This window comes from Bufo gargarizans, chromosome 1 (genome assembly GCF_014858855.1).
Source record: "Bufo gargarizans isolate SCDJY-AF-19 chromosome 1, ASM1485885v1, whole genome shotgun sequence".
Taxonomy (NCBI): Eukaryota; Metazoa; Chordata; class Amphibia; order Anura; family Bufonidae; genus Bufo; species Bufo gargarizans.
Window position 1 is genome coordinate 222,208,876 of NC_058080.1, and position 288,358 is coordinate 222,497,233.

Consider the following 288,358-nt stretch of genomic DNA (forward strand, 5'->3'; position numbering starts at 1 on the left):
ATGGAGGAGTGAAGACGCGCTCAGCCAGAGCTCCTCCACATCCCCAGCGTGATTTGTCCCACATTGTCAGCCACTGATGGGCAAAACCTTGAAGAAGGGTAGATCTCAACCATCGGCTCCTCTGTCATCCTCCCAAGGCGACTTGCCGCATCTGTTCGCCCGGCAGTCCACCGCTCTCAACGTCGACAAGATGGAGCAGGCACTCACGGCACGTGGACATCAGAAGCGTTCCCTGCAGTGCCCGACAGCCTTCCTTTGCAAGCAGGCAGGCGCCGATCCGCCTCAGTGCCCTCCTTACCTGCTCCTGCAGAGCCGCCTGCATGAACCCACAGTCCAGACTGAAGTCCTTCTGCCACAATCGGACCGCGATCTCTACAGGCTCAAAGCGGCCCTGACTCTGCCCACTGGCCCGAGCATCAGCAATCAACAGCCACATTGCTGCTTCATACGGCACTACAGGTCGGTTCAGAGGGCTCACCCTTCTCACAAGAGGCTACCCCAATGTCCCCCAACCCTGCCACGCCAGGAGACCCTGCGCTGAGGCCCTCAGTTGACCCATTTTGGCCCAGGGGATATACTCCCCAACTACCCATGGCGCTGGATACCCTAGACATCCATCAGGGGCCCCCTCGTGGACGATCTTTACCATCATGGCTCTCATCTCCTGCAGCAGCTCCAGGATCTGACACAGAGGTCCCCCAACCAACTGGCACACCAAGCACCTCCTCCCCTGCTGCACAAGACCCCCTTCCCGCTCCCCTTGTCCCTCCTTGGCGGCGGCACCGTGCTGATCTACTTTCCATACACTCTGCCCTGAGAACGCCGTCCTCTTCTGCTTTATTTGATGAAGACACCAGGCCACCCACCAGGGCGGATTTGGCAGATTTATCCAGCTTTGCTGCCAATATCCTACAAGAATGTAAACAGGAATTCTCCCAGGTCTGATCTAAGATGGCCTCGCTCGACATCAAAGTCAATTCTGTCACACAGGATCATGCAACCTTGTCAGCTACTGTGGAAGCTCTACAAGACAAAGTCCAAGCCCACGACGCGCAACTACATGTCCTACAGCAACGCCTATACGACAATGAAAACCGCAGTCGTCGCAACAATTTGCAGATTAGAGGCTTTCCAGAGTCCATACCAGCGGCGGACCTGCTACTCACGATATTGGAAGGGAATTTTCTATGGAATTCTGGGGCGCCCGCCAAACTCCCACATAGAGATTGACAGAGAACACAGGGTCCTTAGACCTCCTAACCTTGATAGCGCTAAACAGACATCATTTGCAGAATCCACTTTTATGCCATCAAGGAACAGATCCTGAATAAAGCACAACAGTCCTCCCCTATATACTATGACAGGGTCCCCATCATTCTGCTACAGGAACTCTCACGCCACACTCTGTTGCAGCGAGCTGCCTTACGTCCACTATTGGATCTTCTCAAGGACCGAGGCATTCCTTACTGCTGGGGTTACCCATTTGCGGGCCCTAAAGGTCATGTTGCTACTCTCCGTACTCCATCGGACTTATCGCATCTACTGCAACAGCTAGACTTGCCATCGGTCAATCTGGACCCATGGCCATCTATCCTTCCAACTACTTCTGAATCGTCGAGACGACATCGTCCTCCTCATGACGTCACCAAGGAGGCACCTGGACCAACTATACCAACTCCACAGGATCAGAGACGATGAAGATCAGCTGGTCCTAGACGCGGATCCCCACGTAACCTCGTCACTTAAAGGACTGCCTGCAGTTTCTATGGCTCCTTTTCTTTTCATGTTTAACACCACCTTGTTCCTTTTACTTGCTCTTTGTCAGTGGCTGCTATTATCGACTCTCAGTTAAATTTGATAGGGGATGTGGTAGGCCTGCTTTTCCCTGGCTGCTACTTTCCCCCAAGAGTCTGAGAGCCTCAGGGCTACATTGACCCCGGTGACTGTCTCTTTAGACCTTTTGGTCACGCTAGCTCTTTCTCTTGTTTGTGTCCTCTTTCTCTCTTGCCATTTTTCTTTACTCTCTTCTCGCTTTCTGTACAGCACCCTTCCCCGTATTCTTCCCTCCCTACAGATATGACGTAATTTAAGAAAGTGTCTTTCAATGTGAAGGGCCTCAACACCCCTGAAAAAAGAACTCGGTACTCCACCATCTCCATCGTCAGAAGGTACACATTGTTTGTTTCCAGGAAACGCACTTTAAAGAGGGTTGTGCCCCTGGCATACGGCATCGGCACTACACAACCAGGCACTTCGCAAATAACCCAGTGAACAAGAAGAAAGGTGTCGCCATAGCGATCCATAGATCTTTGCCTCACCAGGTGTTAGGCCGCACTGCTGATCCCGAAGCCAGATACTTGATTCTTTCATTACTAATTGGTGGACGTGAATTCACTTTTCTTAACGCCTATGCCCCCAACCAAAACCAGGCCTCCTTTATTCTGGACCTAGTTGATAAAGCCCTTCCCCTAATTCGAGGAATGGTCATCTTCTGTGGCGATTTCAACCTTGCTCTTGACCCCACACTTGATAATTCGACCGGACGTGCCTCCCTTTCCTACTTTACTATTAAAAAAGTTATCCTCCAATTACAACTCTGTGACCCATGGCGCCTCCAGCATCAAGCAGACAAAGACTATACTTTTTATTCTGCCTCTCACTCCTCTTACAGCCGCATAGACTATATTCTCCTCCAACAACCGGCTGTGGTCAGACCTTGCACCAACATTCTGCTCCTTAAACTTCCCCTTCCTTACTAAAAACGAAAGGACTTGGCGCCTGAACGAATCTCTCATTCTCGACCTGGTGTGCGCTTCTGATCTTACCAGCACTGTGTCAGACTTCCTGTCGGATCACAGTGCGGACGCCACTCCTCTTCGAATGAAATGGGAACCCCTTAAGTGTGTCTTGCGCGGAGTCTTTATTAAACATGGCTCCCAACTCAAGAAGGAGAAAGCACACTCCCTCAAACTTGCATTACAAAAGGTCGCCTCCTTGGAACTTGCCCACAAGCGAGCACTCTCCTCGCCGACTCTCAGTTTTTTCAAAACGCACGTTTGGATGGCAAACACTTGTTAGAAGCGTCCTACGAACCTCTGATACAAATATTTCGTAGCAAATTTTACGAATATGGAAATAAGAGTGGGTGCATGTTGGCAAGTGCTGTTAGGGGAAAATTGGCTGTTTTACATAAAAACCCTGTGGATCGCATGGTACACACTACCACAGATATTGCGTCTTCTTTCCATTTCTTTTATTAGGAGCTCTACAACCTGCCCCGTGTTTCCTCAACACAGGCAGTTTACACACCTGAACTCAACTCTAAGCTTCCCAAATTATCTGCACTAGAATCTGCTGGTTTGGAGATGCCATTCACGGAAGTAGAGCTCCAAACGTTTCTCAAATCCTTGCCAGGGGGTAAGAGCCCAGGCCCTGACGGGCTCACAGCCAGGTTCTACAAATCCTTTGCGACCTCTCTTTCCCCTTTTATGCTACAGGTTTTTAACACAGTGTCTCCTGGGATTCCCTTCCCGACGCAGACCACTGAGGCCCATATTGCGGTCATCCAAAAATCTGGTAAGGACCCGCACTCATGTGCTAGCGATCGTCTTATCTCTCTCCTGAATGTAGATCTCAAAATATTTGAGAAATTGATGGCCAATAGGTTAAATGCACTCTTACCCTCAATTATCCACCCTAACCAGCTGGGGTTTTTTACCGGGCGGGAGGCCCGGGACAATACCCTTAAAACTCTAGACATCATCCATCATGCAAAAGCAAGAAAAATTCCCCTCATGATCTTATCCCTAGACAACCCTTGGCGCGAGTTAAGATCAATGGCACTCTTTCCCCTTCCTTCCCTATTCACAATAGGACGCGCCAGGGTTGTCCGCTGTCTCCTCTGCTTTACAATCTGGTTATGGAGCATCTTATTTCTTCCATACACGGCAATTCGGACATCTCGGGAATAAAGATCAAGAAAGTGAATACAAATGTGTAGCTTTTGCAGATGATCTCCTGCTCTATATAACTAATCCCCACATTTGTCTGCCGTCTTTGCTCTGTAAGATCTCCTGTTTCGGTGAGTGGACCAACTTCAAAATCAACATGTCTAAGTTGGAGGCCTTAGATGTCCTTCCTACACAGTGCACTGGTCTCTTCCCTCAAACCTTCCTTTCCCATGCTACCAAACTGAATTACATATCTAGGTATAAAAATCACTGCTGACCTAACGCGGCTTTTTAGACTAAACTTCACCCCTCTCCTCCAACATTTCCAGAAGGACCTTGAAGCCTGGCGCCGAAGGGATTTTTCCTGGTTTGGCAGGATTAGCATCCTGAAAATGACTGTTACCAAAACTACTCTATCTCCTGCAGACCATCCCCCTCCGTATTCAATCCATATTCTGGTCTCACGAATTAAATGGGAAATAATGACCCGTTCTAAGGAGACGGGGGGAGAGGTCTCCCGGATTGACGACTAAATTACAACGCTACTGCCTATGCCCGGCTTTTAGATATGATCTGCACTGATACATCCAAGTCTTGGGTTCACATCGCACGTGACTCCTCCCCCTGCTCTATAACGGTCCTACCATGGCTAACAGGCACTACGCATCCCACTCTCTCTAAGTTATATTTTACAGCCCATCATATGTTTGCAACGTTAACATCCATAAGTCGCCACACCTCACTAATTGACCCTAAAGGTTCTCTGGTTCCGATAACGGACCATCCTCGCTTCCCTCGTCTCAGCCCTTCCTCCGGGGCACGAAGACTAGCCCCATCAGATTTTGCCATTTCCTCTCGGGATCCTCACTGAAACCTCTACCTCAACTACTTGGGATCTCCACCCCATCAACCCAGCAACTCTTTTGAATATTTACAACAAAAGCACTTCCACTCATCCATGTGAAAATCCCACACATTGACTCGAAACCTCACAACATTTGAGCAGATATGCATCTCCCTCTCAGCTGTTTTTAGAAACATATCAACCATATATAAGCTGCTGATACATCAATGCTCCTCGTGCCCTCCTCCATTCTGTCAGGCCTGGGAACAGGACTTGGGTATTCCTTTCACCCCAGTCCAATGGAATAGAAGTTTTCTTCTATCTCACAAAGCACTGATCTCTACTAAAGCCCAAAAAACGGGTTAAAAAATTATATCCAAATGGTACAAAGTACCTGCATTGCTCCATAAATGGTTCCACATAGTGTCAGATCGCTGCTGGAGATGTCACACGGAGGAGGGCACAATGATCCATATCTGGTGGCATTGTACTATTCTATGTCCTTTTTCGAACCTTGTACACAGGGCTATCAGATTAGTAACGGGCATCCCCATCCAGAATTCCCATGGTGTCACATGATCATGCTGGGGGTGTCAGTGAGGAGCTAGTGTTCCCAGCCTTGCCTGTGGGGAGTATATTTTTATGTTAATTTGTTGCCACTACGATGGGTGTGGGTGGAGGGGGGTTGACATGGGGTCTTATATATATGGGGGGACCATTTAATATACAGGGGGCACTATGGGGCTATTATAGATATTGGGGCACTAAGGGGACTATTATAGATACTGAGGGAACTGTGGGGGGGGGGTATAATATATACTGAGGGCACTGTAGGGGTTAGGATTTAAAAAACAAACCATAAAATTCATCCATTTTTAACGGCTGTTAAAAAGGGAGGCAAAATGGACGTTAAAAATGAGACTGCCAGAAAATGAAAGCACACACTGATGCAAAATGGCCATGAAAAACTGACAGTTTTTAACAGACTGTTGTGTGAATGTATCCTTACTCTAGACGTGCTAGTGTAATAAAACATTGGTTCTATAACAGATGAATGAAAAAGAGGAATCATTAGTCATTAGAAAAACCACTCTCAAATGATTTAACATAAATGTAAACTTTATTGTTTGTTACAATAGTGAACTGCAAGTTCTCCTCTTCATTCTGAATAACCATTCAGACAAAATGCATCATAACATTACGTCTTTTCCAATTCATTTCCCCTAAATGAGACACTGTATCGCCTCTGCCATTTCTATTAAGAAATTAATTTAAAAAAAAATTAAAATAAAAAAGCAGCATGGATGGCAGCACCATTAAAGCTACATAAAAAAATAAAAGAAAAATCCCTTGTGTTGCACTTCCGGAAATGTAAAATGCTTTTGGAGTAGCTAGGAAATGTGCTCCTATATATTACAGGGCAGTACAATAATAATGACTGCATGTTTCCTACAGGTTTGTAATTACAGTATAACTTACTGTACTCTGATGCATGACCGCAGCCTCTAACCCTCCATTTCTAATTTGCTAATATATTAAACTATCTAATACAATTAAGACTACAATAAAACATTTAACATCAAATTACATTGAGTGCTTGTTTAAAATACCAGGAAATTGTACACATATTTGGCTTTTCTGGACGTCGTTAGAACAGACAGAACACTTTATGATCTGAAGAATATGGCTTTACAACAACATGAGCTCTCAGTTTCATACCTGGGTAAACTGGTACCTTCTACACGTTGGCCTGCTTTCAGTACATGTGGACATAGAAAAATACAGGAGACTGAAGTTAAAGGGATTGTTATTCCCCGATTGAGGGTTGAATTAAAAAACGTTAGGTTGTAGCAAAGATATTGAGTGTTGTATTCTCGATGTGTACCAGAGGAGGGCACTTTAATCATTTCTGTACCGCTTTATAAGCAAATACAAAAGCACAGTGTTACCGAACTGACGCACACAGCCCTGCAGAAATCTGACGATTCAGAAAAATAGAAAACATGACCAATTTTAGGCTTTAGATATATCTATGTATAAACCAGGCTTTTACCATGCCACGCAGAGAGAAACATTTGAATAACCTTTGTGTACCGCTGTTCTCTCCACCCCTTCTAGCAGACATTTGCTATTTAGTCCACAGGTAGTTCCACGGAGACTGATGAGGCTTTGATATGTGTATTCTCCATGCCAGCTGTCAATATGCAGCAGCTGTCCGATGGCAATCGAGCTAGACACAAAATCTAGCGGATATGTACAACAATAAAAGTCTAGTATTAATACTGTAGCAACCATCTTGGGCGAGTGGTTTGTTTGCATATCAATAAGAACTGCAGCTGCACACGACACACAACATTGGGCAAGCATCCTAAATGTTCCAATTAATGTTCTTACATAAGTTTGCTTTTAACTCGTTGACTTTCTAACATTATAAACAATATATTAATCCCGAGCCAAAAAAACACATGTTCTATCCTTTCTATCCTACTTTACTCCACCTCTTGCTCACCCTCATGTAACCTTGAAATAAATACCACTTTAAGCAGATAACTTGTTTTTTGGGCAGTAGTAGCAACGGAGGTTATGATAGGAAACATAGTATGTCTCCTATATGACCTGTACTTTTCACAGACCAGTATTCATCACATGGTTCCTTGAAATACCTGTAGTGCAGAATGCACAGATCAGCTTCATTTTTAAGACAATAATTAAATAGATCTTTATACATATTTCGTCTCTAGGATCTAAGTGCTTGAGATAAGGTTTTCTTTGTGCCTTTATATTATTTGCTTACTCCCAATTCTTTTTTATTTTATTTCATTTTTGATGACCCTGAGGTAATGACTTGGCATTAGGTTCCACGGTTAGTCAGCCTTGGCAGCTTTCCTGGTTTTGGTGATATATGCTTCAAAGAAGAAGTGGCAGAAGAGCACAAAGTAGCTGAGGTACATGATGGAGGACCACACAATGTTTTGTACGTGAGATGGACACTGTCCTTGCTGCATCCATGAGAAGACCAGATAATTCACCACACAGCCAATGAGCATTTGAGTGATCTGGGATAACGTGATCAACATGGCAAATTTTCGTGATACCCTAAAGCCAGCGGCACGCAAGGCATAGTATGAATACATTACAGCGTGCACTCCGTAGTTCATGGTCATGAACCAGCCTCCACCAGCTACCATGTCCTTGTATGAGTACCATGAATAAAGTAATACTGTTATATGGTGATACCAGTGAAGAAAGATGAGCTTCTGTTTTCTAAGGATAATGAATATAGTGTCTCCTAAAAAAAACAAAAAAAAACATACACAAAATGAAGGGTTAGTGTATAAACATTTGCCATGTCAATCATACAAAATGTAAAGGGGATGGACAATTTCTGGCTACTGTTGACCAATGTATATGTAAGATGACTATATGGCACTTACTAATATAATCTTTTATGATATTCTGGGCTGTCTGCTATATCTTATAAGCTATGTCCTCTTGCTGGGCAAATCTTCTTTGCTGCCCACATAGAGGTCTTGTCCTAGATGGCAGCTGATGGGAGGTCAGACACATCACTCAGCCCCCTCCATTATAAGACACTGTACCTGCAATAAACTCCCAACAGATGCAGATGGCAGGTGCAGTGTATTTGAATGGAGGAGACATCCCATGGAGATGATTCGCCTGGTCACATGACCCTCCATCAGCAGTCATTTTATGGACAGAACCTCCATGTGAACAAAAGACAGCCAACAAGGGAGAATACCTTATGAAATATAGGAAATGGCACAGAATATCAACTATGGCTATTAGGCTTGAGCAAAGTGCGCTTCAGATCATAGATCCGAAGGCGATACGTTCAAAAACGTCATTTTTAATGCTGTTTAATGGAGTTGAAGTATTAAAATATTCAATACCCTAAAAAGATCACCAGAGATTTAGGAATTAATCCCTTCACTGTCCAGGGCCACTAGGGATTTTAGTATTTAGACCTTGACTACCCTAGACAACCAGGGTTCTCTTGACCCAATACCTACCCTGAGTCACAGAGATATTCTAACCACCCACTCACCTTCAGACCACCAGGCAGGTAACAATTAGTTGTGTGGTGAGGCATAGCAATACTAACGGTTAGCCTAAATGTTCTGGACGTTGTATGCAGTATTTACCTGAAAATATTTTTTTGACGCTGTACAAAATGATCTATCTGGACATTGTATGGCACTTTATATCTGCCTGCTGAACGGCTAACTACTTTGGTACTGTATGTCAATATTTTTCTGGTGTTATTTTCACTCTGCTTGGTGAGCACAGTGCCTAGGTACAGTAGGGTTTGAAAACACAATGAGTAAGGGTTATAGCAAATTGAAAAATGATGTCATCAACAGCTAGCCATGTCTACATGTTGCTCATGGCCAGAAAGGTGTTGCTTCATACTGCTGAATTTCAATGACCGGAGTTAAGAGAAACAATAGAATTACTACTTAAGGCCTCATGCACACAAACGTATTTTGTTTCCGTGTCTGTTCCGTTTTTTTTGCGGATTGGATGCAGACCCATTCATTTCAATGGGTCCACAAAAAATGGGTTCCGTAGCCCTGCAAAAAAAAAAAAAAAACATGTCCTATTCTTGTCAGTTTTAGGCATTGCTACAATGGATCCGCAAAAAAAAACAAAAAACGGATGGCATACAGATGTCATCCGAATGTCATTTATTTATATGCGGACCGGAAAACACATACGGTCGTGCGCATGTAGCCTAAGTGGGAATAGTGGCTGAAATACTATATGATCAATTTTAGAAAACGAATTGCTCTGGGCGTCATCCTGTGACAATTTGTCCAAGGAGGCATATGCATTTGTCCTACAAAATGCCACTTTAAGATAGCATCCATGCTGTCTTACAGTGGCACACTTGGGTGCTGACCTCATGACATCTGATTACACTGAGCATATGCCTTTATGCATTTTCAGCCCATATCAAGACAAAAATGGAGTAACTACAAAAGCAAATATAGTCAACAGTTTGTTGACGGTGGCTAAGCTATTGCTATTTACTCACATGCACATGACAACATTTCTGGCAAAATACTGTACATGTATACAATTATGATATGCTTAACCCCTTCCATACAACACTATTAATATATTATCCCAATAATAAGAAGTTAGGCAAAATTAATGAAATACTAAAGTCACTAAAAACAAGCATCCTCAATAATTAAATCTCTACCTACAACACTTCGCCATGATCTGATCCAAGCTAGATACAAGTCAGCCGAAGGTTTAAGCAGAGATTAAGTCATTTACAGCTTATAAAAGAACAGATTATGATTTGTCAGCATTATGATGGACATAATACAACCTCTAAGTGTTCTTGTGGCAGTCTATGGCAGTTCTTGTGTACTACATGATTCAAAAAGCATACAGCATTTATGTAGATAATGTAAAATGAATGAAAATGAAGTGCATTTTCACAAGTTAGACGGGGAAAAGCAGAAGTGCATTTTAAAGATCAGGAGGACTTTTCATTTTAAGTGCTATTATATACTGCACCTTAATAGCCTGGTTACTGGAAGATGGAGGAGCTTTACAGGACATGTCTGTACTACTTAGAAAGGTAGTACTAAATATATAGATTTTACTCCACAGTCACAGGACATCAGACCCTGTGAACATTATTATGCAGCAATATAGCCAGGAGAATAAGCAGTCAATTTCTAAAGGTGTTATGTAAAGTACTCCAATTTACTGACAAGATATATAGTGCAAGCGACATATTCAGCATTCCACTTACTAGCGTGATATTTTACTAAATAATTGGTAAAGGGGCATCACAGCAGAAAACATTTATCCACTGGTGGTTCAGCATGTGAACTGCTACTTCACATAACGATGGGCGCTACAGAAGCAGCTGGGTGGTCTCCTAGTGGACTACCCCCACCAACCTAATATTTATCACCATATCCCGTGGATAGGCGGTAAATGGTTTTCACTGGACTATCACTTTAAGGGAGTTGTTTCATGAAGACATTTTCATCATATGCACTTTTAGGACATATGAGCACGCAAACAAGCTCATACTAAGTGCAACCATCTGTACACTGTTTTGGAGCTTTGCCCTTCATCAATACAGATCAGGGTACCGTTAGCTGATGGGTATCACTGGTTTGCACACTTTTTCCAATGGAACATTGACTGAAAATAAGTATCCAGTCAGCTGCTGGCTTCAGTGAGAAACAGTATCTTCCCCTTAACTAGTACCTGCTATGTACTGATGAAGAACAAAAACCCAGAAACAGTGCTGTATGCAGAAGGATGTCTTTGTGTTAACTGGTAATAGCTAATTTACATTCTTCTTTTCCCATGGAATATTGCCAGAAAAATATTCCTTTATACATCACTGTGTTACATCAATGAAAATGACACTCTCTCCCCCCAAAGTGGATATGGGTAACATAGACTAAGCTAGGGCTTCTGAATAGGGATGAGCAGACCCGTGGATGTTCGGGTTCGGCCGAACTTCGGGTCAAAGTTTGGGTTCGGGACCTGAACTTTACCCCCATTGAAGTCAATGGGGACCTAAACTTTGGGGCACTAAAATGACTGTAAAATAGTCATAGTAAGGGCTAGATGGCTGCAAAGGAAGCAAAATGGGGGTAAGAGCAGGACAGTTGCCCTGCAAACAAATATAGGGAAATGACTTAAAATAACATAGAATAGAAAAAAAAAAGACCTAAATTATCTAGAACTAGGAGGCGGAGGTCAAAGTGGAGTAGGGGGTGGAGGAGGCGGTGGACGTGGCAGTGTAGGTGGAAGCGGCGGTGGAGGAGGAGGTAGCCAACACTGTTTTTGTAGTTTAAAAAAAAAAAATACTTGATTTATTTTTTTTTTTATAAATTTAAGCAGACCCCAAAACATTGGGAAATAGAAAAGAGAATGCAAAGAGAAAGTGCGCTGGAGTAAAACAATGGCTGGGTGCGGCCGGTATACTTGTCTACTCAGCACAAGGTATGGACAAGTCCGGTGGGATCCATGCCAGGTTGATTTTAATGAACATGAGCTTGTCTGTGATTACCCCCTGCCGTGCAAAACACACGTTCGGACAATACACTGGCCGCAGGACAAGCCAACACCTCCTAGGCGTAAAGGGCAAGCTCAGGCCATGTGCCCAATTTTGAGACCCAGAAGGTGAATAGGGTAGACCTATCAGTCAGTACGTGTAGCACATGTACTGTTCCACCATGTTGCTGAAATGCTGCCTCCTGCTAAGACGTTCCGTATCAGCTGGTGGTGCTGGTTGTTGTGGTGTGCTGACAAAGCTTTTCCACATTTCGGCCATGCTAACACTCCCTTCTGAGGTGCTGGCGGTGCCCCAGCTGCGTTGGCGACTTCTTCCTCCTCTGCCTCACCTTGTGCTTCCACTGAGCCCCTGCTGTCAGGTGTGAATACCATCAGCAGCGCGTCTACCAGAGTGCGCTTGTACTCGCGCATCTTCTGATCATGGTCCAGTGACGGAATTAAGGACAGCACGTTGTCCTTGTAGTGGGGATCCAGCAGGGTGGTCACTCAGTAATCAGTACTGGTTAGAATGTGGGCAACTCGGCGGTCATTGCACAGGCACTGCAGTATGTAGTCGCTCATGTGTGCCAGACTGCCCAGAGGCAACGACAAGCTGTGGGAGGTGTACAGTCTGTGTCCTCTGTATCCCCCCAGCCACCCCACATTGATGCCCATAAGCTGCTTTGGGTGCCACCCTGCTGTGAACACGGTTCCTTCTCCTCATCATCCTCCTCCTCCTCATCCTGCAGAACTGTGCACTGGCTGGACAGTTGTGTACCTGGCCTCTGTTGGTGCAGGAACCCACCCTCCGAGCCACTTGTGAATGACTGGCCTGATAACTGTGGAAATGATCCCTCTTCCTCCTGTGCTACATCCTCTTCCATCATCGCCCGAAGTGTTTTTTCAAGGAGACATATGGAGACATAGAAGTGGGATAGTAACGCTGAGGACTGCGTCATCGGCACTGGCCATGCTGGTGGAGTACTGGAAACAGCGCAACACGGCACACACGTCCCACATGGAGGCCCACTTGGTGGTGAAGTGGTGCTGTTACGCAGAGCGACTCACCTGTGCGTGCTGCAACTGAAACTCCACTATCGCCTGCTGCTGCTCGCACAGTCTCTCCAGCATGTGCAAGATGGAGTTCCACCTTGCGGGTATGTCGCATATAAGGCGGTGAGCGGGAAGGCCGAAATTACGCTGCAGCGCAGACAGGAGAGCAGCAGCGGGGTGAGAACGCTGAAAGCGGGCACAGATGGCCCGCACATTCTGCAGCAGCTCTGACATATTGGGGTAATTTTTCAGGAACCTCTGCACCACCAAATTCAGCACATGTGCCAGGCAAGGGATGTTTGTCAAACCGGCTAGCCCCAGAGCTGCTACGAGATTTTGTCCGTTATCGCACACCACCAGGCCAGGCTTGAGGCTCAGCGGCACCAACCACTCATCGGTCTGTTGTTCCATGCCCGTCCAAAGCTCCTGCGCGGTGTGGGTTTTTTCCCTTAAACAGATGAGTTTCAAAACAGCCTGCTGTCGTTCCCCCGTGGATGTGCTGAAGTTGGTGGTCAAGGTGTTATGCTGACCAGATGATGAGGCGGTAGAGGAACAAGCGGAGTAGGAGGAGGAGGCAATGAGAAATGTCCTGCAATTCTCGGTGGCGGTAGGAAATGCGCCAAACTGCTATATTCCTCAGGCCCAGCCGCCACTGCATTTACCCAGTGTGCAGTTAGGGAGATATAACGTCCCTGTCCATGATTACTGGTCCACGTATCAGTAGATATGTGGATGTTGCCACAGATGGCGTTGCGCAGTGCACACCCGATTTTGTCCGCCACTTGGTTGTGCAGGGCAGGGATGGCTCGCCTGGAAAAGTAGTGGCGGCTGGGAACCACGTATTGTGGGACAGCCACCGCCATAAGATTTTTAAAAGTCTCTGTCTCCACCAGACGGAATGACAGCATTTCAAAGGCCAGGAATTTTGAAATGCTGGCATTCAGGGCCAGGGATCGCAGGTGGGTAGGGGGGTACTTCCTCTTTCTCTCCAGTGTTTTGGGGATGGACAGCTGAACGCTTCCATGGGACAGTGTGGACATGGTGGGTGATCGTGGGGGTGTTGCTGCCACATCCTCTGTTTGCGGGGTCTCAGGTGCCACTGTCACTCCAGAGGGGGAGGAAGAAGCCGAGACTGCAGCAGAAAAGGGAGCAAAAGGAGCTTGAGTTCTTTTGTGGTATTTCAGGTGTGTACTCCACTGCAGCTTGTGCTTTGCATTTAGATGCCTGGTCATGCAGGTGGTGCTCAGGTTTAGAACATTTATGCCTCGCTTCAGGCTCCGATTGCACAGCGTGCAAACCACTCGCGTCTTGTCGTCAGCACATTGTCTGAAGAACAGTGCACTCAATCTCTTCCACTTCTGGGGCAGGGCTAGGTGGATGGCCCACGGAAACCCTGCCAGCAGAGTCATCAAAAAGCATAAGAGACTGCTGCATGACTTGGGGCTCAGACTGCTTGGCTGATTTGCAAGGGAGTGAGGTGAAAGACAGTTGCCCATGGGCTGCAGGTGAAAACTCTGCAGTTTCAGCAGGGTATCAGGTGGTAGACAATGTGAAGAAACTGGAGGCACTGTCAGTCATCCAATCTACTACAGCCTCTACTTGTTCTGGCCTCACCATTCGTACATCCGTATTCGGGCCTACAAAATTACGCTGAACGTCCTGTCGCCTACATGCACTTGAGGAAGGTGTTTCATTTGGACGTGTAGCTGGCACAGATCAACCACATCCTCTCCCTGCAACCAGAGCTCCACCAGCACCAGAAGCACCATGACCAGGGCCACGTCCCTTATTTGATGCTCTCCTCATTCTTTGAGGTCACCCACCGAACTAACAGACAGATTAACTATATTAATTTTCCTGTCACAGATGCAGTGCAGGTGTACCTCACACCAAAAATGGGTATATGTCACCCACCGAACTAACAGACAGATTAACTATATTCATTTCCCCGTCATGTATAAAATGCACGTGTACCTCACACCAAAAATGGGTATATGTCACCCACTAAACTAACAGACAGATTAACTATATTAATTTCCCTGTCACATATGCAGTGCACGTGTATCTCACACCAAAAATGGGTATATGCCACTGGCTCAACTAACAGTCAAATTAACTATATTAATTTATCTGTCGCGTATAAAGTGCACGTGTATCTCACACCAAAAATTGGTATATTTCACTCGCCAAGCTAACAAACGGATTAACTATATTAATTTCCCTGTCACGTATGCAGTGCAGGTGTACCTCACACCAAAAATTGGAATATATCACCCACCGAGCTAACAAACGGATTAACTATATTAATTTCTCCGTCACGTATGCAGTGCAGGTGTACCTCACACCAAAAATGGTATTATGTCACCCACCGAACTAACAGACGGATTAACTATATTAATTTCCCTGTCACATATGCAGTGCATGTGTATCTCACACCAAAAATGGGTATATGTCACCCATCGAACTAACAGACAGATTAACTATTATATTTTTGTTGTGTCGGCTACAGAAATGGTGCATTGCACCCACAAAAAATCACTATAGGTCACCCACAGAATTAACAGCCAGATTAATTATTATATTTCTGTGTCAGGGGTACAAAGATGGTGCATTGCACCCACAAAAAAAATCGCTATTGGTCACCCACACAATTAACAGCCAGATTAATTTTTATATTTCTGTGTCAGGGGTGCAAAGCTGCCTGCTTCCTGTCTCTGCACTACTCAGAGCTGATGGGCGGTGCTACACGTGATCCAGCTTGTATAGAGGCTGGGTCACATGATGCCCCGGCCAATCACAGCTATGCCATTACTAGGCATGGCTGTGATGGCTTCTAAGTGCCCACAGCTTAAAAGCTTGTTGATTGGCTGCCCTGCAGCCTTTCAAAAGCTTTATTAAAAGCCTGAACACCGAACTTGAACCCAAACGTTTCCTGCAAATTTCGGGTCCGGGTACCCAAACTCGCAAAGTTCGGTACGGATCTGAACTTTACAGTTCGGGTTCGCTCAACACTACTTCTGAATATTAGCCAGAGCAGAGCGTAGTTAAAGAGCAGCTTCTGCTCTAGCAAACTTGGACCAACCATGAACTACATGGGCATCCATTAATTTGAATGTGTTCCATGTACATTTATATGTACAATGCTTTTGGAAAGTCTTCAGACCCTTTCACAGTTTTTTCACATTTTCTTATGTTGAGGCTAAAATAAAAAGATAACATTTTTCCCCATCAAAGAGCACTCAATACCCTATACTGAAAGTGAAGACAGGATTTTGAAATATTTGCTAATTTATTGAAAAGTGAAAAGTAAAATCTTGCATTGACCCAGTTGAGTGCATACTTAGTTGAGGCACCTTTGGCAGCGATTACAGTTTCCAGTCTTCTTGAATATGATGCCACAAGGTTTGCACACATGGATTTAGGGATTTTCTGCCATTCTCCTCTGCAGATTCTCTCAAGCTCTGTCAGTTTGGATGGGGGATCGTCTGTGGACTTCATTTTGGGTTGAAGTTAGGACTCTGGTTGGGCCACTGAAGGACATTTACAAATTTGTCCCTAAGCCTTTTTTGTGTTGTCTTAGCTGTGTACTTAGGGTTATTGTCTTGTTGGAAGTTGAACCTTTGGCCCAGTCTGAGGTCCAGCGCAGTCTGGATCAGGTTTTCATTAAGAATATCTCTGTTCAGCTTTACTTAAAAAAAAAACACAGCATGATGCTGCCACCACCATGCTTCACTGTAGAGATGGTACTGGCCAGTGCTTGGTTTCCTCCACAAATAATGCTTAGAATTGAGGCCAAAAAAGTTTAATGTTGGTTTCATCAGACCAAAGAATCTTGTTTCTCAAAGTCTGAAAGTCCTTTAGTTGTCATTTTTGCAAACATCATACAGGCTTTCATGTGTCTTTTACTGTGAATAGGCTTCTTTCTGGTCACTTTGCCATAAAATCCTATGTCCTATATTTGGCCCTATGTTGCGGATCATGGATCTATTGAAGTCAATAGGTCCAAACAGCATTGTGGGGTGCACATGGCCGATGTCTGTGTTTTCTGGATCTGCAGTTTGTGGCCACTGTGCTCTTGGGAGCTTTCAGAAATTGTTTGTACCTTTTTCTAGATCTGTGCCTCCACACGATCCTTTCTCTGAGCTCTACAGACAGTTTTTATCTCCTTATTCCTTGATTTTTGCTCCGATTTGCATTCCAAGCTGTGAGACCTTATATAGACAGGAGTGCGCCTTCTTTACTAATCATGTCAAGTTAACTGAATTTATCACAGGTGGACTCCAGTGAAATTGAAGAAACATCTCAAAGATAATGCAAAATCTTAGTTTTTCCTTTTTAATAAATTAGCAAACATTTTTAAAATTCTGTTTTCAGTTTGTTATTATGGGGTATTGAGTGTAAATTGATTGGGAAAAACTAGATTTTATTTTATTTATATTTTTAATTTTAACCACAACATAACAAAAGTCTGAAGACTTATCGAATGCTTTTTTATAGTCATTTATGGCCAACAGTATACATGCAGAAATATGAGATGATTGGAGGTTCCAACAGCTAGTCGAGTGTTATAGCTGATCAACAGGGTGGCCATTCTATATTTGGTGAGACAACTGATTTAAAGGAAAGCTATGAGCTAAGTGCAAATGCAGTCATTGTTTAAAACAGTAGTATCCCTGGAAGACAGTAGCAGAAGCAGCAGCTGTTACTCAAAGATGGCTTATGTGAGAAAGGCAATGCAGTTGGCAAATCTTAGCCAGAACAAACTGCTGTTCCAGAATTATGGAATATTTTCCTGCCCCCTTCAATAAACTTCTATGTGGCAGGAATAGGAACATCCCAGGAGGAAAAACATTTAAAATGGGTTCGTCGACTTTAAAAAATGTCAGAAGTAACTGCACTAAGGTACTAAACCTATGGATACTTGAGCTAGAGAACTACACCTCTGAATGGTTAGGTAGATATGAATCTCACTATGGACTTCGTACCGAATGTTTGTAATCCTACCAATATCTTTGTTATACACCCAACATTAACATTCAAGATATTATTTATATTTAATGTAGCCTTAACCACCTAACTGTTTTGCCAGAGTCCAGCTCCGGCAATGGGGAAAGTAGCTAAGTGGAGGGGGAGGGCTGCTTTAGATGCTGCCATCTCCTGAATGGTAGCAGCTAAAAACACGCTGACATTCCAGGCTTTCATACAAGACCAAAATGACAGCTAAATTCCAAGTAACAGAGGAGAAATCACTGTTAGAAATGGAGTCGGGAATAATCGCAAGTAAAACCTCCCTTTACTTTCACTTTCAGCTGCATTCACAGCATCCCGATCTCTATCAGTGATATCTTCTCCTGACCTGAACATATTGCTGTCATTCAAAAGATATAACCATCTAAAGCAGCCCCCCCTAAAGTTAGCTACTTTTCCCACTGCTGGAGCTGGACTCTGGCAAAACAGTTAGGTGGTTAAAGGGGTTGTCTCATCTCAGACAATGGGGGCATATCGCTAGGATATGTCAACATTGTCTGATAGGTGCTGGTCCCACCGCTGGAACCCGCACCTATCTCCTAAACTGAGCCCCGCAAAGTGGTGGCTGGAGGACTCCGGTCCAGCCACCACCAAGCCCTCTCCCCATAGAAGTGAATGGTAGCACACAGCGCATAACTGGTCACCGCTCCCATTCACTTCTATGGGCCTGACGGAAATAGCCGAGCCAGTGTTCTGCTACTTTTGGCGGCCCCATAGAAATGAATGCAGTTCAGCTGCGCACGCGCAGTGCACCCTCCACCACTTTCGGGGCTCCGTTCTCGATGTAGGTGCGGGACCTGCACTTATCAAACAATAGCGATTTGCCCCCATTGTCTGAGATGAGACACCCCTTTAAAGGGGTTGTCCAGGATTAACAAAATAAGATCTCTTTCTTCCTGCTTCATGTATCATGATTCCAAAACTGTGACCAGTGACCACTTCCCCAGTATGTATAGTGTGTAGGGATATGCATCATTTTGAAAAGCAGGGATAGCACTATTCTAGATGTGTAATATGGTGGAAACCCCCAAGCAGGCTCTGAATGTAGATAATGATGAAAGTTTCTTACCCAACTCTGGTGCTTTGCTGAGTACAAATGCATAGGCCCAGAATTTGCTGACTGGTCCATAATAGAAACTCTGGTCACAAACTGACTGCTTAAGTCCTTTGGTCATCAAAATGTACAACATGTAAGCGCCTGTCCGGACAGCACCAAATATACTGAGGATACAAAAAAAGAATGATTCATATCTTAAGGCTATTAGATTAAGTAGGTTACTAAATTAATTGTCAAACAAATAGGACAAAAATCTCCTATAAACACTTTTGGAGCCTGAATTCCTTTGAATTTTTTTTAACATAGTGGGCACTCACATAATGAAAATATGAAATGTCTTACACACCTTTCAGTGGTTCCGGACATTAGCATATAATAAGAAGATATAAATATATATATTGTAGGAAGGCGCAAGGGTCATTGACGGAAAGTATGTGTCACCGAGATTCCTGACCTAGGTGAGGTAAGAGCCGGTAATTTCATGTGTCAATGGCAGCTAGTGCTGGCTGACATGGTTTTGCTATTTAGTATGGCTGCAAAGCCAATCCGGGCCGGCTTTTACTGGGAGCAGCCAAAGTGCAGGGTGGGTGGCTTCTCCCCACGTTCCAGGCCGGGTTTTAGTTTGGGCTATAAAACACAGGCAGCACTGTCAGGTGGTAGGAATTTACTCCTCTCTGACAGTGAAGCTCTGTCAGTCTCTGTGTTGGGACCTGGGAGTTTGGGCCTGGGTAAAGGCCTGCTACCTTGTTGCCGTGAGAGCAGGTGGTTTCTGCTATGGCCAAGGACTTCTGCATTGCTGCATGGTGTGAACAAACACCAGACTCAAGGTGACTGTTTTCCTTGAAACAGACTTTTTGTTTTGCTTATCCTTATGTGTGAATAAACACCGAACTATCTAAGTTAAAGACGTTGTCGTTGCCTCTATACTGCGTCCGCAAGCCTGTCTACCAGAGCAAATCCCCACAATATATATATATATACACACACATTCCAGTCAAAATACTTTTTATAAATACATTTTTAATAATTACATTTCAGATTAACATCTACACTCAAAAGACATAATATGTCTACACAAAGTAGTTATCAAATGACCATGTAGCTTTAACATATGCAAATATGGGACACTCAAGCATAAATATAATTAAATTAACTCTGTAGAAGTAACGATTTAGCTGCAGGCGCAAACAGGAGATTCTGCTACTTGGATTTATTCATATGCAAAATGTAGCTGCCGCCATCTTGGTCAGCTTTGGATATTCCGGTTGGTTTACATGCGTTGTCCAAGGGGGCTTTGGCATGAAGACTAAGGTAAGCCCTGAAGTGTTTCAGTGTTCCGCATGCCCTAGTGTGTCCAACATGTTTATCTTTGGAAGTGTGTCTACCAATGGTGTTACTTTGGTTTGCAAGCTGAATACCCTACAACAGTTTTAGGAAGAGAAATCTCTTGCCCTGGGTTTCATTCAAGATTTTTGGTTTTAGGTAGAGATTCCATGGCTTTGCACAGTCCAGATCATGTGAAGTTGTAGGATGAATTTGGTCTTAAAGGAGTTTTTCAGTTCTTCAGGATTTCACTATTGAGCACCCCCATGCTGGTCAGCTGTTTTGGGATAGCTTTGACACTGGACCTACACAGCTCCATCTACTGCGCAGTGGATGGAGTTGGTTTACTGCAAGGCTGCTCCCACTCACTTCCATCTACTACACAGTGGGTGGAGCTTTGTAGTTCTGGCATTGAACCTACCCTGAATCACCTGATCAGCAGGGATGCGGGGTGACGGACTCTCGCCAATGATCAGATAATGATGACCTATCCTGAGCATAGATAATCAGCAGTAATATTCTAAACAACCCCTTTAATAATCTAGAACCAATTGAATTAGACTTCCCAAAAACATAACTGTTTAATGGGTGGTCCGGTCCGGATGCAACTGAACAACACTGGTCTACTGCAAAGCTTCTTTACAAAGGAGACTTTAAACATCATAGAATTATCTAAGTAACTGAACTGTCTACTCTCTCACCATGACTTTTACACTTCTGGGAGGAGAAAAAGCAACTGTGATTACTCAAAGTACACTTTAAGAAGTTGGCAACTTTGTTGTAAAATATACTGAAAGTCCATAAAGTATGTTGAAAAGTAACTTACTAAATAACATTCACAAACCATCTTCTGCTGCATAAATAAAGCAAATCAGAAAGTGTCACTCCCTGTGTTATCAATTGAGACACATGAACCTTTATTGTTCACATATGGAAGGGGACTTTTTGATTTACATTACATGATTTTTTCCAGTATATACATTTATCACCTAATGTACAGTATATACAATATAAGTGAAAAATTTATGATTGTTTGGGGACAGTTTTTTAATGAACTGGCAGCAGACCTGCTCCACCACCGCTCCATTTAAACTCCTTCTCACTAAGGTTGTGTCAATGAGGAGCAGGGGTGGGGTGCCCACAGACCCTAACATGAAACATCTTGATGGACATCAGTTCACATCCCTTCTCACAGCAAATGACTGGGTACATACAGTAAGAACCTGATGCTCCCATCATTAATTAACACAGGGATCACCAGATACTTGGCCTGAAATATATAATGTAATGTATGAATGGTGCATGGTGTGGTGAAGCTATGACATCATCATGACCGCCTTTACCAGGACACATGTTGCATGATGATGTCAACACTACCCCCAGGAATTATTAATAACTGTCTATAGTAGCATTATTACTAATGGGGGCACTAAGGGGGACTCTCCCCTCAATACTGTATAGGGTGTGCACAGTATGGCAGCAGGATGACACTGTTGGGGGACCAGGCTGGGAGCTTGTGTTGAGAAGGTGAGGAGAATGATGCGAGGAATCTAAGATGTCTGTGTGGCAAACACTGCAGAGACAAGAAATGACTGAAAGAAGTCATCAGAAAGTCTGGACCAAATGGAGAACATGAGAAAAGAGAATGTCTTAATGTAATAGGTATCTAGTGCTGTAGTAAGTTTGGTAGCGCTGAAAGATCAGGCAACATGTTAAAGAGGGCTGGCTCGATGCTGTGGCTCATGTCTCACCTCCTGAACCCCCTACTCTATATTTTATTGAGAGACAACCAAAGGAGGAGGAGGACAGAACATGGTAGCTGGAATTAGCAACTACAGAGTCAAGGATATTTTACACTTTATTCTACAGAGATATTTTGTGCTGCTAGTAGGTGCTGCTTGGGCAGTATTTTGTGCTGCACTGTTGTGTTTGGTTCTGCTGGGGCAGTATTTTGTCGATTTGGACTCACCTAGAACATAGGGCCACTTCTAGGTTTTTTTCCAGGGCCATTTTAACTTCATAGTCCATCCCAAATGAAGATTGTTGGGGCCCCAGAGGTCATAAAAATATAAGAAAAGCTAGTAATTAAGTTACATTTCTGTATACTTTATGCATTTTCAGCACATTTTACAAACTGACCAACCTCTTTAATATTCTGAAAAATGAGCCAATAATACTTTATGTATATGTTGTACCTAAAAACTGCAAGGCTGAAGGACCACAAGACAAGGGGTTTCCTTAGCTCAAACTTTTCTCGCTGTTTCATTAGGTGCCGGCCACCAAATATAAAGGCAGCATACAATGCTGAAAATAGAAAGGATTTCTTCCTGAAACACAAAACAAAAACACAAAATGCATTATATTTCACTTGTCACTTATCTCTGGTGCCAAGTTAAAAAATTAAGAAATTCATTAAAAAAACACATGTTCACATTCATAAATATGTAACAGTAGTACAGGGCAACTGTACATGATATATTTTAGCAAGATATCCAACCATGGGAACCCTTTCAGGCCCAAAACTAATTGTTAAAACCAACAGCCCCAGCAAATTCGTCAGGCCTGAAGGTCAGCTAGTACATAGGACTGAATCTTTGTGTTTTTCACAACTGCTATTTATCTTGGTATTAGGAATATTAAATGGCCAGGACTGGAGTTTCCTCTGATCTTGGTCCCATTCACCGCGCAACAATGATTTTGCTACTGAGAGAAAAACATGTGATTTATACTGAAATGAGTGCGCTAATTCCAAATATGAACTCAGAATTTGCCTGACACATCTAGATTTTAAGTTATACATGCAAAGCCTATGCAGTTATAATATTAAATTAATTATATTCAAAATATTCCAATGGACATGTCCAGACCTGTCCGGACGCACTCAGGCTGATGTCAGCAGTAAGTATATAAGGCAAGCTGGACAGATTTTGATAAAGTGATCTGTTATAGTGCTATCAGTTTTGAAACTTAAGAATGATAAATGCAAATGTGTTAACGATCCAGACGATTTCTGCTACATATGTGGCAAATACACTACTTATGATCAGCGTAAGAATCTGACAAAGTGAGTGCGTCTTGCTTACAAGTATTACTTTGACTGTAAAATTGGAGATCAAGATAAAAGCTGGGCACCTCATGTTTGTTTGCACTGTGTGCTACTCTGGGTTAACGCAGTGGTTGAATGGTAAAAGGAAAGGAATGGCTTTTGCAGTGCCTATGCTTTGGCGTGAGCGGAAAAATCACCATTCAGACTGTTACTTTTGCATGAATAAAATCGTGTGATATTCAAAGAGAAACAAGTCACAAATTGTGTATCCTGACTGTGAGTCTGCTCTTAAACCAGTACTACAATGGCAATTGAAACAGACAGTTCTGATCCTGATGAAGAACAAGATGTAGAACACACTGAAAACTGATGCTAAAATAAAGGCTGGAATTTTTATTGGCCCCGAAATCAACAAACTAATACATCATGACACATTCAGAACAAAACTCAACCCTCTGGAACTTGCAGCTTGGGATGCATTTGTGCTAGTAGTGCAGAACTTCCTTGGGAACAGACGAGCTGCAAACTATGCTGAATTAGTAGACAACATGCTTACAGCATATGGCCAACTTAGCTACCGAATGTCATTGAAAGTGCATTTCTTACATTCCCACCTTTTTCCCACCCAATTTGGGACACGTAAGTGACGAACATGGAGAGCGGTTCCATAAAGATATTTCTACAATGGAGAACAGGTATCAAGGCTGCTGGAATCCCAACATTATGGGGGACTACTGCTGGTTTTTGCAATGGGAAAATATGACCGTTTATAAACGCAAAAGCAGATGCCTGAAGCACTTTTAACAGTACTGGTCCTTGCTCAAGTTAGACTTTTAAACTTAAAAACGAGACTTTGAAATTTTGTTATTCCTTTACATTTTCATACACTGTTTACTACGCAAACTTTGATGTAGATCAGGTAATTGATGGAGTAAAACTTGTTCTGTTCAAAAATTATTCATGCTTCCCAAGTGCTTCATTCATTTAGGCATACTTATGCATAGCAAAATTTTGTGACGTGTTACAACAATTCTGACTTCGGATTTGTAATCCGCACACTCAATTTAGTATAGGACAAATGTTTTTTGCCCAGTAGCAGACGAAAAGTATTTTTTTGTTGCGTGGTGAATTGCATTTCATAAATATACAGCACAGAGCACCAATAGGCCCAATAGTAGAAATGTCTATTCTTCTCCCCAAAATGGACATGAATAGGACATGTTCTATAATATACTGTACAATATGGACACACAGATGATATCTGTGTGCTGTCCGCATTTTTTGCAGTCACCTAAAAACGAAAGGGTCCAAAAATAAGTTCTTGAGTGCCTTAGGAAGTTGTACTAAATGTATTATGAAATATTCTTGGTGTAAACTAATTCAGCATACAATATTATTGACAAATCTTCCCCATTTTCTCAAGATATTTTCAAAAAAAATTCTAATAAGAATTCTAAAACATTTTCTCCTAAAAAACTAAAGCAATTAATTGGACCAACCATATGACTGCTTCTCCTTTTGCATATAGATGATATTCTATTTTATGCTTCCATTTACTAATATTCAATGTGGAATTGTTATTTAGTTGAGGGAAAATTACTTGTACTGAAGACAGTCTAATAATTGTTAAATTTCAGCGATCAGACATGTGAGAAAACCAAAAATATTGCAAACAAAAATCTAATAAATAGATTTAGGAGAATTAGAAGGAAAATTCTTCAAGCAGTATATATAGGGCACTGAAGATGTGAAGTTTAAGCCTCTTTGCTAAATATTTGCAGTGTCAGTTTCTTGGCAGTTCTCCGCATACAGCTGATTAGACACTTGGCATTAAGAGTAAGCGAAGTACAGTGCCAATAATGGTGTTTGTTGAACTGATAACAGCTGTGCACTTGGTTCATTAATACAAGTGGAAATGGAGCTACCAAGCCAGACAACACTTTTATGCAAGAGTCTGAAACCACATTAATACCAGAGCAACATTTCCTAGAACGAAATAAAATCCAAATGTTAAGTGCAGATCAATAAGCATTACAAAACTATCCTACTTATACTTTATAGTCTCGTTCCTGCACTCGTCATAGGGAATTCCCCATTGAAAAAGTAAACTTCCCATTCACATGAATCTTTGCAGTTACAACTGAAAATATGCGTGATCATGGGTCACAAGACCGCGGGGATATAATTATGTTTTTATTCCTTCATATAGCATTTGATGTTTTTGAATCAGGTTAAAGCAATTGTTGGTGCAGGAACAAAAAAGGGTTTTTAACGGTAAAAATATGTTAGAACAAGAAGCCCCAATTCCCCATTCTTGGCAGACAGCAGATCAAGCAAATGCAGCCCCTTTCCATAAAGATGAGTGGCAAGTCAATAACAGCCTACTTGGCATATTTCACAGTTTCAGATATTCCCAATAATGTCAATGGATAGGGACGTACATGGCATGATCATCCTGCTCTCAAGTCGAGAACAGGCATTTGGGTTCCTTATTCTAGTAGGACCCCACCAGATTGACCGGTTCTTTGCACATACATACTGTCTAATATCTAAAGACTACAGAATAAAGAATCTTTTTGAGAGGCAACTGTATTTGCAAGAAAGAAAACACCCCACTTCAAAGATCCTCAAAGTTCTAGAAAACAATTCAGCATTTGACATCAGAAGATTTAGATTTTATCCTGTGGACACCATGGGACAGAAAGCTATATTCAGCAATGAGTGGAATAGCACACCCTGTGCTGGCAAGATACATTATTATGCCTCATTTACACATCAGTGTTTTAGTCAGTGATTTCCATCAGTGATTTTGAGCCAAAACCAGGTGCGGCTCTAAACACAGAACAGGTGCAAATCTTTCCCTTATACCTTATGGCTGTTTAGCTCCACTCCCGTTTTTGGCTCACCATCACTGATGGAAATCACTGACAAACACTGAGGTGTGAATGAGGTTTATAAGTATCCTTACAAGTAAGAGAAAGTTGGCCAAACCTGCCAATTTCGCCAGGGTTGGACAATTGTCTGATGTGTATGGGAGTGTCGTTTATCTCCTCCAACATCAGAGGTCATTATTATAATCTTATACCAATAAATGTTGTCTTTAGGCAACAAACAAAATCTGAAATCAGATTTTTCAGAATGTCCTGGCTTTTTATTGCTTATTTTAATTTCTCATTGTTAAGAACAGGTGTAACACCCCAGAGTGGCATTACCACCTTTGCACCCCGCTACTGTCTTTATTAGTTAACCTCATGTTATTATGTGTATTTATTTCAGGTCCAAACGCTGTGCATTTCCTATTTTGTAACTGTTATGTTAACATGTAATGTGCCACAGCAAGTATGGCAGAGCTACACTTAGGTATAATGGAGCTTTCCATTCCATTCTAAACCCCCTCTGTGGAGTGTGCGAGTCCCACTTCCTGCAGGAAGGGTGGGGACTAGTTTCTAGGAGCAGTCTAGTGCACCCCCAGCTAGGGGAAGGGTGTGCGGTTGGGCACGTCTCTGCTGGACATGCCCCAGCAAGCCAGCTAGAGCACCTTAAAGGGGTTGTCCAGGTTCAGAGCTGAACCTGGACATCGCTCCATTTTCACCCCGGCAGCCCCCCTGACATGAGCATCGGAGCAGTTCATGCTCCGATGCTCTCCTTTGCCCTGCGCTAAATCGCGCAGGGCAAAGGCATTTTTCTGAGTTCCGGTGACGTACCGGGCTCTCTATGGGGCTGACAGGCAGCCCGGTGACGTCACCGGCACTGATGGGCGGGATTTGGCTCTGCCCTAGCCAGTAAAACGGCTAGGGCAGAGCTAAAGCCCGCCCCTCAGAGCCGGTGACGTCACCGAACACACTGCTGGGCGGAAGTTACCGCCCGGCAGTGTGTTATTGTAAACACAAGAGCCTGTGCCCTGCGCGATCTAGCGCAGGGCACGGGAGCGCATCGGAGCATGAGATGCTCCGATGCCAGGCTCAGGAGGGCTGCCGGGGTGAAAATAAGGGTATGTCCGGGTTCAGCTCTGAACCCGGACAACCCCTTTAAGCTCAGCTGGATCTGGAAGCCACAGCTTGGAGCCTCAGGAGCCAGAAAAAGAGTTCCCTGGCATAATCTAATTCAGAATCAGATTACAAGAGAGAAGTTGCAGCATACAAGAAGCTAAATTATACAGCAAAGCCAGAGAGAAACAGATGTAGCAGAGTTGAGTTTGCCTGCCAGAGTTTTAATGCTAAAGCCTGCTGGAACCAAGACAAAGCCTGTAAACCATTTTGAAGAACATTTATGCAAAGTAAAGCTGCTATTCAACTTCATCACAAGGTCTGGACTCAAGTTATTTCTTTCATCCCTTAATTACTACCCCTTATTTGTCTGCTTTGGAGCCAAAGCTTGGGGCCGAGCATATCCAGGTAGGAGCACCGTGACACTCATACAACATAAAGGGACATTTTAGGCCACCCTATACCACTCGGCCTTTCCTACACCTGGGTACCATCCCCATTACCAACAGGGGACCTGGGGACCAAGTCCGCTTCGTTGCAATGGATTTCTCAACCTAAAAGGGTTTAGATGAATTCTTGAAAATAAATGACATTAATGCTTATAAAAATGTGTAGAAATCTGAGTCTCACTTCCTTCTGGGATTCGCATCCCCACCTATCCCTTGGTTGAACTTGATGAACTTATGTCTTTTTTCAACCGTATTAACTATGTAACTATCCTCTCATAGACTTTAGGCCTTGTGGCCTGTGACCTATAAGGCCATCTACTCCTTTGGTCCCCTCCCTACAGTATTTAACTGTATCGCCAGGATGGCAATATGTTTTAATGTGTCAGTGCGGGAACAACCAGCAATGAAATATTGCATAGCCCCTGAAACACTAAGACAGTACTGCATATCCCCTGTACTGCAGATTAAGAAGCACTGACTTAGACAATAAGTATCAGATTAAAAATGGTGTGTACAGGCATTTTATCAAAGGTTGTTTTCAAAAACAGGACAACTGCCAACAAGGAAAACCCACAGCCTTTGGATAATCAATCTCATTTACATGCTACTCTGAGCAATGGAATGGATTAAAGAACCACAGACTAAGAATTAGCAGAAGAATAAGATTACCTCTTTGATGCATTCTTAGAAAGCTAACATTTGTTTCGATTAAATGCTTCAATTATAAAAAAAAAAATAGATTACCATGTTCATCTTCATAACATACTGTAACTCCAGCTTGTAGGGAGTAGTAGTTCTAAGAAATCTAAAACATGGAAAGGGCAAGTGCATTTTTCAATCATTTACTCACAGGCCTAGGGGCCCCAAACCATATTTTAGACTGGAGCCCCAAAAATAATTTGCTATGCTTCATGCTTGCCGTGAATTTTACTGCGGATTAACTGCAGGTTTCACCCTATACACTGAAAGGGTGAAATCTGATGCTTCCACAACATGTGCATGATGTGGGTTTGAAAATCTGCAAAATGCTTATTTATCAGTGTGGAATTTTCCCTCTATATGTGGATGGGGTTCTGAAAACCCTAATCCACATGTACTGTGCCTTTAATTGCTGCAGATTTACATTGCAGAACCTCATAGCACACACCTCACTTGCTGCAAAATACACAGATACTTTAGGACCTTTCCTTGTGTACCACTATACATAAATCACAAACGTGATATGAACATACCTTACATTGCTCACTTTAATATCAATGCTTGACAAATTACATGAAGATTCGGAGTGGAAAGATGATGCGAGCAATTTAATTGCTTGTAGAAGTTTTATTCCCACATCAAATAAGCATACTCCTATACATTACACATTTAAACATTACTTACTATTTTTTGGTATCTGCATTAAAGGGGTTATCCCATGACTAATGTAAAAATTAAAATCATACAGTACTTGACAATCTCTTTCTAACAAAGCTAGAACCAGCCCTGTACCTCACATGGATCCAGAGATCTCCCCATTCATCGCTCTGCTAGACTTTTATCAAGCTGGCAGGCTCAGGGGCGTGTCTCAGCTCTCCCCATGTGCATGTGCAGCCATCTAAGTGAGCAGGACAAAGAAATAAGAAAAAAACAAACAGCAGGTGGCGCTATACAGATACATTTTATAGAATACCTTAGTGGCTATGCTAAGTTTTCAGTTACATGCAATTATAAAAGAATTTAGATCCATGTGCTGGTTTGAAAACTGTAGAATATTTTTTGTGGAACAACCCTTTTAAGTACTTTTTGGTAAAATATCTGGAACTCCTGCAGTTCATCCGATTTCGAACATCAAAACAGCACTCTCTGGAGGTCCGGGTGTTGTGTTTGGTATACAGACTTCAAAAGGCACTGGTATTACAGCCACCTGAAAGTGGCTTTAAAAGGATGAATAATCATTTAATTGACTGATCTGTGGGATGAGGTAGACGATTGTTGGGAAGTAAGCGTTCCTTTGCCGGCAATAACCTGCTTATCAGTGGAGGAGACCGTTGCTATTACATACAGCGATCTCCTCCAAGGTACTGCTGCAGGATTGCGACTGCCTGATAAATGAGCATTTGCTTTTTCATCAGGCAGTTGGCAGCACTATTACACAGGGCGGTTCATCGCTAACGAGTGTTACTACAAACGTGTGTCAGTGATGATCTGTCCGACAATCGCCTGGTGCAATACAGGTTTAAGGCTTCATTCACATCACAGCTAGATATTCTTGCGTTTTTTTTCTGTTTTAGGTTTAGAACAGAAATAATGGCAATGCCAAATCCAGCATATTACTGACACTAAGGCCTCTTGCACACGGACGTTGTGTGCCTGTGGCCGTATTGCGAGTCCGCAGAACACGGGGGCACCGGCCCATGTGCACTTCGCATCACGGATGCGGACCCATTCAATTGGGCAGTTCTTATGCAAGAGGCCTAACGGTGCCAGATGTAATATATAGAACCGCGGCACTCGAGTTTAAAGTAAATAGTTGTTTGTTTATCCATCCAGAAAAATAAGCTAAGGCCAACGTTTCGGTCTCATCCCGAGACCTTGTTCACGGCCTGAGTGAAAAGGACGTCTGGTATGGAGGATGGCTCCATACCAGACGTCCTTTTCACTCAGGCCGTGAACAAGGTCTCGGGATGAGACCGAAACGTTGGCCTTAGCTTATTTTTCTGGATGGATAAACAAACAACTATTTACTTTAAACTCGAGTGCCGCGGTTCTATATATTATATACTGATTAACCTACCGCTGAGCACCGGAATTTATTTACGGAGTGCCGTCCAAACCACTTCTTAACGGTGCCAGATGGACCCCATTGACTATAATGATATCCACTGGGTTTCTGTTAGGGAGTCATTTTGCAAGACCTTTGTACAATAGTTTTCATGGAAGCTGCGACAACAGCCTAAGAAGACTGTGGACAATGCTTGTCTCTGATGTATGCAGATGAGGGATCCATCAGAGGCGCCGCTCCTGCAGGCAGCCTATTTCATCAGCTCTCCATTCATTCTTGAGTTTTTCCTTTTTTAATTCTTTTTTAGACCTGTTGTGTATTTGTTTACTTACTTGTTGAAGAGAAATGTGACTCCATCTTGTCTTTTCTATATATGTAAAGAATTGTTATAACATCTCACCCACGCACTGTTTCACGTCCCCCCGCTGTGAGTTAGGTTCGCTAATCTGTCCCAGGACAGATTCTGGGAATATCCCAGAACTAGAACAAATGTTCTTGCCTTATTCAGGGTATTTCGGCACAACTGCGTACATTCTTATATGTGACTGATTAAAACATATTCTTTCTGCTTACTGCACGTACACATACCATAAAAGGATGTTCCGGTAGTATCTGTATGAGCACCAATGTTTATCTTTTATAATTGGTTTAACGCTGTTGTTATGCAAACTTTTCTACTGCCTATAAAAGGCCAAGCAATAGCATTCTATTTGTGTGTTATGTTATTGCTAGCTGAGAAATATATCTCCTGACGTCAGTGACATCAAACCAAGGTAGTCGTAGAGGTCCAGAAAGGTCCAAATCCTTTCAGTTTGGGGGCTCGTCCGAGATAGAGAAGGCCATCCTCGTGTCCGGTAAGAGAGACATCCCTTTTGTCCACTGCCCGGTCCGGGGGCACTGGCCACATCTCTACCTGTGAGTTTTTTTTTATATTATGTATCCGTGATACATTGTTAAGCCTTAAAAATAGACTCAGGGAGTTTATAATAAGTACTTGGAGTACTTTAATGAATAAGGCCAGCACTTGGAGTGCCACGCACGGCATAGAGTCTCAGGGAGATCTATCCGTAAGTTGTTTTGTGTCAGGGACACACCATAGGATCTCAGGGAGATCTATTTATTTTATCTAACTGTCGACAGAGATTGTTTAGTACCAGGGGTACATCTAAGAGAACAGTCTCAGGGAGACCTGACTTACCTTGGTTTGACGCATACCTATATTTAGAGTATAAGATACATAGAGTGTTAAGATTCATCTGTTTGTGTGAGAGCTATTGTTCTGGTGGTAAGTGTAAGAACATATCTCACTGTAATATTATCACTCTGTCATTTGGTGAATTTTCTTACTGTGGGTGGAGGAAAATCTAAGTGTGAGTTTCCCCCTCCCAACTAGAGACTGCAGACTGCAAATAGTGACACCTAGTTCTCCTTTCCAATCTCATGCTGACTGTAAAGCAGAATGTTTCCTCATGGACCTCAGACAAAATACAAGACTTTGAGAAACACTTATATGAGAAGGAGGCAGCGGGATGTTTTGAGATCAGGAGGATATAGACCCCCACACATAGTTACAAAAGTTCAGGAGCCAACACCGTGAGTAAACAGAGACAGCCGAGACATTTCTCAGTCGCTCTCAGACATCCCTGTAGATGCTGTCTGTTTCAGCGTGATAGACTTGAAAAATGCTTTCTTCTCTATCCCGGTTGACAAGCAGATCAGACTCCCTTTTTGCTTTTTCCTTTGAGGGTCGTCAACTCACCTGATGCAGGATGCCCCAGGGATATACTGATCCACCTGTAGTGTACAGCATTGTCCTCCAAGCCAGTTTAAAACCATGGCACCCCCCCAGGGTTCTGTACTCTTGCAATACATGGATGATTTGTTATTGTGCAGTGTGTCAGAGGAGGCCAATGTAACAGATTGTTTATCTTTGTTGAAATGGTTGTCTGAATGTGGACACAAGGTGTCACGCAAGAAAATGCAATGGTGTCAAAAGCAAGTTGAATACTTGGGCTTTGTTCTCACAAAGGGAGAAAGGAGAATCAGCACAGAAAGAGTCCAGTCTGTTGCGGGCCTGGTCACCCCGCACACCAAGAAAGAAATGTTATCTTTCCTTGGTATGCCAAACTACTGCAGACAATGGATTCCTGATTGCTCCTACTATGACAATGTAATGAGACAAGCCACTCTGGCAGACATGCCAGATCTCATCAGGTGGTCTGAGGAAATGTTTAATGCATTTGATTATTTCAAACGTTCTTTAATGACAAGTCCGGGTTTGGGCCTCTCTGACTACAAACTCGCATTCCACGTATATGCTCGACAAAATTGTAAAACCATGGCGGCGTGTGCCGGAGGCAAGTTACGTCCTTGTGCATTTTTTTTCAAAGGTGGTTCTGGCATCCGTCCAAGGAATGCCGGCCTGTCTGAGATCTCTTGCAGCCTGTGCTATGATGGTTGAGCTTGCAACGCCACTCACAATGGGACATGAGACTATTCTGTACACCACACATGATGTAGTAGGCCTTCTCAAAGGCATACACACACAGCACATGTCCGCACAAAGACTATCTGGATATGAGATTCTACTCCTCAGCAATCCCTCCAAATCAAATATGCAACACACACCTCAGGTCCAGCACCTATCTTGATTGCCCTATTAGGACTTAAAGGACCTGAGGATCACTTGACAGAGGCACATGATTGTATACACGCCATACAACATGAGACATCACCCCGCTCTGATTTACAATCTGTACCAGTAGAAGGGGCTCCTGATGTTTTTGTTGATGGATCCTGCAGCAGACCAAATGACAACACTTATCATGCTGGATATGCTATTGTTATGCTACCCGATGTTGTCCTGGGAGCCAGACCCATCACATACCAATCTGCACAAGCAGCAGAATTAATTGCACTCACGAGAGCATGCATTCTACATGAAGTCAAGCCAGTCACCATTTACACTGACAGCAGGTACGCACATGGAGTGGTCTGGGACCACAGGGTCATTTGGCAAAGGAGAGGATTCATTGCAGCTGATGGTAAGCACATCTCACATTCACAACTTGTCATACAACTTTTAGAAGCCATAAGATTTCCCTCACAGATTGCAATTGTCCACTGCAGGGCGCATACTGGTGGTAAAGATCATGTGTCCCAAGGCAATGCCCTGGCAGACGCGGAGGCCAAGAAGGCTGCACTGATGGCCCCGGCCACATTGCAAATGGTGAATTTAGTACCTCCTTCACTTGAGTTAACTCAGATGCTTGTGGATCTCCAGTCCTCAGCTACTGACGATGAAATGGCCGATTGGTGTTATCCAATCTTGCAGAAGAATCCTAGGACAGGATTAATCTGCAAAGAGGGGAAACCATGCATACCACAGCACAGCTCCCCTCTGTCCATTGCACATTTTCATGGAGTAGGACACAACAGCATTCAAACAACACACATGCTGCTAGCACAGAATTTCTATATTACAGACATTAAACAGTTAGTGTCAGATTATGTGGGAAGGTGTATCACATGTTTGAGGAACAACCCAAACACCAATGTAACCAGATTGATTAAAGCCCTAAGTGAAATTGAGGAAAAGGTTGCTTGTAAGTCTCATTGTCTTCCACAGGAACCAACTCACCCATTCCAAGTGGGAGATATCGTGATTATAAAGAAATTAAAGAAAGGAAAATTCGCAGGAGACTTCACCTACGGACCACCGACTACAGTGGTAGCCGCGACCCGCACAGCTGTACTTACAGAAGAAGCACCTACCTGGGTCCACGCCACCAGAGTAAAACTGGTAAAGGAGGCACCCCAAAAGGAGGTAATAACGGGGACAGACAGTCCTGACCTCAAAAAAGGACAAAGTGAGGTACTAACGGGAGCAGACAGCTCTGGCCTCCACCAGGATGCACTCCCTCAATTCTGGAAGATGGCACAGACGATCCACTTGGACTGTGGGATTACTGACGATCCTAATGACTGTGCCGGAGGATAACAAAGCTGAAGTTGCTATAACTCAGAAAGGTGGAATCACTACCTTCTGGTACAATTCCCCCAGTACTCACGTTGCAACTTACTCCTTCTGTTTATGCAGCATAATGAGGTGCAGTCAATCCACGAGATGCGGCAACCACTATAAGAATGGACAGGCTTATATCTGCATTACTGACCCTTATTGGGGTAATAGATGTGCATACTGGGGGTCAGTAGGATAGAATACAGAAGAAGACTGGGGGTATAAACCACAGAATGCCCTTAATCGAAAGGATAAGAATGGTAAATCCTTGATTAGTAGAATGACAATTATCAATGGAGGGGACTGTCACATAGATGTTAGCCTATATCCTACAGGGTGGGCATGCCCTAAGATGGTGTCTGAGATGAAAATAATTACAAACATAGAAAACCCCAACAAAGGTGAAAAGGTGATGAAGGAGATTACGTGCTGGGATGGTACTTTCACAACATTGGGGGGGGGGGGGGGGGGGACAGAGATTTTAATGGTCACCAAACACTTTGAAATTACAGATATGTGTCAATCCTCAGAATGGACATACCCTCAGACACAAATACACAAATATACCCTCTAAAAACCCATATACAGTCCCTAGGAGACATACTGGCTATTTCTGACCCTACCTATGAGGATACCCTGGCAGCAGAAACTGGGTTCTCTGATGCCAACCTATGGTTAGAATGGATGAAGTACAGTGCAGCTTCAGTAAATAAAAGTAATTGTTATATATGTGGGACCGCTAAGCCTCATCTAGGTACTGTGCCCTTAATATTGCCCTCTAGTGTTGAGGAATGTTTTTTGAAATTATTCTCAAATTCATCTAGTAACCAGTCTGCATGTGAAGAATGGAAGCAAAAATACCCACTCATAAAAACTCCCCTGGTGCAGGTATACATATCTATCCTGGTAACTATACCTGCCACAGAGGGGAGATCAAGGAAGATCCCTGGGTAATTTCACTGGAAGATACTGTGCAACTTACAGTGAAACAGATACCTCCCTCACACAGAATCAAGTATACGCGATTGGAGATGTTTATTGGATCTGTGGGGATGGAAAGATAAGATCTAGACTAGAGGGTTCCTGGAAAGGTGAATGTGCTCTTGCTAAAGCCATAATAAATATATACACATATTTAGTGAACAAGAGACCCCTAGTGTAGGAAGAGTGACAAGGACCAAAAGATCACTCCCCATGGGTAATTTTGATCCTCATGTGTATATAGACGCAATAGGCATCCCAAGAGGGGTCCCTGATGAATTCAAGACCAGAGGTCAGGTGGCAGCAGGATTTGAATCCATAATTCCCCATATAACAATCAACAAAAATGTAGACTGGATCAACTATATTTACTATAATCAACAGAGGTTTGTAAACTACACCAGGGATGCGTTACAGGGTGTAGCAGAACAGTTACAGGCAGATTCCATTATGACATTTCAAAACTGCATGGTACTCGATATGATACTTGCAGAAAGAGGTGGTGTCTGGTATTGATGGACCCCTCATCCTGCTGCACGTTCATACCCAACAACACCGGCCCTAATGGTAAGGTCACACTGGCAATAAAGAAACTCCAGGATTTATCAATCGAGCTCAAAAGAAACTCAGGTATCGATAACCCTTGGGATCAGTATTTTGGCTGGTTCACTAACTGGAAACAGGCACTTGTACAGTTGGGAATCGTTATCCTGATAATTATTATAGTAATAGCAATAGTTGCAACATGTATCATACTATGTTTACGGAAACTGATAATGAAAGGAGTATCAAATATGTCATTTTATGAGACTCTGCTGCCTAATCCTGAAGACAACTCACATGAAGGATATAGAAAATATCTGGCGGTATACAGGGAAAAGGGCAAGGGTAAGAACCATATTATCTAAGAAATTTGGTTTTCTATATATGTAAAGAATTGTTATAACATCTCACCCACGCACTGTTTCCCCCCGCTGTGAGTTAGGTTCGCTTATCTGTCCCAGGACAGATTCTGGGAATATCTTAGAACTAGAACAAATGTTCTTGCCTTACTCAGGGTATTTCGTCACAACTGCGTACATTCTTATATGTGACTGATTAAAACCTATTCTTTCTACTTACTGCACGTACACATACCATAAAAGGATGTTCCGGTAGTATCTGTATGAGCACCAAAGTTTATCTTTTATGATTGGTTTAACGCTGTTGTTATGCAAACTTTTCTACTGCCTATATAAGGCCAAGCAATAGCATAATAAAGTTAGAGTATTTCTCAGTGATACCTGTGTGTGTGTTATGTTATTGCTAGCTGAGAAATATCTCTTCTGACGTCAGTGACATCAAACCAAGGTAGTCGTAGAGGTCCAGAAAGGTCCAAATCCTTTCACTTGTTACTTGTTGTTAGTTTTTGCTTAGTGACAAGATGGAGTGGACTACATTTTGGTCAACCCGTTTTTTATTTTTTACTTTTTAAATATTTTTTTGCGTCCGGCGAGAGAGTGATTAATCAAGCTGCTATTGTTTACAGCAGGGATCAGCTGTTGGCGCTCCGTAGCTCCGTTGGTTAGTTTACCACACAACAAGATGATATTCCCCACTAGTTAAGGAGAAAGAAACACAGGACCCGGACTGGAAGAGGAGATTGGTACCGGAGGAAAAAGAACAGACCCGCCATCTCTTCCATCATCATGGGAAATGTGAGATCGCTTCAAAACAAAGCGGATGAACTTGCGGCGCTAACGAAGCATCAGCGCGTCTATAGAGAGGGTAGTTTACTCATTCTGACTGAGACATGGCTGACAGGATTAACGCCGGACATGCATGTATACATGCAAGGGTTTCATCTGCTCTGGGCTGACAGAAGCAGAGAGAGCGGTAAGAGAGGAGGAGGTCTGGCTGTGTTTGTGAATGATAGATGGTGTAACTCTGGGCATGTAACTATCAAAGAGATGCTTTGCTGTGAAGACGTTGAGCTGCTAGCATGAGACCTCACTATCTACCACGTGAGTTTACACAGGTTATTGTGTTAGCAGTCTACGTGCCCCTCTCTGCCAATGCTTCAGCTGCCTGTGACATTATTCACACTGTGAACAGCAGACTCCAGACAAAACACCCCCAGGCTCTCTTTTTGATCTCTGGAGGCTTTAATCACGTGTCGCTGTCTTCCACTCTTCCCACCTTCACCCAGTATGTTAACTGCCACACCAGAGACAATAGAACACCGGACCTACTGTTTGCTAATACTAGGCATACAGCTCCTCGCCTCTCCCTCCCCTGGGGGGCTCAGACCACAATCTGGTTTATCTTCAACCTGTGTACAGACCCCATGTATGCAAGAAAAGAGCCTTTAAATCTGGAAACAAGTAGGAGCTTAAAACTGTGCAGAAGGAGCTGAGAAGGAAGATCAGAGAGGGGAAAACCATCTACAGGAAGAAGACGGAGGACCAGCTGCAGCAGAATAACACACATGGGGTCTGGAAAGGCCTGAAAACCATCTCAGGCCACAAACCGGGTCAAATCCAGACTGCAGGTGACTTCAATAGGTTTGACCAGATAACCACCCCTCCCCTGACCCAATCCCCCATGCTGCTACAAACACCCCCCCATCTTCTTCCCCCACCACTACCATCACTGCCTGTTCACCTCTTAGCAACCTACCACCACTCTCCCCCTCTACACCAGAGGACTCCATCGTTCACCCCCCTCCCCAAATGCCCACCTTGTCCTTCACCACACTCCAGGTGAGGAAGGAACTACAGAAAATCAAGGTGCGTAAAGCTGCAGGACCAGACGGCATCAGCTCCAGGCTCCTGAAGTGCTGCTCAGACCAACTGTGTGGCATCATGGGTCACATGTTCAATATGAGTTTGAGGCTGAGGAAGGTTCCACAGCTGTGGAAGACCTCCTGTGTGGTACCAGTGCTAAAGACCTCACACCCGAAAGACCTCAGTAGCTACAGGCCGGTAGCACTGACCCACACTTGATAACGACCCTCGAGAGGCTGGTTCTCAACCATCTTCGCACCCTGTTAAGGTCTTCATTGGATCCACTACAGTTTGCCTACAAGCCTGCTATTGGGGTGGATGATGCCCTAATCTACCTCCTACACCCAGCTCTAACTCACCTGGAGAGACCTGGAAGAACTGTGAGGATCATGTTTTTTTTAATTTCTCCAGTGCTTTTAACACCATCGAACCTGGACTTCTGAGGGACAAGCTGGAGATGGCAGGAGTGGACCACCACATGTTACATTGGATACTTGGCTACCTCACAGAACGCCCATAGTTTGTTAAATCTCAGGGTTGTGTCTCTGACAAGCTGATCTGCAGTACGGGGGCACCACAGGGAACTGTGCTGGCACCGCTCCTCTTCACCCTCTACACTGCAGACTTCTCCATCAACTCCCCAGGCTGCCACCTACAGAAGTTCTCTGATGACTCTGCCATAGTTGGCCTTATCACAGGTGAGGACAACTCAGAGTACAGACAGGGGACACAGGATTTTGTGGACTGGTGTCAGCGGAACCATCTCCAGATCAATGCGGGCAAAACCAAGGAGTTGGTGGTGGATTTCCGCAGACACAGGCCCTCTGGTTTGGTTCCGGTGAACTAACAGGGAACGGACATTGAGGTGGTGGACTCTTATAAGTACCTGGGTATTCACCTGAACAACAAACTGGACTGGAGCCATAAAACTAATGCTCTTTTCAAAAAGGGTCAGAGCAGTCTCTACCTGTTGAGGAGACTGAGGTCCTTTGGAGTGCAGGGGATGCTCCAAAAGACCTTCTTTGACTCACTGGTGGCATCAGCCATATTCTATGGTGTGGTTTGTTGGGGGAGCAGCTTATCTGTGGCTGAGAGACAGAGATTAGATAAGCTCATTAAGAAGGCCAGCTCTGTCCTAGGTTGTCCTCTTGATCCAGTGCAGGAGGTGGGTGACAGAAGAACTCTAACAAAATTAACATCACTGTTAGACAATGTCTCCCACCCTATGCATGCAGCTATTGTGGAGCTGGAGAGCTCCTTCAGTGACAGACTGCTGCATCCTAGGTGCACGAAGAAATGTTATTGGAGGTCCTTCCTCCCATCAGCGATTAGGATTTATAACCACCACTGTTCCCAGAAACCCAGTAGTTAATTTTTAAAGTAAATTCTGTGTTATGTTTTTTTGTATTTTACGCTTTAATTTCTACTTACATTCCTGTTGTGAATGTGATTGCTGCTGTTATGCCCAAATTTTCCCACTGAGGAACAATAAAGGGATTTTCTTCTTCTTCTTAATAAAAAAAAACTATTTAAAAAAAAACATTGATGTCAGACATTGGAGCCAACAATAAAGACTTGCTCCCTATCGTTGGTTAGAGAAGTGTAGAACCTAAAAAGGAAATGTGGCAACTAGTATTGAAAGAATGCCACAATGCCAAATGTCCTCGCGCTTTGTGGTAAGAAATCATTTTTTCTAAAATGGCGGCTAGAGTTGTCTTAGAAAGAATGGAAAAAAAACATCACCTCATCCACTTGCTCGTGCAGAGGCAGTCTGCTCCTCCCTTGAGTGAAAATGATCTGCCGAAGGACCTGCACTGAACCTGATGACATCACCGCGCTCTCCAAGCGTGATCACATCATCGTCACCACATGATCACGCTGGGAGCACAGTGACGTCATCACGTTCAGGTCCTTCGACAGGTCTTTTCCAAGCAAGAGAGGAGCGGACTGCCTCTATGCGAGCAAGTGGATTTTTATTTATTTTTAACTCAAAAGGCCATATTGTACTCAGGGCCGTCTTTACCAAGGGGTAAAAGGGGCAGCTGCCCTGGGCCCAGTTGCTCCTGGGGGGCCCAAGGCATCTGCCTCTTGAGCCCTGCTAGCTACTGCCCCGGGTGTCAGGCTATCGCCTACACAGGCATCATGATCGTACTGTGTTAATGATCTTAATTCTAGGACCTTAATGAGTTTTCCTCTAGGACCTTAATGACATCATTACCATGTGACCAGTAATCTAGCAATTACTGGTCACATGGCTATGAGGTCATCACAGGTCCTACTGAGTGTTGCAGAAGTTAACTGTGGAGCTTTTTTGTGTAAAGATTACATCAGAAAAAAGTGACAGGGGCTGTTATGTTAATATACTGTAAACTACTGTATAGTGGGGTGCTGTATACTGTGTGGTGGGCTGTATACTGTGTGGTGGGCTGTATATTGTGTAATGGGCTGTATATTGTGTGGTGGGCTGTATACTGTGGGGGGGGGGTGGCCTGTATACTGTGTGGTGGGCTGTATACTGTGGGGGGCCTGTATAGTGTGGGGGGGGGCCTGTATAGTGGGGGGGAGTGCTATACTGCTGTACTGTATAGTGTGGGGGGCTGTATCGTGTATAGTTTGGGGTGCTGTATACAGTGAGGTGTTGTATACCGTGAGGTGCTGTATACTGTGGGCTGCTATACTGCTCTACTATATACTGTGGGGTACTGTATAGTGTGGGGTGCTAAACTGCATACTGTGTGGTGCCGTATACTATAGGGTGCTATACTGCATACTGTGGGGTGCTGGGGTGCACTGTAACACTAGGGTGAGCCGAGCCCTGGTCTCCTTCCTGCAGAGCGGTGCCCACTTCCAGCCCAGAGCACTGATCCTGAGCCGCTGGAGTCTTCAGAACTGGAAGTATTTACAGTCATTCATTGGACTCTACCAGATGTGTGGATTTTTTGTGTGTGTTGTGGTGGAGGGCGTGATTGCCTGCTAAGGTGTGGGAAGGCGGGATCCAGGGGGCCCAAGTAAATTTTTGCCCAGGGTCCAATCAATATTAAAGATGGCCCTGATTGTACTAGTACAGGGATCAGCAACCTCAGGCACTCTGAAACTACAATTCCCAGAATCCTCCTTTAACTTCTGTGGGTGTTACAAGAAGGGCCTAGTAAGTTTTCATGCTGGGAGTTGTAGTTTCATAGCAGGTGGAGTACCAAAGGTTGCTGATCCCTGTACTAACATATTCATGTTTTAACGGCTGTTAGATGGGTGCACTTCTGTCTAAGTTGCTGTTAAAAACAGCCCCATTGATTGATAGGCTGAATAGGGTTTTACCTAGTGATTTGTGCCGAAATAATTTGCAACAAATCAAATTTCTTGTCAAACTTTGGAGAAGCTGCTTATCTCTAGTGGTAACAATACTAATTCATACAACATTTTGAGCACTCTCTAAAGCAGTTTCTTTATGGAAATTACTGGCGGTCAAAGATTACGGATTTTACCAGTGTGATTTCTACACACGTATCCATCACATATCAAAATATTTGTCTTCCCTTTTAGGAATTATGTGAGTTGACAACCATGTATACGTATACCAACTGTATATACTGTACTATGTAATATTATGTATACTAGTATTATGCCTCATTCACACGTCAGTGTTTTGGTCAGTCATTTCCATCTGTGATTTTGAGCCAAAACCAGGTACGGTACTAAACACAGAACAGGTGCGTATCTTTCTCTATACCTTATGTCTGTAGAGGCTCTGATTCTGGTTTTGGCTCACAATCACTGATGGAAATCACTGACCAAAACACTGATGTGTGAATGAGGCTTTACTGTGTAATAATATTGTGTATGCCCTCCGTTGGTCCACCAAAATAGTTCCGAACAGTCAAGGCATAACCTTCACAAATTTTCTGAAGGTGACCTGTCACCAAAACGTTAGCAGCAGGTTATTTAAGCCCTGTAAGGTTGGGGACTGGGCTTATTTTTGAAGCACACCACACAAATGCTCGATTGGACTGAGATGGGGCATCAAGAGAGCAACGAAATACCATGAACTCTTTATCATGTTCCTCAAACAATTTCTGAGCATTTTTTCATTGTGGTAAGTCACATTGGCCTGCTGAAAGGGGCCACTGCCATTAGGAAATAGTATTGTCATGATTAGGGATGATCGAATCGACTTCGGATGTTTCATCCGAAGTCGATTCGCATTAAACTTCATTAGTATACTGTACGGAGTGAGCTCTCTGTACAGAATTAGAATGTATTGGTTATCACTTCGCGAAGTCTCATGGGACTTCAGATAATAACTTCAGAAATTAATTTCTACTGTAAAAAAACTTTTACAGAACTCTGGTTTGGTTCCAAGGTACCACTTGGAACTGAAACCGAGTTTTGGCCTGTCTTTGAAGGCAGATTTTGCCTACTGAAATCTGCTATTGTCAAGACGGGCCTTCTTTTTTAATAGGCAATCAATAAGTAACTAGTGGAGATAGTGCTAGTGTTTCTGAATGAATATTAAAGGGGCTGCATCACTCCAGCCTCTTTAGTTTCATTGACCTGTAATTGATAGCAGTGCAGATAAGCGCTGTGAAAGATACTGCCCCTACTGTCCTGGTATGTACATAACATTATTATAATTAGACAATTAATAATCGAGGTATAAATATATCGCTCACTCCTTCAAGTGCTACGCGTTAAGTAGACTCCCTATTGCGGCCACATCATCAAATATAGTAAGTGCACGGTACTTTGCCATCACATAAAAATATATAGAGATGTGGTCCAGCAGGGATATCGCTATTACAATATCAAGGCATATGAACCAAACACAATGAAATGAGTAATAACAAAAGAGCACTGGGTGAGTCAAACATACAGACCGAGAGCCACAAAGGCTTGAAAACCCTGACGTATGTTTCGCCTCGCTTCCTCTTGGGGGCGTGTAAATCTGATCTATACCCAGAGGATCTATACCCAGAAGAGTAAAAATTCCTATTTCTATCTATGCCCCCGTTTATAATATGCTAATTAGCCTCTAGGAGCAGGGGGGGGGGGGGGGGGGCGTTGCCCCTGCTCCTAGAGGCTCCGTTCACCCACCTCTGGCTTCGCCCTGCTACACTAGATTGACAGGGCCAGGCAGCGTTGGTCTCCTACTGCCGGCCCTGTGCGCTGGGGAAATCTCGCGCCACTGCGAGCTCTGCCCTGTGCAGATGGTGTGTGCACATATAGTTAGATCAAACCAACCAATAACAAAGCTCCTTGCTGTAAGGAGCTTTGTTATTGTTACTTCAGGCAGAGGCAGCATCCCTGCGCTGCCCGTGCTGTTCACAGTACGGCCTTCACTGATGAATCATAAGGAAAAGTCTAAGGCGTATTGGTACGCCTTATGGTACTTTCACACTTGCGTTAAACTTTTCCGGTATTGATTTCCGTCCTAGGGGCTTAATACCGGAAAAAAACTGATCAGTTTTATCCTAATGCATTCTGAATGGAGAGCAATCCGTTCAGTATGCATCATGATCTCTTCAGTTCAGTCACTGTACGTTTTTGGAGTGAGAAAATACTGCAGCATGCCGGATTATTTTCTATTGAAATGCATTAATGCCGGATCCGGCCCCAAGTGTTCTGGAAAAACGGATCCGGTTTTGCGGTCTGCGCATGCGCAGACCTTTAAAACTGTGAAAAAATGACAACCGGAGAGACGGATCCACATCCGGATCCATCTACAAATGGTATCCGTTTGCATACAGATTGCGATGGAACTGCCTGTCGGAATCCAACAACGCAAGTGTGAAATTACCCTTAGACTTTTGCCTCTCATATTGGCCCCCAGCAGCCCCCATTACCTCATATCAGCCCTCTGTAGTCCCCCATTGCCTCTCAGTTTGGCCCCGATTGCCTGTCATGTTAGCCCCCAGCAGCCCCTATTGTCTAAGATGAGCCCCCAGCCTCAGATCACAAAATAAATAAACCATTTACCTCTCCTGCTCCTGGACACCGCTGCTCTTCTCCTCCAGCGCGATCCTCTTCCTCCTGCTGTCGGCAGTGCTGTGAACTGGCGTGCACAGCGTGAGGTCACAGAGTGCCCTCACGCTGTGTGCAGCCACTGCACAACCGACAGTCGAGGACCAGGAAGCAGTGAGTACAGAGCCTTTGCCGCTTCCTGGTCCTTCGGTACTAATGAGCGCTTCCATAATGGAAGCGTGTGCCGGCATACATACATAATTCCTCTGGGTAGCCATCTTGTATGCTTCTGGCATATGTAAAAAAAACAGTGAACTCTCATCTTCCTGAAGCCTGGGTCACCGCCGGCCAGTATGATATAGATGGACACTTTTATTACCACTACTCTGTGAGGCCGGCTATAAAAGGTCATAAAGGCTATACCAGGCCCAGCTCATCCTGTCCTGTAAGATAAAGATCAGCTCACTGTCAAGCCTGGCTGGAGCGTGACGTCATTAATTTCAAGGTCTGGTTTGAGGAGAGCTAATAGCCCTTAATTAGCTCTGGGCATAAAACCAGTCCACTTTCATATTTCATTTATGAATCAACTTATGCCCTTTCTGACACCAGATCCAGGCTCTACATAGTATTGTGGTTAATTGGGTATCAAATATGACCATAGGATGTGATTCTGTAGCTGACCTATGGGTGGTAGAAGAACTACAGGTCCCAGCATTACCGTGTGTGGCCTCATTCTGTATGTAAATAAATAAGGATCGCAAATATGTATTCTGTATAAAAAATATGCCGATGTATCAGGGAGATACGGGCTGATATAATCCTCATTGCAGGAACTGAACTTTGATGGGGTCATAACACACTTGGAGGCCAATCCCTAGGCTTCACAGTCACTCTGCTGCCATTGGCTGACAGAAGTAAGTCTCCTGCCCATGGGAGAGTTCATAAAAATCCGTGCACAAGGACAGAGGAGAGAGACCCATGGAACATCACCAGACACTTAATTGGACATTGACGGCATATCCCTGTATCAGAAGAACTTTGAGGGTCTCCCCTGATACATACTAAACGGGATTTGCAAGGATTCAAAAAGGACATATGAACGACCATCTGAAACCCTCCAGAGAAACTAAGTATTCTTTCATCTTTTTTCCCTTTCATTTGAACTGTCGTGATTATTTATATTGTTATTATTATTCTGTAGATTTATAGTCATTTTCATTAGACTTGTATGCACTGCTTTTTACCTCTTATTAAAGATTATAAAATCTAAATGGCCAAGTCTTCCATATTCTAAGCTGCTGAACAACGTACCTTGCCTTTGAAGAGACGTTACCAGGTAGTTAGTTAAATTGCATTTAGGAACTGTAGCTGGGGGTGATTGACTGCGGTTGGTCAGTAAGTGATATCCGGTTCATCCACTGATCTGTGTGATAGTGAATGACCCGGATAGTCGGCTCGTGGACCGGGAACTCACGTGGTGGCAGTTACCGAAGTGTAGTGGGGGGTGTTAGCCGGATGGTAATACCCCGGTCACGTGAGGTCTCTGGGTGTGCGCAGACTCCGTCACAGACCACTACGTCACAGCTGTGGGATCCGGAGCGATCGGATCCATAGTTCGTGACAAAGCGCTCATTAGTACCCTGTTTCCCCGAAAATAAGACAGTGTCTTATATTAATTTTTGCTCCCAAAGATGCGCTAGGTCTTATTTTCAGGGATGTCTTATTTTTCCATGACACAGGGGGATCAGAGGGGGTAATCAAAATGACACAGGAGAATCAGAGGGGGGGATTACCATTTTAGTACCCCCTTCTGATCCTCCTGTGTCATTTTGATTCCCCCCTCTGATCCCCCTGTGTCATTTTAAGTGATCCCCCTCCCCTGTGCCAGCGGACAGTGGATTATTTAGTCTCCCCCCCCCCCACCTTCACCAGACATCCCCCACCACTTTATCAGACATTTCCCCCCCTACCTCAGTCACCCCTGTGTGTCCGTGCCGCCCAGACTCCACACAATGTGCCAGACTCCTTCCCTGCGTGACTCACTCACTGTCTAATTGTGAGTCAGCCAGACTCCGTCAGGGCAGAGCGAGCAGCAGGCGGCAGCTTGTCCTGGTGGCGGCACAGGCTCTCTGATTTAAAGAGACCTCGCACTGCCTGAACAGCTCTGGCTGCGCTGCGGCCAATCAGTGAGCTGCGCGGCAGCGCCCGCCGCTACGGTCCAGAGGAGTCAGACGCCTTACAGTAGCTTCCGGGGCCTTATATTCCGGATTATCGGGGAGGCCTTATTATCGGGGAGGTCTTATTTTCGGGGGGATGCCTTATATTACTGCGAGAGGAAAAACTGGAAGTAGGTCTTATTTTCGGTGGATGTCTTATTTTTGGGGAAACACGGTATTAGCCCCACAAGACGCAGGGGCATTTTCCCCCACTTTTTGGGGAAAAAATGCCTCTTATGGGGAGAAAAATACAGTATGTCCCACATCTCACTTCTTAAGCCCCCTGCTCCATATCCTAATCAGAGAAAACTGGAAGAGGAGGTGAGAAAATGATCCTCTATTGATGGCCACCACAGAGAAACAGCTTTTGGGGCAATATATTTTGCAGCACTGTGGCGTGTGGTTTTGTGCGCTGTGGTATTGCTGGCTCGTCTACTTTTGTTGCCCCTCCTCCTGTCAATTTAGACTCCTACAATATGGGGGAACTTTTAGGTATTTTTTTTCCAGGGCCACTTTAGGTTCCGAATCCGCCCCTGGTCTTATTGATTTAATGTAATAAAGAATATATTTGTACTATACGTGTGGTCTTGTTGGTTTGGTGAGGTGTACATTGTTCCCACACGTCTTTTTTATTATTTTCCTTGTTGGGTTTTCATTGACCTGTGAAGATTATTTTGGTTGATCTGCAAACCCACACTGGTTGCACACCAAAGGAAAATCCTCAGGTTAGACTATGCAAAACTTGCATATTTAAGTCTTTGGATACACTGATGTATATGCCGAATGTATATCTCAGACAGGTGAATAGATCTTAAAGAGGACCTGTCACCACTTTTAATAGCTTCATGCATTCCTCATGTAATAACAATTCTGGAACATCTATTCTTATGGCTCTATGTTGTTTCATTCCTTTATTATTTCTACTAGAAGTTATGAATTAATTGCTATTAGTCTTCAGTAAGGGTACAGAGGGGAGGTAACCAGTTGAGGGGGGGGGGGGGGTGTACCTACACAGACTGACTCTATCCAATCAGCGCTGGCATTTTCAGACTGTGCAGGTGCACCCCCAACTGGTTACCTCCCTTCTGTACCCTTACTGAAGGCTAATAGAAATTCATTCATAACTTCTAGTAGAAATAATAAAGGAATGAGACAACATAAAGCCATAAGAATAGATGCCCCAGAATTGTTAGTATGTGTGGAATGCATGTAGCTATTAAAACAGGCATGTCAGGAGTGGTGAAAGGTCCTCTTTAAGAAAAGTTTACAGCAGGGATGATTTGAAGACGTTCCTCTTCTGCTAGTTCTGGGGTCCCCAACACCTTGTTTTATGGTTTATACAACACTGCTATAGCCCATCATCAGCTCACTGCCACAGTCACTTGAACATGAATTAGTCACTGTACTTTCACACCATTTCATTTAATTTCATTTAAAGGGCCTCTGGACATCACAGGAGCCTCCTGACTTTCAGTATTGGCTCATGCGATTGTGTCATTGGCAGTCCGCAGCACGGGCACTGTGCGTGTGCCTGCCATTTGTGGACCCTTTTACTTGAATGGGTTCGCGATCCGCAAGATTCAGTCAGCATCGCAAAAAAAAAAAGAAAATGTTCTATATTTTTGCGGTGCGGAGGCACAGACCGAGATCCCACGGAAGCATGTAGTGCTTCCATGGGCTTCCGCTACATGCCTCCGATCCGCACCACTCCATATCTTACGGATTGTAGACCCATTCAAGTGAATGAGTCTGCATCCGTGATACGGAGCGTACAAGTCCTCTGCCCGTATATTGCGCACACGTCCATGTACATGAGCCCTAAGTGTGATCTCTCCCTCCTTATCTGTTATGTGAGCTTTGGAGATAAAAATAAACATAGTGGGAACTGGCAAGTGAAGGAAAGCATGTCATAGCAGTACAGTGCAGGCAGAAGGGAGAAGCCCCCTACTTCTGAGTGAAATGCATCTAGTTGTGCAGCTGAAACACGGAATAATATGGCTGAATAAAACATTAGGAAAACCCAAGCATAACTGTATATTCAGTTAAGCACAGTCATTGTGTCCTGTGTGGTGAACAACATAATTGAAAAAAAAATATGAAAGTGGCAAGTTTGCAGTTTTTCATCACCTTGCCCACCAAAATAAATTGAATAAAAAGTGATTAAAAAGTCATATGTAACCCAAAATAATTCAAAATAATTAACAAAGGTGCCATTACAAAATATAACTTGTTCTATGAAAACAAGCCCTTATTTTGCTAATTAACACAAAAGCAAAAAAGTGATGGCTCTTGGAAGATGGGGAGGAAAAAACTAAAATTATAAAATAAAATTTGGCTGGACTACAATTGGGGCGGGGGGGGGGGGGGGGTGGGTGACACACCCCACACTTAATTGAGACCTGTAAAGGAAAGATGACTTACTCGTTTACTGCACTGGGCTACATCGATGGCAGCATCTGATTTAACATTGCTGCGTCCAATCACTGGCTGCGACAGAGACCGGAACACCAACGCATCTAGTGATTGGCTGTAGTGATGTCAAACTAGATGTTGACACTAAGGGAGCCCAGAGGAGCATCACAGGGCTGAAGGAGAAGGAGTGTGGATCTGGCTGCAGAAAGCAGGTAAGTCATGTTTGCTTTACAGGGTTCAGGGGTTGGAAGTGGGGGGAACAGGGGTTGCAAAAAAAAAAATCTTTAGGGGTTAATATATAATTGTTGTGATAACCAGAATTTCTATGCAACTACACACACTCTGTTTTACTTCACAATAACTTGGAGACTTCACAACTGATGCAGTAAAGTCTAAAATAACAAACTAAAGTCAGTTACAGAGTAGTGATATAAATAAAAGAATGATTCAGTGTAACATCACCAGCAATTCTCAATGAGCATCTCCAAGAAATATACTTTCCAGTCATTAATAATAGATTACTAGGGAGAATGTTTGCTAAAATATGTAGTTCCTGTAAGATCTGATAGACCAACAGCAACAGCTTTGTTCATTATAATTAACACAGCATTAACAAGCAAAACTGATGTCAGACTTAAAGGGGTTATCCAACCCCTATAATCCCCCCAAAATGCCCTGGCCCCTCACACAGGTTATACTTGACTCGCTCAGCGGCACTCGTGTCACTCCTGATGCCTGCACAGTCACTGCTGCATCGCGGGTGATGCTAGGGAGGCTTGTTCCCATCACGGCCTGCTATTGGCTGTCCAACCCCCCTCCCGTCGTCGGATGTTTTGAACCGCACGTCCTGGTGTAAATGGAAGCTAACTCACAAGTCAAACACTGGTGGAAAGCACCAAAGTGGTCAGACAATACTCGTATTCAGGAAACTAGTCAAGGGTTGGGACAGGAAGGGTCCATGCGTAGCCATAAAACTGGTCCACTGTCGAGGCAGGCAGCAATAATGGAAAATGGTAAACAGAAAAGGCTCAGGACAGGAGGCATGGAACGAAATCAGTAGGTAGGAATTCGGTACACAGGTTGTCAGACCGATAATAACAGCTTCACTTGGCAGACTAGAGACCAGCAACCTAAAGCTTAGGCACCCTCACCTTGGGGAGGCTGCCTTATATACCTAGGGATGTCCAGCTGTGCCTTCAGGACACATTTGGCTTCATGCTGGCCCTTTAAGAGGCAGAGGGAGAGGGCGTGCACCCAATAGAGCAGGCTAGGTGACCTATAATACAAATGCAGGCCGCAGCAGAACTTAAAAGGGGGTTTCCGAGATTTAAATACTGATGACCAGATATGGATAATTGGTATCTGACCAGTAGGGGTCTTCTTGCAGCTTTTTCTAGGCCAGTGATGACACATTCTTCTGTCATGTGGCCTAGGTGCAACTCAGCCCCATAGAAGGGAATGGGGCTGAGCACAATACCAAGCAGATTATGACCTGAGGATAGGTCATCAGTATTAAAATCTCTGAAAAACTTTTTAACAAGGATGCTGGTTGCCAGAAGCATCGCCGGCAGGAGCAGAGGTAAGCCAGTCAGACAATTATCCCTTATCCTGTTTTGCACTAGGAAAACCCCTATAATTGCAATAATTTCATGTGTCATGCATAAATATATCTGATATTTGTCCACTGAACACCACTGCAAACTACCATGGAAATGCTACTAATCCACATTACAGCCACTGTAGTCATGTTTTCCAAGATCAGAAATGGGGGGCAAATTAAAGCACAAAGAGGGCCTTATTTATGAAAGGTCTTGGAGAATTTCTTTTCAGTGCCTAGTAAGAAATTAAAGCTAGCCTTGTCCATACTAAGTACTATCAACAAGGCCACATTTTTCAGTTTTGATATGAGCTCTAAAGTACATCATAACCAAGTGTGTCCTGTGCTCTGATACAGAGAGCCACTATTAGGATTTGGCTGGTCTGATGCATTCTGAATGCTGAAACTCTACACCTGAACCTTCTTATGTTTTATCTAAACCAATGCAGATATGCAATAGGATCTGTTTTACTGTTCTCCAATGAACTTTGCTAAAAATCTACATACAGAGCACAAAGGCTCTTCTGCAAAAGAGGATATAGGCACCAGGCCATAGTAAATCTATAAGCTTTACGTATAGGCATTAGAAGAAATGATATGTCAAATACAGAAGTACGGGTTTATTCAGTATGTGGATTTTGTAAAAACTGTGCTAAAACTTTTGTACACTTCAGACACTTATAAAGCGCATCTACTTTACAGGTCATATGCTGTTTAGAGCTGTCTAACTTTGTCTTACAAGCACTGTAATTTTCTTGTCACATTAAAGTCATTGTCCCATCTTGGACACTGGGGGGACTATCTCTAGGATATGCCTGCAATGTCTAATATACTTAAAAAGGGAGCCAAAAGGTGCCGGAGGGCGAACCGTGCATGCACAGCCACACACCAGTTCTTTCTATGGGACTGACGAAATGATTACTTTGTATATAGCCATTATTAAAGGGGTTTTCCGGGATTTTTTATATTGATGACTTATCCTCAGGATAGGTCATCAATATCAGATCGGTGGGGATCCAGCACCCAGGACCCTTGCCGATCAGCTGGTTGAAGGGAAGGCCGCAATCCGTGCGAACACACAGGCCAATTATCGGGAACAAGTGTTTATACAAACACTCATCCCCGATAATATGCAAGATCATCAGTCAGTGTAAAAAGGAGCTTTAGTCTGTGGGGGTATTGCACATCCTTGGGTGGCTCACTGCTTCTTGCAGCATTTTTCTACTTGTATGACAGCCAGGAACTGCAGACATAGCTATGGTTGGCTTATGGTGCACCCCTCAGCTGAGTTGGAATGTGAGGCTTAGAGATGTATAAGGGTACAGCCACACAGTCAGGTTTCTTGAGGTAGTTTAGGAAGCCAAAATCAGGAGTGCATAATAAAAAGAGAGAAAGTTTAAAGGACAGATACGACTTCTCTTTTCTGAATTTACTCCTGGTTTTGGCTTCCAGCTGATTCAGGAATCCTGGACGTGTGGCCAGACCATCAGCGTACGACCACAGGGCGCACTGCAGTCTGGTACCGTGTGGCCGTACAGGCCCTAATTACACTAGGACTTCACTGTTCAGTCAGTCTACATTGTTAATGGCTGCGTGGTATTGTGGGTGCCGATGGCCATTAACAGTGCAGACAGACTAAACCGTACGGTTCTCGTTAGTTTAATTAGGGCCTGTACCCCACTGTGTCACAACCGTGACACTACCGGTTCATGTGATCATACCCTAGGACTATCTCAGAGGGTTTCCAGAGAAAATCTCTGCTTCAGCCCGAATACTCTGCAGGCCCTGGTAGTAAAGGAGAAGGATCCAGCCACAGTGAGGACCATGACTACTACCACCAATACCACTACCACTCCTTTCCTCCCCTCCATGTCACTGCATTGGCAATACTTGCTAAATGTCTGATCAGTGGCTCCTTTCAACATTGGTGGGATGACCATTGAAGATTCCAGTGGCTGGGCCTCCACCGACCAGACACAGTATTGTTTTTGCTGTACATGTACTGTACGTACAACTGAAGCAAGAGAGAGAGAGAAAAGTGCAAGATATAAAGTGCATCTAGTTACGCTTACAAATAATGTCCATAGAATGGATTTTAAAAATGTCCTTACTAATATGTTAAGAAAAGATTTTTAATAGTCAAATTAAAAATATATATATACTTCATCACACAGTTAAGGCTGCTTTCACACTAGTGACAGCCTTCTCTGGCAGGCGAACAGCCTGCCAGATCCGTGCTGCCGCTAGTGCACACGTGCCGCCGTAGGTCCACTCCGGCCCAATTGACTATAATGGGGGCGGGCTGGAGTTCCGGCGGCAACTCGGCAAACATGCTGAGAGGCGGCCGGAATAAAACTACGACATGGAGAAGTCTGCCGCTAGTGTGAAAGTAGCCTAAAGCAAGCCACTGATCAAAAGAAACTGTCACATAGGGTCATCAGAATATAAAAATTTCGAAAAGGTAAAAAAAGAGACCAGATCAGCAGCAGTGTATGAAGCAGAAACTAGTTCTTTTTAGCTGCACTGCGGTTTTTAAATTACTTGGGTACAGACATCCTCTAACAGCATGTCCATTCTTATAGTGGTTCACAGCCTCAGCACAGCAGCATGTAACAAGAACACCTATTCATCATAAGTGGGCTTGAACTACAGTAGTGTCCATAGGGACTAATTAGTGAACCAAAAGAGGAATAAAATCAGGAGTAAAGAAAAGTTTCAACTTGTACAGCTTCAAAGGGCACAGCCATGGAGAAAATCAAATCAAAGATATCAACTCGTATACATGCTGATAATGATAGGGTATACCTCTTGTCAAATGCTACAGTATATAACTGTAAAATACTGTTTGTAATATTAAGGGATAAAAACTCAGAAAATCGCTCCGTCCTCAGGGCGTTAAAGGGAATCAGATGTAAAAGCACTGTCAAAAATAAAACAATAGTTTTTTTTGGTTTTGTTTTTTACTTTCTCTAATGTGTCTTTTAAACTATGTGTGCAGATGCAACTCCCATCTGAAATGTAAATGTGACATATACAATCAGGAGACTTGGTGTGTCCGGTTTCCCAGGAGCTTTAATTGCCTCGGCATGATTGCCACCCGACTTTCAATCATCACACTTGGTAAGAAATGTGCACATACTTGTGGCTAGAACTATCCCATACAGCTTGGCCACTGAGTTTTGTAATAATCATCCTTCAGCAGTCATCTCATTATCACAGCCAGGATTACAATGGAAGTTAACACTTCTATTAAAAGCTGGAAACAGGATCCACCATTCATAATAGGTGCTGTCACGGCTCACCTTCTCCCCATCCCTGCACAACGACCACTGCATAGGTCATAGAAGGTGCAAGAAAAACTATCCCATAGAGGTAAGTCAGTCATCTTTAGAGCATTGTGTCCTATGTCCAGGTGTCTGCTTTAAAGCTAATCTCTGGAACTGTTGTTGCAGCAGCTCAGGTAAGATGTATGTGCCCATAATCATGTAAAGAAATACAAAGCATGTACAGTTGTGTTCAAAATAATAGCAGTGTGTTTAAAAAAGTGAACAAAGCTCAAAATCCTTCTAATAGCTTTTATTTCCATACACACAAATGCATTGGGAACACTACACATTCTATTCCAAATCAAAACATGAAGAAAAATATATCAAATTTGTGTTGTTCCTCTAAAAAAAATTAAGAAAAGTGAATATTAGACTGTTCAAACTCAAACATTCACTATATAAACTGAAAATGTTTGAAGATTTTGCTTTCCTTTAAATCACTTAACTAATATTTAGTTGTATAACCAGTGTTTCTGAGAACTGCTGTACATCTGTGTTGCATGGAGTCACCCACCTTCTGGCCCCTGTGAACAGGTATTCCAGCCCAGGATAATTGGATTACATTCCACAGTTTTTCTCTATTTCTTGGTTTTGCCTCAGAAACTGCATTTTTGATGTCACCCCACAAGTTTTCTATTGGATTAAGATTCGGGGATTGGGATGGCCACTCCATAACGTCAATCTTGTTGGTCTGGAACCAAGATGTTGCACGTTTACTGGTGTGTTTGGGGTCGTTGTCTTGTTGGAACACCCATTTCAAGGGCATTTCCTCTTCAGCATAAGGCAGCATGACCTCTTCAAGTATTCTGATGTATCAAACTGATCCATGATCGCCGGTAAGCGATAAATAGACCAAACACTGTAGTATGAGAAACATCCCCATATCATGATGCTTGCGCCACCATGCTTCACTGTCTTCACAGTGTACTGTGGCTTGAATTTAGTCTTTGGGGGTCGTCTGAAAAACTTTCTCCGGCCACTAGACCCAAAAAGAACAATCTTACTTTAATTAGTCCACAAAATATCTCTTTAGGCCAGTCAATGTGCTCTTTGGCAAATTGTAACCTCTTCAGCACATGTCTTTTTTTCAACAGTGTGACTTTGCGGGGGTTTCTTTCAGATAGCTTGGCTTCACATAGGTGTCTTCTAATTGTAACAGTACTCACAGGTAACTTTAGACCTTCTTTGATCTTCCTGTAGCTGGTTGTTGGCAGAATCCTTGCCATTTTGGCTATACTTCTATCCATTCGAATAGTAGTTTTTCGCTTTCTTCCACATCTTTCAGGTTTTAGTTGCCCTTTTAAAGAATTTGCAATCATTTTAGCTGAGCAGCCTATCATTTTCTGCACTTCTTTATATGTTTTCCCCTCTCCAATCAACTTTTTAATCAAGGTAAGCTGTTCTTCTGAACAATGTCTGGAACGACCCATTTTCCTCAAAATTTCTGAGACCAGAATGAACAACATTTGCTGCCTTCCTTCCTTAAATAAGGGCAATACTTGCCACCTGTTTTTCAAAGAATGAATGACCTCTCATTGACCTCCACACTGCTATTATTTTGGACATGCCCCTTTTAATAAGTTATTGAATTACAGAGAATCAGCAGCATGCATGTCATGACTATTGGGTCTGTTGGGTTTCTATTACTCTCCTACATCTGCTCGCAAATTATTTGCCATGTAGAAATATCATTTCTACCAAAAACAGTGATGGATCAGCGTAGTGATGTCTGACTGATATTATTTTAAACACGACTGTATATATATATATATATATATATATATACACACACATAGAGTGTCTTGAAAAAAATATTCATACTCCTTGAACATTTCCACAATAGGACATTTTAGTTCACTGGTGCTGCGGCAATTAATCGTAAAAATAATCGGTAGAATACTCGATTTCTAAAATAACCGTTAACTGCAGCCCGAGGATGCACCTCAATGGGGAAGGAGCACCTGTATTGGGGGAGAAGATGGGTAGAAGGTTGGAGGAGTGTTTAAACTAGGGACTGGCGGGGAGGGTAATTACGTTATAGGATGGGAATATAGTGCAGATAGAGACCGGGGGCAAGGTAATGGGACTGGGGGAAGAATGGAAGGAGGGACTAGAACAGCTCAAAAGGAAAGGTGAAGGGTAAAAAATATAGATAAACCTCTTAATTGTATGTATACTAATGCCAGAAGCCTAACTAATAAAACTGGGGAACTGGAATAAGTGATGTGTGAGTAGGACTATGACATAGTGGGAATAACTGAGACATGGCTGGATGATAGCTATGACTGGGTGGTTAATGTACAGGGTTACAGTCTGTTTAGAAAGGATCATCAAAACCGGAGAGGGGGAGGGGTTTGCCTTTATGTAAAGTCCTGTCTAAAGCCCACACTCCGCGAAGATATAAGTGAGGGACATGAACATGTGGAGTTACTGTGGGTAGAAATACATGAAGGCAAAAATAATAATAAATTACTAATAGAAGTTTATTATAAACCACCTAATATACCAAAGTCCACAGAAAATCAGCTACTAAACGAAATACACGAGGTGGCAAATCATAATGAGGTTGTTATTATGGGGGAATTCAACTACCCAGATATAGACTGGGAAACTGAAAGCTGTACATCTCATAAAGGAAACAGGTTCTTGGCAATAACCAAAGACAATTACCTTTCCCAACTAGTTCAGGACCCGACTAGAGGGACAGCCATACTGTACTTAGTATTAACCAATAGACCTAGTAGAACAACAGATGTGCAGGTCGGGGGACACCTTGGAAATAGTGACCATAAAGTAATAACCTTCCAATTGTCATTCAAAAAAGTGTTTCTTCAGGGAGGAACAAAAATACCAAACTTCAAAAAAGCTAAATTTAGCCAACTAAGAGAGGCCATAGGCCTAACTAACTGGGACAAAGTCCTCAAAAATAAAAATACAGCCACAAAATGGGATATTTTTTTAAAAGGTTAAGGAATAAAAAAAAAACAATGTGGATAAATAGAACTGTAAAGAAAGCAATAAATGACAAAAATAAATAATTTAAATCACTAAAACAGGAGGGTAGCAAGGAAGCACTGAAAAACTATGGAAAAAAAGGAAGAAAAAAATATGTAAATCAAAATAAAATAAAATATGTAAAACAAATAAAAGCAGCCAAACTAGAGAACGAGAGATTAATTGCCAAAGAGAGTAACACTAACCCTAAAATGTTCTTCAATTATATAAATGGTAAAAAGTAGGGATCGACCGATATTGATTTTTTAGGGCCGATACCGATACCGATAATTTGTGAACTTTCAGGCCGATAGCCGATAATTTATACCGATATTCTGGGAATTTTCATTTTTGAAAAAAAAATTAAAATTCCCACAAATCTGCTGAAAATTAATGTTTATTGTTAATGTGTATTTTTTTTTTTTTTTGTAAATCTTTCTTTTTCATTTATATTTAATATTTTGGTGTTTTTATTTTTATTACTTTTTTTTTTTTTTAAACTAACTTTTAGCCCCCTTAGGGACTAGAACCCTTGTCCTATTCACCCTGATAGAGATCTATCAGGGTGAATAGGAGCTCACACTGTCCCTGCTGCTCTGTGCTTTGTGCACACAGCAGCATGGAGCTTATCATGACAGCCAGGGCTTCAATAGCGTCCTGGCTGCCATGGTAACCGATCGGAGCCCCAGCATTACACTGCTGGGGCTCCGATCGGAGGAGCAGGGGAGAGGGGATCCTGTGGGGGGGCGCACTGCGACTGGGGTGGGGGGGAGGGGGGGGGCGCACCACTGCTTAATACTGGGGGGGAGGGGGGGCGCACTGCGCCACCAATGTCTGATACTGGGGGGCTTGGGGGGGGGCGCACTGCGCCACCAATGAAGCTTAATCTCTAATTTATTCATATACAGGAGGCGGGAGCTGGCTGCAGGATCACATAGCCGGCTCCCGACCTCTATGAGCAGTAGCTGCGATCCGCGGCACCTGAGGAGTTAACTACCGCAGATCGCAGCTACTTGTCATAGAGGTCGGGAGCCGGCTATGTGATTCTGCAGCTCCCGCCTCCTGTATATGAATGAATGTGAGATTAAGCTTCATTGGTGGCGCAGTGGCCATAGCTCCTCCCCTCCTCTTGTCCCCTGTCCTCCCATTGGCTGGAGCGGCAGCAGCAGCACAGGGGGAGGAGACACTGCTTCCTTCTCCCCTGTGCTGCTGCTGAGGGAACACGGAGAGCGCTGTCAGCAGCGCGATGTGTGTTCCCAATACGTTATCGGAATATCGGCAAAATAAATGCCGATACCGATAACGTTCAAAATCCTGAATATCGGCCGATAATATCGGTAAATCCGATAATCGGTCGATCCCTAGTAAAAAGTATAAATCTGAAGGTGTCGGCCCTTTACAGAGTAATGAGGGGGGCGTTGCAGAGAGCCAGGGCTGGCTCCAGGTTCATGTGGGCCCTTGGGCGATAAATCCCAGTGGGCCCCCTTGAGGCATTTTTTTACATTTACATGTCCCCCTGTGGCTCCCACATGGTATAATGACCCCCAGTGGCCCTTCACACAGTATAATGACCCCCGCAATGCCCCCCCCCACTGTATAATGACCCTCAGTGGCCCCATACACAGTATAATGACTCCACAGCGGCCCTTCATTCAGAATAATAACCCCCAGTCGTCCTCCATTCAGAATAATGACCCCCAGTAGCCCCCACACTGGGGGAATACTGTATCGAGGGGCACTGGGGGTCAATATACTGTATGGTGGTCACTGGGGGTCATTATATTGAATTGGGGCTCTCGGGGTCATTATACTGACTGGAGGATCATTGGGGATCATTATACTAAATGGGGACATTGGGGGTCATTATACTATGTAAAGGGCCCTCACAGTATAATGACCCCACAGTGGCCCTCCATTCAGAATAAGGACCCCCAGTTGTCCCCACACTGGGGGTTATACTGTATTGAGGGGGCACTGGGGGTCATTATACTAAATGGAGGGTCAATAGGGATCATTATACTAAATGGGGGGCACTGGGGGTAATTATATTGTGTAAGGGGCCCTCACAGTGTAATGACCCCCCCAGTGGCCACCTCACATACCTATCATTGATGGAGTGCAGGGGAGTCGGCGGTCCTGTCATTCACTAACCGCAGCACCCTGCACTCCTATTCTCCTCAGGCCCGCTGCAGCAGTGAGACACACGTCATGAAGTCACCCCTGGGCCGGGCCTGGAGGAGAGAAGGAGATGTGCAGTGATGTAGCTAGAACAGACTGGGCCCCACAGCAAATTTTAGCACCTCCCCACACACACACACACAAAGTGGGTTCACATCACGTTTTTCCTATCGATTTGATGTATACAAATGTGCAGCACTCCACGTTTTTGTATCCTGCAGAGTCCAGTAAAAAATGCATATGTAATGTATATATTTTTTTACAATGGAACTGTCTGGTGAACGGACGCCACTGTACGACATCAGTCTGAGGCATCTGTTAATGTATCCATTTTTGGTATAACTTAAATGGATGGCACAAATGGGATGTGAACCCAGCCCTAGTGTCAGAATAAGCACCAGTACACAGCGGAGCAGCGTGGCGGAGAGGGGAGGCCACCATGTACTGAGAGAGCGCTACCTGGTCCTAGTGGTCAGAGATGAGGACTGTGCTTCCCAAGGATCATTTATCTATTGGGAAATACAGGGCACAGTATAATACACGAGAACCTATATAACATAAAGATATTAGCCCTACCCCCGAATAATAATACAATTAGGGGGTCATTTATTATATAGAAATACGTCTATATTAGGCATATTTCTGACACAGATGTGGCGCAAAGGTCCTTAGCACTGCAATCTGTATCTTTTCCTGCTCATGCCAGGTCTAAAAAAAGTGGCGTGGACAGGGAAGGGGATACAGTTATGGCCATACAGTTATTGATACCACCACCATACATTGACTGGATAACACCTCTGCACAATGACCGGAAAACACAGCCATACAGTGATAACACTGCCATACAATGATAAAACCACCATACAGTGACCGGATAAAAGGGTATAAGAGGGCACAGTACAGGGAATGACTAGGGGCACTATACAGGGTGTGGTAAGAGGGCACAATGCAGGGTATAAAGGGGCACAGTACGGGGTGAGGGGCACAGTACAGGGTGGGGGGCACAGTCACATGACCCTGTGAGGTTAGAAGGTCCTTATGGTGAATGTGGTTCAGATGCCACCATAATGAAAGGTAGAAGAGTGAGACAGGGGCCCTGGATGGACAGGAGGGGTGGACACAGCAAGTAGGTGGAAGGGGCTCTGAGGGGGATTCATACAACAAGTAGTGGCAGGAGGTCTGTGCAGGGCAGCAATAGGAGATAGGAGGGTGGAATAGGAGCTCTGGATACGTGATGGAGGAAAGGAGACAGCAGGGGCTCCATGAGGATGAGATAGGACAATATATGGGGGGGGAAGGGGACAGGTGTCACGGACGCAAACTGCTTAATGAAACAGTAAAACAACTAAATAGCAAGAAGCAGCATCCATCAGCAGATCGAAGAGTCCACCCCCTTCCCTCCTGCCCCACAGAGAAGAGACAGTCACAGTGCAGACTCACTGACAACCTGTGTTCACACTTCTGCTCCAGCCCTTCACAGTGCAGACTCACTGACAACCTGTGTTCACACTTCTGCTCCAGCCCTTCACAGTGCAGACTCACTGACAAACTGTGTTCACACTTCTGCTCCAGACCTTCACAGTGCAGACTCACTGACAAACTGTGTTCACACTTCTGCTCCAGCCCTTCACAGTGCAGACTCACTGACAACCTGTGTTCGCACTTCTGCTCCAGCCCTTTACAGTGCAGACTCACTGGCAACCTGTGTTCACACTTCTGCTCCAGCCCTGCCAGGCTCTCTCCTCAGGCGGCATGTCCTGTGTAGGGGACGCGTCTGAGTCTCTGCAGCAGCCGGCCTCCTGTGACTCAGAGGGCACACCAAAGGGGTAATGCATAAGTGAAATGTCAGCAATGAGAGCTTCCATCTGTATTGATGGAAGTGCTCATAGCCTCTCAGTGGGCCCCCCCAGGAGCACTGGGCCCCGGCACTTACCCAGGTTTGCCGGGTTATGGCGTTGGCCCTGCAGAGAGTGATGAGGACAAAGCAAAGTTATTAAATATTTTTTTCTCCACTGTATTCAGGAAAATAAACTGTCAGATGAAATGCAGAATGTAAAAAATTCCCCATTAAAAGTGCCCTGTCTGACCCAGGAAGAAGTACAACAGCGACTTAAAAAGATTAAAATAAACAAATCGCAGGACCGGATTGCATACACCCCTGTATCCTAAGAGAATTAGGTAATGTTATAGCCAGACCCTTATTTCTGATACTTAAGGACTCTAAACTGACAGGGAATGTTCCACAGGATTGTCGCATAGCAAATGTGGTGCCAATATTCAAAAAGGGTTAAAAAACAGATCCTGGAAACTATAGGTAAGTTTAACATCTGTTGTGGGTAAACTGTTTGAAGGTTTTCTATGAGATGCTATCTTGGAGTACCTCAATGAAAATAAGCAAATAACGCCATATCAGCATGGTTTCATGAGGGATCGGTCATGTCAAACTAATTTAATCAGTTTCTATGAGGAGGTAAGTTCTAGACTTGACAGCGGCGAATCAATGGATGTCATATATCTGGACTTCTCCAAAGCATTCGACACTGTACCTGTCACGGATGGTGTACAGAAAACAAGACAAAGCAACATGCATATATGACTCACTGGATCCAAAGCTAAGGAACCAAAAGGGAGACCCCTGCACAAGACCTGAGACTTTCCCTGGCTGCTCAGCCTATGCAAAGATCCCAGAGGTGGATGGTTGCATATCCACGTACCTCGACTGTATAACCCCTGAACACCCTACAATAGTGAGGGGACACGACCACCGGCTCCCTACACCAGACACGGAGGCAGTCAGGGTCACCTGGGATCCAGCAAACAGAAAATAACAGATAAATGTTCAGCACTTAACTTTGTAGCAGACTGCAAAACAGGACCAGCATGCACACACACTCCAGGAAGTAGTATAAGCCGCCCAGTGATGCATTATGGGGTGGAATTTAAAGGGATGCAATCAGTCCAACTACATGACAGCTGAGAGAGTCTAACAAGATGAGGAACTGAACATCACAACAAAGAAACTCAAGGAGGAGGTTCTGAAAGGCTTCTGTCAGAGCTTCTCAGCTGTCTGGTTGTGACAGTACCACATAAAAGGTTAGTATATAAAATGAGAATGCTTGGACTGGGAGAAAATGTCTGTATGTGGGTAAGTAACTGGCTCAGTGATAGAAAACAGAGGGTGGTTATTAACCACTTCAACCCCGCTAGCTGAAACCCCCTTAATGACCAGGCCACTTTTTACACTTCTGCACTACACTACTTTCACCGTTTATTGCTCGGTCATGCAACTTACCACCCAAATGAACTTTACCTCCTTTTTTTCTCACTAATAGAGCTTTCATTTGGTGGTATTTCATTACTGCTGACATTTTTACTTTTTTTGTTATTAATCAAAATGTAAAGATTTTTTTGCAAAAAAATGACATTTTTCACTTTCAGTTGTAAAATTTTGCAAAAAAAACGACGCTAAATTTATTGTTCTACATGTCTTTGATAAAAAAAAAAATGTTTGGGTAAAAAAGAAATGGTTTGGGTAAAAGTTATAGCATTTACAAACTATGGTACAAAAATGTGAATTTCCGCTTTTTGAAGCAGCTCTGACTTTCTGAGCACCTGTCATGTTTCCTGAGGTTCTACAATGCCCAGACAGTACAAACACCCCACAAATGACCCCATTTCGGAAAGTAGACACCCTAAGGTATTCACTGATGGGCATAGTGAGTTCATAGAACTTTTTATTTTTTGTCACAAGTTAGCGGAAAGTGATGATTTTTTTTTTTTCTTACAAAGTCTCATATTCCACTAACTTGTGACAAAAAATAAAAACTTCCATGAACTCACTATGCCCATCACAAAATACCTTGGGGTGTCTTCTTTCCAAAATGGGGTCACTTGTGGGGTAGTTATACTGCCCTGGCATTCTAGGGGCCCAGATGTGTGAGAAGAAGTTTGCAATCAAAATCTGTAAAAAATGACCGGTGAAATCCGAAAGGTGCACTTTGGAATGTGTGCCCCTTTGCCCACCTAGGCTGCAAAAAAGTGTCACACATCTGGTATCGCCGTACTCAGGAGAAGTTGGGGAATGTGTTTTGGGGTGTCATTTTACATATACCCATGCTGGGTGAGATAAAAATCTTGGTCAAATGCCAACTTTGTATAAAAAAATGGGAAATGTTGTCTTATACCAAGATATTTCTCTCACCCAGCATGGGTATATGTAAAATTACACCCCAAAACACATTCCCCAACTTCTCCTGAGTACGGCGATACCAGATGTGTGACACTTTTTTGCAGCCTAGGTGGGCAAAGGGGCACACATTCCAAAGAGCACCTTTCGGATTTCACCGGTCATTTTTTACAGATTTTGATTGCAAACTACTTCTCACGCATATGGGCCCCTAGAATGCCAGGGCAGTATAACTACCCCACAAGTGACCCCATTTTGGAAAGAAGACACCCCAGGGTGTTCTGTGAGGGGCATGGCGAGTTCCTATAATTTTTTATTTTTTGTCACAGGTTAGTGGAATATGAGACTTTGTAAGAAAAAAAAAAAAAAAAATTATCATTTTCCGCTAACTTGTGACAAAAAATAAAAAATTCTAGGAACTCGCCATGCCCCTCACGGAATACCTTGGGGTGTCTTCTTTCCAAAATGGGGTCACTTGTGGGGTAGTTATACTGCCCTGGCATTCTAGGGGCCCTAATGTGTGGTAAGTAGTTTGAAATCAAAATGTGTAAAAAATGACCAGTAAAATCCTAAAGGTGCTCTTTGGAATGTGTGCCCCTTTGCCCACCTAGGCGGCAAAAAAGTGTCACACATGTGGTATCACCGTACTCAGGAGAAGTTGGGAAAAGTGTTTTGGGGTGTCATTTTACATATACCCATGCTGGGTGAGAGAAATATCTTGGCAAAAGACAACTTTTCCCATTTTTTTATACAAAGTTGGCATTTGACCAAGATATTTATCCGCAAAACGCATACGGACGTCTGAATGGAGCCTTACAGGGGGGTGATCACCTCATATACACTCCCTGATCACCCCCTGTCATTGATCACCCCCCTGTCATTGATCACCCCCCTGTAAGGCTTCATTCAGACGTCCGTATGATTTTTACGGATCCACGGATACATGGATCGGATCCGCAAAACACATACGGACGTCTGAATGGAGCCTTACAGGGGGGTGATCAATGACAGGGGGGTGATCACCTCATATACACTCCCTGATCACCCCCTGTAAGGATCAGGGTGTCTATATGGGGTGATCATGGGTGATCAGAGGTTCATAAGGGGTTAATAAGTGACAGGGGGGGGTGTAGTGTAGTGTAGTGGTGTTTGGTGCTACTTTACTGAGCTGCCTGTGTCCTCTGGTGGTCGATCCAAACAAAAGGGACCACCAGAGGACCAGGTAGCAGGTATATTAGACGCTGTTATCAAAACAGCGTCTAATATACCTGTTAGGGGTTAAAAAAATCACATCTCCAGCCTGCCAGCGAACGATCGCTGCTGGCAGGCTGGAGATCCACTCGCTTATCTTCCGTTCCTGTGAACGCGCGCGCCTGTGTGTGCACGTTCACAGGAAATCTCGGCTATCGCGAGATGACGCACGGATGCGTCCAGGAGGAATGAATCAACCACCTTCCGGACGCATCCGTGCGTTAGGCGGTCCGGAGGTGGTTAATGGTTCACACTCAGATTGGGTCACTGTCACTAGTGAATACCTCAGGGGTCAGTATTGGGCCCTATTCTCTTCAATATATTTATAAATGATCTTGTAGAAGGCTTGCACAGTAAAATATAATTTTTTGCAGATGACAATAAACTGTGTAAAGTAATTGACACGAAAGAGGACAGTATACTACTACAGAGGGATCTGGATAGATTGGAGGCTGACAAATGTAAGGTTATGCACATTGGAAAGAATAATGCAAGTCATACATACATACTAGATGGTAAAACATTGGGTAACACTGACATGGAAAAGGACCTAGGAATTTTGGTGAACAGGAAACTAAGCTGTATAAACCAGTGTCAGGCAGCTGCTGCCAAGGCCAATAAGATAATGGGTTGCATCAAAAGGGGCATAGATGAGAACATAGTGCTACCACTTTACAAATCATTAGTCAGGCCACACATGGAGTACTGTTTACAGTTCTGGGCTCCTGTGAACAGCATGATGCTGCCCGCACCATGTTTCATGGTGGGGATGGTGCATTAAGGGTGTTGTGCAGTGTTAGTTTTCCAGCACACATAGCTTTTTGTAGTGAGGATAAAAAGTTCTACTTTGGTCTCATCTGACTAGAGCACTTTCTTACACGTTTTCTGTGTCCTCTACATGGCTTGTGACAAGCTGCAAATGGGATTTCTTATGGCTTGCTTTCAAAAACGTCTTTCTTCTTGACACTTCCATAAAGGCCAGATTTGTGGAGTACACGACTAATAGGTTTCCTGTGGGCAGATTCTCCCACCTGAGCTGTGGATCTCTGCAGCTCCTCCAGAGTGACATGGGCCTCTTGGCTGCTTCTCTAATTAGTGCTCTCCTCGCCTGGGCTGTCAGTTTAGGTGGACGGCCATGTCTTGGTAGGTTTGCAGTTGGGCCATACTCCTTCCATTTTCAGATGATGTATTGAACAGTTCCCTGTGAAATATTCAGAGCTTGGGATAATTTTGTATAACCCAACCCTGCTCTACACTTCTCTACAACTTTATCCCTGACCTGTCTGGTGTGGTCCTTGGTTTTCATGATGCTGTTTCATCACTAATGTTCTACTAAGAATAAATTACACACAAGTGGACTCTTATTTACTAATTAGGTGACTTCTGAGGGCAATTGGTCACACTGGATTTTATTTAGGGGTATCAGAGTACAGGGAGCTGAATATAAATGCATGCCACACTTTTCAGATTTTTATTTGTAAAAATTTTGAAAACCACATATTATTTTCTTTTCACTTCACACACACTTGCTACGTTGTGTGGATCTATCACAAATAATCAAATGAAATGCATTTAAGTTTGTAGGTGTAACGTGAAAAAATGTAGAAAAGCCAGAGACCTTCACAAATGCTACTATACAAGAGAAGGGAGAGACTGCTGAAATCAGCCTCTGTCACTACTTTACTTTATGTTGCCCTCACTGTGCAAAGTGGACATCAGATTACATTTAAATTAATTTTTACATAAAATATTAAATTAAAGAAAACATTAAAATCTCTGAGTTCAGCAACACCCCCTCTATTCAATACAGACAATGTACAGTCATGGCCAAAAGTTTTGAGAATTACATAAATATTGGAAATTGGAAAAGTTGCTGCTTAAGTTTTTATAATAGCAATTTGCATATTCTCCAGAATGTTATGAAGAGTGATCAGATGAATTGCATAGTCCTTCTTTGCCATGAAAATTAACTTAATCCCCCAAAAAACTTTCCACTGCATTTCATTGCTGTCATTAAAGAACCGTCTGAGATCATTTCAGTAATCGTCTTGTTAACTCAGGTGAGAATGTTGACGAGCACAAGGCTGGAGATCATTATGTCAGGCTGATTGGGTTAAAATGGCAGACTTGACCTGTTAAAAGGAGGGTGATGCTTGAAATCATTGCTCTTCCATTGTTAACCATGGTGACCTGCAAAGAAACGTGTGCAGCCATCATTGCATTGCATAAAAATGGCTTCACAGGCAAGGATATTGTGGCTACTAAGATTGCACCTCAATCAACAATTTATAGGATCATCAAGAACTTCAAGGAAAGAGGTTCAATTCTTGTTAAGAAGGCTTCAGGGCGTCCAAGAAAGTCCAGCAAGCGCCAGGATCGTCTCCTAAAGAGGATTCAGCTGCGGGATCGGCATGCCACCAGTGCAGAGCTTGCTCAGGAATGGTAGTAGGCAGGTGTGAGCGCATCTGCACACACAGTGAGGCAAAGACTTTTGGAAGATGGCCTGGTGTCAAGAAGGGCAGCAAAGAAGCCACTTCTCTCCAAAAAAAACATCAGTGACAGATTGATCTTTTGCAGAAAATATGGTGAATGGACTGCTGAGGACTGGGGCAAAGTCATATTCTCCGATGAAGCCTCTTTCCGATTGTTTGGGGCATCAAGAAAAAGGCTTGTCCAGAGAAGAAAAGGTGAGCCCTACCAACAGTCGTGTGTCATGCCAACAGTAAAGCATCCTGAGACCATTCATGTGTGGGGTTGCTTCTCATCCAAGGGAGTGGGCTCACTCATAATTTTGCCCAAAAACCCAGCAATGAATAAAGAATGGTACCAAAACACCCTCCAACAGCAACTTCTTCCAACAATCCAACAACAGTTTGGTGAAGAACAATGCATTTTCCAGCACGATGGAGCACCGTGCCATAAGGTAAAAGTAATAACTAAGTGGCTCGGGGACCAAAACGTTGACATTTTTGGTCCATGGCCTGGAAACTCCCCAGAACTTGTGGTCAATCCTCAAGAGGCGGGTGGACAAACAAAAACCCACTAATTCTGACAAACTCCAAGAAGTGATTATGAAAGAATGGGTTGCTATCAGTCAGGAATTGGCCCAGAAGTTGAATGAGAGCATGCCCAGTTGAATTGCAGAGGTCCTGAAAAAGAAGAACCAACACTGCAAATACTGACTTTTTGCATAAATGTCATGTAATTGTCGATAAAAGCCTTTGAAACGTATGAAGTGCGTGTAATTATATTTCACTACATCACAGAAACAACTGAAACAAAGATCTAAAAGCAGTTTAGCAGCAAACTTTGTGAAAACTAATATTTGTGTCATTCTCAAAACTTTTGGCCACGACTGTAGATTGAGTAGCATAGGACATCTGACAGAGTCACTTCAAGACGTATTATGAGTGGAATCATTAGGCTCTCCCTAAGATATGCCATAAATGTTCAGTCACTGGTGGTCCAACTGCTTTGACCACCACTGATCTGTAGAATAAAGTGGTAGACAGACTAGAAGTACACCATGTCAATTTTTGAGGCTACAAGATTATCTCTTTATAGTCAATGGTTGACCATGTGGCCTCTGAAAAAAAAAAAAGAAAGCAAAAAGCTGGAGAAAAGGTAGCATAGTGCTTTCCTAGTGCTGCTGCTAGTTAGTTCCATCGATCACACATCGATCACTAAACTCAAAATTGCTCCGACACGAGTTACAACAGCACAAAACTTAGATTTTTATGTGGTGCTCAAAAGGGTAAAATAAAAAAATATAAATAAATTTGTTTCTGATATCAGCAATACTGTCGAAGTGCAGCTGTAAAGCCTGCCACAAGTAAAATATCTGAGAACACTGAATAACCTAATTTCTTACATAAATGTAATAAACAGTGTAGAACTTGGAGGTGAGGGGGTATATCTCCATAATACAGCATCCGACAGAACATAGCATGAAACTGGGGGAAACTCATAGTACTATGGCTCTATAAAACCCTTGCGTACTTTCAGAAACCAATTACGGATTGCCTATGTGCTGACATAGACTAGGTCGTAAAGACCAGTGAGGACTCAGGAAGTTTTGCAATGGGAGCAGTAGAGGATTGTTGATACGAGAATCACTTTTTTTTTATGCCATTCTCAACTTTTTTTTTTTATAGACTTCAAAAGGGAATCGGAGACCCATGGAGCTGGATTGGAGCAGTACGGTTATTTCAACAGCTAGAGCAGGCTGGGCTTCAAATTAAAAAAATGTCACAATGCTGGAAAACCCCTTTAAGATAGTCTTTTGTAATGTAATCTAAATATAAATTTTACTTAACCGCCTCTGGACCATGTAACGCACGGATGCGTCCGGGAGGCGGTCGATTCATTCCTCCTGGACGCATCTGTGCGTCATCTCGCGAGAGGCGAGATTTCCTGTGAACGCGCGCACACAGGCGCGCGCGTTCACAGGAACGGAAGGTAAGCGAGAGGATCTCCAGCCTGCCAGCGGCGATCGTTCGCTGGCAGGCTGGAGATGCGATTTTTTTAACCCCTAACAGGTATATTAGACGCTGTTTTGATAACAGCGTCTAATATACCTGCTACCTGGTCCTCTGGTGGTCCCTTTTGCTTGGATCGACCACCAGAGGACACAGGTAGCTCAGTAAAGTAGCATCAAAAACCACTACACTACACCCCCCCTGTCACTTATTAACCCCTTATGAACCCCTGATCACCCCATATAGACTCCCTGATCACCCCCTGTCATAGATCACCCCCCTGTCATTGATCACCCCCCTGTAAGGCTCCATTCAGACGTCCGTATGATTTTTACGGATCCACGGATACATGGATCGGATCCGCAAAACACATACGGACGTCTGAATGGAACCTTACAGGGGGGTGATCACCCATATAGACTCCCTGATCACCCCCCTGTCATTGATCACCCCCCTGTCATTGAACACCCCCCTGTAAGGCTCCATTCAGACGTCCGTATGATTTTTCCATGGATCGGTTCCGCAAAACACATACGGACGTCTGAATGGAGCCTTACAGGGGGGTGATCAATGACAAGGGGGTGATCACCCCATATAGAGGTCCGTATGATTTTAACGGATCCACGGATACATGGATCGGATCCGCAAAACACATATGGACGTCTGAATGGAGCCTTACAGGGGGGTGATCACCCATATAGACTCCCTGATCACCCCCCTGTCATTGATCACCCCCCTGTAAGGCTCCATTCAGGCATTTTTTTGGCCCAAGTTAGCGCAAATTTTTTATTTATTTTTTCTTACAAAGTCTCATATTCCACTAACTTGTGTCAAAAAAATTAAATCTCACATGAACTCACCATACCCCTCACGGAATCCAAATGCGTAAATTTTTTTAGACATTTATATTCCAGACTTCTTCTCACGCTTTAGGGCCCCTAAAATGCCAGGGCAGTATAAATACCCCACATGTGACCCCATTTCGGAAAGAAGACACCCCAAGGTATTCCGTGAGGGGCATATTGAGTCCATGAAATTTTTGGCCCAAGTTAGCGGAAAAGGAGACTTTGTGATAAAATACAAAAAAAAATCAATTTCCGCTAACTTGTGCCAAAAAATAAAAATTTATATGAACTCGCCATGCCCCTCATTGAATACCTTGGGGTGTCTTCTTTCCAAAATGAGATCACATGTGGGGTATTTATACTGCCCTGGCATTTTAGGGGCCCGAAAGCGTGAGAAGAAGTCTGGGATCCAAATGTCTAAAAATGCCCTCCTAAAAGGAATTTGGGCCGCTTTGTGCATCTAGGCTGCAAAAAAGTGTCACACATGTGGTATCGCCGTACTCAGGAGAAGTTGGGGAATGTGTTTTGGGGTGTAATTTTACATATACCCATGCTGGGTGAGATAAATATCTTGGTCAAATGCCAACTTTGTATAAAAAAATGGGAAAAGTTGTCTTTTGCCAAGATATTTCTCTCACCCAGCATGGGTATATGTAAAATGACACCCCAAAACACATTCCCCAACTTCTCCTGAGTATGGCGATACCACATGTGTGACACTTTTTTGCCGCCTAGGTGGGCAAAGGGGCACACATTCCAAAGAGCACCTTTAGGATTTCACAGGTCATTTTTTACACATTTTGATTTCAAACTACTTACCACACATTAGGGCCCCTAGAATGCCAGGGCACTATAACTACCCCACAAGTGACCCCATTTTGGAAAGAAGACACCCCAAGGTATTCTGTGAGGGGCATGGCGAGTTCCTAGAATTTTTTATTTTTTGTCACAAGTTAGCGGAAAATGATGATTTTTTTTTTTCTTACAAAGTCTCATATTCCACTAACTTGTGACAAAAAATAAAAAATTCTAGGAACTCGCCATGCCCCTCACGGAATACCTTGGGGTGTCCTTTTTCCAAAATGGGGTCACTTGTGGGGTAGCTATACTGCCCTGGCAATTTAGGGGCCCTAATGTGTGCAAAGTAGTTTGAAATCAAAATCTGTAAAAAATGGCCGGTGAAATCCTAAAGGTGCTCTTTGGAATGTGGGCCCCTTTGCCCACCTAGGATGCAAAAAAGTGTCACACATCTGGTATCGCCGTACTCAGGAGAAGTTGGGCAATGTGTTTTGGGGTGTCATTTTACATATCCCCATGCTGGGTGAGATAAATATCTTGGTCAAATGCCAACTTTGTATAAAAAAATGGGAAAAGTTGTCTTTTGCCAAGATATTTCTCTCACCCAGCATGGGTATATGTAAAATGACACCCCAAAACACATTCCCCAACTTCTCCTGAGCACGCAATTGGGCCCCTAAAATGCCAGGGCAGTATAACTACCCCACAAGTGATCCCATTCTGGAAAGAAGACACCCCAAGGTATTCCGTGATGGGCATAGTGAGTTCATGGAAGTTTTTATTTTTTGTCACAAGTTAGTGGAATATGAGACTTTGTAAAAAAAAAAAAAGTTCTATGAACTCACTATGCCCATCAGTGAATACTTTAGGGTGTCTACTTTCCGAAATGGGGTCATTTGTGGGGTTTGTACTGTCTGGGCATTGTAGAACCTCAGGAAACATGACAGGTGCTCAGAAAGTCAGAGCTGCTTCAAAAAGCGGAAATTCACATTTTTGTACCATAGTATCAAAGACATGTAGAACAATAAATTTAGCGAAAAATTTATATATGGATGTTGTTTTTTTTTGCAACATTTTACAACTGAAAGTGAAAAATTTCATTTTTTTGCAAAAAAATCGTTACATTTTGATTAATAACAAAAAAAGTAAAAATGTCAGCAGCAATGAAATACCACCAAATGAAAGCTCTATTAGTGAGAAGAAAAGGAGGTAAAATTCATTTGGGTGGTAAGTTGCATGACCGAGCAATAAACGGTGAAAGTAGTGTAGTGCAGAAGTGTAAAAAGTGGTCTGGTCATTAAGGGTGTTTCAGCTAGGGGGGTTGAAGTGGTTAATAGTGAAACCTTTAAGCAGAGTGTCACTACACTGTCTACAGTTAGCATCGCTTTTGGGAAATAACGTTATTTGTGCCCTTCTGCGCTAGAAATGACAAAAATAAATGCTGACTTTCTCATCTTTTGCAAAGTACATCATGCTCCAATAATGTCAGAGTCAGCCTCTGGGTCACCTACTGGTAGGAACACAAATTTCTGCACTGTAATGAGACAATTCTTGCGGCTGTAGATTCAGCAAGCAGTACAGAAAAAGCTTAAACAAACCCTTGGATAACACAATGCTTCTACATTCCAGTTCCTGCAAGCACAAGTTTTTTCTTCTGCTGTGTTAATTATTGTTTTGCTATAGTTGCCATAATTTTAAAGAGGAATTTTTTTTGTACACTGTATAAGAAATGCTCAATTCTACTGTCCCATTAAATAGGACATCTGAGAGTCTTGAAAATCTTCAGAGGAGCAGATAAGCTTATAAAACAAAGAAAAAGAGCTTTACTTGCAGCACCTGATAAAGCTTTGTCCCTCCTTTCTAGCAGTAGTCCAGTCCCAATCGGACAGGAAGTGATAACTTTCCATCCATTGTTCTTGTGACCAGTCACCGCCCCTGCAGTCACCTCATGCACATGTGGCCCAGTGATTGGCTTAGTAGTGGACCCTCCAAGTTGTAATCCTCTCTGTGCTGGCTAAACAGAAGTGCTGAGTCCAAAGGATGCCCTGGTGTTCACCCTTATACAAGGATATAGACTTCACTGCAGGAAATCTCCTTGCCACAGCACTTGGAGTAGTCTTGGACTGGTGGTGGTAGTGTAGCAGTATCAGAAACATAGACAAGAACCAACAGCAGGTAGTTAACAAGAAAGTGTAAAGAGAGAATGTGGTCTAGAATAAAACCAAGATCAAAAACCTGTATAAGAACAAGTACTAAGTGAGAGTCCAAAGAATAACAAAAGAGGAAAGTCAGTAGTGAAGCTGTGGTCAGCAACAAGAATAATACAGCTAGAAAGTCACAAATGCTAGACAGCAAAACCTGCAAAGAATATACCAGTTTAAATAGTTCACTGGTGACGTAATCTTCTGGCAATGGTTGCCCTGGCAATCTGACACAACTGTGCAGGACAGTCAGTATGGAGCTCCTGGGCACATGGAGAGGAGGCAGGTACTGAAGGTTGCTCAGCAACCATCCATCTGAGATGGCCAGGGACAGGATTGTCCACAGGGATGTGGGGCTGGAACCTGAGAAATGTGAGTACTATACTCATCAGAGCAGGGTATATGTGCGAAAGTCTAAAATTCTGGAGGGTACTTTCATCCTTTTATATTGCTACAGCAGTTAATAAAATGAATAGCCACTAAATAACAACTAGCATAATTTCCAACTTTGCATGTTCATATTACAAAAGGTTCCTAAAACTTGAATTAGACATTCCATCTGAAAATGACTAGAGAACAGTAATCAGATACATGATCATCCTTGCCAAGCTGTATTCATGTTGTACTTTGTTTTTGCTTGCTTGAAAATGTCCAATCAATAATGTAAACGAGCATGCCGAGGAACAAATTTGCCATGTTCACTCCAAGTACTGCGTGCATCTGCTGAAGCCTGATCTACATGAAAACTAGTCTCACCCTGACACGCTATACTTTCACTCTGGAGAGCAATGAGCATGGAACACGAGTGCAATTATTTAAGACCCATTCGATGTATTACATGTTTTACAGTGCTATGTACAATGGACAACATCTATTTATGGGTCTCAAGAAGTGTTGCTGTTTGGATGCATGCATGTTGGATTTTAAGTTTTTAGTATGGATGAGCTTCCTGCATTGTTCTTCTTCAGATGTCAAAGTACACTCACAATAAAGATGCCACTACCCTCAGCCATACTTTATTTCTCTAGGTCTCTGATATTCCTCCCCTCAGTCTTCAGATCTGTTCCTGTCTCATTTTGTAAAGGTCAGAGGTATACGTTGGCAGCACTCGTACAAGACGCATGCCTCCATCATGTCCCCCATGCATCCACCATATGACAAGAGTGCTCTTTTACTGGGAAGGCATGCATCAGCATATAATGTATGGAAATCATATTCTACAGAGGGACACAGTACAAAAAATGTCTATATTGTGCAGTATACATCCTATTACAATAGGGAATGTATAGTACTGTATGCCTTTACAGTGGAATATGTAGCAGCCTTCCATCAGAGATATACGACTGTAAGTACTCCTATCATGTATCTGGGACATAAGCGGAAAGTAAGAGTGGCAAATGTCATATAAAACACAAACCAATGAAGAGCGAGACATCTCACTACAGTGTAGAACAGTCTGGTATGTCACCATCAAAATAAACTGGTCCCCATTTTAGGGTCTTCTGGTTGATCATAGTCCACTATTTGGCAACCACTAGCATAGTGTAATGTGCATATGAACATTTTTTTTGCAAAATAGGTTTTACTGTAATAGTATTTTACTATAGAGAACCCTGAGTAGAGAAGCTCCCTAACCTCTAAGTACATTTCAAGTTTTCAGAAGTTCTTAAATATGGAGTTAATATAAGACAATGCACCTACTCATATAGATGCAATATTTACATCCATGTTTTAAAGGGGTTGTCCATCCTTTACGAAATGATGGCCTATCCTTAGGATATGCCATCACCAGCTGATGGGTGGGGGTCCAACACCCCACCGATGAGCTATTCAGGCACAGCTCCATCTTTGGAAGTCATCACCAGAACAATACAGCTCCATCACCCTTGACTTCAATGAGAGCAGCACTGTGGTAATGAGCTCCCTCCACTATAAGGTTGACAAGAGCTGTGTAGTTTTGGTGCTGGGACTATACCTAAACAGCTGACTGGCAAGGAAGTGGGGTATCAGATTGCCATAGATCAAACAGTCATGGCCTATCCTCAGGATAGGCTGTTACTATCAGATCGGTGGGGGTCACACCGTGCTGATCAGCTGTTCAGGTGTAGTTTAATCATTGGAAGTCAGCACCAGAACGATACAGCTTCATCAACCTTGACTTCAATGAGAACTAAACTGTGGTAATTAGCACCCTCCACTATAAGGTTGACAGAGCTGTGTAGTTTTGGTCCGGAACTACACTTGTCCAAATGATTAGCAAGAATGGCCTCAAGATAGGCCATCAGTTTGTAAAGTCTGCACAACTTTAAATACACATTTTATCATTGCCCATAGTGGTAGTACAATCTACTTATAGAAGTGAATAGAACCTGATGTAGCAGATATGTAGGCATTCTGTTTTTTGCTGCACATTTCACTCTATGCAATGTGTGAATTACACAGCTAATTCCAAATGTAACAAATTTCATTGGAGATTTTGGTGTGGATTTTCAAGCTTGCACCATGGCGTATTTGTGATTCAACAGAAATGTGGCCTTGATGAACATATAAAACAATGACCAGAAATTAAGGCCCAGTCATATATTTTTTTTACCCCACTAGTGGTCTCTCTAAGAAGACACAGTGAGGTCATTTATCAAGACTCCCTAAGCTAGTTTTTGCCATAAAAAAGTTGCATGGGCCGATTATGTGGCTTTTTAAACGGCCGTGCACCTAGATTTAGGTCTTACTGAGACGGCGGTAGTGTTTTGCGGTTTTCAAATTGTGGATCTGAAAAACATGAATACTGGCCCATGTGCGTTCCGCATTTTGTGGATTGCACATGGCCGGCACTATAATAGAAAATGCCTATTTTTGTCCACAATTGTGGGCAAGAATAGGACATACTCTATCTTTTTTGCAGGGTCGTGGAACGGAACTACGGATGCGGACAGCACACATTGACATTAATGGGTCTGCACCCGTTCCGCAAAATTGCAGAGCGGATGCGGAACCATTCAGACGGTCGCCTGAATAAGCCCTAAGGCACATGCAGCATTTTTACACTGGCAGAGGAGGAGCGATCAGCCCTGGCAAATTCATATTTAATCTAATCAGTCAATCTAGGTGCACGGACTGGTGAAGGATGCACCTAATTTATGAGAAGGCATGCTCCTCGCCATACATTAGGGGCATCCTCTTGCAGCGCATGAGGTATCAAAGACTGGCGTAAAACGCTGATACGGGTGTTTTATTCTACTGACAAACAAACGAAAGTGTTCTCAGTTTAGAAAACAGATGGCAATGATAGTGGCAACGGCTGGTGATTAACGCCATCTTGGAATTCTGCTGATGTTAATAAATCCACATACTACTGGCAGAATTCCACTGAAGGCCGGATAATACAATTTGTAGCATCTGATCATTTGATTAATCATTCACATTTACTGCTAGACTTGGAAAAATGGGAGTCTTTATAGGATCAGAAGTGCAGTCAAACTTTTGCGTGCCATAGTAGCACAGGAGGCATCACAAGTAACGTTGTAAGAAAAAGAAAGGACAATGAAAACTTGATGCATCCTCTTCATGGTAAAGACTAAGCATTTCACACCAATTATTGCCTTGGCCTCTGTGCACAATGCTTCTTAATCAATAGACAGAGGTTAAAGGGGTATTCCGGTTATAACAAGTTATCCCCTAGTAACCCCAAGTTATCCACTCCATTCACTTCTATGGAGCGCTGGAGATAGCCGCACGCTGTACTACGACCAGCTGCTTTGTCCGGTTCAGGGAAGGAAGAGGGAGAGACACTAGTATACTATTACTATTGTGAGTTTCTCAACAATGTATATGCATTGTCTGGGGTTACAATACTCCTCATGCATATTTGGTGCCCTCCATAAGAAGAAATAGGACTCCAAAAAAGGCCTCTCAGGCAGCCAAGCAAAGTTTCTTGGCTCAAAATTATTAAAGCGTAGTTACCCAGAAAGATCTTGATTCCTAGCATAAGATAGTGTTCCTTTTGGAAAGAAGACTAGCTTGCATGTCTCTTTTCCACAGAAGCATTGTTTGGAGATGCAAGCACAGCAATAGATAAAATTCACAGTTTGAGATTATCATCAGGGGAAATCTTATGAAAAAGTACTGATTGAACAGTTTGAAGCTACCACGGAAAAGAAAATACAAGAACATTGATCTATGAAACACAAGGACATATGTATAAATAAACATCCAAGAAACCCTGAGGGGCCTACAATACCCCACACATGCACTATCCATACTAGGCTCTCTCTCTCCCTCTCTCTCTCTACAGTTTGCTCAAAACTAATCAGAAAAAAATTGTGTTAGTTACAATCTGAACTTTTTGGGAAACTGGGGATGAATTCCAAACAGGTAGAATCGATTTGCTCATTCTTAGTGCCAAAGTATGTCCCTGTATAGCAATAGAATGGAATACATGATCCATTGGCAACAATGTTAAAGAAGCACTCCCACAAAACACTTTATTCTCTGGACCGTACATGGTAAATCTTTATGGAGGCTGTATTTTTGAGTTATCCACTTTCTTCTGGCCCTCAGGTGTGTCATGTGGCCAACAGACTCACTAGCCCTCTGCCACAGTGCCTTATGTGTGGACAGGAAGTTAGTTTCTCTGTTCATTCCTATGGGACTCACATTAAGGCTTCCATAAAAGTCAATAGAGAACTGACTTCCTGTCCACACATAAAATACTGTGGCAGTTGTGTTGGTGACATCATACAGCTGAGGAGCAGAAGGGAGTGGATAACTCACAAATACAGCCACTGGTAAATATTGCCTTCACTACAACTTATATCATGTACCTTTCTAACGGATAATGAACATTTTTTTGTGGGAGTGCTCCTTTAAAAAAAGAAATATACCGCACAGTATACCTTTTTTTTGTAGTGGCCCACTGTTTACGAAAGCACAGTCAGTGCACTTTACTAAACAGTCGAAAGAATGTATATCCATGTACTGTATAACAGCTTGACGAGGCCAAAGGGGCGCAGAGAGTTCTACAGATACATCTGATGTATATGAAGAGAGCTTTTCACAGTGCATGCGCTCAGGTGCAGTAATAACAAAATGACATGAATTTTATCCATGGTTTTATCCATAGCACAAAGATCCATCTTGCTAACTAATGAGAGATCCTGCTGACTGGTCATATGCTTATCCAGCCATCCGTGACACTGGACAAACGTCTTAAGTGAGCTACAGAAGAATAAAAAATGTGCACATTTGCCAGAACGAGTATTATAATGTATCCAAAAAAAAACATGGAAAGGCTTGTCATATATTGGCCATGTAATTGTGTGGAGCACACAGGATGTATCACTGCATTACGGGGAGTTCATAGGCATGCTCTATCCTCCGTACATACAGCTAGAATTACCAGCCTCCTTATTCAATGACCGCTAAACCTACAGGCTGGAATGACCTCCTGATTATACGGACTGAACTCCTTACGTGCTTCTGCTGACCAGAAACTGCGTTGCTTATGTGCTTCTGGTTTGGATTAGTTACGGTGACAAAGCAGATGGCTTTACAGCACGCATTACATCAGGTTATATATGCATGTAATTCCTGTGCTGCTCATCAGAGTGTGGGACTCAATCTTAAAAGGACCTATCACTTAAAAAACCTTTTGTTGTCCTCAATTAAGCCTGTTTCTGGGAAAGTTGATATCTACCAATACTGCTGTCTTTATAGCATGAACAAGTCAGGCTACTTTCACACTGGAGTTTTGGCTTTCCATTTGTGAGATCCGCTCAGGGCTCTCACAAGTGGATCAAAACGGATCAGTTTTGCCCTAATGCATTCTGAATGGAAAAGGATCTGCTCAGAATGCATCAGTTTTGCTCCGTTCAGTCACCATTCCACTCTGGAGGCGGACACCAAAATGCTGCCTGCAGTGTTCTGCTGTCCACCTGACGAAGCGGAGCCAAACGGATCTGTCCTGACACACAATGTATGTCAATACTGATACAGGTAGTCACTGACTATAGCAAAGAGAAAGAGCTTGGTGTACAGTCACAAATAAGCAGCGGAACCCTTATCCAGGAGTAGGTTCAGTCTCCTTAAAACAGTCAAATCCACAAGCAATTTCAGGGACCGCGCTGATATCAGCAGTTTAGGACACAGTGCAGACTCGACACTCGATCCAACGGATGGTTGTTCACATTCCACCCCTATGGACCTCTCCTGCAGCGTCTTGCCACCAACCGAAACTTTCAATACTAGCAACAATACCTTTGCCCCCCTCCTCTATCCAATGAGCGCCTTAATTAGGTGGTACATATGGCTGTGCTTGCTCCTCCTCCCATTGGTTGCTTGATGCACATGGAGGTTACTAGGAGCAGCACACCATATGTGCGGGGTCTGCGCTCCTGAACATAGAAGCCCAACGGCTTAGGTAGGTTTAGCGTAGGACCCGCCTGACCTGAGACCACCTTGACGCTTAGTGGCGGGCTTAGATGTGTTTTGATCAAAATATATCGACTAAGTGTCTCAGACATTATCATATCAGGGTGAGGACTTAGTCCATATATAGTGCTTGCATCTGCTTTAATAAGTGCATTATTATCTTGTTTCTGTGGTTTTCTTCAATAATATGGCCAGGGACATCCGCAAATTTGTATCATATCGTGCAGGATGTTTTTATCTTAGTTTTTTCTGTGATTTTTTTGTTTATATAGTGTTTGCTTGAGGGAGTGGCACCTTCAAGTGTGAATGCGCACCTAGTATCTTGGGAGTAGCATTCCTCTGCACTTTTGCCCCCCTCCTCTATCCAATGAGCGCCTTAATTAGGTGGTACATATGGCTGTGCTTGCTCCTCCTCCCATTGGTTGCTTGATGCACATGGAGGTTACTAGGAGCAGCACACCATATGTGCGGGGTCTGCGCTCCTGAACATAGAAGCCCAACGGCTTAGGTAGGTTTAGCGTAGGACCCGCCTGACCTGAGACCACCTTGACGCTTGGTGGCGGGCTTAGATGTGTTTTGATCAAAATATATCGACTAAGTGTCTCAGACATTATCATATCAGGGTGAGGACTTAGTCCATATATAGTGCTTGCATCTGCTTTAATAAGTGCATTATTATCTTGTTTCTGTGGTTTTCTTCAACAATACCTTCACAAAGAAAAGAAGCACATGGCGCAATACCCAAGTGGTAAAGTAAGTATACAATTTATTGTACTTACAAAATTCAAGGAGTAAAAAGCATTTTATAAAAACACGCCCACGTCACTGACTATACTACTAGTGATAAATGGGGTCATAAAAGTCAGACCCCAGCAATTAGTCTTCGATCTAGGCTTGTGAAATTACAGACCAGCGCCCACTATAGAATAATGCTTCATGAGAGCTGCACATACGTGAACAGATAAAAAATGGAGTTAAAGGTTTTCCAGGATTTTTGTACTGATGATCTATCCTCTGAATGGGGCTGAACTGCCCTAGGCCACGTGACACATTATTCTGAACGTGACATCACTCGGCCTAGGAAAAGCAGAGAGAAGGCCACAGAGCTCAAGAGGGGTGTGTGCCTTCTCAAACAACTGATCATATTCCCACTGATCGGATACTGATGATGTCTCCTGAGGATAGGCAACCAGTAAGAAAATCTCGGAAAACCCCTTTAAACCAAGCAGGTAAATTGCTGAATAAAAACTGAAAGGAGTTGACCCATTATACTTATCCCCTATCCACAGGTCCTATCGGTCAGACCTATGCCAATCACAAAGGGTTTTGTGTTCCCCCATCTGAATTGGGGAGGTGGTCACATACGTATTACCGCTCCATTCAAATCTATACAAGTTGAATGTAAAGGCATTTAAGCAGGGGAACACATGGCTCCCGTGGTCAGACACCATTTAAAGGGGTTATAGGGAAAAAGTATTATTATGTAATGAGCAGGACATGCTCAGTAGCTCCCTTGCTCTCTGAGCATATTAGTTGAAGTTAGTGCTGTCTAGACCAGGGATCAGCAACCTTTGACACTCCAGTTGTTATGAAGCTACAATTCCTAGAATGCTCCATTCATTTCTGTGAGAGTTCCGAGAAGAGCAGAGGAAGTATGGATGTTGGGAGTTGTGGCTTCACAACAGCTAAAGGATCGGAGGTTGCCTACCCCTGCTCTAGACAGTGAAGAAGGAAATCACATTACATATTACAGTGTAGTTTATTACTGGAATCTGTGGTGATGTGGTGACTATTTTCTATGCATTAGGCCTCATGCACACAACAGTTTTTTTTCACGGTCCGCAAAAACGGGTCCGTGGGTCCGTGATCCGTGACCATTTTTTCGTCCGTGGGTCTTCCTTGATTTTTGGAGGATCCACGGACATGAAAAAAAAGTCGTTTTGGTGTCCGCCTGGCCGTGCGGAGCCAAACGGATCCGTCCTGAATTACAATGCAAGTCAATGGGGACGGATCCGTTTGATGTTGACACAATATGGTGCCATTTCAAACGGATCCGTCCCCATTGACTTTCAATGTAAAGTCTGGAGTTCTTTTATACCATCGGATTGGAGTTTTCTCCAATCCGATGGTATATTTTAACTTGAAGCGTCCCCATCACTATGGGAACGCCTCTGTTAGAATATACTGTCGGATATGAGCTACTTCGTGAACCTCAGATCCGACAGTATATTCTAACACAGAGGCGTTCCCATGGTGATGGGGACGCTTCAGGTTAGAATACACTACAAACTTTGTACAAGACTGCCCCCTGCTGCCTGGCAGCACCCGATCTCTTACTGGGGGATATGATAGCACAATTAACCCCTTTAGGTGCGGCACCTAAAGGGGTTAATTGTACTATCATATTCCCCTGTAAGAGATCAGGGCTGCCAGGCAGCAGGGGGCAGCCCCCCCCCCTCCCCAGTTTGAATATCGTTGGTGGCACAGTGTGCCCCCACCATCGCCCCCCCTCCCTCCCTCTATTGTATTAAATCGTTGGTGGCACAGTGTGCCAACCACCATCGGCCCCCCTCCCTCCCTCTATTGTATTAAATCGTTGGTGGCACAGTGTGCCAACCACCATCGCCCCCCCTCCCTCTATAGCAGTAACATTGGTGGCAGTGTGCGGTCTCAACAGTAGAAGATTCATACTTACCTGCTTGCTGCTGCGATGTCTGTGTCCGGCCGGGAGCTCCTCCTACTGGTAAGTGAAAGGTCTGTGCGGCGCATTGCTAAAGAACTGTCACTTACCAGTAGGAGGAGCTCCCGGCCGTTCACAGACATCGCAGCAGCAAGCAGGTAATTATGAATCTTCTACTGTTGAGACCGCACACTGCCACCAATGTTACTGCTATAGAGGGAGGGGGGGGCGATGGTGGTTGGCACACTGTGCCACCAACGATTTAATACAATAGAGGGAGGGAGGGGGGCCGATGGTGGTTGGCACACTGTGCCACCAACGATTTAATACAATAGAGGGAGGGAGGGGGGCCGATGGTGGTTGGCACACTGTGCCACCAACGATTTAATACAATAGAGGGAGGGAGGGGGGCCGATGGTGGTTGGCACACTGTGCCACCAACGATATTCAAACTGGGGAGGGGGGGGGGTCTGCCCCCTGCTGCCTGGCAGCCCTGATCTCTTACAGGGGAATATGATAGTACAATTAACCCCTTTAGGTGCCGCACCTGAAGGGGTTAATTGTGCTATCATATCCCCCTGTAAGAGATCGGGTGCTGCCAGGCAGCAGGGGGCAGTCTTGTACAAAGTTTGCAGTGTATTCTAACTAGAAGCGTCCCCATCACCATGGGAACGCTTCTGTGTTAGAATATACTGTCGGAAATGAGTTTTCACGAAGTGAAAACTTAGATCAGAAAAAGCTTTTATGCAGACGGATCTTCGGATCCGTCTGTATGAAAGCAACCTACGGCCACGGATCACGGACACGGATGCCAATCTTGTGTGCATCCGTGTTCTTTCACGGACCCATTGACTTGAATGGGTCCGTGAACCGTTGTCCGTCAACAAAAATAGGACAGGTCATATTTTTTTGACGGACAGGATACACGGATCACGGCCTCGGCTGCAAAACGGTGCATTTTCCGATTTTTCCACGGACCCATTGAAAGTCAATGGGTCCGCGAAAAAAAACGGAAAACGGCACAACGGCCACGGATGCACACAACGGTCGTGTGCATGAGGCCTTATAGGAAGAAGTTAAAGGGGTTATCCGACCCCTGAAACGACCCCCTACATATGCCTGGGCCCCTCACACACAATGTACTTACCTGGCTCCCCAGCACCCGTTTCGCTGATCCCCACATGGGCGCCGCTGCATCTCCCCATCGGGCGGAGGAAAACATCCGGCGTCGAGGGGGGGGGCAACCAATAGCAGGCGGTGACAGGGATGAACCTCCATAGCATTGCGGATGACGCTAGGGAGGCCCATCACTGTCACCGCCTGCCAGCTACCCACCCCCCCCCACAGCCAGATGTTTGCATCTACGCGGTGGCCGTGCAGGCTTCACAAGCGACGCAGGAGCCGGGGAGCGAGGTAAGTACATTGCGTGTGAGGGGCCCGGGCATATGGGGGGGGGCATTTCAGGGGTCAGATAACCCCTTTAACGAGAGCTTATTGCAATGTGCTCCCGGGACTGCAGGTGCTTGATAAACTGCTGCCCAACAACAGAAAGGGAAGAGAGAAGTCCTCCAGATAATGTGAATAAAAAAAAGATAAAGCTAAAAACTAGTTAGGAGAACGTTTTTTTTTTTTTTGCTTTGATTAAAGTGGTTATCCGAGATAATTATAAATCTTGGACATACCCTGCAATAGCCTGAAATTAAAGGGGTTTTCTGAGACTTTTTTACTGATGACCTATCCTCTGGACTGCCAAGCAGAATGAAGGCCATGGCACTACTGCGAGAACAGTTGACAGTCCAAGAGGATATAGGTCATCAGTAAAAAAAAAAGAAAAAATGTTCCCTTAAAAAAATAAAATTAATTTAAAAAAAATTGCCCCTTTCTCCAGCACAGTTCTTTGGATGTATGTACAGTCATTCAGATAAATATAAGATCACTGGAAGTTGGACTCTCTCTGCACCGCCAGCTCTTTGAAAGGCCTCTTGCCAATGTTCGCCAGACACAACTCCATGGTTTTAGCAGTGGCTGCGCCTAGTCTTGCAGCTCATACTCATTCATTTGGGACTGAGGGAATCTATCCAAGCTGCAATATCAGACACATCCACTACTAAAAGTATGGTGATGTGCCTGGTAAACAATGAAGGGAATGCGGTGCTTGCTGGAGTACCGTGACCCCTTCACAGTGCTGATTAGCGGAGTGTCGAGAGGCAGACCCCACCTATCTTCAACTGATGGTCTATCCTATGGATATGCCATAAATTTTAAAGTCATGTTATAACTCCTTGAAGTTTCTAACTCCTTAGTGACCAAGCCTGATATTGGAAATCTGACATGTGTCACTTTAGCAGAGAATAACTTTGTAACGGTTTTGCACATCAAAGTAATTCTGACACTGTTTTCTCGTCACATATTGTACTTTACTTAGGTGTTAAAATCTTACCGATAAAATATGGGTATCTTTATTAAAAAAACGTAAAATTCTATGAAAATTTGTAAAAATTGGCATATTTTCCTATTTTCAACTGCAATATTTCACACACATACATAAATACTATTTAATATTTGTATCAGAAATATATTTTCACATCTTTACTTTATTTTGGCTGCAATTACAAAAAACTTTTCCTTTTTTTTATTTATTTAGGAGACTTGCCATTTTAACATTAATTAAAAAAAATTTGTGTGAATTTTTATCTGCAACAAGCGCAGTTTGCAGAGGCTTATAGGTGTCAGAATAATATAACCCCCCCCCCCCCGAAAGTGACCCCATGTTGAAAACTAGACCCCTTAACGTATTCATCTAAAGCCTCATGCACACACCCGTGAAACACGGACCATGTGATACCGGCGTCATTGGCTGCTATGACGCTGTGCGCTTCCTGCTGCCGCCGCAGTACAGTAGTACACTGGTATGATCTATGCGGCATTTATTTATTTTTTATGCTCTTTATTAAAACGTTTGGGGCCATATGGCTCCGATCAGGGTGCTGGGGGACCTGATCGGGGCATAATTCATTACTCTCTCTCCTCAGAACTACTGTAAGAGCTGCAGCGGCCGGCATATAGTATGCGCATGCGCCGGGCCGCCATCTTTGTTAAAGTACTGGGTGGTGGGGTGAGGATCGGGACCCAGCTTTCCCTTATGGGAAGCTGGGGGACCCGATCCTCGCACCGGAGACTTTCTCCCTCCTCTCTTTCGGTGATTGCCTTGATACACTGTCTCTGTCACGGTCTCTGATCACTTCCCCCAGCCCTCAGCTACCTCCAGTAGCTGTGCGCAGGGAGCTCCTGCGCTTTCTTATAGCGCTAGCTTGGGCTGAAGTGCCGTCGTAAACAGGGGGCGCTCCAGCTCAAGGCCCCTTAGTGATCGCCATAAAAACACCTATGGGTGGTCACTAAGGGGTTATTCTTGAAACCATCACTACAAACTTTAAATTAGCAAGCATCACATTCTTCCCTAGTTAGAAGACAACATTTGGAAAGATAAAAAGGTGATAATTCACACTGGTTCAGTGGTGACAGAAAAGTAAGGTGAGAAGCTAATTGCTGGGACAATAAACTGTGAAGAATATAATCAGAGAAAGCATGGGAACAAGTACAGAAAGAACTGTAATGCACAGCACATTCCACTTTTTCTCAACTGTTAGTGAGGAAAAAAGTGAGGAGATAGTTGGATCCATGAGACAGGACAAGCCTCAACCAACCAATAAAAAATGGGCCATTGTAGTCATTAAAAGGTGATCGACCCGGTGACACACCAAAGAGTGACGGAGCACCACACCCAGAACAGTACAAGATCTTCTACTCTAGAGATCAGTTTTTCCCTCAACTTATGTGCAGCCACTCACTACATCATCTAATTTGTTTTAAACTTTTCTACCCCCAGAGGTTTTTTTGTCATTACATTTTCATTTTGCGCTCCCTGACATGCCAGAGCCATAACTGTTTTTATTTTTCCATTCACATAGCCATACGAGGGATTGTTTTTTGGCAGAAAAAGTTGTACCTTCCAACGCCACCATTTAATATTGCATTTGATGTATTGGGAAGCAGGAAAGAAAATCCAAATCGGGTGGAATTGGTAAAACAATTTATTTTAATTTTTTTATTATTTACGTTCGATGTGCTTTAAAACTGATGAGTTAGGCCCCTTTCACACGAGCGAGTTTTCCGTGCAGGTGCAATGCGTGACGTGAACGCATAGCACCCGCACTGAATCCGGCACCATTCATTTCAATGGGTCTGTGTACATGGGCTTTTTTTCACACAGAACGCATGAGTGAAAAACGCAGCATGTTCTATATTCTGCGTTTTTTACGCAGCCCTGGCCCTATAGAAATGAATGGAGCTTCAGTAAAAAAAACTCATTGCATCCGCAAGCAAGTGCGAATGCAATGCGTTTTTCACTGCTGATTGCTAGGAGATGTTTTTTGTAAGCCTTCAGTTTTCTATCACGAGCATGAAAAACGCATTGCACCCGTGTAGAAAGACCTGAATAACTGAACGCAATCGCAGACAAAACTGACTGAACTTGCTTGCAAAATTGTGCGAGTTTCAATGAACGCATCCTGAACGCATCCGGAGCCAATCCGTCACGCTCGTGTGAAAGGGCCCTTACTTTCATTCTAAAGTTTAGTATGAATCTGGCAATACTCCATGGCCCCTTACACACGAGCGAGTTTTCCAGCGTGGGTGCAATGCGTGACGTGAACGCATAGCACCCGCACTGAATCCTGACCCATTCATTTCAATGGGGCTGTGCACATGAGCATTGTTTTTCATGCATCACCTCTGAAAATGCTTTAAAATCGCAGCATGTTCTATATATTTTTTTTCATTGCATCTGCAAGCAAGTGCGGATGCAATGCGTTTTTCACTGATGGTTGCTAGGAGATGTTGTTTGTAAACCTTCAGTTTTTTATCACGCGCGTGAAAAACGCATCAAAACGCATTGCACCCGCGCGGAAAAAACTGAACAACTAAACGCAATTGCAGCCAAAACTGACTGAACTTGCTTGCAAAATGGTGCGAGTTTAACTGAACGCACCCTGAACGCATCCGGACCAAATCTGTCACGCTCGTGTGAACTCAGCCTTAGGCCTCTTTCACACTACAGTATGTTGCATTCAGTGTTTTGCGTTCCGTTTTTCACGGATCCGTTGTTCCGTTTTTTGCTTCCGTTGTGGTTCCGTTTCCGTTCCGTTGTTCCGTTCCGTTTTTCCGTATGGCAAATACAGTATACAGTAATTTCATATTAAAAATTGGGCTGGGCATAACATTTTCAATTGATGGTTCCGCAAAAAACGGAACGGATACGGAAGACATACGGATGCATTTCCGTATGTGTTCCGTTTTTTTTGCGGCCCCATTGACTTGAATGGAGCCACGGACTGTGATTCTCGGCCAAATATAGGACATGTTCTATCTTTTCAACGGAACGGAAAAACGGAAATACGGAAACGGAATGCATACGGAACACATTCCGTTTTTTTGCGGAACCATTGAAATGAATGGTTCCGTATACGGACCGTATACGGAACGCAAAAAACGGACCGTATACGGAACGCAAAAAACTGTAGTGTGAAAGAGGCCTAACTTTCATTCTAAAGTTTAGTATGACCCTGGGTTCACACCTAAGCGTTCCTCAAACGCGCGTTTTACGCGCGTTTTTGTCGCGCGTTTTTATGCGCGTTTTTTGTAATAGTAAACGCGCGTTTGACGCGCGTTTGTGTCATTGACTGCAGTGTCCTATGGTCACAAACGCGCGTCAAAACGCCCCAAAGAAGCTCAAGTACTTGTTTGAGCGTCGGGCGTTTTACAGCGCGTTCGTACGCGCTGTAAAACGCCCAGGTGTGAACCCTTCCCATAGGGAAGCATTGGTTTTCATGTCTTAAGCGTTTTACAGCGCGTTTGAACGCGCTGTAAAACGCTCAGGTGTGAACCCAGGGTGAATCTGGCAATACTCCATGGCCCCTTACACACGAGCGAGTTTTCCAGCGTGGGTGCAATGCGTGACGTGAACGCATAGCACCCGCACTGAATCCTGACCCATTCATTTCAATAGGTCTATGTACATGAGCGTTTTTTTTCACCCATTAGTTCTGCGTTGCGCGAAAAACGCAGCATGTTCTATATTCAGCGTTTTTCACGCAGCCCTGGCCCCATAGAAGTGAATAGGGTTTCAGTCAAAAACGCATTGCATCCGCAAGCAAGTGCGGATGCAATGCGTTTTTCACTGATGGTTGCTAGGAGATGTTGCTTGTAAACCTTAATTTTTTTACGTGCGTGAAAAACGCATCAAAATGCATTACATTACGTGGAAAAAGATGAACGCAATGGCAGACAAAACTGACTGAACCTGCTTGCAAAATGGTGCGAGTTTCACTGAACGCATCCGGAGCCAATCCGTCACGCTCGCGTGAAAGAGGCCTATATGTATAGTTTTTCTTGCGTTTTGATACTGGTAAAATTATAAAAACTTTGGGGAAAAAAATCAGTTTTATTTTTTCGTATCCATATTCTTACTCCTATAACTTACGTCTTTTTTCTTTTTGCCGTATGGGGAACATATTTTAATAGTATGAGCATTTTCGCAAGTCGCGATACCTATGACGTATTTTTTTTACTTTATTTTTATTTTGGGGAAAGGGGGTGATTGATTTTTTAGATTTTTTTTATTTTCAAAAAGTTCCCATAGGAAACTATAATAAGCAATCGTTAGATTGCTATGCTCATAGCCTCCAATGTGTTAGCACTGGAGTCTATGAGAAATGTACTAGTTTCCTATGGAGCCCTGCTACAGACAAAGAAACACTGTGCAGCAGCCTCCTGTCATTCTCTATGACAGGGGCTGCCGCATACAAGCTCCAGCTCCTCCAAATGGCAGAATGGTAACACATGCACCCAGATACCGTGGTCAGCTTTGACCACGTTATCTGAAGTGTTAAAGAGAGTCTGTCAGCTCCTTTGAGCATTTTAGACCTCTCATATCACGATTTAGCACAGTTGCCTAACATAAAAATAGTACCTGTATTGTGTCTTTCACTTATCCACAAACAAAAAAAAAACACTTTAGAACGATATGCAAATTAGGGCCTGCAAATGCCCAGGGGCGGCGTAATGGTCGCAAGTGCCCAGGCCCCTCTATGATGTGCCCAGATAACCGCTCCCCTTGGATTCCTTTGGCCCACCCTCCTCTCCTTATTCATCCTCCTCCTCTGTTTTAGATCTCAAGTGAGCACCAGTCACCGCCGGGCCCGCGCATGCACACTGTTAACATCAGTGCTTCTGTCAATAGTGGGCAGAGTAGTGTGCATAATTTTTTTCAGCAATGCGGGCACATATAAACATGGGACCAACACATATGTCTTCAGCTGCCAAGCACACAAGTACGAGGTTAGCCAGTTTCATAGGTACAAATCTGCTGACAGATATCCTTTAACCACCTAAAGCCCCTTGCAGATGAGCGTGTCCGGATTAGGTCTGGATGCGTCCCGATGCATTGCGGCAAACCCGCGCGAGTAGGTACGCAATTGCGTTCCATTGTTCAGTTTTTATCGTGCGTGTGCAATGCATTTTGCACGCGCGTGATAAAAAAATAAATGTGGTACCCAGACCCGAACTTCTTCACAGAAGTTCAGGTTTGGGTTCAAGGTTGTGTAGATTGTATTATTTCCGCTTATAACATGGTTATAAGGGAAAATAATAGCATTCTGAATACAGAATGCATAGTACAATAGGGCTGGAGGGGTTAAAAATGTTTTATAAATATGTAACTCAACTTAATCCACTTGTTCGCACAGCCGGCATCTCTTCTGTCTTGTTCTGTTAGGAATAGGACCTTTGATGACGTCACTACGCTCATCACATGGTCAGTCACACGATCCATCGATCATGTGATGGACCATGTGATGAACTTAGTGACGTCATCAAAGGTTCTATTCCTCACAAAAGAAGACAGAAGAGATGCAGGCTGCGCCGAACAAGTGGATTAAGGTTAAATATTTTTTTCTTTTTTTTAACCCCTCCAGCCCTATTGTACTATGCATTCTGTATTCAGAATGCTATTATTTTCCCTTATAACCATGTTATAAGGGAAAATAATAATGATCAGGTCCCCATCCCGATCATCACCTAGCAACCGTGCGTGAAAATCACCCCGCATCCGCACTTGCTTGCGATTTTCACGCAACCCCATTCATTTCTATGGGGCCTGCGTTACGCGAAAAACGCACAAAGAGGAGCATGCTGCGATTTTCACGCAATGCACAAGTGATGCGTGAAAATCACCGCTCATGTGCACAGCCCCATAGAAATGAATGGTTCCGGATTCAGTGCGGGTGCAATGCGCTCACCTCACGCATTGCACCCGTGCGGAAATCTCGCCCGTGTGAAAGGGGCCGGAGTCCAGCTTGGAAAAGTAGCTAATTGGAGAGAGGAGGGCTGCTTCAGATGCTGCTATCTCCTGAATGGTAGCAGCTAGAAACATGCAACTGGTCTTGTTTGAAAGCTGACAGGCCAGGCTTTCACACAATACAAAAATGACAGCTAAAGAGGAAATCGAGTTAAAAATCAAGTCGGGAATAATCAAGGGTAAAACCTCCTTTTACTTTCACTTTCAGCTGCATTCACAGCTTCCCAATTTCTATCAGTGATATCTTCTCCTGTACTGAACATATTGGTGTCATTCTGGTATTGTCTGACAGCTTGTTGCATGTTTCTAGCTGCTACCATTCAGAAGATAGCAGCATCTAAAGCAGCCCTCCCCTCTCCAGTTAGCTACTTTTCCCACTACTAAGGCAAAACAGTTAGGGGGTTAAAATATTCCTGGAGATCCCCTTTAACCCTTTAAGGACCCTTGCCATACATGTACGTCACAGCTGGACGTGACTTAAGGACCAGCGACGTACAAGTACAGCAGGCTGATCAGGCGGGTGCACGAGCTGCGCCCACCGGATCAGTGGCACGGACCCGGCAGTCACTGACAGCCGGGTCCATGCTGCATACGCCGGCATCGGTGAAGATCGGGGCTTGCCTCCTACGGAAGCCTGTGAGATCCAGCCCTTAGGCCTTTTCACATGACCGTATTTTACGGATCCATTGTTCAGTTTTTTTGTTTCCATTCCGTATTTGTGCAAAAATATCTCTGTATGGTTTCCGTATACGTACGCGGATCGCAAACGGAAACAGGAAATTTGTAATCATCAATTTGACACATCCCCTTTTTCGCTCCCCCTATTTAACTTGGTCATGTGATTGTTACTCCATTTAATGCAGCTTGTTACATCATTGAGAGCTTAGTTGGAATCCTGTGTTTGTCAGACTTTGGTTTCTGGCTATAATTTTCAGTTGTATCATGGCTGACGATTCGGAGGAACTGGTTCTCTTGTGCTGGCTGCTTTTTCGGGAACAGGAACAGCAGCCAACTATGTTGAACGTGGAACCGAGGAGGTATTGGGTTCACCCAATTCTTTCTCAGCTGCGCAGGAAGGGTCATTTCCACACAATGTACATGGATCTGCGACAGCATCCTGTTAAATTTCATCGGTATTGCCGTATGTCTGTGAACAGCTTTGACTTGTTAGCGACTCTGCACCCTGGCCTCACATACCAGGACACAAATATGAGGTGCTGCATTTCTCCTGAGGAACGGCTCATCGTGACATTGAGGTATGTATTTTTAACATTATTTTATATTTGTAGAATGTGCAAAGTATGAAATCTTATATTTGTTTCTATTTTTCATATGTGTGTGTAGCTACAATGTAATAATGTGCATATGTATATTTGTTGCATTTTTGGGGTTTGAGAGTATATCTGTGTTGTATTATTGTTCTTTTATTTGTTTTCCAGATTTTTGGCAACTGGGAATTCATTTTCATCTCTGCATTTTGAGTTTCTGCTGGGAGTCTTAACGATTTCTCGGATAGTTCGTCAAACCTGTGATTTGATTTGGCAGCGACACTCCGTGAAGCGGTGATGCCAGAGCCCAAGGCTGAGGATTGGATCCGAATTGCTGAGGATTTTCATGTTGATGTGCAGTTTAACTGCATTGGGGCACTGGATGGCAAACACATATGTGTTAAGAAGCCGCCTCACTCAGGGTCCTGGTACTACAATTATAAACAATATTTTTCTGTAGTGCTTTTGGCCTTGGCTGACAGTACTTACAAGTAGAGTTGAGCGAACACCTGGATGTTCGGGTTCGAGAAGTTCGGCCGAACATCCCGGAAATGTTCGGGTTCGGGATCCGAACCCGATCCGAACTTCGTCCCGAACCCGAACCCCATTGAAGTCAATGGGGACCCGAACTTTTCGGCACTAAAACGGCTGTAAAACAGCCCAGGAAAGGGCTAGAGGGCTGCAAAAGGCAGCAACATGTAGGTAAATCCCCTGCAAACAAATGTGGATAGGGAAATTAATTAAAGTAAAAATTAAATAAATAAAAATTAACCAAAATCAATTGGAGAGAGGTTCCATAGCAGAGAATCTGGCTTCCCGTCACCCACCACTGGAACAGTCCATTCTCAGATATTTAGGCCCCGGCACCCAGGCAGAGGAGAGAGGTCCCGTAACAGAGAATCTGTCTTCATGTCAGCAGAGAATTAGTCTGCATGTCATAGCAGAGAATGAGGCTTCACGTCAGCCACCACTGCAACAGTCCATTGGCATATATTTAGGCCTAGCACACAGGCAGAGGAGAGAGGTCCCGTAACAGAGAATCTGGCTTCATGTCAGCAGAGAATCAGTCTGCATGTCATAGCAGAGAATGAGGCTTCACGTCAGCCACCACTGCAACAGTCCATTGGCATATATTTAGGCCCAGCACACACACAGGCAGAGGAGAGAGGTCCCGTAACAGAGAATCTGGCTTCATGTCAGCAGAGAATCAGTCTGCATGTCATAGCAGAGAATGAGGCTTCACGTCAGCCACCACTGCAACAGTCCATTGGCATATATTTAGGCCCAGCACACACACAGGCAGAGGAGAGAGGTCCCGTAACAGAGAATCTGGCTTCATGTCAGCAGAGAATCAGTCTGCATGTCATAGCAGAGAATGAGGCTTCACGTCAGCCACCACTGCAACAGTCCATTGGCATATATTTAGGCCCAGCACACACACAGGCAGAGGAGAGAGGTCCCGTAACAGAGAATCTGGCTTCATGTCAGCAGAGAATCAGTCTGCATGTCATAGCAGAGAATGAGGCTTCACGTCAGCCACCACTGCAACAGTCCATTGGCATATATTTAGGCCCAGCACACACACAGGCAGAGGAGAGAGGTCCCGTAACAGAGAATCTGGCTTCATGTCAGCAGAGAATCAGTCTGCATGTCATAGCAGAGAATGAGGCTTCACGTCAGCCACCACTGCAACAGTCCATTGGCATATATTTAGGCCCAGCACACACACAGGCAGAGGAGAGAGGTCCCGTAACAGAGGATCTGGCTTCATGTCAGCAGAGAATCAGTCTGCATGTCATAGAGAATCAGGCTTCACGTCAGCCACCACTGCAACAGTCCATTGTCATAAATTTAGGCCCAGCACCCAGGCAGAGGAGAGAGGTCCCGTAACAGACAATCTGGCTTCATGTCAGCAGAGAATTAGTCTGCATGTCATAGCAGAGAATCAGGCTTCATGTCAGCCACCACTGCAACAGTCCATTGGCATATATTTAGGCCTAGCACACAGGCAGAGGAGAGGTTCATTCAACTTTGGGTAGCATCGCAATATAATGGTAAAATGAAAATAAAAATAGGATTGAATGAGGAAGTGCCCTGGAGTCCAATAATATATGGTTATGGGGAGGTAGTTAATGTCTAATCTGGACAAGGGACGGACAGGTCCTGTGGGATCCATGCCTGGTTCATTTTTATGAACGTCAGCTTGTCCACATTGGCTGTAGACAGGCGGCTGCGTTTGTCTGTAATGACGCCCCCTGCCGTGCTGAATACACGTTCAGACAAAACGCTGGCTGCCGGGCAGGCCAGCACCTCCAAGGCATAAAAGGCTAGCTCTGGCCACGTGGACAATTTAGAGACCCAGAAGTTGAATGGGGCCGAACCATCAGTCAGTACGTGGAGGGGTGTGCACACGTACTGTTCCACCATGTTAGTGAAATGTTGCCTCCTGCTAACACGTTGCGTATCAGGTGGTGGTGCAGTTAGCTGTGGCGTGTTGACAAAAGTTTTCCACATCTCTGCCATGCTAACCCTGCCCTCAGAGGAGCTGGCCGTGACACAGCTGCCTTGGCGACCTCTTGCTCCTCCTCTGCCTTGGCCTTGGGCTTCCACTTGTTCCCCTGTGACATTTGGGAATGCTCTCAGTAGCGCGTCTACCAACGTGCGCTTGTACTCGCGCATCTTCCTATCACGCTCCAGTGCAGGAAGTAAGGTGGGCACATTGTCTTTGTAGCGTGGATCCAGCAGGGTGGCAACCCAGTAGTCCGCACAGGTTAAAATGTGGGCAACTCTGCTGTCGTTGCGCAGGCACTGCAGCATGTAGTCGCTCATGTGTGCCAGGCTGCCCAGGGGTAAGGACAAGCTGTCCTCTGTGGGAGGCGTATCGTCATCGTCCTGCCTTTCCCCCCAGCCACGCACCAGTGATGGACCCGAGCTGCGTTGGGTGCCACCCCGCTGTGACCATGCTTCATCCTCATCCTCCTCCACCTCCTCCTCATCCTCGTCCTCCTCGTCCTCCAGTAGTGGGCCCTGGCTGGCCACATTTGTACCTGGCCTCTGCTGTTGCAAAAAACCTCCCTCTGAGTCACTTCGAAGAGACTGGCCTGAAAGTGCTAAAAATGACCCCTCTTCCTCATCCTCCTCCTCCTCCTCCTGGGCCACCTCCTGTTCCATCATCGCCCTAAGTGTTTTCTCAAGGAGACATAGAAGTGGTATTGTAACGCTGATAACGGTGTCATCGCCACTGGCCATGTTGGTGGAGTACTCGAAACAGCGCAACAGGGCACACAGGTCTCGCATGGAGGCCCAGTCATTGGTGGTGAAGTGGTGCTGTTCTGTAGTGCGACTGACCCGTGCGTGCTGCAGCTGAAACTCCACTATGGCCTGCTGCTGCTCGCACAGTCTGTCCAGCATGTGCAAGGTGGAGTTCCACCTGGTGGGCACGTCGCATATGAGGCGGTGAGCGGGAAGGCCGAAGTTACGCTGTAGCGCAGACAGGCGAGCAGCGGCAGGATGTGAACGCCGGAAGCGCGAACAGACGGCCCGCACTTTATGCAGCAGCTCTGACATGTCGGGGTAGTTGTGAATGAACTTCTGCACCACCAAATTCAGCACATGCGCCAAGCAAGGGATGTGCGTCAAATTGGCTAGTCCCAGAGCTGCAACGAGATTTCGCCCATTATCACACACCACCAGGCCGGGCTTGAGGCTCACCGGCAGCAACCACTCGTCGGTCTGTTGTTCAATACCCCGCCACAACTCCTGTGCGGTGTGGGGCCTGTCCCCCAAACATATGAGTTTCAGAATGGCCTGCTGACGTTTACCCCGGGCTGTGCTGAAGTTGGTGGTGAAGGTGTGTGGCTGACTGGATGAGCAGGTGGAAGAAGAGGAGGAGGAAGCCGAGAAGGAGGAGGTGGCAACAGGAGGCAAAGAGTGTTGCCCTGCGATCCTTGGCGGCGGCAGGACGTGCGCCAAACAGCTCTCCGCCTGGGGCCCAGCTGCCACTACATTTACCCAGTGTGCAGTTAGGGAGATATAGCGTCCCTGGCCGTGCTTACTGGTCCACGTATCTGTGGTTAGGTGGACCTTGCTACAGATGGCGTTGCGCAGTGCACACTTGATTTTATCGGATACTTGGTTGTGCAGGGAAGGCACGGCTCTCTTGGAGAAGTAGTGCCGGCTGGGAACAACATACTGTGGGACAGCAAGCGACATGAGCTGTTTGAAGCTGTCTGTGTCCACCAGCCTAAATGACAGCATTTCATAGGCCAGTAGTTTAGAAATGCTGGCATTCAGGGCCAGGGATCGAGGGTGGCTAGGTGGGAATTTACGCTTTCTATCAAATGTTTGTGAGATGGAGAGCTGAACGCTGGCGTGTGACATGGTTGAGACGCTTGGTGACGGAGGTGGTGGTGGTGGTGTTGGTGGTACATCCCCTGTTTGCTGGGCGGCAGGTGCCAACGTTCCTCCAGAGGCGGAGGAAGAGGCCGAGGCGGCAGCAGCAGAATAGGCCGAGGCGGCAGCAGCAGAAGAGGTAGCAGGGGGAGCCTGAGTGACTTCCTTGGTTTTAAGGTGTTTACTCCACTGCAGTTCATGCTTTGCATGCAGGTGCCTGGTCATGCAGGTTGTGCTCAGGTTCAGAACGTTAATGCCTCGCTTCAGGCTCTGATGGCACAGCGTGCAAACCACTCGGGTCTTGTCGTCAGCACATTGTTTGAAGAAGTGCCATGCCAGGGAACTCCTTGAAGCTGCCTTTGGGGTGCTCGGTCCCAGATGGCGGCGGTCAGTAGCAGGCGGAGTCTCTTGGCGGCGGGTGTTCTGCTTTTGCCCACTGCTCCCTCTTTTGCTACGCTGTTGGCTCGGTCTCACCACTGCCTCTTCCTCCGAACTGTGAAAGTCAGTGGCACGACCTTCATTCCATGTGGGGTCTAGGACCTCATCGTCCCCTGCATCGTCTTCCACCCAGTCTTGATCCCTGACCTCCTGTTCAGTCTGCACACTGCAGAAAGACGCAGCAGTTGGCACCTGTGTTTCGTCATCATCAGAGACATGCTGAGGTGGTATTCCCATGTCCTCATCATCAGGAAACATAAGTGGTTGTGCGTCAGTGCATTCTATGTCTTTCACCGCTGGGGAAGGGCTAGGTGGATGCCCTTGGGAAACCCTGCCAGCGGAGTCTTCAAACAGCATAAGAGACTGCTGCATAACTTGAGGCTGAGACAGTTTCCCTGGTATGCATGGGGGTGATGTGACAGACTGATGGGGTTGGTTTTCAGGCGCCATCTGTGCGCTTTCTGCAGAAGACTGGGTGGGAGATAATGTGAACGTGCTGGATCCACTGTCGGCCACCCAATTGACTAATGCCTGTACCTGCTCAGGCCTTACCATCCTTAGAACGGCATTGGGCCCCACCATATATCGCTGTAAATTCTGGCGGCTACTGGGACCTGAGGTAGTTGGTACACTAGGACGTGTGGATGTGGCAGAACGGCCACGTCCTCTCCCAGCACCAGAGGGTCCACTAACACCACCACGACCATGTCCACGTCCGCGTCCCTTACTAGATGTTTTTCTCATTGTTATGGTTCACCACAACAACAAATATATTATTTGGCCCAATGTATTGTATTCAAATTCAGCGGGATATAAATTTGAGGCCTAGTATTTAGGCGCTGGGTGACCGGTATGGATTTAGTGACAGAATTAGACTTGGAAATGCACAGAAGCGTGTGTGTGAAGTTATTCTGAATGACCCAATGTGCACCTTGAATATTATATACCCTTTTTGGGATAGATTTCAAATAGCTCTGATATAGCAGGAACCACTAAATTATGAAATTGCTAAATTGGGAATTGTACTTCAACCCAGAACAAAAAATGTGCTTTGACGGGCACTAAATAACTTTCCCAGCTACAACAGTACAGCGGTAACGAGAGATTTAGAGGGATTTAAATTTGAGGCCTAGTATTTAGGCGCTGGGTGACAGGTATGGGTTTAGTGACAGAATTAGACTTGGAAATACACAGTAGCGGGTGTGTGTGAAGTTATTCTGAATGACCCAATGTGCACCTTCAATATTATATACCCTTTTTGGGATAGATTTCAAATAGCTCTGATATAGCAGGAACCACTAAATTATGAAATTGCTAAATTGGGAATTGTACTTCAACCCAGAACAAAAAATGTGCTTTGACGGACACTAAATATCTTGCCCAGCAACAACAGTACAGCGGTGGGTAACGAGAGATTTAGAGGGATTTAAATTTGAGGCCTAGTATTTAGGCGCTGGGTCACCGGTATGGATTTAGTGACAGAATTAGACTTGGAAATGCACAGAAGCGTGTGTGTGAAGTTATTCTGAATGACCCTATGTGCACCTTCAATATTATATACCCTTTTAGGGATAGATTTCAAATAGCTCTGATATAGCAGAAACCACTAAATTATGAAATTGCTAAATTGGGAATTGTACTTCAACCCAGAACAAAAAATGTGCTTTGACGGACACTAAATATCTTGCCCAGCAACAACAGTACAGCGGTGGGTAACGAGAGATTTAGAGGGATTTAAATTTGAGGCCTAGTATTTAGGCGCTGGGTGACAGGTATGGGTTTAGTGACAGAATTAGACTTGGAAATACACAGTAGCGGGTGTGTGTGAAGTTATTCTGAATGACCCAATGTGCACCTTCAATATTATATACCCTTTTTGGGATAGATTTCAAATAGCTCTGATATAGCAGGAACCACTAAATTATGAAATTGCTAAATTGGGAATTGTACTTCAACCCAGAACAAAAAATGTGCTTTGACGGACACTAAATATCTTGCCCAGCAACAACAGTACAGTGGTGGGTAACGAGAGATTTAGAGGGATTTAAATTTGAGGCCTAGTATTTAGGCGCTGGGTCACCGGTATGGATTTAGTGACAGAATTAGACTTGGAAATGCACAGAAGCGTGTGTGTGAAGTTATTCTGAATGACCCTATGTGCACCTTCAATATTATATACCCTTTTAGGGATAGATTTCAAATAGCTCTGATATAGCAGAAACCACTAAATTATGAAATTGCTAAATTGGGAATTGTACTTCAACCCAGAACAAAAAATGTGCTTTGACGGACACTAAATATCTTGCCCAGCAACAACAGTACAGCGGTGGGTAACGAGAGATTTAGAGGGATTTAAATTTGAGGCCTAGTATTTAGGCGCTGGGTCACCGGTATGGATTTAGTGACAGAATTAGACTTGGAAATGCACAGAAGCGTGTGTGTGAAGTTATTCTGAATGACCCTATGTGCACCTTCAATATTATATACCCTTTTAGGGATAGATTTCAAATAGCTCTGATATAGCAGAAACCACTAAATTATGAAATTGCTAAATTGGGAATTGTACTTCAACCCAGAACAAAAAATGTGCTTTGACGGACACTAAATATCTTGCCCAGCAACAACAGTACAGCGGTGGGTAACGAGAGATTTAGAGGGATTTAAATTTGAGGCCTAGTATTTAGGCGCTGGGTGACAGGTATGGATTTAGTGACAGAATTAGACTTGGAAATACACAGTAGCGGTGTGTGTGAAGTTATTCTGAATGACCCAATGTGCACCTTCAATATTATATACCCTTTTAGGGATAGATTTCAAATAGCTCTGATATAGCAGGAACCACTAAATTATGAAATTGCTAAATTGGGAATTGTACTTCAACCCAGAACAAAAAATGTGCTTTGACGGACACTAAATATCTTGCCCAGCAACAACAGTACAGCGGTGGGTAACGAGAGATTTAGAGGGATTTAAATTTGAGGCCTAGTATTTAGGCGCTGGGTCACCGGTATGGATTTAGTGACAGAATTAGACTTGGAAATGCACAGAAGCGTGTGTGTGAAGTTATTCTGAATGACCCTATGTGCACCTTCAATATTATATACCCTTTTAGGGATAGATTTCAAATAGCTCTGATATAGCAGAAACCACTAAATTATGAAATTGCTAAATTGGGAATTGTACTTCAACCCAGAACAAAAAATGTGCTTTGACGGACACTAAATATCTTGCCCAGCAACAACAGTACAGCGGTGGGTAACGAGAGATTTAGAGGGATTTAAATTTGAGGCCTAGTATTTAGGCGCTGGGTGACAGGTATGGGTTTAGTGACAGAATTAGACTTGGAAATACACAGTAGCGGGTGTGTGTGAAGTTATTCTGAATGACCCAATGTGCACCTTCAATATTATATACCCTTTTTGGGATAGATTTCAAATAGCTCTGATATAGCAGGAACCACTAAATTATGAAATTGCTAAATTGGGAATTGTATTTCAACCCAGAACAAGAAATGTGCTTGAACGGACACTAAATAACTCGCCCAGCTACAGCACTAGGGACAGATTTAGCTGGATATAAATTTGAGGCCTAGTATTTAGGCGCTGGGTGACCGGTATGGATTTAGTGACAGAATTAGACTGGGATATGGCCAAAAAATGAACAGACTATTGCTGGTTAAATGCACTTGGTGTGACAGCTTCACCCTGATGTAGGCTTTAGCCAAAAAACAACCACACCATTGAGGGTTAAATGCACTTGGTGACAGGCGCAGCTTGCCCCTGATTTTGTATATGGCCAAAAAATGAACAGACTATTGCTGGTTAAATGCACTTGGTGTGACAGCTTCACCCTGATGTAGGCTTTAGCCAAAAAACAACCACACCATTGAGGGTTAAATGCACTTGGTGACAGGCGCAGCTTGCCCCTGATTTTGTATATGGCCAAAAAATGAACAGACTATTGCTGGTTAAATGCACTTGGTGTGACAGCTTCACCCTGATGTAGGCTTTAGCCAAAAAACAACCACACCATTGAGGGTTAAATGCACTTGGTGACAGGCGCAGCTTGCCCCTGATTTTGTATATGGCCAAAAAATGAACAGACTATTGCTGGTTAAATGCACTTGGTGTGACAGCTTCACCCTGATGTAGGCTTTAGCCAAAAAACAACCACACCATTGAGGGTTAAATGCACTTGGTCGCAGCTTGTGCTGGCGCACCACAAGACACAAAATGGCCGCCGATCACCCCAGAAAAATGAGACTGACAAACGGTCTGTGCAGCCTAAAAACAGTGAGCAATTGAGGATCAGCAGCTCAATGATCCACAGCTGCAGATCGATCAGTTAATCAAGTCCTTTGGAGGAGTTAATCTGCCTAATCTCGCCCTACTGTCGCAGCCGCAACCTCTCCCTACGCTAATCAGAGCAGAGTGACGGGCGGCGCTATGTGACTCCAGCTTAAATAGAGGCTGGGTCACATGGTGCTCTGGCCAATCACAGCCATGCCAATAGTAGGCATGGCTGTGATGGCCTCTTGGGGCAAGTAGTATGACGCTTGTTGATTGGCTGCTTTGCAGCCTTTCAAAAAGCGCCAAGAAAGCGTCACAAAAGCGCGAAGAAAGCGACGAACACCGAACCCGAACCCGGACTTTTACGAAAATGTCCGGGTTCGGGTCCGTGTCACGGACACCCCAAAATTCGGTACGAACCCGAACTATACAGTTCGAGTTCGCTCATCCCTACTTACAAGTTTATAATTGTGGATATTGGGGCCTATGGGAGCACTGCAGATGCGCACATTTTCAGTTCTTCTAGAATGTGTGAGACTTCGAGCCAACCAACTACCCACCCAGAACCCAGAAGACTGCCAGGTTCTGCGGGACCACCGACTCCATTTGTAATTGTGGCTGATGAAGGGTTTGCTTTGGCACCACATGTTATGCGCCCCTTCCCCAGATGCAACCTGGATCACAGCAGACGTATCTTCAACTATCAGATGAGTAGAGCCCGTCGGTATGTTGAGTGTGCGTTTGGAATACTCCACACACAAGTGGAGAGTATTACTGTCATCCTTACAGATAGCACCGGAGAATGCCACCTAGGTTATTCAAGCATGTGTGATACTGCATAACTTCGTCAGGATTCATGATGCTCACGCAGAATTAGATTTATTAGAAACTGGTACATCTTTTTGACCTGGAGGATTGGACCAGACCCTTCATGGACGACCTGGAACTGCAGGGCTGGCAGTTCGGGCCCTCTATGAAGAATATTTTTCAAGTGTTGAGGGTGCATTGCCGTGGCAGATGGATGTAGTTCATGGTAGACTATGAAGTGATCTGGACTCTGGTCATCATAGTTTTTTTTGTTTTCTAGTGAGTTTTGTTATTTTGGTGGGGGGTTATATGTAGATAGTGTAGGGACTCACAAGACGTGGGCTTGGCCAAAAAAAATAAAAAATCAGTTTGTGTTAATTCATGTTCATTGTTGAAATGTGCATGAGTATGTTATTTTTTTTATTTTTTGTCTACATAAACCCTCTAATACCTCTTTATAATGATATGTTTCATACCTAGTTTATGTTTAACCCTTTGGATACCGGAGGTTTTTTTTGTTTTTGCGTTTTCATTTTTTTCCCTATTTTCCGTGAGCCATAACTTTTTACATAGCTGTATGAGGGATTACTTTTTTGAGGAACAGGTTGTACTTTCTAATGTCACCATTTATTATGGCATAAAATGTAGTGGGAAGCGGTAATAAAATTCCAAATGGGGTGGAATTGAAAAAAAAATCTGTAATTCCTCCACCTGTTTACGGATTTTCGTTTCGTTTACGGCAAAACTGACCCATGCCCTTCATTCTCTGGGTCAGTACGATTACAACAAAAGCCGATATATGTAGGTTTTTTATGTCTAAATAGTGTAAAAATAAATTTAAACTTTAATTTTTAAAAAATTGTTTTTTGCATCACCATATTCTGACCCCCATATCTTTTTTATACTTAGGTCTACTGAGCTGTTTAGGGGCTAATTTTTTACAGAACAATCTGTAGTTTTTATTAATACCATTTTAGAGTGTGCGTGACTTTTTGATCACATTTTATTACATTCTTTTGTGTAAGAGAAGCAATGAAAAAAATGGCAAATTGGCTATTTTTACCCTTTTTTCCGTTACACCATTCGTCGTATTGGAAATGTATTTTTATATTTTAATAGTATGGACGTTTACGGTCACGATGATATCCATGATGCTTATATATATTGTTATTTAGGTTATTTTTTAATTATACGGAAAGGGGGGTGATTTAACCCCTTCTACCCCAGACCAGTTTTCACCTCCTGCCCAGGCCATTTTTTGCAAATCTGACATGTATCACTTTATGTGGTAAAAACTTTGGAATGCTTTTATTTATCCAAGCCATTCTGAGACTGTTTTCTGGTGACACATTGTACTTCATGACAGTCATAAATTTGAGTCAATATATTTCACCTTTAGTTATGAAAAAATTTCAATTTATCTGATTTTAAAACAGAAAGTGATACCTCATAAAATATTTATTACTTAACCATCCCCATATGTCTGTAAAATGCACACCAGCGAAATGTACATCGGGCTTCTGACTCTCCCCAAACTGGTCAGTATTTTATTGTTTGCATTGTGCCACTTGTTGGCTTTGGTTGGTTATACAGTAGGTTTCTGGCTTTTTATATTGTCAGCAACATCATTACTTGTATTTTGCCACTAATTGGCCCGGTGTGGGCTTGTGGTTATTCACTCTATGGGGTTTGATTATAATTGTTCTACTGCAACCATCTGGTCTCCTCTTATTACCTGATTTACTTATATCAGGCAATATTTTTATGATGGCAATAGCGGGTTTCTTCCATATAGGTCTACATTTAATACATAGGGGGAGTTCACTAATTTGGGTGATCACCCTGTGGTAGCTCATAAATGTCATTGTCGCTACACCTTCCTCATTGCCATCATTTTGTCTGTAGAATAAACATATTATGTGATTTGGAGATCACATGGGTCACATTTGACTACCCCACTAATTTATATAGCTTCTTTTTTTGGAAGAGGGGGGCTCTTGTCTACATATCATATCAGTGTATTTTATTGTTATTAAGTGTTCTTGCATAGCAAGACCACTTAATGTTATCTCACATATATATTATTCTTATTATAGCCAAATTTGCCACCCTAACTCCTCCCACAGTTTTTACACTACATAGACAAAAATTTACCAAAACGTGCAGATTGTTCCCGATCGGATTGCTATTACTTTGTGGAACGTTTCGCCGAATGGTTCACGGAATATAGTGGTTCTTGTGGCGAAAGTTGTCCCATAGGAATGAATGGCAAAGCTAGAGTGGGAGCTGGCAAAAGCTGAAAAATCAGGACATGATTTCTAAACTGCCACCACTCCCTCATTTTCAGGCCTACCTACACAAATCTTATATCAAAACGTTCAGCTATCCCTGCTGCCACTAAAAATGTCCACGGCTAAGCAATCCACGTTTTTCCCATTGACTTTGACAGAGAAAATTTTCAAATCATTAGGTGCACCCATCCCAACGATTAGGTGCACCCACCCCGACTGTTAGGTGCAACCACCCCGACCCTTAGGTGCACGCACTCCGACCCTTAGGTGCACCCACTCCGACCCTTAGGTGCACCCACTCCGACCCTTAGGTGCACCCACTCCGACCCTTAGGTGCAACTACCCCAACGATTAGGTGCACCCATCCCGACCCTTAGGCGCACCCATCCCGACCCTTAGGCGCAACCACCCCGACCCTTAGGCGCAACCACCCCGACCCTTAGGCGCAACCTCCCCGACCCTTAGGCGCAACCACCCCGACCCTTAGGCGCAACCACCCCGACCCTTAGGCGCAACCACCCCGACCCTTAGGCGCAACCACCCCGACTTTTAGGTGCAACCTTTCCACAGTTACTCCAGCCAATCCAACCACACAACAGTTACACCGCCCACTCCAGTTGTAAGCTACTGGTGGAGGCAAGAACACTTCACACAATTTCCACAGAAATTGTAGCTTTTCTAGTTGTAATTGTCTTTTATATTGATCAATAAAGATGTAATTCTTGTACTCTTGTGTGGCTTTGTAAACAATTTTTGGTGCTTTAGGTATGATCCCACACATGTTGCATAACTGTTTTGTATTGGAGGACACTGCGATATCTAACATACCTACTTTTGTATTTTTTTATTTCACTTTAACACAATAATCATTTTTTAGTCTCTCCATTGTCTGAGAGTCATATTTTTTTTAATTGTTTGGGCGATTGTCTTAGGTAGGCTCTAATTTTTTGCGGGATGAGGTGACGTTATGATTTGTACTATTTTGGGGGCATACGCCTTTTTGATCTCTTGGTGTTTTTTTGTGATGTAAGGTGACAAAAAATGGCTTTTTTGGCACAGGTTTTTTTTTTTTTTACTGTGTTCACCTGAGAGGTTAAGGCTACTTTCACACTAGCTTCTGGGGCTCCCCTTGTGAGTTCTGTTTGAAGGCTCTCACAAGCGGCCCCGAACGCATCCGTACGGCCCCAATGCATTCTGAGTGGATGCGGATCCGCTCAGAATGCCTCAGTCTGGCACCGTCTGGCCTCCGCTCCGCTCAGCAGGCGGACACTCGAACGCCTGGCCGTGCAGAGCCAAACGGATCCGTCCAGACTTACAGTGTAAGTCAATGGGGACGGATCCGTTTGAAGTTGACACAATATGGCTCAATTTCAAACGGATGCGTCCCCCATTGACTTTCAATGTAAAGTCTGGACGGATCCGTCTGACTAACTTTCACACTTAGAATTTTTTCTGAAATATAATGCAGACGGATCCATTCTAAACGCAAGTGTGAAAGTAGCCTAAGTCATGTGATATTTTTATAGAGCTGGTTGTTACGAATGTGGTGATATCTAATATGTGCGTGTTTTGTGTTTTTTATATATATATATATATATATATATATATATATAAAATCAGGGGAAAGTTGTTGTTTTTTCTTTTTTTACTTGAAACGTTATTTTTACTTTTTTTTATTTTTTATTTTATTTTATTTCTGCCCCACTCTGGAACTTTAACTTTTCGGGGTCTGATCCCCATCTGTATTGTAATGCATTGCCTGTTTCTGTATTACACTGAGTAATACAGTAACAGGTTGCCTACGAGTCCCAGCCTGAGGCACCCGTAGAAGGCAGGTCCCGATGCCGTGCAAGGTATCAGGCTGCCTTCTCACCCACAGCAGCGAAATCCCTTCTATGTCAACGCTGATCGCGGCATAGAAGGGGTTAATCCACCGGCATCGGCTTGTACAGCGATGCCAGTGGATACAGCAGGGGCCCGATCACTATGACATAAAAGTACGTCAAAATGTGGGAACGCACCTGCCGCCATGACGTACTATTACGTCATATGTCGGGAAGGGGTTAAACATTTATATTTTTTTATAAATTGACATTAAAACCCTAATTTTCGAATTTCTATGAATTGCAGCATGAATACTTTCAGCCTCATCAGCGAGGCTGAAAGTATTCAGCGCAACTACCAATGCCCACTTTGGCTACCAGGGGCATCGGTAGCAGGCGCATTTTTGCGGATTTAGATGCCGTGACATTCCTTGGTCAAGGCATCTAAAGCATTTAATTAATGCGATCAGCATTATTGCCAGTCACGGTAATTAGCCGCAGGTCTCTGCTGTTTGAAAGAGCAGAGATCTGCCAGTCATGATGCCCGCTGCACGTGCGAGTAGGCGCCATGTTTACACATCACTCCAGCGCCATAGCGAACAGGTTAATGACGTGCACACCTGTTTAGATATTTTTAACAAATTTTCTTTCTTTAGGCATGCAGAACACTTCAAGACGCTGTCCAAGGTGCCGGCTTTGGAGGTTATCCCAGCATTTTAGAACATTTGGAAAATCCTTCGCCATATGTATGGTTGTCTTAAAGTATATGCACAGCCCTAGTTGTAATTAATAAAACAAAGTTTGCCAAACTATGTGTGTTATGTTTGTACTGTTTGCATTTCAATAAAAAACTAAATGTTGTCAATGTTTGAAAGTTCTAACATATTGAATAAAAGGTCGTTTGCATATTTCTTTATATGATAAAAGAAAATAACAAATAAGAATGGCTTTTAATTCAGCCTGTATAAAAAAACAACACAACATACATTAAAAATTATAAGTCCATAAGCTCCCTTATGAAAGGTGCAGGAGGGCCAGTCATATGACTTTGTGGTTGGGATGGTATTTTGTGGCCTTCATAATGAGCACGGGAGCCATATTTATGCTCATGTGAAAAGAGGGGCTGTGAAAAATAAGAGCTGGGCCTAGCATGTTGTGACACCATGCTGGGCCCAGGTTGTGGTCCTTTGGCTAACATTAAAGCTCGGTGCTTCAAGTTATCCATAGTCCACACCAGCTCTATTGTATCCATGGGGGTATCCATGATGGTGGCCACAGAAGCCATAATGGATACAAATATTTTTCTTTTCTCTAAAGAAAAATTATCTAAGGGGAGATAGCCCACTGACCATTCGCTCTTCCTTCCCTTCATTCCTTCTCTGCCTCAAATACTCGAGCACCTGAGAATCAATCAGAGCTCGACTATTTGAGGCAGAATCCGGAATGTTTCTAGCACCCCTTCGCTGTGGCTATTTCATGGGTTGTTCTGGACTTGATGGACCTGTAGCAGTTCCCTCCAAAGCGGAAGACTCCTCCGGTCTCTCAGGAGGACCCTGCTGTTCGACATTTTCTGACTCTTCTGCCACAAGACGAGGGGATTCCAGGGGAGCAGGACCTTGCTCTTAGTCCGTCTAGCTAGTTCCATGATCCCATTGCTCCTCCAGGATGTCAACGGTGCTGTGAATAAGAGATTATTATGAATAAACAATTTGTGTATAAAGGGTATTACCTTACAAAACACATTTAAATACCCACAACTGGAACACAGGGGTCCAGCAGCCTTTTACAATATAGATGAACTATGTTGAGTAGTGCTTAGGCTGGAGAACCTCTTAATATAGTGGTTATTTGGGTTCCAAAATGTCACCACAAATAAACCCTTCATATCTCAAGTAGTGTAAAGTAAGTATATTAGTTATTAATTTCTTGGTCCATTGTTCCCATTAGCAAAGTGCTGCATTGCAGAGGGCAAGGTCTGTTTCAGTATTGGCAGTGATATACTGTCCTTTTCCACTGGTACACACCTACCAATGTTGACGAGCTGTTGAAGGTCATGACAGGAGAAACAACGCTAGATTGAAGTCTTCTTCTACCATGGTCTGGACAAGGGCAGTATATTACCAGCTGAGAACAAAGTGTACCAGGCATGTGCAATCCAGGCAACAAGTAAAAGCATAGGAGAAAAAATTACTTCTATGCTGTTATCATTCATACACAATAAAAGCCAAAATCAGGCTTTTTTTGTGAATGTATACAATTATAACAACTACTAAATACATTTGGTACTCACGGCCTAAGATCCAGCACTGGTCGCAAAAACTGAAGCCGTTTCGTGTAAAGATAGGGCTTCTTTCGAAGTCCCCCATCGCGACTGTGTCCCCTGGAAATCACTGGTTCCCGTCGAAACTGATCGCGGCATGATTGCCAGCGGGTGCTCACTCGTTGTACTGTAGAAATATAACATACCAACCATTCTAGGTGTACATGTACACACACACATATAAATACACATATGTACAAATGGTTAAACAAAATGTATACATGGAAAAACATTTATGTTTTAACCATTCCATGGTTGCGAACACCATGAAATCCAGCTGCAGTGATCACGCTTGCACAGTACAGGAAATAAAGCACGACTATCCCAGCTCCAGTGGTACCAGCAACCAGAGAGGGTGGCACTTTTTCCTATACTATGAAAGCATAGCCGCTGCTGCTGGATAGCTGGGTTGTTGTAACCAGGGAAACGTGCCAGTGCACAAACATTGTCAAACTTTATATAGTTAAAATAGAAGGATACACAATATGCGCCGCAACAGCTGTTTACTAACTACAACTCCAAGCATGTGCAGACTTTTAATAAAGATCAGCGTACAGCAGGCCATGGTAGGAATTGTAGTTTCACGACAGCAGGAGAGCCACAGGTGGCCATCGCTGATGTAATATCTTAATGTATAGTGCTGCGGAAGGCGACAAGGAATATAACTATTTTATAACATCCTCAGGGTGCCCAAAAAATTAGCTCATTTCCCAACTTCCCCGATATATAGGCCAGTACATCAAAGGTAGACATAAACAATAAACATTTTAAGAGCTAAAAACATCCGCCTGGGTTGGCTTACCTAACTTGCGCCGTTTGGATGCATTCGCCTTCTCCCACTCTCTAGCCAGCATCTCGCCTGTGACCTCATCCCTTGCCCGCTCTTTTGTAAGGCGATCGTGGTAGGCGTCACAGCGGGTGTCCCACAGCTGGGGATGCTCTTGGATCAATAAAATCATCTTCTCCACATCCATTGTGGCCTCTGAGGCTTGGCAGACACGTGGGGGCCTGTTTCAGCACCTTGCATATGTGCTCAGCTAATGTCTGTAAACACCAAACACATGGCCAAAGTGGGCTGGGCCTAGCATTTGTAAAACATGGATCCGCAAAGTACGGATGACATACGGATGTGTTCCGTATGCATTCCGTATTTTTTTGCGGAACCATTGACTTGAAGGGAGCAACTAAAGGTTTTTTGCGAACAATAATAGGACAAGTTCTACCAATTAGCGGAACGGATATACGGAAACGGAATTCACACGGAGTACCTTCCGTTTTTTTTGCAGAACTATTGAAATGAATGGTTCCCCACACGGACCGCAAAAAAACGGAAACGGACACGGAAAAAATAAATATATACATTCGTGTGCAAGAGGCCTTAGGCTGGGTCTCACAGGCAGGCTGTCAGCATAAAAGCTGACAGCCAATGCATTACAATACAGGTTGTATTGTAATGCATTGCAGGGGGGATCAGACCCCAGAAGTTGAAGTCCCGGAGTGGGACAAAAAAAAAAAAAAAAAAATAAGTCATGAAGTACAATATGTGACGAGAAAACAATCTCAGAATGGCTTGGACAAGTAAAAGCGTTTTAAAGTTATCACCACATAAAGTGACTTGTCAGATATGCAGAAATGGTCTGGTCCTTTAAAGGGGTTTTCCAAGTTATATTTCAATGGATAGGTCATCAATATCAGATCGGCTGGGGTCCGACACCCGGCACCCCCGCCGATCTGATATTGATGACCTATCCTGAAGATACGTCATCAATAAATATAACTTGGACAACCCCTTTAAGGTGAAAAATTGAAGGGCCCTGAAGGGGTTAAGAACAATGCAATGGTGTCCAATAGGGCTTAAAAACCTGTACACAGATTAGGCCTGGTTCACATAGGAGTTATTGAATTCTAGGTTCTGTTATAACAGAATATAACGGAATTCTAGGACAGAATGCAAAACAGAAGTCCTGTCAATAGGACTATTTTTTCTGTCATGTATAATGGAAACAAAAAGAACCTCCATGTGCCCCCATAGAAATGTATCAGGATGGAGCAAAACAGAATTCCCCTTAGGCCCCATTCACACGTCAGTAATTTTGTTCCGCATTTTGCGGAACGGAATTGCGGACCCATTCATTTCTATGGGGCCGTACGATGTGCGGCCCGGCTCCGGAGATGCGGACCCACACTTCCAGGTCCGCATTTCCATTCCCGAAAAAAATAAAACATGTCCTATTTTTGTCCGCAATTGCGGACAAGAATAGGCATATTCTATTAGTGCCGGCAATGTGCGGTCCGCAAAATGCAGAACGCACATTGCCGCTGCGGATCCGTAAAACACGTTACGGACGTGTGAATGGAGCCTTAAAGGCTTCCATTTTGCATTCCATCCTAGAATTCCGTTATAACTCTGTTATAACGGAATTCAATAACGCTGATGTGAATGAACCTGGTCTTAAAGAGTAACTAAACTTCTAAACTTTTGTAAAGCTTTCTTTTAAAATTTTCTAAATAGCCCAAAAGTTATCTTTGTAATGTACTTTATTAAAGGGGTTGTCTGGGCTTTTATCTTCAGGATAGGTCATCAATATGCAGGCTCCTGTCTAAGCCGGCTCCTCTCAGCTCAAGGCTCTCTATAGCACTTCAGTACAGGCAGGAGCCCGCTCAGCTAAATCCTTGCATAGCACATCTGTACAGGGCACAGGGTACCGACATGCTGTGCCAGTTTAGCCAGGCTTGGGAGCACAGGCAGGGAAAGCAATGTGCTCGCTGTGGCCCCCAGTTAAATCCGTACACCAGTACAGCACTGACATGGCAGCGCTGTACTAGAATAATGACTTTAAAGGGTTGTCTCACTTCAGTAAGTGGCATTTATCATGTACAGAAAGTTTTTACAAGACACTTACTAATGTATTGTGATTGTCCATATTGCTTCCTTTGCTGGCTGAATTCATTTTCCCATCACATTATACACGGCTTGTTTCCATGGTTACAGACCACCCTACAATCCATCAGCGGCAGTCGTGCTTGCACATTATAGGAAAAAGCACCAGCCTATATGCTCTCCCATGGTCCCGCCACCAGAGAGACTGACACTTTTTCCTGTAATGTGCAAACAGGGCCAAGACTGACGGATTGCAGGATGGTCGTAACCATGGAAACAAGCAGTGTATAATGTGATGGAAAAATGAGTCCAGCTAGCAAAGGAAGCAATATGGACAATCACAATACATTAGTAAGTGCCTTGTATTAACTTTCTCTACATGATAAATGCCACTTACTGAAGTGACACAACCCCTTTATGACAGGATAAGACTTTAGGCACCTATTTGAGCAGGAAAACCACATAATTGATTGATGAAATACATAAAAAAAAATTGGGGCTATTTAGTACATTTGAAAAGAAAGTTGTACAAACGTTTAGTTACTCTTTAACAGGCATTGTTCCCCATAAGAACCAGAAGAGTTTCTTTTTCTTATATTAAACATGAAAGCTCTGTATTGTGATTTGTTAACTTGAGCTAATGATTTTTTTCTGTCAGTTTTTCTGCAGCCCACATCTTGCAATTCAGCACAATAACTGGAGGTCTGGGGGGAAGACCGCAGTACACCGTACAAGTATGGCCAGTGTATAGAACGGCGCGCAGCCAGCGGCGGCTCTCCTCACCACAGCGCGCACCGGCACCACGCGTTCATTCAGCGAATCAGCGGCAGGCACCTACAGTACGCGGGACGACTAAGCAGCCCCGCCCCCGTGACGTCATCCCGCACGGTTTCTATTCCAGCGGTCAGAACACAGCAGCTGCCTTACAATTGGCGCGCTGTGTGTCAGCAGACATCACAAGATGGCTCTGATTGGTCGGTCAGTCAGAGCGGCTGTAGTTGTCATTCAGCGCTGTACTATGCAGCATGAGGTGAAAACTCCCATTCAAATTCCTATATTCGCTCTAGGCGTTTAACAATGTGCCTTTCTGCATTCCACTAAATGCTGAATAGCCGAAAGCAGAGTACTATCCCACAGGGGTGTCTGCCCTCATGTAAACGTGTGGAACCGCCATAACTGTATAGAAGATGCAGATATGAAAGCCACAGTACCCCTCAAAAGCCACGTCCACCAGAGAGTCCCTCAAAAGCCATGTCCACCAGAGTGTCCCTCAAAAGCCATGTCCACCAGAGTGTCCCTCAAAAGCCATGTCCACCAGAGAGTCCCTCAAAAGCCATGTCCACCAGAGAGTCCCTCAAAAGCCATGTCCACCAGAGAGTCCCTCAAAAGCCATGTCCACCAGAGAGTCCCTAAGAAACCATGTCCACCAAAGTGTCCCTCATAAACTGAACCCCTGCCAAAGAATGGTCATCAAAAACGCCTCAGCCAGAGACTGCCCTTCTAACAGCATGCCAGGCAGAAGTTGCCCTCAAAAACCTTCAGAGCCCCCCAAAAAATATATGGGGGTCATTTATCAAACTGGTGTAAAGTAGAACTGGCTTAGTTGCCCATAGCAACCAATCAGATTCCACCTTTCATTTTCCAGGAGCTGAAAGGAGGAATCTGATTGGTTGCTATGGGGGCAACTACGGGTAGGTTCACACTAACGTTAGGGATTCCGTTATGGCTTTCCATTATAACATGGTAATAACGGAATCCATGAGACGGAAGGACGGATCCGTTCTTCTACCCATAGACTTGTATTATGAAGGAATGCAAAACGGAAGCCTTTAACCACTTCAGCCCCGCTAGCTGAAACCCCCTTAATGACCAGGCCACTTTTTACACTTCTGCACTACACTACTTTCACTGTTTATTGCTCGGTCATACAACTTACCACCCAAATGAATTTTACCTCCTTTTCTTCTCACTAATAGAGCTTTCATTTGGTGGTATTTCATTGCTGCTGACATTTTTACTTTTTTTGTTGTTATTAATCGAAATTTAACGATTTTTTTTGCCAAAAAATGACATTTTTCACTTTCAGTTGTAAAATTTTGCAAAAAAAACGACATCCATATATAAATTTTTCGCTAAATTTATTGTTCTACATGTCTTTGATAAAAAAAAATGTTTGGGCAAAAAAAAAATGGTTTGGGTAAAAGTTATAGCGTTTACAAACTATGGTACAAAAATGTGAATTTCCGCTTTTTGAAGCAGCTCTGACTTTCTGAGCACCTGTCATGTTTCCTGAGGTTCTACAATGCCCAAACAGTAGAAAACCCCCACAAATGACCCCATTTCGGAAAATAGACACCCTAAGGTATTCGCTGATGGGCATAGTGAGTTCATAGAACTTTTTATTTTTTGTCACAAGTTAGCGGAAAATTATGATTTTTTTCTTTGATTTTTTTTTTCTTACAAAGTCTCATATTCCACTCACTTCTGACAAAAAATAAAAACTTCCATGAACTCACTATGCCCATCACAAAATACCTTGGGGTGTCTTCTTTCCAAAATGGGGTCACTTGTGGCGTAGTTATACTGCCCTGGCAATTTAGGGGCCCAAAAATGACCGGTGAAATCCGAAAGGTGCGCTTTGGAATGTGGGTCCATTTGCCCACCTAGGCTGCAAAAAAGTGTCACACATCTGGTATCGCCGTACTCAGGAGAAGTTGGGGAATGTGTTTTGGGGTGTCATTTTACATATACCCATGCTGGGTGAGAGAAATATCTTGGCAAAAGACAACTTTTCCAATTTTTTTATACAAAGTTGGCATTTGACCAAGATATTTATCTCACCCAGCATGGGTATATGTAAAATGACACCCCAAAACACATTCCCCAACTTCTCCTGAGTACGGCGATACCACATGTGTGACACTTTTTTGCAGCCAAGGTGGGCAAAGGGGCCCACATTCCAAAGAGCACCTTTCGGATTTCGCAGGCCATTTTTTACACATTTTGATTGCAAACTACTTCTCACACATTTGGGCCCCTAAATTGCCAGGGCAGTATAACTACCCCACAAGTGACCCCATTTTGGAAAGAAGACACCCCAAGGTATTCCGTGAGGGGCATGGCGAGTTCATAGAATTTTTTTGGCACAAGTTAGCGGAAATTTTTTTTTTTTTTGGTATTTTCTCACAAAGTCTCCCTTTCCGCTAACTTGGGACAAAAATTTCAATCTTTCATGGACTCAATATGCCCCTCACGGAATACCTTCGGGTGTCTTCATTCCGAAATGGGGTCACATGTGGGGTATTTATACTGCCCTGGCATTTTAGGGGCCCTAAAGCGTCAGAAGAAGTCTGGAATATAAATGTCTAAAAAATTTTACGCATTTGGATTCCGTGAGGGGTATGGTGAGTTCATGTGAGATTTTATTTTTTGACACAAGTTAGTGGAATATGAGACTTAGTAAGAAAAAACAAACAAAAAAAAAAAAACAACTTCCACTAACTTGGGCCCAAAAAAATGTCTGAATGGAGACTTACAGGGGGTTATCAATGACAGGGGGGTGATCAGGGAGTCTATATGGGGTGATCACCCCCCTGTCATTGATCACCCCCCTGTAAGGCTCCATTCAGACGTCTGTATGATTTTTACGGATCCACGGATACATGGATCGGATCCGCAAAACGCATACGGACGTCTGAATGGAGCCTTACAGGGGGGTGATCAATGACAGGGGGTGATCAGGAAATCTATATGGGTGATCACCCTCCTGTCATTGATCACCCCCCTGTAAGGCTCCATTCAGATGTCCATATGTGTTTTGCAGATCCGATCCATGTATCCGTGGATCCGTAAAAATCATACGGACATCTGAATGGAGCCTTACAGGGGGGTGATCAATGACAGGGGGTGATCAGGGAATCTATATGGGTGATCACCCGCCTGTCATTGATCACCCCCCTGTAAGGCTCCATTCAGACGTCCGTATGTGTTTTGCGGATCCGATCCATGTATCCGTGGATCCGTAAAAATCATACGGACATCTGAATGGAGCCTTACAGGGGGGTGATCAATGACAGGGGGTGATCAGGGAATCTATATGGGTGATCACCCGCCTGTCATTGATCACCCCCCTGTAAGGCTCCATTCAGACGTCCGTATGTGTTTTGCGGATCCGATCCATGTATCCGTGGATCTGTAAAAATCATACGGACGTCTGAACGGAGCCTGACAGGGGGGTGATCAATGACAGGGGGGTGATCAATGACAGGGGGGTGATCAGGGAGTCTATATGGGGTGATCATGGGTGATCAGGGGTTCATAAGGGGTTAATAAGTGACGGGGGGGGGGTGTAGTGTAGTGTTTTGTGGTACTTTACACAGCTACCTGTGTCCTCTGGTGGTCGATCCAAACAAAAGGGACCACCAGAGGACCAGGTAGCAGGTATATTAGACGCTGTTATCAAAACAGCGTCTAATATACCTGTTAGGGGTTAAAAAAAATCACATCTCCAGCCTGCCAGCGAGCGATCGCCGCTGGCAGGCTGGAGATCCACTCGCTTACCTTCCGTTCCTGTGAGCGCGCGCGCCTGTGTGCGCGTGTTCACAGGAAATCACGGCTCTCGCGAGATGACGCGTATATGCGTGACTGTGTGCAGAGCTGCCGCCTCCGGACCGCAGATCTGCGTTAGGCGGTCCGGAGGCGGTTAAAAGGCATTCCGTTTGCTCTCCGTTCTAATAGAAGTCTATGGGAATCAAAACGGATCCGTATGGGTCCCGTTATGCAATCCTATCGACAGGACTTTGTTTTCCGTGTTGCATAACGGGACCCAGACGGATCCGTTATGCTTTCCTATAGACTTCTATTAGGACAGAGAGCAAACGTAATGCCTTTTAAAGGCTTCCGTTTTGCATTCTGTCTGGGCATTCCATTATTTTCCGTTATACCCATAACGGAATTCCTAACGCTAGTGTAAACGCACTCTAAGCCAGTTCTACTTTGCATCAGTTTGATAAATGACCCCAATATCCTTAGTACCTTTTAAAAACAGTCAGAGGCTTTGTCCACACTGCAAAAATCCAAAGCAGATGCTGCAGCAGAAAACAGACAATTTCCACAGCGTTTAAGGGCTCATGCTAAAATCCACCCCATAGCATAAATACTGCTGTTTTGCCTCCGATTTAGGCCTCATGCACACAGGCTCAAGTGTTTTTAGGTGTGCAAAACACAGATCTGTGCTCCCAGCTGTGAGCTTCTTGCACACGAACGTTGTGTGGACGTATTGCGGCCCGCATACTGCAGGTCCGCAATACACAGGCACCAGCCCGCGTGCACTCCGCATCACGGATGCAGACCCATTCACTTGAATGGGTCCTCAATCACGGAGATGCGGAACGGAAGCACGGATCGGAACCCTACGGAGCTTCCGTGGTGTTTCTGTCCGTGCCTCCGCACCGCAAAAAAATTTAACTTTATTTTTTCGCGGTGCGGCAGGATAACGGACCCATTTAAGTTGAATGGGTCTCGATCCGTTCCGGATGCAGCACAGACATTGCACGTGCATTGGGGACCACAAATTGCGGTCCCCAATGCACGGAACGAATGCACAACGTTCGTGTGCAAGAGGCCTTAGACCTCTCCTCCCATTCATCAGCACAGGGCGCACTATGAACAGCACAGGCAGCGCACTGAATGTAGGCAGGCTGGTATAGCCAAATGATAAAGTACATGGAACATACACTACAGTATATTGGACCGTAGTATTCAGGGTAAATTGCTGTGTTGGCACTTTGGGATAAATAAGTGGGTTTTTGGTCGCAGTTTGGGCACTCGGTCTGTAAAAGGTTTGCCATCACTGACCTATGGGTTAAACGTGCCTGGTATTATCAATCACTTATAAATACAATGCCGGGCTCTGTTCACACTGGCATCATGGCTTCCAGCCTTCCCACCTAGAGAGCTGTCAGTCAGCGGTGAGAGGAGCCAGAAGCTCATGAATGAGGACTCCAGTGTGCAGTGTATTGAGCATACTCCTGTGCACTGCTGGCTCTGGAGCAGATCAGTACAGATTTTGGGAAAACATCTTTGTTATTTCCAATAAGTTCCCCAGCATTTTGCTTAGGCTAGTTGCAGACTAGCGTCAGAGATCCGGCAGGCCGTTCCGGACCTCTGTGCATTCTGGCATTGCCGGCGGTTTGTAAGCCTCCATCCGGCCCCATTCACTATAATGAAAACCGCTGCCGGATCTCTGACGCTAGTCTGCAACTAGCCTTAAAGGGGTTCTCAGAGTTCAGTGCTGAACCCAGACATACCCACATTTTCAGCGTGCAGGGCAAGGGCTTTTTTGTTTATGTTTTAACACTGCTAGACGGAGGCTTCCGCCCATCAGTGTATTCGGTGATGTCACCGGCTTTGATGGGCGGGCTTTAGTGCTGCCCTAGCCGTTTTACAGGCTAGGGTAGCGCTAAAGCCGGACCCATTAGTGTCGGTGACGTAACCAGGCTCACTGCTGGGTGGACGCCTCCGCCTAGCAGTCCCTATGGAGAGCCCGGTACGTACCGGACTTCCTAAAAAAGCCCTTGCCCTGCGCGATACTGCACAGGGCAAAGGAGAGCACCGGAGCATAAAATGCTCCGAAGCTCATAACAGGGGGCTGCCTGGGTGAAAATGTGGCTATGTCCGGGTTCAGCTCTGAACCGGACAACCCCTTTAAGCTTTCTATAACCTGTTTTTTTCAGCCCTCAGACAGGATACCGTAAAACTGGTGACAGATTCTCTTTAAGGGGTATGTTCTTCTACACAGAAAGGAGGAATCATTACCTTAGACCTCATTCACACATCAGTGATTCACGGACTTGTGCTGTCCGGACACACTAACCAAACACGGATTCTTCACAGAAATGTTCACGGATGAATGACTGACCATCTTATCACAGATTTCATCATGGGCACATTTAGCCACTACTAAAGGGAGCTGTGGAGCTGGAGTTAAGCTAGCTTTGGGTGGAGTCAGAAGAACAGTATTGACTCCAGCTTAAAAAAAAATCTATTAATACTGTGTGATTTATATACATTTAGAAAAATTCATATAAAATTTAGAAAAGTTAAGAAATGTTAATCATGAAAATATTTTATGTTCTTTCAGTCTAAGCCCCTTATTTATGCAGCACAGGGATGAGCAGGGTGTTCTGGTGGTGATAGAAAATCAGTTTTCACCTCCCCTGTGTTCTCTCCTGTTTCTTATACTAGGTATCTTCATGCTGCTCCTGTTTCTTATACTAGGTATCTTCATGCTGCTCCAAGGCCCTTAGTTCAGTGCCCGAAACTGTGCTGCACATGCTCAGTACTAAGGCTACTTTCCCACTAGTGTTTTTACTGGATCCAGCAGGGTTCAGCAAAAACGCTTCTGTTACTAATAATACAACCATCTGCATCAGTTATGAACGGATCTGGTTGTATTATCTTTAACATAGCCAAGATCGATCCGTCATGAACTCCACAAAGTCAATGGGGGACGGATCCGTTTTCTATTGTGTCAGAGTTAAACAGATCCGACCCCATTGACTTGCATTGTGGTTCTTGCTCCACATCCCATGACGGAAAGAAAAACGCAGCATGCCGTGGTTTGCTTTCCGGTATGGGAACGCAACGAAACGGAATGCATTTTGGAGCATTCTGTTCTGTTCAGTTACGTTTTGTCCCCATTGACAATGAATGGGGACAAAGCAGGAGCGTTTTTTTCCGGTATTAAGATCCTATGACGGATCTCAATACCGGAAAATATAAACACTAGTGTGAAAGTAGCCTAAGTTCCTTATCTAAAGACTCAAGGAGAAGTGCAGTATAATGAGCACTAGGGGCATAGCTGTAGAAGTGCTCCAAGCGCTACAGCCTGCCTCTTGGTGCTCGAGCTGCCTGATTTGCATAAAGATAAAAATCCTCATATCTCGAGAACACTGCAACCTACACTGTCCCCACCACTCTGACTGACAGGACCAGGCAGTGAAGACATACTTATGCCTAGCCCTAAAGTCTTCCGAAGTCTTATTACTGCTCGTTCACTTCACTGCGCGGCACAGTACCGTACAGAAGCTTGCTGGATGATGGATTCTGTAATGCGCCTGTGCTGAACAGTGAAGCAAATGAGCAATCAAGAGACTTCCAAAGACTTCAGGGCTAGGCGTGAGTATATTTTCTTCTTTCTTACATGATAGTAAGAAAAAGCTTGATGTTACCATTTTACTACAATAAATGTGTTATTACTAAATTATCATCCATTTTTGAACGAGACAGAGTCAGAACTTTGTCCATCCGACTCCCCAGTCCTGCTACTGAAGACCACAAAGAAACACTGAAAGTCCCTATACAGACTCAACACACAAGAAATGGCAAGAGTTGACTCCCCAGCCAATCATTGGCTAAGTCATGTCACCACTGTGAAAAAATGCACGATCCACGGATGCAAATGTTCCACCTACAAAAACAGGGCAGAAGCCTCAGTGACTCACCACTACCCAAAGACCTACACAGTAGAGAAGGTCTCCTTTGCAGTCCTATATTACTCATATTTATTCCATTCAGTCAGACACTACGTAGCGCAGGTGTTCTTCACTGAAATCACAGCAATCCACACTGGAATAACAGCTACAGATCCAAGGGCAGTTTTATCATTCATGTTTAGGCTAGGGCTACACAACGACATTTGCCGCGGCCGTACCTATCTTCAATCTGCGCAGGCGCACTGAGAGGCGGCCGCTTGCTCGGCCGCTCCATCCTCAATGCGCCTGCGCCGATGACGTCACATCTACACCCGGCGCAGGCGCTTTGAGGATGGAGCGGCCGAGTGAGCGGCCGCCTCTCAGTGCGCCTGCGCAGATTGAAGATAGGTACGGCCACGGCGCAGGCGCCGGATTTTGAATGCAAACAGGCAGGGCCAGCAGAGAACGATTCCGTTCCCTGGCCCTGTCAATCACAATGTGGAGGGGGCGTCATTAGGATCGGAGGATGCGGCTGCTACCAGCAAGTAGCCGCCCTACTTGCTGGTAGCAAGTTAATTTACATATTTTAAAAATAGCTTTTTTTCAAATTCTACTGAACCAAAATGATTATTTAACTTATGTATGCAGAGCTCGCAGTATAGGGATTATTAGTAAACAAAAAAAACTAAAAACGGTTTAGTGGGCTGACAGAAGCCCTTTAAAAAAAAAGACCCTAAAATGTTGATATTTATTATGAAAAAAAAAAAAAGACCTTTCAATCAGGTCATATACAGTAAGATACATATCCCAGTCAGTGACGAAAGACATAAACACGGTCACACCATAGAGGGAGGTAATTAATGCATCATCCTGCACCATCGATTCAGCCTTGTGTACCGGCCCCCCGTCCTGCATGTCTATTGGGGCATCTATACTCCTTGGAAATTTGCCATGTGTACTTTGGTTATCCCTGAGCATCGATCTGTGTAGTGGGCCATTTTCTTTACCATATTATCTATTGTTATATCTGTGTTATATACCCTTTATGTATTGTTCTTTTGCCCATAGTGGCACTGTTTCCCATACTTACCCCCTGAGGAACCCTTTAGGGGGAAACGCGTTAGGGTAGAGGGAAACCCTTCATTAGAGTTTGTCTAGGGTATTTAGGGTAGGTACGAGGACGGAGGATCTCCACCATTAAGAGATTCCTCCTGGCTTTAGGGGTGAGTAATAGGGTGTGTCCAGGGAAAGATACCCCCACCTTTTGAATACTCCCCTGACTATGCATTAATTACCTCCCTCTATGGTGTGACTGTGTTTATGTTTTTCGTCACTGACTGGGATATGTATCTTATTGTATATGACCTGATTGAAAGGTCTTTTTAGAGGATCATAATAAATATCAACATTTTAGGGTCTTTTTTTTATTTAGTTTAGTGTTGTTTAAATAATGGGACCTATGTGTATCTGTTTATAGAATCGTTTTGTCTGTTTATCATTATAAAAATGATTGCACAACATTGGTGCGACATCAATGTCGTGTGACACATGTTGTCGTCTAGCCCTAGCCTTAAGGATGAGCGAACTTGTGTTTCAAGTTCGGCGTACAAGGTTTGGGTTCGGGTTATCTAAGAATTCCGTTATAGATTCCGCTACCAGAATCCATAACAGAATTCTTAGATAAGTTCAGGCGTACAAGGTTCGGGTTATCTAAGAATTCCGTTATAGATTCCGCTACCAGAATCCATAACAGAATTCTTAGATAACCCGAACCTTGTACGCCTGAACTTGAAACACAAGTTTGCTCATCCCTATTCATGTTATATTCCATATATATGCTGCACAGTGTGAATATTCCAAGGGAGCCGTGTACATCATCTGGGTCTGGCTTGGATCTGTGGCAGTGCCCCCAGTGTGTATTGCTGTGATTTCAGTGAAGAACACCTGCCCTTAGTATTTATAAATTATAGGTCACCTCTGCGACCAGGAAGTGGGGACCAGCGACCACCCGGTAAGTATCAGAACTGCAGTGGCCCTGCTGGTCAACCCATTTAACATTCATGAAAACTCCAGACAATTGGAATATCTTCATTGCAAATCAGAATACGAATTTAGAAACATTAAACATATCCTTGCAAAACCCATGAAGGAATGGCATACAGCCTAAAGGGGTTGCCCAAGATTTTGATATTGATGGCCTTTTCTACATAAAATTTAAATAATTGTTGCATCGACATATTCTGACACCATAAGATACGGGAAGGGCTTTTTTCCCAAACAATATGTAGTTTTTATTAATACAATTTTTTCAATACTTTTTATTCAATCTCTTTCAGGGATTTATTTTTTTAACTTTACTTTTAATCCCCCTAGGGGACTTGAACAGGTGATCATCAGATCACTTGTACCATAGACTGTAATGGTTTACCACTGCAGTATATGGGAAAACTGCTATGTTAGGAAGTTTACTATGGCAGGCTTGGTGTCCTTCACAAGGCTTCTGGCTGCCATAGCAACTGAACAGCTCTCACAATCTTGTTGTGGCATTAAAGGCAACCCACTCCTGGAGTTTTCTCCAATCATTAACACTGCTAGCAGGTGTCTGCTGTGCAGGGGTGTAACTATCGCGGCAAAGGGTGTGACCGGGCCCTATGGGGTGAGGGGGCCCGGCATGAAGTACAGTGACAATGCTGGGCCCCGTCAGAGCACTCTTCAAACATGTATAATATGCGCCCGGGTGCAGAGGCAAGGGGGAGGGGGGGGGGGGGGCGCGCGTACTCACCTGGCAGTTCTCGTCTCCAGAGTGAAGCATGGAGCCCTCTCTGCTTCCTGCTTCACTTTTCTTCTGAGCTCCGGCACTCCCACTGTAGGCAACAAATCACACTGCTGCCTGTGGGAGGAGCGCTAAAAGCCCAGGAATCGGCCTCCAGCAAAGCCAGCTGCGCAATGTGAGTGTGGGAGTGCGTCATCAGGGAAGAGGGTAAGTATGTGTTTTTTGTTTTTTTCCCATAAAGCTGCAGACTGGAGGCAAAAGGGTGCCACAACTAGAGTGAGGGGGCACAAAAGTGGGCATCTTTACTGAGGGGGCACCTAATCTGGAATAACTACTGTGAGGGGGCACCTAATCTGCCATAACTACTTTGAGGGGGCACATATGTGGGCATAACTACTGTGAGGGGGGCACATATCTGGCCATAACCACTGTGAGGGGGCAAAGATCTGGGCATTACTAGTGTGAGGGGACACATCTGGGCATTACTAGTGTGAGAGGGGCACATATCAGCCATAACTACTGTGAGGGGGCACATATCTGGGCATAACTACTGTGAGGGGGCACATATCTGGGCATAACTACTGTGAGGGGGCACATATCTGGGCATAACTACTGTAAGGGGGCACATATCTTGGCATAACTACTGTGAGGGGGCACAAAAGTGGGCATAACTACTGTGACAGGAACAAAGGTGGCTATATCTGCTGTGAGGGACCACAAGGAGGACATAACTTTTGTGAAGGGGCCAAAAGGTGGGCTTAATTACTGTGAAGGGCCACAATGTGGGCATTAGTACTGTGTGGTAGCACTTAGGGGAAATGTCCTAGATTACCCTGCTATACATTGGCATGGCTCAGTCTTACAGGCCAGCACAGCCTGCTGGTGATTTCACAGTGGGAGTCACCATCCCTTTCTTATGTGATTATTCTTTTTTTCTCTATCACCACAGTGACCTTGTTCTGGATCCAGTGAACATCACGCCAACGCCAGCAACACCCTGGATGAGGTAGGACCAGATTTTTATTAGTTAGGACTGGGTAAATGTAGCCATGCATTGGGCTTAGTGTAAAAAATAAATTGCCGCCTCTTTGTATAAATGGGGGGGAGGGGGCAATCCAAAGTTTGCACTGGGGCCCACACTCTAGTTACATCACTGCTGCTGTGTAAAACCTTCCCGAAGAACCATTTCACACTAATCTTGGAATGTCAAATGGCATAATGCAAAATTCTGTTCTATATGTGTTCCTCCTGTTGTACCAAGCTAACACATATTCCAGTATTGTGAAGATAGACTCATACAAAATTATATTCTACATGCCTAATTTCTGACATGTTTGTAGAAGCCCAATTAGTTTTGCACTGATCATGCCATCCACTAGAGCATGGAGTGAGGATAAGATTTCTTTTTAATTAGTAAAGACAGCTTACTAAGGAGCATAATCAATGCCCACATGAATTCTATACCCAGGTGAATACAGCAGTAAAAGGCTACAAACGAATTCATTATTTAAAGTAGTCAACAAAAAAGTAATATTTAGAAAAAGAAATCATAACAAAATAGTTTGAGTTGCTATTTTTAGGAAATAACTAGCTGTGCATTTCATATTCAATGTAGTGAATACAATAAAAAAATAAAAAGATTAATTGTGATGTTAAAATTATAAACTTTAGGTTTCACGTACATAGAAAGAAAGGAAGACAGCACTAGGCGGTCTGATGTTTCTGTATCTTGAAGCATTTGGCACTCCGTATACTCCAGTATGGTGGCTCCTGCTCTGTATTCCTGTCTAGAAGTAATGCCTCCGTAACATGGTACCTGATAGAACATACCGTGATTTTGTGTGCTTGTATACGAAATAAGGGCGGGGGCAGACTGGAAACTTTACGTTGCCCCCATGTTGTAGGTGGGGCCAGATTGACAGAAGGAATGGGACCAACACAAGTAGGTGGGGTCAGCAATACCTTCCCAGCAGAACCAGATAACAGATTGCAGCACAAAAAATCTCCCCAGAACCTGTCCTTCAGTGGTGGCCATGTTCTGTCCTCTTTCCACTCCAGTTGTCTCTAAAATAAGGAGCTTAGGAGTTGAAAATGTGGGCAAAAGCACCAAGCCAACCCTACTTTTAGCACTTTGACAGCCCCCAGTAATGACCCTTTTAGTGCCCCCAGTAGTATGCCCCCTAAGTGGTCAAGAAAAGAAAAGAAAAAAAAACATAAAATACTCGAGTCCCATTCCAAGGTGGAAGCCTAAGGCCTCTTCCTGCCTCCGGCCTGAGACTCTGTCCCTGCTCCATTTGTACTGTACACTGCCTCGTATAGGGCCTGTGGCCTATGAGGGTGCAGTATTTAATTGTATCGTCATCCTGAGGATGGGGACACAATTGAATTCAGGAGGGCACCCGTGGCTGCCAGGCAGGTATGTAAGAACCTGATGACCCCAGGGTTAAACAGAGTTAATGAGGAATGCTTATTAGCGATAATCTGTCAGCGTAATACTGCTGCCGATTACCCAATGAACAAGCTCGCACATAGGGCAATCCAGATTTTTTAAGATGATTAAAAATAAATTGTTTGCCGGCGGCAGATTGTGCTGTCTAATCGCAATCTGCTGTTGGTGAACAACTAGTCAGTATGGGGATGAGCGACAGGATAACGATCTCTCCTCCTCATACTGTGGAGGAGATCGCTGCATGTAATAGCAGCGGTCTCCTCCGCTAGCGAGCAGACGATTGCCGGGAAGGAATGCTTCCCATCCGACAATCGCCTGCTAGATCATTTAATCTTATACAGCCCTCAGATCACTCACAGCCGAAAGGAGAGCTCAGATGGCATCCTGGACATCGGTCCTCATAGTATCTATAGCCAGTCTGCCCTGAGGGGCATATGGAGCTACAGTATGGGCCCATGGATGTCTATGGGTCCATATTACAGATCCATACACCATATACTTGAGGCTTTATTGTCATTTTGGTGATAAAAGTTGTGAAAGGAAAACATCATGGGGCAGATGTATAGTGTCCTGTTAAAGTATTCACCCCTCTTGGTGTTTTTCCATTTTTTTATTTTTTTTTACTACAGCCAGGAATTGAAATGGATTTTCTGAAAATACTGGAAAATTGAGAGTGCATATATATATATATATATATATATATATATATATATTTACCCCATTTGATATGAAAACCCTAAATGAGGTCTGGTGTTGGTCCATCCAATTAACGGCTCGAGCACACAAACTTATTTTTGGTCCACATCTGGTTCGCATTTTGTGTAGGTCGTATGCGGACCTATTCACTTCGATGGGGCCGCAAAAAATGCAGGCAACACACCGTGTGCTGTCCGCATACATATGTCCATTCCAAGGCATCCGCAAAAATATAGAACATGTCCTATTCTTGTCCACATTATGTACAAGGAGAGGACTGTTCTATTATGGACCGGAAGTTCCATTCCACAAAATACGGAACACACACGGCCGTATGGCCGTATCCGTGCTTTGCGGATCAGCAATTTGCAGACCACAAAACAGGCAACGGTCGTGTTGAATAAGGTTCCCTGTGTGCAATCAAAGTGTCCCTTTATGAGTATAAATACACCTGGTCTGAAAGGCGCCTAATGCCTCATTCACACGTCAGTGTTTTGGTCAGTGATATTCATCAGTGATTTAGAGCCAAAACCAGGTGCAGAACTTTCCCTTATACCTCATGTCTGTGGAGGCTCCAATCCTGGTTTTGGCTCACAATCACTGATGGAAATCATTGACCGAACACTGACATGTGAATGAGGCTTAAAGGGGTGCTCCGGGAATTAAGAAAATAAAAATACGCAAATATTACTTTATTATAAATATATTCCCAAATACCTTTCATTAGTTATAATGGCTCGTTTTGTCTAGGGAGCAATGATTAGGAGAAACAAAATGGCCGCTGTCCTGTTAGTATACACAAAACCTGTCCTAGCTGCCTCACCCTCCTCTCTGCTCTGCCTGTCAGGGATTATGATCCTGACTACAGTTTAATATGATACTTAGCTGAATCTTTGTGGGAATGGAGTTTATCAGGAGACATGAAGTACAAAGAGGACAGATTGTGGTAATGGAGACAGAACACAAGTGCAGTGCTGCTGCTTATTAGCTACATCTGCTCATGAACTCCATTCCTACAGAGATTCAGCTAAAGATTTTATCATCTGTATTCGGGATCATAATCCCTGACAAGTAGAGAGGAGGATGAGGCAGCTCTTTACCTCAGTGCTCTGAAGTAACTTCTCCTGCTGTACGACAGGCTTTTTGTGTACTAACAGGACAGCGGCCATTGTGTTTTTCTTAATGATTGCTACCCAGACAAAACGAGCCATTATAACTAATGTAAGGTATTTGGGAATATATTTATAATGAAGTAATATTTAAGCATTTTCATTGTCTTAATTCCCAGAGAACCCCTTTAAGTCTACAATACTACTAAACAAACATGAAGACCAAGGAGTTCTCAAAACAGGTCAGAGGCAAAGTTGTGGAGAAGTACAGATCAGGGATGGGTTATAAAAAAATATTGCAAACTTTTAAATCCCATGGGGGCACCATTAGAAGAATATGAAAAGAATATGGCACAACTACAAACCTGGCAAAAGAAGGCTCACGGACCAGGCAAGGGGGGAATTAGTCAAAGAATCAACAGAGACACTGACAATAACACTGAAGGAGCTCTAAAGATCCACAGCGGAGATGGAAGTATCTGTACGTAGGACTATTATATGCTGTAAATGGGGCTTCAGGGTAACTGCACACTAGTGTGTATTTACAAACACATTCCAAGCAGATTTTCATGTGTCATTTGCGGTTTTTGTTGCGGATTTGATGCCAGTTTGCTGCAGATCTCACCCTTTGCAAGCACAGCAGGTCAATTTCCACAAAGAGGAAAAAAGCTAAGTGTACATGAGATCTGTCAAATCTAATTCACTTTGCTGGTACTGTGGTTTTTCCGCCTGGAAACCTACACATAATCCACCTCGAGTGGCTAAAAAAAACAATTTCTTAAAAGGGTTGTCAAGCCTGGTAAAATATGGCCTATCTTCAGGACAGCTAATCAGCAGTGGTTTCGTGTGTTAGATATCTGTTTTTAAAGAAAAACATAAGAAGCCACCTTTGGCTTTGCCAAACAACTTGTGTCAGACTTCCCAAACACTTGGAAGATAGTTCTCTGGTCAGATGACACTAAAACTGAACTTTTTGGCCATCACGCGAAATGCTATGTGTGGCGCACACTCAACACTTCCAATGACCCAAAGAACATCATTCCCACAGTGCAGCATGGTGGTGGCAACATCATGTTGTAAGGGTGTTACTCATAGTCAGGTACTGGAAAACTGGTCACGATGAAAGGAAAAGTGGATGGCAGTCAATACAAGGTAATTCTTAAAGAAAACCGGTTTCAGTCTGCCAGAGATTTCAGACAAGGACAGAGCTAAGGGTTAAGAGTGAAATGTATTTGAATGGCCTAGTCAAAGCCCAGATCTTAATCCAAATGATAATCTGAGCCATGACTTGAAGACTGCTGTACACCAGCATAGCCAATCTAATTTGAAAGAGTTGGAGCAGTTTTGCCTGGAAAAATGGGCAAAAAAAGAGACTTGCATTTGTAATTGCAGCAAAAGGCGGCTCCACAAGTATTGACTTTTAGGGGGTGAATAGTTATGCACATAAAGTTCTATTTTCTATTAATTAGTGTTGTTTAAAGTAAGCCAACCCAGAGGTAACATAGTTTGAGAGAAGAGTCTAAATTCTAAATATGTGACAGATTTATCATACTGTTAGCACGTCTAGTTCTAAACTGTCAATATTCAAGACAGTATTATTAAATCTGCCCCACGGTGTTCAGAAGAGTATGGCCAATTGATATTTACATTCACACTCAAATTGCCGGAGTTGGGAACTGAGGGTACATGTGGAAGTGCTCTGTAAAGACTGGAGCCGGGATCTCATACATAGCTGCACAGGAATAACGTACATAAAACGTTTCATACATTTAGGAATAAGGCCAGTTGTAGGATTTCACTTAGGCCTCCTTCACACGACCGTATCCATTTCTGTGGTCCGCAAGTTGCGGATCTGCAATAAAGGTATACAGCCGTGTGCATCCCGCATTTTCCCTTCCGCAGGTCCCGAACTATGTTACAAATGCCTATTCTTGTGCTGCTGCAGAGTCTCTTTTGGAAGATTAATTGGGAGCTTCCTGTATACTTTCTGTTAACTGACTGATATGAAACACCTTCATAAGTAATAGCAGTGGCCATATTATGGTCTACAGCATACAGTGCACAATAATGCACAACGCAGCTGCTGAAGAACCTCATTTGAAAGAGGTTTCTGAAATTACCAAAATTCTCGGAAAGCCCCCACAATGTCTTAAAATATAAAAACAATCTGGTAGCTAGAGCAAGATAGCTGTATCCAGTCTGGTTCTTTAGCCCTGTACGTATGCCCCGAAATCAGTATATTTCCCAGTGGTTTTAATATCTACCCTGCAATGGTTGGTTTGACCACAATTTTGGTTCTCATGGTAACCTACTATACTTTAGAAAATGTTGTTTTAGCCTTGTGGTGGACTAATCCACTTGGCCTCCAAAGAAGCAATGCCATTAACGTACTAGGTAAAACATGCTTCCCAGGTACACTTCACATTTAGGAGACATTCATCTTCCATACAAGACAAAAACACAGGCACATTTATTTATGCCGTTGTATAGAGTTGCAGGTTCTGAACAGGTGTAAAAGCCTTGTCATAAATCAGGCGCTTCCGCTGCCGGCGAAGGGAGGAAACAAAGACCAGCATAAACGACCTCTATAACATTTACCACGCTGCCTCTCCCTCTTGGCGCCCCTAGAAACATGCTATGGCCCTAAGAGTACATTATGCAGACTGTAAAGTGACAAATCCTCAGTAAAATCTACATGGGAAACTAGTGGATTTTGCTGTGAATTTCGACCCTGTGAAGGTATTCTCTGGGATAATGTACGCCAGGTTTTTGACTTGAAGAAGTCGCAAACGTTTGTGTAAATGTATTTAGCAAAAATACATTTGCAACTTTTGGGGGTTTTACACCTCTCTCACCACTTTCTTTAAAAGCAGTAGGGGCTAAGTAGACAGTGTGGGGCCACTGATGCCCGATGCTTTTACTATAATTTACACTAGAAAACTAGCGCCAAATCTACGCTCCTAGCTCCTATACGTTTCAGTTTCTGCCACAGGGACATCAAAATTGTGACAAATTTTACGAAGAGGCAGCCTCCTGTAAACCTTAGTAAATGACCCCTAATCCTTCTAGTGGAGAAGACAGTGCCTCGATCATGCACCATGTGGCAGCATATCTATGGACCCCTGATACAAAACCATAGTGAATAAGCCCTTAGAAGAGCTAGACCCACAATGATCAGGAAGCCACATTGGAAGCACACTGAGATGCGTTTATCACTGACTGGTCTCTTTCACGTGCCAGTATTTTGCATCACTATCTGTAAGCCAAAACCAGTACTAGGTCCAAAACACTGAAAAAATCCAAAGAGGTCCTTTTTCAGTCTGTATATTCCACTTCTGGTTTTGGCAAATACCAATTTAAAATATCAAAAAGGGACCCTCTGTGCTGCCATAGAAGGTGCACACCAATGGCTTTTCAGTGCGCAAGAGCCATTAAAGGGGTATTCACACAATCCACCCTTATCACCTATTCAGGTAATGAATGCCTGATTGCTGGGAGCCCCCCCAGCCACTATGAAGAGGAATGAGAGGCTTAGCACCCCCATTCTAGTGATCGTGGTGGTGCCAGCAATCAGACATTTATCACCTGTCCTGTGGATATGGGTTGCAGGAATCCCCCTATAAGACACCCATACCTGGCAAGATGGTAAGGACTACTGATCAGTGCCACTACCCAGTATTGCCTTAGGTATAGCTGACTGTTATATCACCCTATTTACACACGTCATTGTAATAAATATATTGGGGATCATTTACTAAGATTGGACACTAGTCTTAGGGTACAGTCAGAGTAATTCCTGAGGGAGTTTTGGAAGTCAAAAATCAGGAGTAGATCATGAGTAGAGAAAGTATAAGGGCTCTTTCACACTAGTATGTCCCTTGTGGGAATCATGCTCCATGTGAGAGAGGGATCGTGCTTTCTGGACTTAGAAAGAGCATGGCATTATCATGATTGATAATGCTGTGTGCCTCTGCCTGACCTTTCTGTAAAGGAATCATAATGACATAAAGCTATCAGTATAATTCTGTTACAGAAGGGTGACGCAAAGGCACACAGCATTATAAATCATGATAATACCCTGGCTTCATAAGTCCAGAACGCACAATCCCTCTCTCACATGGAGCGTGATCCCCGCAAGAGACACGCTCATTTGAAAGAGCCCTAAAGGGCAGATATGACTTCTCTTTTTTAAAATAAAATTCTGATTTTGGCTTCCAAAACTGCATCAGGAAACTTGACCGTGTGGCCATACCCTAAGAGGTGGAGTGGCCTGACCTGGCCCCTACCACTCCCCATTGATGAGAAAGGTGTACAAACACCCGCCGCATGGACATTGAACAGGTCGCAAAACAGGGTCTTGCAATTTTTTTACGCCAAAAAGTCATACAGACCCTTAGTAAGTAACCCCCAATGAACTGGTACTTTACATAGAAATCGAATTCTCTGACCTAAGGGCCTGCCCATGCTACCTATTATGGGCACCTACTTAGCCCATCTTAAATGGTAAGCACATTTTCACCTACTATGCACTTACCAAAAGTTCCCTGCAGGTTTTTATTTTTATTTTTTTAAATGACAGGGAATAAATTTGTCCACAAACAGGAAGAATGCCCTGAGGAAAGTGGTATACATGCAGAGAGATTTACATCATGGTGACACTTATTACAATCTGTCATGTTGAACATCATGTCTGAGCTGCAGGCAGCAGGTTACAGAGCAGGAGGAGCTGAGCAGATTGTAATGATATATAGTTCTATGGGAAAAGAGTAGGTAAAACCTGTGGCTCATGCACACAAACGTATTTTCTTTCCGTGTCCTTTACGTTTGACTGTATGTGGAACCATTCATTTCAATGGGTCTGCATTCCGTTTCCGTATGTCCGTTCCATAAAAATATAGAACATGTCCTATTATTGTCCGCATTATGAACAAGGATAGTACTATTTATTAGGGGCCAGCTGTTCCGTTCCTCAAAATACGGAATGCACACGGACGTCATCCGTATTTTTTGCAGATCTGTTTTGGCGGACCCCAAAATACATACGTTCGTGTGAATGAGGCTCAGAATCCTGCTCATTCTGGACTTTGAAGTCCAGGAGTCGGTCCTATCAGTGATAGACAGCTATCTCTGTATACACAGTCATAGAGGCTGTCAATCACTGATAGGACCGTCTGCTGGACTTCAAAGCCCAGAATGGGCAGGAATATAAATGAATGAGATACAAGTTTTACTAAATCTGTTCCCACAAAACTATGTATCAATCTGCTCAGCTCCTCCTGCTCTATAGGCATGCTGCATTTTCATGGTGACAGGTTCCCTTTAAGTGTCTTAACCAATCACTGAATTTAGTCTCACAGATGAAAACTACAATAGTTCCGTCTATGGGTGTACAAATCTGAGCATCTTATTCTTCCATTAGATGCACAGTAACACGTGCTACATATGTCTCTGAGCCCAGCAAGAGGGGCGACTGTAGGTCAATGACTATACAGGGCGCCACAATGAGCTCACAATCCAGGGGGGCTCTTTTCTACAGTAAGTGGATAGAAAAACATTTTTATGAGACCAGATAAAATGTTACATTAGATAGAAATACAAAATAACCAGCATGAGGTTACATTTCACGAATGGAGCAATCCCAGCTCCAATCAATCACTGAAGTGTGATGCAGAGCTGCACTCGCTCATTCCCCAGTATTCCAGTGATGGCACCGCACTCCCCAGAATGCACTGTCCCTATGAGGCTGACAATCTAATCCTCCATCCAGTGAGGAGACCAGTTAACCCCAGCATACTACAAAGCGCCCAGCTCTAGAAGAGATGCTGCGGAGGCAGGTTAGGGGTTAATGGCCATGAGCTTATTACAGCTGAGGCCCTCTCCCCCAGTATAAAGCCCTGTTGTGCACCCAGCAGGCACAGGCTGCATCCATTCACAGCCTCAGCGCTCGCCCATTCATTGCATACACAGCAGGGCCCTGGCACCTCAGCATGCCCCCTGCACCCCCAGGAAGGCCTGCTCCCATCACTGGATCCAGTGCACCATCATCTCACCCACATAATGCCCACCACAAGGAGACGAGGAGGGCACCTACCAGTTCTCCTGCATCCACTGGATAGCCGCATTCTCATTGAACTGCTTCTCGAATTCATATTCCTGCAAAGTCAACACTGACATGTTCATTGCTGGATGATACCTGGGAGGGGAGTGAGCCTGAGCTTTCCTGAGAGCCTCTTATAGACACACACCTCCTCCTCCCGATCCCCTGCCTTAGGTGCCTGTGTGCCTAACTGTACCCTTGATTTAGCATTGCTCTCTCCTCGCCCTATCCTCCTCCCGGGTCACAGGCTCTCCTCCTCCTTTCTTCTGCATCCACCCTGACAGCACTGCGGCGCTGCGGTCCTAAAGCCGCCTGCTAGCCTGCACTGGAGCACCTGACAGGCACACATCTCTGAGCACAGTGCTCCCCAGCACCTGCTCTCTTATAGCTAGCAAACAAGGGCTCATTGATTTCATCAGGAGAACTAATAATAAAAGCAGTTATTATTACTATCCTCTTATATGACCAAGGTTCAAGTCAGTTTTGGACTTTAATACTTTTTAAGATATAGATATATATATATTCATTCATCTTGCCACCCTGAAATGATGCAACAGTATTTTTTGCTGTCAAAACGTTGCTCCATGTGATGGATGTACTGTAGTCTTCTTTTCATATATATATATATATATATATATATATATATTCATCTTGCCACTCTGAAATATATGCATTTTTATTTTTGCATTTGAAGCATCTGTAAAAGTTATATATTTTTTTGTGTGTAGGACAAGTTCTGCTTTCTATAAGTACCACTTTATCTTTTCAGGCTACATGGCACCATGTCATGCAATAGCAACCTCTTAAAGTGGTATTCCCATCTCACACAATGGGGACATATCTCGAGGATATGCCCCCATTGTCTGATAGACGCAGGTCCCACCTCTGCCGCACCTATACCGAGAACGGAGCCCTAAAAGTAGTGGAGGGCGCACTGCGCATGCACAGCCGCCCTCCATTCATTTCTATGGGGCCAACGAATATAGCTGAGCGCTGGCTCGGCTATTTCCGTCAGCCTAGCAAGGGCAGTGCACTCCTATTTACAGTCAGGTCCATAAATATTGGGACATCGACACAATTTTAACTATTTTGGCTCTATACACCACCACAATGGATTTGAAATTAAACAAACAAGATGTGCTTTAACTGCAGACTGTCAGCTTTAATTTGAGGGTATTTACATCCAAATCTGTTGAACGGTGTAGAAATTGCAACAGTTTGCATATGTGCCTCCCACTTGTTAAGGGACCAAAAGTAATGGGACATAATAATAATCATAAATCAAACTTTAACTTTTTAATACTTGGTTGCAAATCCTTTGCAGTCAATTACAGCCTGAAGTCTGGAATGCATAGACATCACCAGACGCTGGCTTTCATCTCTGGTGGTGCTCTGCCAGGCCTCTACTGCAACTGTCTTCAGTTCCTGCTTGTTCTTGGGGCATTTTCTCTTCAGTTTTGTCTTCAGCAAGTGAAATGCATTCTCAATCGGATTCGGGTCAGGTGACTGACTTGGCCATTGCATAACATAACACTTCTATCCCTTAAAAAAGGAATAAATCCCTCTTTGGTTGCTTTTGCAGTATGCTTTGGGTCATTGTCCATCTGCACTGTGAAGCGCCGTCCAATGAGTTCTGAAGCATTTGACTGAATATGAGCAGATAATATTGCCCAAAACATTTCAGAATTCATCCTGCTGCTTTTGTCAGCAGTCACATCAATAAATACAAGAGAACCAGTTCCATTGACAGCCATACATGCCCACGCCATGACACTACCACCACCATGCTTCACTGATGAGGTGGTATGCTTAGGATCATGAGCAGTTCCTTTGCTTCTCCATACTCTTCTCTTCCCATCACTCTGGTACAAGTTGATCTTGGTCTCATCTGTCCATAGGATGTTGTTCCAGAACTGTGAAGGCTTTTTTAGATGTCATTTGGCAAACTCTAATCTGACCTTCCTGTTTTTGAGGCTCACCAATGGTCCACATCTTGTGGTGAACCCTCTGTATTCATTCTTGTGAAGTCTTCTCTTGATTGTTGACTTTGACACAGATACACCTACCTCCTGGAGAGTGTTCTTGACCTGGCCAACTGTTGTGAAGGGTGTTTTCTTCACCAGGGAACGAATTCTTCGGTCATCCACCACAGTTGTTTTCCGTGGTCTTCCATGTCTTTTGGCGTTGCTGAGCTCACCGATGCGTTCTTTCTTTTTAAGAATGTTCGAAACAGTTGTTTTGGCCACGCCTAGTGTTTTTGCTATCTCTCTGATGGGTTTCTTTTGTTTTTTCAGCCTAATGATGCTTGCTTCACTGATAGTGACAGCTCTTTGGATCTCATCTTGAGAGTTGACAGCAACAGATTCCAAATGCAAATAGCACACTTGAAATGAACTCTGGACCTTTTATCTACTCATTGTAATTCGGATAATGAGGGAATAACACACACCTGGCCATGGAACAGCTGAGAAGCCAATTGTCCCCTTACTTTTGATCCCTTAACAAGTGGGAGGCACATATGCAAACTGTTGTGATTCCTTCACCTGATTTGGATGTAAATGCCCTCAAATTTAGGCCCCATGCACACGGCCGTTGTTCACGGCCGTGTGCGGGCCGTGGAACCGCGGCCTGGATCCCTCCTGAGAGCAGGAGCGCACGGCGTCACTGGTTGCTATGACGCCGTGCGCTCCCTGCTGCCGGCACAGTACAATAATACACTGGTATAGATCGTACCAGTGTATTACTGTACTGTGCCGGCAGCAGGGAGCGCACGGCGTCATAGCAACCAGTGACGCCGTGCGCTCCTGCTCTCAGGAGGGATCCAGGCCGCGGTTCCACGGCCCGCACACGGCCGTGAACAACGGCCGTGTGCATGGGGCCTAAAGCTGACAGTCTGCAGTTAAAGCACATCTTGTTCATTTATTTTCAAATCTATTGTGGTGGTGTATAGAGCCAAAAATTTTAGAATTGTGTCGATGTCCCAATATTTATGGACCTGATTGTACTTCTATGGGTAGAGAGCTTAGTGTTGGCCGGACCCAGCCACCACCTTACTGGCTCCATTCTCAATATACACTCACCTAAAGAATTATTAGGAACACCATACTAATACGGTGTTGGACCCCCTTTTGCCTTCAGAACTGCCTTAATTCTACGTGGCATTGATTCAACAAGGTGCTGATAGCATTCTTTAGAAATGTTGGCCCATATTGATAGGATAGCATCTTGCAGTTGATGGAGATTTGAGGGATGCACATCCAGGGCACGAAGCTCCCGTTCCACCACATCCCAAAGATGCTCTATTGGGTTGAGATCTGGTGACTGTGGGGCCATTTTAGTACAGTGAACTCATTGTCATGTTCAAGAAACCAATTTGAAATTATTCAAGCTTTGTAACATGGCGCATTATCCTGCTGGAAGTAGCCATCAGAGGATGGGTACATGGTGGTCATGAAGGGATGGACATGGTCAGAAACAATGCTCAGGTAGCCCGTGGCATTTAAACGATGGCCAATTGGCAGTAAGGGGCCTAAAGTGTGCCCAGAAAACATCCCCCACACCATTACACCACCACCACCAGCCTGCACAGTGGTAACAAGGAATGATGGATGCATGTTCTCATTCTGTTTACGCCAAATTCGGACTCTACCATTTGAATGTCTCAACAGAAATCGAGACTCATCAGACCAGGCAACATTTTTCCAGTCTTCAACAGTCCAATTTTGGTGAGCTCGTGCAAATTGTAGCCTCTTTTTCCTATTTGTAGTGCAGATGAGTGGTACCCGGTGGGGTCTTCTGCTGTTGTAGCCCACCTTTCTTTCCCATTCTGACATTCAGTTTGGAGTTCAGGAGATTGTCTTGACCAGGACCACAACCCTACATGCATTGAAGCAACTGCCATGTGATTGATTGACTAGATAATCGCATTAATGAGAAATAGAACAGGTGTTCCTAATAATTCTTTAGGTGAGTGTAGGTGTGGGTCCTAGCAGTGGGACCCTCCCTTATCAGACAATGGGGACGTATCCTAGTGATATGCCCCCATCGTCTCAGATCGGAATACCCCTTTAAATGACCTATATCATAAGTGCAACTTGTCTGAAACTTGCTGTCACATGACTATTTTAGGTTACCTACACACAGGTGTGGGCTGTCTTGCAGAAATTCCACATAAATGTCCATGTGGACTTCTGTATGTTTCCTCACTAAAGCCTCATGCACATGTCCGTGGAACACGGACCGTGAGATACCGGCCTGGATTCCTGCTGAGTGCAGGAGAGCACGGCGTCATTGGTTGCTATGATGCCGTACGCGTCGTGCCGCCGCTGCTGTACAGTAATACACTCGTATATATAATACAAGTGTATTACTGTTCAGCACCGGGCGCACGGCATCATAGCAACCAATTTGAAATTAATGGTTCCGTATACGCTCCGCAAAAATAAAGGAACGGACATGGAAAGAAAATACGTTCGTGTGCATGAGCCCTAAATCCGTATTAGACTAGTCTCACATGAGTGTAAAGCAGTATGTTATGCCAGGTATGTTCACCACCAGTGATAGGCAGTTTGCATTGTTTGCCCGCGAACACATGCGAGCTGTCATCTTTTCTCACAAGTGCGGCGAGGCACAGGTAAGCCCTTACCTGTGCCTGTGCGCAAGCCGGTCTGAAAACAAATGCGGTTAGCGGGAGCAGGCAGTTCCGAGAACAGCCACCGGGGGCCTTCATCGGGCTGTTCTCGGAACTGCCTGCTCCCGGTGACCGCATTTGTTTTCAGACCGGCTCGCTCACAGGCACAGGTAAGGGCTTACCTGTGCCTCGCCGGACTTGTGAGAAAAGATGGCAGCTCGCATGTGTTTGTGGGCGAACAAAGTGAACTGGCCATCACTGTTCACCACTCTCTGTGCTTCCAGGAATGATTGCTTTTTACCAGACTCTAATGCTAAACAATGTGTTTCTGTCATTCAGGCTAGGGCTACAAAGAAGTGCATGTCAGTAAAAATTACTAATGTGTGAACAGACACATTGAAATCAATGGGTACATGTGCTGTCCGCAAAAAATGCAGACAGCATGGGTCAGTGAAAAATGGAAATATGGATGAGGCCTTAAACCTCATTCACGCGTTATTGTTCGGTCTGTGATTTCCATCAGTGATTGTGAACCAAAACCATTGATGGACATAAGGTATAAGGCCTCCTGCACACAACCGTATGGTTTCAAAGGGAACCTGTCACCGGGATTTTGGGTATAGAGCTGAGGACATGGGTTGCTAGATGGCCGCTAGCACATCTGCAATACCCAGTCCCCATAGCTCTGTGTGCTTTTATTGTGTAAAAAAACTATTTAATACATATGCAAGTTAACCTGAGAGGAGTCCTGTATGTGAGATGAGTCAGGGTCAGGACTTATCTCAGGTTAATTTGCATATGTATTAAATCGTTTTTTTTACACAATAAAAGCACACAGAGCTATGGGGACTGGGTATTGCAGATGTGCTAGCGGCCATCTAGCAACCCATGTCTTCAGCTCTATACCCAAAATCCCGGTGACAGGTTCCCTTTAAACTGATCTGTTTTTCAGTTTTTTTGTTTCAGTAGTGTTCCCATTTCCGTTCTGCTTCTGTTCTGTTTTGCCGTTCTGTTTATCCATTTGGTTTCCGTTTGTGATCCGTTTTTTGTGGATCAGAAACGGAAGCATACAATAATGTTTAAACAGTAAGTACATAAAAAAATTGGGCTGGGCATAAATTTTTAATAGATGGTTCCGCAAAAAACAAACGCATACGGAAGACATACGGATGCATTCCATATGAATTCAGTCTTTTTAGCGGAACTATTGACTTGAATGAAGCCACGGAACGTGATTTGCGGGCAATAATAGGACTTGTTCTATCTTTGAATAGAATGGAAATACGGAAATGGTAGGCATACGGAGTAACGGAATCCGCTAAAAGTAAACAGAAACGGAAAACAAATACGGTCGTGTGCAGGAGGCCTAAGGGGTCATTCACACGAGCGGATGCCATGTGTGGAATCCGCTGCATGAAAGACAGCCAAGCCCCACTCCGGACAGCAGAGACATGGCGCGTTAACATGACAGATAATGCTCCGTGCCTCTCTGTGACCTCTTTACTATAAAATCACGGTGACAACTTTATCTTACTGTGATTTTGTAGTAAAAAGATCACAGAGAGGCACGGAGCATTATCAATCATGTTAGTGCTTCAGGTCTCTGCTGTCCAGCACGCAGCTTGGCTCTCATTCACGCTGCGGATGACACGAACGGCATCCGCTCGTGTGAAACAACACTAAGGGCTCATGCACACGAACGTATTTTCTTTCTGCTTCCGTTCAGGTTTTTTTTTTTATACATTTTTATTGACAGAAAATGATAATACAATATAAGACATGTTCCACCAGACAATCGATGTGGGAATAGTTTAGATAACGGTACAAACAATAATCAACATCAATGGTATTTCCATTCTAAGATTGATTGGGGGACAAGGCATCAAAAACAATACATGACCATTTTCCCAATTTTTTGTTTTTTATATGTCAAACCCCCCTCCTCCCCCCCAAGATCAACATTCAACAAAACCAACAAAATTCGCTTCTTGTGGTTCACCACATGTGTCGCCTACTACATAAACATGAGTTTTACAGATTAAGGCCTCATGCACGCGACCGTTGTTGTGTTCCGTTCCACAAAATGGGGTTCCGTTGTTCCGTGATCCGTTTCCGTTTTTGTTTCCGTGTGTCTTCCTTTATTTTTGGAGGATCACCAGACATGAAGGAAAGTAAAAAAAAGTCTAAGTCAAGTTTGCCATGCAAATGATAGGAAAAAAGCGGACGCTCGGACGCGGGTGACAATCTTGTGTGCCTCCATGTTTTTTCATGGACCCATTGCCTTGAATGGGTCCGCAAACCGTTTTCCGTGAAAAAAATAGGACAGGTTATATTTTTTGGACAGACTGGAACCACAGATCACGGACGCGGATGACAAACGGTGCATTAGCCGAGTTTTCAACTGACCCATTGAAAGTCAATGGGTCCACAGAAAATCACGAAAAACGGAACAACTGACACGGAATGAAACAACGGCCGTGTGCATGAGGCCTAAGACATATCTCCTTCCTCAGGCCAATTGCTGTCCAGTCTTCCAAGCGTGCCCTTTGTTTTCTCCAGAAGATACCACTGAGTACCTAGAAACGGGGTTACCAGTTCCTTTTTCCCCCTTTGGGGCAGCACCTTTACTGTGAATCTTCTCCATTTATGGAAAAAAGCCTTCGTGGCTCTACCCTTACAGTGCTCCGTATCTAACCTTTCCATATACAAGATCTGTTTTACTATGCCCAAAACCTCCTCAATATTGGGCACCGTGGGGTACAGCCAATGCCTCAGTATACTCTTCTTTGCTGACAATAGCATTACATGTATCCCCTTGATGCCGATCACCTGCGAGGTGTTCCCCTCCGGGTCTATCGGGATATAGTGAAAGACACATTGTTGAGAAGAGAGATCCAAATCAGTGTCTCATATCTCTTTGATCTGGGTGACTACTTCCCTCCATAGCTGGGATAAGAAAAGGACACTCCCAGAGACCATAAAGGAGATTGGCTTTGGGTAGCTGACATTTTGGGCAGGCTCTAATATAATGTGCCGGAGCATCCTTGTATGATAAATCAAAATCATATGTCGCCTTATGAAAAATTCTGAATTGCATCTCTCTCCAGTTCTCGCAACTCACAGCCTGTCTCACTCTCTCCAGTCCCGCCCTTAGCTTTGTTGTCAGCGAGTCATCCTTGAGTTCTCTCTCCCAGTGTCTAAACACCTTGTTGCCCAGCCCTATAGAGTGAGTACTTTGAAGTCTGCTGTACAGTTCGGACAGTGTACTACCCGTGTTGTCCCGGCCTATCAAGCCCTCAAACCAAGCAAGTCTGTCCAAGTCTCCCAAATTTTTCGCTTCGTCTATACAATACAAACTAATTTGGGCGTATGCTAGAAAATGTGATGGCGGGAGCTGATATTGGGTCTGGAGTTGGGTCCAAGGGATCAGTTTGTGTTCCATAGGTGTTAGAATGTGTTTTAGAGTAGAGATTCCTTTCTCCTTCCATTTATGGAATAGCAAGGACTGTCTCTCTGGCGGAAAAGCAGGAAGCGTCCACAGGGGCATATAAGGGGTGATGTACATAGGTAATTTATATATTTTCCTGATTGCTCTCCAAGCTGCTAATGTGTCTTTTATCAAGGTATATCGTTTTACTACTTGGGGCGTATCTCTAATTCTAGAGTGCAAGAGAGCCACCAAGTCCCACGGGGCTACCAGCTCTGTTTCTAGAGCCCTATTAGAGAAGAAGGAGGTATTCCATATCAAGTCCTTTATATGTCTTGTCAGGGCTGCCAAATTATACCTTCTAATATCCGGTAGATGGATCCCACCCTCCCATTTTGTCAGACAAAGATTTTCATAACTAATTCTGGGGCGCTTTTTCCCCCACAGAAATTGGATGAAGGCCCTTCTAATTTTGTTTACATCTTGATGTTTTATGAGTAGGGGTATAGTTTGCATCGGATATAATAGTATAGCAAAACTGATCATCTTCAGGAGGTGTGCCCTTCCGAATAAGGATAGTGGGAGGTTAGACCATTTCTCCAGCTCCACTTCTATTTTTCTAATCAGAGGGTCATAATTTAGTGAATAAAGAGAAGTTGGATGTCTCCCAATTTTGACCCCCAAATACGTCAGATAGTTTGGAACTATCTCAACTCTAGAGTTTGAGTCTGGTCGTAGGTTACACCCTTGCAAGTAGAGGAGCTGGCTTTTGCTCACGTTTATTTTGTAGCCTGTGGCCTCTTCATAGTAAAGGAAAGTGTCTAACACCATATTTAGATGTTGTCTTGGGGAGTCAAGGAAGATTAGTATATCGTCAGCAAAGCATATTAATTTGACCTCTTGCTTTCGTACTCTAATTCCCCTGAAAACATTCGTCTGTATTAGATATCGAACCAGCGGTTCCAGAGCCAAATTAAAGAGGAGTGGGAAGAGAGGACAACCCTGTCTGGTGCCCCACATAAGCTGAAAAGCCTCGTACAGAAAACCCGGGAAGCTGACCCTTGCCTGTGGTCTCCTCTACAAACCTTCCAGTGCCGAGCGAATCTGGCCTTTAAAACCAAATGCGTCCAGGGACCATTGCAGCCATTGCCAGTTGACATTGTCGAAAGCCTTTTCTGCATCTAATGACAGAAGGGCCGGATGGTCCCTCTTGGCACTGCTCTGACCGAGATAGTCCTGCACAGTGAGCACCGTTCCAATATTCGTAACTGCTGCTCTGCCCTTGGTAAATCCAACCTGATGACGTCCGATCAGCATATAATCAGCTAATCTATTGGCCAAGATCTTTGAGAAAATTTTCAGGTCTTGATTGATTAATGATATCTGCCTATAGGAGCCAGTAAGGTTGGGGTCTTTGCCTGGCTTTAAAATGACTTTCATATGGGCCGTGTTAAAGATGGTCTTCAGGGGCAAGGCGATTTCCGAGACCAACATCTTGTAAAATTCGCTCGGAAAGCCGTCTGGCCCTAGTGCTTTCCCATTTGACAAAGATTTAATGGTTCTTTTTATTTCGTCTTCTGTGATCTGGGCATTAATATTAGTTAGGGTTTCCTCTGAGATCTGGGGGAGTCTAAGTTTAGACATTAACTATTTAGCTTTATTACTATCCCATGGGCCTTGCGAGTATAGTTTAGCATAAAATCTATGTGACTTTGCCAACTATGCCAGCATCTTGCCAGCTTTATTACCAAATGTATAAAAAGTGGCAGCTTTTTGGTTTAGGAATAGCCTTGATTGCGCCTCCACATAGTGATCATATGTATGCTTGGCTGTCACCCAACCTGTTTTGGTCAGATGGGTCCTCAATGAAAAGCGTATAAGCTTTTCGTACATCTTCTGACGCCAGTTTATATTGCGCCCTAATCTTCCTTTTGGCGGAAACATGGGAAATGATGCGGCCTCTCAGCACTGACTTTGCCATTTCCCAGAAGAGGACATGTTCCTCTACATGAGTTTTGTTATCCTCTGAAAATTCCCACCACCACCCCTTTAGTCTATCTAAGAAATCCTCGTCAGAAAATAGGTGGCTAGGGAGTCACCATGTGATATCTTGACCTCTGGGGATGGCATTTGCCAAATATATCATCACTGGGGTATGGTCAGATAGAACCATGTCCAAGATCTCTGCCTTTTCCACCCTGTGCATTAGTTGCTGTGAAGCTAAAATGTAATCGATCCTGGACCATGAATTCTGTGCATGAGAGAAATGGGTGAATTCTCTCTATGGGGTTGAAAAACCTCCATAGATCTGTTAGGTCTGTGGCCTGTAAAAATGGGTCTATCGAAAAGCCACTTTGCGAAGTAAGTGGCCGGTAAATTCTGCGTGTGTCTGCGATCTTATCTAGCATCCCTGATCGCGTTTATATATCCAGCCACCAGCAGCTGACCATCCCCCTCCTGCAATACCATCGGTGTTATTTCTCTAAAATACGATGCATGAGCTGAATTAGGGGCATAAACATTAATAATCTTTAGCTTCCCCACATCCGAATCTAGTGTAACAGATAATAGGCGCCCAGAGTCATCGCTATGACTTTCAATAATGTTGTGCCGTACACGTCTATGTTTTAGGGTTAAAACCCCCGCCTTTCTTCCTATGGACGAGGATCCCAGGACCTGGCCTACCCACATGCGTCTCATATGGCAGAAGTCTGGTTCCTCCAGCTGGGTCTCCTGTAGGAGAGCAATATCCACATCCAACCGCCTAAGATGTCTTAAAATGGACATTCGTTTTTGAGGGACCCTCAGCCCCTTGACATTCCATGTCACAATTTTCATCATTTAATAAAAGTGCGCGGATATGTCAAAGACCTAGCAGTAAAACCGCCTGGAGGGAGCATATAATGGTTTGTCAGGTTTTTTATCAGCTGGACACAATATCGGCAGAGCGAAACATAACAACATAATAACATTAACCCTTCCCCCCCAACAACCCATCAACTTACTACTAACAGGAGTAAACCAAAAACAGCTAGAGTTCTTTCTAGACTTCACTTTTTTACGCCCATTTCTGTCTAGACTTGCTGACAGCTAGACCAGCAGAATAACACATCCTTACAAAAACAATTTACCATGCTGTAGCTCATATGTGCCCCTTGCGATTTAAATGACATATCGTCCCTCAGCAGTATAGTTGCAGGTATAGATAGTTTTCATTACCCATCCCAAACAGATATGCATAATAAACCTTCAAGTAAAATGTTTATTTTTTTTGCGTGTCTCTATTCATTCATTCCCCCTCCGTGTTAACCTTTTCCAGCCGTCCAATATCACACTTACGGACCGTCTGGGGTGCCGAGCTCAACATTGGTCTGTCAGCTGGGTCAAGCAGCAATCGAAATCAGTCAGATTTCATAGCAAGCAAGGGTTATCAGTCCCAAGTAGGGCTCGAAGCTTGGCTCGGGCTCCGTCGCGGGGTGCGGGACGGTGGACTCGAGGGGCTGGATCGCACCAGGCCTTGGTGGTGATTGCCCCTTTGTGATGCTCTGTAGCCAATCGTGTCCTGTTTCTCTCCCAATGCCTCCTTTGTGTCCGACGGCGTGAGGTAGGTGTCGATGGATCCATCTTGTCTGAAGACTCTTAAAGTCGCCGGGTATATGAGAGCAAACTTGATCTTCTCTTGGGCTAGTTGGTAACATATCTTAGAGAAGGCTCTTCTTTTTCTGGCTACGTCAGCCGAATAGTCACTGAACGGCAAAATTTTATGTCCCCGGATCTTGACGACATGTCCCGTTTTTCTATACTTTGCTATGAGAGATTCCTTCTCTGCGTAATTCAAGAATCTTGTGATCGTAGCCCTTGGTCTCTGGTTAGGGTCTGTCGCTGATGTCTCTCTCATCGGGCCAATACGATGAGCCCTTTCAACCGTCATGGTACCCAGCAGTCCCAGAGCATGAGGGAGATCCACTGCACATATTCGTGCAAGTTGGCCCGGGGGGATCGCTTCAGGGAGGCCCACTATCCTTGTTGTTCCTTCTGGAATGGTTTTTCAAGTCATCAAGCTTGTTCCTAAGGTTTTGATTCGTCTGAAGGGTTTCTTTTAGCAAAGATTGTGCTCGCTCCAGCTCTTCCTCTATTAATCCTACCCGCTGTTCAACTTCCTGTATTTGGAGGGTATGCTGGGCAACCTCGCCCTGGATCTCTTTCAGGCAAGAGGCAACTGTGGCTTCCAGGGAGGCCTTGATGTCCGGCGCCAAGAGTGTTGCTACCGCTATGGCTAATGCATTGCGAGATATTTCTGTACCCTGCGATTGAGGTAGGGGTTGGTGGAGGGATATTGCGGGCAGATCATTGTCTGGCAGTGCGGGAAGCTGAGACGAGGATTGCGTGGGCCGCCTTCTCCTGTCCGCCGTGCTGTGCAGTTGTCGCGCTGTGGGAGCGGTGAGCTTGAAGCTGGGGATCCGCTTCGTACTAGAAATTTCTCCATCCGCGGTCTCCCGATCACAGGTTCTAATTATGGAGCTTATTTGATTAAGCGGCGAAACCCCTTAGAGTTTTCAACAGGGGCACGGAGCTTTAGCTACCTCTGTCTTCACATCGGCGCGCCGGAACCGGAAGTCTCCGTTCTGTTTTTTTTTTGCGGACTGTAACCATTAACTTCAATGGGTCCACAAAAACAATGGAAGGTACTCCATGTGCATTCCGTTTCCGTATTTCCGATACACAAAAAAGTAGTGCATGTCCAATTATTGTTCACAAATCACTGTCCGAGGCCCCATTCAAGTCAATGGGTCCGCAAAAAATACAGAACACATCCGTATGTCATCCGTATTTCGCGGATCCATACTGTAGAAATGCTATGCCCAGCCCATATTGCTAATGTGTTTGGTGATTAATAAGTTACTGTTTCCGTATACGATCCGCAAAAAACTAATCAAATACGGAACCCATACGGATATGTTTTGTGCAATAACGGAACGGAAGAGGACTTAAATCAGATAAAAAAAAACTCAGATACAGAACAATGGACCGCAAAACAACAACGGTCGTGTGCATGAGCCCTATGGGAAAGATCTTCACCTGTTCTGTGTTTAGAGCTGCTCCTGGTTATGGCTCAAAATCACTGATGGAAATCACTGACCAAAACACTGATGTGTGAATGAGGCATTAGAAGGGAACTGCTCATTTCACCCTGCAACCTTTTTAGAGGTAGCACCCTATGCAGTCATCAACCTTAGGGCTCATGCACACGAGCGTATACAGGCACCGGTCGTGTGTCCCCTGTATCACAGATGCAGACCCATTTACTTGAATGGGTCCACAATCCGGCAGATATGGAGTGAAGGCACAGAGCAGAAGGCCACGGAAGCACTATGGTGCACTATTCCGTGGCATTTCAGTCTGTGCATCCGCACCTTAAAAAATTAGAGCATGCTATATTTTTTTGCAGTGCAGACGGATCGTGAATGGGTCTGCATACGTCAGCGCAGGCCACACGGATGGTGTACAACGCACATTCGTGTGCATGAGCTCTCTCTTACCTATATAAACCTATTAATGGGGTTGTGATTTCAGCCACTAAATATCTAAAATAAATAAATCCTTTTAAGGCTACTTTCACACTAGCGTTCGGGTGTCCGCTTGTGAACTCCGTTTGAAGGGGCTCACAAGCGGCCCCGAACGCATCCGTCCAGCCCTAATGCATTCTGAGTGGATGCGGATCCGCTCAGAATGCATCAGTCTGGCAGCGTTCAGCCTCCGCTCCGCTCAGCAAGCGGACACCTGAACGCTGCTTGCAGCGTTCGAGTGTCCGCCTGGCCGTGCGGAGGCAAGCGGATCCGTCCAGACTTACAATGTAAGTCAATGGGGACGGATCCGTTTGAATATGACACACTATGGCTCAATTTTCAAACAGATCCGTCCCCCATTGACTTTCAATGTAAAGTCTGGACGGATCTGTCTGAGGCTACTTTGACACTTAGAATTTTTTTTAACAATATAATGCAGACGGATCCGCTCTAAACGCAAGTGTGAAAGTAGCCTTACCTACCAAAGTCACTCCAGTCATAGGCAGACTAGAAGATTTCACCGCAGCCTTTGTTTCTTTTGTCTTCTGATTTGCCTGTTTAGGAATGAGCACAGACGGCAAAGATTCTTCTATAAAGGAAAATGGTTTCAACGGTTTGGAACTACAAGTAAACTGCTTTATTGGGACTAAAGTGCATGTGCCGCTGTTGGAGCTATCTTACCATCTCATAGACTAGAGTGACTTTGGTATGTGAAAAGGACTTACTTCGTTTACATATTAAGTGACTGAAATCACAACCCCTTCAATGCTAAAGTCCTAATAGCTTTATACATGTGGTAGGGTATGCCCGCATGGCGCAGTTGTGAGCGATTTGTAGCTTGGCCGTGCTATGTTCAAGTACCAGATGGCCAATTAGGCCTCAGCTGACTCATTAGCCGTTCTTCATTGTAAATAGCCGCACAGTATTGAAGATGTTGTGCAGCCATTAACAATGCACACTGGCTATATGGCCTCATGCACACGACCGTTCCGTTTTTTGAGGTCTGCAAATCGCGGATCAGCAAAAACTGGAAGCCGCCCGTGTGCCTTCCACAATTCGCAAAAAGGACAATAATAGGACATGTTATATTGTTTTTGCGGGGCCACGGAACGGAGCAACGGATGCGGACAGCACACTAAGTGAAGTGAATGGGTCTGCATCCGAGCCGCAAAAACTGCGGCTCGGATGTGGACCAAAACAACGGTCGTGTGCATGAGCCCTATAGTGCAGTCTTCATTAGTTAAATAAGAGGCAGCTGCGGCCTAATTGACCACATGGTATTTGAACGCAGCTGTCTGCATCATGAACAGCTCATGGCTGCGCTGTGAGGTCGTACCCTTAGGGCTCTTGCCCACGAACGTAAGGGCTCCATATCCTTATTGTGGACCGCGAACAGCGGGGCCTCAATATACGGGCATCGGCCATGTGCACTCCGTGCTGCGGATGCGGACCAATTGACTTGAATGGACCCGTGATCTGTAAGATACAGCTGAAGAAAGGACATGCCCTATCTTTTGCGGGGCGGAGGCAGGGAACGGAAGCCCACGGAAACACTATGTGCCTCTGTGGGCTTTCCAGTCCTTGCCTCACAAAACACATGTTCCAACTTTTGCCATATCTTGCGGATCGCGGACCCATTCAAGTCAATGGGTCCGCAGCATGGAGCCCTTAAGTTCATGGGCATGAGCCCATAGGTGTACCTGCACAAATGTGGCTTTCAAAACAGAAATTCCACTTGGATTTTCATGCAGATTTCTCTTAATTTCCGTGTCAAAATCCACATGTGTTACTTGCAGATTTTGATGTGGTTCTGCCCCTCTCTCACCCTTTGCTTTGCAAAAGGTAAAATCTGCACTAAAAATCTGCAGAAATAATGAATATGCTACAGATCTCAAAATCCACAAGGCCGGTCAAATTCCACAAAGAAGAAAATGCAAAGGGTACATGAAATTTGTCAAATCTCATACATTTTCCTGGTACTGTATTATGTTGCAGTTTTCCCGCATGAAAAAACACACATGTCATCCACAATGTGTGCAGGTAGCCTAACTATGTAAATTAGAAAACCATAATGAATGATAAAGACAATAGTATTCCCATCTTTAGTTCAGAATACACTGATATGAACACATTAGGGACATTTATTGTAAATTATTTATTTTAGTTTGGTTAGCCTTAAAATGATGCTGCATACTGCAAATAAAACACCCCTAATTAAAATATAAATTAATAAAACCCAACATATATATAATGAAGAACCAATACAACTTCACATGACAGTGGAATATAAAGCCAGTTACTTACAGGTGGTAGAAGTTATTTCAAACCAGTGAACACGTGTTTGTTGGGTCGTAGCTGTAGTCGGGAAAATTAGCTATTACTGTCCCTGTACTTCCCTGCATACTCCCTACCTGGCTGTGGGGTAATCATCAAGGACGGGGCACACTTGACAATAAGGCCACCTGCAAGTGATGCAGAATACGTGCTGTTTTTCGGCACTTATTCCCGTACTGAAAAACCACAGTGTAGTACAGTACTAGCAAAGTGTATGAGATTACAAGAGTTTCATTTACATTTTGGAGATTGCTTCAGTGTGGAAATTGACCTGTATTGACCTGCGTTCCAAATTTGCAGCTGTCACGGGGCGCCAAAGGCGCACTCAGTCTCCCATCAGCCGCAGACCTGCTGCTTAGCTTCGGGAGCAAGGATCTGTGTTTGCTAGCTGGGAGGCTTCCTGCTCCTAGGTCTGCCTTGAGCGCCGAGCTGATCACTCTGTGTTCGACTTGTCTGTCTCTCGGTCATGTGACGCTGGCCATGTCACATGACCCTCAGACCCCACTATAAATACAGGCAGCCTGCTGGCTATAGGTTGCCTGTTAATTCTAGGTTCCTGGCTATTTGTTGGACTACTGATTACTCACCTGATCCTGTTCCCTGACGTTCCTTTGCCTGCTCCTCCTGTACTGCGCATCCCTCCTGGTATTGTGACCTCGGCTCCCAGCTGACTACTCTTTGCGGACTCCTCTGGTACTTCTCTACTCTCCTGGTATTTGACCCTGTCTTCTCCTGACCATTCTTTGCTTAACCCTCTGTACTGCGTAGCTCTCTTGGTTCTGACCTGGTCCGTTCACATTCCGTTATGTGTCTTGTCTATCTTCCTAGCACGTATCCTAAGTTAGGGACTGCCGTCTAGTTGTCCCCTGTCATTAGGACTTGCGAGGCAAGTAGGCAGGGCCAGGGGTGAGGGTGGAGCCCAGTGGTCACTATCCTCCCCCCTGTGTGTAGTGTATGTGACCGTCACAGCAGCATGTCAAATACGTTTGCAGTTATAACTGTGGATTTAACCCGTTTTTGGAAGGGTGAGATCTGTGGTAAAAGCGCATCCAATCCACCTCAAAATCCACATTTAGAAATTACAGATTTTGGTGTGGATATGCTGCAGAAATGCACATAAATCTACAAAATTTGTGCAGATCTTATGTGCGTTTACCCGCACTTGTGTGCAGGTTGACTGAAGGTTCGGCTACATGTACAAGTCACTCTGTGACCTAATTCATTTCTGTACTAGCACCACTGGACTGCAATCTCACTGAGATTAGTGTTGATCAAGCACCATAGTGCTTGGGTGCTCGGGCCAAACACATCTGGATGCTCGAGTGCTCTACCGAGCACCCAAGTATAATGGAAGTGAATGGGAGAACCCGAGCATTAAACCAGGCACCCCCTGCTCTGAAGAGGGGAGGGTGCATGCTTCATAAGAAAAGGTCAGACATTGATGGAAACACCACCTAAATGGTTCGGGAACAGCACGTGGAGGATGTCTAGATGCATCTTTGACTCCCAGGTCGCTGCTGGGAACGATGTTGTCCGAGTACGCCACTTTTACAGACTGACAATAATACGCACAAAACCGAAGATAAAATCGATTTTAGAGGAAAACTTGTTAGGAAACATTCTTTTCTGTATATTTACTTGTATATAAAGTGCAAGTGCTGCCAAAAATTACAAGGAAGAGGCACTCCGATACAACCTGTATATCACATAAAGGAGGACCTCATTCACATTGTGGTACAATTGTTCAGGTAGTGAGACTCCTACACTCATAAAGCCTATGCACTAAGTGAAAGGGCTGCCAAAAATTACAAGGAACTGGACAAGATTTTGTAAGGCCCAATAAACTTAGGACCCAACTTCCTGGAGGGAACCTTCAATTTGATATTCTTAGTAGACAACCACACCAGATCACCAACATTCAGGTCCGGACCAGGCACACGTCTCTTATCCGCCACATGCTTATATCTCTCACTCATGCTCTTTAGATTATCCTGAATCTTTTGCCAAATAGATGACAAAGACGAGGAGAATCTGTCCTCATCAGGTAAACCAGAAGACCCCTCTTCAGAGAATGTCCCAAACTGCGGATGAAACCCATATGCACCAAAAAATGGTGACTTATCAGAGGACTCCTGATGCTCTCCGTCTGGCCATTCGACTGCGGGTGGAAAGCAGAAGAGGATGACAACCGAACCCCCAAGCGAGAACCGAAAGCCCTTCAGAATCTGGAAACAAACTGCGTGCCCCTATCAGAGACTATGTCTGAAGGTATACCATGCAATTTGACAATGTGATCAATAAATGCCTGCGCCAGCGTCTTAGCATTGGGCAAGCCAGGAAAAGGAATGAAATGCACCATTTTGCTAAAACGGTCCACCACCACCAGAATCACAGTCTTCCCTGAGGAACGAGGCAGGTCCGTAATGAAGTCCATGGACAGATGTGTCCAAGGACGGGAAGGAATGGGTAACGGAAGGAAAGGACCTGATGGCCGTGAATGAGGGACTTTGGCACAAGCGCAGGTCTCGCAGGCTGCCACAAAACCCTCAACCGACTTACGAAGCGCCGGCCACCAGAATCTCTGAGTTATGAGATCCACTGTGGCTCTACCCCCCGGGTGCCCAGCAAGGACAGTATCGTGGTGCTCCTTAAAAACCTTGTGTCTTAAAGCGAGAGGCACAAACAACCTCCCAGGAGGACAAAGATCAGGAACATCTGCCTGGGCTGCCTGAACCTCTGCCTCCAATTCAGGATAAAGAGCAGAGACCATCACACCTTCAGCCAAAATGGGAGCCGGGTCTTCAAAATTCCCAGCTCCCGGAAAACGACGTGACAGGGCATCCGCCTTCACATTCTTAACCCCAGGGCGGAACATGACAACAAAATTAAACCTTGAAAAGAACAAAGACCATCTGGCCTGTCTCGGGTTCAGACGCTTGGCTGACTCCAAGAAGGCCAGATTCTTATGGTCGGTAAACACGGTAATAGGGTGTCTGGCTCCCTCTAGCAAATGGTGCCATTCCTCAAAAGCTAACTTGATGGCCAACAACTCCCTATCTCCCACATCGTAATTTCTCTCTGCAGAGGAGAGTTTCTTCGAGAAAAAGGCACACGGTCGCCATTTGGCAGGAGAGGGACTCTGAGACAAGACCGCACCCACACCCACCTCAGAAGCATCCACCTCAACTATGAAGGGCAGAGAAATATCAGGTTGTACCAAGATGGGAGCGGAAGCAAAACTCTCCTTGATATTAGAAAAGGCCTTACGCGCCTCTACCAACCAGGAGGAAAAATCTACCCCCTTTCAAGTCATATCGGTGAGTGGTTTAACAACAGAGGAATAAGTCAAAATAAACTTCCTGTAATAATTGGCAAAACCCCAAAAACGCATCAGCGCCTTCTGATTCTCAGAAAGCTCCCACTCAAGGACAGCGCGGACCTTCTTGGGGTCCATGCGAAAACCAGAAGCGGAGAGAAGAAACCCCAGAAATTGAATTTCTTGAACCGCAAACACACATTTTTCCAGTTTAGCGTACAATTTATTCTCCCGCAGGATGAGCAAGACCTGACGTAAGTGTTCCTTATGAGTTTTGAAATCAGGAGAAAAAATCAAAATGTCATCTAGATACACTAATACAAATTTCCCCATTAAATGATAAAAAATGCCGTTCACAAAATACTGAAAGACGGCTGGAGCATTCATCAAACCAAAAGGCATAACCAAATTCTCAAAATGGCCCTCAGGGGTATTGAAGGCCGTCTTCCATTTGTCTCCTTCTCTGACCCTGACCAGGTTGTATGCCCCTCTTAGATACAACTTGGAAAAAACATTAGCCCCAACAACCTGGTTAAACAGGTCTGGGATCAGAGGAAGCGGATAAGGGTCACGAATTGTGATACTGTTCAGCTCCCTGAAATCCAGACATGGTCTTAAAGAACCATCTTTTTCCTTAACAAAGAAAAAACTAGCAGCAACAGGTGACTTCGAGGGTCGTATGTGTCCCTTTCTCAGGCTCTCAGAGATATAAGCACGCATAGCGACCCTTTCAGGTTGGGAGAGATTGTATAAACGAGATTTAGGCAGCTTGGCGCCTGGGATGAGATTAATAGGGCAATCGTACTCCCTGTGAGGGGGCAACTCCTGAACACCACTCTCAGAAAACACATCCGAAAATTCAGAGAGAAAAGATGGTACAGTCTTAGTAGAAACCTCTGAAACAGATGTCGTGAGGCAATTCTCTCTGCAAAAGTCACTCCAACCATTTATTTGCCTCACTTGCCAATCAATGGTGGGGTTATGTTTAGTGAGCCAGGGTAGCCGCAACACTAGAGGAGTAGGCAACCCGCTTAGGACGAAACATGACACATCCTCAACATGAGTATCACTCACAATCAAACGGATATTGTGAACTATGCCCTTTAACGATTTCTGAGAAAGTGGAACGGAATCAATAGCAAAAACAGGTATATCCTTTCCCAAAGTGCATACCCGGAAACCATGTGTTATAGCAAATTGATTATCAATGAGATTGACAGCTGCTCCACTATCTACAAAAATCTCACAAAAAATGTTCTTGCTCTCTAGCGCCACCCTGCAGGTAGGACAAAACGGGAACTACAAGCAAACGGAAAACCTTCAATTTCCGCATCAACCTTGCCAATAGTAACAGATGGAACGTTTTTAGAGGATTTTTTTCTTTTTGTTTCTTTATTACTCTCAAAAAACTGCCTGAACCTCCTAGAGGGACAAACATTTGCCAAATGATTTATACCTCCACAACAGAAACAAACCCTCCTCTGAGAGCTGAATCTTCTATTGTCAGAGGCAAGCAAACCCAGCTGCATGGGCTCCTGCTCAGATTGGATTGAGAGAGACTGAGACCCCTGCGCACTGAATGAGACCGCCGCACTGTCCTTGGACTGAGTATGACAGGAAGGAATGATCTCTCTCTAAGACGCCTGTCAATACGAACGGCCCGAGACATGGCAGTGTCCAAGGGGGTAGGTCTCTCATGAAAGGCAAATGCATCTTTCAATCTATCTGAAAGACCATGAGAAAATTGACCTCGGAGTGCAGCATCATTCCAACCAGTATTAGATGCCCATCTCCGAAATTCTGAACAGTATATCTCTGCGGACTGTTTACCCTGGCTTAAAAGACGTAGTCTAGACTCAGCCAGAGCAATACGATCCGGATCATCATATATCTGACCTAGGGCTAAAGAAAATTCATCCACTGAACGGAGGGGCCGTGCCCCCACCGGCAGCGAAAAGGCCCAAGACTGAGCGTTATCCCTGAGCAGCGAGATGATGATCCCCACCCTCTGCTCCTCATCACCAGAGGAATGGGGAAGTAGGCGAAAATAGAGTTTGCAAGCCTCTCTAAAACAAACAAAATTCTCACTACCCCCTGAGAACGTATCCGGGAGCGAGATCTTAGGCTCAGAACAAACTCCATGAACGCAAACTGAACCGGTCACCTGAAACTGAGATACAGTTTTACGGAGATCTGCTACCTCCAATAAAAGACCCTGCATGTGTTCAGTCAAAAGTGAAACCGGATCCATGCTTGAGACGGTTTTGGCGGTTTGTAATGTCACGGATGGTGTAACAGAAAACAAGAAGTTACAAATAAGGATCCGACTGGCTTGATCCTAAACTAAGGAACAAAAGGGTGACCCCTATTTAAGCTCTGAAACTCTCCCTGTCTTCTCCGCCCATGCAAAGATCTCTATGATAGAAAATTGAATGCCCTCATGTCTCGACTGTAGGACACCTGAACACCCTATAATAGTGAGGGGACACGACCACCAGCTCCCTACACTTAATACGGAGGGAGTCAGGGTCGCCTAGGATCAAGCAAACAGGAAAACACAAATCAATGAACAGACTTATCTGTAGAAGGATCAGTTGTAGCATCCAGCATGTACACACTCCAGGAAGTTGTATAAACCGCAAAGTGATGCAGTATGGGAAGGGATTTAAAGGGATGCAATCAGTGCAACTACATGACAGCTGAGAGAGGCTAACGAGATGACAAAACGAAAGCAAAACAAAAGAACCTCAAGCAGGAGGTTCGGAAGAACGTCTGTCAGAGCTTCTCAGATGTCTGGCGGTGACAGAGCCTGAGAAACAGCTATTGCTACCACTTCAAAGGTAATTTGCGCGCATGCTGCCTTGCTATTAGGTATAATTAGGCGATCGCCTGCAGGTGAGCTGACCCTGTAAAAGAATGTAGGTGAGGGCCTGCTGGTGAGCTGACCCTCTAAAAGATTGTAGGTGAAGGCCTGCAGGTGAGCTGACCCTCTAAAACATTTTATGCGAGGGCCTGCAGGTGATCTGACCCTCTAAAAAATTATATGCGAGCGCATGCTGCTGAGCTGACCCTCTAAAACATTATGGTTGAGGGCCTGCTGCTCAGCTGACCATTTAAAAAATTATGGGAGAGTGCTTTCTGCTTAGCTGACCATTGAAAAAATTTACAGTGTTCAAAGCATGCTGGGTTTCATGAATACTTCAGCTAGGAAAAATGGAATAGGACTCCAGTTCTCTTTTGTTGGTTTTCGGAACTGGGGCCATGATTAAAAGGGACGGCCGGGGGCATCCATATTGCGCCGCTAGAGGTGAAATTCTTGGACCAGCGCAAGACAAACCAAAGTGAAAGCATTTGCCAAGAATGTTTTCATTAATCAAAAACGAAAGTCAGAGGTTCGAAGACGATCAGATACCGTCGTAGTTCAGACCATAAACAACGAAGACCGGCGATCCAAGGGCGTTATTCCCATGACTTGCCGAGCAGCTTCCGGGAAACCAAAGTCTTTGGGTTCCGGTGGGAGTATGGTTGCAAAGCTGAAACTTAAAGGGACGAAAGGGCACCACCAGGAGTGGAGCCTGCGGCTTAATTTGACTCAACACAGGAAACCTCTCCCGGCCCGGACACGGAAAAGATTGACAGATTGATAGCTCTTTCTCGATTCTATGGGTGGTGGTGCATGGACATTCTTAGTTGGTGGAGCGATTTGTCTGGTTAATTCCGATAACGAACAGGATTCCTCCATGATAACTAATTACATGACCTCCGTCGGTGAGGATTCTGTTGACCAGACTCTTGGATAGTGAGACTGGACTTGTAGGTGAGGGCCTGCTGGTGAGCTGACCCTGTAAAATATTGTATATGAGGGCCTGCGGGTGAGCTGACCCTCTAAAAAATTATATGCAAGGGCCTGCTGGTGAGATGACCCTGTAAAACATTATATGCGAGGGCCTGCTGGTGATCTGACCCTGTAAAACACAATATGCGAGGGCCTGCTGGTGAGCTGACCCTCTAAAAAATTATATGCAAGGGCCTTCAGGCGAGATGACTCTGTAAAACATTGTAGATGAGAGCCTACTGGTGAGCTGACCCTGTAAAACATTGTAGGTGAGGGCCTGCTGGTGAGCTGACCCTGTGAAACATTATATCACTCTCAATCTCCTCATCCTCTTCCTCCTCTTCTGCCCATCCACGCTGAAAATATGGAATTAAACTTCCATGGGTACTACCCTCTGTAGCGGAAGCAACCGTCTCCTGCTCCTCCTACCTCCTTCTCCTCCTAATTGTCTAATTAGACGAACTGAGGGTGGTCTTACTTTTACCCTGTGTAATGTCTTCCCCCATTTCCACCTCTTCCACATGCAAAGTGTTGTCCTTAATTGTGAGCAGCGAGCGTTTGAGTAGACACAGAAGTGGGATGGTTATGCTGATAATAGCGTTATCGCCGCTCAACATCTGTGTTGATTCCTTAAAGTTTCTTAAAACCTCACAGAGGTCAGACCTCCATGCCCACTCCTCGCTTGTGAATAGCGAAAGCTGACTGGAAAGGCGACGACCATGTTGCAGCTGGTATTCCACTACTGCCCTCTGCTGCTCACAAAGCCTGATCAACATGTGGAAAGTTGAGTTTCAGCGTGTGCTCTTGTCGCACAACAGTCGGTGAGCTGGCAATTTCACGTGCTGCTGCAGCGTTAACAGACCAGCTAAAGCTGTCGATGACTTGAAGAAATGTGCACACACACGGCGCACCTTCACCTGTAGCTCAGGCAAATTGGGGTAGGTTTTGAGAAACCTCTGAACCACTAAGTTTAAGACGTGGGCTAGGCATGGGATGTATGTGAGCTTGCCGAGATCCAAAGCCGCCACAAAATTACGGCCATTATCAGACACAACGATGCCTGGTTCTAGGTTGAGTGGCAAGAGCCACAGCTCACTCTGGTCTCTTATCCCCTGCCACAGCTCTGCGGCGGTGTGCTGTTTGACACCTTGAAAAATAGTGACGGCTGGGGACTGCGTAACGCGTGACGGCCACCAACATCAGGCTGCGGAAGGCCACAGTGTCCACAAGCCTAAATGGCAACATTTCCAGGGCCAGTAATTTGGAAAGCTGCGCATTTAGTGCTATGGCCTGTACGTGGGTGGCTGGGTATTTGCTTACGTTCAAATGCCTGGGGTAAGGACATTTGGACGCTGCGCTGGGACACGGAAGTGGATGTGGTCGCTGATGGTGCTTGCGAAGGTCTAGATGTAGGGTGGAAGGCATCCGGGCCTGCGCCTTCGACATGGGATTGGCCAGTACGTAGCACAAGGGAAAAGGAGGCAGTGGTGTGACACGCAGACACAGATTGTGGACCCAGGCATTCGGCCCACCTATTACGGTGCTTTGATGCCATGTGGCGGATCATGCAGGTGGTGGTGACATTGCTAGTGTTCACGCGCCTGCTCATTTTTGTATGGCACAGGTTACAAATTACAATTCTTTTGTTGTCCGCACTTTCCTCAAAAAAGCGCCAGACTGCGGAACACCTACCCCATGGCAAGGGATATTTCCGAAAGGGGGTGTTCCAGGGAACAGTTGCGGCCCTGTTTAGTGTGGGCCGCCTTCTCTCTTTTGCCACCCCACTGCCTCTTCCAGCCTATTGTAGTACAGCAGATCCCTCCCCCTCTGTACTGCTGTCCTCGCTCGGCTTTCCACCCTTCCAGGTTGGGTCAGTGACTCCATCGTCTACCATCTCCTCTTCCACTTCCTCACTCTGCTCATCCTCCTGACTTGTTGACCTAACCCCTACCTCAGTGACAACTGTATCTCATCCTCTTCATCAACCTCTTGAGACAGTAATTGCCGTTGAGTTATTGGCAACTGTGCCTCATCATCATCCACCTTATTAAACAGTAATTGCCGTTCCCCACCGTCATCTTCTTGTGACTGTGGATGCTCAAGAGTTTGGGAATCAGGGCACAAGATCTGTCCCTCTTCAAGCGTGCTTGGCGAGAGGGTCAAATCAAGGAATGGCGCTGAAAAGAGCTCCTCGGAATATCCGAGTGTGGGATCACTTGTTTGCCCAGACTCTCCATGGTGGGAGGAAGGAGGATCAGGTTGAGGATTGGGTTGAGCAAATTCTTGGCTACTGAGACTGGACTTGGTGGAAGACAGGAAGCTAGGTATCTTTTTCTTGTGTTCTGGCAGCAGGCAAAGTTTCACCACGCCCAAGGCCATGGCCTCCGCGTGCACCATCAGCATCACGGCCACTACCCCGTCCCTTACTACTCGCCTTATTCATATTAAATGTTATATGTGATTGAAAGTCTGTTACACATACAGTAGTGTAGGATTTGGAAGTGTATGCGCAAACAAATTTAAAAAGGTATTTGGGATGTGGAAACGTCACACAGGAGATATCCTGCAGATAATGTCAATGCTGTCACCAGCGGCTAATGAAAAATTACAGGGAATGTCACAAGTATTTGGGATAAGGGAACGTTATACAGGAGAGGTACCACCGGTAATGTCACTGTACGCAGCATCTACGCAAAAAAGTACACTGTATGTCACAAAGACATTTTTACTTCAAAATGTTTTTTATTGTATTATAGAAATATGAAAAATACACCGATAGTCAATAAAAGATTAGCAATGACAAAATCCTGGATACATCAGCATGCTTAAATAACAGCCAATACATTAGGTATACAGAAATTGATATCATCGGTATAACCCAGTATCAGGTACGTTACACTGCAGATATGGCCCTGGTAATGTCACTGTCAGAAGCGGACACCGTCTATTGACAAAGTACACTGTATGTCACAGATACATTTTTTAACCGCACACGTTACACTGGAGATGTGCCCCTGGCACAAGTGCCCCTGTCGGAATCAGACATCGTCTATTGAAAAATTACACTGTATGTGCAACACGCCAGACCTGCAGGGTATGACGAAGTGAGGTCACAGTTATGGGCAATCGAGGGTACTCACTATATTGGAAGAACCCTGGGCAGGCGCGTGGCAGTGAAGGAGAGGTAGACACAGTTCCTCTGGGGCACGCTCTGTAGATAGGGACCAGGCCTGATGGTAGTTGAGGTGCCCTGGATGTTACAGGTATTTTGTGTGCCTGGGGCAAGGTCCCTGTGGTATTCGTGACGCCAGTGCCTTTGGACGGTGGCACGCCGGTTGGTGGTTGGAATGATGAAGGTACACAAGTATGCAGTGAACCAAACGTAAACTTTACTGGACAATCCAACTTTGTACAGCAGGTGTAGCACAGTCTTGATATTACAGTTCCACAAAGGGGCTTATTCACAATATGGCAGGCAATAGTCATGCAAGATACGCTGAGGGTAAACTTTACAAGCACTAGGCAGCAGGTTGTACCTTTCTCAGAATCAATGTACAGTGTCCCTTCTAGAACTCCTGCTCTGGCTTTATATCTCCCAAGGCCCGGATGCCTAACTGGGTGGCTTAAATCCTTGGTTACTTCCTTCCTCAGGTATTATACTTCTTGCTGCACTGTCTAAAGGTTATCTGCCCTTCAGGGTCACTTTGCTTACCCTGGGTCGCCTCCTCCTATCAGGTGGATAACTGTAGGTTTCTCCCAGGAGGTTGGATCCTGCAACTGGGGTATCTCTTCAGAGCTAACTTAGGCTCTCTTGTTCTCAGGCAGGCTGGAGCTTCTCAACAGCCTCCTGGACATCACTAGCAGCCAGGGCTATCCAGCTGCATGTCAGGAGCAGGCTCTTTAACCTCTGTCTTCTCAGACTCCTGACTCTGCACTAACTCTCCCTGTCTGGGCCTGGACATTTATACTAGGGGCTCCCTATCTCCCTCTAGTGTCTGGGATGTCTAACTACACCCAACTAGGCCTGCTACTGCATGATACAGGGGTACATTGCATGTAACAACACATTAAAACATACATTAAATGCAGAATTAAATATGACATTCCTGTTCCTTGTGAGTAGGAGTAACGCGCACACCAATTGACCCTTGTGTAGTGCCCACCCATACCTAGTGGGACACTACATACCCCCACGCTATAATGTTGCCCGTCCTCGGCGCAACATGGAGGGTCCCTGCACAGCTGGATACTGCACCTGTAATAGGGAAGATAAAGCAAAGCAGGAAAACACATCTACATTTGCTAAATATACATTATATGTATACATCAGGCAGTTCCACTGGATTAGGAGCAAGTAATGGTGAAAAGGGGCGTCGTTCTCTTCTCTCAGGATAAAACAATGGGAACAGGGGCGCTGACCTGGCACAGCGTAACAATAAATACCAGGATAGTCCATATAATACTCTTAAGTGCAAATTGTCCATGATAGAACAGTTGTAGTCCATGGAAAATGTAAAAACATTAAATAACAATTCTTGGAGGCTCAAAGCATTTAAAATGAGTCCGTACCCAGGTTCTTTTCTTTTTGTTTAATCCACAGCTAAGTAAAGATATAGGATCTTAGACAGCATAGCAAGAATCACAGAGGCTCGCACGAGTTGGAGTCCATCTCTGGGCACAATACTTTAAAATAGTAGCAAAATCTCAGAGGCTCATGTGCATTTGAGTCTATCCCTGGGCCCAATTCCTTTAAATTCCAGTTGCATAATAAAATGACAGCACATAAAATAGTCCACATTATTTAAATGGCATACACATCAAAGTAGTGCTGTAATACCCTAATCAACCTGAAAAGGGGGTTAAAGGGTTAAAAGGTGCAACATGAAAACAGGCACAACTGGTTTTCACTCTGAGAAAAGCAGGCAGGAGGTCCTGTAAACAAGATGGCCTTGCTGCACGTGATACTTCAGTGGCTTGCCGCTTCCACTGAGCCGTGGGTAACTGGCAGCAGCAACAGAGGGCCAAAACAACGAAGGACTCCTGTCCTGGAAGGGTTAACTCTTCTTTAGGATCCCTTGGCAAATAAAGCAAACATCAAGGGCCTAGCAGGCCAATTCACAGGGGCAAGTCATATCCACTTTGCATTTCAGTGGTGCTCCCTGGCTCCATTTGTATATTGGGCCTGTATTGGGATTCAACAGATGGATGTGCCCACAACACAGTATTGGGGGGCAACTGTAGCATAAACGGACCCCTAATAGGTATAGGCCCCATAGGCCTAGGGGTAATCAAAGTCGCTGACCTCACCGGAGCAGGCATAACAATCGTAGGCTGCTGCACTGGCCTGGGTACCGCTGCTGCAAGCGGTCCGGTGGGTTCTGGAACGACTGGCTCTGTGCGCCGGTGCACAGCGTATGAGGATCCCACCACAGGTGCCGGTACTAAGGAGGGACGACTGGCAGGGACAGGTACTCTCACCTTAGACCCGGAGACGTCCGAGTCCTTACGTCTTCTTTCTTGTAGGTCAGGTGGAGTCCGGATCCTGGCGGAGGCAGCCTGGCGTAGCTCCCGCAGTTTCAGCTCCAGCCGCACGATCTGGTCGTCCAGGCTTTCAGAGTCGGGATCGCTGGTCTCCGCTGTCGCCGTCGACACTTGGAAGGTGGGTGGTTCGTCCTGCGCAGCCGCTGCAGGCTCAGGTGAGGCGTCCGCTTTCCTCCCTCTGCGGATATTCTCCAGGGCAGCTCTGAATCTCTCTGCATCCTGAAGCTCACGGACAGTTTTCTCCCTGCGAGGCAACTCAGGTGAGGGCCATGGGCTAACCCTCTTCTCCACCACTGTCGGCTGCCAAAACACATTCGGGCCAATGAAGGAGCCCCTTTCTTGAAAAGCATGATGGGCTGGTTCTGGAGAGCACATAGGTTCTTGCTCGCAGCCAGGGTGGTCCTCATCAAGGTCCCAGTCCTCTGTCTTCTTCTTAGGACGGGACACGGCAGTGGCGTAGGGGCCTCGCAGGCCCTCAGCAGGGGTAAATTCAACCTCCTCTCCCTCGCGGAGGTTATGTAGACGTTCTGGGAGGTAGCTCCGCTTGACGGACCTCCTGTTGACATATAAGTCTCGTCCAGTCAGGTAGTCTTTTATAAAACCGAAGCCTCGGTCCTTGTCAAAGGCCACAACCAACCCCGTTCTCCTTTCCAGACGGGGTTGTGTGTCGGTGTGGCACTCGTGAACGGTCTTTGCCAGTTCTTCATAGTATATCTTGGTTTTAGTCGTCTTCTTTATGGCGGCCTCCCGAATCTCTGCCATTAGAGCTGACCACTTGAACGAGGGCTGGAAGAAGTCTCTCCAGGAGCCATAGTAGGTCTCCGGTTGCGTCCTCGGTGGCGGGCAGGCGGGTCTCTCCGGTCCCGGAGAGTAGGCCGGTGGAGCGTCCTCTTGCTCTACACCAGTCACATTCATGGTTAACAAATCAGGCGCGGACATCTCAGCTGAACAGTCCTCACTCCTCAACATGCTCGATCCTTCTCTGGAGAGCGACAGGGTGGCGCCAACAAGTTCAGACAGATCCTCCCATTGCACTGGGAGGCCGCCCCCCAGGTACTCCAGTATGGGGGAGGCGGAGTCCATTACAGCAGACATGCAAATGTCCAGACAGGGCGGTGGCGCCAGCATACAGCCTTCCCGCACTTTTAGCAGAAGGCGCCAATTTTTAACGCCAATTTAAGATGAAGATGACGCAGCAAACAATTTCAATCCAGCTAAGCGGCCATCTTTGAGCAAAATAGCTGTCTATTCACTGACAGCAAGCGGTGGCTTAAATAAGTAGAAAACAGTCCACACAATGCTATTTTCACACCACAATTATTTACAGTTCACTTTGGCCCAGCAATTTTCAATAAAACAATTGGGGCATGTCACTTTAAGACAATTTTCAGCACACAGTTTTTAAATCCGCTATGGCGCAGGAATATTCGGATCCTGTTCGTGACGCCAATTTATGCAACACGCCAGACCTGCAGGGTATGACGAAGTGAGGTCACAGTTATGGGCAATCGAGGGTACTCACTATATTGGAAGAACCCTGGGCAGGCGCGTGGCAGTGAAGGAGAGGTAGACACAGTTCCTCTGGGGCACGCTCTGTAGATAGGGACCAGGCCTGATGGTAGTTGAGGTGCCCTGGATGTTACAGGTATTTTGTGTGCCTGGGGCAAGGTCCCTGTGGTATTCGTGACGCCAGTGCCTTTGGACGGTGGCACGCCGGTTGGTGGTTGGAATGATGAAGGTACACAAGTATGCAGTGAACCAAACGTAAACTTTACTGGACAATCCAACTTTGTACAGCAGGTGTAGCACAGTCTTGATATTACAGTTCCACAAAGGGGCTTATTCACAATATGGCAGGCAATAGTCATGCAAGATACGCTGAGGGTAAACTTTACAAGCACTAGGCAGCAGGTTGTACCTTTCTCAGAATCAATGTACAGTGTCCCTTCTAGAACTCATGCTCTGGCTTTATATCTCCCAAGGCCCGGATGCCTAACTGGGTGGCTTAAATCCTTGGTTACTTCCTTCCTCAGGTATTATACTTCTTGCTGCACTGTCTAAAGGTTCTCTGCCCTTCAGGGTCACTTTGCTTACCCTGGGTCGCCTCCTCCTATCAGGTGGATAACTGTAGGTTTCTCCCAGGAGGTTGGACCTGCAACTGGGGTATCTCTTCAGAGCTAACTTAGGCTCTCTTGTTCTCAGGCAGGCTGGAGCTTCTCAACAGCCTCCTGGACATCACTAGCAGCCAGGGCTATCCAGCTGCATGTCAGGAGCAGGCTCTTTAACCTCTGTCTTCTCAGACTCCTGACTCTGCACTAACTCTCCCTGTCTGGGCCTGGACATTTATACTAGGGGCTCCCTATCTCCCTCTAGTGTCTGGGATGTCTAACTACACCCAACTAGGCCTGCTACTGCATGATACAGGGGTACATTGCATGTAACAACACATTAAAACATACATTAAATGCAGAATTAAATATGACATTCCTGTTCCTTGTGAGTAGGAGTAACGCGCACACCAATTGACCCTTGTGTAGTGCCCACCCATACCTAGTGGGACACTACATATGTCACATATTTTTTGGGGATGCGCACACTTTACACAGGAGATGTGGTGGAGCTAATGTCGCTGTCCTCAGCGGACACCATCTACGGAAAAAGTACACCGGATGTCAGAAATTTTTGGGATGCGCACACTTTACACTGGAGATGTGGCGCAGCTAATGCCGCCGTCTGCAGCGGCCTAACTATTGTACGCTATTTAGCGCAGGATGAGCTAAAAATAGATATTGCTGCCACACACAATAGTCCTTAGAAGGACTTTTGGGTCTCTGAAAAGTTTTGGTGGTAATATTCTTAAATCACTCCCTACACTGTCTGTCCCTTCCTCAGCACAGCTCTGCCTGACTAAGAATGAGCCGAACATCCGATGATGCGTTCCAGCCAGCCAATCACTGTAATGCCATTAGCCAACATGACTACGGCATTACAGTGAGGGCAGTACTTACCAGCACGTTAATTGGCTGCGTTGCAGCCAAGTAACGTGCGAGGCGAAGACTCTAGCATTGCGCTCAAGCACATGCGGTATTCGCCCGAATACTGCCATGTGCCGAGCATCGAGATGCTCGAGCTGAACAGGTGTTTGGCCGAGCATGCACAATCATCACTAACTGAGATCCTTGGGCATAATAGTGGCTGCGGGACCAATATCACTGTGTAGCCGAACCCTTACCAAACAGCCGTGCCTGTCCACTACAGGTCCTTCTCAAAAAATTTGCATATTGTGATAAAGTTCATTATTTTCTGTAATGTACTGATAAACATTAGACTTTCATATATTTTAGATTCATTACACACCAACTGAAGTAGTTCAAGCCTTTTATTGTTTTAATATTGATGATTTTGGCATACAGCTCATGAAAACCTCAAATTCCTATCTAAAAAAATTAGCATATCATGAAAAGGTTCTCTAAACAAGCTATTAACCTAATCATCTGAATCAACTAATTAACTCTAAACACCTGCAAAAGATTCCTGAGGCTTTTAAAAACTCCCAGCCTGGTTCATTACTCAAAACCGCAATCATGGGTAAGACTGCCGACCTGACTGCTGTCCAGAAGGCTATTATTGACACCCTCAAACAAGAGGGTAAGACACAGAAAGAAATTTCTGAACGAATAGGCTGTTCCCAGAGTGCTGTATCAAGGCACCTCAGTGGGAAGTCTGTGGGAAGGAAAAAGTGTGGCAGAAAACGCTGCACAACGAGAAGAGGTGACCGGACCCTGAGGAAGATTGTGGAGAAGGACCAATTTCAGACCTTGGGGGACCTGCGGAAGCAGTGGACTGAGTCTGGAGTAGAAACATCCAGAGCCACCGTGTACAGGCATGTGCAGGAAATGGGCTACAGGTGCCGCATTCCCCAGGTCAAGCCACTTTTGAACCAGAAACAGCGGCAGAAGCGTCTGACCTGGGCTACAGAGAAGCAGCACTGGACTGTTGCATGTCATTCGGAAATCAAGGTGCCAGAGTCTGGAGGAAGACTGGGGAGAGGGAAATGCCAAAATGCCTGAAGTCCAGTGTCAAGTACCCACAGTCAGTGATGGTCTGGGGTGCCATGTCAGCTGCTGGTGTTGGTCCACTGTGTTTTATCAAGGGCAGGGTCAATGCAGCTAGCTATCAGGAGATTTTGGAGCACTTCATGCTTCCATCTGCTGAAAAGCTTTATGGAGATGAAGATTTCATTTTTCAGCACGACCTGGCACCTGCTCACAGTGCCAAAACCACTGGTAAATGGTTTACTGACCATGGTATTACTGTGCTCAATTGGCCTGCCAACTCTACTGACCTGAACCCCATAGAGAATCTGTGGGATATTGGGAAGAGAAAGTTGAGAGACGCAAGACCCAACACTCTGGATGAGCTTAAGGCCGCTATCAAAGCATCCTGGGCCTCCATAACACCTCAGCAGTGCCACAGGCTGATTGCCTCCATGCCACGCCGCATTGAAGCAGTCATTTCTGCAAAAGGATTCCCGACCAAGTATTGAGTGCATAACTGAACATAATTATTTGAAGGTTGACTTTTTTTGTATTAAAAACACTTTTCTTTTATTGGTCGTATAAAATATGCTAATTTTTTTAGATAGGAAATTTGGGTTTTCATGAGCTGTATGCCAAAATCATCAATATTAAAACAATAAAAGGCTTGAACTACTTCAGTTGGTGTGTAATGAATCTAAAATATATGAAAGTCTAATATTTATCAGTACATTACAGAAAATAATGAACTTTATCACAATATGCAAATTTTTTGAGAAGGACCTGTATTTATCCAGTCAATATTCTAATACTTAGCTTTTTCCAATGCATTTCTCCCTTGTTTTCCAGGCTTATTAAAGGGGTTCTCCAAATCTCTGGGAATGAAGAAAATGAAAACACTTTATAACTTTATTATAAACATATTCTCAAATACCTTTCATTAGTTATAATGGCTCGTATTGTCCAGGGAGCAATCATCAGGAGAAATAAAATGGCCGCCGTCCTATTAGTACACACAAAACCTGTCCTAATCCCACAGCAGGACAAGTTACTTCACAACACTGAGCTACAGAGCTGCCTCCTCCTCGTCTACTACTTGTCAGAAATTATGACCCTGAATACAGTTTAGGCCTCATGCACACGACCGTTGTGTGCATCCGTGGCCGTTGTGCTGTTTTCGTTGTTTTTTTTCGCGGACCCATTGACTTTCAATGGGTCCGTGGAAAAATCTGAAAATGCACCGTTTTGCAGCCGAGACCGTGATCCGTGTATCCTGTCCGTCAAAAAAATAGGACCTGTCCTATTTTTTTGACGGACAACGGTTCACGGACCCATTCAAGTCAATGGGTCCGTGAAAGAACACGGATGCACACAAGATTGGCATCTGTGTCCGTGATCCGTGGCCGTAGGTTACTTTCATACAGACGGATCCGAAGATCCGTCTGCATAAAAGCTTTTTCATAGCTGAGTTTTCACTTTGTGAAAACTCAGATCCGACAGTATATTCTAACACAGAGGCGTTCCCATAGTAATGGGGACGCTTCTAGTTAGAATATACAACGAACTGTGTACATGACTGCCCCCTGCTGCCTGGCAGCACCCGATCTCTTACAGGGGGCCGTGATCCGTACAATTAACCCCTCAGGTGCTGCACCTGAAGGGGTTAATTGTGCTATCATAGCCCCCTGTAAGAGATCCGGGGCTGCCAGGCAGCAGGGGCCGACCCCCCTCCCTCCCCAGTTTAAATTTCATTGGTGGCCAGTGCGCCCCCCCTCCCTCCCTCTATTGTAATGATAACATTGGTGGCACAGTGTGCGCCCCCCCCCCCGGCCCCCTCCTCCCTCCCTCTATTGTAATAATAGCATTGGTGGCACAGTGTGCGGCCCCCTCTCCCTCCCTCTATTGCATTAACATTGGTAGCAGTGTGCGCCCCCCCCCTTCCTCCCTCTATTGTTTTAATACATTGGTGGCCGTGTGCGCCCCTTCCTCCCTCTATTCTTTTAATACATTGGTGGCAGTGTGCGGCCTCCCCTCATCCCCCCCACCCCCCCCCCAGATCATTGGTGGCAGCGGAGTTCCGATCGGAGTCCCAGTTTAATCGCTGGGGCTCCGATCGGTAACCATGGCAACGAGGACGCTACTGCAGTCCTGGTTGCCATGGTTACTTAGCCTTAGCAATAGTAGAAGATTCATACTTGCCTGCTGGCTGCTGCGATGTCTGCGTCCGTCCGGGAGCTCCTCCTACTGGTAAGTGACAGCAATGCGCCGCACAGACCTGTCACTTACCAGTAGGAGGAGCTCCCGGCCGGACACAGAGATCGCAGCAGCCAGGTAAGTATGATGCTTCTACTCCGCTGCCACCAATGATTACAATAGAGGGAGGGAGGGGGGGGGGCGAACACTGCCGCCAATGCTATTATTACAATAGAGGGAGGGAGGGGGGGCGGGGGCGCACACTGCCACCAATGCTATTATTACAATAGAGGGAGGGAGGGAGGGGGGGACGCACACTGGCCACCAACGAGTTAACTACAGGGGTGGGAGGGGGGGCCCACTGGCCACCAATTAGTTAAAAACAGGGGGGGGGTCTGCCCCCTGCTGCCTGGCAGCACCTGCCAGGCAGCAGGGGGCAGTCATGTACACAGTTTTTTTGTATATTCTAACCTGAAGCGTCCCCATCACCATGGGAACGCTTCTGTGTTAGAATATACTGTCGGATCTGAGTTTCACGATGTAGCTCATATCCGACAGTATATTCTAACATAGAGGCGTTCCCATGGTGATGGGGATGCTTCAAGTTAAAATATACTATCGGATTGGAGAAAACTCCAATCCGATGGTATAAAAGAACTCCAGACTTTACATTGAAAGTCAATGGGGACGGATCAGTTTGAAATGGCACCATATTGTGTCAACGTCAAACGGATCCGTCCCCATTGACTTGCATTGTAATTCAGGAAGGATCCGTTTGGCTCCGCACGGCCAGGCGGACACCAAAATGACTTTTTTTTCATGTCCGTGGATCCTCCAAAAATCAAGGAAGACCCACGGACGAAAAAACGGTCACGGATCACGGACCTACGGACCCCGTTTTTGCGGACCGTGAAAAAATACTGTCGTGTGCATGAGGCCTTAATATGATCTTCAGCTGAATATCTTTAGGAAAGAAGTTTATGAGAAGATGTGAAGTAAAGAGAGGAGGGTGGGGATGTGGCTAATGAGCAGCAGTAGTTGTATGCAGTCTCCAGTACCACAATCTGTCCTGTTCATCCAAGTAACTTGTCCTCCGCTGTGATTAGAACAGGTTTTATCTACACTAATAGGATGGTGGCCCTTTATTTTTCTTCTGGTGATTGCTCCCCAGACAAAACGAGCCATTCTAACTAATAAACAGGATTTGGGAATATGTTTATAATAAATTAATATTTACCTTCAATATTTTTATTTTCTTAGTTCCCGGACAACCCCTTTAAGGGTCCATTCAAACGTCAGTATTTTGTAATCCGCATCCATTCAGCGAATTTGCGGAACGGAATGCAGACCCATTCATTTCAATGGCCCCGCAAAAAATGTGGACAGCACTCAGTGTGCTGTCCACATCCATTGTTCTGTTCCATTATGTGGATCCGCAAATAAAATAGAGCTTGTCCTACTATTGTCATGAACATGTTTTCTTGTCCGTTCCTTTTTTTTGCGGACCGTATATGGAACCATTCATTTCAATAGGTACGCAAAAAAAATGGAAGGTACTCCGTGTGCATTCCGTTTCCGTATGTCCGTATTTCCGTTCCACAAAAAAATTGAACATGTCCTAATATTGTCCGCATTACGGACAAGGATAGTACTGTTCTATTAGGGGCCAGCTGTTCCGTTCCGCAAAATACGGAATGCACACGTCATCCGTATTTTTTGCGGATCTATTTTTTGAAGACCCCAAAATACATACGGTTGTGTGCATGAGGCCTAAACAGAAAGTTTTTGCGGAAACACGGATCCGCAAAAAACGGAACGAAAATCTGGAAAAGAAAATACTGACGTGTGAATGGACCCTAAGACCTCATGAATACTGCCGTTATGCAGCCATTCCGTGCATTGGGGACTGCAATTTGCGGTCCCCAATTCACGGGCAACATCCGTGCAGCGGCCGGGACGGATCGAGACCCATTTAACTTGAATGGGTACATGATCCGTTCGCACCGTAAAAAAAATAGAACATTTTCTATTTTTTTAGCGGTGCGGAGGATTCCATGGGGTTCCGATCCGTGCTTCCGTTCCGCATCTCCCGGATTACGGACCCATTCAAGTGAATGGATCTGCATCCGTGATGCGGGGTGCACACAGCCGGTGCCCTTGTATTGCGGACCTGCCGTATGCAGGCCTCAATACGGCCACGGCCGAGCAACGGCCGTGTGCATGAGCCCAGGAGTTATCCTGGAAAAGATAATAATGACATCCTCAGGATAAGGGCTTATGCACACGACTGTATGTATTTTGTGGTCTATAAAAACTGGATCCGCAAAAAATAAGGATGACGTCCGTGTGCATTCCGTATTTTGCAGAACGGAACAGCTGGCCCCTAATAGAACAGTCCTATTCTTGTCTGTAATAAGGAACGGAAAAACGAACATACGGAAATGGAATGCACACGGAATAAAGGTGTTTTTTTGCGGACCCATTGAAATGAATGGTCCTGCATACGGTCCCGCAAAACAAATGAAATATCCTAAAATATGAAGGCCTTAATCTTTCCATGGTACTATTCCTTCTTTTGCATCTGTTTCTGCAGTGTCCCACTACGTGATCGTGGGCACCGCAAACTAGTTTTATTGTGTTTTATTATCATATATTATGCCTGTATGCTGTACTTAATCTCATGTCATATTCTCCCATGTCACTATGTGATTTTACATGTAGGATCCTTTACACAGGCCTAGTTAGGGTGCACTACACTAGTTTCTCCACAATATGGGGCAGTGTTACAGTGTACAGGTCCTTCTAAAAAAATTAGCATATTGTGATAAAGTTCATTATTTTCTGTAATGTACTGATAAACATTAGACTTTCATATATTTTAGATTCATTACACACAACTGAAGTAGTTCAAGCCTTTTATTGTTTTAATATTGATGATTTTGGCATACAGCTCATGAAAACCCCAAATTCCTATCTAAAAAAATTAGCATATCATGAAAAGGTTCTCTAAACGAGCTATTAACCTAATCATCTGAATCAACTAATTAACTCTAAACACCTGCAAAAGATTCCTGAGGCTTTTAAAAACTCCCAGCCTGGTTCATTACTCAAAACCGCAATCATGGGTAAGACTGCCGACCTGACTGCTGTCCAGAAGGCCATCATTGACACCCTCAAGCAAGAGGGTAAGACACAGAAAGAAATTTCTGAACGAATAGGCTGTTCCCAGAGTTCTGTATCCAGGCACCTCAGTGGGAAGTCTGTGGGAAGGAAAAAGTGTGGCAGAAAACGAAGTGATGGTCTGGGGTGCCATGTCAGCTGCTGGTGTTGGTCCACTGTGTTTTATCAAGGGCAGGGTCAATGCAGCTAGCTATCAGGAGATTCTGGAGCACTTCATGCTTCCATCTGCTGAAAAGCTTTATGGAGATGAAGATTTCATTTTTCAGCACGACCTGGCACCTGCTCACAGTGCCAAAACCACTGGTAAATGGTTTACTGACCATGGTATTACTGTGCTCAATTGGCCTGCCAACTCTCCTGACCTGAACCCCATAGAGAATCTCTGGGATATTGGGAAGAGAAAGTTGAGAGACACAAGACCCAACACTCTGGATGAGCTTAAGGCCGCTATCGAAGCATCCTGGGCCTCCATAACACCTCAGCAGTGCCACAGGCTGATTGCCTCCATGCCACGCCGCATTGAAGCAGTCATTAAGTATTGAGTGCAGAACTGAACATAATTATTTGAAGGTTGACTTTTTTGTATTAAAAACACTTTTCTTTTATTGGTCGGATGAAATATGCAAATTTTTTTAGATAGGAAATTTGGGTTTTCATGAGCTGTATGCCAAAATCATCAATATTAAAACAATAAAAAGCTTGAACTACTTCAGTTGGTGTGTAATGAATCTAAAATATATGAAAGTCTAATGTTTATCAGTACATTACAGAAAATAATGAACTTTATCACAATATGCTAATTTTTTTAGAAGGACCTGTATATATAGCTTAGCTCAGGCGCAGTTAGGCAGTGTTTAGACTAGTTTAGTCAGTGAGCAGCCATGATGTAGCTGCCTGCTGGAGGGAGGCCTCCTGCCTCTCTGCTCTCTCCCTGTTGGCTCCACAGTCCAGGGTTAAAGCCTACAAGATTCAGCCTAGAGGTGAGAAGTCCACTTCTACAGTTCGATCCTCCGGGGTGACCAGTGACAAGCTGCAACAGCAAGTATTCAAGGGGATTAGTATATTTTATTCAAGTCAAAGGCAAATTGCCATACTCAAAGGCTTCCCAGGCACCTTTGCAATCAGGTGTAGGACACAGCTTCCGGCATCCACACCTCCAGTTTAAACCCTGAGGACAGTTAAGCCAACTGCCAGAAAAGAACTTGACATAGAGGTTCAAGGATTCTTAAAACCACCTTTAATTCAGGTTAGAATAAGGCAAGAGTTAATACCAGCCTAACACTTTATACTTCAAAAGCCTAGTCTGAAGCAGTAGCATATATATATATATATATATATATATATATATATATATATGGACAAAGAGCCTGTTTTATCTGAGGACTTACAATACCCTACCCTCGTATGCGGGAGAGACTGTATTGCATATCTGGATGTACTAAAGACTGTATTGCATATCTGGATGTACTAAAGACTGTTTTATACTTGGATGTAACCGTTACTAGGAGCAACGTTCAGTAAAAGTTATAAGCTGGATTGCACCATCCTTGTCTCAGTCTCCAATTCCTCAGTTAACACTACAGTAAATGATTGTACCACCACAAAAGGTACTGGCGTCACGACTACAAAGGACCTTGCCATAGGCACATTAATACAGACCATCAAGGGCACCTCAAACCAGCATCTGGCATGTGTCCCTTACACCAGAGTGTGCCCCAGAGAATTCTTATGCCGCTCTCTTCATCAGTTATGCGAGCCTGCCCAGGGACGACATAACCGTGAGTAACCAGAACAGTATTTACCTCGGCCCACCTAATGCTCACACCATGACCTCACCTATAATTCCGCTGTCAGTCTGGCATACCGCATTTCTAGCTAAATAAACCGAATAAAAGACACACATGTGAATCCAGAAATATATATATCACATAGAGTCCTGTGTAATTATGCAGTGTTACATCTGTCTCTACAATATCACTAAATAACTAGGCAGGTTTACCTTTCAGTGCTAAAGCTTTAGCTGGGTGACAATCTATGTGGGTGGTGTAATCATTTCATTCATACTGAGTTTCACTTATTGACCCAAGAAAAAAATTGCTGAACAAAATTTTTAACAAAAATGGGATGTAATGTGACCGAATAGGATGTAATGAAACGTGTTTATATCACAGTTTTCCCTCTTGTTATTGTTTGTACGTAACATAGTAGCATCGTTTATAAAGCTGAAAAAGACATTTGTCCATCCAGTTCAGCCTATTATCCTGCAGGGTTGATCCAGAGGAAGTAAAAAAATAAAAACAGGGAAAGAAGACAATTTTCCTGATCTTAGGGGAAAATAAATCCTTCCAGACTCCAATCTGGCAATCAAAATAACCCCCTGGATCAACGACCCTTCTCCAGAATTCTCGTAACTATAACCTGTAATATTATTAGGATATGACCACACCTTGAGGTTTCGTGATGCCGTTTTGGAAGCCAAAACAAGGGAATGAATAAAAAAAAAACCATAAATGATATCTGGCCTTTATACTGTCTCTCATTTTATGATCCACTCCTGATTTTGACTTCCAAAACTGCATCAACAAACCTCAACGTGTGGTGGTACCCTAACACTCCAGAAATCCATCTCTGCCCCTCTTGAACTCTTTTAGTAAGTTACCCTTTGCAACCTCTTCTATGTTGGTGTAGATGATGTCCCCTCGTCACTGTCTTAGTCTTGGGTATAAATAGATCAAGGGATAAATCTCTGTACTGACCCCTGATATATTTATACATAGTTATTATGTCCTCCCTCAGCTGTCTTTTTTTCTAAACTACATAACCCTAATTTTTATTGTCTTTCTGGGTACTGTAGTCCACCAAATCCATTAATAGCTTTAGAACCTACCGAAGCTCTGTTTTGTTGTAATTGTGCATTAGGTGCCTGACATTTTACACCATGCTCCATGTGCGGTCTGACTAGTGATTTGTAAAGTGCATCTCATGATCTTGTAGTCCTACATTTAAAGTTTACACTATAATATTAGCTATCATGACTAGACAGCACTAGTCAATATTTGGCTAAAGCCACGTGTAATGCCATTGCCAGGGGATCCTGCACAGATGCTGAAGAAAGAGGTGAGAGGGAGTCTGCAGAGTGGGGGCATTGTGTGGACATGGGGAGAGAACCACAGGGTCATTGGCAGAGCAGTAATGTGGGCATACTATATAATATGGGCAGTGAGGTGTAATAAGTAGGAAACCTTGTGTAAATGGGGCAGATAGCCAGGTAACAGGTTATAGTAAAGATGAGGATTATTAGATGAACTCCAAGCACCAAACTGATTGACATTGGTATAAGAAAACTACATGCCACTTGCTTTTAACCTGTTCCTATGGATTACCATTTGATTCTGTTGTGGTGGCCACTTCATCTACTGTAGGTTGGATTGTTGATATGTTATGTGACTCATGCATGATATTATATCTCCCTGCATTTGAGTGTAATGTGTGTTGCAATCATGTTGGATATGCCATCTTTACTGTGCCTTTAAGCAAGATTACAGATGCAGCCAAGCTAAAATTGACTGTGATAACCAGCACCTGCATCTGAATACTTTTGTAATTGAATGTAAATAAAAATGTTGCATATCCACTGTGCTATTCAATAAAATGTATCTGCATAGCGCCACCTGCTGTTTGTTTTATTTTTTGTTTTTTTTTGTTGACCTGCTCACTGAGAAGGCCGCACATGCTCAGTTTCATCTTTCAATTGCCTCCTGAGCTGTGATAGGGAGAGCTGAGACACGCCCCCTGAGCTGCAGCAGAGAAGACACAGAGCAATGAATTAGGAGATCTCTGGATCCATGTGAGGTACAGGGCTGGTTTTAGATTTGTTAGAAATAGATTGTCATGTACTATATGATGCCTGATTATCATTTTTTACATTAGTCATAGGGTAACCCCTTTAACGTGTCAACATCTAATGTGGGTCAGGTACTGCTGTGGTACGACAGCGAGGGTACATTGAAAATGTATTACAATAGGGTGAAATGCCCTGTGTGCAGCGCCTAGAGACATACCCACATACTAATAGGAAAAGTCACAGGCAGCCCGCAATGGCTTGTCACCATTTAGGGAAAGTTATATTGGCTTGTGCAGAATGACATGAACATTGCAGGCTAGCCACACCGGGGACAGTGAGAAACACACTGCCAATAATGGACTGCATTGTGATACTCATTTACCATTTCTGAGTTGAGCATGGAAGCATTTCTAGCTCTGATGCTCCCCCTTGCCTTGTGCTGCATAGTGCAGGACAAGGGCTATTTGTTTACGGTGACGTACCCAGCTTTTTCTCAGTATGCTAGGCAGAGGCTTCCACCTAGTAGTGATCCCAGTGATGTCACCGGCACTAATGGGCAGGCACTAAAGACTGCCCGTTTGTGATGGTGACGTCACCGGGCTCACTGCTAGGCGGAAGTGTCCACTTAGCATACCTATGTGAAGCCTGGTACGTCACCAGTAGTAAATAAAAAGCCCTTGTCCTGTGCGATGTAAGAAGTGCTCTGATGCTCCACTCAGACATGGTACATGAGTGAAGGGGAATTTATGTCCAAGTTCAGCTCTGAACCCAGACAAACCCTTTAAGTTATGTCTGTGTGTCTGAGTGTTTCCTTCTGTCATTCTAGAGTGGGGAGCAACTCATACCGCTCAGAGCCAAAAAGATCCTATCTGTAGGGTTTGACCGTCTTACAAGTTTTAATGGAAACAGCTGCACAGGGAGTCTCTGAGTTTAGGCTGAGACTCGGAGGTTCAGAAATGCCAGAACAGTACCCAGTAGGAAGGACAGAGTGTTGTCACAGAAGTGAAGCCACTGAGCTGGTTGGGAGAAAGTGTCCTATAAGCTGTGTGAGACTTCAACCCTGAGCACAAGTGATAAGTGAAAAGCTGACCTTTGGCTGCCTTGTAGCCTGTAAAGTGAACAGTGTGTCACAAATTTTGCGAGGCCAGTAGATTGGTGGACGTTAAGAGGAGTTTTGAAGTGTAAGTCAAGTGAATAGATAGTATCTCTTTGGGGAAGGGGGAGTTGGTAGGAAGCTCAGGACAAATTTTGGACCTGGAACTCCTCCATAGGACCCAGTAGCATTTCTAGGGTCTATAAAAATATATGTCCCCCCTCCCAAGGCCGGGTTCACATCACCGTTTAGCTTTCCATTATTCTGATTCTTCAAAGGAACATTAAAAAAATGGATCAGTTATTTTAGGCATCAGTTATGATCAGTTTGCACCAGTTTGTCATTTCTGTCAGAGATCAATTATTTTTGAAGGGAGAAACTCCTGCAAAAACAAACTGATGCAAACTAATTATAACTGATGCTCAAATTAAGGCTTCTTTCACATATGCGATACAGCTTTCCAGCAGGCTGTTCCAGAAAATAATGCGGGGAATCGCACTCAGAGGTTTCTGTTCAGTCGACTCTCGCCATATTTGCTGGGTTGTGGCAGAATCTCTGCTGGATCTCATTAAAGTTAATGGGGTCGGCAGGCATTCGGGTAGAATCCGGCAATGCCGTGTCCGGAGGACTCTGGCAGTGTGTTCTCTGTCAGAATGAGCCGCAAATGTGAAACTAGCCTAATATTTTTTTTTATTTTAGATTTTATATTTCACTGATCCATAACAAATATTACAACCATACTGTTACTGAAAAAAAACATTAAACAAAGACAATATTACTAATAATAACACCACCAAAATATAGCTCCAGACCGTGAACACAATTACTACCACATAGTGACTGAATACCACTATACTGATACTGAATATAAACCACTCTACTTAGACACAAATTACATCCATACAGTAGAAGATATCAGTTATACACATACGTAAGTGAAAACGATACAGCTGTATCCAGTGACTTACCCTTTTCTTCTTCATTTAGGCCAAACCACCATAAAGACTTCCATCAGCCATGACTTATGTCTGCAGAGTTTAATACAAACACATAGTTGGCTCCTCGTTATTCCAGTACCCTCAGTACTTATGCCCCTGTTGGTGCACTCATACAATAGTTAAGTCTTCCTCTGTACCACCTGTACAGTAAATACTGTCCCCCTTAGTGACCAATATAGCAGCAATGTGCCCCTTACAATAGGAGTCTCACAAGTGACCTTTACATTAGTAATGCCCTCCTTTGTGACACTAAGGGTACTGCTAAGCTGCAACTTTTTGTAGCGTGACTGATTGATTTTAACTATTCAACTACAGCTGCCATCCAAATGAATGCATTCAGTTAAATGTAATCTTGTGAACTGCAGCTGCCACTCAATAGTTAAAATCAATCAGTTGCACTATAAAAAGTTGCAGTGTAGTTGTACTCTTAAAATAGTAATGTCCCCCTTAGCGTCTCTTACAATAGTCATGACCCCCTTACATCAGTAATATACCTCTTAGTACAGTAATATCCCTCTTTGTACGCCTGTGTACATTAATGTCTTCATTGGTGCCCTTTAGTCCAGTAATTCCTCCCTTCATTGTGCTCCTAATTCCAGTTATGTCTCTTTTTAGTCTAGTAATTTCCCCCTTCATAATGCCCTTAGTCCAGTAATGTCCCTCTTGGTGCACCTTACTACAGCAAAGGCCCCTTCTTGGCGTCCCTTAGTACAGTAGCGTACTTTTTTGTTTTTTTAGTACAGTATTGTTCCCTTTGGTGCCCCTTAGTCCAGTAATGCCCCCCTTGGTGCCTCTGTGGCTCTTTAGTACAGTAATGCCATTTAGTATAATAATGTGACCTTTCATGGTTCCCTTTAGTGTAGTTATGTCCCCCATTTTGGTGTCACCTAGTCCAGTATTGTCTATCTTGGTGCTTTTTAGTCCAGTAAGTTCCCCATGGGTGGATTGGCCATATATCCAACAGGGAAGTTTCCCAGTGGGCCGTTGACTAGGAGGGCCACCCAAGCCATCCTCATGGCCACCTAGTCGGGTTCACAATGATCTGATTTTTACGCAGATAGCCATCAGCCGCAGGTGCCCTCCAGAATTCAACTTTATTGAAGTCCTCAAGACTGCAGTATTTGGTGCTGCACTGTGGTATTTGGTTCAACTACCGCTCTGCACTACGGTATTGCTGGTCCCGCTTTCTTCTCTTGATACTGCCTACATACAGTGCCTTGCAAAAGTATTCACCCCCCGCTTGACTTTTTTTTTTTCGTATTTTGGTGCCTCACAACCTGGAATGAACATGGATTGTTTGAGGATTTGCATCATTTAATTTACAGAACATGCCCAAAACTTTGAAGGTTTTTTTTCATTGTGAAGCAAACAACAAATAGGACAAAATAACAGAAAAAGTCAGTGTGCATAACTATTCACCCCCCTAAAGTCAATACTTTGTAGAGCCACCTTTTGCGGCAATCACAGCTTCAAGTCGCTTTGGATAAGTCTCTATGAGCTTGCCACATCTTACCACTGGGATTTTTGCCCATTCCACGTTGCAAAACTGCTCCAGGTCCTTCAAGTTGGATAGTTTGTACTTGTGAACAGCAATCTTTAAGTCTGACCACAGATTTTCTATTGGATTGAGATCTGGGCTGTGACTAGGCCATTCCAACACATATACATGTTTCCCCTTAAACCACTCAAGTGTTGCTTTAGCAGTGTGTTTGGGGTCATTGTTCTGCTGGAAGGTGAACCTCCATCCTAGCCTCAAATCACGCACAGAGTGGAACAGGGTTTGCTCAAGAATATCCCTGTATTTAGCACCATTCATATTTTCCTAAACTCTGACCAGTTTCCCAGTCCCGGCTGCTGGTGTTCTTTAGGTGATGTGATGTGTTGGGTTTGCGCCAGACATAGAGTTTTCTTTGATGGCTGAAAAGTAAAATTTTAGTCTCATCAGACCAGAGCACCTTCCTCCTTACATCTTGGGAGTCTCCCACATGTCTTTTCGCAAACTCACAATGTGCCTTTTTGTTTTTAGCTGAAAGTAATGGCTTTCTTCTGGCCACTCTGCCATAAAGCCTAACTCTATAGAGCGTATGGCTTATTGTCGTCCTATGTACAGATACTCCAGTCTCTGCTGTGGAACTCTGCAGCTCCTCCAGGGTTACCTTAGGTCTCTGTGCTGCCTCTCGGATTAATTCCTTCCTTGCCCGGTCCATGAGTTTTGGTGGGCGGCCGTCTCTTGGCAGGTTTGCTGTTGTAACACAACCAATTAGACAGAAGACACACATGTACGATTATACATTTATTTTTTATTAGGTAATAAATATTACAACAGACCAGCGCTGCGATAAGCAGCTCAACCACCAGACCCTGGGTATAATGAATCCAAAATCGGAGGGAAAAAAAGAGATATAACATGTGCCGCAAATAGCAGGCAATATAAAACCTACCCCCAATAAATGTACAGGCCTCCACCCCCGCAGCTGAGCATACAAAAACTGCGCAATGAAAGCCAAGAGAAGGGCCAAATATACAGCACCTACAACTAGCCCATACACCTACAACTAACAACAATAGTAGTAATATACATCAAATCAAAAGAAAATACTGAAACATATTACCTAGAGTTGAATGGAAGCACCAATGGATCAGTCCCAGGTCCGGCAAAGAGCGCATCCCGACGCACGTTTTGCTCCTCCGCTTTCTCAGGGTTTGCTGTTGTGCCATGTTCTTTCCATTTGGTTATGATAGATTTGACGGTGCTCCTGGGGATCATCAAAGATTTGGATATTTTTTATAACCTAACCCTGACTTGTACTTCTCGACAACATTGTCCCTTACTTGTCTGGAAAGTTCCTTGGTCTTCATGGCAGTGTTTGGTTAGTGATGCCTCTTGCTTAGGTCTTGCAGCCTCTGGGGCCTTTCAAAAAAGTTGTGTATATGTAATGACAGATCATGTGACACTTAGATTGCACACAGGTGGACATCATTTCACTAATTATGTGACTTCTGAAGGTAATTGGTTGCACCAGAGCTTTTTATGGCCTTCCTAACAAACGGGTTGAATACATACGCACATGCCAATTTTCTGTTTTCTATTTCTAAAGAATCATTTTATTTATGGTCAGGGCTAGGACAACGTCGGCGCACGCAGAGAAACCTGCCCTGAACATAGTGGCTGAATTGTGCCGGGAGCCACGGGCGCGGGTACACCAGTGAAAAAAAGGGGGCATACCTGAAAGGGAGCTTTGAGAAAAAGGGTGGGAGGGAGGGGCGTGAGGCTCGGGCGCCTGGCTGAGCGGCAGGTACGGGGATAAATAGCCAGACGCCCCTCCCACAAATGCAGGCTGTTAACAGCCTTACTATGTATATATTTTTCTCATTTCACTTCACCGACTTAAACTATTGTGTTCTGATCCATCACATCAAATTCAGATTAACAAAACATTGAACTTAAGGGTGTAATGTAACAAAATATGAAAAAGTCAAGGGGGGTGAATACTTTTGCAAGGCACTGTTGCCCTACATTCTGTCAATTTAGACCCACCTGCAACAAAGGGGGACTTTTAACTTTTTTTTCCAGAGCCACTTTTAGTTTCCAGTCCACCACTGAATTTCCCCATTGTTGCCTTTTAGTACAGTAAGGTCCCCACAGTAGTTTAATAGTAATGCCCCCTTTGCACCAATGAAAATATGAAACTCACCTATCCCTGTTCCCACGATAAGCAGTCCACTTTCTCCTGCCTGCCATGAACTGCCCAGTGTAGACGGAACAATGCAGTGATGTCATTACACGGCCTGATGATCTATATCAAGTACTGTTACATCTCTACTATTCTAGGATTTACACTGAAACTGTGTTAAGCACTTGATGGTCTGGGACCATACTGTATGTTTTCACACTCACAGTTGTGGGTGGTTGGAGGGGAATTCCATAAAAAATAGTGGCCTCCAGAAATTACCTTGCAAGATATGTTTAGGCCGGAATTTAATGGCAAAGAGTGACACTGTAGGATGGACTAAAAGCCAGCAGTCACTTTGGGGGCAAACTGACTCTCAGTGGACCTGTGGAACAGTACACAGTCACCCAGCCTCGGTAGAGGCCCACCCAAGATTGGACGTAAAGGGGTTGTCGGAGTTAAATAGAAGCTCAGGCAGCAACTCTAAATGTTCTAATATAATAAAAAAAGCAATACTTTCTTTAATTTTTTTTAGATTTGTGCTGGTATCTACTGATATTACCTTCCTGGCTGCAGCAGTGACGTTCCATACACACAGGTCACCATGTTGTCTATCACTGACCTCAGAAATATACAGGATGTCACTGCTGAAGTCAGTCAGTGACTGCAGCGGTAATGTGGTGTGCACCGAACATCACCGCTGCCACCATGGAAACAAACACTGGTACTAAGGACCAGAATATGACACTGGATTCAGCAGGGGAGAAAAGCGTGAATTATTGCATTTTGGTTGTTTTATCCCATTTTAAGCTGCTGGCTAAGATTTTAATTAAACCAAACGCTTTAAAGTTTGCAACCTTCTTGTGTTCTGTACTATAAAGAATGATTTGCAATCACTAGGTATGTTTCTGTAATCATTAAGCATAGCATACCTTTTAAAACATATACATTGGTTGTCTCAATTTGGGTTATGCAATTTAATTTCACATTCACAGAGGGCATGTACTATTAAAACTTAACGTTTAATTAATTAACAATGTAAAATCGGCTCTACTGTATAAACTAATATCTAAAACCCAAGTGTTATAAAAAACACTACTAGATCAATGATTGCACAATGTAGATATTCTGGTGCATGAGGGGAACGGAGTAGTGGGAAACGCATAGTGGGAATACTGTCCCTGAATGTTCCCTAGTTATGCCTCAGCCCAGAGAAGCGCCCTTATGGTGGTTGCACTCTATCCGTGTACCTTCCCCTGGTGTGCCCCTGTACAGTCGTGGCCAAAAGTTTTGAGAATTACATAAATATTAGAAATTGGAAAAGTTGCTGCTTAAGTTTTTATAATAGCAATTTGCGTATACTCCAGAATGTTATGAAGAGTGATCAGATGAATTGCATAGTCCTTCTTTGCCATGAAAATTAACTTAATCCCAAAAAAAACTTTCCACTGCATTTCATTGCTGTCATTAAAGGACCTGCTGAGATCATTTCAGTAATCGTCTTGTTAACTCAGGTGAGAATGTTGACGAGCACAAGGCTGGAGATCATTATGTCAGGCTTATTGGGTTAAAATGGCAGACTTGACCTGTTAAAAGGAGGGTGATGCTTGAAATCATTGTTATTCCATTGTTAACCATGGTGACCTGCAAAGAAACGCGTGCAGCCATCATTGCGTTGCATAAAAATGGCTTCACAGGCAAGGATATTGTGGCTACTAAGATTGCACCTCAATCAACAATTTATAGGATCATCAAGAACTTCAAGGAAAGAGGTTCAATTCTTGTTAAGAAGGCTTCAGGGCGTCCAAGAAAGTCCAGCAAGCGCCAGGATCGTCTCCTAAAGAGGATTTAGCTGCGGGATCGGAGTGCCACCAGTGCAGAGCTTGCTCAGGAATGGCAGCAGGCAGGTGTGAGCGCATCTGCACGCACAGTAAGGCGAAGACTTTTGGAAGATGGCCTGGTGTAAAGAAGGGCAGCAAAGAAGCCACTTCTCTCAAAAAAAAACATCAGGGACAGAGAAAATATGGTGAATGGACTGCTGAGGACTGGGCAAAGTCATATTCTCCGATGAAGCCTCTTTCCGATTGTTTGGGGCATCAGGAAAAAGGCTTGTCCGGAGAAGAAAAGGTGAGCGCTACCATCAGTCCTGTGTCATGCCAACAGTAAAGCATCCTGAGACCATTCATGTGTGGGGTTGCTTCTCATCCAAGGGAGTGGGCTCACTCACAATTCTGCCCAAAAACACAGCCATGAATAAAGAATGGTACCAAAACACCCTCCAACAGCAACTTCTTCCAACAATCCAACAACAGTTTGGTGAAGAACAATGCATTTTCCAGCACGATGGAGCACCGTGCCATAAGGCAAAAATTTATAACTAAGTGGCAGATTATCAAGAACGACCATTCCAGTGAACAGTCGTTCCCGACAATCTGGCCATGTAAATGTGGCGTTGATCACCTGATGAATGAGCAAAATGCTCTTTCATCGGGTAATCCTGTCGTTCATGCAGACACCGCCGATCATCTTTTCTGGGCAACAGATCATGCTGTCTAAACAACGGACGAACACTTCCTTCCTGACAATCAGCCGCTCAGTCGGCCCGTGTAAATCCAGCTTTAGTGCTATACTGTTAGGCCTCTTGCTCACGAACGTTGTGCATCCGTTCCGTGCATTGCGGACTGCAATTTGTGGTCCCCAATACATGGGCAACGTCCGTGCGGCGGCCAGGATGGATTGAGACCCATTCAAGTTTAATGGGTCCGTGATCCGTCCGCACCGCAAAAGAAAAATAGAACAAGTTCTATTTTTTTTTGCAGTGTGAAGGCACGGACAGAAACACCACGGAATCACTCCATAGTGCTTCTGTGGGGTTCCGATCCGTGCTGATCCGTTCCGATAGCAAGCTGAAATTACACTGAACAAAAATATAAACGCAACACTTTCGGTTTTGCTCCCATTTTGCATGAGCTGAACTCAAAGATCTGAGACATTTTCTAAATACACAAAAGACCCATTACTCTCAAATATTGTTCACAAATCTGTCTAAATCTGTGTTAGTGAGCACTTCTCCTTTGCCGAGATAATCCATCCCACCTCACAGGTGTGTCATATCAAGGTGCTGATTAGACAGCATGAATATTGCACAGGTGTGCCTTAGACTTGCAACAATAAAATGCCACTCAGAAATGTGCACTGTTTTGCCTTACTGGGGGGGGGGGGGGGGGTCATAAAACCAGTCAGTATCTGGTGTGGCCACCATTTGCAGTGCAACACATCTCCGTGGCATAGAGTTGATCAGGTTGTTGATTGTGGCCTGTGGAATGTTGGTCCACTCCTCTTCAATAGCTGTGCGAAGTTGCAGAATATTGTCAGGAACTGGAACATGCTGTCGTATACGGTAATCGAGAGCATCCCAAACATACTCAATGGGTGACATGTCCAGTGAATATGCTGGCCATGCAAAAACTGGGATGTTTTCAGCTTCCAGGAATTGTGTACAGATCCTTGCAATATGGGGCTGTGCATTATCATGCTGCAATATGAGGTGATGGTCGTGGATGAATGGCACGACAATGGGCCTCAGGATCTTGTCACGGTATCTCTGTGCATTTAAAATGCCATCAATAAAATGCACCTGTGTTCATTGTCCATAACATACGCCTGCCCATACCATAACCCCACCGCCACCATGGGCCATTCGATCCACAACGTTGACGTCAGCAAACCGCTCACCCACACGACACCACACACGCTGTCTGCTATCTGCTCTGAACAGTGAAAACTGCGACTCATCCATAAACAGAATGCTTCTCCAATGTGCCAGACTCCATAGATTGTGAGCAATTGCCCACTCAAGTCGGTTACGATGTCGAACTGCAGTCAGGTACAGACCCCGTTGAGGACGACGAGAATGCAGATGAGCTTCCCTGAGACGGTTTCTGACAGTTTGTGCAGAAATTCCTTGGTTATGCAGACCGATTGTTGCTGCAGATGTCCGGGTGGCTAGTCTCAGACGATTATGGAGGTGAACATGCTGGATGTGTGGTTACACGTGGTCTGCGGTTGTGAGGCCGTTTGGATGTACTGCCAAATTCTCTGAAACGCATTTGGAGATGGCTTATGGTAGAGAAATGAACATTCATTGCACGGGCAACAGCTCTGGTAGACATTCCTGCAGTCAGCATGCCAATTGCACGCTCCCTCAAATGTTGCGACATCTGTGGCATTGTGCTGTGTGATCAAACTGCACATTTCAGAGTGGGCTTTTATTGTGGGCAGTCTAAGGCACACCTGTGCAATATTCATGCTGTCTAATCAGCACCTTGATATGCCACACCTGTGAGGTGGGATGGATTATCTTGGCAAAGGAGAAGTGCTCACTAACACTGATTTAGACAGATTTGTGAACAATATTTGAGAGTAATGGGTCTTTTGTGTATGTAGAAAGTGTTTCAGATCTTTGAGTTCAGCTCATGCAAAATGGGCGCAAAACCGAAAGTGTTGCGTTTATATTTTTGTTCAGTGTAATTTCAGCTTGCTACAATAAAAAACTGCATTCTGAATGCATGTCAGAACTGCACTGTGTGCCAGCACCCTTAGACGTTGTGAACATTATTATATAGAGGGTGTTTCCACCTTGCTAGATCCCATTGTTCTAGGTGTTCATCTGCTTTGATCTATTTTCGTACTGTATGTTTTATTCAGATTGACTATATAATAAATATGTGATTTAATATTTTGTGCTTTGTGTTGATATTTTTGTTCTGTGACATATGCTTATTTGCAACACTATGGCCCAGATTTACTAACATATCTGTCCCAAAAATCGGTCTAAAAAAGGGCTGAAATTTAGTTAATTTAGAGTACCTAGGGTTTTTAGACAGATTTTTGGCTCAGAATTATTAGTAAATCTGGGCCTATGTCTAAGCCCAATTTTATCGAATTAATAGCAGCGGCTTCCAGCTAGTGCATCCTGTATTAAACCAAAATAAGTCATATACTATTAAAATTGTATACACATTGCATTTCACACTTGGGCAGTTTTTGTATCATTGTGAAAAAAAGATGGACATAATGGATAAAGGGACACTACTTGCTCTGCACACTGAAGCCTGTATGTATAGGTCTGCAGTTGCAGCCTGAATGGAGTGATGTACAGATAACAGGTCCAAGTTTGTGCTGATGTTACTACTTATGCTGTACAGCTGCAAGGTGATGTCACTGACTGTCACACCAATCAAGTTACTGCTGACTCTGCTGCAATGGCACATAGGACACAGCTGTTAATTACCAAGCGTGTCAGTGCTCACATTGTACTCTTCAGCAGTATGGGCTCTGCCACACGATCAGGTTTTTTTATGCAGTTTTTGAAGCCAAAACCAGGAGTGGATTAAAAAAGCTGAGAAATTGTATCTGCCCTTAATACTTTCTCTCCTGTTATGATCTACTCCTGACTTTAGCTTCAAAAAGCCTGAAGTGTGGCAGCAGCCTTGGATTCACTTTTTAAATCATACCTATGCAGTCATGAGAGCCACTAACATGAACTCATTTCATTGCTCATGAGAATCCCACGATTGTCAATTTCCTCCTCGAATGTCATCGTTCAATAGTTAAAGAGGTTGTCTGAACTTAGAAAATGTTGTGCTTCCAGAATCAATGCCATTCCATCAACATACCAGACACAGCTTGTGGACAAAAGTGGCGCTGTTTCTAGAAAACAAAGTGCATGTTTCTAAACCTGGACAACTCTTGAGGGATCTTTTTCTCGCTTGTGACAGACGTTGATACTAAGGATTGTGTGATTCCCTGTTCTCCGCCAAAAGTCTGCCATGGGTTCGATCCCTTTCCTCTACACTCATACATAGCCTGTTTGATTCATCCCCTTCGCTATGCAGACTGCCTTGCATGTATGCTGTTCCCTTTTTATAGCATGATGCAGTACAGCTTGCTTGCGTGATCTGCACTCCCTGAAACCTTAGATGCTCCCACTACAGAGTGCTTTCATGGGTTTTCTGTCAGAGCCTCTGCACCACAAAAAAGTAGTGCATGCACTACTTTTTTGCGGTGTGGATCACAGACCCCATTCAAGTGAATGGGTTTGCGCCTGCAGACGGCGGCTACACAGACCGCGGTTTGCGTTCCACAGCACAAGCAAGGCTGGCTGTTTGGGTGCATGAGCCCTAACACTGAGAGAGGGAGAGCAGACATTAGACACAGCCTGGAGTCCGAGGAAATGGCCCACTGGGAAATTTCCCTGTAGGGTCTATGGCCAATACGCCCCTGTTAGTCATGGTTCTTAGCGTGCATGGATTGGCAGTTCTTACACAATGAGCAGATTTCACAGATCTCATTGGCTACACTACTGCAGTAGCATTTAATAGGCTGTCAAAGTAGGGAACAGTAAACTTTCTGTCCCACTGTCCCTACCTGCTTGTACAATCCGCCCTAAGCAGCAGCCTACAACTGGTCGATAGTTCCTTCTAAAATACGTGTAGGGGTCTATACAGGAAGGGAAGAACAGGAGGAAAATAACAAACTAGTGACAGATCGGCAGCTACAAAAACAGGAGTATGATGGAAACAAACAAGCTGGTTGAAAATCAAGAGAGACAATACCGAATCGAATCAGGAACTGTAAATCACAGTCAGAGCCTCTCCAAACGTCAATACCAGGATATCAGACAGAGAAAAACATGGAATAAACAAATCAGATACGATAAGCCAGGGTCAAAACCAGGAAGAAAAGTCAGGGTCCAAATCGTCAGTCAAAGGTCAAGGTCAGGGTCCAAATCAGAGTTCGAGAATCTGGTATTTAATACGCAGAACAGGGCTAGTGACGTGATCCAGGAGAATGTGGCCAGCAGGTTTTCTTGCTTCCTGGTCACGTGACACTGGGCGCAGTGATTTTACCGCATCTGGTGTGGTGCAAAACATGCAATTGGCCGACGCTCTTGTACAGAGAGAGCCCGACCTAGTTGCCCTGACAACCGGATGCCGGCGGGGCTGCCTGCAGAGGAGCCTGCCCTCTGGCCCCAAAGCGGTAATAACACGGGCCTGGTCTTTCTCTGAAACAATTTTTCTCACACTGTACTTTTCTCTCACACCTAACCATCTAGAAATAGGGGTGCGACACTTCTCACTAGACTAAGTTCTGCACTTTTTTACAGGTTGTTATTATAAGTAGTAGTAGTACTTATAATAAATGTTTCTTGGCGGGATGTGGATTCTTAGCAACTTCCACAGTGCTTGTAAAGTACACTGCCTGTCCCAAAAAAAGTCGCCACCTGGATTTAGCTAAGCAAATAGTTATGAGCCTCCTATTGGATAATTACTGCATGGACGATTATCTTTCAGCTGGCAACAAGTTATTTACCCCCAACTGGTGCAATGAGTTGCTTCTCATTTCTTAAACAACCATGTCGAAAGACACATCTCGTGGTCGTGGAAAAGATGTTAGGGTGGGTTCACATCTGTGTTCTGGATTCCGTTATGGCTTTCCATTATAAAATGGTTATAACGGAAAATAACGGAATCCATAAGACGAAAGGACGGATCCGTTATGCTGCCCATAGACTTGTATTATGGCGGAATGTAAAACGCAAGTCTTTAAAAGGCATTCTGTTTTGCTTTCCGTCTTAATACAAGTCTATAGGGAATCATAACGGATCAGTCTAGTCTAGTGTCCGTTATGCAGAACGGAGAAAAAAGTCCTGTCGACAGGACTTTGTTTTCCGTCTTGCATAACAGGACCCAGACGGATCCATTATGATTCCCCATAGACTTCTATTAAGACGGATCAAAATGGAATGCATCTAAAGGCTTCCGTTTTGACTTCCATCTTATGGATTCTGTTATTTTCTGTTATAACCATTTTATAACGGAAAGCTATAACGGAATCCAGAACGCAGATGTGAACCCACCCTTAGTCTGTTTGAGAAGGGTCAAATCATTGGCATGCATCAAGCAGAGAAAACATCAAAGGACATTGCAGAAACTACTAAAATTGAGTTAAGAACTGTCCAACGCATTATTAAAAACTGGAAGGATAGTGGGGACCCATCGTATTCAAGGAAGAAATGTGGCGGTAAAAAAATCCTGAATGATCGTGATCACTTAAACGTTTGGTGAAATCAAAACGAAGAAAAACAACAGTAGAACTCAGGGCTATGTTTAATAGTGAAATTAAGAGCATTTCCACACGCACAATGTGACGGGAACTCAAGGGATTGGGACTGAACAGCTGTGTAACCGTAAGAAAATCACTAATCAGAGAGGCAAACCAGAAAAAAAGGCTTAAATTTGCTAGGGAGCATAAAGATTGGACTCTGGAGCAATGGAAAAGGGTCATGTGGTCTGATGAGTCCAGATTTACCCTGTTCCAGAGTGATGGGCACATCAGGGTAAGAAGAGAGGCAGATGAAGTGATGCACCCACCATGCCTACTGTACAAGCCTGTGGGGGCAGTGCTATGATCTGGGGTTGCTGCAGTTGGTCAGGTCTAGGTTCAGCAACAGTATGTGCTCCAAGAATGAGGTCAGCTGACTACCTGAACATACTGAATGACCAGGTTATTCCATTAATGGATTTTTTCTTCCCGGGTGGCACAGGCATATTCCAAGATGACAATGCCAGGATTCATCGGGTTAAAATTGTAAAGGAGTGGTTCAGGGAGCATGAAACATCATTTTCACACATGGATTGGCCACCACAGAGTCCGAACCTTAACCCCATTGAGAATCTTTGGGATGTGCTGGAGAAGGCTTTGCGCAGCGGTCAGACTCTACCATCATCAATGCAAGATCTTGGTGAAAAATGAATGCAACACTGGATGGAAATAAATCTTGTGACACAGAAGCTTATCGAAACAATGCCACAGCAAATGCATGCCATAATCAAAGCTAAAGACGATGTGACCTTTTTTTGTTTGGTAGTGACTATTTTTTGGGACAGACAGTGTATTGTTCAGGTACCATAAGACTTAAGCTTCCTGAACATTCAGCTTTGGAGACCTAAAGGTCCTGTTCAGACAGCTTTTCTCCACAGAACATCTACACGCGCCTCTTCTCAACACTGGCTTGCCTTGTAAAGTTCTCTTTTGCTCTTTTCTCCACTTTTCTCTTCATTTTTGCTTCTCTGGCTGGTTAACATGTCAGAGCTGTGTTCTAGGTGCCTCCTCCTCTCTCACTGTCTCAACGCTCACCTACTACTCTGATCTTGCTCCTCTTTATGGGGAGAGATACATAGCTCCACTTAGCAACTAGTTGTTACAGCCTGTTAACATCATACTTTACTTTTTACAGGAAAGTGCATAAATACATAAGAAAACACATGGTTAACCATTTTTGCCATGTACACATTAGAGATGCACAGAAAACCCATTTTGCAGTGGAACACTGCTGTAGCAGTGGGACACTGCATGAGCACTTCTCTCTCCTTGTTCTAGCGATCTGTGGGGTCTCAGCACTCAGACCTCCCTATTAAAACATTTAATATATCTCTATGATGTATGAAACATTTTTAAAAGCTCAGTGACATTTAACTTTACATTTAGGAATTAAATAAAGAAAATATAACAGTGTAAAGGTGTCCATAGACTTTAACCCCTTCCCAACTGCCCCATGTAAATTTATGTTGGCGGTCAGGCATTTAAAAGTATGCCAGTAATGCCGATCTCTGACTTTTTCTCCTTCAGATGTCATGGTCAAACGTGGCCACGGCATCTGGATGCGCTAAAACCTGGGTGTGCTCCGGCGCCCCTTGGCGATGTCGGGAGAGCCGTATGCACTGTGCAGCATTTTCTGTCCTCCTGAATGAACAGAAGCTGCCGCACATTTGTTCCTATGGAGCCCCAGCCCCAAATCACTGCAGTGGGAGACAGGAGCCAATGGCTCCCTGCCCTGCCATTCTCTCTCACAGGCCACTAAGCCTGAGGAGGCCTATGAGAAGTAGGACAAGACCCTGTTCCGGGTATTAGGCAGCAAGACAACCAAGAAGCAGGCATCACATTGACTTCAACACGCCATCTAAGCTGAGAAATCGGGAACTCAGGCCGCAAGTGAAAGAGGTCTGTGGCCTGCATTGCTGACAGCAGTAGGAAGTCGGGTGAGTATCTTTTTTTTTTCTTTGTCAGAAAAAATTGCACTGGGGCAGTATCGGGTGGGGGAGCACTATAACTGCAGGGACCACTATAAGGTCTGGGGCACTACAGGGGGTACTAAAATGTTTGGTGGCACTATAAGGACTAGAGGCACTACAGGGGGCCTGTAAGGACTGGGATCACTATAAGGATGGGAGGCACTACAGGAGGTATTAAAAGGTCTGGGCTCACTACATGGGACGCCATTAGGTCTTGAGGCACTATAATGTCTAAGGGCACTATAAGGACTGAGGGTACTACAGGGGGCAGTGTAATAACTGGGGGCACTACAGGGAGGCAAACAAGTATTGAGGATGCTACAAGTACTGGAGGCACCACAGGGTCTTATTTTAATACTGGGGGCACTACAGAGGGCAATTCTACCTACTGGAGGAACTACTAGGACTACTATACCTACTATGACGCTATAGGGGCATTATACTTATTGGGGCATTGTAGGGAGCATTATACTTACTGGTACATTATAACTACTGGGGGCACTACATGGGAAATGATACCTACTGAGGGCACTACAAGGGACATTATATCTACTGGGGCACTATAGGGGGCATTATAACTAGTGGGGGAATTATAACTACTAAAGGGGGCATTATACACTAAGGAATAAGGGAACTATAGGAGACATTATAACTACTGGGGGCACTATAAAGGGGCCTTTAAGGGGTTATCCCATGACAATCTCTAACAAAGCTAGAACCAGCCCTGTACCTACATGGATCCAGAGATCCCCCCATTCATTGTTTAGCTAGATTTGTATCAAGCTGATAGCTGAAGGGGAGTGTATTTTCTGCTGCAGCTAAGGGGATGTGTCAATTCTGCAGCAACTATCTCCTCACAACAGATGAGGCAGTTGAAGGATGAAACTGAGCATGTGCGGCCTTCTCAGTGAGCCGGACAAAAAAAAAAACAAATGAACAAAGAGCAGGTGCCGCTATACAGATAGACTTTATTGAATAACTTAGTGCCTATGCTAAATTTTTACTTACATGCAATTACGAAAGTATTCAGATCCAGGTGCTGGTTTGAAAATTTATAAATTTGTGTGTGGCCTAAATGGTGCTATTAATAAAAAAAATACAACTCATCCCATAAAAAAGCAAGCACTCATACAGCTGCATTGATAAAAAAAAGTTATGGCTTTTGTAATGTAACAATTGAAATACGAGAAAGAAAATCATTGCATTCTTAAAGGTGTTATCCATTCTTTTACAAGTTTTGAACTGTCCTAAGGATAGGTCATCATAATCTGATCAGTGGGGCTATCACAGCTTGCACCCCCTATGATCAGCTGTTCTACAGTAATCACATGTCAGTGCCAGACCTAGATAACGCCTTCCATTGTGCAGTGGACTGAGCTCGTTACTGCAGTGCTGCTCCCACTGCAATAAATTGGGATGGCTGCAGTAATCAGTTCTGTCCAACAAATGGAACTCTGTAGTTCTTTCACTGGTGCTACAAAAGAACAACTAATCGGCAAGAGGTGCAGGGTGTTGGACCCCCACTGATCAGATAGAGATAGCCTATCCTCAGGATAGACCGTCAATTGTAAAACAAAAAGTGAATAACCCCTTTAAGGCAAAAAAAATAGATGGCATTGTTAAGGGGATAGGGCTCTTTCACATCTGCGTTCTTTTCTTCCGGCATAGAGTTCCGTCGTCGGGGCTCTATGCCGGAAGAATCCTGATCAGTTTTATCCTAATGCATTCTGAATGGAGTGAAATCTGTTCAGGATGCATCAGGATGTCTTCAGTTCCGGACCGGAACGTTTTTTGGTCGGAGAAAATACCGCAGCATGCTGCGCTTTTTGCTCTGGCCAAAAATCCTGAAGACTTGCCGCAAGGCCGGATCCGGAATTAATGCCTATTAAAAGGCATTGATCCGGATCCGGCCTTAAGCTAAACGTCGTTTCGGCGCATTGCCGGATCCGACGTTTAGCTTTTTTAGAGTGGTTACCATGGCTGCCGGGACGCTAAAGTCCCGGCAGCCATGGTAAAGTGTAGTGGGGAGCGGGGGAGCAGCATACTTACCGTCCGTGCGGCTCCCGCGGCGCTCCAGAGTTACGTCAGGGCGCCCCAGGCGCATGGATGACGTGATCGCATGGCACGTCATCCATGCGCATGGGGCGCTCTGACGTCATTCTGGAGCGCCCCGGGAGCCGCACGGACTGTAGGTATGCCGCTCCCCCACTCCCCGCTCCTACTATGGCAACCAGGACTTTAATAGCGTCCTGGCTGCCATAGTAACACTGAAAGCATTTTGAAGATGGATCCGTCTTCAAATGCTTTCAGTACACTTGCGTTTTTCCGGATCCGGCGTGTAATTTCGGCAAGTGGAGTACACGCCGGATCCGGACAACGCAAGTGTGAAAGAGGCCTTAGTTGGTTAAAAATGAACGTGATATAGTCAATTTAAAGGGATTTGCCCTGGTGACAGACACTTGAGATGGCATAGATTTCACTTTAGGCGCAAACCGTTCTAAGGCCTCTTTCACACTTGCGTTGTCCGGATCCGGCGTGTACTCCACTTGCCGGAATTACACGCCGGATCCGGAAAAACGCAAGTGTACTGAAAGCATTTGAAGACGGATCCGTCTTCAAAATGCTTTCAGTGTTACTATGGCAGCCAGGACGCTATTAAAGTCCTGGTTGCCATAGTAGTAGTGGGGAGCGGGGGAGCGGTATACTTACAGTCCGCGCGGCTCCCGGGGCGCTCCAGAGTGACGTCAGTGCGCCCCATGCGCATGGATCATGTGATCCATGCGATCACGTGATCCATGCGCTTGGGGCGCCCTGACGTCACTCTGGAGCGCCCCGGGAGCCGCACGGACGGTAAGTATGCTGCTCCCCCGCTCCCCACTACACTTTACCATGGCTGCCAGGACTTTAGCGTCCCGGCAACCATGGTAACCATTGAGAAAAAGCTAAACGTCGCATCCGGCAATGCGCCGAAACGACGTTTAGTTTAAGGCCGGATCCGGATCAATGCCTTTCAATGGTCATTCATTCCGGATCCGGCCTTGCGGCAAGTGTTCCGGATTTTTGGCCGGAGCAAAAAGCGCAGCATGCTGCGCTATTTGCTGCGGCCAAAAAACGTTCCGTTCCGGAACGGAAGACATCCTGATGCATCCTGAAGGACGGACTGTCCATTCAGAATGCATTAGGATAATCCTGATCAGTATTCTTCCGGCATAGAGCCCCGACGACGGAACTCTATGCCGGAAGAAAAGAACGCAAGTTCTGTTTGAAACAGGCATTAACAGGGTTTATTACAAGGAAATATTTCTACGTCTTATTTGCACTTGTGCAGTGCAGTTATATGTTCTAAAGCATTTTATGGTTTGTATTAGGGTACTTTCACACTTGCGTTTTTCTTTTCCGGCATAGAGTTCCGTCACAGGGGCTCTATACCGGAAAAAAACTGATCAGTTTTATCCCCATGCATTCTGAATGGAGAGTAATCCGTTCAGTTTGCATCAGGATGTCTTCAGTTCAGTCGTTTTGACTGATCAGGCAAATGAGAAAACCGCAGCATGCTACGGTTTTCTCTCCGGCCCAAAAAACTGAATACATGCCTGAACGCCGGATCCGGCATTTTTTCCCATAGGAATGTATTAGCGCCGGATCCGGCATTCAGAATACCGGAATGCCGGATCCATCGTTCCGGTATGCGCATGCGCAGATCGGCAAAAATGTGAAAAAATGTACAAGACGGATCCGTCTGTCCGCATGACAAGCGGAGAGACGGATCCGTCCTTGCAATGCATTTGTGAGACGGATCCGCATCCGGATCCGTCTCACAAATGCTTTCAGTCAGCGGCAGATCGGCGGATCCAGCGGCCAGTTCCGACGACGGAACTGCCCGCCGGATCACACTGCCGCAAGTGTGAAAGTAGCCTTAGTGGGAAAAAAGGACTTATTAGTCGTTGTGTGGTGAAGTGAGAAAATTACAGCCCTTTTTGTCGTGTATTAGTGGCAAAAGTAAAATATATTTGCCGTTCAGCGGTGCAGTTATATGTTCTAAAGCCTTTTTTGTCATGTAATAGTGGCAAAACAAAAATATATTTGCCGATCAGGGGCGCAGGTATCTGTTCTAAAGCCATTTTTGCTGTGTATTAGTGGCAAAATTAAAATATCTTTGCCGGTCAGCGGTGCAGTTATATGTGCTAAAACCATTTTTGTTGTGTATTAGTGGCAAAATAAAAATATATTTGCCATTTAGCAGGGCAGTTATATGTTCTATAGCGCTTTTTTGCGTGTATAAGGAGGCCTTATACACGCAAAAAAGCGCTATAGAACATATAACTGCCCTGCTAAATGCACACAAACATATTTTGTTTCCGTGTACGATCTTTTTTTTTTTGCGGATAGGATGCGGACCCATTCATTTCAATGGGTCCGCAAAAAATGCGGACAGCACACCGTGTGCTGTCCGCATCAGTATGTCCACTCCGCAAAAAAAATTGTGCATGTCCTATTTTTTTTCTAGTTTGTGGACAAGGATAGGCATTATTACAATGGATCCGCAAAAAAAAAAAAACTGATCCGCAAAAAAAAAAGGATGCCATACGGAACGTCATCCTTTTTTTTGCGGATCCACAATTTGCGGACTGCAAAACACATACGGTCGTGTGCATGTAGCCTTAGTGGCACAAAAAAAGTAGTGAGAAATTTACAGACTTTTTTGGGGTGTTTTAATTTCCTTTTTATTATTATTTTTGATCTAACAGTATGTCAGACAGAGAAGTGCCAGGCCCTGCATAGGGGAGTGGCAGAGGCCTAAATGTTTCTGGTGTGCAATGAGCAGGACACTGGGTCAGTGGGTCAGCTATGCAGTGGGTCAGTTTATATGTGTAAAAGTTCCTGACGCCAGTTGCAGCTTGCACAGGTACTGTAGCAGGGCCCTTTAGGATGGTATAGCTCACATACCAGGTGAGGATTGCCAGAGGGGGAATAATGTCTCTATGCAGTGTCAATGGTGTATCCTACCTTGGTACGGCTGGACTCCTGTATCCCGGCTCACATGCAACAAATCGAGTGTTGTTAATAGTTTTGATGGAATAATTAAGTTCCAGACAGGAAATATCGTCCAACTCGTCTTTACTTAATGCAGCATTAAATCCGTACAAGTTACAGCTTTAGTCTTGGATCCCAGCAGGTTTTGGCAATATGTGGCAGGAATTTATATCTATTCTGCATCTGGTACATACGCCTATAGCTCTGTATTCTGCTTGGTAGTGGGCCTGACTAGCTGAGGAGGAATTTGGCTTCTCCTGGACTTGGGAAATGTACTCACAGCTTGGCTCACAGGGTAGGCTTCTTCCTGGAGGCTGGAGATGGCTGCTTCTCTGGTCGACCAGCTGAGGTAGATGACTCAGGCTGGGAAGATGGATCCGGGCCTCAGCCAAGGTTGGATCCAGGGTTGGGATCCCTTGTTCTGGGAACTCCTATCAACACAACCTACCTTAACCGGGGTGGTTGGTACACTAACTAGACTTCCTACTCCTCCTCATGATACAGGACATGGGAACGTCCCACTTCTGCTCATACAGGGGAGCCTAAACTGGAATGGACTATTCCGATCTAGCTATACTAAACTGTCCTATAGACTGTCTATATATTGCCACCACCTACTGGTGTACATGAATAATTACAGCAATTTACATAAAACAGTCATAAGAAATCCAGATAATGCAACTGTAATGTCAGGTTACACAGGATGATAACACATTTACACTTTAACATCATGTAGCAGGGTGACAGAGTTTTAGTGACATACTCTGGGATGTTACAGGTGCAGGCAGAGGTCGCAGCATGGTAAGAGGGCGTGGCAGCAACGGTTACTTCCAGAGGCCTGAGCTCCCAGTGTCAGCTAGCGGTTGTGTCTTGGCCAGCAACCCAGCGGTTCTTGAATGGTTGCCTCGGTCATCCACTTTGTCCCAAGTGACATCAGACACCCCCAGCAGTCAGTGGGTTCGTCAGACACAACCCTTAGGGTCCATTCACATGTCCGCAATTTTGTTCCACATACCAGCATACTCTATTAGTGCCGGCAACGTACGGTCCGCAAAATGCAGAACGCACATTGCCGTTGTCCGTGTTTTGCAGATCCGTGGATCCGCAAAACACGTTGTGGATGTGTGAATGGACCCATAGTTGCCATGGCCCGGGAGCAGGCCCTGTGCCCTCATCTGTCCTCAACCTGCCTCTGTCCTTTTCTGTTCCCTCAGCCAGAGAAGTATTATATGCTGTGGGCTCAGCCCCACTATTCAGCGAGGACGAGCTACTAGAGAACAGCCAACAGATACTGGCCAGCCAAGATATAGAGGAGACATCGACTGCTTCCTCCGGTAGGCGGGCAAGTAGTGATGAGGAGAGTGGCGTGTGAGCTGGTGTTGCGAGCGGTGAGACTCCTGACCCAGAGACGGTTGAGAAGGACATCAGGGACGTGCAGAAAGTACTCGATGATGATGTAGCTGATCGCACTTGGGAGCCGGGAGATGAAGGGGCTTCATCATCGGGAGAAGAGTGTGGCAGCTTGCCCATGGAGCCAGCAAGTCGCTATCGTGTCCGGGAGTCAGCAGGGTGGCAGCAGTGGGAGGTCGGTAGCCAAACGTTCCCGGGGTAGACCACTCGCTTCGCAGGAGCCTACCTGCCCGGAAGTAGCGGTGCATGGGCTCACGGAGGCAGCGGCGGTCGCAGTCAGTCAGTGTGTAGTGTTGGGTCTGTTTTTGGGGGGTTATTGTTTTGATGGATCAGAGGAACATCAACACAAACTTACTGCTGACACCCTCTTCACTCTGTCGGGGGGCTCTACTTGTATAAGCGTTTAATAGAACAGGTTCTGTAGACATCTATGTGGAATCAACTGACGACGGTGTAAAAGGAGTGTGCTTCTTCTTGGCACCAACATCGAACCTGTAAGGCTGAGTTCATACTTGAGTTATTTGGTCAGTTTTGGCCCCATGACTGCCCAAAAAGGTGAAGTGTGCAGTGATTCGAAGAGCTACGCCTGATTTCACTTTAGCAAAGTACAATACTTGGTATAGTGTCTTCTCAAAGTGATGACTCCTTGGTTTCTACAAATGGCATCAGGCTGACCCCAATATACTTTAATGAATTGATATCCATTTATAGCCCATTGTATGTTGCCGTTCTGTGAGCGCATCTGACACAGGGCAGTTGGTTTCTGAAACATTTTGCATAGCTAAGTGTTTTTGCGGCTTCTATTAATAACAATGTACTGTCTGTGCTACATGTGCATCATGTTCAAGACATCAGACTAGTCCCAGAAGACTCTTTTTTTCATTGTGTTGTTGTCACTGAATACATTGCAAGCAATCATTGCCACCTATAGGCAGTTATGATATTGTCTGTCGCAGATACAGTTCTGCTGCCTTTATATCTTTCACATGCATGGCTTTGTGCTCATAGGCTAGTGCAGACATAGTATGATAGATTGTAGCTCATATTATTTACTGAGAGAAGGGTAAGCACCACAGCCCATTCATTCTAGCATTCGGAGGTGATCTGAGTGCCTCGATGCTAACATTACTCAAACGTCAGAGACTTTTGTGCAGGTAGTGGTGTGTTACTTTATACAATAAGCACTGACAGGGTTGTAATTATAATGCCCATTGAATCAGTACTTTAATGGGGTTGTCCCACGAAAAATATTCTGTAGTTTTCAAACCTGCACTTAGATACGAATACTTTTGTAATTGCATGTAATTAAAATTTTATATGATCACTGAGTTATTCATTATTATATCTGTATAGTGCCACCTGCTCTTTGTTCTTTTTGTTATTTCTTTGACTGGCTCACTGAGAAGACCATACATGCTCAGTTTCATCCTTCAACTGCCTCCTTAGCTGATATGGAGAGAGCTTCAGCAGAAAAGACACACCTCCTGAGTTGTTAAAGCCTAACTTCATATGAGCTAAGCCAGCATCTCATCTGCTAACAGCCCTTTATCAAAGCAGAACAGAGAGTGGCTTAGCTAGTTAAGAGGTATTAGTTGGGATCTGGGGGAGGTACTATTTCTGCTTTTGGAGAATGTTTGTTACATGTGAGGAGTATTGTGGGCCAGACAATACTCCACTGGGTTTCTGGCAAAAAAAATATGCAAATTACCATATCTTTCATCTGGTGGCATCACAGAGGTTTAGCTTTCTTTCCCTTTTGAAAGCTAGGCTAATTTGCATATGCAGCGTCCCACTACGTGTGTGTGGGCACTGCTTAAAAGTACTTTTTGATCTTAACACTTGCATTGTACAGTGTGGTATAACTTTGCATTTATGTATATGCAAAATCCCTGTTAACAGGCCTATTAGGTGCAATTTATACATCCCGCCACTAGATTGGGATAAAGTCCAGGTCCTATATATACCCAGGTCAGGCCTAGTGAGACAGATCAGATTAGATCAGGTCAGTGTGAAGATCAGTGTGTATATTGACACTGAGAGAGTGAAAAGGTGCAGATCCAGCACTTCAGCTCTAAAGAAAAGTTCTAGTCCAGAGAGGGACAAGAGAAAAGGACAGATTCAAAACTCAGCCAAAGGATAAAAGCTGTAACCCAGGCAGAAAGGACCTTTGGGATATTTAAGGTGAAGGATACCCTAGCCTCCGGCAACCTCACCAAGATTCCACTGATATTGAAGTAACCCACTGCTCCAAAACCAACCAAGCACCTGACAAGCCTTAACCCCATAGGGACACAGCCTTATTTCACCTTAAGGACCAGGCCATTTTTGCAAATATGACCAGTGTCACTTTAAGTGCACATAACTTTAAAACGCTTTGACTTATCCAGGCCGTTCTGAGATTGTTTTTTCGTCACATATTGTACTTCATGACAGTGGTAAAATGAAGTCAAAAAAATTATTTTTTTTGCACAAAATAATACCTAATTTACCCCAAAATTGCAAAAATTAGCAAATTTCAAAGTTTCAGTTTCTCTACTTCTGTAATACATAGTAATACCCCCAAAAATTGTGATGACTTTACATTCCCCATATGTCTACTTCATGTTTGTAGCATTTTGGGAATGATATTTTATTTTTTGGGGATGTTACAAGGCTTAGAAGTTTAGAAGCAAATTTTGAAATTTTTCAGAAATCTTCAAAATCCCACTTTTTATGGACCAGTTCAGGTTTGAAGTCATATTGTGAGGCTTAGATAATAGAAACCTCCCAAAAATGACCCCATCTAAGAAACTACACCCCTCAAGGTATTCAAAACTGATTTTACATACGTCGTTAACCCTTTAGGTGTTGCACAAGAGTTATTGGCAAATGGGGAAGAAATTTGAGAATTTCATTTTTTTGTCTAATTTTCCATTTTAACCCATTTTTTCCACTAACAAAGCAAGGGTTAACAGCCAAACAAGACTGTATCTTTATTGCCCTGACTCTGCCGTTTACAGAAACACGCAATATGTGGCCATAAACTACTGTACGGCCACACAGCGGGGCGTAGAGTGAAAGGTGCGCCGTATGGTTTTTGGAAGGCTGATTTTTATGGACTGGTTTATTTACACCATGTCCCATTTGAAGCCCCCTGATGCACCCCTGGAGTAGAAACTCCCTAAAAGTGACCCCATCTAAGAAAGTACACCCCTCAAGGTATTCAAAACTGATTTTATATACGTCGTTAACCCTTTAGGTGTTGCGCAAGAGTTATTGACAAATGGGGATGAAATTTGAGAATTAGATTTTTTTGTCTAATTTTCCATTTTAACCCATTTTTTCCACTAACAAAGCAAGGGTTAACAGCCAAACAAGACTGTATCTTTATTGCCCTGACTCTGCCGTTTACAGAAACACCCAATATGTGGCCGTAAACTACTGTACGGCCACACAGCGGGGCGTAGAGTGAAAGGTGCGCCGTATGGTTTTTGGAAGGCTGATTTTTATGGACTGGTTTATTTACACCATGTCCCATTTGAAGCCCCCTGATGCACCCCTGGAGTAGAAACTCCCTAAAAGTGACCCCATCTAAGAAAGTACACCCCTCAAGGTATTCAAAACTGATTTTATATACGTCGTTAACCCTTTAGGTGTTGCGCAAGAGTTATTGACAAATGGGGATGAAATTTGAGAATTAGATTTTTTTGTCTAATTTTCCATTTTAACCCATTTTTTCCACTAACAAAGCAAGGGTTAACAGCCAAACAAGACTGTATCTTTATTGCCCTGACTCTGCCGTTTACAGAAACACCCAATATGTGGCCGTAAACTACTGTACGGCCACACAGCGGGGCATAGAGTGAAAGGTGCGCCGTTTGGTTTTTGGAGGGCTGATTTTTATGGACCGGTTTATTTACACCGTGTCCTGTTTCAACCCCCCTGATGCACCCCTGGAGTAGAAACTCCCTAAAAGTGACCCCATCTAAGAAAGTACACCCCTCAAGGTATTCAAAACTGATTTTATATACGTCGTTAACCCTTTAGGTGTTGCGCAAGAGTTATTGACAAATGGGGATGAAATTTGAGAATTAGATTTTTTTGTCTAATTTTCCATTTTAACCCATTTTTTCCACTAACAAAGCAAGGGTTAACAGCCAAACAAGACTGTATCTTTATTGCCCTGACTCTGCCGTTTACAGAAACACCCAATATGTGGCCGTAAACTACTGTACGGCCACACAGCGGGGCGTAGAGGGAAAGGTGCGCCGTTTGGTTTTTGGAGGGCTGATTTTTATGGACCGGTTTATTTACACCGTGTCCTGTTTCAACCCCCCTGATGCACCCCTGGAGTAGAAACTCCCTAAAAGTGACCCCATTTTGGAAACTATGGGATAAGGTGGCATTATTTGGGGGACTATTTTTAGGGTACATATGATTTTTGGTTGCTCTATATTACATTTTTGTGAGGCAAGGTTACCAAAAATTGAGATTCTGAAATTTCATCTCCATTTGCCATTAACTGTTGAGGAACACCTAAAGGGTTAATAAAGTTTGTATAATCAGTTTTGAATACCTTGAGGGGTGTAGTTTCTTAGATGGGGTCACTTTTAGGGAGTTTTTACTCTAGGGGGGCATCAGGGGGGCTTCAAAAGGGACATGGTGTCAATAAAAAAGGCCATCAAAATCGGCCTTCCAGAAACCATGTCGGTCCTTTCCTTTTGCGGCCTCCCTTTTACTGATACAGCAGTTTACGACCACAAATATGGCATTTCTGTAAACTGCAGTATCAGGGTAATAAATATTAACTTTTGTTTGGTTGTTAACCCTTGTTTTGTTACCGAAAAAAACGGATTGAAATGAAAAAGTGCCAAAAATTGAGTTTTTGGCACCGTTTTCATTTTTTTTTTTTAACCGTGTTAATCTGGGGGGTTGGGTCATGGGATATTTTTATAGAGGAGATTCTTACGGACGCGGCGATACCTAATAAGTCTACTTTTTTTTATAATTATTTAGGTTTTTGACTATATTATCCTTTTTGATACCCAAACATTTTTTTGGTATCTCTAAAGTCTAGGTGTCATTTTTTTTATTTATTTTTTATCTGATTATCTTATGTGGGGGCTCATTTTTTGCGGGACAAGCGGACGGTTTTTCTGGCACTATTTTGGGGGCTATATGACTTTTTGATCGCTTGCTATTAAATTTTCTTGTTATGTTTGGTGACAAAAAAAAATCTTTTTTTGCACTTTTTTTTTTTTTTTTGGACCGTGTTAATCTGGGGGGGTTGGATCATGGGGTATTTTTATAGAGGAGATTATTACCGACGCGGCGATACCTAATATGTCTACTTTTAATAAATTATAGTTTTTTTGGGTGTCTCAAGTCTGAGAACCCTTTTTTTTTTTATCCCATGTCAGTCCTAAATTGGGATATAAATTTAGTACTCCATGGAAGTGTGATACTCCCTGAAGCAACCAATAATGCAGAGGCCCGGATGATCGGGGCACGTGTCACATTGAGTTGTGGTGTCCTTCCGTATCCCCCTCCTGTGACACACTCTGCACCTTTTTTGGGTTCGTCCCTTCTTTCCAGTATGGGGGACCACACCTGGAAAGTGTTGGCCAGGGACGATCCGGGCGCCTCCAGTTCCCGAGGTACTCCGGCCTGCTCTTTCCCGGTCCGAAAAGATCAGGTCTTTGAGGACTGCCTCATAGAATTGGAGGAATGTCCCTGTGCTGCCAGCGCTTCGGGATAGTACAAAAGAGTTGTACATGGCAACCTGCACCAAGTAGACCGCAACTTTTTTGTACCATGCCCGGGTTTTGCGCATGGCGTTATATGGCTTGAGGACTTGATCAGAGAGATCAACTCCTCCCATATACCGATTGTAGGCGACGATACAATCGGGCTTGAGGACCGTTGCCGCGGTACCTCGCACAGGTACAGGGGTGATGCCGTTACCATGAATTGTGGACAGCATAAGGACATCCCTCTTGTCCTTATACCTGACCAGCAACAGGTTTCCAGTGGTAAGGGCACGGGTCTCACCCCTGGGGATAGGTACCTGGAGGGGGAGGGCAGGGAGGCCGCGTTGATTTTTCCGCACGGTCCCACAAGCGAACGTGGATCTGGCGGCAAGGGACTGGAACAAGGGGATACTGGTATAAAAGTTATCCACGTAAAGGTGGTAACCCTTATCCAGCAGTGGGAACATAAGGTCCCACACAAGTTTCCCGGTAACACCCAGAGTGGGGGGACATTCTGGGGGTTGAATCCGGGAATCTCGCCCCTCGTATATACGAAATTTGTAAGTGTACCCTGAGGTACTCTCACAAATTTTGTATAGCTTCACGCCATACCTCGCTCGCTTGGTGGGCACATACTGGCGGAAAATGAGTCTCCCCTTGAACGCAATGAGAGACTCATCAACCGCGACCTCTCTTCCAGGTACATAGGCCTCCATGAATTTGGCCCCAAAGTGATCGATGACCGGCCGTATCTTGTACAGACGGTCATGGGCAGGATCACCTCGGGGGGGACATGCTGCATTATCGGAATAATGCAGACATTTCCGAATGGCCTCAAACCGGGAGCGTGTCATGGCTGTACTGTAAAGTGGGGTCTGGTATAGGACGTCCCCACTCCAGTACAGCCTGACACTGGGTTTCTTGACCAGGCCCATATGCAGCACGAGGCCCCAAAATGTCCTCATTTCGGCTGCACTGACCGGCGTCCAGCCACCGGGCCTGGCCAAAAAGGAGCCCGGGTGTTGAGCGACGAACTGTTGGGCGTACAGATTCGTCTGCTCCACCATCAGATTTACCAGTGGGTCACTGAAAAAATGACGAAAAAAGTCATATTCAGTGTAGCCCACTGTGGAAATCTGGATTCCTGATTGGCCTACAAAATCAGGAATCACGGGCTCGTATCGCTCTGGGCTACACCAGACAAATTCACCGGCAGGGTGCTCCGGTGGATTTAACTGGTGGGCCGGGAAACCAGTACGAGCCCCCGAGCTGCTCGTACTAGGCTGGGCCACAGGGTCCCTAACATGGCGGTCCCCTTGCTCCGCCTGGCGGCGTCTCCGCCGCCTTGGGGGCTCATCATCATCGCTAGATGATGAGGAGGATGCGGATGACAACAGGAATGTGGGGTCATCCTCATCCTCACTGGGACTCTCGGATTCGGAGGCAAGCTGGGCGTATGCCTCCTCGGCCGAGAACGTCCGGCGGGCCATAGGGGAGTGTGTGTCTGTGTGTATATGTGCGTGTGTGTAACTCTTTATTTTGTGTGCGTGTGTGTGGGGGCACGGGTGTTCACGAACTCACCCTAAAACTAAAAAAATAAAAAAATAAACTGACTAAAAAAAAGGCCAAAAAATGTGGAAAAAAAAATTCAAAACCGCTGATCAACCGTCCGAAGTTGATCAGCGGTGGGGTGTGCGATGCGCTAACAGTGGCCGGACACTAAGAGTGCCGGCCACAGTCAGCGTACACAAAAAATAAATAAAAAATCCTGCACCCCAAAAAAGTGGGGGGGGGGGGAGAGGGGGCAGGGGGGGGGCAAGTGGCAGCACCCCTGGGGGGTCTAGGGTCACACAGCTGTGCTGTGGACCCCAGACACCCTAACTAGGGTGATGCAATGAAAAGTGAAAAAAACTAACTTTCCCTTTTTTTCCCTGCCTAACCCAAACTTTCCCTAGCTGTCCCTATGTACCTGATGGGGGGTGCTGGTGGCAGAGATCGGGTCCTGGGGGCACAGATCGGGTGCAGGCAGCGGCAGCAGACACGTGCAGGCAGCTCCTCTCTCCTCCGGAACACAAAAGGAGGAGGAGAGGAGCGCCTGCCTCTTTTGAATCTGCCGCCGGACCGCCCACTGACCAATCAGAAAGCGATCCTGAGTGGTGATGTCACCATCACCACTCAGGATCGCTGGATGGTGATTGGTGGAGTGAAATCACACCACCATCACCATCCTGTTCCGGGTTATCGGGTCTTCAGAGACCCGAATAACCCGGAAACGCAGAAAACCGCAGGTCTGAATTGACCTGCGGTTTTCTGCGATCGCCGACATGGGGGGGTCACAGGACCCCCCGGCGCATTTGCCCCAGGTGCCTGCTCAATGATTTGAGCAGGCACCGGGTTCCGATCACCGCCCGCCGAGCGGCGGTGATCGGAACCATTCATGACGTACCGGTACGTCATGTGTCCTTAAGTACCAGGACATCATGACGTACCGGTACGTCATGTGTCCTTAAGAGGTTAAACAGTGGATTTGCAGAATTATCTCTGTATCATCTAAAGACTGCATTATTGTACTACTGCAACTGAAAGACATCCAAAGTAAAAGTTGAGAGTTGCATCTTACCACAGTCTACCTCATTATTACTACCTATGGTTGTACCACCATTAACGGTACTGGCGTCACGACAAAAATCATCAAAGGACTCAGCCGCAACAAGCACCCTAAGCACCCTTAACATCAAGGGCACCTCAACCACCATCTTGGCTGATGCTTCCTACCACAGAGCGTGCCCCGGAGGATTTCGTGCTGTCCACCTCAACACTGTGCTGCCAGCCCAGGGAGGCTATCTGCTAACCGTGAGTAAACTGATGAACTGTGTGTTATACCATTTGACACCTCTTCGGTCCACCGTGAACCTCACGTGTTCCCCCTGCGACTGGCTGGCTGCACAAATTTTTGGAGTACTGGGGTAGGTATTCGAATTAGCTTTCCATCCAAAAGGAAAAGAAAGCTAAGCCTCTCTGATGCTACAGATGTAAGATATGCTAATTTGTGTATATGTTTCCCAGAAACCCAGAGGAGGGTTGACTGGCCTACAATACTTCTCACTGTACTAGGCGTTCTCCATAAGCAGAAATAGTAACCTCCAGACTGTGACCAAGGTCTTTCAGATAGGTAAGCCAATTCTCTCTGCTCTGATAAAGGGCAATCACCCTGAAAGGGCTGATTTGTATATTTAAGACCTGTTTTAAAAACTGAGCATTGACTTAAGGACAGCTACATAACATCCAGTTATGTGTAAGATGCTTAGATTTATTTTCCTTTTGGGAGAAAAACATCAGGTTGGATTCCTCTGGTCTGTAAAATAAGAGCAAGCCCCTCTCCCTCCTAGGACCATGTGGTCTTCCAACTGTATACCCTCTGCCCTGTTTCCTCCAGATTTTCACAATAAAAAGGCACAGGCTTTGGATTAGTTTGGCAGCTGAAATTTGTAACGAATATGATTCTTTCAGAATCAATTTGCTTATCGCTAACAAGAATAAAAGAGCACATAAACAACATTAAAACAGTACTCCAACCAAAAATTTTTATTCTCTAGCCGGTTTAAAAGGGAAAATAATGTAAGCTGTAGTGCAGGTAATCTTCTTACCAGTGGCTGGATTTCTAAGTTATCCTCTCCGTCTCATGTGACCGACAGTCTGATTCCTCAACTAATACAGCATCTTATGTGTGGACAGGAAGTCAATATCTCTGCTCATTCCTATTAAAGCCTCAGTGTCAGGGCTCATGCCCACAAACATGTGCCGGCCATTGCCGTATTGCGGCCCACATACGGCGGGTCCGCAATACACGGGCATCGGCCGTGTGCATCACAGATCGCGGACCCATTAGCTTGAATGGGTCCGCGATCCGGGAGATGCGGAACGTAGGCACGGATTGGAAGCCCACGGAAGCACTACGGAGTGCTTCCGTGGGTTTACTGTACATGCCTCCGCACCGCAAAAAAGGAGTGCATGCACTCCTTTTCTGCGGAGCGGACCATCGGATGCGGATGGCGGACCCCATTAAAATTGGTCCGCAATTTGCAGTCCGCAGCACGGGCCACACACATTCGTGGGCATGAGCCCTCAGTCTCATAGGAATGAACAGAGAAACTGACTTCCTGTCCACACATAAGATGCTGTGGCAGTTAGAGATTCAGATTGTCAGTTACCTAAGACCGGAATGAGATAGATAACTCACAACTGCAACCAGAGGTAACAGGATTACCTTTACTGCAATATACGTTGTGTACTTTTCTAACAAACTGCAGAATAACATTCTTTTTGGAGTAGTTCTTTAAATAGGTTTAGAAACCCACAGCGTATCTACTCTTTTAAAAATGGTACATGGATGTTCACCCAAAAGTTAAGAATTTGAGGAATCTATTTAATCAATAAAAAAATGGCATTAAAATATGAGATCTTCTAGATTTTCCAGCTGGGAACTCTGCACACATGAGGGTTAAATATCAGTATTAGATTTTGTATGTAAACCTGACATATACATCCTTTGCACCAGAATGGGAAGGTAAGCAAGTTTTTTTTTTATCACATGGGAAATATTAATTTAAGCTATTAATTTTACTTCCCGGGTGTCTCCTAACGACAAGGAAGCAGTGAGACCATTGGCTAATATTAGTCACCTGGTCTTTTCACTCTCTGTAATTCTGTTTCTAGAAGACGACAATGCATATTGATCATTGATTGTGATTGTCACATGGTTCTCCTCCCCGTTTACTGTCCCATGGACTCCCATGGAAACGTGGAGCTGCTTGATATGGATAAAGCCCCATTCAGACAACCGTATTGCAGCTGTGCCCGAGTTGTGGACCGCAAGCAGCTGGACTACAAACTACACAGGCACTGGTGATTTGAATGGGTCCACAATGCACAACATACAGCAAAAGATGGGAGACTTTGCTGTGGTGAAGCAAAATGGGAAATTACATATAAATAAGGGTCGCTGACATCACAAGGGTGACAATATTTCTACCTTGGTTGTGTCACCACTGGGGAAATCAACAGGATGGGGATTGCCAAGGACTTGGGCAGTTAGATCCCTTGTACAGTGCCAAGAAAAAGTAAAACCCTTGGGAATTACATGGATTACATTTCTGGATTTATTACTAATAAACTGTGGTTTGATATTTGTTATCTGGGACACAACTATAGATGAACAAAATGTAACTAAACTAATAACACACAAACGGTTGTAGCATTCTTGACTGTTTTAGCAAGCACATTAAGTAAGCATACCCAGTGCAGGGGCAAAAGTAAGTGAACACTAGAACTTAATATAGAATTTAAAGGCATCTATAGATACCTTTTTAGTAGCAATCAACTCAACCAGACATTTTCTGTAGCTGCAAAGAAAATTAGCAAAACGATGAAAAGGAATTTTACACCATTCCTCCCTGCAAATACGTTTCAGTTCATCAATATTTCGTAGATGCCCTCTTTAGGTCCTGCCACAGCATCTTGATTGTGCTAACATCAGGACTCTGACTTGGCCATTTAAAAGCACAACTGTTCTTTTCCCACCATTCTTTAGTTGATTTCTGTGCTTTTATCATCTTGTTGCATCAATGTTTCTTCAGCTTGAGGTCATAGACTGCTGCCCTGACATTCTCCTGTAGAATGCTTTAATACACCTTAGGCTGGGTTCACACTTGAGTGTTTTACAACGCGTTCAAACGCGCTGTAATACGCTCAACACATTAAAACCAATGCTTCCCTATGGCCCTGGTTCACACTTGAGCGTTTTACAGCGCGTTTCCAATCACCCACACAGCCTGCCCCACCTGTCGTGGAACCCGAAAACATTCGGACTCACCGTTCAAAAAGGAAAAGAACCGATCGCCAGGAGGACCGGCTAATTGCATGCCTGGATGCACTTGCCCATCCAGCACCCAAACTCACTAGTGATGCACATTTCTTACTGAGTTTGGAGGAAAAAATGCTGCTAGTTCACCGAAGTCACATAACTGAAGTGAGGGAGGCCTTAACAAGGACTCTAGACAGCTTCATTACACATTATGACATCACACAGCCCAGCAATGCACCACAACATCCACCACTACATCCACCACAATATCCACCACCACATCCACCACAATATCCACCACCACATCCACCACAATATCCACCACAACATCCACCACAATATCCACCACAATATCCACCACCCACTCACACATACACATCACAAACATACCCACTAACTAACATACCACACCCTCACGACACATGGCACACACACAGGGGCGTAGCTAAAGGCTCATGGGCCCTGGTGCAAGAGTTAGGCTTGGGCCCCCCTTCCCTCAGTGCTTTGTGTGTCTTCTTATGCAACACAAGGGTCTTTGGGCCCCTCAGGCTCCTGGGCCCGGTAGCGACTGCTACCTCTGCATCCCCTATAGCTACGCCCCTGCACACACAACCACAATCATCATACAGCTATCCCTCCACCAGCATGGGCACCAACACCTCCACCACCACTCAAATGCAACCTGCCCAGCAATCAGGCGGAATGAGAAAGGCCATGCGGGATAACGAGCCACAATACCAAAACCTTTGAGAAGTAGCATACATAATTTGGTGCATCAGGGGTGTTCTACCTTCATTGTTAATATCGGAAAATTACCGAATAATTTTAAGTTAAAAAGTACGAAACTTATGTTGATTGTGTTAAACACAGTTTGCGCATTTTTGGAGGAACTGTAAGATGTTATTACTTTTCCAAAATATAAAAACATTTGCAAACTTTTTGGGACTCTTATTTCGAAGAGAGTGTTTGGTAGGGAAAATGTGGGTAAACTATGTATGTATGAAATCTATATGCCAAATGTAAAAAGCATACACATCCAATACCCCCCCTCAAAAACACTTGAAACGTCACATCCACCAGTAGAAAATAAAGGCCACACTAATATCCAGTCAACACACAATGCAAATGCTTTATTAGGCCACAATTACAGTCTACTTACCGCAAAGTAATGATCAGTCTTTCCGCTGGTGGTATACTGTCCCGCATGAATGTGTCCTGACGTTGTAAACGGGTGCCCAACAACCCCAGGAGCTCATCAAAGCTGTTGAAAACGAAAATGGTTAGGGTTAACAATACCAAAAAACTACAACTGGTACCTTCACAATTGGAACCCCACTACTAGAACTATTGTATTTGTACTAACCTGGTGATGGACATCCGCGTGTATGAAAAAAATTTGTCTTCATGGGCCCGGAGGGTCTCGTACAGTGCCCAGAACTGTCCCCTTTCCTGTCGATTGCCAATGACAGGATGGACCCAGAAGCGTCGCCTGCTCTCTCTCCTACGCCTCAAACGTCGGAGAAGGATTGCTGACACAATTGCCGCAATTTGTCGCCTTCTAGAGTATTCCATGACCGCAAACAATCCACTACAACCCACTCTCCCAACACACATGAAATTTATCACCTCCATTTCTCTCTCATTAGACACCTTTCATATAGACAGGCCTGTATTTTCATTGGACAACACTGCTGACAATCACACAAACGTGCGTTCTACGCTCGTTGACTATGAACAAAAACTGCGCTACAAAAACGCGCATATCAAAAACGCTCAGGTCTGAACCGAGCCTCAGGCACCGTGCAGACGAGCATGTGTCAGGCTGCGAGTCCGCAGCGCAGCTCCTGGCCTGACCTCCCAGCACTGATGGGGGTCACATAACATTATATTGATTTATGATGCTATATAACCCTTAGGTCCCTTTCACACAAGCGAGTTTTCCGCGCAGGTGCAATGCGTGACGTGAACGCATAGCACCCGCACTGAAACCTGACCCATTCATTTCAATCGGTCTGTGTACATGAGCTTTTTTTTTTTTACGCATCAGTTCTGGTTGCGTGAAAATCGCAGCATGTTCTATATTCAGCATTTTTCACGCAGCCCTGGCTCCATAAAAATGAATGGGGCTTTGTGAATAACGCATTCCATCCGCAAGCAATTGCGGATTCAATGCGTTTTTCACTGATGGTTGCTAAGAGATTGTGTTTGTAAACCTTCCGTTTTTTATCACGCGTGGGAAAAACGCATTAAAAAGCATTGCACCCGCACGGAAAAAAACTGAACACCTGAATGCAAATGCAAACAAAACTGACTGTTCGTTCGAAAGAGGCCTTATAGTTCTGGAATGTATTAGATGACACTGACATAATGCTGCCAGTGTTATCCAATAAATTCCAGAACCGTAAGGGTTACATAGCATCATAAATCAATATAATGCTATGTGACCCCGTTAGTGCTGGGAGGTCAGGCCAGGAACTGCGCTGCGCACTCGCAGCATGACACACGCTCGTCTGCAAGGGGCCTAAAATTCACTGTTCCTCCAATGATCACCAGCTGTCCAGGCCCCGAGGCAGCAAAGCTACCCAAAACCATAATGCTCCCTCCACCCTGCTTCACAGTTGTGATGAGGTTTTGATGTTGGTATTGCAGCAACCCAAAGGACTACTGCAGATGGGTTGATTTGCTACTAAATGGGTTAATCTTCATTGTTGATGTTAATGCACTTTTTCTATGCCATGTTTGTAATGCAAGAGCTGAAATGGGAACACAGCATAGCTTTTCTGCTGCCTGAGGCACAAATTTTAATGGCGTCCTCCTCCCATTAAAAATAGTATGAAAGCCAAGTAGCCACCGAACTCCGAGACTGTCTTGCCAGATCTAGGGCGATAATGTGATATCACCTGCAGTCCTATGTAACACCACAGGTAACAAAGTGATAAATCTCTGAGTACAGATACTATAGTAGATGTTACTTGCAGTCCTATGTGACAGCACAGATAACACTAGTGCTGATAATATGGTAGTGTTACCTGCAGTCCTATATAAAAACCACAGATAACACTAGTGCTGATAATATGGTAGTGTTACCTGCAGTCCTATGTAAAACCACAGATAACAGTAGTACTGATAGTGTAGTAGTGTTACCTGCAGTCCTATGTAAAACCACACTAGTGCAGATCATGCGTTAGTGTTACCTGCAGTCCTATGTAAAGCCACAGATAACAATATTGCTGCTAATGTAGGAGTGTTACCCGCAGTCCTATGTAAAACCACAGATAACACTAGTTCTGATAATGTAGTAGTGTTACCTGCAGTCCTAAGTAAAACCACAGATAACACTAATGTAGATAATGTGGTAGTGTTACCTACGTCCTTAGTGTGCCTCCCTGTGCCTCTCCCATGCGACCCTATGCTGGCGGCGCTGCCTCCTCTTTCTTCTTTTTCTTCCCCCGCAAAGAACGTCCTGATGCAGCTGCGTCAAGACTTAGGAACACTGTGGGCATGGTGATGGTGACAGACGCACACAGGGACAGACACACACATAGGGACAGACACACACACACACACACAGGGACAGACACACACACAGGGACAGACACACACACAGGGACAGACACACAGGGACTGATGCACACACACACACACACACACACACAGGGACAGACATACACACAGGGACAGACGCACACAGTGACAGATGAACACAGTGACAGACACACACACAGGGACAGATGCACACACACAGGGACAGATGCACACACACAGGGACAGATGCACACACACAGGGACAGATGCACACACACAGGGACAGATGCACACACACAGGGACAGATGCACACACACAGGGACAGACATACACACAGGGACATACATACACACAGGGACATACATACACACAGGGACAGACATACACACAGGGACAGACATACACACAGGGACAGACATACACACAGGGACAGACATACACACAGGGACAGACATACACACAGGGACAGACATACACACAGGGACAGACATACACACAGGGACAGACACACACAGGGACAGACATACACACAGGGACAGATGCACACAGTGACAGACACACACAGGGACAGACATACACACAGGGACAGACACACACAGGGACAGACACACACAGGGACAGCCATACACACAGGGACAGACACACACACAGGGACAGACATACACACAGGGACAGATGCACACAGTGACAGACAGACACACACACACACACACACACAGGGACATAGATATCTGTTCCCCCTTCACAGTGGTAATATCCTCTCTGTGCCCCCTCACAGTAGTTATGCCCTCTTTGTGCCCCCTTCACAGTAGTAATGTACTCTGTGGCCCCTTCACAGTAATAATGCCCATTGTGCCCCCTTCACAGTAGTAATGCCCACGTTATACCCCCCTACGTAGTTGTGCCCCCTTCACCTTTGTAATACACTCTGGGCCCACTACACAGTAGTAATGCCCATTTTGCCTCCTTCATAGTAGTAATGAGCACTGTGCCCCTTCATAGTAGTAATACCCTCAGTGCCCCTTCACAGTAGTAATGCCCATTTTCCCCCTTCACAGCAGTAATGCCCATTGTGCCCCTTCACAGTAGTAATGCCCACTGTGTCCTCTTCATAGTAATAATGCCCATTGTGCCCCCTTCATAGTATTAATGCGCACTGTGCCCCCTTCACAGTAGTAATGCCCCCTGTGCCCCCTTTATAGTAGTAATGCCCTCTGTGCGCTTTTTTAGTAGTAATGCCCTCTGTGCCCCCTTAACAGTAGTAAAGCCCTCTGTTCCCCCATATGTTAGTTATGCCCACTGTGCCCCCTTTATAGTAGTAATGCCCTCTGTGCGCTTTTATAGTAGTAATGCCCTCTGTGCCCCTTAACAGTAGTAAAGCCCTCTGTTCCCCCATATGTTAGTTATGCCCACTGTGCCCCCTTTGTAGTAGCAAAGCCCCCTCTGTGTTAAAAACAAACAAACACAAAACACAGTACCTACTCACCTTGTCCCGTTCCTGATGCTCACAGTCCTCTCTCCCCTGCAGACACAGATCACAATGCAGCCCTGAGTGGGAGGAGCTTAGGCAAATCCCCGGGTTGCAGGCTCCTCCGACACAGGCCGGCAGTACGATCCGTGCCTGCAGGCTGAATGCTTCACCATTCTGTGCGCCGCCAGCCTGAAGAAGGAGAGGAGCGCAGGGAGCTGACCGATCAGTGAGTGACAGGACCACAGCCCCTAGCACTCCCGGGGGGGGGGGCGGTTTGTTCTGTGCGGCTTAAAGGGAACACTGCCAGCATCTACCAGCAGTGTTTAACTGCTTTGTGGATGCCGCACCCTCAAAGATAGTAAAAACTGCCGTCTGAGGCGAGATTCTCATCTAGCCTCATGGCAGAAACGGCCCTGGCCTTACTCAGCAACAGAAGGCCGGCCCTTTCCCTCTGAGTGAGGAGCTAGTGAGTCTAGTCAGGACAGGCTAAAGTGCGAGGGATTTTCTGCATGTGCCTATGCAGAAGTGAGACCTGGTGCAGGAATCGTCCATCCTTGCATGCAAAAAAAAAACTACCACCAGCCTCTGAGACAAAAAGAATTACTGAATATTAAGACCGTTGAGGGCCATTGAGACTGCTGGTATTCAGGGAAACCTGGGAAGGGGCAACACCTTTACTAACCCCTGGCCCCTTAACCCATCCTTGACCCAAGACAAACCACACAGACAAATGTGTCACTTTTATTGCTGGATGGTGATCGGCCACAGCTTATTTATTAAAGCGGCAAACCATAATAAACCATAATATCGGAGCAGTATGCCAAACGCTGGACTCCCAGCGGGCAAGTTAAACCGTAATCATCAGAGCGGTATGCCCACCGCTGGACTCCCAGCGGGCAAGTTAAACCGTAATCATCAGAGCAGTATGCCCACAGCTGGACTCCCAGCGGGCAAGTTAAACCGTAATCATCAGAGCAGTATGCCCACAGCTGGACTCCCAGCGGGCAAGTTAAACCGTAATCATCAGAGCAGTATGCCCACAGCTGGACTCCCAGCGGGCAAGTACGCCAACTGCTCCCACCATATCTCCGCTGTACTAAAATGCCGCCAGCTGTGACTTCATAAACTCAACCAGAACTTGCGACTCTCCAAAGCCAAAATCCACGGAGCGATATCCAAACTGCCGGCTCCCAGCGGGGGATCTGAAAAATAGAAAAAACAAAACAGAATAACCAAGTATCCATAACTGATCAAAACCGAGCACCTCGCCCACCTCTCAGAGATAACCACAAAGGGAGGGAGGGAGGGAGGGACAATTTTGCTTCCACTTGCAAGAGGAAGTGACAGAACAGGGGAGGGGTATATGTAGCCTAACAGGATTCCTGCACCGCCCCCATCCTGTCTAAGGAATGTCCCCTAAGGAATTAACCCCTTAACAGCCCCTTGATCTACCACCTTATTTAACCATAACATGCGGGGCCAGCTCATTGAATGCCCTGAGGGGGAAGAAAGGGCGATGGGGTGACCATCAGTCCCTAATCACCCTCCCTATGCAGTCGGGTGCTTACAATTGGTGCAAATCACAGACAATAAGTGCAATTGCTCATTCATGGCAACAGGCCTTACAGCTAGAGGAAAGGGTATATTGCCTCAGGTGCCCACCATTCTTTTACCCAGAATGCTATGCATGGAGGGATAAAATAAACACTAAACACCAAAACCTTCTCCCAACTGTGAAGCATGGTAGAGGGGGCATGGTTTAGGGATGGTGTTACATGATCTGAATAGTGCTGTGCATACAAAGCATTCCAGAAATATTAATAAACTGAAACACAATTGCAGAGCGGAATGTCTAAAAATTCATCTTTGAGATTTTTACTGTTAAAGGCGATCTACAATTTTTTAAGTGCAAGGATTTACTTATTATGACGATGTCACAGCTAAAGGCAGGGTGCCCCCACTTTAAACCTATATAATGGGTGCTGAAGTCACTATTTTGCTGATGTAATTTGGGGATATTTTCAGGGACACATGTTGCTAGGTCTCCTGAGGGACACCAGTGCATGTGATGATGTCATAGGGTGATGACATCATAGTGCTGGTGATGTCATAGAGGTGATTAACAGACCAATGAATACCTTTTACAAATCCATATCTCATTGTAATGCCTTGTTCACACATCAGTGTTTTGGTCAGTGATTCCCATCAGTAATTGTGAGCCAAATCCAGGATTGGAGCCTCCACAAGGAAATATCATCAGCTGTTCTGTGTTTAGAACCGCACCTGGTTTTGGCTCAAAATCACTGATGGAAATCACTGATGTGTGAATAAGGCATGAGGGCTCATGCACACTGCCTTAGGCTACTTTCAAACTTGCGGCAGGACGCATCCGACAGGCTGTTCTGCTTGTCGGATCCGTCCTTCCACTATTTCGCCGTGCTGCCAGACCGCCGCTCTGTCCACATTGACTATAATGGGGACGGGGCAGAGCTCCAGCGCAGTACAGCAGTTCGCGGTGAGAGGCCGCCGGACTAAAAAGTCGGACATGCAGGACTTTTAGTCCGGCGGCCTTTCGCCGTGCACTGCCGCGCTGCGCTGGAGCTCCGCCCCCATCCACATTATAGTCAATGGGGACAGAGCTGCAGTCTGGCAGCACAGCGGAAGGACGGATCTAACAGGGTGAACAGCCTGTCGGATCCGTCCTGCCGCAAGTGTGAAAATAGCCTTAGCCGTTTTTGTGGTCCGCAAAACACAGATACCGGCCGCGATTCTGCTGCCATTTTTTTTTTCACTTCTTCAGAAATGTCCTAATAGGGCATGTTCTAATTTTTGCAGGGCTGCAGAACGGACTTACAGATGCAGACAGCACACAGGTGTGCAGTCCACATCTTTTGTGGCCCTGTTGAGATGAATAGGTCCGCATCTGATCTGCAAAAAATGCAGTTCGGATGAGGACCAAAACCAAGGTCGTGTGCATGAGCCCTAAGTCTTTGGAGATGGAGTCACTAGCCACCAGCCTAAGTTAGAGACATGGGCTTGTGGTTCACCTGTTGGTCATGAGTACAGATGGTAACCTCACAGGGTTAACGATGCCACAGTGGTTGTAATGTCACAAAGGTGGTGAGATCGCAAAGGTACTGTAGTTATAATGAGTACAATCAGTGACATTACCAGGCATGTCACATTTAAAGCCAGATGGTGATGTCACAGGTGTAAGTGCCGATGTCACAAAGGGTGTCAACCCTATAAATGCTAGGTGAGTACGTAACAGTGCTAGATAAACTGTCACGGCCATGGCTATGACCGTGACTCTCTAACCGCATGCGGTTGCCTGCGGTTTCGTTTGGGTTTAAACCACAGGTGAGGGCCGCTGGCGTGTGGCCTAACTTGTGGTTGCCGCGGGCAACCAGTAGTCTCATGTGTATGTGTCAGCAGCAGCCTGAGCGGTGCTAGGCAGCTTGCGGCAGTTGCATGCGGTTGCACCTAACAACCTTTCTGTTAGGTGCGTGTGTATTTATGCACTGTTGTTTGTCTGTGTGCACTCTGTGTAGTATGTGTGGTGTGCACTGACCCTTCCCCTCACTGTGGTTGCCCGTGGCAACGTTTGGTGGTATTGTGTACATGTGGTGGCACTGTCCCGGCCTTCGGGCTGACTCCCAGGACAGGGTTGCCACCCATGTCGTTGCCAGCGGCAACAGCCACAGTGTGTGATGTTAGTTGGACACTTCCCCTTTATATTTGGTGTTTTCCCTTCTGTGGTGCTGGAAGGGTTAACTCCCTTCCCAGTGTGTGTGTGATGTCACTGGGTGTGTCCTTCCGTTGGGTGTGGCTTCTTGGCCTATATAGCCTGGGCCTTTGGCATGGCTCAGTAGGTTGCTTCAGCCTTGCTAGCTGGAGCAGCCGCCTGTGTTGCTATCTGCCAGTGAGAGCCACCACTGTGGTCATAGGTCGTGGTCATAGGTCGTGGTCATAGGTCGTGGTCATAGGTCGTGGTCATAGGTCGTGGTCTAGGTCTAGGTCTAGGTCTAGCTGTGTGTTTATGTTCAGTGGCGTACATGCAGGGGTCGCAGTTGCGACCGGGCCCGGCACTCCAGGGGGCCCGGCCGCCTGTGGACCCCCCCCGGCACTCCAGGGGGCCCGGCCGCCTGTGGACCCCCCCCCCCCCAGGCCGCTGGCAGGGCTCCCGCTGTACTCACATGTAATGGAGCGCTCTGGTGGGGCCCGGCATGAAGTACAGTGGCAATTTCGGGCCCCATCAGAGCGCTCCATGCCACCATTACATGTATAATATGGGGGGGGGAGCACTCACACACACACGGCCGGCATATTCCGTTTCTATAGTGAAGCAGGGAAACCTCTCTGCTCCCTGCTTCACTGATCTTCAGAGCTCAGGAGCTCCCCCTGCTGGCCCCAGATCGCGCTGCTGCCTGTCACTGTGGGAGGAGACCTAAAAACCCGGCAAGCTGCCTACTCATCAGGGAAGAAGGTAAGTATGTAAGAATTTTTTTTTCTAATGCTGCAGACGGGGGGCAGGGGGCAGAGGGGCAGAGGGGGGGGGGGGGATTGATGGGAACAACTAGAGTGAGGGGGCACAAAAGTTGGCATCTCTACTGAGGGGCACCTAATCTGCCATAACTAATTTGAGGGGGCACCTAATGTGGCATAACTACTGTGAGGGGGCACATATAAAGGCATAACTATGAGGGGGCACATATGAAGGCATAACTACTGTGACGGGGCATGTAAGGCTACTTTCACACTAGCGTTCGATCGGATCCGTTCTGAACGGATCCGATCATATTAATGCAGACGGAGGCTCCGTTCAGTACGGATCCGTCTGCATTAATAACTTAGAAAAATTTCGCAAGTGCGCAAGTAGCCTGAGCGGATCCGTTCAGACTTTCAATGTAAAGTCAATGGGGGACGGATCCGCTTGAAGATTGAGCCATATGGTGTCATCTTCAAGCGGATCCGTTCCCATTGACTTACATTGTAAGTCTGAACGGATCCGCACGGCCAGGCGGACAGCTGAACGCTGCAAGCAGCGTTCAGCTGTCCGCCTGTCCGTGCGGAGGCGAGCGGAGCGGAGGCTGAACGCCGCCAGACTGATGCAGTCTGAGCGGATCCGCTCCATTCAGACTGCATCAGGGCTGGACGGAGGCGTTCGGGTCCGCTCGTGAGCTAGTGTGAAAGGAGCCTAATCTGGCATAACCAATGTGAGGGGCACATATGTGAGCATATCTAATGTGAGGGGCACATAATCTGGCATAACCACTCTGAGGGGACACATATCTGGGCAAATTTACTTTGAGGGGGCACATAACCGGGCATAAATACTGTGAAGGGGCACATAATCTGGCATTATTACTGTGAGAGGACACGTAATCTGGCATAACCACTCTGAGGGGGCACATATGTGGGCATATTTACTTTGAGGGGGCACATAACTGGGCATAAATACTGTGAGGGGCACATAATCTGGCATTACTACTGTAAGGGGCATATAATCTGGCGTTACTAGGTGAGGGGGCACATAGTCTGGCATTAATACTGTGAGGGGGCACATAATCTGGCATTACTACTGTAAGGGGACACATATTTGGCATAACTACTATGAGGGGGCACATATCTGGGCATAATTACTGTGACGGGAACAAAGGTGGGCATAACTACTGTGAGGGGCCACAAGGTGGGCATTAGTACCGTGTGGTTGCACTTAGGGGAAATGTCCTAGATTACCCTGCTACACATTGGCATGGCAGTCTTACAGGCCAGCTGGTGATTTCACAGGGGCAGTCACCATCCCTTCCTTATGTGATTATTCTTTTTTTCTCACCACAGTGACCTTGTTCTGGATCCAGCGGACATCACGCTGACGCCAGCGACACCCTGGATGAGGTAGGACCAGATTTTATTAGGACTAGGTGAGTGTAGCCATGCATTGGGCTTAGGGCTCTTTAACACAAGCGGATCCCGTGCGAGGAATCCGCTGCGTAAATGAGAGCCAAGCCCCGTTCCGGACAGCAGAGACACAGAGCATTAACATGACTGCTCCGTGCCTCTCTGTGATCTCTTTACTACAAAATCACAGAGACATAAAGTTGTCACCGTGATTTTGTAGTAAAAAGATCACAGTCAATCATGTCACTGCTCCGTGTCTCTGCTGTCTAGAATGGGGCTTGGCACTCAGTCACGCCGCGGATTAGCCGCACGGAAAAAGCCCTTAGTAAAAAAATCTGCCGGTTCTTTGAAAAAATGTTTGCACTGTGGCCCATAACACTATAGTTACACCACTGGTAGGGGAGGTAGTGGGGGGGGGGGGGGGGGGGCTAGGAGGCAGGTTGGGGGGGGGGGGCGACGGGGAGGGCGGCCCCATAGATCAGTTTCGCACCGGGGCCCCATGGATTGTGTGTACGCCACTGTTTATGTTGTATGTTATATTCTGTTGGGACCTTCCTGTGTATTTGGTGCAGCATACGGTTCTGGATTCCTGTCTGCTTAGGGATCCAGTCAGCAAGGCTGTGGCAGGTTGGTGGAACTTCTCGTTCACCTGCCATTCCCGTATTGCTGTTTGTGTTCCCCTTTTCCCAACAGCTTGGCCTTTGAGACTCCTGCTCCTCCGTGCCTAGGAGGAGTAGGTCGTCTTACCCAGCTCCTAGCTCAGGGATCTGCGGAGGGTAAGACAGGGCTCCGAGGTTCCTGCGCATGGGTCCTCCTACCTTTAAGGTCGGCCCATGCAGGTCAGGAGTTAGGGTCAGGGTAGGGACGCTGTAGGAGGTGACCTGCTCCCTATCCTGTTCTCCTGGCCGAGTAGCCATAACAACACCTGGCAGCACACGGCTGAGGGTTTCCCCCATCCTCAGCCGTGACATAAACATTACCAGTTGTACCTGGAAGCAGGGGTGGGCTATGTCAGTGAGTCGACAAAAAAATAATAATGATAATTTTTATCTATATAACGCCAACATATTCTGCATTGCTTTGCAATTCAGGGGTTTATGTACAATCACTCATAAATAGTATAGCAACAGACAAGTCAATAATTAGAACAAGAGGAATGAGCACCCTGTTCGCAAGAGCTTACCATCTATGAAAAAAACAATCAGCAGGTGGAGCTATAAAGATACTTTTTATTGAATAACTCAGTGGCTATGCAAAATTTTTAATTACATGTATTTACAAAAATATTCTGATCCAGGTGCTGGTTTGAAAACCGCAGAATATTTTTCGTGGAACAACAGCTTTAACTTTTATCAATAATCCACTGGGTCACTGCAGATGACCTATCCTGTAGATAGATAATAGAAAAATCCACAGCACTCTTCAATTCAGGTGAAAAAAATGGTTACTTTATTAGTAACAGCAGCATACAGATAGCAACATTTCAACCATCTCTGGTCTTTCTCAAGCTATGAAATCATATAGTGGAATGTGCCTTTAAATAGTGGGTCAGTGGGTGTGTCTCTTGTGGGGCGTTACATCACATGATCTAAATTCTACACCTGTAGTGACTTAAGTGAAGTTAATTACATCATTAATCCATTGCTTATACTTAAAATGGAATAATACTTACTGAGGGAGAAGGGTCCATGTGAAAACCAGCGCTGCATTCAGAAGTGAGTTCGCGCCAAAATCCAGCGTACTCTGAGTCCATATGCGCATGCGCCGAGTCCCCACACCCACAGGAGGAGGGATTCTAAGGCGGCCAATGGAAAATTCGGGCGCCTTTGACGTCTGGTGTTGCCGAGGGCAGGGGGCAGATTCTGGTTAAGGGAACGCCCTCCGTCCCCAGCACCAATCCAGGGCACAGGCGTCGGTGACTTCTATTGTTGCTGAGGAGAGGGGGCGATCCCCAGAAGAGCGAGAATCGCTTCCCCTCTGCAGCAAAAAAATAGTCCATATATACCAGCAGCTAAACGAGGACAGGGGCCAACTGTGGTTTTCACAGTTGGCCAGGGTACATGAAGATCTCACCTGGCTGGGATTGTTGATCAGGTGATTCCAGCTGTGACTTGGATCCTCATGCTAGGCTATGGCCCCCACAGGGACATGATCAACAGTAAGTTGGCCATCAGTCCCTAAAGGAGGGGCCAAAAGCCAACATACATTCCCCATCTGAGTACAGTGTCAACCACAGAATTCCTTAAGTGAGTTTACTCTGTGACTGGGGTAAGGTAAAATGACAGTATCTCCCTGATCGCTCACTGTCTCAATGGCTGTCAGGGACATTCATCAATCATTCATCCTTGTTATTAAAGGCCGTTTATATATCAAACTTACCCCTGTGGTTCATGTGAAGCTGCTGGAACCTTATGGTTGGAGTAATAGAGGTCTTGGCCGTAACGGAGTCTGTGTAGGCGCAGTTGGAGAGGTCACTGTGTAGGCGCATATGGACTCAGAGCACGCCGGATTTTGGCGCGAACTCACTTCTGAATGCAGCGCTGGTTTTCACATGGACCCTTCTCCCTCAGTAAGTATTATTTAATTTTAAGTATAAGGCCTAGTTCACACAAACGTTTTTTTTTGCGAGTGTACGGGCCGTTTTTTTGTGTTCCGTATACGGTCCGTATACGGAACCATTCATTTCAATGGTTCCGCAAAAAAACGTAATGTACTCCGTATGCATTCCGTTTCCGTATTTCCGTTTTTCCGTTCCGTTGAAAGATAGAACATGTCCTATTATTGCCCACAAATCACGTTCCGTGGCTCCATTCAAGTCAATGGGTCTGCAAAAAAACGAACACATCCGGAAATGCATCCGTATGTCTTCCGTATCCGTTCCATTTTTTCTGAACCATCTATTGAAAATGTTATGCCCAGCCCAATTTTTTCTATGTAATTACTGTATACTGTACATGGCATACGGAAAAACGGAAAGGAAACGGAAACACAACAGACCTCAAAAACGGAACAACGGATCCGTGAAAAACGGACCGCAGAAAACTATAAAAGCCATACGTTTGTGTGAACTTGGCCTAAGCAATGGATTAATGATGTAATTAACTTCACTTAAGTCACTACAGATGTAGAATTTAGATCATGTGATGTAACGCCCCAAAAGAGGCACACCCACTGACCCACTATTTAAAGGCACATTCCACTATATGATTTCATCATGAGAATGAACCATCTGGGGAATCGGTGGGTGACGGGAAGTGGAGCCAAATTGCAATGTTATTGATTGAAGTACCATGCAGATTTACCTTTGGAAAGGGTGGATTTTATATGGATTTGAAGTAGAATGTGTGCTATAATCCACAAGAAAATTCTGCCATGTTAAATGCTTGTTAGAAAAATTGCATGAATGTGAAACATTTTTTATGGTGCTCTTGGTGGTGGTATTTTTTGTGCCATTATTTTGTCTGGCATTTTTCAGGTCTAACAGAGAAGTAAGTCTATGAGAAAAACATCAGAAAAATCACCATTCTCAAAGCAACTGTAGAATATTTTTCGTGGGACAATCCCTTTAACTATTAGCAATGATCCGCTGGGTCACTGCAGATGACCTATCCTGAAGATAGGTCATAGTTTTTTGAGTCCTGGACAATCCCTTTGAAGAGGTTTTCCTATCTCATAAACTGATTGCATATAACAAAAAATTGGCATGAGAATGAAGCATCTGGGGAATCAGTGGGTGACAGGAAGTGCAGCCATATTACTATGTTATTGAGTGAACAAACTGAGTTTCTGAGCAGGTTATTAAAAATGACAATTAGCATGGCTGCACTTGTAACACCCCAGAGTAGTGTTACCACCCCTGCACCCTGCTACTGTCTTTATTGGGCTAACACCAATGCCATCTATGTATTTTTTCCAGGTCCTCCACAATGTGCATTCCTATTTTGTTATGCAACTGTTATGTTCACTAGCAGGTGGCAGAAAACATGGCAGAGCTGTATGTAGATAGGATGGGACTTACCATTCCACTCTAACCCGCCTCTGGAGAGAAGTACTTCCTGTAGGAAGGGTGGCGACCAGTTAGCTTCAGTCTAGCTTACCCCCAGCTAGGGGAAAGGTGTGCAGGAGCATGTCTCTGCTGGACGTGCCCCTGCCAGCCAGAGCACCTTAACCGCTTTAAGTCCGCCCATAGGATATAAACGTCCTATGGGTGGACCTCTATTTCTGAAAGCACGTTTTAAAACGTCCTTTCATAAATAGCAGCTGCACGCTAATCGTGCAGCTGCTGATCGGGTTGCCCGCTGTCAGTGACAGCAGGGCAACCCAGAGAGAAGGCAGGGACAGTGCCCAGGTGTCCCTGCCTTCCGGATCGCTGCAGACACAGCGCTCACCGAGCGCTGTGTCTGCAGAGCAGGAAGCGCTGTGCGCTTCCTGTTCCGGCCCGGCGGTCATGTGACCGCCGGGACCGGAGAGAGCAGGAGCTGTGTGAGGTCTTACAGAGACCTCGATCAGCCCTGCTCTGAGGCTGTACAGTGCAGAATCACGCTGTACAGCCTCTCTGGGGGGTGCATTTCTTCTGTAACTGGGGCTACTATGTCAGCCCCAGTTACAGGAGAAATCAACAGTGAAAAAAAAAAAGAAAAAGTGAAGCAAATGTCCCCCAGAGGTCTTGTATGACCTAATGGGGGACGAAAAGTGTAAAATAAAAAAAATAAAAAAGAAAGGGTTGAAAAAAATAAAATAAAAAAAAGTTTCACATGTAAAAAAAAAAGGTCCCCAAGTAAGGAATAAAAAAAAAAATTTAAAATAGAAAAAAATTAAATAAAATAGACATATTTGGTATTGCCACGTCCGTAAAAACCAGCTCTATAAAAATATCACATGAGCTAACCCCTCGGGTGAACACCGTAAAAAAAAAACCAAAAAAACTGTGTCAAAACAAGCAATTTTTGTCACCTTGCATCACAAAAGGTGCAACACCAAGTGATCAAAAACGCGTATGTCCCACAAAATGGTACCAATAAAACAGTCACCTCATCCCGCAAAAAATGAGCCCCTACATAAGAAAATCTCTCAAAAAATAAAAAAACTATAGCTATCAGAACATGGACACATTAAAACATAATTTTTTTGTTTCAAAAATGCTATTATTGTGTAAAACTTTAATAAATGAGAAAAAGTATACATATTAGGTATCGCCACATCCGTAACAATCTGCTCTATAAAAATGTCACCTGACTGAACCCCTCAGGTGAACTCTGTAAAAATAAATAAATAGAAACTGTGCTAAAACAACCAATTTTTTGGTCACCTTGCCCCATAAAGTGTTATAATGAATGATCAAAAAATCATATGTACCCAAAAATAGTACTAATAAAACTGGCACCTTATCCCCTAATTTCCAAAATGGGGTCACTTCTTGGGAGTTTCTACTGTAAGGGTGCATCAGGGGGCTTCAAATGGGACATGGCATCTAAAAACCATGTGGAGTTCCTTTTCTTCTGCGCCCTGCCGTGTGCCCATACAGCAGTTTATGACCACATGTGGGGTGTTTCTGTAAACCGCAGAATCTGGGTAATAAATATTGAGTTTTGTTTGGCTGTTAACCATCGATGTGTTAAAGAAAAAATTGGATTAAAATGGAAAATCTGCCCAAAAAGTGAAATTTAAAAATTTGATCTCCATTTTCCTTTAATTCTTGTGGAACGCATAAAGGGTTAACAAAGTTTGTAAAATCAGTTTTGAGTAACTTGAGGGGTGTAGTTTCTACAATGGGGTCACAAAGTGACTTCAGACCTGAACTGGTCCTTATAAAGTGGGTTTTGGCAATTTTCTTAAAAAAGCCTTCTAACGTCCTAAAAAAATAAAATGACATTTCCAAAATGATGCCAACATAAAGTAGACATATGGGGAATGTTAAATAATAAATATTTTATGAGGTATCACTTTCTGTTTTAAAAGCAGAGAAATTGAAATTTAGAAAATTGCGAATTTTTCAAATTTTTGGGTAAATTTGGGATGTTTTCATAAATAAAGGTGAAATATTTTGACTCAAATTTATGACTATCATGAAGTACAATGTGTCACGAGAAAACAATCTCTGAATGACTTGGATAAATAAAGGCGTTCCAAAGTTATTACCACATGAAGTGAGATATGTCAGTTTTGCAAAATTAGGCCTGGTCAGGAAGGGGGCAAATGGCCCAGATGGGAAGTGGTTAAGCTCTGCTGGCCATGAAGGCCAAAGCTTAAAGCCTCAGGGGCCAGGTGGAAAGTTCCCTGGCATCACCTAGAGTCAGACTACAGAGAGAAAGTGCAGCTTACAGAGGAAGCCAAATTGCCTATTCAGCCTGTCAGTACAGCAGAGAGAGAGAGAGAGAGAGAGATAGAGATAAAGCAAGCAGAGTTATTGAAGAAGCCTGTCAGTTTAATGCTAAAGCCTGCTTGAAGACTGTTTACGATTAACGTTTATTCAAGTAAAGCTGCTGTTCAACTACATACAAGGTCTGGACTCAATCTTTCTTTCAAATCCCTCAATTATTCCACCTATTTATTGCTTCGGATCCAAAGCCTGGGGTCCAGCGATATCCAGGTAGGAGCACCGTGACACACATAAAGAGACATTTAGGCCGCCCTACACCACTCGGCAATTCCTACACCTAGGACGCCTTATAGAGGGCCCTGTGTGGAGGTGCCCGTTGCACACTTTCCAAGTACTTACTATAATGGCAAGTGCAAGCTAATAGAAGAAAGTCAATATCTCTCTTAGCAAAACAAACATGACCCCTGTACCTGACAACTGTGAGGATCATGGGGAGATATTTACTAGTAATGGCAATGTTAAATCACTAGTTGTACTGTCTGAGGCCAGCAGAAGGCAGCATAACATAGGTGAGTCCACAGATTTAGTCAGGGCAGGTAAGTGGTGTCTGTCTACAGTGAATGGGTAACTGCAAGAAGGACTGTGTGAGCAAGGCAAGCAGTAAAAGGACACTATGATTCAGTGTTTATCTGGGCAATGAAGAGGGTACTGTTTCTAACTATATGAGAAGTATTTGGCAATTTGCAGGAGCTATGCATATGTTGTGTGCATAAGCTTAAACTGATGAAAATAACTGATCAAATAACTGAAGTGTGAACTTTGTCTTACAGGTTAAACATTAGTAACATGTACTGAAATCATCAAAAACTCCACACAGGAACATCAATGCAGTAATTACAGTGTCACTTGGAAGTCCTCTACAGCTCCCATAGATCCTCATAAAGAAATACGGCACCCCACCATATACTTGAAGATTCTTCTTTATCTGAAAAATACAGATGTAAAGAAAACATCCAGTCTATAACTATCAATCATCGTCAATATGGAATAGTCCATATCTGCAAACTAAGTTTGCTGCATCTTCAGATATGGACAATTCTATACGGATGGTGGTAAATAATCCATGGCCAATAACTGCATTGCAATGCCATGGCAGTTCATGGTAATGGCTCATGCACACGAACGTTGTTTTACTTCAATAGGCCACAAAAGATGCTGTCCACATCCGATGCTCCATTCCATGGCCCCGCAAAAAAAAAAAATAGAACATGTGCTATGCTTGTCTGTTATGCGGACAAGAATAGGCATTTCTATTATGGGCGGCCCATTCCATTCTGCAAATTGCGGAATGCAAAACACGGCGCTGTCTTTTGCATGAGCCCTAAGACTCATATGAGATTCCTGTATTTGGCTGCGTGGCACATGAACATTACTGCATAACTTTGCAGTGTAACTTGAAATGATACGAATCAGATTAATTGCTAGAGATGCAAAGCCAGACAATTTAAAGGGGTTGTTACATACAGTGGGATGCGAAAGTTTGGGCAACCTTGTTAATCGTCATGATTTTCCTGTATAAATCGTTGGTTGTTACGATAAAAAATGTCCGTTAAATATATCATATAGGAGACACACAGTGATATTTGAGAAGTGAAATGAAGTTTATTGGATTTACAGAAAGTGTGCTATAATTGTTTAAACAAAATCAGGCAGGTGCATACATTTGGGCACTGTTGTCATTTTATTGATTCCAAAACCTTTAGAACTAATTATTGGAACTCAAATTGGCTTGGTAAGCTCAGTGACCCCTGACCTACATACACAGGTGAATCCAATTATGAGAAAGAGTATTTAAGGGGGTCAATTGTAAGTTTCCCTCCTCTTTTAATTTTCTCTGAAGAGTAGCAACATGGGGGTCTCAAAACAACCCTCAAATGACCTGAAGACAAAGATTGTTCACCATCATGGTTTAGGGGAAGGATACAGAAAGCTGTCTCAGAGATTTCAGCTGTCTGTTTCTACAGTTAGGAACATATTGAGGAAATGGAAGACCACAGGCTCAGTTCAAGTTAAGGCTTGAAGTGGCAGACCAAGAAAAATCTCGGATAGACAGAAGCGACGAATGGTGAGAACAGTCAGAGTCAACCCACAGACCAGCACCAAAGACCTACAACATCAACTTGCTGCAGATGGAGTCACTGTGCATCGTTCAACCATTCGGCGCACTTTACACAAGGAGAGTGATGCAGAGGAAGCCTTTTCTCCGCCCACAGCACAAAAAGTGCCGCTTGAGGTGGGCTAAAGCACATTTGGACAAGCCAGCTTCATTTTGGAATAAGGTGCTGTGGACTGATGAAACTAAAATTGAGTTATTTGGCCATAACAAGGGGCGTTATGCATGGAGGAAAAAGAACACAGCATTCCAAGAAAAACACCTACCTACAGTAAAATATGGTGGTGGTTCCATCATGCTGTGGGGCTGTGTGGTCAGTGCAGGGACTGGGAATCTTGTCAAAGTTGAGGGACGCATGGATTCCACTCAGTATCAGCAGATTCTGGAGACCAATGTCCAGGAATCAGTGACAAAGCTGAAGCTGCGCCGGGGCTGGATCTTTCAACAAGACAACGACCCTAAACACTGCTCAAAATCCACTAAGGCATTTATGCAGAGGAACAAGTACAACGTTCTGGAATGGCCATCTCAGTCCCCAGACCTGAATATAATTGTAAATCTGTGGTGTGACTTAAAGAGAGCTGTCCATGCTCGGAAGCCATCAAACCTGAATGAACTAAAGATGTTTTGTAAAGAGGAATGGTCCAAAATACCTTCAACCAGAATCCAGACTCTCATTGGAACCTACAGGAGGCATTTAGAGGCTGTAATTTCTGCAAAAGGAGGATCTACTAAATATTAATTTCATTTCTTTTTTGTGGTGCCCAAATTTACCTGCCTAATTTTTGTTTAAACAATTTTAGCACACTTTCTGTAAATCCAATAAACTTCATTTCACTTCTCAAATATCACTGTGTCTGTCTCCTATATGATATATTTAACTGACATTTTTTATCGTAACAACCAACAATTTATACAGGAAAATCATGACGATTAACAAGGTTGCCCAAACTTTCGCATCCCACTGTAGCTAGTGCAGTTAAAAAAAGATATATGTCCATCAAGTTCAACCAATGGATGAGAGGGGATGAGAGTTAAGGGAAGGGGAGTGAGAGACCAGAATTTCACCCTTTTACATAAGTAATAATTTTATTCAGTTCTAAGAATTCATCTAAGGGCTCATTCACACAAACGTTTTTTGCGTTCCGTATACGGGCCATTTATTGTGTTCCGTATACGGTCCGTATACGGAACCATTCATTTCAATGGGTCTACAAAAAAAATGGAATGTACTCCGTGAGCATTCCGTTTCCGTATGTCCGCAATTCTGTTCCTCTAGATTTTGAGTCTTGTCCTATTCTTGTCCGCAAATCACTGTCCGTGGCTCCATTTAAGTCAATGGGTCCGCAAAAAAACGGAACACATACGGAAATGCATCCGTATGTCTTCCGTATCCGTTCCGTTTTTTGCAGAACCATCTATTTAAAATGTTATGCCCATTACAAATGTAATTACTGTATACTGTATAGGCCATACAGAAAAACGGAACCGAAACGAAAACACAACTGATCCGGAGAAAACGGACCGCAAAACACTGAAAAAGCCATACGGTCGTGTGAAAGAGGCCTAAGGCTGACTTCACATCACCGTTTATTTTTCTGTTCTTCTACTCCGTCAGATGGACAGAAAAATAAAGGAAAATATGGATCCTCAGCATCAGTTATGCACATTTGGCATTCGTTTGAGCTGTTTCCATCTCAGATCATTATTTTAGATGGAAAAAAAGTCCTGGATGCCAAATATGCATAACTGATTCCCGGGATCCATTATTTTTACAGGATCCGTATTTTTCCTTCATTTTTCTGTTCTTCTGACGGATCAGAAGAACGGAAAAAATAAATGGTGATGTGAACTAAGCCTGTTTTTTGATCAGTCAACTCTTCCTGTTGTGACCACGTCCTGAGGTAGACTATTCCACAAATTCACAGTTCTTATGGTGAAGAAGCATTCTCATCTCTGGAGACTGAACTTTTTCTTCTCCAGTCGGAGGCAGTGCCCCCTTGTCACTTTAGTAGATTTTACATAGAACAGCTTTTCACCATATATTTTTGTACAGGCCATTTATATATTTATACAGGATAAGCTTGACCCACTTACACACCTCTTCCCAAAACTAAATAAATGTAATTATTTTAATCTTCATCATAACTAAGACCCTCCATGCCCCTTATCAGTTTTGTTGCCCTTCTTTGTACTTTTGCCTGCTCCAGAGCATCCTATTAAATTTTGCCTAGAACTGAACTGAATATTCCAGATGAGTAAGCACCAAAGATTTGTAAAGTGGTAATAATACATCCCTATCCCACGAGTTTAAAGTGCCACTTCTCCACTGATTAGAGAGGGCGCAATCATGGCCACATTTGTGGCTGTTCACCCTTTTTGGCTTCAGGCTGCTAGACCTGCAGCCTATGAAGGAGTAGAGTGGCGCAAGAGGTCACAATGACGCCACCACAACCTCCTTTGACCGGTCTTGCGTGATCACGTCATAATGTGAGACCCAACGTAGGAGTGAGGATGTCATGTGGACTACCTGCACTATGATGTGGCAGCACAGGCAATAGATTGGAAGAGGTCTGTGGCCTTCAGCACAGATTGTGGCGGTGGAATGGTAGTGAGGTAAGTGTGGCTAAGCAGTGGCATACTGGGGCCACGAAGGAGCATTATGTACTGGCACTGAGGAAGGAGGAGCATTACATACTGGTACTGGGGGGCATTATGTACTGGCACTAAGGGGGGGGGGCATTAAATACTGGCACTGGGGGGAGCAGTATGCACTGGCACTAAGGGGGTGCATTAAACAGTAAATACTGGCACTGGGTTGGGGAGCATTATATACTGGCACTAAGAGGGAGAATTATTTACTGGCACTGGGTGGAGGGAGCATCATATACTGGCACTAAGAGGGGGGCATTATATCCTGGCAATGGAGTGAGGGGCATTCTATTCTGGCACTAAGGGAAACATTAAATGCTAGCACTGGGGTGGGGGAGCATTATATACTGGCACTGGGGTGGGGTTAGCATTATATACTGGTACAGGGTGAGAGAGAGCATTATATACTGGCACTAAGGTGGGAGGGAGTATTATATACTGGCACTGGAGGAGCATTATATACTGGCACTAAGAGGAGGAACATCATATACTGCCACTAAGGGTGCAGGGCATTAAATACTGGCACTGGGGGAGCATTATATACTGGCACTAAGGGGGAGCAATATATACCGACACTAAGAGGGAACATTATATACTGGCACTAAGGGGGAGAATTATACATTGGAACTGGTGGGGCAGCATTTTATACTGACACTGGGGGGCAGCATTATATACTGGCATTGGGGGAGTAATATATATATATATATATATATATATATATATATTGGCACTACAGGGGAGTTATAACAGCAAGGGGGCATTAGAGCTACAAGGGGCTATGTAGGAGGGGCATTATAAATATTGGGGGCATTCTACTAGGGGTACTGTAGGTGCACTATTGTTATTGGGCACAATATGTAGGCATTGCTACTAATGGGGCACTCTATCACTATTGGGGGCACTATTACTAATGAGGGCAGTCTGAGAGCACTATTAATATGGGAGTATTTTGTTTGTGGGCATGGGGGAGCACAGTGGGTGCAGTATTGGAAGGAGCAGCAGGATGACAGTGGCCTGTATACATTTGGAGACTGATTTGCAGAATCTGTAACAGCCCTCCATGTGCCATATAGTAATGCTGGTGTCTTCTTATTCTTGTATGGCAGACTAACTCGTCTTGGCCCTGCGTGAAAGTAATTTGCTGGCCTTAAAAGCAGCTGATTGACATTGCATATTGTTATATAGTCAACAAGTACACCCAAATCCTTCTTCTCCACAAGGTGCTTTCCCAGTGATTTGCTGCAACTGTCACGTGCCATACATCTGCACATCACAGTGTTGGTAACATGCACAGTGACATGCAGGTATATGACACATCACCACTGCAGTTTGGAAACTAGCAGTGGCTGGAGGACAGGGCCAGGAGAACAGAGAATGGAGCTGGAGAAAAGGGTGTGTATAGATTTTTTTTATTTTAGGTGATTGGAGTTGTGAGATATTTTAAATTATCTCAATCTCTTTAATCCCATCCTCTATATAAATTATTCATTTTAACCGAACTTTGTGGTTCACAATTTATAACTTGGGACCGTTCAGAACAATTACATATTATACTTTCAAAGCCTATAGACCTTATTTTACCTATTAAGCATCTATGAGAGACAGTATCAAATGTCTTTGTGAAGTTCAAGAACACTATGGGGGAGATTTATCATCTCCCTGCGCATGATTTCTGGCATAAAATTTTTTCACAAACACCGTTTACAGGAATTTATCATGATGGGAATATATGAAGTCAGTTTTGCTTGAGTCTGTGTTGGTGTACTTTATGTTACATTTATCAAATGTCTCATGTTGTTTGATAAATTTGTCTAATCCTTAAACCTAAGGGTACAGCCACACTGAGCGACCGTGATCCGCTCAGGTTGCGGTCGTGCTGCGGTCATGAACCACACGGCCGATTAGCCTTAATTTCATTTAGCTAATGAAGACCCCACTTTTTAGTCGGTCTGCATTGTTAATGGCCACACTAATTTGAATGAGTGCGATTTACGACTGCTTGAAAAAAAAGTCTCAGTGATAAATCTGGAGTAAAACTCATTAACATATCTAACTAGGCTCACTTTACCACCCACATTTTAAAACTGGAGTCAGTGGTGTAACACAGTGGCCTTGTAGTGGGCGCTGCTAACAGGCAGCATTCAATGTCAATGTTTCATTGACGTGTGGCACAAATAACTGCTAATAACAGTGATCTGAACAGAGCAAGAAGTGGCTCCTATAATTAGGCTTTAGTGGCCAGTGCGAAAACTGAATGCAATGATTTGCAAATCTCATAGACCCATATTTTATTCAGAATAGATCATAGAACACATAGCAGATGTTGAAGGTGAGACATTTTACCATTTCATGAAAAAATTTACTATTTTAGAACTTGATGGCAGCAACCCATCTCAAAAAGGTTGGGACAGGGCCATGTTTACCATCACCTTACTTTTTAACAACATTCTGTAAATGTCTAGGAAGTGAGGAGACCAATTGCTGGAATTTTGGTAGAGGAATATTGTCACCGCCAGTTCTGTGAGAAGGTCTGACAGACGTTCTTCTCTACCTCTTGTATGATGTTCTTTGTTTTGGTTTCACTTTGTCATCTCCTTTCCTTCTGCCAGGTGTCACTTATTTAGACTAATCGTCCTCCTTTATATTCCCTCCCATACTGCCTCACTTTGTGGTTTATACTACTTCCTGGATGAAGTGTTCACTGCTGGAGGCTGCTGCTGCTGTTTGCTCAGATAAGTCTTTTCCTTTATTGTGTTTCCTTGCTGGCTTGATTCTAGGTGACCCTGACTCCGTCCGTATTAAGTGCAGGGAGACGGTGGTCGTTTCCCCTCACTATTATAGGGTTTTCAGGTGTCACACAGTCTTAGGTACGTGGGCATGCAATCGTCTACCATTGAGACCCTTGCATGTGTATAGCAGTCAAGGAGAGCTCTTAGGGTTTTATAGGGCTCACTTAGATGCTCCTTAGTTTGGGATCAAGCCAGTCGGTCGTTTATTTATAAGTTCCAGCTATCTGCAACTTCACCCATGAGAAATATTGTCCCATTCTTGGTGGTTCGAGATGCTCAACAGTTCTAGGTCTTCTTTGTCAGATTTTTTGTTTCATGATGCACCAAAAATGTTTCTATTGGTGAAAGGTCTGGAGTCAGGACTGCAAGCAGGCCATTTAAGCACCCGGACTCTTCTTATGCAAAGCCATGCTGTTGTGACGGTCGACGGAGGCAGTATCTGCCTTAGCATTGTCTTGCTCAAATATAGAAGGCCTTTCCTTAAAGAAATGCTGTCTGGATAGGAGCATACATTTTTCTAAAACCTCTATATACTGTTTACCATTATTAGTGTGCCTCACAAAGCTGCCCATACCATAGGCACTAATGTAACCCCATACCATCTGAGATGCAGACTTTTGAACTGTGTACTGATAACAAGCTGGATGTTCACTCGCCTCTTGAGCCCCCAGAACACGACATCCTTGTTTTTCAAATTTTGATTCATCTGACCACAGAAAAGTTTTCAATGTTTCTCAGTCCATTTTAAATGAGCTTTAACCCCAAGAAGATGGTTTCATTTCTGGATTGTTTTGATATGACTTTTGCATGACACAGCATTTGTGGATTGCATGGTGTACTGAGTTCACAGACAATGATTTCTGGAAGTGTTCCTGAGTGCATGCAGCGATTTCAGTACAGAATCATGTCAGTTTTTAATGCCGTGCCGCCTGAGGGCCTGTAGATCGTGAACATTCAATACTGACCGTTGGCCTTGCATACACATGGATTTCTCTAGATTTTTTTTGATTATATTATGTACTGTAGATGGCGGGCTATTCAAAGTCTTCACAATTTTGCGATAAGGAACATTTTTCTAAAAGTGTTCAACAATTTATAGACACAGTTTTTTACAGACTGGTGAACCTTTGCTTCTGAGAGAATCTGCCTCTCTGCTCTTTTTATACCCAGTCATCCAGTGATGTGAATTAGTAGCCAATTGCTCCTCCCAATGTTTGTATTAGTACCACTTACTTTTTTAACCTTTTGTTGCCCCTGTCCGAACTTTTTAAAGATGTGTTGCTGCTGTCAAGTTCTAAATGAGTTAATTTTTATTTTCATGAAATGGTGAAATGTCTCACTTTCAACATTTGATATGTGTTCTATGTTCTGAATAAAATATGACATTGGCAAATTATTGCTTTCTGTTTATATTTTCATTTATTTACATATTATACAGCTCCCCAACAGTTTTGAAATTCGGGTTTTAGATAATGACATAGAAAATAGCATCACCCCAAAAATTTTAAACATATGATTAATATAAAAAACTAGATTTAACCCTTCCCTGACCGTCCAACAAGAATTTGTTGGCAGTTGGGTATTTAAATATGACGCCCACTCGAGAGCACAGCAGGCACCATAGACGCCGTGTGTCTTCCGTTTTAAACAGCAGACACGCAGGGTTAATGTATGCGATTGACAATAACATTGATTGCAGACATTTAACTCCCCAGATGCTGTGGACAGATGTGACCACGGCATCTGGGAGCTCACATTTTCAACTGCAATATTTCACATACATACATAAATACTATTCAATATTTTTATCAGAAATATATTTCCACGTCTTTATTTATTTTGGCTGCACTTACAAAAAATTTTAACTTTTTTTTTATTTAGATGGGGGGGGGGGCACCCTAATAACTTTATTTAACACATCTGGGGGTCATATTGTCCCTCGGGGTGCTGGGGGACCCAATCGGGGCATAATTTGAACTTCCTTCTCCTCTCCTGAGGAGAGAGACCTAACTGAGAGCAGCGGTGAGCGGTGGCGGCCGGCTTTCAGTCTGCGCATGCACCTGGCCGCCACCGCCATCTTTCTTGAGGGTAAGGGAGGGTGGGGGGTGAGGATCGGGACCCAGCTTAGGGCCAGAAGCACTAGGGGAACCCGATCGCTGCACCAGAGACTTTCTCCCTCCTCTCTTACATGAGAGGAGGGAGAAAGTTTAGTGCGGGCAGCTCCGCTGCCGGCATTTTCTGTGATCGCCGTGATAAAGTGTATCACGGCGATCACGTGATCAGAGACCGCTTGTCACGCTCTCTGATCACTGCCCCGAGCCCTCAGCTACCTCCGGTAGCTGCGGGCACAGAGCTACAGCGCTTGATTTTATCGCTAACTTGGGCTGAAGTGCCGCCGTAAAAAGGCGGCGCTCCAGCCCAAGGCCCCTTAGTTACCGCCGTAAAAACACGTATGGGTGATCACTAAGGGGTTAAAATATAAAAATATTTATGCCATATAGCAAATGGAGTCATGGAAAATGATCAAAAATTAGAAATTCTAAATTTTTGGCGTATTAAAATCATACTAACCCAGAAAATGAAGTAACAGGTCAGTTTTAACGCATAAGAAAGGCTATAAAAACAAAACCCATAAAACTGTGGCGTAATTGTGTTTTTTTAATAATTCTGGATAGGGAAGGAGAAGCTAAAACTGCAACTTTATTATGTATGCACTAAAAAACCTTCTAAGGAAGGGAAGGAAAACCTTATCAAATCCCTATAATGAAACTCCCTAATGGCGGCAGAGCTAGCCTCCGCTGTGTACAGAGGACTTGAATGGATAGGTTGTGGACCAGCGGGGTGGATACGGTATGATGCTAGTGGGTAACTGCCATCATTGCTATTACCGCATAGGAGTACTTCTTTATTTTACTTAACCTGGTTGTTATTGGTAAACCACTGAACTCAGGGTGTGTAGTACATCAAAGCACCCAATATGTATGAAGATTACACCAAAATAACAATCAGGTGAGAGAGAAACAATGTAACTTCACTCAACCCCTGTATGTAGGAAACAACAGAGGAGGAAGATGTGTAGGTGATTATACATACCTGAGGCTGAACTAGCTCAGTGAGCACACTAGACAAGTGGCAGTAAAATCCACCAGGGATCCCAACATGCACCATGGGAGGCCAAACTAGGGCCGGAGGCTGTCATCACGTCGGTGGGACAGCGGAATCTGGGCAAATGTATTAATCTAGGCAGCTGTGATAGCTCCTGATGACTCCTTTCAGAAGAAACGCGTCGAGCATATAGATCCTGCTTTAAGTTAAAGCTGAGTTAGCAATATAGCTCCAGTGTGCAAGTGATAGTCAAGAGTGTCGTCCTACACCCGGTCTAGGGATTTATTAGTAGGCAGATGGTGTAGTGCTCCTCTAAGTTTTTCCCCTACAGGGTAACAAATCAAATCCCATGGTGCATGTTGGGATCCCTGGTGGATTTTACTGCCACTTGTCTAGTGTGCTCACTGAGCTAGTTCAGCCTCAGGTGTGCATAATCACCTACACATCTTCCTCCTCTGTTGTTTCCTACATTACAGGGGTTGAGTACTACACAGTACTACACACCCTGCGTTCAGTGTTTTACCAATAACAGCCAGGTTAAGTGAAATAAAGAAGTACTCCCATGCAAGAATAGCAATGGTGGCAGTTACCCACTAGCATCATACTGTATCCACCCTGCTGGTTCACGACCTATCCATTCAAGTCCTCTGTACACAGCGGAGGCTAGCTCTGCCGCATTAGGGAGTTTCAATATAGGGATTTGATAAGGTTTTCCATCCCTTCCTTAGAAGGGTTTTTAGCGCATACCTAATAAAGTTGCAGTTTTAGCGTCTCCTTCCCTATCCGTGATTACATTTTGCCATTAGACGTTATAATTTCTCACACCAATTATGCGTGAATATTCTATTTTTAATAATTCCAACCCATTTTTAATTTTTTCCAGCTTCCCACTACATCGTATGCAAAAGTAAATGGTGCCATTAGAAAGTACAACTTGTTCTGAAGAAACAAGCCCTATATAATTATGTGAATGGAAAAATAAAAAAAGTTATAGCTCTGAGAAGGCTGGGAGTAAAGAATTAAAAAAAAAAAAGAAAACAGAAAATGGCCCGGTCCTGAAGGGGTTAAACAATAGGTCATTTTCTGATGACAATAGAGAAGAGAACTATCTCCATAACAGCTTTTTTGTTTGTACATATTTATGATGGTCATAAATGTTTATCAAATTGAACTTAACAGTTTATAACTCTAGAGCCTATTTATTGCCCTAGAGAACATAAGTGCTGTTCATGGATGCACGTGTTTATAGTTACTTTTTAATGCCTAATCCTTTTCAATATCATATCTACATTAAAACTTAATTGAAACATGTGGACACTCCCAGGGGCATAACAAGCAAAGGCTAGGCCCCATAGCAAATTTTTGAATGAGCCTTCCTCGAACAACTTTCCCACATTGCATCATGTCTGCTGGGGAGAGCCGGGGATTGAGGCTTAGGTCATAATAGATTAAAGGGGTTATCCCACTTTGCGTTTATATACTTACCTGCTGCCACCGCGCGTTCACTTCCTGGATTCTGGCTGGGCGCGGGCTTCATCTTGATTGAAGTCTTCTCCCGGCCGGGCCGCGCGCTGGACTGAACGCGCACGCCGCCGCACATGCGCCATGGTGACTTATTTCTGGCCAGTATAGTACAGAGCCGGCGTGCGCGTTCGCAGCTCTGTACTATTCTGGCCGGGAAGAAGTCACCGTCGCGCATACGCGGCAGCGTGCGCGTTCAGGACAGCGAGTGGCCCGGCCGGGAGAAAAGAAGGAGTCTTCTGGGCAAGCGCGACCATCGGGAGCGGTGGCCGTAACCAGGGAAGACCGAGTCACAACAATCAGGTAAGAGGGTACTTATTTTCTCAAAAAGGGTGGGAATTGGGTAATAAAATGTATTTAGAAAAATGATCACTGTCAAATCATTAACAGATTTAACAGTGATCATTATGATGGGATAACCCCTTTAAGTGCATGAAATTTGGGCCAGAGATCGGCTGCTATGTATGTCATACATTGTGGCCGGAGCCTCACCTGGCAGTACACAGACTTTAATCATTACTGTGTCTGTATGCACTGGCGGCCTGGGCTTAACAACAACTGCTAAAGAGGTAGTTCCACCTCTGGACAGTCCCTTTTTGTCTCCCAACAATAAGCTGATCCCAGATTATTCTGCTGTTAAGACCGCCAACGATTATCTGCAATCTGTGAGTAAGTCTGGCATAGAAATCAATGGATGTTTCATGTATTGCATGGAAAAGCTGGATCCTCCAGATCTGGAGATGTTTGTTGTAGCTGTTCTTTGCATTGGATAATTATTTGGGGTACCAAATGGGGGACAACTGTCTAGTAAGACAGAATTTTGTAACACAATACTTGGAAATGGGTTAACAAACACCAAATAAAAAGTGCTCTCAGAATCTAACTGGAAAAGGTGATAATAAAGTTTAAGACTCCATTCCTAATGGACATTTGCAAAATCATATAAAAAAATATTATAGGGGTTTTCCCAGGCTTATATAATGATGATCAGATCAGCAGTGTCACCCCCACCGAGCAAACTGCCAGCAGGAGCCGCTGGACCAGAACAGTGTATGGAGCAGAAAGCAGACAGCTCCATGCACTGTGTAGTGGCCGTGCTGGGTTACTGCAGTTCAACTCCTAATCTAGTGACAGCATCCAGAATCACTCCGTAGGACCTTACACACATCACAGATTTACCATTGAGGAAGGTCCTTGTGGGTCGAAATGCCCTTGGCATTATCTGGATCCTGTCTATACTTGAATGTGAATAAAAATTCCACACCTTTAAATACTAACCTTGTGTGTGCTGTCGATTCGTTATCGAACTATAGATGACTACTTAGTCCTCTTCTACAAGGTAAAAAAAGATGAGGTGTGGAAGCCGACATAGAGTTCCGTCGTCGGGGCTCTATGCCGGAAGAATCCTGATCAGTTTTATCCTAATGCATTCTGAATGGAGAGAAATCCGTTCAGGATGCCATCAGGATGTCTTCAGTTCCGGACCGGAACGTTTTTTGGCCGGAGAAAATACCGCAGCATGCTGCGCTTTTTGCTCCGGCCAAAAATCCTGAACACTTGCCGCAAGGCCGGATCCGGAATTAATGCCCATTGAAAGGCATTGATCCGGATCCGGCCTTAAGCTAAACGTTGTTTCGGCGCATTGCCGGATCCGACGTTTAGCTTTTTCTGAATGGTTACCATGGCTGCCGGGACGCTAAAGTCCTGGCAGCCATGGTAAAGTGTAGTGGGGAGCGGGGGAGCAGTATACTTACCGTCCGTGCGGCTCCCGGGGCGCTCCACAGTGACATCAGGGCGCCCCAGGCGCATGGATGACGTGATCGCATGGCACGTCATCCATGCGCATGGGGCGCTCTGACGTCCCTCTGGAGCGCCCCGGGAGCCGCACGGATGGTAAGTATACTGCTCCCCCGCTCCCCACTACTACTATGGCAACCAGGACTTTAATAGCGTCCTGGCTGCCATAGTAACACTGAACGCATTTTGAAGACGGATCCGTCTTCAAATGCTTTCAGTTCACTTGCGTTTTTCCGGATCCGGCGTGTAATTCCGGCAAGTGGAGTACACGCCGGATCCGTACATCTATTGCTGAAACAAAGGCACATCTTGAAATAAGGTACTAAGTGCTATTAGGCTATCGCTTTACTTCTATAGTGATCCAAAATCCTGAGCATGTGCCATTCTCTTCTAGTTCCACAGTGTGCAGATGAAGCTAAGGCATGGGGATTAATGTTCTTTTTAACAAAATTCTTCATCTGCTTTTACTAATAAAGACGCTTTTAGAAAGTACAGGAGTGGAGTAGTGAGCTAGTGGTGGCAGTTTGGAGAGCACAAAGCTTCTAATAGGTTCCATTTAAAGGGTAAAAATGCAATCCCTTTGCCTATACCATACCTTCCAATTTTCAGGCTGGAGAAGGAAACATAAGATTAGATACGTGACTAGAGATAAGCAAATTGATTGTACACAAATCAAATTTATTGTGAATTTCCCAAAAGTGTTTGGTATTCACCCTACACAAAGCTCTCAAAATAGTGTCCATTTTATATATCAGAATACAGGGAAGATGAGATCACATGTCCTATCCTGGCAGGATTGCCTATAATGCCTTGCAGTCAGCCTCAGCCAATCATGAGGGACTATAGTTGTGATGTCAGTGGATGGAGCATCGGCACTGTATAACATCGCAGCCAGCATCAGCATGTGTTTTCTGGGCTTAAATATTGGGGGGATAAGACACCTGTTAGATAGAGGGGAAAAAAACAGAATACAGTTAGTTTAGTTAGTTTAGAAAGGTTCTTTGACAGTGAGCAGAAGATGCCTGAGGCATACCTTCCAACCATCCCGGATCAGTCACGGATTTTGGTGGCTGTCCCGCGGTCCCGGAATGGCTGAGGTATATCCCAATCTCAGCTGATTGTAATAGTGAAGCAGGGACCCGTCTGTGGGTGCTGTATGAGCTCTTTCCATACTCCTGGCTGGAGAGGGGCCACAGACATCCCCTCTCCGCCTCACGCTCCTCTCCACTGACTGGACTAGCTCAACCTCTACCCTTGGCAGGAAATCGGCCTAGCCCACTTCTACTAAAGGGGGGAGAAATGGAATGGTAAGTTCTTTTCCTTTGCAGAACATGGCCAGGTGTAATACATGTCATACATTCACATTTACTTTAGATGAAAGGCACATGGAATACAATAACCTGGTGCAAATAGGTTATTCAAGGGGGCACTTTGAAGGAGGCACATATCTGGCATAACTACTGCGGGGGGGGGGCACATATATGGCATAACTACTGTGAAGGGGGCACATATCTGGGCATAACTACTGTGAAGGGGAACATATCTGGGCATAACTACTGTGAAGGGGCACATATCTGGCCATACCTACTGTGAGGGGGCACATATCTGGCATAACTACTGTAAGGGGGCACATATCTGGGCATAACTACTGTGAAGGGGAACATATCTGAGCATAACTACTGTGAAGGGGCACATATCTGGCCATACCTACTGTGAGGGGGCACATATCTGGCATAACTACTGTAAGGGGGCACATATCTGGCATAACTACTGTAAGGGGGCACATATCTGGCATAACTACTGTTAGGGGCACATATATGGCATAACTACTGTGAAGGGTGCACGTATCTGCTAATAACGACTGTGAGGGTTCACATATCTGCCAGAACTACTGTGAGGTGGCACATATCAGGGCATCGCTACTGTGAAGGGGGCATATCTGAGCTTAGCTACTGTGTAGAGGGTACATCTAGGCATAGCTACATGTGAGCATTACTGTTGTGAAGGGGAAACAATGTGGGAATAACTACTGTGAGGTGCTCAATGTGGGCATAACTATTGTGAAGGGGGCACTATGTGGGCATTACTTCAGTGAAGGGGGCACAGTGTAGGCATTAATACTGTGTGCTGACACAAAGCGGGAATAATTACTATGTGGGGGCATTAAGGGGACTTTGTGTGTATAGTTATGTTTTGGGTGGAGTTAGGTGCGTGTAGTATAAAAAAAATTGCCACCACACATATTGTCCCTCTTTGTATTCTTTTAAAATTTGGGAAGTATGCTGAGGGATTGGTGTGCTCTGACTGTATATTGTAGTGTACAGGTGAAGTTGTAGAGCAGCACAAACGGGCCTCATCGACCAATTCCAGAATGCACCAGCCGCAATAGGACCACAGATCCACAGCAGTCCACAGAACAGTAGAGAAAAGGAGGATCACAGCAGCATGTCCGGTGTGTCTTTTAGTAGAAGCCTTGAGTGCGTACAAAAGCAGAATACGACGTTTCGGCTACGCAGTAGCCTTTATCAAGCATGTATGCATGTATTGACCTTTTTAATTTTTTTTTAAAGGTTATTAAATATTACTGTTGCTGCCACTGCTGCAGCTATTACTACTCCTGATGCTAATGGGGGACTATGGAGAACATGATTACTAGTATGGGCACTATGGGGCATTATTACTGTTGGTACTGTTAACACTATGCACTCTGGCAAATAATTATTTGTATTGGTGGGACTTTGGGGAGCACTACTACTGTGAGGGGCACACTGGCACAGTATCAGCTTAGGAGAATTGTTTTTGGGGGACGTTATGTTTACACTATTAGTATTGGGCTTTATCTGCTGGGTGCAGTTATTTTTTAGGGCACTGTGTGCCAATAATTATTGTAAGGGGGACCTGTTTCTGCAGTATAGTATTGAGGAGGACAGCAGGCACAGAATGGGATGTTGAGAAGTTGAAACGATGATAGAAAAGTAGGAAACTAAGATGTCCGTTTGTCAAACTGCACAAGAGACAAGAGAGGGCTGAAAGAAATCATCATGGCGACCTGATCTGAATTAAGAAGATGAGGAAAGAGAACATCTACACCAGAGAAGACATGACTAGATATAATATGTATGTGGCGCTGTATTACCCTGTATGTTAATGCTTTCCAAGTACAGATGTAGCAGGATTAACACACAAACTCTTAACTCAAATTTCTCATTGCGTTATCTTGAAACAAAAGCCATTAAATAGCAATTGAAGGTGTTTGCTTAACGCATTTAGTTTAAAAAACGTCTCAGAAAGCATGCGTGTTAACTCTACTACATCTGTATGTGTTTAACAGTAGGACTGGAGGGAAGGGGTTAGGTCGAAAATTTGGCATGGGGGCTGCTGTTTAAATTTTTGCCTCAGGCAGCAGAAAGGCTAGGTGCACCCCTACTCCTGTACTAAAAAGCCATTGGATTTTCACTTTCTTCATTTTCTTAAAAATTACAGCAAACCTGTTGCTATCCCCCTAATAGGATACTCTTTGAACTGCTTGTTAAAAGCAATATCCACTGCTTCTTACAATACCATCATATTTGTATATAAACGCAGGCATGTATCCCCATAAAGGGATACTTTTTGGACCCCTTCTTAAAAAGCCATTGTTTCTTTTGATAAAATGTGTGCATATAAACACTGGCAAGCATCTACTACTACAAAAGGATATTTTTCAGACCATTTTTTTTTATTTGAAAAGCATAACAAGTCCGACAGTTTAGTGCATTTTTAACCGCACTGTCACTGACAGCCGGGGCCCTGCTGCATACACCAGCATCGGAGAAAACACAGATGCCGGCATATTATCCCCTTGTATGCCGCGGTCAAAGCTGACTGCGGCATGCAGAGGGTTTGTGGAGGGTACAGGTTCCCTCCGCTTCCCCATTGGGTCCCCGCGCTGCAGTGGCAGGGACCCAATGGCAGAGAACGCAGCCCGATGCATTCCATAGGCATCGGGGATTGCCTTCTACGGAAGCCTGTGAGATCCAGCCCTTAGGATGGGTCTCACAGGCAGGCTGTCAGCATACAAGCTGACATGCAATGTATTACAATACAGGATGTATTGTAATGCATTGCAGAGGGGATCAGACCCCAGCAGTTGAAGTCTCAGAGTAGGACAAAAAAAAAAAGTAAAAAAAAAAAATGTGTTTGTATAATAAAAATAAATAACGTTTCAAGTAAATAAAAAAATCCCTTTCCAAAAATAAGACACACAAAATTGTAAAAAAAAAATACAGACATATTGGGTATTTCCGCTTCCGTAAGGACCGGCTCTATAAAAATATCACATGATCCCCCCCCTCACCTGAATGCCGTAGAAAAAATAAAATAAAAACTGTGTTAAAACAATAATTTTTTTGTAAACTTACATCACAAAAAGTGCAACACCAAGCGATCAAAAAGGCGTATGCCCCCCAAAATAGTACCAGTCAAACTGTCACCTCATCTCGCATAAAATGAGCCCCTATATAAAACAATCGAGCAAAAAACTATGACTCTCAGAATATGGAGACACTAAAACATGATTTTTTTTGTTTCAAAAAAGCTTTTATTGTGTTAAAAGTTAAAAAATAAAAAAAGTAGACATATTAGGTATCACCGTGTCTGTAATGACCTGCTGTATAAAGATATGATCTAACCACTTAGGTGAATGCTGTAAAAAAAAGAATAATAAAAACCGTGTAAAAAAAGCCATTTTTTTTTCACCTTACATCACAAAAAGTGTAATACCAAGCGATCAAAAAGTCATACACACCCTAAAATAGTACCGTCATCTTATCTGACAAGACAATCGCCAAAAAAATAAAAATACTATGGAGACGAAACCATGATTTCTTTTTTTTCAAAAATGCTTTTATAGTGTGAAACTCCAATAAATAAAAAAAGGTGTACATATTAGGTATTGACATGTCTGTAACGACCTGCTGTACAATAATATCACATAAACTAACCCCTCAGGTGGACACCATAAAAAAAAAAAAAAAAAAAAAAAAAAAAAACTGTGTCAAAAAAGGATGGGGCTCCCTCTGCGCTGACAGGGGGCCAATGGTTGCCATGGCAGCCCCGATGCCTTCCACAGGCATCGGAGACTGCCAGCCATGGAAGCCAAGGAGATCCAGCCTGAGGGATGGGTCTCCTAGACAACTGTCAGCGTCTTACTGTGTAAGACGCTGACAGTTTAATTCAGTACAATATCGCGCGTCCATAACAACATGTTCTATAAAAATACCACATGACCTAACCATTCAGGTGAACACTGTAAAAGAACTAAAATAAAAAGGGTGTCAAAAAAGCAATTTTTTGTCACCTTACATCACAAAAAGTGTAATACCAAGCGAGCAAAAAGTCATATGCACCCTAAAATAGTACCATCTGGAATGTATCTGGAATAGTTCAAGTTGTATTATGTTGTTGGCTAATTTCTGCAATGTTTTTCTAAGGCTACTTTCACATACACGTTAAAGCTTTCCGGCAGATGAACAGCCTGTAGGAGTTCATCGTATCTGGCATGGCTGGCTAGGGCTGGAGCACTGACAGACCCCATTGCTATAATGGGACCTGGCGGGTGGTGCTTGCACTAGTTTTTCTCTGGCCGAATCTCGACATTCATGCTGGAAACCGACCAGATCCCTTCTGGGTCACATTATAGTTAATGGGCTATGACGACGTCCAGGCCAGGAGGTGCACTCCTCAGCAGGCAGCACCACTGGCATCTGGTTTTGTCAGTAAAAGCAAAAAAAGGAAAAGACCACTGTGGTACTCAGCAGAAGTGGCCAAAATCATTATAAACAAAAAGATAGCATTTAGGAATTATAAAAAAAAAAAAAAAAAAAAGAGGATGACAGGCTAATTTACACGATTAGGCAGAGAGAGGCCAAACAAGTTATAAGAGCTTCTAAAGCACAGGCAGAAGAGAAATTAGCTCAGTCAGGGAAAAAAGGCGATAAGGCATTTTTTCAGATACATAAATGAAAAAAGGAAACTAAAACAAGGAATTACAAAATTAAAAACAAAAGAAGGAAGGTATATGGAAGAAGATAAAGAACTAGCTGACTGCCTCAATGAATACTTCTGTTCAGTCTTTACGAAGGAAAATGAAGGAAAAGGACCTCAGTTAGGAAAGAAGACTAATGAATCTTTTGATGCATGTGTCTTTACAGAGGAAGAGGTTCTAAGTCAGCTGTCTAAAATCAATACAAATAAGTCACAGGGGCCTGGTGGGATACACCCAAAGCTATTAAAAGAGCTCAGCGGTGAACTAGCAAAACCATTAACAGATTTATTTAACCAATCACTGGCAACAGGAGTCGTCCCAGAAGATTGGAAATTAGCAAATGTTGTGCCGATTCACAAGAAAGGTAGTAGGGAGGAATCGGGCAACTATAGGCCAGTAAGCCTGACATCAATAGTGGGGAAATTAATGGAAACCATACTTAAGGAGAGGATTGTGGAACATCTAAAATCCCATGGATTGAAAGATGAAAAACAGCATGGGTTTACTTCAGGGAGATCATGTCAAACTAATCTTACTGATTTTTTTGATTGGGTGACTAAAACAATAGATGGCGGAGGTGCAGTAGACATCGCTTATCTAGACTTCAGTTAGGCTTTCGATACTGTCCCACACAGTAGGCTTATCAATAAATTGCAGTCTTTGGGCTTGGACTCCCATATTGTTGAATGGTTTAGGCAGTGGCTGAGGGACAGGCAACAGAGGGTTGTAGTCAATGGAGTATATTCAGACCAAGGTCTTGTTACCAGTGGGGTACCTCAGGGATCTGTTCTGGGACCCATATTGTTTAATATCTTTATCAGCGAAATTGCAGAAGGCCTCGATGGTAAGGTGTGTCTTTTTGCTGATGACAAAGATTTGTGACAGGGTTGATGTTCCTGGAGGGATACACCAAATGGAAAAGGATTTAGGAAAACTAGAGGAATGGTCAAAAATCTGGCAACTAAAATTTAATGTGGATAAGTGCAAAATAATGCACCTGAGGCGTAAAAACCCAAGAGCAGAATATAAAATCAGTGATACAGTCCTAACCTCAGTATCTGAGGAAAGGGATTTAGGGGTCATTATTTCAGAAGACTTAAAGGTAGGCAGACAATGTCATAGAGCAGCAGGAAATGCTAGCAGAATGCTTGGGTGTATAGGGAGAGGCATTACCAGTAGAAAGAGGGAGGTGCTCATGCCGCTCTACAGAGCACTAGTGAGATCTCATTTGGAGTATTGTGCTCAGTACTGGAGACCATATCTCCAGAAGGATATTGATACTTTGGAGAGAGTTCAGAGAAGAGCTACTAAACTGGTACATGGATTGCAGGATAATACTTACCAGGAAAGATTAAAGGACATTAACATGTATAGCTAGGAAGAAAGACGAGACAGAGGGGATATGATAGAAACTTTTAAATACATAAAGGGAATCAACAAGGTAAAAGAGGAGAGAATATTTAAAAGAAGAAAAACTGCTACAAGAGGACATAGTTTTAAATTAGCGGGGCAAAGGTTTAAAAGTAATATCAGGAAGTATTACTTTGCTGAGAGAGTAGTGGATGCATGGAATAGACTTCCTGCAGAAGTGGTAGCTGCAAATACAGTGAAGGAATATAAGCATGCATGGGATAGGCATAAGGCCATCCTTCATATAAGATAGGGCCAGGGGCTATTCATAGTACTTAGTATATTAGGCAGACTAGATGGGCCAAATGGTTCTTATCTGCCGACACATTCTATGTTTCTATGTTTCTATGGTTGCCAGGGCAACAGGTCAGGCTTCCTAGTGCAGATGCGCCAGCCAATCAGAGGTGGTGCTGACACATAATCAGGAAGTGCAACTTATTTAAACAGGCAATCTGTTGGCCATAGGTTGTCTGCGATTGGTGTCTTCTCCTAGAATATTCTCACTAGCATTTTTCTACTAATCCTGTCTCTCCTGGTTTTCTGACCTTGTTTGGAGCTTGACCTCGATTCTTGGTTGACGATTTGTACCCTGACGTGCAATCCTGATTCTGATTTTCTTGACCTGGTCTGACCTGGCTATTCTGTTCTGCTTGTATCAGAGTGTGGTCGCCGATTGGTCAGTAGGTTCTTTCTTTCTTTTAGGCCCCAGCACTTAACTATGAATGGACTGTCAACCAGTTATGGGCTGCTGCCTAGGGTGAATCATGCAAGTAGGAAGGGGCAGTGGGACGAGTAGTTCAGGGTTTACTGCTCCCTACCATATACTGCTTCTCAGACAGAACAGCCTGCTGGATAGCTTTAGTGCGTATGCAAAAACCTTATTTTCAAGTGTTATTTTCTATGATATACTTGCTTAGGTAGCTGCAGGTTCAGAGCTCAGTGGGCATTCAGTGAACAATGCTCTCTCAATCTCCCTATTTTATTTTAATACTCTAGCCTGTATGTCCTCCATTTCTCAAACTGATATGGCTGGGTAAGCTGTAATTTACTGTATTTTTCGTCCTATAAGACACACCTTTTCCCCCTAAAAGTGGGGGTAAAATGTCAGTGCATCTTATGGGGCGAATTATGAAAACACTCATTAGTACAGGAGGACCAGAAATAATTAAATGTAGCTCTCCCTGGGCTCTGTATTCAACGCTTTCTGGTCTTCCTCTGCGACTTGCTGTTCTGTGACCTGTGCACAGCATAAGGACATGGCGTTGTGTGACCTCATGCTCTGCAATGTCGGGTCACAGCACAGCATGGCAGGAAGACCAGGAAGAGAGCTAGATGTTAGGAGCGGCAGGTGGCGGGGCCTTTTTCACATTGGGGTTCTACTCTGAGGTCTGATTAGGGTCTTATTAACATTGGGGGTCTGAGCTGAAGTCTGATTAACATTAGAGGTTTGATTGGGGCTGTAAGATGAGGTCTGATTAACATTGGTGGTCTGATTAGTGGTCTGATCTGAGGTCTAATGAAAAATATTTTTTGTTTATATTTTAGATGCATTAGAGAAATAAATGTACAGAAGCAATCTGCTAATAATGCTAATAATATATCTAATAGAATCAGCAGCCATAGATGGCATCACAATGAAATCCATGGTGGACAGCAGAAGACACAATGACATACCAGAAAAGCAAGTAAATGTGTCTCTCAGCTCTGCATTGTCAGAAGCAGGACAATACATAATGTCAGCCCAGGCAAGATGGTTTTTTTCCTGTCTGGACTGTAATAGAAACATGAATCATGGATCAGGTAGTACCCAAAATTGCAGAAATGATTACTGAGGTATTTTCAGATAAATTCACACAGTGCCACTGCAGTGGTTAAAACGGCAACAGAGAGAATCACATGTAAAAACAGCAAAAAAATAAATAAAAACTAAATATGATGTCTCTTTTTGTTTGACAATACTCATCCCCTAAGAAAGTTTCTGCTGCGTTCTGTATTTAAACCCCTGAAGCCTTGATGCTGTGCTGGAACCATCGTACAACTATTCCAAACCAATGAGTTATAATGGGGTCCTTTGGGTTTAAATAGAGGTTGCTTTTGGTTTAACAGCAGAAATAACATGGCATTCTGCACTATTCTCGCTGTCAAAATAGATGAGACTGTTGATGGAGGCAAAAACATGAGACAAATGTGATGAGAACCAAAATTATGTTGAAAGCATTAGATAAAGTGTAGCTATCTGTTTCTGGTCACAATACACTTGATATGGACTCTGTGAAATGAACAGTAATGTTTCCACACCACTTCTTACCTCTGCGATAAAAGGAGCAATAATTCATGCCATTCTTTATTGCTTCCACTTATAAAACTTTATTGTAATTGCACTTTTATAGATATATTGGGTACATGAACTGGTTACATATGTTATCTTGTTTTCAACCTTTGTCTATAAGTAATATACAGTGAGGAACAGAAGTATTTGAACACCCTGCGATTTAGCAAGTTCTCCCACTTAGAAATCATGGAGGGGTCTGAAATTCACATTGTAGGTGCATTCCCACTCTAAGAGACAGAATTTAAATAAAAAAATCAGGAAATCACATTGTACAATTTTTAAAGAATTTAATTGTCTTGCACTGCTGAACATAGGTATTTGAACACCTGAGGAAATCAGTGTTAATATTTGGTACAGAAGCCTTTTTTTGCAATTACAGAGGTCAAACGTTTCCTGTAGTTCTTGACCAGGTTTGCACACACTGCAACAGGGATTTTGGCACACTCCTCCACACAGATCTCCTGCCGGGTCCATGCCGCTGATCAGGGCAGGTATCAGGTTTCAGGGCTGTCGCTGAGCAACACAGAGTTTCAGCTCCCTCCAAAGATGTTCTATTGGATTTAGGTCTGGAGACTGGCTAGGCCACTCCAGAAACCTTGATATAATTCTTTCGGAGCCACTCCTTGGTTATCCTGACTGTGTGCTTCGGGTAGTTGTCATGTTGTAAGACCCAGCCACGACCCATCTTCAATGCTCTGACTGAGGGAAGAAGGTTGTTGCTCAAAATCTCACAATAAATGGCCCCATTCATCCTCTCCCTAATACAATGCAGTCGTCCTGTTCCCTTCCCAGATAAGCACCCCCAAAGCATGATGTTACTACCCCCATGCTTCACAGTAGGGATGGTGTTCTTGGGATGCAACTCATCCTTCTTTTTACTCTTAACACGACGAGTGAAGTTTAGACCAAAAAGCTCTACTTTGGTCTCATCTGACCACATGACTTTCTCCCATGCCTCCTCTGGATCATCCAGATGGTCATTGTCAAACTTCAGACGGGCCTGGACATGTGATGACTTGAGCAGGGAAACCTTCCGTGCAATGCAGGATTTGAAACCATAACGGCGTAGTGTTTTACCGACAGTAACCTTTGAAACTGTGGTCCCAGCTCTCTTCATATCATTGACCAGCTCCTCCCTTGTAGTTCTGGGCTGATTCCGCACCTTTCTTATCATTAGTGATACCCCACGAGGTGAGATCTTGCATGGAGCCCCAGTCTGAGGGAGACTGATAGTCGTCTTTAGCCTCTTCCATTTTCTAACAATTGCTTCAACAGTTGATCTAGTTTCACCAAGCTGCTTGGCAATTGCCCCGTAGCCCTTTCCAGCCTTGTGGAATAACAGTAACAGATCTTTGAGAGACAGAATTCTTGCTGTTTCTAAGGTGTTCAAATACCTATGTTCAGCAGTGCAAGACAAATAATTTTTAAAAAAATCATACAATGTGATTTTCGGATTTTGTTTTTAAATTCTGTCTCTCAGAGTGGAAATGCACCTAAAATGTGAATTTCAGACCCCTCCATGACTTCTAAGTGGGAGAACTTGCAAAATCGCAGGGTGTTCAAATACTTCTGTTCCTCAGTGTATGACCTGATGGACCAAGGACAGTCTAAAAACAGCAGTAGCAATGTGACCAAGCCTTAACTTTTTTTTTCATTAAAATCTGGTTATCAGTGTAGGTGTTTAGAAGAAAACAAAATACTATCTTGGCCAAAAAATGGGCAAATAGTTGGCAATGGTAAGCACTGAGATCTAACTACCTTCGAAACAGAGCAGCAGTCCTGCTGCTGACATACTGAGGTTTGCCGTATGGAGGCACTTTTAAGCCACAATCATCTTTCTATTGAAACGATACGCCTTTCTGCTAATCCATGTCCCCTAGTAGGATGAGTCACAGATATCATCTGAAAGTGTGTAGAACAGGGGTGCACAACCTGCAGTCTGGGGCCTAATGCTTCCCTTGATACCATTCTGTGTGGCCCCTACGCATTTAGTAACAGACTTGTAAGTTTACACATGTGGACAAAATTGTTGGTACCCTTCTGTTAAAGAAAGAATCACCACAATGATCACTGAAATAACGTAAAACTGAAAAAAATAATGAAAATCGGACATTGCTTTTGCATTGTGGTTCAACAGAATAATTTTTTAAAACAAACTAATGAAACTGGCCTGGACAAAATTATGGTACACTTAGCTTAATATTTTGTTGTACAACCTACATGTTTGACAGTAGGTACAATGTTCTTGTCTTTGTATGCTTTATTTTTGTGTCTGTGGACATAAAGCTGATATGACTTGCCAAAAAGCTCCAGTTTTGTCTCATCTGTCCAAAGGACATTATCCCAGAAGCTGTGTGGCTTGCCTTTATGCATTTTAGCAAATTCCATTCTCGCTTTTTTATGATTTGCTTTAAACAGTGGTTATCTTCCATTAAATCCACTTTGGCTAAGACAGCAGCAGATGGTGCAATCTGACACTGAAGTACCTTGAGTTTGGAGTTCACCTGTAATCTCTTTGGAAGTTGTTCTGGGCTCTTTGGTTACCATTCATATTATCTATCTCTTCAATTTGTCATCAATTTTTCTCTTACAGCCACGTCCAGGGAGGTTGGCTATAATCCAGTAGACCTTAAACCTCTGAATATTATGAGCAACTTTAGTAACAGGAACATAAAGTGGTTTGGAGATGGTCTTATAGCATTTAAAATTTGATAAAGATATGTCGCACTAGAGTGAGCAGGGAACCACGTGATGTGCACCAACTCACAGTTCACCAAACCTGAAAAGAGGTATAATAAGTAATAAAAAATAGAAGGGCACTCTCTGAAGCAATGGGAACAATGGATATTGATACACACAAATTTATTGGTATCTTTAAAATATGTGGCTCAACAGTAAAGGTTCACAATGTTATTTGTATAGCAGCATAAATTAAAACACCATTGTAGGCTATTTTGCATAATAAGGACAATAAACATTCATCAATATGATCAACAATCCAACAATAAAAAATCAATAAAAGGGGGCGTGGCTTCGGCATGGCGGCGTGAGGACGTGTGTGAGGAGAGCTCCGTGACTAGACTCAGGAGAACAAGCAAAGACCGCTCCCCTACTTGCCTCTCCTGGCCATGACTAGAGGGAGACGATCGAGGAGTCAGCCTGTGGTCCCCCCTGAGCAGTCCATCTGCCGCATCCTCCGTTCCAGCCGGCAGGGAGGTTGTGATTCGCCCACAATGGCCGCCGCTCCTTCGTCTCTGCGCCCAGCAGCACCGCCGTTCTCACCGGCGCCAGCATTGGAGAGTGCCCGGCCACAAGATCGTCACCTGGGGGAAGAAAGTACCCACCGTGCGGTTACTGCAGTGAGTAGCCAGGACGCCTGCCCGAGTCCTCCATGGCGTCACGCTGCACCATCCCAGCCGGATCCCGCAGGTACCGCCAATCAGGCCCGTTCAGGGCCTACTGAATCGGAGGGCCTGCGTACCGCTGCCGCTTCTCCCTATGCGGTAAACCGACATACTGCCGAATCTAGGCAGCCCATGGACAGGGCCCCAGATCATTTGTTGTCCCCTGTTACTGTCTCCAAGGAGAGCCCTGCGGTGGACAAGACGCCGCCCTTGATGGCCGCTATCCCCACTCCAGGCCACACTCCAGGCCGCATGGGCCCGGTCCCGGCTACCCAGTCCCTCAGCCAAAGCGTGCCGGCCATCTTCTCCACGCTGACACAGCAACCGGAGGAGCCCCAGGGGTCCCCCTTACCCCCACCCTCCATTGATCGCACGCTGGCAGAACTCTGGGAAATGATAAAGGCACTACCCACTAAATCGGACCTGGAGGCGCAGGTGGCCCGTATTGAGAACAAGCAGGCCCAGGCCCTGCAAGCTGTCCGAGACGACGTCCATCATCTGGATGACCGCTTATCCTCGCTAGAGCACCTCTACGCAGTTACCGCTTCCGTGGTTCATTCCCACTCGGAGTCACTATCTGCACATACTCTTCAAATGCAAGATTTCTCTCTACACCTCGACGACGTGGAAAATAGAGGTCACCGAAATAATCTTAAGCTTCGCAACATCCCGGAGTCCGTTCCTAATGACCAACTACATCCTGTCGTGGTCGGCATTTTTAATTGAGCTGGACAGAGTCCATAGGACTGCAGGACCCAGAAACCGTGATGTAGACAGACCACGTGACGTCATATGCCGGGTCCATTTTTATACAGTCAAAGAGCGTATCCTGCGCAAGGCCTGGGAAAAGAAGGAGATTTTCTTTGAGGATATACCAATCTCCATCCTGCCTGATGTATCCCGTCTGACCTTATCTATGAGAAGAATGGTCAGGCCCCTGTTGGAGGCAATCAAGGACGCAGGAGCATCCTATCGCTGGGGACACCCATTCCATATTATTGTCAGATACCCTAACGGCCAATCCATGCAGGTTCGTTCTCTGGCTGACCTCCCGGAACTGTTTAGGTTCCTTGATGTCCGCCCTTTCACGGTTCCTGACTGGACACTGCCTCCATCCTTGCAAGGTTTGCATCAGGAACTGGACTTTCCGCAAAGAGCATCATCCACATCCCCGAGACGGTTGTCTCCTGGCCGTTCCAGCTCTCTCCGCGGCCGCCTTTCCGGACCACAATACCAGCCTCCGCGGCGCCTTCCTCCACCTCCTCGCTGATCCACCGGGGTATCCTCAACTGATGAGACTGTCTGTCGCATTATTAAGGGTGGCCCAGCCGAGCTGTTCTTGGCGTCCCTTCATTCTTCTTGGACTTATGTGGTCTTGAGATAGTCTCCGCACCTCCTCTTCTGTGTTTTCGTCTTATCCTTGAGATGACTCCCGTCCCTTTATCTTATGTGTCTCTGCTCCTACCACTACCCTCCTCTATTCCACCCAGTTAAAGTACCATTACCTCAGGGGTAGGGGTCTTTGGTATGCTATTCTGTCCTGGTTTTCTTTTCTGGTCACGGATAGCTCTCCGCGTGACATGTGTTCTTTTTCCTTCGTAGACGCCAGCTGTTCCTCTCCCCCCACTAGGGCACTGTGAGTTCTTGCCTCTGTGAATTTTAACGGACAGGTTACTCGCAGTTACTTCTACCTTAATAGGTTTTTGTCCCTCGGCTGAGGGCTAGATTTCCTCCTTCTCTCCGTCCCGGTGTTCCTACCCCCCTCCCTCTCCTCTCCCTTACCCCCGCTGTCAGCATTCCTTGCTCTCACTGAGAAGTTCTGTTTGTCTCTGGTCTCTGTCTCGCAGTATTGCACCATGTCTGATGTTTTGTTGGTCTCCCTTAATGTACAGGGGTTGAACTTGCCTGAGAAGAGATTGTCCCTTCTGCGTCTCCTCTGGAAGAAACGCGCGCATGTGGCGTTCATCCAGGAAACTCATTTTCGTTCATCTTCCACTCCGAAGCTCTCGGACAGGCGCTTTCCACATGTCTACCATAGTACTGATCCTGATACCAAGACGAAAGGTGTTTCCATTCTCATCTCCAACGCTATCTCATGGGACATGATTGACTCTCGCACTGATGGAGCAGGCAGGTACCTATTTGTAAAGGGTAACTTAGCGGGTTCTAAAGTTACATTGGCATCAGTTTACGCCCCCAACAATGGTCAGGTGGGATTTTTATCTAGAACCCTCAGGGCCTTGGAGGATTTCACGGAGGGTCTACTAATTCTCGGTGGGGATTTTAACATTGTCCTGAATCCTCGCTTGGACTCCTCCAAGGGCCAGGTTTCCTTCCCTCTCTCCGCTATTACCAGACTTAAGGAGCTCTTATTTTCCCACCAACTTGCTGATACCTGGCGTATCCTTCATTCAACATCCCGGGACTACACATTCTTTTCGCATCCCCACAACTCCTACTCTAGACTGGATTATTTCTTCCTGAACCATGCTAGACTAGACCTTCTCTCTAAAGCAGAGATTGACCCTATTACATTCTCGGACCATGCCCTGGTCTCCATATCCCTTTCCCTCCCAGCCCACCAATCCAGAGCCTGGCATTGGCAGTTAAATGATTCACTTCTCCAGGATCTCCAGGTCACTTCGGAAGTCCAGAGAGACCTAGCTGAGTATTTTGCGACTAATGTAACTCCCGAGAGCGACCCTCTTACCATATGGGAGGCCCATAAATGTTATATCAGAGGCACCTTTATTAAGCTAGGGTCTCGTTTGAAGAAGGAAAGGGCAGCAAAGATATCTACTCTCCTAACGCGCATACACGCAATAGAACAGCAGCATAAGCGGACACTGGACTTGCAGCTGGGAGCTGAGCTTACCCAGCTGAGGGACCAGGTTCGCTCTTTATGCCTTTCAAAAGCCAAAGCGACCTTAATTAAGTGCCGTAGACATTTCTATGAACATGGTAACAAACCAGGCAGAACCCTTGCACGGGCGTTACAAAAGACCAGGCTGCGCTCCTTTGTCCCCCAGGTATCTCTCCCCTCCGGTAGAAGGACCTCTCTCCCGAAGGAAATAGCAGAAGCATTCAGATGCTACTACCACACCCTGTACAATCTTGACGACTCTCATCAATCCGTTAGCCCTGAATCCAGACCCTCAGTGAGAACTTATCTTGAATCTGCGGGCTTGCCATCTATGCCCCCAGAAGCGGTTTCTGACTTGGAGTCACCCATATCATTGTCTGAGTTACAGGCAGCTATTAAGGGCTCCCAGACAGGGAAGGCCCCGGGTCCAGACGGACTTACGCTTTCCTACTATAAACAGTTTAAGGACATTTTGGCTGCTCATTTTATAGCTGCCTTTAACTCACTGGATAGGGCCCGCACGCTTCCAAATGACACCCTAAGGGCGCATATCACAGTAGTCCCCAAGGAAGGGAAGGACCCCTCATGTTGCCAGAGCTACCGTCCCATTTCTCTGATCAATGTGGATCTAAAATTGTTTTCTAAAATACTCGCCACTCATACTGCTACCTCGTTTACAGAAATTGATCCACTTAGACCAAACGGGTTTTTTACCTCTAAGAGAAGACCGTGATAGTACCACGAGAGCAATTAACATGATCTACCGTGCCGTTACTTCCAAGACTCCAACTTTATTCCTATCTACCGACGCCGAGAAGGCGTTCGATAGGGTCAATTGGGAATTTATGTTCGAAACCCTACGCCGTGTGGGAATGGGGGACAAAATGATGGCTCGAATTACTAATCTTTACTCCAACCCCTCGGCGGTGGTTAAGGTGAATGGTCAGTTCTCCATGCCCCTGTCCATCCGTAATGGTACGAGGCAGGGCTGCCCCCTATCCCCTTTAATATTCGTGATTTGTCTAGAGCCGCTTCTATGTCACATAAGGGGAACCCCGATATTTCAGGGCTACGGATTCATGAGACTTCGCACAAGGTTACGCTGATGATCTTCTGTTCTTTCTTACCAATCCCAGGGTTACCCTCCCAAACCTTTTTCAGGAGCTAAAAATATATGCTCACCTTTCCAACTTTAAAATTAATTATCAAAAATCGGAGGCCTTAAACATAACCCTTCCCCCCTCCATGGTCCAATCTATTTCAGAGAACTTTCCATTTAAGTGGGCTCGCTCGTCCTTGAAATACCTGGGGATTTTACTGACCCCCACACTCGCGGAGCTCTACCAGGTCAACTATCCACCTCTTCTTCGAACAATAAAAGCAGATTTGGACAGGTGGCATACTGGTACGTTCTCTTGGTTTGGAAGGATATCTATTTTCAAAATGAATATACTGCCAAAGATTCTATTTTTCTTCCAAGCCCTACCGATTCACATCCCCAGACTCTTCTTCCACACTCTCTTGAAAATGCTGACCCACTTCATATGGGCAGGCAAACCGTCCAGGATAGCCAGGTCAATACTTTTTCGTCCCAAGCTGGAGGGTGGTCTAGGGCTCCCTGACTTCCTTTCATATCATAGGGCATCGCATCTTCTTAGGATAGTTGATTGGTGTCGACACCAGGCATATAAACAATGGGTCTCAGTTGAGCAGTCCTTCCTGTCTGCTACATTGTCAGCCATTCCTTGGTTGTCCACCCAGGTCCCGTTGGAGGCTCGCCTACACCCAACAATTGGCCCCTCCTTGAAAGCCTTAGCCAGCATTCAGAATCGCCCGGGTATCTCTCCATCCCCCTCTCCTATGTTCCCTATTTTGGGAAACCCTCAATTCCCCCCAGGGTTAGAGCTCGGTCCTTTCAAAGAGCTAGTGAACTGCAACAAATTCAGGGCCCATCATCTGATTAGCTCGGATCAATAGCTCACCCCACAACAGATCTCAGAGACTGTGGGACTGCCTACCCTCAACCCCTGGCAGTCTAGACAACTCACGCACTTCCTGTCTACACTTCCTCCTGCGTCTACATACGTCCGTGCCAAGACAGATTTTGAGGCCCTTTGTGAGCAGTCTGGAGTGATTAGACGTACCCTTTCCCGCATATATAGTTTGCTAACATCCCCCCCGGACCAACCTCCCCCCAATTTTGTCTCCCAATGGGAAACTGACTTAGAAATAACTCTTTCTTCAGAACAGCGGTTGAGATTATACACTTGCATTCACAAATCATCTATGGCCAGCAATATTCAGGAGGCGGGTTTCAAACTCATGTCACGTTGGTACAGGGTCCCAACTAGACTCAACTCCATCTTCCCATCTACCTCGCCCATGTGCTGGCGTTGTGGCTCTGAGAGGGGTACATTATTACATGTATTCTGGTCTTGTCCCCTTCTCTCGGCTTTCTGGGATTCTGTGTGGGGGATCACATCGAAGTTTACTACATACACCCTCCCGAAGACGCCGGCCTTTTTCCTGCTCCATCAGTGCGAGATTCCTCTGGCATCCTACAACAAATCTGTGGTAAGACATTTGGTAAACGCGGCGAGAGCTTGCATCCCATGCCTATGGAGGCAGTCTTCTGCTCCCTCCATATCAATTTGGATCAGTAGAGTCCAGGAGATTATGAGAATGGAGGATCTCACTTCTTCACTGAGACACACTGAGAAAAGATTCTCCAAAACGTGGAGTCACTGGTTGATCTTTTATGATTCGACTGATTGTAAGGCGCTACTGGCACCTGAGTGAGAGTAAAGGTTTGCGAATGCTGTCCCTCCCTCCTCCCCTTTCTTCCTCTTTCCTCCCCTGTCTCCCCCTCTCCGTGTCTACATTATGTTTGTATTCAGTTTGCATATTACTGTTCCACAGTCGGTGGTGGTTTTCCTGAGTAGGGTTCTATAATTTTACGACCCGTCGATTGTCATTTATTTTACCTATGCTTTGTTACTGAGATGTGTTCACCATCAGTCTCATTGCTTGTCATGCTTTGAGGTCATTTATTTTACCTATGCTTTGATGCTGAGATGTATCCCACATCAGTCTCATTGCTTGTCATGCTTTGCTCTATTGAAAATTGAAAAATTTAAATAAAGAATTTACAAAAAAAAATAAAAAATATTCAACAGTACCTGGATCGGAATACTTTTGTTACTGCATGTAATTAAAATTTTGTATAACCAGAGTTATTCAATAAAATGTATCTGTATAACAAAAAAAATCAATAAAATTCGATAAAAAACAATATATCGATAAAAGCTTAATAATCGAATATACCAAAAATTACTTTAAAGCTCTGGAAATCCACATTGGTAATAACACTCCAGTCTCGAATATTAAATTCCAATCTCAGTTCTCGATTGTTAACACTCCAATATTTGAATCTCGATTAATTAGCAGCTTTGCATAGAACGGCGTCCCGCTCCTTAGCCTGCAACAGCGGCGTCCCTCTGTGATTTTCAAAAGCAATTGCTTAATTCAAAGACAGTTCAGTCTTACCCGGAGGATTTTTAGTAGGGGTCTCCTACCCTCGTCTCGCTGCACCTGCTTGGCTATATCGGTGCCTCAATCATGAGCGCTATTTGTTGCTCGAAAGAATCCCACACCACCGCCGGAAGTTCACGTAGTCTCGCTGAAGGTGAGTTCCCCTTATCCAGCAAAGACCTCCTACAGCAGGCGTTCGCAGGATCGTTATAATGTTAGAACATTCGCCTCCAAAGTCGACCGAAAGTCTCAATCTCTATTCCAAGTGTGGGGTCCGTGTACCATACGCGTTTCGGGGTTAGAGCAGTTGACCCCTTCATCAGTGGCTCTTATAGCATTTACCTTTAACATGTTTGTCTATAATTTTCTTTATAATCACCTGAGCCAACTCTCTCCTTAGCTTGCTTTGGTCTATGTTCAAAAATCCACAATTTGGGCTCAAAAATTGAAGCAAATTAGACCAACTCAAAGTTGGTCTAAAGTTTTAGATTCAGATTTGTGGAGTATGTGGTCAGAAATTTGGTGCATGTGGACTGATTTTTGGGCGTAAGCTTAGCAAACAAGTAGACGTTATAAACTTATATAGTCTAAAGATGCAACTGATTTATTATCCAGCATCAACTACTATAAATTTGGCTAATTTACTCTGTTTGTAAATTAGACAGGATTAGTACATCGGGGCCAATGTGGTCAGGAGGTTTCTTAAAAAAAAAAATGCTTTAAAAATAAATAAAAAATCCATACACATATTGACCCAAGAATGATCAGGCACTGGAAGTAGAAGGAGAAAGTCTGCCAGTTTTATATTGTATTCAGACAGTGCTGTCAAAGACAATGAGGACCTCTAGTACATCCAATATCCATGTTCCATGGACTTTCAAATGCAGTGGTGACCATCCACTTTGACACTATGTCAATGCTATACTGTAAATATATCAAAATCATCATAAATCTGAGGATCTTTCAGCTTTTTTGTTTTTCTCAACAGTACAGTGCTGGAGCTTAATTCCTTCCTGGAAAATGCCATACATGTATGGCTCTGCAAAAGCTATTGTGTGGCACTGCATGCACCTAGGAGCTGAGCCTGTAAAATCTGCAGCAGGAGCCAACTGTAATACACAGCCATCCTCCCACTGCAATGGCCAAGATCGACGCTAAGCCTAATCATGGCCATTTAACCTCTTACATGTCTCAGTCAATAAGCACTATGACCCTAAAAAAGAAAAACAAGGAAATTATATACAGGTCCTTCTAAAAAAATTAGCATATTGTGATAAAGTTCATTATTTTCTGTAATGTACTGATAAACATTAGACTTTCATATATTTTAGATTCATTACACACCAACTGAAGTAGTTCAAGCCTTTTATTGTTTTAATATTGATGATTTTGGCATACAGCTCATGAAAACCCCAAATTCCTATCAAAAAAAATTAGCATATCATGAAAAGGTTCTCTAAACGAGCTATTAACCTAATCATCTGAATCAACTAATTAACTCTAAACACCTGCAAAAGATTCCTGAGGCTTTTAAAAACTCCCAGCCTGGTTCATTACTCAAAACCGCAATCATGGGTAAGACTGCCGACCTGACTGCTGTCCAGAAGGCCATCATTGACACCCTCAAGCAAGAGGGTAAGACACAGAAAGAAATTTCTGAACGAATAGGCTGTTCCCAGAGTGCTGTATCAAGGCACCTCAGTGGGAAGTCTGTGGGAAGGAAAAAGTGTGGCAGAAAACGCTGCACAACGAGAAGAGGACCGGACCCTGAGGAAGATTGTGGAGAAGGACCGATTCCAGACCTTGGGGGACCTGCGGAAGCAGTGGACTGAGTCTGGAGTAGAAACATCCAGAGCCACCGTGTACAGGCGTGTGCAGGAAATGAGCTACAGGTGCCGCATTCTCCAGGTCAAGCCACTTTTGAACCAGAAACAGCGGCAGAAGCGCCTGACCTGGGCTACAGAGAAGCAGCACTGGACTATTGCTCAGTGGTCCAAAGTACTTTTTTCGGATGAAAGCAAATTTTGCATGTCATTCGGAAATCAAGGTGCCAGAGTCTGGAGGAAGACTGGGGAGAGGGAAATGCCAAAATGCCTGAAGTGCAGTGTCAAGTACCCACAGTCAGTGATGGTCTGGGGTGCCATGTCAGCTGCTGGTGTTGGTCCACTGTGTTTTATCAAGGGCAGGGTCAATGCAGCTAGCTATCAGGAGATTTTGGAGCACTTCATGCTTCCATCTGCTGAAAAGCTTTATGGAGATGAAGATTTCATTTTTCAGCACGACCTGGCACCTGCTCACAGTGCCAAAACCACTGGTAAATGGTTTACTGACCATGGTATTACTGTGGTCAATTGGCCTGCCAACTCTCCTGACCTGAACCCCATAGAGAATCTGTGGGATATTGGGAAGAGAAAGTTGAGAGACGCAAGACCCAACACTCTGGATGAGCTTAAGGCCGCTATCGAAGCATCCTGGGCCTCCATAACACCTCAGCAGTGCCACAGGCTGATTGCCTCCATGCCACGCCGCATTGAAGCAGTCATTTCTGCAAAAGGATTCCCGACCAAGTATTGAGTGCATAAATGAACATAATTATTTGAAGGTTGACTTTTTTTGTATTAAAAACACTTTTATTTTATTGGTCGGATGAAATATGCTAATTTTTTGAGATAGGAAATTTGGGTTTTCATGAGCTGTATGCCAAAATCATCAATATTAAAACAATAAAAGGCTTGAACTACTTCAGTTGGTGTTTGATGAATCTAAAATATATGAAAGTCTAATGTTTATCAGTACATTACAGAAAATAATTAACTTTATCGCAATATGCTAAATTTTTTTTAGAAGGACCTGTAATTGTGAGCCTGGACATTGATGGGGCAAGACCTCTTGGCTAATGTTACTAAATTTTGCTACTAACTAGTGTTGATAGAGCACCAAAGTGCTCAGGTGCTCGAGTAGAACACTTTGGGATGTTCGGGTGCTCTATAGAGCACTCGAGAACAATAGAAGTCAATGGCAGAACCCGAGCGTTAAACCAGGCATCCCCTGCTCTGAAGAGGGGTGGGTGTCTAGTTCATAGGAAAAGGTCAGAAATTGATGGAAACACCACTGAAATGGTTCGGGAACAGCATGGGGAGGATGTCTGGATGCATCTTGGACTCCCAGGTCGCTGCTGGGAACAATGTTGTCCGAGTAGTATGCGACTTTTACAGACTGACAATAATACGCACCAAACCGAAGATAAAATCGATTTTAGAGGAAAAATTGTTAGGAAACATTCTTTCCTGTATATTTACTTGTATATAAAGTGCAAGTGCTGCCAAAAATTACAAGGAAGAGGCACTCCGATACAACCTATATATCACATAAAGGAGGGCCTCATTCACATTGTGGTACAATTGTTCAGGTAGTGAGACTCCTACACTCATAAAGCCTATGCACTAAGTGAAAGGACTGCCAAAAATTAGCACTCCAATACACCCTTTATTTCATATAAAGGAGGGCATCATACACACCCTTGAAAAATTATGATTGATGGCCTCCTGGTGATCCTCAAAAACATTAGGAGCAAGGGCCTGCTGGTGACCCTCTAAAACATTAGGGGCGAGGGCCTGCTGCTGATCTGACCATCTAAAAAATTAGGGGTGAGGGTCTGCTGCTGAGCTGACCCTCTAAAACATTAGGAGCAAGGGCCTGCTGCTGAGCTGACCCTCTAAAACATTAGGAGCGAGGGCAGCCTAGTAAGCATGTTGATATGATTGAGGAGGAGGACGAGAAAAGTAAAATTGAACCATATACCCTTTTTTGTGGTGGAAGGGGTGCATGGGAATACAATGTATTCAATACACCTTAAAAGCCACATTTAAAGAGGACCTTTCACTCGTATACAAACTAAAAACTAACTATACCTGTGGGCAGGGCGGTGCCCAGGGGTCCCCCTGCACTTACTAGTATGCCTGGGCGCCGCTCCGTTCGCCCAGTATAGGCTCCGGTGTCTCAGCTCCGTCTGTTGTACTGGACTGATTTTTTGTAGGAGGCGTGTCCCTTGCTGCAGTGCTGGCCAATCGCAGCACACAGCTCATAGACTGACTCACTCCGATTGGCCAGTGCTGCAGCAAGGGACACGCCTCCTACAAAAAATCTGTCCAATACAACAGACTGAGCTGAGACACCGGAGCCTATAACGGGCGAACGGAGCGGCGCCCAGGCATACTAGTAAGTGCAGGGGGACCCCTGGGTGCCGCTCTGCCCACAGATAGAGTTAGTTTTTAGTTTGTATACGAGTGAAAGGTCCTCTTTAAAGTGCCTTTATGTTCAGCTGCTTTCCTCTGGTGGAGTAGAGAAGTCAGGGGCAGTCCAGGCCTTGTTCATTTTGATAAGAGTCAACCTGTCAGCATTTTCAGTTGACAGGCGGATACGCTTATCAGTTATTATGCCCCCAGCAGCACTAAATACCCGCTTTGACAAAACGCTGGCAGCAGGGCAGGCCAGCACCTCCAAGGTGTAGAGCGCCAGTTCGTGCCACGTGTCCAGCTTGGACACCCATTAGTTGTAAGGCACACAGGGATCACTGAGGATGCTGACAGAGTCTGCTACCTACTCCTTCAACATCTTCCAAAGCTTTTCCCTCCTTGTGACACTAGGCCGCGCATCAGGGTGAGGGTGTTGGTGGGGTGTCATGAAACTGTCCCAGGCCTTTGAGAGTGTTGCCCTGCCTCTGTTGGAACTGGTGTGTGTTCCCCTTGTCTCCTCTCCTCGGTTGCCCTAGAAACTACGTACTTTCCCCCATCTTGCTCAACCCCCCCCAACAGACCTATGTATCACGATCAATGGCTGCACCCTCTCCCCGGTCAACAAAGTCCGCTGCCTTGGAGTGACCTTGGATTCTGCCCTCTCCTTTAGACTGCACATCCAAGCCCTTTCCACCACCTGCCGCCTCTAACTCAAAAACATCTCCCGCATCCGTGCTTTTCTTAACTTTGAATCTGCGAAAATGCTTATCATCTCCCGCCTAGACTACTGTAACACTCTCCTCTGTGGCCTTCCATCTAGCACTCTTGCACCCCTCCAATCTATCCTCAACTCTGCTGCCCGACTAATCCACCTCTCACCCTATTACTCCTCTGCCTCTCACCTCTGCCAATCCCTTCACTGGCTCCCCATTGCCCTGCGAATTCACTTCAAAGTACTAACAAATACATACAAGGCCATCCATAACCTGTCCCCTCCCTACATCTCTGAGCTACTTTCCCGATACACCCCCACACGCACTCTCCGATCCTCACAAGACCTCCTTCTCTCCTCTCCTCTTATCGCCTCTTCCCACAATCGACTCCAAGATTTCTCCCGTGCAGACCCCATACTCTGGAACTCGCTACCCCAACATATCAGACTCTCACCTACAGTGGAATCCTTCAAAAGAAACCTGAAAACACACCTCTTCAGACAAGCCTACAACCAGTGACCCTGCTGCCTCCATACCTCCATGACCAACTTCACCCGCATCTACTGTGTCCTTCTCCCATACCATGTAGATTGTAAGCCCTCATGGGCAGGGCCCTCTCTCCTTTTGTACCAGTTTGTAACTCGTCTTGTTTATGCTTAGTGTCTGTATTATGTATGTATACCTCTTATCATATGTACAGCGCTATGGAATGAATGGCGCTTTAATAAAAAATAATAGTAATAACATAAGTTGAACACGTGGGCTAGGCATGGTATGTGTGTGAGCTTGCCGAGCTCCAAAGCCGCCACAAAGTTACGGCCATTATCAGACACAACGATGCCTGGTTGTAGGTTGAGTGGTCGAGAGCCACAGCTCAGTCTGGTCCCTTATACCCTGCCACAGCTCTGCGGTGGTGTGCTGTTTGTCACCTAAGCAAATTAGTTTCAGCACGGCCTGTTACCGCTTTCCCACTGCAGTGCTACACTGCTTCCAGCTACTGACTAATGGCTGACTGGTGCTGCAAGATGGGGTTGCAGCCACTAATGTAGGTAGTGGCGAAAATCCTGATGAAGTAGGGCCTGCAATCCTTGACATTGGTAGCACCTGAGCAATCCCAGGGTATGACTCGCTCCCGGCCTCCACAACGTTCACCCAGTGTGCCGTCAGGGAAGTGTGTAGCGTCCCTGGCGAAAAGAACTTGTCCATGTGTCAGTCGTTAAGTGGACCTTCCCAATAACTGTGTTGGTCAGGGCACGGGCGATGTTACGGCGGGGACGGCACACTGGGAAAAAAGTGGCGGCTGGGGACTGAGTAACGAGGGACCGTCGCCGCCATCAGGATGCGGAAAGCCTCAGTGTCCACAAACCTAAATGGCAACATTTCCATGGCCAGCAATTTGGATAGGTGCGTATTTAGTGCTATGACCTGTGGGTGGGTGGATGGCTGGGTATTTGCACTTTTGTTCAAAGGCCTGGGGTATGGACATCTTTACACTACGCTGGGACACAGAAGTGGATGTGCTAGCTGATAGTGCTTGCGAAGGTCCAGGGCGGGAGGCATCCGGGCCTGCGTCTTGGACAGGGGATTGGCCAGCACGTAACACAGGGAAAGAGGAAGCAGTGGTGTGACCTGCAAACACTTATTGTGGACCCAGGCATTTGGCCCACCTATTAGGGTGCTTTGATGCCATGTGGCGGATCATGCTGGTGGTGTGAGGTTGCTAGTGTTCACGCCTTTGCTCATTTTGGTACAGCACAGTTTGCAAATGACACAAATGGTACAACGTGGTCTTGTAAGAAGTCCCAGTTCTTACGAGATTATACTGCATCAAGAGGGTGTATAACAGACAGGGGCGTTGCTAGGGTCTGAAAACATCCGGGGCACAGGCCCACTGTGTTGAAATTGCACATTAAAGGCATGCTTAAAGGGGTTTACGCAAATGAAGTGCAGTACTGCAGACTGCAGTCATTATGTAATACAACATTCGGTAACTTTCCAATATCTGTTATGTTTCATTTCCTCACGACTAGGGATGAGCGAACTCGAACTGTATAGTTCGGGTTCGTACCGAATTTTGGGGTGTCCGTGACACGGACCCGAACCCGGACATTTTCGTAAAAGTCCGGGTTCGGGTTCGGTGTTCGTCGCTTTCTTCGCGCTTTTGTGACGCTTTCTTGGCGCTTTTTGAAAGGCTGCAAAGCAGCCAATCAACAAGCGTCATACTACTTGCCCCAAGAGGCCATCACAGCCATGCCTACTATTGGCATGGCTGTGATTGGCCAGAGCACCATGTGACCCAGCCTCTATTTAAGCTGGAGTCACATAGCGCCGCCCGTCACTCTGCTCTGATTAGCGTAGGGAGAGGTTGCGGCTGCGACAGTAGAGCGAGATTAGGCAGATTAACTCCTCCAAAGGACTTGATTAACTGATCGATCTGCAGCTGTGGATCATTGAGCTGCTGATCCTCAATTGCTCACTGTTTTTAGGCTGCACAGACCGTTTGTCAGTCTCATTTTTCTGGGGTGATCGGCGGCCATTTTGTGTCTTGTGGTGCGCCAGCACAAGCTGCGACCAAGTGCATTTAACCCTCAATGGTGTGGTTGTTTTTTGGCTAAAGCCTACATCAGGGTGAAGCTGTCACACCAAGTGCATTTAACCAGCAATAGTCTGTTCATTTTTTGGCCATATCCCAGTCTAATTCTGTCACTAAATCCATACCGGTCACCCAGCGCCTAAATACTAGGCCTCAAATTTATATCCAGCTAAATCTGTCCCTAGTGCTGTAGCTGGGCGAGTTATTTAGTGTCCGTTCAAGCACATTTCTTGTTCTGGGTTGAAATACAATTCCCAATTTAGCAATTTCATAATTTAGTGGTTCCTGCTATATCAGAGCTATTTGAAATCTATCCCAAAAAGGGTATATAATATTGAAGGTGCACATTGGGTCATTCAGAATAACTTCACACACACCCGCTACTGTGTATTTCCAAGTCTAATTCTGTCACTAAACCCATACCTGTCACCCAGCGCCTAAATACTAGGCCTCAAATTTAAATCCCTCTAAATCTCTCGTTACCCACCGCTGTACTGTTGTTGCTGGGCAAGATATTTAGTGTCCGTCAAAGCACATTTTTTGTTCTGGGTTGAAGTACAATTCCCAATTTAGCAATTTCATAATTTAGTGGTTTCTGCTATATCAGAGCTATTTGAAATCTATCCCTAAAAGGGTATATAATATTGAAGGTGCACATAGGGTCATTCAGAATAACTTCACACACACGCTTCTGTGCATTTCCAAGTCTAATTCTGTCACTAAATCCATACCGGTGACCCAGCGCCTAAATACTAGGCCTCAAATTTAAATCCCTCTAAATCTCTCGTTACCCACCACTGTACTGTTGTTGCTGGGCAAGATATTTAGTGTCCGTCAAAGCACATTTTTTGTTCTGGGTTGAAGTACAATTCCCAATTTAGCAATTTCATAATTTAGTGGTTTCTGCTATATCAGAGCTATTTGAAATCTATCCCTAAAAGGGTATATAATATTGAAGGTGCACATAGGGTCATTCAGAATAACTTCACACACACGCTTCTGTGCATTTCCAAGTCTAATTCTGTCACTAAATCCATACCGGTGACCCAGCGCCTAAATACTAGGCCTCAAATTTAAATCCCTCTAAATCTCTCGTTACCCACCGCTGTACTGTTGTTGCTGGGCAAGATATTTAGTGTCCGTCAAAGCACATTTTTTGTTCTGGGTTGAAGTACAATTCCCAATTTAGCAATTTCATAATTTAGTGGTTTCTGCTATATCAGAGCTATTTGAAATCTATCCCTAAAAGGGTATATAATATTGAAGGTGCACATAGGGTCATTCAGAATAACTTCACACACACGCTTCTGTGCATTTCCAAGTCTAATTCTGTCACTAAATCCATACCGGTGACCCAGCGCCTAAATACTAGGCCTCAAATTTAAATCCCTCTAAATCTCTCGTTACCCACCGCTGTACTGTTGTTGCTGGGCAAGATATTTAGTGTCCGTCAAAGCACATTTTTTGTTCTGGGTTGAAGTACAATTCCCAATTTAGCAATTTCATAATTTAGTGGTTCCTGCTATATCAGAGCTATTTGAAATCTATCCCAAAAGGGTATATAATATTGAAGGTGCACATAGGGTCATTCAGAATAACTTCACACACACGCTTCTGTGCATTTCCAAGTCTAATTCTGTCACTAAATCCATACCGGTGACCCAGCGCCTAAATACTAGGCCTCAAATTTAAATCCCTCTAAATCTCTCGTTACCCACCGCTGTACTGTTGTTGCTGGGCAAGATATTTAGTGTCCGTCAAAGCACATTTTTTGTTCTGGGTTGAAGTACAATTCCCAATTTAGCAATTTCATAATTTAGTGGTTCCTGCTATATCAGAGCTATTTGAAATCTATCCCAAAAAGGGTATATAATATTGAAGGTGCACATTGGGTCATTCAGAATAACTTCACACACACCCGCTACTGTGTATTTCCAAGTCTAATTCTGTCACTAAACCCATACCTGTCACCCAGCGCCTAAATACTAGGCCTCAAATTTAAATCCCTCTAAATCTCTCGTTACCGCTGTACTGTTGTAGCTGGGAAAGTTATTTAGTGCCCGTCAAAGCACATTTTTTGTTCTGGGTTGAAGTACAATTCCCAATTTAGCAATTTCATAATTTAGTGGTTCCTGCTATATCAGAGCTATTTGAAATCTATCCCAAAAAGGGTATATAATATTCAAGGTGCACATTGGGTCATTCAGAATAACTTCACACACACGCTTCTGTGCATTTCCAAGTCTAATTCTGTCACTAAATCCATACCGGTCACCCAGCGCCTAAATACTAGGCCTCAAATTTATATCCCGCTGAATTTGAATACAATACATTGGGCCAAATAATATATTTGTTGTTGTGGTGAACCATAACAATGAGAAAAACATCTAGTAAGGGACGCGGACGTGGACATGGTCGTGGTGGTGTTAGTGGACCCTCTGGTGCTGGGAGAGGACGTGGCCGTTCTGCCACATCCACACGTCCTAGTGTACCAACTACCTCAGGTCCCAGTAGCCGCCAGAATTTACAGCGATATATGGTGGGGCCCAATGCCGTTCTAAGGATGGTAAGGCCTGAGCAGGTACAGGCATTAGTCAATTGGGTGGCCGACAGTGGATCCAGCACGTTCACATTATCTCCCACCCAGTCTTCTGCAGAAAGCGCACAGATGGCGCCTGAAAACCAACCCCATCAGTCTGTCACATCACCCCCATGCATACCAGGGAAACTGTCTCAGCCTCAAGTTATGCAGCAGTCTCTTATGCTGTTTGAAGACTCCGCTGGCAGGGTTTCCCAAGGGCATCCACCTAGCCCTTCCCCAGCGGTGAAAGACATAGAATGCACTGACGCACAACCACTTATGTTTCCTGATGATGAGGACATGGGAATACCACCTCAGCATGTCTCTGATGATGACGAAACACAGGTGCCAACTGCTGCGTCTTTCTGCAGTGTGCAGACTGAACAGGAGGTCAGGGATCAAGACTGGGTGGAAGACGATGCAGGGGACGATGAGGTCCTAGACCCCACATGGAATGAAGGTCGTGCCACTGACTTTCACAGTTCGGAGGAAGAGGCAGTGGTGAGACCGAGCCAACAGCGTAGCAAAAGAGGGAGCAGTGGGCAAAAGCAGAACACCCGCCGCCAAGAGACTCCGCCTGCTACTGACCGCCGCCATCTGGGACCGAGCACCCCAAAGGCAGCTTCAAGGAGTTCCCTGGCATGGCACTTCTTCAAACAATGTGCTGACGACAAGACCCGAGTGGTTTGCACGCTGTGCCATCAGAGCCTGAAGCGAGGCATTAACGTTCTGAACCTGAGCACAACCTGCATGACCAGGCACCTGCATGCAAAGCATGAACTGCAGTGGAGTAAACACCTTAAAACCAAGGAAGTCACTCAGGCTCCCCCTGCTACCTCTTCTGCTGCTGCCGCCTCGGCCTATTCTGCTGCTGCCGCCTCGGCCTCTTCCTCCGCCTCTGGAGGAACGTTGGCACCTGCCGCCCAGCAAACAGGGGATGTACCACCAACACCACCACCACCACCTCCGTCACCAAGCGTCTCAACCATGTCACACGCCAGCGTTCAGCTCTCCATCTCACAAACATTTGATAGAAAGCGTAAATTCCCACCTAGCCACCCTCGATCCCTGGCCCTGAATGCCAGCATTTCTAAACTACTGGCCTATGAAATGCTGTCATTTAGGCTGGTGGACACAGACAGCTTCAAACAGCTCATGTCGCTTGCTGTCCCACAGTATGTTGTTCCCAGCCGGCACTACTTCTCCAAGAGAGCCGTGCCTTCCCTGCACAACCAAGTATCCGATAAAATCAAGTGTGCACTGCGCAACGCCATCTGTAGCAAGGTCCACCTAACCACAGATACGTGGACCAGTAAGCACGGCCAGGGACGCTATATCTCCCTAACTGCACACTGGGTAAATGTAGTGGCAGCTGGGCCCCAGGCGGAGAGCTGTTTGGCGCACGTCCTGCCGCCGCCAAGGATCGCAGGGCAACATTCTTTGCCTCCTGTTGCCACCTCCTCCTTCTCGGCTTCCTCCTCCTCTTCTTCCACCTGCTCATCCAGTCAGCCACACACCTTCACCACCAACTTCAGCACAGCCCGGGGTAAACGTCAGCAGGCCATTCTGAAACTCATATGTTTGGGGGACAGGCCCCACACCGCACAGGAGTTGTGGCGGGGTATTGAACAACAGACCGACGAGTGGTTGCTGCCGGTGAGCCTCAAGCCCGGCCTGGTGGTGTGTGATAATGGGCGAAATCTCGTTGCAGCTCTGGGACTAGCCAATTTGACGCACATCCCTTGCTTGGCGCATGTGCTGAATTTGGTGGTGCAGAAGTTCATTCACAACTACCCCGACATGTCAGAGCTGCTGCATAAAGTGCGGGCCGTCTGTTCGCGCTTCCGGCGTTCACATCCTGCCGCTGCTCGCCTGTCTGCGCTACAGCGTAACTTCGGCCTTCCCGCTCACCGCCTCATATGCGACGTGCCCACCAGGTGGAACTCCACCTTGCACATGCTGGACAGACTGTGCGAGCAGCAGCAGGCCATAGTGGAGTTTCAGCTGCAGCACGCACGGGTCAGTCGCACTACAGAACAGCACCACTTCACCACCAATGACTGGGCCTCCATGCGAGACCTGTGTGCCCTGTTGCGCTGTTTCGAGTACTCCACCAACATGGCCAGTGGCGATGACACCGTTATCAGCGTTACAATACCACTTCTATGTCTCCTTGAGAAAACACTTAGGGCGATGATGGAACAGGAGGTGGCCCAGGAGGAGGAGGAGGAGGATGAGGAAGAGGGGTCATTTTTAGCACTTTCAGGCCAGTCTCTTCGAAGTGACTCAGAGGGAGGTTTTTTGCAACAGCAGAGGCCAGGTACAAATGTGGCCAGCCAGGGCCCACTACTGGAGGACGAGGAGGACGAGGATGAGGAGGAGGTGGAGGAGGATGAGGATGAAGCATGGTCACAGCGGGGTGGCACCCAACGCAGCTCGGGTCCATCACTGGTGCGTGGCTGGGGGGAAAGGCAGGACGATGACGATACGCCTCCCACAGAGGACAGCTTGTCCTTACCCCTGGGCAGCCTGGCACACATGAGCGACTACATGCTGCAGTGCCTGCGCAACGACAGCAGAGTTGCCCACATTTTAACCTGTGCGGACTACTGGGTTGCCACCCTGCTGGATCCACGCTACAAAGACAATGTGCCCACCTTACTTCCTGCACTGGAGCGTGATAGGAAGATGCGCGAGTACAAGCGCACGTTGGTAGACGCGCTACTGAGAGCATTCCCAAATGTCACAGGGGAACAAGTGGAAGCCCAAGGCCAAGGCAGAGGAGGAGCAAGAGGTCGCCAAGGCAGCTGTGTCACGGCCAGCTCCTCTGAGGGCAGGGTTAGCATGGCAGAGATGTGGAAAACTTTTGTCAACACGCCACAGCTAACTGCACCACCACCTGATACGCAACGTGTTAGCAGGAGGCAACATTTCACTAACATGGTGGAACAGTACGTGTGCACACCCCTCCACGTACTGACTGATGGTTCGGCCCCATTCAACTTCTGGGTCTCTAAATTGTCCACGTGGCCAGAGCTAGCCTTTTATGCCTTGGAGGTGCTGGCCTGCCCGGCAGCCAGCGTTTTGTCTGAACGTGTATTCAGCACGGCAGGGGGCGTCATTACAGACAAACGCAGCCGCCTGTCTACAGCCAATGTGGACAAGCTGACGTTCATAAAAATGAACCAGGCATGGATCCCACAGGACCTGTCCGTCCCTTGTCCAGATTAGACATTAACTACCTCCCCATAACCATATATTATTGGACTCCAGGGCACTTCCTCATTCAATCCTATTTTTATTTTCATTTTACCATTATATTGCGATGCTACCCAAAGTTGAATGAACCTCTCCTCTGCCTGTGTGCTAGGCCTAAATATATGCCAATGGACTGTTGCAGTGGTGGCTGACATGAAGCCTGATTCTCTGCTATGACATGCAGACTAATTCTCTGCTGACATGAAGCCAGATTGTCTGTTACGGGACCTCTCTCCTCTGCCTGGGTGCTGGGCCTAAATTTATGACAATGGACTGTTGCAGTGGTGGCTGACGTGAAGCCTGATTCTCTGCTATGACATGCAGACTGATTCTCTGCTGACATGAAGCCAGATCGTCTGTTACGGGACCTCTCTGCTCTGCCTGTGTGCTAGGCCTAAATATATGCCAATGGACTGTTGCAGTGGTGGGTGACGTGAAGCCTCATTCTCTGCTATGACATGCAGACTGATTCTCTGCTGACATGAAGCCAGATTGTCTGTTACGGGACCTCTCTGCTCTGCCTGTGTGCTAGGCCTAAATATATGCCAATGGACTGTTGCAGTGGTGGGTGACGTGAAGCCTCATTCTCTGCTATGACATGCAGACTGATTCTCTGCTGTCATGAAGCCAGATTGTCTGTTACGGGACCTCTCTGCTCTGCCTGTGTGCTAGGCCTAAATATATGCCAATGGACTGTTGCAGTGGTGGGTGACGTGAAGCCTCATTCTCTGCTATGACATGCAGACTAATTCTCTGCTGACATGAAGACAGATTCTCTGTTACGGGACCTCTCTCCTCTGCCTGTGTGTGTGCTGGGCCTAAATATATGCCAATGGACTGTTGCAGTGGTGGCTGACGTGAAGCCTCATTCTCTGCTATGACATGCAGACTGATTCTCTGCTGACATGAAGCCAGATTCTCTGTTACGGGACCTCTCTCCTCTGCCTGTGTGCTAGGCCTAAATATATGCCAATGGACTGTTGCAGTGGTGGCTGACGTGAAGCCTCATTCTCTGCTATGACATGCAGACTAATTCTCTGCTGACATGAAGACAGATTCTCTGTTACGGGACCTCTCTCCTCTGCCTGGGTGCCGGGGCCTAAATATCTGAGAATGGACTGTTCCAGTGGTGGGTGACGGGAAGCCAGATTCTCTGCTATGGAACCTCTCTCCAATTGATTTTGGTTAATTTTTATTTATTTAATTTTTATTTTAATTAATTTCCCTATCCACATTTGTTTGCAGGGGATTTACCTACATGTTGCTGCCTTTTGCAGCCCTCTAGCCCTTTCCTGGGCTGTTTTACAGCCGTTTTAGTGCCGAAAAGTTCGGGTCCCCATTGACTTCAATGGGGTTCGGGTTCGGGACGAAGTTCGGATCGGGTTCGGATCCCGAACCCGAACATTTCCGGGATGTTCGGCCGAACTTCTCGAACCCGAACATCCAGGTGTTCGCTCAACTCTACTCACGACTGCAGAAATCTTTGCTTGGACCCTTTAATATTGATGGGAGTGGACCCTGGGCAACCCCACAGATCATCCCCCCACCCCCCTTGTACTTGTTCCGCTGATCCGCGGGCATGAGTTCAGTCACTTCGGCGCGCGATCCCACTAGACCTGTGCCGGGATTGCGCACTGATGTGACTGAACTCATGCCCGCGCAACCCACAAGTAGTACAAGGGGGGTGGGTGGATGATCTGTGGTGGGTTGCCCAGGTCTAATCAATATTAAAGGGCCCTGTAATAGCCAAATAAAAAAAATGCTACCAGCATAACATTCGGGGCACTGGACAAAACATCCAGGGCTCAAGCCCCAAATGTTTTGACCTAACAACGCCCCTGATGGCAGAGATTGTCTCGGGGGACATTACTGCAGAATGGTGGGATGGGGGGGGTGCATATTCATAAGTGAAAGTATACCATGCTGAAGGAATCATGGCCAACTAGAATGTAGCAATATATTTTTGGGATTACTGACAGATCCTCTTTAAGTATTAACTGTGCATTCTTTTCTCCATAAAGTTGTTACATTTAAAATTTGATGCTATTAATTTAGTGTATGCAGTTCCCTAGAATGGTAGCGGAGGTATGTCTATGTGTATAGGGAAAGGGTTCCAAAAACACTTCTCACACAGGGTGCCATGTAACCTAGGGATGGCCCTGTCCACCTCCACCATATGCTCCTCAATCAACATACTCCTGTCCCCAACAAAAACAGGGCAGAGCATTAAAGGGGTTGTCCAAGGTCCAAATCAGAAGAGGGCGTCCAAAACCTGGTACCCTCGCCAATCATCTCTCTTCCTGTTTGCTGCTGCTTTGCCATAGACAGCAGCGGTAAGCAGGAAAAGAGAAGGGAGATGGACCCCCGCCAATCTGATATTGATGACCTATCCTGAGAATAGAGTAAGTAGGGAGCCACAGCAGCATATCCACAAAATCTTCTTTATTCAAATAGACACCTCACAACAGGGCATAAAGATTGCAGCAACGTTTCGGCTACGAATAGCCTTTATCAAGCATGCTTGATAAAGGCTATTCGTAGCCGAAACGTTGTTGCAATCTTTATGCCCTGTTGTGAGGTGTCTATTTGAATAAAGAAGATTTTGTGGATATGCTGCTGTGGCTCCCTACTTCCTCCATATGTCTCTGGATCGCGTTGGATCTGTGATCCCCTGCCCAGCTACTGCATGACCACCATTTTTGCTCTCTACAAGCCGCTTGTTGTGCTGCTCTTGAACTAACCTATTCTCCTATCCTGAGGATAGGTCATCAATAGTAAAAGCCCAGACAACCCCTTTAATATCACTCCACCTCCCTCTTATTATACTGTATATGTAAACTGACTATGCTGTCTTAGAGCTGATGAGCCTGGGCAAAAGAAACCACACATCAGATCAGTTACTAAGGCTAGTTTCACATTTGCGTTTAACTTTTTGGTATTGAGATCTGTCATAGGATCTCAATACTGGAGAAAAACACTTCCATTTTGTCCCCATTCATTGTCAATAGGGGACAAAACGGAACTAAACAAAACGGAAAGCTCCAAAATGCATTCTGTTCCATTTGGTTGCGTTCCCATACCAGCAAGCTGCCGTTTTCTGCCCGGCATGTAATGCGGAGCAAAATGGATCCATTTTCTTGGACACAATAGAAAACAGATCCAGCGCCCATTGACTTACAATGGTTTTAATGCTGGATCCGTCATGGCTATTTTAAATATAATACAACCGGATCCGTTCATAATAGATGCAGCCGGATGTATTATCACAAAAGAGTTTTTGCTGATCCCTGCCAGATCAGGCAAAGACGCAAGTGTAAAAGTAGCCTAATATGCATCAAACAAATTTCCCGCTAGATGTCTCCTTGGCTTTTACAACTGGGCAGTGTGGTCAATGACAGTGGCAGGAGCTTTGTGTCTGCACTGCATTTAAGGGATCTGAAATAGCCCCTGCATGGCACACATGATAAATTTGGCAGTGCAATGCTTGTTAAAAAAGTATTGTGGCTTTCAGAAGGTGCTGACCATGTCCAGGATTTGCAGCAATAGAACACTTTGCCTTTGCACCACTTGATCTGCAACATTTTCAACTAGAATTCCGCCATGCATATACTAGAGCAGCGTAAAGTGGCCAATGATTACATCATGCATGAGACCACCACAGAAGGTAGCATGTGTTATTTTGAGCTGAGGCAGTGGCAGCTCATCAGGGATGCATGTCGCATAGTCAGGCCCTTCGAAGAGTCCACCAGATTTAGGCTACTTTCACACTGGCGTTTTGGTTTCCGTTTGTGAGATCCGTTCAGGGATCTCACAAGCGGTCCAAAATGGATCAGTTTTGCCCGAAATGCATTCTGAATAGATAAGGATATGCTCAGAATGCATCAGTTTGGCTCAGTTTGGCTCCTTTCTGCTTTGCAGCGTTTGGGTGTCCGTCTGACGAAACTGAGCCAATATGGCACAATAGAAAACGGATCTGTCCCCCATTGACTTTCAATGGTGTTCAAGACGGATCCGTTTTGGCTATGTTAAAGATAATACAAACGGATCTGTTATGAACGGATGCATTCGGTTGTATTATCTGAATGCATGTGTTTGTGGAGATCCATGACAAATCCGCACCAAACACGAGTGTGAAAGTAGCCTTATAAGAAGGAACAGCAGCAGCATGAATTATGTCATCTCATCCTCCTGATATTTATACTGTATTGGAGCAAACACTAATGCTAATGCAACAATGGATAGTGCAAGAAAACAGCTTCTACATCTTGCTAACCCCCTGTGGCTGATAGGGACCTGCACGTACAAAGTTACATGGAGAAGGAAGTGGAGGAGAATGAGGAGCTATGAGTGGAGGAGTTGGTGGAGTAGGGCAACCTTGAGTTTTCCCAGGCACAGCTAAGGGATGAGGCTGATACTCATTATGGCAGATATGCTGCTGCTGGTGATAACGACGACAACACTTGTCATGACCAATAAACACAGTCTGGGGCGGAGCCTGAAACAACTAGGTCCATGCTGGTGAGCATGGTAAGCTGCATGCCTGGTTGCCTATGTGCTGACAAGCATATCTTTAGCATCAAGCAAAGTGATGACCACTGGCTACCTATGCATTTGGACCCTCGCTATCAAAGCAAAATGGGGGAATGTTTTGATGATATCAAAATTGAGGCAAAATCGTATTACCAGAACACGCTCTGTATCCAATTTGCTGTAACTTTCCCCACTTTCACACCATCTCTACCACTGCTACAACAAATAAAGTAATACAGTCAATACGGTTTGCTGAACATTATGGAGCAGTTTTTTCAAGTCCCACATCAACCTGACACATATCAGCAAATGGATGCATAGTGCCTGAACCTGGACGCTGCCCTTTGTCCGACATGAACTTCTGGGTCAGGAGACTGCAACAGTGGATGGAATTGACCCACTTTGCTATTGGTGTACTGTCTTGTCCAGCCTCCAGTGTACTGCCAGAGAGGGTTTTAAATGCAGCAGGTGGTGTTGTCAAACCAAAGAGGACAAAATTGTGCTTCACAACATTTCATTTGTGAAAATAAATCAGGCATTAACCTATGAGGATTTTCACACACCTCCAGTTAATGCCAATGGATAGATCTGTCATTACTGACAATGACTATTTATCATCTCCCAATGATGCTACTGCAGCTGTCTGCCTGTCCATTATGTTCTGTACTGCACTGTACTGCTGATGATGATGATGCAGCTACTACTAGCCTTACTGCCAATACTACTGCTCATACACAGCCATCTCCTGCCTTGTGTATCATGTCCCATACTGTGTTGCCGCAGCTGCTATTGCCGCTGCTACTACCCCTACACTGCTGTACATATCTGGCCTGGTCTGTCAGGGTCCATATTGTACTACTGCTGCTTTTAAAAGGGGAGAATTTTTGTAGCACAGTGTATAATCACAGGCAGGCATGTGCCCCCAATATGTGATCATTTTTGGATGCTTGTTCAAATCAAGCCATTGCTTCTGTGTATACAATAACACTGTGTATAAGCATGGGCAGACATCTGCCCCCAATAAGAGATCATTTTTGGAAATTAGTTTTATTTTAAAAAGCATAACAAATCGGGCAGTGCAGTGTGTTTCTAAACAGACTATTTGTTATGATAATCACCAGTGTGTTTAATCATATTTGTCACTTTGACGTTACTTTTACATTAAAGAGCTTGAAAGTGGTTGGATGCAGTCCTAGGAGAACCTAGAATGTAATAGATGAGTTTTCAGAGCAGTTGGGGCACTTTCGATTCGGGTTGAATCTAATCTGACTGCCGAATTAGAACCAAAATGAATTTCCAGAAAATTCTCTTATCAGTATTTGAAATTATTGGCTTCCTCGCTCACCAGAGCTAAAATAAAGTAGCCATTTTGGATTGAGATGAAATTCTGATTATACCATACTGAGAAATAATTAACCAACCAGGTAATATACCGAGGCCAGCTACAGAGTAAATATCAACACCTTATGATTTTATGGCAAGATTCATTCAGATACTGTACTTGTAGAATTAACCTGCAGACAACCATAACTGTTTTTCAATCCGCAGATCCGCAAAATATATGAATATGATCCGTGTGCCTCCCACATTTTTCTCGCCCCCCCCATCTTGTCCACTAAAGACAAGGATAGGACATGTTTTATAATTTGCGGAACCAATATATGGATGCTGTCCATATTTTTGCAGCCCCATAGAAATGAATGGGTCCACTTCCAATCCACATACGGCCTAAGGCTGCAATACACATTAGATACAACTTTGCTGAACCTGCTAATTATAGTGGGAATCACTACCCACTGAAGTGTATGGCAATCAACCGACTTTCTCCTGAAGGTGACTACATAAGGTTTCTGACTGTGGCTTATTTCCCTCTCCCCTAATTAAATAATCATGTACACTCATCCAAGCCCAATGTGTATGTTTATGGGGGATTTGGGAGGAACTGCAGAATTAGGAAGGGAAATAGTATAGGATTAGGATAAAGGAAAAAGAATAACATCACAAAACAAATTGTGGGTAATTTATCAACGTGGTGTAAGGTAGAACTGGCTTAGTTACCCATAGTAACCAATCAGATTCCACCGTTCATTTTGGGCAGCTTCCTTGGAAAATGAAAGGAGGGAGCTGATTGGTTGCTATGGGCAACTAAGCAAAATCTACTTTGCACCAGTTTGATAAATGACCCACATTATGTCCTAAGTGACTTTTCAGCTGTTCCGTTATCCTTGCTTGGTCAATATGACATTAATGTTATATTTAGTACAGATACACTCATGTATAGTGCATTCAGAAAATCTTCAGATTCAACCCCCTCCCTTTTTACAAATTTTGTTGCAGCCTTGTGCTACAATGAAAAATAATAATCAATTTTCCCCACTATTCTGCACTCAATGCTCAATAATGACAAAGTGAAAACAGAATGTTTGACACTTTGCTAATTTATTGAAAAGGAAAAACTAAAACTTTGCATTGATATAAATATTCAGTCAATACTTAGTTGAAGCACCCTTGGCAATGATAACTGCCTCCAGACTTCTTGGGTATGATGCCACAAAGTTTGCACACCTGGATTTGGGGATGCTCTGCCATTCTCCTTTGCAGATCCTGTCAAGCTCTGTCAAGTTGGATGAGGACTGTCGGTGCACAGCCATTTTTAGGTCTCTCCAGAGTTATTCGGGTTTAAAGGGCTTCTGTCACCCCACTAAAGTGATTTATTTTTTTTGGGCTGGTGAAATTAATTATATTGCGATATATCACAATATAATTGTGTCACTTACTTTGATCCAGCAGTTTCTTCCAAAAACGAAGTTTTATCATATGTTAATTAGGTCTCTAACAGCAAGTAGGGCGGCTACTTGCTGCTAGCTGCTGCAGAAATCCGCCCCCTCGCCGTGTTGATTGACAGGGCCAGCCGGGATCTCCTCCTCCGGCCAGCCCTGTCGGCATTTCAAAAATCGCGCGCCTCTGTGGGTTCGGCGCAGGCGCTCTGAGATGAGGAGGCTCGTCTCCTCAGCACTCCCTCAGTGCGCCTGCGCCGATGACATCACCGAAATAGAAGACGTCATCGGCGCAGGCGCACTGAGGGAGTGCTGAGGAGACGAGCCTCCTCATCTCAGAGCGCCTGCGCCGAACCCACAGAGGCGCGCGATTTTTGAAATGCCGACAGGGCTGGCCGGAGGAGGAGATCCCGGCTGGCCCTGTCAATCAACACGGCGAGGGGCGGATTTCTGCAGCAGCTAGCAGCAAGTAGCCGCCCTACTTGCTGTTAGAGACCTAATTAACATATGATAAAACTTCGTTTTTGGAAGAAACTGCTGGATCAAAGTAAGTGACACAATTATATTGTGATATATCGCAATATAATTAATTTCACCAGCCCAAAAAAAATAAATCACTTTAGTGGGGTGACAGAAGCCCTTTAAGTCAAGCTGCGCCACTTAAGGACATTCACAGAGTTGTACCTAAGCCACCACTGTGTTGTCTTGGCTGTGTGTTTAGGATCATTGTCTAGTTCAAAGATAAACCTTCGGCCCAGTCTGAATTCCAGAGCATTTTCATTAGGAATATATCTGGATTTTGCTGCATCCAGCTTTCCCTCAACCATGACCAGTCTCCCTGTCCCAGCCCAATGCCAAAAAGTTCCATCTTGGCATCATTAAACCAGATGATTTTGTTTCTCACAGTCTGAGAGTTCTTTAGATGCTTTTTTGTAAACTTTTTGTGTCTTTTACTGAGGAGAGTTTTTTTTCTGGTCTGCAGATTGGTGGAATGCTGCAGTGATGGTTAACCTTCTGGAAGTTTCTCCCATCTTTACATAGGTTCTTTGGAGTTCAGCAAAATTGAGCCTTGAGTTCTTTGGCACCTTTCTTACCAAGGCCCTTTTACTTCAATTACTTAGCTTGGTGGGGCAGCCAGCTTTGGGAAGAGCCCTGGTTGCTCCAAACATCTTCCATTTAAGAATTATGGATGCCACTGTCCTCTTTGGAATTTTCAGTGCAGCACAATTTTTTGTACCCTTCTCCAGATCTTTGCCTCCAGACAATCCTATCTCTGATCTCTACAGGCAAATCTTTTCTCCACATGGCTTTGTTTTTGCTCTGATAAGCATTGTCAGCTGTGAGCCCTTGCATAGACAGGGTGTGTCTTTCTAAATCATGTCTAATCAACTGAATTTACGACAGGTGGACTCCAATCAAGGCGTAGAAACATCTCAAAGATGTTCAAGAGAAATGGGAGGCCCCCAGAGCTAAATTTCAAGTGTCATAGCAAAGGGTATGAATACAATGTCCATGTGAAATTATAGTTTTTCCCTTTTAATAAATTTGAAAACATTTCTTAGTTTTTGTATTATTATGTTTTATATTTTATTGGATACTTCTGGCTGTTGGTTTCAGTAAGTATGTGGATGGAAAAGGTTGTTATGAGTGGGCAGGTCTTGCTTACTGCCAGGAGGAGTTCCTTTGAAGACATACCAGAGAAAGGAAGCACATTGCAGAGCTCCTGTTTCTGGAAAAGGTTCCCCAGAGAGATCAGCTATATCAAGTACTCAAGTGAATCCTTGAGAAGACAGGCAGCAGAGTGAACAACTATATCCAGCATCAAAGACACTGCTGTAATGTGAAGGACTACAGCTAAAACATCCGCTACCCAGAATACTACTACTAGGCCAGTATAATACAAGTGCTAAACTGCAGCCAACCAACTTGCCTCCTTATTCCTTACTGGTGCCACTTAAAATCTGCTGCTATTGAACGCATTTGAAGTTCTACATTGTACTCAATAAAATAGACTTTTGCACATTTAATTCTAGCCTCATTCTTTAATATTACGTTTCCACTGCATTAATTCCCAGGGAGCAATGATCTCAGGGAGTACATCATGGCACAGCACTTCTTCAGAGCAACAACCACTCTCATCCTCTGCACCACCTCCTCTGGGTATTTCATGAACTTTTAACCTAGTAAATATGTATATTACCTTATTATGAAACACAGAGACTGTAAACTAATTGATAATATATTTCCTCCCAACAAAGGTCAACCATTTGTGATAATTTTTATCAAGCACAAAAAATGATTCATATTAACATTAAGACTGAATTCTAGTGTAGAAAATGAATATCACAGACACTGGCTAATGCACAGCTAGCGTGGCTGAATAGACAGGGGCGTAATAATCGTGGTAGCAGGGGGTGCAACTACGACCAGGACTGAGGGAGGAAAAGGAGGGCTCAGGTCCATTGCTAACCAGGCAATCACTATTTTCAACTGTACCCACATCCTTAGGGTGTGGACTCAGTTAATAGCTATGGCATAGCAGAGACCCTTAGGCTCCCTGCCCTGCCACTTACTCTGGTAAGCCACAGGCTGCTTTAGGCCTATGGCCTACCAGAGATCAGAACTAAGGATGAGCGAATCTACTTTGGATGAAACATCCAAAGTCAATTCGCATAACACTTTGTTTGAATACTGTACAGAGCGAGCACTCCGTACAGTATTAGAATGTATTGGCTCCAATGAGCTAAAGTTATTACTTCGCGAAATCAATTTCTACTGTAAAAAAACTTTTCCTGAACTCAGCTTCGGTTTCAAGGTACCACTTGGAACAAAACCCGAGTTCAGGAAATGTTTTTTTACAGTAGAAATTGATTTATAAAGTTGATATGCAAAGTCTTGCGACACTTCGCAAAGTAATAACTTCGGCTCATCTGAGCCAATACATTCTAATACTGTACGGAGCGCTAGATCCATACAGTATTCAAAAGCAGTATTATGCGAATCGACTTCGGATGTTTAATCTGAAGTCGATTCGCTCATCCCTAATCAGAACCTAGAGTGTAAGGGAGCATATAGAAGATGTCAAGCTGGTGCAGTGACGTCACTGCATTGCACCTCCTGTGCCAGACAATTTACAGCAGACTATAAGAAGTGGACTGCTCATCGTAGGAATAAGGTTGGAATTTAAATTTTTGTATATTGAGCACTAGTACATATACTAGTAGCTACTTTAGGCACATGAAAGGGCCAATACTGTTCTGAGGAGAACCAAGGGTGACACTAATCTACTAAGGAGCACTTTCAATTATTCACCTATCAGTTATCCTGTATTTGTTGCCTGTCAATCTGATATGTGCTTGGTATATGTTTTTTGATGACCTTCAGGATATTACGTAACTCTGCTCTACTTGAGTCCTGGCAGTATCTGAGTTCCAAGAGTCATAATTAGGACTTGAGAAAGACAACCACTATAGGTGATGCAGTCAGTGGTGGATTACAATAGGGATGTTTGGGTCGGCAGACCCGGGCCCAGCACCGCTGGGGGGCCCAACGCTGATCCGAACGCCTACATACTGCGGCGGGCACGGGAGTGCATAGCTCCCTGTCCTGTCGCCGATCACCGCCATAGGTTTCAGGCCTAGTAGGCCTGAGGCCTATGCGGTAGGGAAATCCCGGCGCAGGCGTGTGTGATGACGTCATCGCTCGCCTGTGCCGGGACGCAGCACTGTGACGCGCCTGCCTCATCCCGCCTTCCTCTGCGAGCAAGCGCCTGGCCCTGGACATAGGTGAGTATTTAGCTTTTCATTTTTTTTCATTTTTCATTTTTTTATTTCATGTGCCTACTTTGGGGGACATGTGGGGGGACACACACAGGAGGATATATTAGGGAAGATACATGGGGGGGAATGTGGGGGCTGTATAGGGCCAAATTATTATGGGAGGGAATACTATGTGGGGGCAAATTACTATGTGGGGGCAAATTACTATGTGGGGGCAAATTATTATGGGAGGGACTACTATGTGGGGGCAAATTACTATATGGGGCAGTGTGGGGGCAAATTACTACGTGGGGGAAACTAATGTGTGGGGGCAGTGTGGGGGAAACTAATGTGTGGGGACAGTGTGGGGTAATTTCTATGTGGGGACAGTGTGGGGTAATTGCTATGTGGGGATAGTGTGGGGTAATTTCTATGTGGGGACAGTGTGGGGTAATTGCTATGTGGGGACAGTGTGGGGGAATTCCTATGTGGGGACAGTGTGAGGAAATTGCTATGTGGGGACAAATTACTATATGGGGCAGTGTGGGGGCAAATTTCTATATGGGGACAAATTACTATGTGGGGGCAGTGTGGGGGAAACTATTGTGTGGGGGCAGTGTGGAGGAAATTGCTATGTGGGGACAGTGTGGGGTAATTTCTATGTGGGGACAGTGTGGTGAAATTGCTATGTGGGGACAGTGTGGGGAAATTGCTATGTGGGGACAAATTACTATGTGGGGCAGTGTGGGGGCAAATTACTATGTGGGGGCAGTGTGGGGGAAAATTACTATGTGGGGGCAGTGTGGAGGCAAATTACTATGTGGGGGCGGTGTGGGGGAAATTACTATGTGGGGGCAGTGTGGTGAAAATTACTATGTGGTGGCAGTGTGAGGCAAATTACTATATAGGGGAAATTGTGTGGGGGCAAACTACTATATGGGGGAAGTTTGGGGGAAATTACTGTGTGGGGGCAAATTACTATAGGGGATTACTATATGGGGCAGTGTGGTGGAAATTACTATATGGGGGTGTTGCTATTGGGGAGGCACTGTAGGGGCCATTCTATTATTTCTGGGGACACTATACAGGGATTATTGCCTGGAGCACAATAGAGGGTGGTATTATTACTCGGGGCACTCTAGGGGACATTATAGCTGCTGTGGACACTATAGGAACATTTGGGGTAATTTATCAAACTGGTGTAACGCAGAACTGGCTTAGTTGCCCATAGCAGCCATTCAGATTCCACCTTTCATATTTGACAGCTCTTTTGGAAATCCAGTTCTACTTTACACCAGTTTGATAAATGACTCCAAATATGTCTATTAGGGTCACTATTTTTTAAGCAGTATAGTACCTGGGGCATTGGGGAGCACAACTTGCACAGTATTGGGGGTGGCAGCAGGATGACACTGTGGGGACACCAGGATGAGGAGGTTGATGGAAAAATTGAGAAATCTAACGTGTCTGTGTTACAAACTGTAGAGACGAGATGTGGCTGAAAGAATTTGCCATGGTGGTCTGGGTCAAATGGGGGAGAAGAAGAAAGAGAAGGTCTACATGACAGGAGATGTCACTGGATGTAAGAGGTATGTGGTGCTGTATTCTCCTCCATGTCTTTTTTATTACATTTATATGTATTTTAAATTTGGCGACTACATTTTTTAGTTTAGGACCCAATTTGGGGTATTTTTTTTAGTCTGAAGATGTCATATAAGCTAGGAAGAGACTGTGGCACTCATGAAGCACCGGAGCCTCTTCATACAAAAAACTAAACTAAACTAAAATGAAGAGAGGGGCCCAAGTTGGTTAGACAGCCCCGGCCCTATCATGCACTTAATCCGCCCATGGATGCAGTGTCCCACTACGTGCTAGAAGTGGGCTCCTAAACCATTTATAATGTCATGTCATGCCAATGTCAACTTTATCTGTAATAGCTGCAAATTCCTTACAACAGGCTGGTAACTGCATTACACCTAGTTTCTGTAAGGCCTCATGCACACGACCGTTGTGTGCATCCGTGGCCGTTGTGCCGTTTTCCGGTTTTTTTCACGGACCCATTGACTTTCAATGGGTCCGTGGAAAAATCGGAAAATGCACCGTTTTGCAGCCGAGGCCGTGATCCGTGTATCCTGTCCGTCAAAAAAATATGACCTGTCCTATTTTTTTGACGGACAACGGTTCACGGACCCATTCAAGTCAATGGGTCCGTGAAAGAACACGGATGCACACAAGATTGGCATCCGTGTCCGTGATCCGTGGCCGTAGGTTGCTTTCATACAGACGGATACAGAACGATTTTTAACTATAGAGGGAGGAAGGGGGGGGCGATGGGCACACACTGTGCCACCAACGATTTTTAACTATAGAGGGAGGAAGGGGGGGGGCGATGGGCACACACTGTGCCACCAACGATTTTTAACTATAGAGGGAGGAAGGGGGGGGGGCGATGGGCACACACTGTGCCACCAACGATATTCAAACTGGGGAGGGGGGGGTCTGCCCCCTGCTGCCTGGCAGCCCTGATCTCTTACAGGAGAATATGATAGTACAATTAACCCCTTTAGGTGCCGCACCTGAAGAGGTTAATTGTGCTATCATATCCCCCTGTAAGAGATCGGGTGGTGCCAGGCAGCAGGGGGCAGTCTTGTACCAAGTTTGCAGTGTATTCTAACCTGAAGCGTCCCCATCACCATGGGAACGCCTCTGTGTTAGAATATACTGTCGGAAATGAGTTTCACGAAGTAGCTCATATCCGACAGTATATTCTAACGTAGAGGCGTTCCCATGGTGATGGGGACGCTTCAAGTTATGTTCGGGTGTCCGCCTGGCCGTGCGGAGGCAAGCGGATCCGTCCAGACTTATAATGTAAGTCAATGGGGACGGATCCGTTTGAAGATGACACACTGTGGCTCAATTTTCAAACGGATCCGTCCCCATTGACTTGCATTGTAATTCAGGACGGATCCGTTTGGCTCCGCACGGCCAGGCGGACGCCAAAACGACTTTTTTTTCATGTCCGTGGATCCTCCAAAAATCAAGGAAGACCCACGGACGAAAAAACGGTCACGGATCACGGACCCCGTTTTTTCGGACCGTGAAAAAAAACTGTCGTGTGCATGAGGCCTAAGGTGGTGCCATAGCATCATATATATAGAACAGGCCCTGCACAGGAAGTTGGAGATAAGAGGTTAGTGGAGGAGAGGAGAGAAGTGTAGCATGTAGCTGCTGATGTGTGCCCCCTGTGCACTCTCCAGTAGGGCAATATAGAGAGAGAATCAAGGCCAAGGTTACTGGATCCTTTCTGTAGTTCCACTGTCCAGCCAGTGACGAAGTGGAATTTTGTGTGTTTAGGCAACCTGTCCAAATAATGGAGCAGAAGACTGATACCTGCCGCTAGGGAGACCGCCCTGTTGGTTGCAAAGTTCTGATCAACATCCAGGTACCGGGAGTCTGGGTTATTCGAGGGAATACACAGCTAAAGAAAGTACCTTTCCCACACCAGCCAAACCTAAGCCTGTATTAACCAGCCCTACCGAGCCTGTTGTTGGGATTTGCAGCTCTGCCATCTTATTGTATACTAAAGCACTACTACTGGATTATAACTACCTCAAGGCAATTATTCAAGTAAAGTTCCAGTTTGTTTAGCAACTCCTGATCTCTCCTTATTCGGCACTATCCCTCATTGCACCTTACGGTGCTGGCGTCATGAACACCAGGGACCCTGCCTCCCTGGCACCTTAAAAACCACACCACCAAGGGCACCTCAACAACCATCTGGCGGGAGTCCCTAGACAACAGAGTGTGCCCCGAATGAACTGGTGCTGTCCTTCCATTGACTGGACTCCGGCCCAGGGATCTCTACAGAACTGTGAGTAAACTTCTACTATCCCCATTGGCCCACCGTAGCTCCAATATTGCCCCTGCGGACCGATCGCTGCAGTGACATCAAGTTCTGCAGTCATGCAAATAACTGGTGTCAAAAAACATGCCCCATTATTGAAACATTTAAATGAACAATCGAGTGGACAGACACATTCTAGAAAAAATGTATCTTACGTGTACGGCCACCATTTGGAGTTCAGAAATCTGGACTCTGATGACGGGGTGTCCATAATAGGTCCAAGTGTTAGATCAAGTTTGTTGTGGAAAAATTATTGTTTGCCGTATGGTCGCCATCTATCCTATGGAGATGCGCAGATTCGTTTGCTTTTGCGTTCGCATCTGCGCAGAGACTTTCGCACGATGGTCCAGTCGTCCCGACCTGTAGCTGATTTGTGCCCGGCCTGGTATTACTGCAGGATACAAGTGTCATGGCGCTGGCTGAGGAGGGAGGGATAGGGACCGTCGAGCGGGGGTTTCTTCATCCACGAGGATAAGCGCGGCAACGGAAAGGGCGCGAATATGTGTGGGAACGCGCGAACATAAGTTCGCGCAGTCATTCACATCTTCGCCAGCCAATCACTTCATATCATAACCTGTCTCCTCATTGGTCATGATTGTAAGACCGCCTTCCAGCCAATCACTTCATACCATAACCTGTCTCCTCATTGGTCATGATTGTAAGACTGCCTCTCATCTTCTGGCATAAATAAACCACGCTTAGCCACTGGGAGGGAGGCACATTATTGGAACCTACTTGAGAACGTCTCTGTGATGTTATTTTGGAGGAATTGCGCACACATCGACGTACACTACACCAGGGATTTCCGGATTGTACTTCTGGCGGTCGTTTTCGGTTGTGAGAACGAGACAAAGGAACACACAGCGACATCAAGTTCTTGTGTCAATTACTTTTTTCCTCCATCATTATTAAAATTACCTAGCAGTATTAAGATTTTTAAGTCTGTATACATGTGTACTGTATATA

General features: G+C 44.8%; 1 protein-coding gene across 1 annotated transcript; it reads right to left on the bottom strand.

Annotated features, from left to right (window-relative positions):
- Positions 1-5,895: 5,895 nt before the first annotated feature.
- ELOVL6 (ELOVL fatty acid elongase 6) lies at positions 5,896-132,603 on the bottom strand. The gene is made up of 4 exons (XM_044268402.1): positions 132,381-132,603; positions 22,507-22,638; positions 19,001-19,152; positions 5,896-8,083 (listed from the first exon to the last, which is right to left on the bottom strand). Exons 1-4 carry the CDS (start codon positions 132,467-132,469, stop codon positions 7,659-7,661), a joined length of 798 nt encoding a protein of 265 aa, XP_044124337.1. The 5' UTR covers positions 132,470-132,603; the 3' UTR covers positions 5,896-7,658.
- Positions 132,604-288,358: the final 155,755 nt, after the last annotated feature.

Bases quoted from the DNA above. Each gene is read 5' to 3' on its own strand.
- ELOVL6 (XM_044268402.1), bottom strand. From the start codon at position 132,469: ATGAACATGTCAGTGTTGACTTTGCAGGAATATGAATTCGAGAAGCAG. The intron at 22,639-132,380 runs GTAGGTGCCCTC...TTTGTGTTTCAG, and splicing joins CAGTGGATGCAGGAGAACTG to GAAGAAATCCTTTCTATTTT. The intron at 19,153-22,506 runs GTACAACATATA...TTGTATCCTCAG, and splicing joins TTCAGCCTTGCAGTTTTTAG to TATATTTGGTGCTGTCCGGA.